General features: G+C 38.2%; 9 protein-coding genes across 16 annotated transcripts; 3 read left to right on the forward strand and 6 right to left on the reverse strand.

Moving 5' to 3' along the window:
• Nucleotides 1-30,997: 30,997 nt before the first annotated feature.
• LOC127999848 (doublesex- and mab-3-related transcription factor 2-like) lies at nucleotides 30,998-33,756 on the reverse strand. Its single transcript, XM_052592216.1, has 4 exons — nucleotides 33,595-33,756; nucleotides 32,968-33,330; nucleotides 32,627-32,729; nucleotides 30,998-32,121 (listed from the first exon to the last, which is right to left on the reverse strand). The coding sequence occupies exons 2-4, from the start codon at nucleotides 33,304-33,306 to the stop codon at nucleotides 31,040-31,042; spliced, it is 1,524 nt and encodes a 507-aa protein (XP_052448176.1). The 5' UTR covers nucleotides 33,307-33,330; nucleotides 33,595-33,756; the 3' UTR covers nucleotides 30,998-31,039.
• Nucleotides 33,757-39,278: 5,522 nt separating this feature from the next.
• Nucleotides 39,279-42,265, reverse strand: LOC127999864 (doublesex- and mab-3-related transcription factor 3a-like). Its single transcript, XM_052592217.1, has 2 exons — nucleotides 41,801-42,265; nucleotides 39,279-40,612 (listed from the first exon to the last, which is right to left on the reverse strand). Exons 1-2 carry the CDS (start codon nucleotides 42,180-42,182, stop codon nucleotides 39,654-39,656), a joined length of 1,341 nt encoding a protein of 446 aa, XP_052448177.1. The 5' UTR covers nucleotides 42,183-42,265; the 3' UTR covers nucleotides 39,279-39,653.
• A 4,282-nt stretch (nucleotides 42,266-46,547) lies between these two features.
• Nucleotides 46,548-65,902, reverse strand: LOC127999880 (doublesex- and mab-3-related transcription factor 1). Its single transcript, XM_052592218.1, has 5 exons — nucleotides 65,662-65,902; nucleotides 64,942-65,119; nucleotides 61,993-62,150; nucleotides 57,219-57,363; nucleotides 46,548-47,941 (listed from the first exon to the last, which is right to left on the reverse strand). Exons 1-5 carry the CDS (start codon nucleotides 65,851-65,853, stop codon nucleotides 47,808-47,810), a joined length of 807 nt encoding a protein of 268 aa, XP_052448178.1. The 5' UTR covers nucleotides 65,854-65,902; the 3' UTR covers nucleotides 46,548-47,807.
• Nucleotides 65,903-67,288: 1,386 nt separating this feature from the next.
• Nucleotides 67,289-124,634, reverse strand: LOC127999896 (KN motif and ankyrin repeat domain-containing protein 1). 7 transcript variants are annotated; one of them, XM_052592220.1, is made up of 13 exons: nucleotides 124,615-124,634; nucleotides 103,013-103,110; nucleotides 91,000-91,128; nucleotides 79,721-82,363; nucleotides 77,789-77,944; nucleotides 76,258-76,354; nucleotides 75,510-75,701; nucleotides 72,513-72,600; nucleotides 70,793-71,012; nucleotides 70,202-70,350; nucleotides 69,235-69,435; nucleotides 68,972-69,070; nucleotides 67,289-68,219 (listed from the first exon to the last, which is right to left on the reverse strand). In XM_052592220.1, exons 3-13 carry the CDS (start codon nucleotides 91,034-91,036, stop codon nucleotides 68,160-68,162), a joined length of 3,942 nt encoding a protein of 1,313 aa, XP_052448180.1. In that variant the 5' UTR covers nucleotides 91,037-91,128; nucleotides 103,013-103,110; nucleotides 124,615-124,634; the 3' UTR covers nucleotides 67,289-68,159. The 7 variants fall into 7 exon arrangements, with proteins under 7 accessions (XP_052448180.1, XP_052448181.1, XP_052448179.1 ...); XM_052592221.1 differs by lacking the exon at nucleotides 124,615-124,634 and adding an exon at nucleotides 121,829-122,002 and having other exon boundaries at nucleotides 70,208-70,350; XM_052592219.1 differs by lacking the exon at nucleotides 124,615-124,634 and adding an exon at nucleotides 121,829-121,985.
• A 77-nt stretch (nucleotides 124,635-124,711) lies between these two features.
• Nucleotides 124,712-130,628, forward strand: LOC127999972 (fructose-1,6-bisphosphatase 1-like). The gene is made up of 7 exons (XM_052592227.1): nucleotides 124,712-125,095; nucleotides 125,956-126,118; nucleotides 127,537-127,629; nucleotides 127,735-127,875; nucleotides 128,205-128,340; nucleotides 129,048-129,169; nucleotides 129,989-130,628. The coding sequence occupies exons 1-7, from the start codon at nucleotides 124,926-124,928 to the stop codon at nucleotides 130,175-130,177; spliced, it is 1,014 nt and encodes a 337-aa protein (XP_052448187.1). The 5' UTR covers nucleotides 124,712-124,925; the 3' UTR covers nucleotides 130,178-130,628.
• Nucleotides 130,629-131,534: 906 nt separating this feature from the next.
• On the forward strand, nucleotides 131,535-138,192 carry LOC128000004 (fructose-1,6-bisphosphatase isozyme 2). The gene is made up of 8 exons (XM_052592229.1): nucleotides 131,535-132,059; nucleotides 132,569-132,731; nucleotides 133,254-133,346; nucleotides 133,548-133,556; nucleotides 133,969-134,109; nucleotides 134,680-134,817; nucleotides 136,023-136,142; nucleotides 137,041-138,192. Exons 1-8 carry the CDS (start codon nucleotides 131,887-131,889, stop codon nucleotides 137,227-137,229), a joined length of 1,026 nt encoding a protein of 341 aa, XP_052448189.1. The 5' UTR covers nucleotides 131,535-131,886; the 3' UTR covers nucleotides 137,230-138,192.
• A 75-nt stretch (nucleotides 138,193-138,267) lies between these two features.
• LOC127999988 (procathepsin L) lies at nucleotides 138,268-141,888 on the reverse strand. The gene is made up of 8 exons (XM_052592228.1): nucleotides 141,759-141,888; nucleotides 140,544-140,679; nucleotides 140,331-140,453; nucleotides 140,092-140,244; nucleotides 139,262-139,486; nucleotides 139,011-139,179; nucleotides 138,785-138,902; nucleotides 138,268-138,696 (listed from the first exon to the last, which is right to left on the reverse strand). Exons 1-8 carry the CDS (start codon nucleotides 141,833-141,835, stop codon nucleotides 138,597-138,599), a joined length of 1,101 nt encoding a protein of 366 aa, XP_052448188.1. The 5' UTR covers nucleotides 141,836-141,888; the 3' UTR covers nucleotides 138,268-138,596.
• Nucleotides 141,889-143,515: 1,627 nt separating this feature from the next.
• Nucleotides 143,516-210,812, reverse strand: LOC128000020 (death-associated protein kinase 1). Of its 2 annotated transcripts, none has more exons than XM_052592231.1 (26): nucleotides 210,642-210,812; nucleotides 209,957-210,117; nucleotides 182,430-182,651; nucleotides 180,083-180,221; nucleotides 179,143-179,272; nucleotides 177,094-177,142; nucleotides 176,978-177,004; nucleotides 172,759-172,911; nucleotides 171,109-171,154; nucleotides 170,928-171,017; nucleotides 170,359-170,451; nucleotides 167,383-167,502; nucleotides 166,457-166,555; nucleotides 165,907-166,005; nucleotides 165,055-165,153; nucleotides 163,993-164,190; nucleotides 163,600-163,797; nucleotides 162,904-163,002; nucleotides 155,460-155,537; nucleotides 154,256-154,472; nucleotides 152,546-152,731; nucleotides 151,907-152,104; nucleotides 150,500-150,638; nucleotides 150,181-150,301; nucleotides 149,316-149,504; nucleotides 143,516-146,470 (listed from the first exon to the last, which is right to left on the reverse strand). In XM_052592231.1, exons 2-26 carry the CDS (start codon nucleotides 210,016-210,018, stop codon nucleotides 145,202-145,204), a joined length of 4,320 nt encoding a protein of 1,439 aa, XP_052448191.1. In that variant the 5' UTR covers nucleotides 210,019-210,117; nucleotides 210,642-210,812; the 3' UTR covers nucleotides 143,516-145,201. The 2 variants fall into 2 exon arrangements, with proteins under 2 accessions (XP_052448191.1, XP_052448190.1); XM_052592230.1 differs by lacking the exon at nucleotides 210,642-210,812 and adding an exon at nucleotides 210,228-210,399.
• Nucleotides 210,813-273,319: 62,507 nt separating this feature from the next.
• LOC128000046 (growth arrest-specific protein 1-like) lies at nucleotides 273,320-276,113 on the forward strand. Its single transcript, XM_052592233.1, has one exon. It carries the CDS (start codon nucleotides 273,855-273,857, stop codon nucleotides 274,653-274,655), a length of 801 nt encoding a protein of 266 aa, XP_052448193.1. The 5' UTR covers nucleotides 273,320-273,854; the 3' UTR covers nucleotides 274,656-276,113.
• The last annotated feature ends 12,245 nt before the right edge of the window (nucleotides 276,114-288,358 follow it).

Genomic DNA, 288,358 nt, shown 5'->3' on the forward strand with positions numbered 1-288,358 from the left:
ATCCCATTTATGGCTGATGATCTCTTAACATTTTTCATACCATCAGTAAGACCAGCTTTTCTCATTGTGCAACATAAATCATGCATTGTATTATATATATATATATATATATATATACATATATATATATATATATATATATATATATATATATATATATATATATATATATATATATATATATTAGCAAAAGTTTTTTTTTTTTTTTTTTTTTTTTTTTTTCAGTGTTTCGACTTGAAACCTCATTGTGTCTTATCTACCAGCTGACTGAGCACTACACCTGTATTTATCTCTATGTTGTGTTTTCTGGTTTGATCCTGAATTACATTTTGCACCCCTACCAGAACAGCGATCAGGGCAGTCGTGAAAGTAGACAGAATCGCAGGACACAAAGAACGCTATAACATCCGCAAACAAAATTACATCATGCCACCACAGGGCCTCCACCATTGACCCACTGCATGCATGGATGTAGAGATCTCCATCACCCTTACTGAACAAAAATATATGTGAATATACAACAAAATAAGTCAATATAAATATAGGGGGAGATCTGTTTGTGTTCATTGACAAGGCCAAGGTTCATGACAAGGGCATGGACTTGACAGATGGAGTTGTTCTCCTAGCTCTTCTTTGTGTCTGATTGGCCTTTTTTTTCTGGAGAAAGTCCCTGCATTTTTTCAGTGATGGGGTATCTTTCTCAGCAATGGAGCATGGCAAAATACTTTCGGATGCAGGTGTTGTTTGCTGCATTTTGGCACATCAGAGAAGTTACCTGAGAAACTGTTGATCAGATCTGAGATTCTGACCATAAGGGATAAAAAATTCACTCCTCTTTTAACAAGATGGAGGCGTTTTGATCTTAAACTTTGCTTATTTTTGTGTCCGAATTTCAGTTCCCCATGATCCATGTGATCAATGAAAGTGGCCGTCTAACCTTACATTATCTCTGTGCTGTATCATTTCTCACTATATAATCAAATCTTATCTGCACTATTATACAAAGTGGGTTAATGCCCATATTTAGACTTTCTATTGGTCAGTGGGGAAATTCAGCACAATCTTTCCCATCAGTTTGTAGCTAATAATATTCTGTAGTTGATGTGATCCCAAAAGATACAGACACAACTGCAACTGACTCACTTAAGATGTTATCTCAATACTTTGAATCATCACACCGTCATCACAATGAGCACCTGGAACGTTACGGGACACATACGCCTACACATTAACAGCTTAAACGAAGCGTGGTTTAGACCAGTCTAAACTGTTTCTCAAGCTGATAAAAACAAAACTGCTTTTGTGAAAAAATCTACAGTCCAGGTAGACACAATAAATGGCGCAGTGGGCCTTTGAAATCGTGTACGTGTGAGGTGCGGTGTGGGTAAGATGTCACACATTTTGAGAACACATGTTCCGTATGGTTGTGCGATTTGGCTTAGAGGACGTGCACGTGAGTCTCGACTGCCTGCTGTGTGACGGATGGTCTGGTATTTCATGTGAAAGATCTGCATTTTATTGATGGCTTGATGGGTCTTCTCCCCCTTCCTCAGCAATGTGTCATGAGTATGCATACTTGCACCTTTCTACTAAGCCCACCCATATTGTAAGAAATACTGAGTTTTTCGAAGTTTTCGATTTTTTTTTTTCTCAATCACTCTCTTAATAGATTATTACGGCAAATTCTGAGACATGAAAATCAGTGTTGTGTAAGCTGCTTTAAAACTGTAGTTTGATAAACTATATACAAGACACTCAATTTGAAGTAACTAACATTAATGATGATACCTAGAAAGAGATAGTTCTCCTAAAAGTGAAAATTCTGTCATTATTTACTCACCCTCATGTCGTTCCAGTGTGACAATGTCTCTCCTTTCAGAGACTCACCAGGACTGATTCAGAATGGGAAGATTTTTTTTCTTTAGAGCAGGTGCTCTGCATTTCCATTAACCAGATAAATAAAAGAAGTGTTATGTTACTCCAGGTCTGAGAAAGACCTGCTGAAATAATAGCATTGACTTTTGGGTTGGTTGCCACCCTTTTATAGAAAGGTGTATGGATCTTGTAATCTTTATGACTCTTTTGGGCCAAATCTTTTTAAAACTGTGCAGAAATAAAGGCCTGTGGAGGTATCCAGGCTGTTTGGTTTCATAGGTGTTAAGGGTTGACGAAATGAGCAGGGTGTCTTCGACATATGAGAGATGATATTTTGGTGGAGTTCGCATTTGAGGTTGAAGGACCCAAGAGGTGGCTACAATCTACAGGTTCTCTCTAAAAGAGTCAAATAACCTGTGGCCTCGATCCAACATGTCTCCAGGCAGAAACGGCGACCTCCTCAAGTTACATGGACTGTGGAGAAAAAAAAACAGCCATTTCTCCATTACTAACCATATTCAAAGTAGTGCTGGTGCGAGTTGGGACATAGACAACGCCACGGTAGGTGCCCTAAACCCTAATCTTCCTCATCTTTAGGTGGTCAACACTTCTGATGAGACCCATCTCAGACTCACCTACTTCACTAGCTTTGATAAGACAAAGTGAGAATCTAAGAGGTGCTGGTGGATTGTAGATGGAGAGTGAGGATGATCCTCAAGGGAGAGATCTGTCTTTTTGTAGAGTCCTGTGAACTTCTTTTTAGTATCAGGTGCATTGTCTTGGGGACCCCAGCTGATGTTCTCAGTGGAATGAGTTTGACATTCCCCACATTAAAAGCAATAAGACCAGGTGGCTCGCCATTATATGGCCATGCTGTGTAGACCTAAATTAGTTTGCATGTCTTTGGACTGGAATTTGAACACAAGTCATTAATATTTTTTACTTTTAAAAAAAAAAAATTTTTTTACCTAAAACCATTGCTATTTCTAATCAGAACTGTCAACAAATGCAATTATCTGTCTGAATAAATTGGCATGTTTTCTGCTCCTATCCAGAATGTTTTATCCCAGAAACTGTATTTAAAAAAGAAAGGGTGCTGTAATATACTTCACTTGGTGTAGGAACTGTAATAAGAGAGATGGTTTTGGCATTATGGGTTATTTACCTTTTAATAAATCATGCACAGTGTTATTAATTGCTCGACATTTCTGTTTCTTCACATGTGTTTTCACTCCCTAACTGATAATCTTCTAGCATGACAAACTTCATAGTTCAGTGTGCTCTCATCGGTCCATGTGTTTTGACTTGGTTACAGTAGTTAGATGCTTGTGTGGCATGAGACGGCTGCACTTGTAGAAGAGGCTTTCTCAGAAGTCCCAGAAACCAAAAAAAGCTGTAGCTGATGCTCAGGAAATAACATGATGAAGAATATACATACAGGTCATTCCCGAAATAAGACGTTGTTTGTACTGTGTAATGTGATTAGATGATTTTAAAGGAGGGGTGAAATCCTCGTTTTCACTCAATATCCTGTTAATCTTGAGTACCTATAGAGTAGTACTGCATCCTTCATAACTCCAAAAAGTCTTTAGTTTTATTATATTCATAAGAGAAAGATAGTCTGTACCGATTTTTCCCGGAAAAACACGAGCGTCTGGAGGCGTGACGTGTGGGCGGAGCTAAAGAATCACGAGCGCCAGTAGGCTTTTGCGCTGAGAGCGTTTGGAAGCTGTGACATTACCTTTAGGAAAAAAAAAACATCCAAAACAAACCATGGCTAACAGTCAGATTCAGCCGTTTATTTATGATCCAGAATCAGATCCCGAGGCTGAAACTGAACGAGAGCAGCAGCAGCAACGACTCGCTCCGAGCGGGGCTCGAACCCGGGTCTCCGGCATGGGAGGGGACGCACTAACAAGGAGACAGAGATATTAGAAGCAGTTTTACTCACCTCCTAAAGAAATAAACGATGTGCAAATCCAGCGTCAAACTGGGCCTTGTTTGTAAAACAAGCATCTTCGAAATGCAGGGAACAAACACAAACACTTGCACAACTCCGTTGATGCTCTGTAAAAATAAACTCCATCCACTGGTCCCTTAATGCTGTTTTTTTTTTTGTAATCTGTGCAGGGTTGTCTTGCCCTGGCAACCAAAAACACACTTCTTTTGTGACTTTTCGCGACGCTCTCGCTCTGATCAGTGAATCGCTCTGATCAGTGAAATTCTGTGCTCTGCTCTACGGGAGCGTGCGCTCTTCCGGCAGACGTGCCCTCAGGACCCATATAAGGAAATTCCGCTCCATCTAACGTCACACAGAGCCATCTTCGAAAAAAAACTTTCCGAAACTTATGACAAACCGGAAGGAGTACTTTTAGAACAGAAATACTCCTTCAAACGTACAACTTAATTTTTGAAACTTTGTCCATGTTTAGCATGGGAATCCAACTCTTTAACAGTGTAAAAAACTCAGTATGCATGAAATAGCATTTCACCCCCCCTTTAAGTAGTTTTGCAAGCAAATGATGCTAGAGCTTTTCTCAAAATGAACTGGGCTACTGGGCATGCGCACATCAATACAGCGTAATTTTTGTCACACTGTACAACAATAATTAGTAATTTTCATAATTGTAAGGGGTAGGTTTAGAGATGGGGTAGGTGTATACATTTATAAAACACAATCTAATAGGTATAAAATACAATTTCATTGTTAGTTTCCGGTTGGAGCTGTATCCCTCCAAGTCACAATTAACCGCTTTCAAGGTCACACGTGTCCAAGCATAGTGACAGCAGATGTAGTTCATCACAGAACGGTTCCACATGCTATGAATTATTATTTATATTTTTAAATATACAGCATGTACAGTTTTTTGTTTTTGTTTTATTGTGATTGATTGCCTGAAGTCAGAGGTAAACTGACACCTTCTTAGGCAAACTGTGCATCATTTTTGTCACATGACCATATTCAGTAAAGTATAGAAAACAGCCTATCATGTACAGCCGTCTGTGATTGAGATACATGTGACAATAGTGTAAAGCAGTGAACTTTGACATTTTGAGAAGTTTAATGTTATAAATGCTGCTAGTCGAATTTGTATGCAATACCTTTCAAAAACTATCAAATCAGTATTTTTTTTTTTATTCCAGCAAAGACACATTAAATTGATCAAATTGCTAGTAAAGACATTTATAATGTTACAAAAGTATATGTATTTTTCATATTAATTATGTTCTTTTGAACTTTCCATTCATCAAAGAATCCCGAAAAAAATATCAGTTTCATCAAAAATATTAAGCGGCAAAACCGTTTCAACATTAATAATAATAAGAAATGTTTCTTGAGCACCAAATCAGCATGTAAGTATGATTTCTAAAGGATCACATGACACTGAAGACTGGAGTATATCAAAATAGATCCAAAAAAAAGTATTTTAACTTGTAATGATGTTTCACAATATTTCCATTTATTCTGTATTTCTGTTTAAATAAATGCAGACTTGGTGAGCATAAGAAACTAAAAAAAAAAAAAAAAACATGAAAAAAAAGTCTGTTCTTCGTCTAATGTGATCTCTTCAAAGAGGTGAACAAAAAACATGTCTTTTGTGATCCATAGAAGAAATGAAGGTGAGTAAATGATGACTATTTTCATTTATCCCTTCAACACTAATGATCATTTGTGTATGTCAATTTAAGAAATAAAAGTGACTTTTACATGTTCCAGAGTCATTATGAAGCTGAATAGAGGCCAAGGCTCTCTATGTCTCCAATCCTGCAGGGAAGGCCTGGCTGACTTTACAGCTGGCATACTATCAGACAGGTAGTTGAGAGGATTTAATGTGCAACAGTTCGCTTTCTATGGCAGTGAACCTGTTGTAAACAGAGGAGAGAAAGAAATTCAAGCAGATCACAGTATGGTATGAGAAAGTCAGTGAAAAAACATGGGAGAATGGGTTTCACGGATCCATAAAAGCTTTGACTTTATCCATGTGGACATGGAAGGTACAACACGCATTTGTAATTTACTGATTTATTCTGGAAACGCTGATGACAAAAGCAGCAGCTTAGCTGTGTCAATTATGTCAAATCCTTCTTTCAAACTTGGGTTTTTTGACTGTTGTCAAAGGGGCCAAATGCTTGTCTGAAGTCTTGCTAATTTCTTTCTTTTTTGAAGATAACGTGCATTTCACGCTTGTTAGGAAAAGTAAAAGCCTGGTGTGAGACGGCATCCCTGAAAAGAAAAAAGAAAGCTGAATGAAAACAAAGCCAGTCCTGCAGGATGTGTGACAGCTCTCACCTCCGAACCCAGCAGTTGCTCGCTGGTTTCAAATCACGCTAGCGACCACATAATGACCTCACTTGAGTCACCTGCTGCTGTGACCAGGCTTGACCTGGCATCTCTTCTGGAAAAAAAGCTGTAGCCTTTTAGAAATGCCTCACAGAAACTATGTGGACTAACATCCCATCTTAGCCGCTCGTTTTTCAGTTTCGTTTTGGTACATTCTCAGGAATCTTGGCATCCCATTTGTGTTAAAGTAAAGTAGTTTGTAGTTTTGTAGTAAACTGATAAGGAACTCAAGATACAATGGAGCACATCTGAGTTGAGGAATTGTATGGAAAGGAAACTATCTTGCTGGAAACATCCTGTGCTGTGAACAAAGGCCTTTGCCAGATGAGACCCCTGGGACCTTTGCACCCCTCTTAAACACTCAGAACATTTATGCTGCTTTAAATTTCCTTTTACATCTTTCCCTTGATATCTCAGCTCAGGGATATTGTTTTCCAGAGCCGCATGTCTTTATTTCGAATGCTCTGAATCACATATGTTTGCCTCTCCTGGTCAAAGTTTCAACATAGTTTGAGTTATAAGCTCAAATAGTCACATCCGACAGATCATCTTTGTAGTACGATCACTTTCCATTTGGATCAATTATTTTAGAACAGAATCGAATTGTTGTGTCATGTGATGTTTATTTGGCACTGACAGATGTACTTCAAAGCATACTTGATCATCAACTGGTGTTGTTTCTTTTATATTATACACATAACACTGTTTAAAAAGACACGTTATTACCTCTTCAATGAACATTCAGTGACCATTCGGAATTAGGAAGCTTGGGCTATTGTGCCAATTCCCATGAAATCTCTCGATATTTCTTTCACTTGTTCTCCATTCGTAATTAGTCGTGGTCAGGCTGATCAAAGGACTGGGGCGGACGGTTGCATGTGAACCAGCGTCTCTCGTGATGACATCCACAAACCAGAATGAAATATGAAATATCAAGTTTCCACGGATGCTTAAGGGAAAAAAAGCGAAAGAATTGGGGGATTTTTCACACCGATAATGTGAAACATTTGGTGCATGTTGTTGGCCTCTGAAGAGGAAAATCCGGAGTCAAAAGCGGTCTGGCAGTAAAACAGAAGCAAGTCAAATGCTAAAACAACAGCAGTCATTGAGAATCACTGATTTAGATGTCATTATAGCATCTTCCTACACTAGATAGCTGCGCTCTCATGGAAGACTAGAATGATTTGTGCACTCAGGCACAGCATGGCGTGGCTTACCAAGAAAGAAACAAAACAGACCTGTTCTTACTTGCGTTTCACTTACATATCACAATATGTTGCCAGGAAAATAACCACTTTTTGCAACTTCAATAAATATTTTGGTTAAGTGTCAGTTTTTCAAATTGGACAATATTTGGTCGAGATACAACTTTTTGAAAATCTGGAATCTGAGGGTGCAAAAAAATCAAAATGCTGAGAAAATCACCTTAGAAGTTGTCCTTAACAAATTCAATGCATATTACTAATCAAAAATCAAGTTTTGATATATTTATGGTAGGAAAGTTACAAAATATCTTCATGGAAAATAATCTTTACTTAATATCCATATGATTTTTGGCATTAAAGAAAAATCTAAAATTTTGACCCACACAACGTTTTTTTGGCTATTGTTAAAAATAGATTTGTGGTCCAGGGTCAATAAGACTAAGAATAGAATGTATGATTGAGACTCTAAACTAAGGATCACACACTTCAAAAATTGGATTAATGGCTTTCACTGTATAAATTGGCATGTAAAATACTGTAAAATACCAGTAGTTTACTTTCGGTCATCTTATGTTAAAGTACTTACTATATGCTGCATTGTAAGACACATTTGAGGCCTGAGCCGGGCAGAGCTGAGGTTTGCACAGATTTGTTTATCTGAACCAAACAACTCCCTTCATCCTGCTGCTTCCTTTGGAGGTAAATGTGGTATAGAATTACCCTATGGCCACTTATTCCATCTTCTGTGCAAAGGCTGATACAAACAGACCGGTAAGAGAGAGAGAAAAGCTGTGGAACAGAGAGTCATCCCTCACTTCAGGCTTCCCCGCCCATCAGATGTTCCCCTGCAGCTCCGAATGAAGTAGCAGACTTTGTAACAAACAACGTTGTCTGAGACAGGTGTAGGGGGCAATCAAAGTCTAAACGACCAAATGAATGGCCTCCTACCAAGCTATAAGCAAATAAACAGAGGGTGGCTTCAAGTGGCCGGATGTGTAATTTCTGCTTGATGGTGGGCAAAGTGTAACAGAAGCTAAATGACGCTTCATCTATTTAGCAGATGCACCCTGCTTTAAAGTGTGGAAGCCATTGCCAGTGCAAAAGGCCACCGGCAGGGATACAGTGTGTTTTTAATTGCCCTCTATGCTTTCTCCATGTGTGGAGGCCAGGTCTAAAACAAACAAGTAACTGTGATGTTTTTTTTGTGAGGCAGATTAAAGGGGTTTGTGCTGTGTGTTAAAAAATCTTAGCTAGTCTGTCCAGTCACCATCTTAACAGGCTGTACACAGGGCAGTCAACTGTAGAAAAGAAGCACATAAATCTCCAAAGTGCCTTTGTCAGTTTTATGCCCAAATTAGGGATATGATGGATCGAGGTGAGGAATGTTTTCCGTTGAGATCATGTCACTGACCTTCTACAGTACATCTGAGTATTAGGGTTTGGTTATGTTACTGTGTTCCTCACAACTAACAGGGATTGTTCAAAAGTTTGTTGTTGATAAGAACGTTTTTGAAAGGAGTCTCTTATGCTCATCAATGCTGCATTTATTTGGTCAAATATGCAGTAAAACAGTAATACTGTTAAATGTTAAAAATCTGTTTTAATATGTTTCAAATGTTTTTTGATGTGAGCTGAATTGTCAACAGCTCTTCTCTAGTCTCTAGTCTTCAGTAGCACATGATCACTCAGAATAAATTTCTATCTTATTTGCTGTTCAAAAAGCAATTTATTATTGTTAAAAACAGTTGCTTCTTAAAATTTTTGTGCAAACGTTCTATGTTGTTTATTCAGGATTCTTAACAGTTAGGATTAGAAAGTTCAAAAGAACAGCATTTATTTGAAATAGAAACCTTTTGTAACATCATAAATGTCTTTTATTTGATCAATGTATTGTGTCCTAATGGTAAATAAAAGTATTACTTCCTTTCAAACTGTAGTATGTATGTATGTATTTTAGCACTGCTTTATTTCATTTTGACCATGTTAGCACATGCATGCAAATGTGATTATTTTTTTTTTTTTTAAGATTTAAATAAAATATCAAAAATATATAAAATAATATAATAAAATCCTATTATTGGCTAGATATCTTCTAATACAGAACTAACAATTGATAAATGTCATAGTGTGGCGCATGATTTTCCTGTACATCATATGTGAAATCAAGTCTTTGTGAGAAACTGCTAAAAGGAAAGAACACTTGAATGATTTAAACTCTCTAGGCTCCTCAGTCCTGTTGAAATGCTGCATACCATTTTATCATAAAACATTTTTGATATTGCCAAATGGTGACATTTTATAAGGCTTGTTCCATGAGTTAATTATGTTCTCGGTTTTGTAGTTTTGTTCAGTTTGCTTTGATATTATTCACTTCCTTTAGGAACGTGGTTATCCAATTACAAGCTAGATAACTGGCGCTAACATAGAGGCTTTAACCCTAACACATAACCATGTGCACACATGACACACATGACATGCCATTAATATTCTGTTTTATAATTGAGGCTATTCAAATCTCAGTACTTTTAGATTTAGACCTCCTCAGCTCAATGCTTTTTAACAGTGACAAATGATTTGACACGTCTTTCCTACTTTTGTAACTCAGTGTCTGCTTTCTGTGTCTGGTTTAGATCTTTAGATTTGTTTTATGGGCCGACTCATGGACCACCACCAAGGTCTAATTGCTTCTGCATAACCTTTCACTCCTTTGGTCATGATTAGTTTTCCTACTTCTTTATCATGTGGCTGACAAACAAGAGGGCCTGACATATTTATGACTGTGTGCAGTTCATCTGTGTCTGTGATGTGATGTTTGAAAACTCACTACAAATGTGTGCATAGTAATGGCACTTGATTTTTCAGCAGTGTTCTCCAACCAACCTGGGTAAACATTTTGTTTGATAATTTATTTTATATTCTGCTAGGGCAATTAGAGCCCATACATATACCCCCCAGTCCCCACCCCCCGTTTAAATCTTTTTACAAAGTTGTTTGTAAATAATGTGAAGATGATAAAATCACATTGCAAACAGTCATAATATTGCAAATTAGTTAGTCATTCCTTGCTCATAACTTCAGAAATGAGGCAGACTGTTTAAATGATGTTTCAGTGTCATGTAATTGTCTGAGTGTGTGTGCAAAGAAAATCTGTGTATGCATAATTCTTTCAACGCCTCCTTGTAAGAGCTAATATTTCATTTCATCTTTATTTTGTCTCTCCCCACAAACTCTCTTCTACTTTATTTTTTCATTCTCTTGCTTTCTTGTTTCCCCATCACCACATAGAATCCATGAAGCTGAGCCAGAACTGTTGTTTTATTCCACCTGTCAAGAATTATGTTTTAGGAGGACTGTCAGCGTCTCTTTGATGTAACTCTTGGATGGAGTGGAAGTCAACAGCAATGACTTCAACATGTCTCTAATCTGACGGTCGGCGTTTTGTGAACTGGAACTGCTTTGTAGCTTTCGATCATAGATCAGCTTTTCTGAATTAAGGACTTTGGCTGTAAAACAAAATTAAGTGTAGATACAAGCTTCCATTCTCAGTGATGGTTGATAATGAAACGAGTTAAATGTGTTCAGGAGAATTTAAGAATTGCTTGGTTTTTTGGCCCCCACTGAAAAATGTTCCGCTGCCTAAGAGTCCTAAATATGACTAACTTCACTAAGAGTGTATTACATGTTTATCTCTCAAAACAAATCAGACTTAATGGACAGGACTTGTCTTGTGCTTTGCTGTGTTATCTCAGAGAATGGTATGCATGAAGATGAAATCTCACTGACGCAGAGCTATCTGTTTATATGACAGCTGCAGGAGCGTTAAGAGGTCCACAATAGGATCCATGAGTTATCTGCCTGTCTTCTGCTCCACCCCGCTTTCTTGCTTTTTTTCCCCCTCTTTTTCTCTTTCTCATTGTCTCACAAGCTGTTGTGCAGATTTCCCTCTGTTCAGAAGTCGTTGTGTTAGATCAAGCATCTCTGAACTATTTTAATATTTATACAATTAGATGCTTTAGAGCAGGGGTCAGCTAGTGGGTCACCAGAAACACGTCACAGGTCTGTTCTGAGAGAAAATCAAAAGTGAAAAACAATATTATGTCTTACAAAAAAAAAAAATAATAAAATAAAAATGCTTCACAGCTTATGTTTAAGAATTATTAATAATAATATAAAGATTTTTTTTCCTGCACAAAATCAAAAAAATAAAAAATTCTGTCATCATTGTCCCACACTCATGTTGTTCAAAACCTGAAGTCTGAATTTCTCTCTTCTGTTGAAGACAAAAGAAGATACTTTTAAGGATTTGTTGGTAATCAAACAGTAGGCATTGACTTCTACATAAGTCAAGAGGGGGACCAGAAATGGTTCAGTTACCAACACTCTTCAAAATATCTTAAAAAGAAACAAGAAATGTGTACAGATTCGAAACAGCACAAGCTTGCATGTTTATTTATTTATTTATTATTTACTTGTTACATTTTTGGGTCAGTAAATATATATACATTTGTCCATATGAAGTCATTTTCTAGAAATGCATACAGGTTTGGAACAGCATGAGGTTGCAAAAATGATTACATAATTGTTATTTTGGAGTAAACTTTACATTTAAGGTTACATCACATAATGTTAATTACTTTTTTTTCTGATATTAGGAACATTATTATTTCATTTCATTTACTTGTTACATTTTTGGGTCATTAAATCCCCAAAACAGGGGTAAGACACTGAGTTTTTGTGATAATATATTCATTATAGTTCAGTGCAGTACACACACTTACTGTTTATCATATACACAAAGCAAACATTTTCCATCTCAGAACTCATTCAGTTCATGGAAATATGATCAACTTATTCTCTGTTAATAAAGTTCCACGCTCTTATCGGCACTTAAACACCCATTTTGTTTTCTGCAAACAAGACTCTGTTTCCTAAAACATATTTGCACCCTCATCTGCCCTCAAAAACATGTTAACATTTTCACCCGGGTGCTTGTGGCCATAAAATAACCATTGTGAGAGACAGAGAGAGAGAAAGACATGGAGCTGGAACACTGACAGCAGCGTTCATAAGGTTTCAATATCCTTTCTCTATAGTGTCATGTAATCCAAAACTGTGGGAGACTATAAAAATATTAGCATGTGAAACATTAAAACTAATTCCACTTTTCCAGGTCACATTAACACAACCATATCTGGCTGCCTCCTCTTGACATTTGGTCTATTCCTTACAATACTTTTTTCTTTTCTTTTTTTTGATAATTTTGAATTATGAGACAAATGTGGACAAGCATTATTTAACAAAATCCTTATTATGTTCTTAAAAACACTGCTTCTGTTTATACATAAGTTCTGTTAACCAGAAAATTGTATGAAATGAGCGCTAGATTATTTTAAACTATACTAAAATATAGTTACTTATACAAAAATCTAGATATTATATTAAGGGTCTGTCTTTGAATAATGGTAAGGCCTGTTCTGTCTCTCTCTCTTTCTCTCTCCCTCTCTCTCTCTCTCTCTCTGGCAAATAAAAATCTAAATATTTGCTAACTGAATGTAAATAGCTTTGATTGTAGCTTTACATTGGGGGACAATTTCATGAAGACCCTACACAGTCATGGGCTGTTATCAGTAGACTTTGGCCATGAGCCGACTGAGTGCGGACGAGTCTTTCACTTGTTCGTCATCAGTCAAAAGCTCATTTGTCCCATCAGCCAGCCGTGCAGAAGCAGACAGCGCCGGTCTCTCTGTGAAGGCTGATGTGAGATGGAACATCCTTCTCCTTTCTGAATCCACATTCATTGCTCGGCCTGCTGAAAGGAAGCTCATTTATCACCAGTGTCACTCCTTTTTATTCTTTATTTTCTTTGGCTCTGTTCGAGCACATACACCTGAGTCACTGGAAGCCTTCATTCATTCAAATGTCCAAAAATGCTATTTTAGAAAATGGTCCAATCCTAAAAGATTAACAATTTCCATAGTGGATTTACATGGTATGAGTAATTAATAATTGAGTAATGTACATGCACCTTCATTTTCTATTTAGCTTAAAGTGGTGTGCAGTTAGGACTAATAGTTTGAGTTTTATTACTTTTGATTTAATGAAATGTTTGTTATAATGAATCATATTACTATTAAAACAAATCGAAGTGAAAAGTTGACATGAACATTATTTTGTCATTATTTGGTGGGTCATTTCTGTTATGCATATATATATATATATATATATATATATATATATATATATATATATATATATATATATATATATATATATATATATATATATATATATATATATATATATATACATACATATTCTGTATAAGCATAGGGCCAGATTTACTAAACGGAGTAAATTAGCATGAGTCTGAAATCCCATAAAAGCATTCTGCTTTTTCTCTATTGACAAATGCGCAAATTAAAGAAAACCAATGGAGCTGGATCATTTATCACCAAGAGCAGCACAAACTAGCATCTATCACAGCCATGTCAAGTGGGTTAAGACTTCTTTTTTGTATTTTGTATTTTTCATGCTAAATAATGGTGCAAACACCAGTAAACTGATACTGCAAACCTTAGTAAAGCATATGCAATAAGCAAAATTATCATCACTAATATTTCACTGCATGTCTTTGGTAAATCCTAACAGTAGGTTTTTTTGCTTGTTTGTTTGTTTGTTTTTACCACTTAAAGAGGGTTTGTTCTGGCACAAGCTGTTAGTGATGGTGTTAGGTAGTAGACATATCTTGAAGAGCTACAGTAAATCTGCCCTGTATTCAGTGTCATATTAACACATGGTGATAAGATGTTAGTGTGTTTGAAGTTTTTTCGATGCCAAAATTGACATTACAGCTTTTGGATGATGGGGTGAGAGAATCATTGACACATCTGCAGGCCAGAGGAAATGCCGAAATTTTTCATGCTTCTTTGATTGTTACATTGAAGATATCATGCGCACTACCAGTGTTGTTGCTGCAAAGCATTAAACTCAGTAACTGATCTCTTGTAAAATGCGTTTGGAAATACTATAGACATGGAACGCATGAGCATGAGGAATCCACACAGTTATACTAGGAGATGACAAACAAAAGGATAAGGTGATATACTTTAAGTGATATATTGAGCACATTTGGGCTTGCACAAAAAGAGAGAGAGAAGAGAGAATAAAAGAAGGTTGGGGGTTGAAGACTGAGGCTTCACCTCTGATTTATTCTAATCCGTAAAGGTTAGTGTATCTAAGAACAGATCAGTTCTGTAGATCACATCACCCCACATCCCTTACACATTTTCTTCCCTCCCAAATCTTTTTACAAAAGGCTGAGAGGTGGGAAAAAAAGGCAGTGGACAGATGAAGGACAGAACTGTCCAGCCTGGAAAGAGTCTTCCAGAAACAAAAGGAAAACCTCTAGCAGAGATTAATGCTCTCCTCTATATATTCCGATCTAGAATCCAGATCTGCGTCTCTTTTATGGCTTTCTTCATTCCTTTGGTATTGTACGCTCACGGAAATAGCTGCATCATCCTGTTCGGCAGGCCGTTGCAGTTACTGCAGGCAGTCCGTTTGGATCCGCTCTTGTTCAAGCAAAGAAGATCTGGCGAGTCCATCTTCACACAAAGCTCAAGGCCTGTGGATCTTGAAATCTTTTGTGTTAACTTTTATGGAAAGTGTTTAAGCAGGGTCAGGGACACCACCTTACACTTCTCTTGTCCTCGGGCAGGGTTTTACAGTGAGGTTGAGTGTTTTGTGTTCAAAGAACATAAGGGCAATTTTCACAGTGGCAGAATATAGTATGAGTCCTTTTTTGTGTTTAAACCCTTTTTGTTTTACTTGTTTTGTTCTCTTTTGATTTGTTTTGTTACTGTACATTGCTTGTAAATCTCTCGTTATGCTTTATTTTCATCAAATCTTGGATTCAGCTTGTTTTCTTTCAATTAGCACTGGTTTTGTATTTTTTTTGTTTTTTTTTTTGGAATTGACGGATCATGGACCTCATTGATCTTAGATTATGCACCTCAGTTTTGCATTGAGAAAACATTAGGAGATAATTTTGGCAATGTTCACTCAAAAACTGAGGACGAAAAAATTGAAAGAAAGCATGCTGATAAAAAGATTGAATCCAAAATCAGGTAATAATATAGCCTAACAAGTGTAACAAATGGGGGTGGGGGGTCAAAATGACCAGAACACAACCTAACGGTTAAAACAAGGGTGACACTTGAACACTTTCTGTAACCAAACTCAATCCTTATGTACAATGTGAATTGTGTACAGAGCCTGTTTAGTCATCTCTAAACTTTGAAGAGCTCAAGTCAAAGAGTTATGCCTTCACTTTTGCAGTGTCCTGCTGAGTCCTCTGCAGTTAAACCACCAGCCTCCCAACAGGGGAAAGCATACCAAAAGGACAAACAAATCCAGGGGAAACATGTTACAAATGCACTTGATATCCCAAGTATAAAGATAAATAGAACGTTAGTCAACAGGAAAGTTTAGAAGTTCAAACATGTACGTTAAGACTGTTGTCCATTGCATCGATTACTTTATGCGTGTGTCTCTTGTGCTGTAGTTCGTGCACTCTTCCCAGTGCCCATATGAGACTCAGTAACTGATCCCATGATGGATGAGTGTTGCATGATATCTCACTTTCAGATGGACGCTAGAAAGAGGAAGATCATATTTATTCCTTTTGATAGGGCACCATTATGAGTAACTGTTTGACATATTTGGGGACGTGTCGGAACATTCCCTCTACATTCCTTTTTAGAACTTCAGAATTTCCATGCCACATTTACACTTTTTTGTTTTCCAGTACATTTCCTTAAAACAACATATTAATGGAGAATAAAAATTGCATAATATAAGAACTGCATAAATTGTTTTCCTAAATCTTGAATTTAATTAGTATTTCGGTCACACTTTATTTCTCGCTATTATTAATCCATGAACTGCGACCTTTGCCTCAATAAACTCCTAATTTGCTGCTTATTAATAAGGTAGCTGTTAAATTTATGTATTAGGTAGGATTAGGATTGTAGAATATGATCATGCAGAATAAGTGCTTTATAAGTACTAATAAAAAAATCCAGTATCTTAATAAAAGGCATGCTAATGAGAAACTAGTTAATAGTGAGAATTGGTCCCTATACTAAAGTGTTATCCATTTTTTCTTACCCCAGAGGTAAATATTGTTTTTATTGTTATTACTATTTGCCAATGAGGTACGTTTTGCAGTAAATTTACTTAATCATGTTGATTTTTCTTTTTCAGTTTTCTTTTTATGAAAACCTTTCTGTAACTCTGAATAAACAACATAACCAGTTCATAAAGCAGAGCTGCAGCCACATACCTGTTTGCAAACAGACCTAAAACATATTCCCACCCCTGCTTCTTATTTTCTGGCTCTTCCTAGGAAAAGCACAATGCTTCCTCTCATATGAAGCTCTGTAATCTGCTGCTTTTGGAGCTGTTGCATGGTTAACATGAGGGTTTGAGATCTGAACTCTGAAAAGCAAAACAGTGCAGTCATGGGGAGCACAAGGGAAAAGCCGGAGTGAGAGTGAAGAAGAGGACTTGTGGAGACCTGTAGGTCCTCTGTACCAAAAAAAACTGAAAAACCAACAAAAAAAAAAGAGGACCAGTCTCCCATGGATTACCTTCTAGGGCCTATGTGGATTAAATGTTCTTAAGAAGCGGTAAGACTATCCAACAAAGTGTTTGGAAGGCCTTAACATGTCAGGCTTTGAGGGCCAAATAATATCCATGCAAGTCCTTTGGATGAAAAAGAAATCGCCTTTATGGACCATAACAATGGACAAAAAGACTTTAGAACAAAATAACTGTTTATGCGATGTGAATATGTGAAAATCATCCCAACAATAGCTCATCATTCAAATCTTGCAGAAGACAAATGTAGCCGAGAGTCAGAAAGAAATATAGATAGACTGAACTGTCTGGTTGCAATTATGTCCTTCCCAAGATGATGCAATGGTAACAGTCCTGCTGCGACCTGAAGGGCATGTCCTCTAGAATGGAGGCTGGAGGTGTAGGGTGAGGTTGAGGAGCGGCGTGTCATCTCTTCTAACACCTCCGGACTGTCATACTGCTCTAGAACTTGTCACCTGCTTGTGTTCACATTCCCTGAGGACTGATGAGGCTTCTCGTAAATAACCCCTCTCCATTGGGAAGCAGCTGAGGCAGGAAGAGCGGCTGAGTTTTCATACTTATTGCAGATGCAAACATTTTTTATTATGATAAGGCAGAACTGGGTTTAATGACCTGATCACAAAGGGAAATGATCCTTGCTCTGTCAGTCTGATGTATTTATTAGCTGTGTTTGTACACACAAGGTAATGGAGTTAAGCGGCTGCGGGATCAGCTCAGCCATCTGAACCACAGGTCTCGTCTACATGAATGAATAACTCTTTTAGCTGTTACAACAGAGCCTCTGGATGAGATTTGTAACGGTCAAGCTTGGAAATAGAAGGTTATGCATGTTGGGTCCTCGGGGCCAGCAGGTTGGGGTTTCTCGCACTTATTTAACAGATGTGATGCACTGAAATTTGACAGAGATTTAGAGATTGGCGGCAATCCTACAGTCCCTGAAGCTGGACTTTTATTAGGTTCTCACTGCTGGGTTACAAGCAGCCACCTAATTGGTTAGTTTTAAAATGATCCAGTAAAGATGCTTTATTGATAAATTAATTTATTTACAAGAGATGTTTGTTGAGCATCAAATCAGCATATTGATGATTTCTGAAGGATCATCTAACACTAAAGACTGGAGTAATGGCTTTTCCATCACGGGAATAAATTACATTTTAAAACATTTATTTATGATTAGTTTTTTTAGAGCATGTTTTTTTCCCCGAAATATTCACTCTGACTTTTAACCTTCAGGTAAAATAAACGTTGTTGAAGAGCCGAAAAAGACTTTATTTACTGATAAGTAAATCCAATAGCTTTGGCAAGCCTGTTTGAGTCTTGATGAAAGCAGGGAACAAGATTGATACAAGTCGTTGTCTTGCATCACCAATAGCTCAACTGGGTCAAGTTTGTTACAAGCCAGCACAGTCAAGCATGACACACCAGAACCATACGCTTTTTTTATTTTCCTTTTTCAACATGTGGTGCTTTTTGAAGTCGCACAGACTATTATATGCACTTTGCTTTTTCCATCAGTTCGTCAATTTCAAACCAAATCAATGTATTATCATTCTCCACGGTCCAATATACATTCTGAGTTCCCTCCAAAACAATAGCCCATATTTTCTGCAGCGATATAAAAATGGTTGAATTGGACCATTAAAAAGTTAGCTTGGACTATAAGAGCAGCCTTTGAAGGTACGAGCCTGGAAGTGTATACTAAAGTAATTGTAAATATATATGAATGGCACTAAGTGGAAGAGGTTAAAAGATTTTATTCTTTCCTTTGAAAAATTGATTCCAGTTTAAAAGTGCTCTCGCAAAGGTGTCAAATACAATTTCCCTTTCTCTTTTCCTACAAAATCTTTCAGGCAAAAGCTTTTAAAACTTCAAATGCACTGAGATCCTCTTACACATGTCATAGTATAGCCCTATATAGACATTCCCTGGTCACTCAGTGTCTGAGACACCAACGTGTTCAGTAGAAATTGAGATTTTCCACTGAGGAAGAAACAGTTAAAGACTGTGCACTAGTGGTCTGGCTTTTCCATCACCTCTGCAGATGCTACCATCACATCAAGCATGGCTGACAGGGTGTCTGCTGCATGGAGGCCATTTCTTCAGTGTGACCTGCTCTGTTGTCATTCATTATGAACACAGCTGCCCTCCAGCTCTGCTGGGTCACTGCCAAGCTACTGCATTTAGTGTGAAGATAGCAGTGATGGACTTGATTCAAGAAATACTTTTGGCCTTTTATAAATGGCAGATAATTCTGGAAAAACGCTTGATCTCTGAACAATATAAAAAGAATCTACATGCAGCTAATGTTCATAAAAACATGTTCATTTTTTTAAGTATCATTGTCAGACTACCAAGGAGTAGTTTTCTTTTACAATAGTCTTGTGGTGATCCTTTGCTATATTTATTTTATTTTGTTTTGTTTTGTGGTATTGTAATTTAACAGTATTGTAAAAAGAAAAAAATAATAATACTAATTGGTATTCCACTGTCATTTTAAACCCTAAGAATCTCTTCAGAATGTCCAAACTGCCTATAAAATTTTAAATTTTATACAAAGGCACAAAACCTGTCACTGGTTTTCAAAAGTTACACCTTTGTACTTTATTTACCCCTAAAGGATGCATTTTTGTACCTTAAAAGTTCATATTTGTACCACAGTGGAAGAGAAAAGAGCATCTTGGACATTGAAAACAATAATATCTCTTATTGTGTTTCATGCAAAATCAAACTGGTTTAGTGTAATATGAGGGTGGAAAATATATATTTTTTAATCAAAACCATATTTTGATGAACTATCTTTTGAAGATAACGCTTCTTAGTTTTCCAGAAAGGGTTGGTGTTTATTTAAGAAGAACATTAGTGAACATAAGAAGCGCACAGAAACCTGTATGTTGTGAAATAATCTTTTCCACATGATGAGTGACAGAGTGAAGCTGGCACTTGGCCAATGCTGTCTTTGGTTCAGGGCCATGCTCTCATCAAACTGAGTGATCCACCCCATTTCCTTTAAGAATCAACAGCACTTAAAGCTGTGAATTAACATGCTGGATGTTTCTATTATAAGCAGCACTAGATATGACAGATTGTTTAGTGCCACTGGCAAAGACAGCTCATTTGAATCCAATTAGTTTGTTTAGATTTAAAACATGAACACACCCTTTATTTCCCTAATTACTGTCATGACTCAAGTGACAGCAAATTGCAACAGAGCAAACAGAAGTGATGGATTGTATATGGGTTGATACATACAAGTTCCTAATGTGCTGCTATCGTAAAGAACAGTAATTATAATGACAAACATATATGTGCTGTTTAGGCATATAACCTGTGGGTGTGGGATTAATAATGATGGTTTTGAACATTGCCTCATAGGGTCATATTTAATGCAGTGGATATAAATCTTTCACTCTGTTACTGTAATGTGTGCAGGAAGTCTTACATTTGGCTGCCGCTAGCAGCTGAGCTGCACATGTTAGACCCCCTGCCTTTCAAAAGGCCTCTTAATAGATTTCTGAGGAGAAAAATACTTTACAGTACACTTAAATAAGAAATAATTATTATATTACCATCTTTGAGCTTATCACTCAAGGGCACATTTGTTCTCCTGTAATGGTAATGTCCTATCAAATGATCTTGCAGTTGTTCAGTAAGTACCACTGCACACAGTTCATTTTTACAGGGGTGATCTAATTTTTTCTCTATAAGGAAACATGAGGTTTTTTCTCATAGATTTTGCCAAGTGATAGCCAAGCTCCAAGAGCAGTTTTCCTGGTGACCGTATTTTAAGACTCGTCAATTTTCAATAATGAGCACTAAGACATAAATCATTTGTCATTTGTATTCTGGAAATACAGAGCATGCACAGAGGTACGAAAATATTCTTAGTGTATTTAAAACTTTTAAACTCTTTTGTTGAAATAAGCTTAATTTTTTTTTTTTTTTTTTTTTTTTTTTTTTTTTTACAAAAGTATATTTGTAAAATGTTCTAAATAAAAAAAGTTATACAAATGATATACACACACACACACATACACACACACACACACACACATATATATATATATATATATATATATATATATATATATATATATATATATATATATATATATATATATATATATATATATATATATATATAAAGGATATATATAAAGAAGGAGTGGAGTGTGTTTTTACTGTTGTGCTCGAGAATCCAATCCTTACATTTTTGAGAAAAAATGCCAACTTGCTATTTTGGCAGTGGAATGCATAGATGTATTGTTTTAAATCATAAATGGTTTTTGGCAGTTTGATTAATTGAAAAATGTAATACAATAACACACACACACACACAGTTACAAACGTGCAATTAATAAAAGTCACCAAACTCTTGAAGTAACTATTTTATTGTATTACAATCATTTTTCGAAATGCATCATAGTACCGGCTGGCTTTGAGGCGGCACAGTTTCAGAGGAGCCCAGGAAATGCCAGCTGGATGGAGGGGGAAACATGAGATGTTCACAGTTCTTCCTCATTGTCAGATATGGTATGGATCAGTTTAGTAACAGGCTTCTCTGTGCAGTCTTCCCCCGAGTCGTAAATCTAAATATCTGTGATGTGACAGCTCATCACACCTAACTTCTCTGCTACGTGAAGACCTTCAGTGAGAGCATTAGACACAGCACACAAATCAAGATATTTACCGTTGCTATTTATTCTTAAAAGAAACAGGTGGAGCCAAAGGAATTTCATTTGAGAATTTTGAGACGATACAGGGTGTCATAACAGTATTTGCTCTTTATAACTTACAGTTATCTTGTACTAGTCTTTAGTGCAGTTACAAGAGTAGTTATAGTAAGGAAATACATTGCAATGGGATTCTAATTGTATATCTCTTGGCTTTGATAGCCACACAATTTCTTAGTTTTTCCAAGCTGATATTTGGAGATATTATTTTATATATATATATATATATATATATATATATATATATATATATATATATATATATATATATATACACCTACTGAATAATATACATAAAATTTTATATAATCACTGCCACTCAAAAGTTTATGTTTTATTTAATTTTATTTATTTATTTTTCAGAAATTAGTACTTTTCTTCAGCAAGGATGCATCCAGTTGATTTTTTTTTTTTAATTCATCTACTTTTTTCATCATTGATAATAATAAGAAATGTTTTTTGAGCACCAAATCATAGGTATAAGCTTTTTGAAAACATTAAAAAGTCTCACGACCGCCAAATGTTTTGAATGGTAGTGTAGTTCAAACTGATTATTTCCGAACGCACAGAATATTGTTTAATAAGACACAGTTAATTTAATCGTTTACAAATGACTTTAACTCTCCAGACCAGTGCAAACATTCACTGTTTCACTTTCAAATATAAAAGGAGCCCAAACCACATTAGCGATAATGAGTTATTCAAATGTATTCAAATCAGCTATTGTAGTGGTCAGCCCATGCTGATTGTGGCCAAAAACTGAAAAAGTGGTATAGTGGTCAGTCTGCGCCTTTTGTGTCTAATCAAATAGCCTGCAGATGTTTGGATCGTCATAAGATCCCCTGCTGGCTGGTATTTAGACATCATGTCCCTAATGTTCAGAGCGGCTCAAAGGTATGAACCAGTTTTATTGCACAACATTGTGCAGGAAACAATCTGTGTTTACATGGCAACACAGAGATTAGCGCACATACTGTTGGCTAAATAGACTATATAAGTGTCAGAGTAGCAACGACTCAGTCTTTACCCTCCAGCAAGGTTAAGCTTGTGCTGTGTGTCCAAACAAGTTTCTTTGTCAAGCTTTGTACAAGGAACCTACTTTAATGACTTTCAAAATGTGTTCATGACTTGGAGTAGTGCGTTGCGTTATGAGCAGCATTTCACAAAAGAAGTCATTCAGTGACTTTCTTGTTAAAAGTGCCTCTGTCAGTCCTCCACTGGATATCTGCCATCATGGCAACAGCAAGCTACCATCTTGCCAGACTAGCACGCTGGCGTTGATGTGTAAATGTGCTCACTTGGCCAGCAATGGCTATCAGGTTTAACAGGATCCTATTGTTTGAAGTGAAAGTGAGAGTGACATTTCATAAGATTGCAGAATAGAGAAACCCACCATGCTAAACTAACTAAATAAATATTATTATTTATTATTTTATTATTATTTATTATTTCCTATTTTAATTATCATTTATTACAATTTAAACATTATTATTATTTAATTGTTATTTTAGATCGTTTACTGTATGTCATAAATCAGCTTGACAAAAATGTGATTATGGTGTGGATGTGTTCAGAGGTCATACCATCTTAAAATAAGTTAAAATAAAATTATTTCATTATTAATTATATATTTTCTATTATTTTTGCACATAAACAATCCACTTGACAAAAATATAATTACAGTATAAGGTGAATGTTCAGAACTTGTATTACTTAGGTCATTGATTGCATTTTAAAATGTCATTTAATTTAAAGTTAAAATGTATAGTTAATAAAGTACTTATTATTATTTATATTATATATTATATTATATACTTATATTTATTTATATTATTTATTTTTATAAAAATTAGTTTTTATTCAAAATTCAGCCTCAATCATACAAGCACACACACACACACACACACACACACACACACACACACACACATATATATATATATATATATATATATATATATATATATATATATATATATATATATATATATATGCAAAACTAGCTTCTTCATTTTCATGTGTCACCCTCCTTTTTCACAACTCGTTGCCACTGAACAATAACCACCCCAGAAGAAACCCAAACATAATCCCCTGTGTACATTCCTCCCTCAGAGCCTCCTCATGTTCTCATCATGGGATCCTGTGTTTGCCTCTCACCCACTCTTAACCTGACGTGTAATCTCTTCCCCTTCACCTGATCTTTCAGCAAGACTTTATTTGGGCTGCTTGTGTGAGGGAAGCGAGAGCTCTCTCCCAGCAGGCAGTACCCCAAGAATACTCAGAGAGCCACAGCCAGGGCAAATGTCAAGTAGCCTCAAGGGTCAGACTCTTAACCCCCTAGCTGAGGGTTTGTGGACAGAGTTGGGAAGCCAGCAGCATGCTCTCTGGGAAAACAGAGCTGTGTTTTTTCATTGGACTCCAATAATGGGTGATAACTCCTTTAGCAAAGCTACCATATGGGAGCCCCCATGAGCTGAGCCCCTCTGTTAATGACTTCTTAATGATTCCTCACTGAATGCATTACATGTGTTTGAAAAAAAGAAATGACCCAGAAATATATTCCATTATAATTTACAGGAATACCCAATGATGTAACTAAATGATCAGGACATTTTCTAAGATCTGTAATTTATAACCCCTGTTTGGAAGGAATCCTACCGTTTTGGTCTCAGTAAGATTTTTAAATGTTTTGGAAGGAAGTCTCTTATGCTCACCACGCCTGGATTTATTTAATAAAAAAAATATTATTACACAATTAAAATCACTGTTTTAGTTTTTATATTTCATGTAATATATTATGCTTTATATAAATGTAATTTATTCCTATGATGGCAAAGCTGACATGACTCCAGTCTTCAGTGTCACATGATCCTTCAGAAATCATTGTAATATGATGATTCGCTGATCAAGCTTATTGTTATCTAAACTGTAAAAGTTGTGCTGTTTAATATTTTCTAGAAAGATTTGAAACATCAGGATCCTTTGTTGGGTAGAATGCATGATTTTTTTTCTTTTTCTTTTCTTCTTTTTTTTATATAATTGTTGTTACCATGTAAAATTCATTAGTTACTTGAATTTCAATCTAACTGACCCACAGAAAGGTCAAAGTATTTTTGATTATGTTGTCCTCTCTGGTTCTGCTCTGATTTCTTGGAAGGACACTGTAAGTGAGCGTAAGCAAAGATCTTCGAAAATGACTTTTGCAGTAAAATCTGATATCTCTCCCCGAGGATTTCCATACTATTTCCATGTTCCTTTCAGAAAAGCAAATTAAGACCATGCATTGCTTGACACAGAAGATAGTTTGCTGCTCTTGTAAATACAAAACGCTGAGGCTAAAATCACACAAAATGTCCCGCAACAATAACAGTCACATAAGTGATACAAAAAACATGCAATAGACATATGTGCCAAGGCCAGCCAGAGCAGATCAAGACCAAATGTTGTTACAGGCCGCGCTTCACAAGCATTTGGATTTACAAGCATTTGCATTGAACTTGAGGCGATTTGCTTATCTACTTGAAAGTCTTGGAAATGTTGCGAACGGAGTACAACGAAAAGCGAGAGCTTAAAAGCAGGAGCACAGCGAGGAGGTCGGTACTGTATTATTGTTTGGATCCATGTAAATAATACCTTTGAATAAATACCACAAGCGCAAACATGGCTTGGCTTCGATATGAACGTCTGAATGTGATATTCAGTTGTACTCTGTTAAAAAAAATTCACACGCTCCCCTTCTTGTCACTTTGGCTGATTACTTTATGAACCTGTCGTGAAAGAGGGGAGGTGCCATTTTCAGCATTGCTTGTTTAGGGGCGACACTCTTGATATACTCAGCTGTTGTGTATTTATTGGAGAATACAATGAGTGTTGTAAAACAAAGACTTTTGAACATGTGGTGAAACACTGACAGAGAGGGGAAAAGAAAAACATCCCACAGGTGTTAATGACATAAACCTGCCTGACAGGGTTCCACCATGGAAACCTAGAGGATGATGGTAGTATATGTGTGTGCGAGCAGATACAACTTCAACTGCCCGCATTGTCTTCATCAGCTGTCAGCTTAGAAAACATGGTAATTAAGAGCCGCAAATTTGAAAAAAAACTTCAGTGCTACACATTTCTTATTATGTTACAAGTTGCCTCGCAGGTATTCCACAGAAGAGCTGCTGGTACTGAAATGAGGGTAACAAAACTGGGGTCCTACCCTTTTCATTCATGCTTTGCTGAATGCCAATGGAAAATTTACTGCAGGCCATTTATTTCATCTGTCAAAATAACCTTGTAGCCTTGTGACTTCTCCATTTTAAAGGGTTAGTTCACCCAAAAATGAAAATTAGGCAGTGTTTTACTCACCCAAGAGGCATATATGACATTCTTCTTTCAGACAAATCAGTTGGAGTCATATGAAAATTGGTCTTTGATCTTTCAAGTCCAAAAGAAGTTAAATGAAAAGCCCATCCATAAAAAAAAGTGTCTCACAAAGCTCCGGGGGGTGAACAAAGGTCTCCTGTAGTGGATCGATGCATTTTTGTAAGAAAAATATCCATATTCCAAACGTAATAATCACTTTAATGTAGCTTGCGCCAACAGTTGTACACTGAAGCAGCTCCAGGCGGATGACGTATGAGGTCAGTGTTGCGCATGTGCTGGTGAGTCTCGTGAAAACCAACGTTTATTTTACAGGAACAAATGAAGCAAAGTTTCCTTACTCTAGCAAAGGAAAACCAGTCTCCTCTTGGCTTAAATTGAAATCCTTGATAATTTACAAATACTTGTTTTGTACTTCATATTAGTGACCGTTGTTTTGTTTTGATCTCTCCCCTGCGCTTCCACGTTCGTCACTTCTAAGCGTTGCATACGCAACACTGACCTCATACGTCATCCGCCCGTCATTAAAGTGATTTTTTACATTTTGAATATGGATATTTTTCTTACAAAAATACATTGATTCACTACAGGAGGCCTTTGTTCACCACCCGGAGCTTTGCGAGACTTTTTTTATGGATTTTCATTTAACTTCTTTTGGACTGATGCATGCAACTCCCAGTGAGTGGCATTAAACAGCTTGAAAGATCAAAGACGATTTTTAATATAACTCCGACTGAATTCATCTGAAAGAAAAAGAAGTAATATACACCTAGGATTCCACGTGGGTGAGTAAAACACAGCCTTTTTGGGTGAACAAACCCTTTAAGGTTTGCATGCACTTTGGCTTAATGTGTGTTAAAAGTGCATGGACTAGCAGCATGGCATTGGCAAGTGTGCTGTGTAACTGAGGTGACAAAGCCAACAGATTGAGAGATGGATTTGTTCTGCACCTGGGGAGGAACGAGTGCAAGGGGAAAAATGGTGTGGGTTGACTTGGCTTGCCCAATTTGATCTGTCCTCACTTACTCTGGACAGACAAATGTTTTGGGTGTAAACCGTGCAGCAATGCAAATAGACAAACGTGCATTTTCTTTGCTTTATTAACAGTGCACAAAACATTTTAATGGCATTTTTGCCTGGTTTTCCAACAAAAATATCCACACATTCTTGTAATAAAATACATTTACTTGAGAAGCAAAATGGAGTTTAGTTTGTATTTTCCCCTTTACTCCATTTACATACTTTAAGCTTAAATCTAACTATGCTTAGTGAGGTTTATGCTTAAAAGATTGCATGTGTAATTTTGCTTCTCAAGTAAAAACCATGTGAAATGCGTTATCACACTTAACTCCCAAACTCTGCCTTTTAGTATAGTTTACCTAAAGTACATCAAGATTTAGATGAGTTTGTTTCTCAGTCTGATCAGATTAGGAGAAATTTTGCATGACATCACTTGCTCACCAGTGAATCCTCTACAGTGAATGAGTGCCATTAGAATAAGCATTCAAACCACTTTCTAACAAATACATCACTATTTTTTTTTTACTAATTGATGGACTAGAGTAATGTTGATTACTTGTGGATTATTTTAATGTTTTTATAAGCAGCTATGACTCTCATTCTGACGGCACCCATTCACTCTGTTCTAAAGTAGCAGCAAACTATTTCATTTTGGGTGAACTATTCCTTTAAGGAAATGTAAATGTGGAACAGCAGGGGTAAACAATAGCACATGCAGCCAGTGTTAACAGAAGCTGACCTGGCTTCCTCATGTGCTACAGTAGCAACAGCGTTTAAACAGACAGGTTAACTTGGACTGACATAAGGGCCTACTGAATAAACATGCTGGCAATGCTAGTGACGGCACTTTACTAATGTGCTAAATCTGACACTGGGAACAGGGCTCATGACTTTTGATGACATCAGCAGATCCAGTGTCCTGCTGTTACAATCATCTATGTACCCTCACTGGCGTCACTGGATTTTATATAAACATCTTCTCCTCTGATGCATTACTACTGACCCAGTTTACACATTGCAAGGGTTTTTAAAGGAAAGTTACATTAAATAAGTGAAGAGATAGTGGGTAAAATGAGCACAGAACAACCTCCCACATAGCAAATGTCTTCTGGCCCTGATCTGGGCCAAACAATCACTTTTCCCTCTGCACAAATGCCACAAAGAATGACGGCCCTGAAGTGGCCCAGAAACTGGACTAAGACAAGGGCCACAGATGGGCCAAAACAGATTCAGTTCTCATCCTTAAGTAAACCAGAATCCCCAAATCTGAGCCGCACATGAGCCTTATATAGCCCAGATGAAATACAAAATCTTAATGTTTCATATTTTTGAATTGTGTATTACTGTAATCGCCATTATTCATTTTGTGACATGCTTTAAAGAAAAATGGGTCTGAAAATACTATTCTGATCCACTCTTTCAAGGCGTGCGTTTCTCATTCAAAACATGCATCACCGGAAACACGGCATGTCGCAATCTAAGACAAAACCGATGAGAGCCAATGAGCGTTTGATATCGCTGCCGTAAAACTTGTTGTAAAACTTCTTAACGACACATTTTTTTAATTGTTACTATAGCTACAGAGGAAAGAGATACGCTGATGGATGGTTCGAATTTGGATATGTTCCTCACACCAAGCATCACATAGATACAGAGGATTAAATGATCTCTCTCTCTTTTAATGTAAGGATTCTAAGATTATTTGTACCAAGAGTAATATTATAAAATGTAATAAAATTATAATTAAGTACTGTTTTCATGCACTTGACTGATTTGCTTAATTCTTAAATCATAATGTTTTATTCTGTTTTGACTTGCCATTTCAAAGACTACATTTTGACAATACTACACTTCATTAAAATGTATATGATAATTTAACCATTATCATGCAATATTGTATATATCTTGTTTATCATGGGTCACATGATATGCTGCCAGATATGATTTGGGCCACATATCACTGGACTGATCTGGGCCACACTCCTCCCACCAACAATCAGCCTCATGTTGTTTGCCTGATCCCCAGCGTTACTTCATTGCCACACATGGCCCAGCTCTGGCTGAAAGGGTACATGCCATTGCCGACAGGAGGCTAGCAGTGCCAGCTTGAGGCCACATTTGGGCCAAGTCTGGCTGCTATGTGGGCTACTAGTGACACAGACAATGTGATCATTTCTTGAAACAGATCATCTTAGAAAGATGTTTTGAGGGTTGAAGATCTACATTCTTCCTAAGAAAGCAGAACAGCTGTAGTCAATCTATAATTTCATGCTAGCTTCTCTGTCGTTTTATAAGATATCATGCAAAGGTCTTTCCTGAAAATATTCCCTGTTCCATTTGAAGCCAGAACTTATTCCATCTGAACCAAAGAACTGAGCAATGAGTGTTAAAACTATATAATGTCTCAGTCTTATATAGTTAAACAGTTATTATTTCAGTTTATTTCACAATCATTTGTAGATCATGTATATGTAGTTTTACTTTATCTGTCAGACAAAAAAAAAAAAACACACATAAGAGAATGAATTCAGACACAAGCATTAATGTAGCAAAAGATCATTTGTTAACTTAGTTTTTCTCCATTTAGCTGTCTGATTTTAATCTCTGAACCTATCATCTATAGAATACAAATTCTGCACAGGCCATCATTTTCTGATGTCAGCTAAAGCTAAATGTTTTTATTTTATTTATTTTTTTATGAATTGTAAAAAGTATTTTACGACTTATGGACTTCTCGTGTTACAATCAACGACATCTGTGATACATGCAGACATAACTAATGTCTTGAGCTGGCGCTCAATATTTGCACATAAAATGGAATAAAAAAAAACAGAATAATTTGGGACATCCTTTTTTTTTTTTTGAAAAACACACACAGATACTCTATAAACATATTGGCCAATGTAAATTATCACTTCTTTAACAATGTACACACAAAAAAACGGCATTCCTGTGCATAACTGAACTTTGAATTGGAATATAGTTTCACTATATACAAATATTTATATTGGCTAGAATGTAGTAACAACAATCAGTGTTGCTATTATTCTGTAAAAGCCACGAAGTCATTAAGTGTAATCAAATTTTCAAAAAAGACTGGTCATAACTTTTTAAAGTCAGTTACATTAAAAAAGTAGATTTGTCTAATCTGAACCTATAATTTAAGACTGAACACGACTTGGCTAAATGCCAGTTGGTCACACTAGTTCTTAAGACTTAACACTAGCTTAACACAGTGGCTGTGTTTATGCAACTGGACCCTTCAGGATCTAAATAATCCAAAATTTAAAGCATGAAAATCACAAGCAGCATTTGTTCGTTAAAATTGATCCAAGTCATTATAATTGTCCTATATTATTTTAGTATTGATTTTTTTCCCTGTTCTATTATAATGTTCTACAATAAAATAATATTATTGATCATTACTGCATTGATGTAAGTTGTCTACATCATGGGTGGCCTGAGAGAGAGTTTAATATAAACACATTGCTTTGTGAAAATATCACAGTTACAAAATAATATATGAACATGGGACATCTTAAAATCTTGTATTTTATTTTATTTTATTGACACTTTGCAAAATTAACATTTAAATACTTTAACACACATTATGATGTATTTTAATGTACAACATGCATGTCTGAAATGGTATGTACATTTTTATATATACAGACGTGTCAAAAAAGCGGCGCAGATTGTTTTAGATGCTGCATAAGAATCTTTTTCTGTCTTTCCGCAGGTAAATTTCCAAATATATGTATGTGTGTGTGAATAAATATACAGTCAGTAAAAAATTAGCAAGTACTTTTAGTATTTTATTTTTTTTACAGGAAGCCTTACTGGGATGTCCGGTTTAAAGAAAGCGCAGGTCTTTTTAATATCGCCTCCACTGAGAAAGACAGAGACTCTCCTGCTGAGACCTTGGTGCTCCACGGCTTCGCTACAAGGTCCTTTCCTGCTCTTTCAGAGCTTTTAAGTCCCACTGTGTCTTTGGCTGTACCCTCCCTGAACTTTTTCGCCGCTTCCTCCAGCAGTTCCTTACAATATGGCCCATTCTTCTCTGGATTCTTGTCATTGAGTGTCTGCTGTATGAGAGAATGGAAGGAGTTGAGCTTCATAGAAAGTGTGTGCTTGGCAGTGTCTTTGCTCATGTTGTTGATCACATGCTCATGGCTTCCTGCATGTGGAGGAAATGCTTGTCCATACACCCTCTTAGGAGGCGAGAAGGCTGAACGGGCACTTCCGCTCTGACCAAGTCCTGTCTGAGCCTCTTTGGGCCCCGGCTGGAGATCACACGGCTCTGGAGCCACGCGAGAGCCCTCGAGCCTGGACGCAGCATGTTCCTGCTCGGGCGGGTGGCTTTCTGTTGAGGTCATCATCTTTGGATCCCAAACAGCTCCAGGTTTCAAGTTCTGGACTGCGGTGGCGTTCAAGAGACACTGCTGGTATAACAGGGCATCGCTAATACCGCTGCTGCCCCGCGGCCACATTACGAAGCGCTGTGAGAGCGGGTACTGGCGGTAGGTGGCCGCTACGCTCACATTGGAGGAGATGAGCTCCATGTTAGCTGTCGTCCCACCTGTGGCAGCATACTGCAAGGAGAGATCCAGACAGCCGGGCAGAAATCCACAGAGATCTTTGGGAGAAGGTTCGCCCGTGGAAGAGGCCGACGAGGATGAGAAGGCCGTCTTGTAGGAGTTATACTCAGCAGCATGGACCATATTACCAGGGAGGAAAAGCGAGGCAGAGCTGGACTGGCTGGACTCGAGAAGCTCCCGTTCTTTATATTCTCGTTCCAGCATGATGGTCTCCAGCTCCTTGTCGGCAAAGGCTCGTCTCTTCCTCATGCGGTCGCTTAGAGGAGGGGGCAGAGCAGGACTGGCTCCCAGAAATGGGTCGTTCTGAACTGGACGATATCCTGTCAGTGAAGATGAAGAATTTGGTTTCATTAACATATAACAACAGACAAGATTTATGCCACTTTTTGGGTTAAGAATTTCTTAATTAATTTCAAAGTTTTTTTGTTTTTTTTCATGGGCTGGTTAAAATTGAGCATCAATAATATCATGCACAATTTGTAATATATATATATATATATATATATATATATATATATATATATATATATATATATATATATATATATATATATATATATATATATATATATATAATTATGCATAAGTTAAACGTGCTGTACTTGAGAGAAGCTTACTCCGGGAAAATATCCAGAGAGGGACCAAGTGAATTAATTTGAAATGGACAGAAGTCCAAGAAAGGCTGAGAGAAAAGGAAAAAAGAGGAGTAAAATTAGTTTTAAGAAAGAAGAAAAAAAAAGGTGAAAGTTCAGACTGAACAACCATCAGCTTTTAACAAATCAGGAAAGAGTCTTCAGTTTGTGCATTTAATATTTTTTTACCCACCTTCTAAAATACTTTTTGCCAGCATGGTTGATGGACGAATGTGCCGCTGATATATAGTTCTTCTTTCCACCGGTATGTGCTTCCCGGATATTCCCTTTTTGTCCTGAAATTTAATGATACATAGTTGTAAGACATCTTACTCTAAAAATTGGTAATCTTGTATCAGTTTGTGGTTTTTTTTGTTTGTTTGTTTTCTTGAGCAATGTCTTGATATGACTGACTACATTTTTTTCCACTTTCTCCAGCTTTTACCCTTGCATTTAGTTTCCTCAGTTTGCTACTAATAACAGTAAATGGTCCAAATGGCCTGTTCAGAACTGCATTATTCTGATTGCAATTACCTCAGTCGCTTGCTGTCTCCTCAGTGCGACTTGAGCAGCCATCACGCGCTGTCTCTCCACCACCAGCAGACAGTTCGCGCACTGGCAGTCTCTCCACCGGCAGAACCTCTTGTGCCCCTTCAGACAAGACACCACGCCGTGGTTCCTGCAGCGGGCGCATTTCGGAGTGCGGCTCAGTTTGCGCTGGTCTCCAGAGCCGAGGTTTAAGCGGCTGGTTTTGTCGTCGTCTTTGGTCCCCGAGTCGTCCTCCCCGGTGCCGGAGAACACCGCCTGATCATCGCTCTCCGTTTCCAGGCCCTCCACGTCGATCTCAAACTCCGTGCCAGAAAGATCCGTCATTTTCAGGACGCGGGTAAATAGATGCTGTCCAGAAAAAAAAAAAGTTCTAATTATTTTATTAATATAATAAATATTTTCATAGATTAACATCTAAATTAATATGCTACTGTGATTTCTACTTGTGTTTTCAAAGAGTTCATTTAAATTTGCATCAGCTAATTCAGATAAGTTGAAAATGTTTAATGAATTCAGTACGGCAGGTTGTAATTTAGATTTGACTTTAAAAGAAGTACCAGTTTAACTTTTGTTTTGATATGTTACGGTGTATTTAGATTTAGAGACACATACCTTGCCAAGGAAGACCAATAAAGGATGAGTGGATATCCAACAGTCTCTAGAAGACTAGACCCCAGAGCTGTGAAGCGACAAAAAAGCAATGCTCAGGGGAAACTAGGCTACATTCACATTTACATCAGTGAGCGACATTCACTCTACCTGATCTGTCACTGAGATGTGATGAGAGCCTTTCTCAGCCTTTCAACTCTAAGATCCGCGCAGCAAACCTGTCACAGCCAATGGGGAGGCTCCGCTCACAACGAGCCAATCAGGAGACGGCTTGTGACAGCATCTCCCGATTGGCTTGATGTGAACGGAGCTTCCCCATTGGCTGGAATTGGAATCACTCTCTGAACAAAGTTGTTAATGGGGTGAAGTTGCAAATAAAACAGTCCTAGGAAACCATCAATTAATCGCGGAGAACACTGGGGGTTCAGCTGTTTAATAGGTCTAGTTTCAAACCCTCATGTCTTGGCTCACACATGCATTCTTATTTTTTACTAATAGGCCTACTAATAAGTACTAGCTATGTTATATTGAATAATTAGGCCATTCCAGCGTAGACACGCTATTTAATAAAAGGATATTTAATTAAAATAAATAAATAAATACAATCTTGAAACTTTGGCGGAAAACAGTTCACTTGTTCATATTCCGTGATTGTTAGCCTATCGGTTTAAAATTAGATATTAACTGCCCATGCACTGGCTGTTTGGACAACAGAATTATGATGTTTAATTCTATAGCAAAACCGTTTTTGCAAGTTACGTTGTAATATTTCGTTAATGTGCTTGCAGTGGCTAAAGTAACCACTAATTGACAATATTCAAATTACAGCTGGTGAATGCAAAAACTGGCGATGGATTTTCATTTTTATTCAAATGCGCCTAACAGCGTTGCCATACAGGTGTTTTTGTTTTTTTGGTTTAAGATAGGCTATAAATATTATATAAGCAATAACTATGAACAAGACATGACCATTAATGTATTCTTTTTTTTTTTTTTTTTTTTTTTTTAGCTTGAAACACATCACATCTTAAAACACTGAATTCATTTTTTAAATAAAAGCAGTGTACTCATCTAAAAAAAAAAATGTTTTGTCTGTTTTAGGCACATTACGTTAGCTATATTTTTTTCACACAAAGATTAAAGTTCCGATAGACCAATTTATAATTTAATCATTAGGAGCGGTTGTCTGACAAATTAGTTTGACTGTTCACAAGACACTAGATCTCTTGTTACACCAATTAATATCTTTCTGAGTTGCAGGTGACAGTGCGCAACCCTTGACGGATGCATTTTCACACTGTTTTCAGCTCTAGATAGAGCGTGATATGATAGTTGACACAACAAGCAATAGGCTACTTAAAAAACATTGACTAAGCATGCGGGAAGGCTACACAAAACACAATTCTCTTTGTTCCGATCGACTTACCACGTGTGATGTTTCTCAAAACAAAGTAAAATCAACTGACACTGAAGAATGTCTGTCCCAGCTACAGCTCGTGATGGGTTTGCAGCAGTCTATGCGGGACGTGGGAGAGTAAAGCTTGTTTGGTTTAAATAAACAACAAATATGTGGCTGGAGTTTGCACACAATTTTAGGCTTTATAATCCAGAGCGGTATTTTGTCCACATTATTGTCCTGCGTAATTTGTAGGTCATGAAAAAAATGTCTGTCCCCTAATTTGTCGACATTTAAATATGAACTATAGCCGAATGATCTCGCATGTAACAATGTTTTTATTTTTATTACATATATTAAATAATTAAAATAATACTATGCCTACTATTAATACAAATAATAATAATAGCCTAATGGACTTTATTGAACGCGCTATGGTTATTTTCAGCACGAAGAAATAAACCTATATTCCGTTTAGTGGACAGATGTTTTGAGTTGTTGTTTTTTTTGTTTTGTTTTTCATATTGAGTCAGCTGAATCATCGACACCACTTCTAATACAATGCACAGAACAGCTTCGTTTTCGTTCTTTTAAAAAATAAATGGCGCCTACCGTCAATACATTCATGATTCTTTTTGTATATATTATTTATAGGCCTATATTAAAAACGATAAACCAATATAAGCCTACTCATATAACCAAATGTGAAGATTAAAACTTAATTATAAAAAAAAAATCGTAAGCTAGATCCATGGAAATGATCACGTTGGATTTGGCAACACATTTTTATTTAGGATGTAACTGGGTGTCTGTGTGTGGTTAAATGTCTGTCTGGTCTTGCGGTCTCATCTCTTTTTCTCTCACACACATGTGGTGAAGATGTTTGGCGTGCAGGTGCAGCTTATGCACTCGCCCTTTTTTCCTCTTAATTTATTAGCAAGGTTACGACCAGCAAACCCAAGTGCTACCCAGGGTGCAATTTCCCCATGTGGAATGCTTTGATCTTCTCCTTTTCCTTCTTCTAAACACACATGACAATGCCAAACGGAGAAAAATCGCAATGTCTTTATTTTTTTTTAGCGATCTCAATACGTTAAGATTTATAGAATAGCCTACAACGCAAGTGGTTGTTTTATTAAGGTTCCCAGAAATGTCTTTCTCGGTTCCTTGTCATCCCGTTATTTTCCTCAAGTATACATAGGCTACATTTGTTGGCTGATTAGCTTGTGTTGAAAAGCGAGGACTAGGCTATATATATATGTGTGTAGCCTGCTTCGTTTAGGATTTAGGTTTTTCGATAGTTCTCTTTTTTTATTACATTCGAGGATATTTATTTGACAAGAGACAGGCCCTCTGGTTCGGTCGAGGGTGTGGCACACGTTACACACTGCAGTGTAACCTGATCGGAGGGTAGACTAGAGATTTGTGAGTTCACTGAATTATGTTAATTAGCATTTGAAGACTTTTGATGGATCGGCAACACGTGCAACCTGCTGAATGCTTTACCACTCATAATTTGTCTGTCGGGCTGAAGTATACAAGAACACAGGGCCTTGTTGACTTAGAGGCACAAATTCAAATCTCAGCATTAAAAGCTGTCGCTCGGTTAAGTCAACAAATGTGTAAAATAGAACTGCAACACCTGCAAACTCGAGCGACCGCTGGTTTAGCATCACATTGTACGTTTATAAACACTATGAAACCTAAACGGGTGTCTTAAATAAGCAACAAGTCACAAGAAAACGCCATTTAGTTCGAATGAATGTTTTAGTTGTCATGTAAGACAGTAGGCCTATAGCTACATTAGAATCTGAGTAATGTTTGGCATTTGCATAATTAACATATAACCTAGGACTAGTTATGTCAGGCTACAGGCCTAGATATGATATTATAAAACTTAAAGACGCCATATCACGAGGTGACAGAGGCATTATTGTTTTAGTGTGGCATTTCTGCACACAGCACACTTTTACTGGAGGCAACAGGGCATCAGAAATATATTTCCGTAATAAATAATAATAATAAATAACGAATTATATAATTTACGAAAAGATGATGGAATCATTTTGATATTATTTAAACATGGATTAACATCATATTTACTGTAAATTATTTTAAAGTAATAATTTGATTTCATCCTGATATTTCCCATTAAAATAATTCATTTTAAACATATCGTTTAATGTTGGTGTGTGGCTTACGTTTCTAGGACTAATGCAAATTCCTCTTCCCTTCACTTCTGCCAGACACGAAATTGTCAATTGTTAAGAATGTCCACTAGATGGCGCAGTCAGCTAATTTTGAATCAATTGAATCATTTAAAATAGTTTGTTCCAAATATAAAAATATACCGTTGTGTTGCTTTTATAATCACACTTTTCACATTTACGTCATCAGACAATAAACAGCATATGTTATTTTATTATGAATGATAAACAATTAAGGAGTGGTTCATTTAGAATTGTCAGTGGTAGACTTAATAAATATATATATATATATATATATATATATATATATATATATATATATATATATATATATATAAAGATATATATATATATATATATATATATATATATATATATATATATATATATATATATATATATATATAAATAAAGATATGGCCAGTCTTACAGCTGTACTTACTGCTTTAATGTTCTTTGCAGAAGGCAGAGTACTGAATTGTTGGGGGACTAAATGCAAGGTATCCTTTTAAGTTTTAGATTTACTATTCTAAGGAGTTGCTACTGAATTTAAAAAAAAAATGTATATATATATATATATATATATATATATATATATATATATATATATTAGGGGTGTAACGGTTCACAAAATTCACGGTTCGGTTCGATACGATACACTGATGTCACGGTTCGGTTCGGTTCGGTTCGGTACGTTTTAGATACAGCAAAATGCAAAAACATCTCAACTTTTCAGAATGCCGCAAGCGCACCGCGGGTCATGTGACAAGAACTAACCAATCAGCTTCATCCTTTCCCATAACAACGTTGAAAACTCAGCCAAGATGAAGGAACAGCTGATTATAGCTGTATATGGATTGCAATTTTGAAATAAATTTAGTAGCAGAGCTACTGCAAGCGATTTTTAGAGCTGCAAATCCATTTATCCTTCGCTGAAATTTCCGCGTCTCATGGAGAGAGCACGTCATTGTTGCTTAGCAAAGACAGACGCCTCATGAGCGCTTCTGCCCGAGCGCTTTGGAAAGGAGGAGAAAGACGCGCTTAGCGTTTTCCACGCGTTTTTAGGAGCGATATGTGAACGGACCCTAAGGCGCTCGCTCACTCAGCACGCGCTGAAGGCTCATTGCAAAATGTCTAATGCATTTAACAGACCAGAAATATAAGATCCTAAAATAACCAACAGGTCTGGTGTTTGGGTGCACTTTGGATTCCCTGTAAGCTATAATACTGGTGTCTAAATGCTGCAGGCATAGTTTGTTACGTGCATGTTTCTCCTTTTTTTCGTCTTTTCCCAGATACTGACACAATAAGGTGATGTCGGCGTAAATGAGTTGACATGTTTCAAGTATTCACGCTGGTGTTTTTTTTTTTTTTTAAAGCAATGAAGCAACCGCGCGAAGCAAGCCCTCACTATATAGGATTTTAGAAAGAATGCAGAGCACTAGTGTAGTGTGCAAACTTACCACAGTGTGGATTTCAGAAAGTGTGCAAAGACTTCACGTGCACACTTACCATAACATGGATTTACAAATAATGTTCTAAGGAGGGGCTCTCATGTCACTCTGATCGAGCAGCTCATAGATGGAATCATGCATCTCAAACAATATGTTTGAGAGTCATCTTCTTTTTCTAGTCTGTTAAACGCATTGGCCATTTTGCAACGAGCCTTCAGCGCGTACTGAGTGAGCGAGCGCCTGACTGAGTCATAACATAACATAAACATAAGTTGGTGTTTTTTTCTTCTTCGGGAGTGTCAGGGGCGTTGCCTGTTACGTCGTTTGGGTTATTGGGCTACCTTGTTGAACGCATATCATTATATTTCTCTTTTTTTTTTCAAATATAATTAATTAGTCCAACGAACCGTTCGGTATGCATAATGCGTACCGCGTACCGAACCGAAAGCGTCGTACCGAACGGTTCAATACGAATACGCGTATCGTTACACCCCTAATATATATATATATATATATATATATATATATATATATATATATATATATATATATTCTAGATTTTAAGATTTAAAAAAAGTTTTTAATTCTTTCTACTTTTTCATTTTTAAGAGTTTGTTTTGTTTTGCAGATATCTAATACATGTCAAACACAGTAACAGTACACAGAAGGTTTATTTGCCATACTTTTACATGCAGGACTGCTGGAATATTTCTACATTAAACTGTTATCAACGGTACATTTCATGCAAGGTGGAAATAGAGATCACTCAAGTATATTAAGTCTACCTTGATTTCCCCCCCAAAATGAAAGCTAATGTTATTCCACACATGATTAAGTTGGCACAACAACCTCAAATTTGGTAGAAATACAATACCTCAAGTAATGCACTGTGTATCTTTTCAATGCGCTCTTAGATGAGCAGTGTCTCTTTTGTATCATTTCAAGAAGCCATTTGAAACATAGTTCAGTGCTTTTTTCCGTCCATCTATTGAAACCGCTTAGGAGTTAGGAAGAAGTGTTCAAGATCCTGGAGTCTGAGGAGTCAGATCTTTCATCATACTCCTCATCTGCAGCGTACATGCTCTGTTTGGCAATGACAGGACAGCTTTCCTCCTGGATGCTGATTCGATGTTCCTCGGTGGGCCTGCTGGTGAGGAGCGGTGAGCTGCGGATCACTCCGGCTGAGGGGCCTGAGAACGGAGGGATGTACTGTGAGCGCAGCTGATACTGCTGCTGTAATGTCATGGTATTCCACAGAGTCACATCGTTGTGCATGAAGGGCCCAGCTTGGCCACGGCTCAATGAATTTCTCAGCATGAGGGGGTATCGAGGCGGCTGGGGGAAGCCGTGCTGGAGCGGCATGCTAAGAGAGCCTGGTACAACTCCAGCAGAAGGCTCTGCGGAGAAGCGCAGGGAATCTGGAACACGGAAGGCCGAACCGACCGACCACTTTGAAGACGAGACTGGGTACGAGCTCAACTGGTGCTCAAAGAGGTGGCCGTTTGAGGGGAGAACCAGGGCATCGGAGCTCTCTGACAGGACCTTTTCTGGTTTCATCGTAGAACGGCTGGAGAGCAGGATCTCGATGGCTCCGACCAGGTCCCCACCGCAGCCTTTAAGGATGAGCTCCAGGACTGCTGGTTTGTGGGCTGGGAAGATCTTCTTCAGGACCTCCAGTGGAGGTCGGTTGGCCCTGAGGCTGAAAGGGAGAGATACAGAGCCTGAGAGGCCTTCGATGAGGATGTTGGGCTCAGGGGAGTATTTGGGGTGGTCAGCTTTGGGTTCTGGGTCGGTGCAAGATTTAGACAGGCCAATACGGGACTCCTCAACCTGGGAAGTTGAGTCTGAGGTGTCAGGGGTGCAACACAGGTTAGGTTTGGACTCCTCAGGGGAGCTGGCTGGTTCTGGTTCTCTGTCACTGGAACTGCCTCCGTTCTCTCCACCAGACAGCTCCTCATTTAGGTCTGAAAACACACAAACACACACACCTCAGTATAGACCTCATGAATACTACACTGTATAATGAAAGACTGTAATACAGTGATGCTGCAGCAAAATAATTGTTTATAATTTTGATTATAATAATTTATTATAATTATAATTGTCTAAATGATTATAAAACTCTCAATTTAAGTAAATGTTAACAAGCGTTTTAATCTTTTAGAGCCTGGCATTACTTAAAAATAGCTTCCAGCTAAAATTCCGACTCAAAGTATTGTCTGATTCTGCAGACTAGAAGTGCAACATCCAGGCTCGTGATCTGTCAGCACTCCTGTGATTTATAATGCGCGACTTTATTAGCTCGTCACATAAAAACGCTGACGCGGTGCATGGGACTGAAAAATACCTAGTCGATTCCACTTCACTACAGTTCTGCAAACTGATTTACTTTAGAAACATTTTACCTTCATTTGCATTTCAGCTTGACCTTCCCCTGAAATGACCGACAGGAGCTACACTATTACCTGTGATGTCTTTACTATAATCTTTCAGTTTCAGACTATTCGAGTTTGATCACGGATGGTGGTAGTTTCGTTCAGCTTCATGTCGGATTGTCTTAAATATTTCTGTTAAAATTTTTCGGACTAAATATTTTAGAACCTTTAGGATTGGGTTGTAGATATTTTAATCTAACGAATCTAACGCAAAGGCTGAATAAAAATGTTGTTGTAATAAACGTGTTTGTATTGGTTAAAATTTCAATAACAAAGATTAAATGGTATTTTTAATTATAACTAAATTAATAATAACAGTTTTTATTAAGATAATTTTTGCCGGTTTAAGAAAACAGGCCATAGGCTACTTCCAGCCATTTTGCATCATCACAACAAGATTGTTTCTAAAACTACTGCAAAGATATTTCCAGGCTATTATTATTATATAATTGTGAACGTAAGTTATATACTAAGAGTGTACTATGGTTTTAAACTTCAGTCTTGTTCTCGGTTAAAATAATTCTATTTAGTTTTATAATAGCCTACATTTTGTAACAACAATAAAAATAATAGGATAATTAGGCTATAATAAAAAAGAACGAATTATTATAACTTTGAAAGAATGTTTCTAAATGCAAGACGTTAAATGCGTTGTCTTCTGTGTTCCTAAAACGCTAAAAGTTTTAAAGAGTAAACGGTTTCAAAATAAGCGATTACCTTGCGGTGGTTTAGGGCTCACTGTGTCTGAGCTCCAGCCCAGGTCTATGTGGCTTGATCGTGGGGTCGCACTCTGCTCCCCGCTCCCCATGCTGATGCCCGGCAGCGCTCTCAGAGACTCGGGGATCAAACTCTCCAAACTCTCGTTCGCCTGCTGCCGCCTGAGCGCCACCTGAGCCGCCATGACCCGCTGTCGCTCGATTATCAGAATACATTTCTCGCAAGTGCAGTCCTTAAACCGGCAGTAACGCTTATGCCCTTTCAGCCAGGAGAGCACCCCGTGGTTCCTGCAGCGCGCACACTTGGGGGTCCTCTGGAGGGGCGCTCTCGGCTGGGACACCGGGCCCCCCATGTAGAGGTAGGGTGATCCGTAGCCATTCATTTCTCAAGTGGTTTCCAGGGGTGCCAGAGGCGCAAGTGCATCAGATAAGGTGTAGAGGAACAGTGCCTTTGCTGCTCGCTACACTCGCGATGAGAGGTGTTGACTCTTTAAGTCGAGGATCCACCTTTCGCCCCTCAATAAACAAGTGCATCAGGCGATCTGACACGCACTAACGAGTAACTTCTGTTCTCACATCACGGTCACGAGCAATTTACATTCCACTGACACTGGATGGAGAGAGGAATCTTACAATTAGAATTTTGAGCAATATCTTGCCACTTGACATTTAAAAAAACATCTAATTAGCCCCATGTCTAATCTGTGAAAGCTTGAAGACCTCCTAAGGAAGTCAACATAAAAGGCTCAAGGGTTTTCAAACGTTTTTATTGTCCAAATATCTGTTTTAAAACGTTTTTAATTAACCACAAAAGTTATTAGTCAGATCATTTTTGTAAGTTTATAACCGAGCGCTTACTGTGTAGTACAGGATGGTACATCAACAACAGAAGCTACTGTTGTAATTTATTTTATTCCACATTAACAAGCACACAAAACAAGTAGAATACATCAAAAACAATGTATTTTTGTATAAATGTGTGGCGTCGTAAACCCAGCAATATCGAAAATGACTTACAAATTAATCTTAAAACGTCGACCCCAATGAAAGTAATTGATTAGGCCTAATTCGCAATATTTTAAATAAATAATTTAATTCAGGATATACTGTAGGTTTTAACAGTAGCTATTTAGACTGCAGAAAAAATATCTAGAGAATATAATAAAATAAACAAAGCAATCTCTATCGGACCCACAGCAATTTTTCAACCTCATATGAGGCTCTTAGGAGTGCAGTCATTTCAAGAATTACCTGGGAATGTGGAGAAGAATTCACATAACTGCTGTGCGCTTTTCATGAAAATCCTGCAACCACTTTGGCATTTAGTTTAACCGCACGCTGTGAATTCGAATTAAACAGGCGACAATAATATGGTGGTTTGCATCTGAATGAGCTTTTGACTTATTCCCATGAAAAATGTTGAATAGTCCGCCATGCAGCAAGAGTTAATTGAGAGATATGATTTGGACGTGTCCCAAATTAATTCTGGAAGGATCAGAGGGAAAAAAAATACTGGGCAATGTCATCCTACATTAAGCAAGTCTATTTGTTTTGTGGACACAGTAAACACTCATAGACTTTAAATGCACTTTGAGGCGCGATGTAGGGTGTAAATTGCAGCACACCTTTCTTAAAATGATGCCCGTCGCTTTTAAAGTCCAGTGAAACTCAACACCGGGCACCCTCGAGTCCCGTTTCTGTTCCTAAATGGGTTTATTCAAGCACGTAATGGGATCCCGGCTGCACAACTTTGAGAACTGGGGGCCAGAGTAAACTTCACCACATGAACTCGGTTTCCAGGGCTATTAAGCTTTTAATTGGAAAATAGCAGATGAAATTTCAAGGTGACGGTAATGCCGCATGCAGTCTGTGTATGGCGAGGGGAATTCACAGCAAGGGGAGAGAGAGAGAGAGAGAGAGAGAGAGAGAGAGAGAGAGAGAGAGAGAGAGAGAGAGAGGGGACAACACAAATGCTAATACAATTATTACCGTGTCTCACCTACACTGCAGAAACTGAATACATTTAAAATAAATAAATTCTTTACACTTAATCTCCAAGTTTTTTTTATTTAAAAGTATTTTTATGTAAAATACAAGTTTTGATGTTGAATATGATTGATGTAAATAGAGAATAGAGGTGAACATGCACTAACATTAAGAGGATTGGTTTAGATGCTGTTAAAGGAGTAAACGTTTATTTGTTAACTATTATTATTTACTAATGCTTTAAGTCTCGTGTGAGATATAAACATGAATAAAATGAAATAAGCATACAAATCAAACATACCAACCTACCAGCAAATAAATAAATATCATGAATCCAAAAGATATATCTATACAAACTAAAACGGTCTTTCTTTCTGACATTTTTACTGATTAAATCCATTAAATGGAAGATCGTTTTATTAAGTACTGCTGAGAGGACAAGATGAAGTGCACTGTGAAAATACTGTAAAAAATATCTGACAGACATGGGATAGAATAGAGAGAAGGTAAGTTTGATGTTTGGACTGAGAGAAACAATACTCCTGACAGAAATAAAGCTTCAAGAAGGGCTATAATGCCAATATTCAAAATAAAAGAAGTAAATAAATAAATAAATACACAGTGAAAGATGATGATTAGTATGGACATTTTCTGTGGGTTTAGTTACCACTATAGCAGAACTAGACTGAGGTTTATCTATACGTGGAGCCCCACTTATTGTTTGTGTTAAATACTCAGCTGAAGGACAGAATAAAGCCAGTAAATGTCCCAGGTCTGAGATCCAAGAGTATAAACTGAGTATGTGGCATCAATTAAACCATTAAAACCAGTAACAATATTTGTATAGATTTTGATTTCTGCATTTAACTTAGCTATTCTTTTGTATTTAATTTGATTGCTCGTTTTGTCAGGTTTGATTGAGGTTTATAAAGGTAATTATATAGACTCAATGTTGAGTCTGTGAGCTGTCCATCGAGAGCCCAATCGGCTGCTCTTTCATCACGGCTCTCTGACAGGCAGCCAATAGTTTCAATGTTGTGAGTAATGACGGGACATCTGTCCAGTGAAATGTCTGGTTATTCTCTCTGAACACACAGAGCCTCCAAGGGCACCCAAATCACTGAGACTCTGACAGGACCCACACCTCCCCGCCACACCCTCTCCATCTCAACATGAACAAAAGCAGACAACATAGTCCCTAATGGGACTTAATTGTACAACTGCATGCAACTACAACTCTTAAGTTAGAAAAAACATTTAAGAGATTGACAGTAACAGACTGACAGCTTCATATCCAATCAATCAGACTTTTTTTACAGATTATTTGCACAGTTACTGTATTCATTTACACCTTTTGTGCCTGGGAAAAAGGGTTTCATATTCATGCCGTTACATTCACAGGTGCTTGATCACGTTGTTGACATAAGTTGGACATAAAATAAATGGGTCATATAACAGGAGCAGAATACCAAAAAAATATAATTCGCTGAAACTCACCCTCAGGCCATCCAAGATTTGCTTCTCTATTGGAACAGATTTGGAGAAATGTAACATTACATCACTTGCTCAACAATGGATCCTATGGAGTGAATGGGTGCCATCGGAATGAAAGTTCAAACAGCTGAAACAGCTAAAAACATCACAATAATCCACTCAGAAATTCACAGACATAGTTGTTTAGATCTGGGTTGGACTGTTTTTGCTTGTATCTGAACATTTACTTCTGATTCATATTAAATGACTTTTTCACTGGAGAAGGTCATGTTATGGATAGAGGACATATTTTAGACAGAAGCAATGTACCCAGGTACAGTATTTCTAGTCATCCAAATAGATGGTTATATGTCAAGTATAGTCATTTTTAATTAAATCATTGTTTTTTCATATTTTGGTTAACATTATACTGGACAATACACAATGCTGAATACTTGAACACAACAACCAACTGCATGATCTCTGTAAATTTGACTGTCGGGGTTTTATTAATTACTCTCACTGTCCAGGAATCTTCTTTAATATCTTTACAAACCCCTCAAAATAAAATGCACTCAATTCAAATAAACATATTAATACAGATTAAACTGGGCCTTGTTTCAGACCATACGGTCATCAAACACTTTTATGATGGTGTCTTGCTCTCTTAAATCCAAAAGCCCTGACTGAAGAAGATGCAGCTCCAGTATGTGCTGAGACTTTGGGATGGGGTGGCTTTATCTTTCATGCAGCCGATGTGATTGATGGCACAATAGCAAATCCACAGCCACTTTTCAGGCTGTTTCGCTGGAACACAAACCTGAAGCAGCAACAGAAGGACACGGCGGCACGGCAGAGCCCAGCGCTGACAGCCCATGATAAAGCGGCCTTCCTTAACTAAACTCATAAAGCACGGGACAATAAAACTCAATCTTCTGTAAAATCCAATTAAGTCATTATCTGACTGATTGTATCTTTAATTGAAAACAGAAGTGACAGTAAATTTCTGTGATATATCAGGATCAATCGATACTGCTGTACAATCTGCTCTCCAGAAGTGATTTATAATGCCCAAGCCATATAGGTAACTCCACATTCTTCTCACTAAAACCACTCGGGGATGAAATTAAGAGTAAGTGCGTTTAATAAAAAAACAAAACAAAAAACAAGATGGTCAGGTTATTGATTACAGCAGATGGGGCAGAATCGAATAAATGTTTTCAAGGTGCAGAGCAAAGAAAATACAAGTAATTTTCATTTCAGATTGTGCTCCCAACAGTCAAGCCTCGTGAAAGTCAGTCATCAATAATTATTTTATTTCCACTGAACATGAGAGCATATAAACACAGGATTGCAAATTAGCTTTTGTGTTGTTTTACAATCGTAACAATAAAAAACTTCAGTAAGTTATACACAAAACCAGCATCTGGAAAACAAATGAATCAAACTGTGAACTGTTGGTCTAACAAAATTGCACAAAATCACTGTTTAACATTAGAATATACAGTACACACATTCTTTACATTCATTTTTAGAAAAAGGCTATTCATTTAAGTTTCAGTTAGCTACTTATTAATACTGACTTCTAAGTGCAAAAGAAATACAGATGCAAGCATATTAAATGGCCCTCTAACTGACTCATTTTAATTGGCCATCGACTATAATATAATAATAACAATAAAATGTAAAAAATAGATCACACTACCTTGTTTTTATCAGATCTAAAAAACGAAATGTAGTTAAATTATTAGTTAAATGTACTGTCATAACAAATGTCTGCAACAAACTGAGCTTACAAGGAAAGAAAGTTTTGTGTCCCTCTTCTCCTTTACCATTTATTCGTGACTTGACTGAGGACATTATCTGTGCCAACAACACCATTAAAATCAAGGGCACAGCTTCATATTATACAAAGAAAATACGGAAGAGCACTGAACATTAGCTGGATCATGCATAGGAACAGGGTTGATGCAAATCATCAAAAGTTAAATGATGTCCTTTAGTGATGGCCATAAATAAATAAGCCGTTCACTGTGAGATTGAAGCATAATTTAATAGTATCTCTTCAAACCCAAATGTCCCACAGCCTACAACACAACACTATAGAGATGCTGGAGAAGAGCTCATATACTTTGTGTCTTGAAGGTCATGGAAAGAAGTTAGCTTATTCATTAGGCCAATGACAGCAATACTGAGCTTCAACTGATATGTGGCAGTAAATCGTTGTGCTCTGCCATTTCTTTCACTATAGTATATGGAGTGAAGTAACTCATTCTAATCTTTAACAACTGCAGTATCAAAGTAAACAAACTGAAGCTATCAAACTGTATAAAACATGGCAATCTATGTAAACTGCATTTCTGATCATCATCGAGAAACTAAGAGCAAATAATACCCAAACCTTATAGAATCCCTAAAAAAGTTGAAAAACACCACAACAGTCAACCTGATCAGTGTTAACTACACAATGTTGAACAATAAGGTGAAAAATAAGTTGAAAATACAGAAACAATTCAATTAAATGTGAGATTGGTGCAGGTGAGGGTTTTTTATTTGGCTACCCCATCAACGATGGAGTTGATGGAGAAGGTTCCAGACTCTGAGCTGCTCTCACACTCCAGCCGGTTCTCAGTGTTGATCATCGAGCTGATGGACACAGAGTCTTGAGCTCCATCAGAGAAAGCTGAAATAAGATGTGACACATCACGCACAAACCCATTTTTGTTTATTATTGAAGTCTTTTTGTGCCAGAGCATATGGCATCTGTGATACATAAAACCTATAGCATGCATGTAACATGAGCTTTTTGGTTCCTGACATTTAATGACAAAGTACAATGGTGCAAAAGAGTGTTTGAACACTTAAGAATGTTTGAATGTCTTCGGATTAGAATCAAAATATCAAGCCAAGCAGCACTTATCTGAATGATAAGGTTTAAATGACAATAAACAATAGGTCTTAACATATACCTGTGCTTACATAAACTATTCCAGTGAACGGTATGGGCTCAATTTAGATGTTAAAATGTTAGCGAAAGTAGTCTCTTACACTCAGCAAAGCATATGGTTAAAAATAATTGTAAAAAATGGCTCAGAATTTAAGTGTCCACACATTTCTGTGGTCACTGCATTAAAAAGATCAAACAATGTGAAAGTTACTACTCTGTAGTTCTGCCAATAAATAAATAAAAACAATAATATAAAATCTGTTAACAAGCTGATTCTATGAACAGAATACAGTGTTAGAGTAGAAACAGGGATGTTCCAGCATTTCTTATGTTGAGATTATCAGCTTCTCCAGTCAAACCAAACAGCATCAATTAAAAGTATGAGCGTCAGTGCTGTTAGTTCTCAACATAACAAAGTAAAGACAGTGCTGCCTTTTTTTTGAATCACACACTGCAGTAAGTTCTGGCTACTTTAGCAAACTTAGTCAAGCTTAAGATACGCATACTGAGCCAGACAGACTGCTGAGTGAGCACACGGCTGTTGTCGAGTCTGTACTGTGCTGACTCTCTCCAGTGGTCTGTGAGCAGACCGATAACTAAAAAAAACAGCAACATATTACTGTTAACATAAATTAAGATTTCAGAATCAGATGCTCTGGATGACATTAAATACATTTAGATAGTTATAAGGTTACATTTTTAACACATAGACAATCATCTGCTTAGACAAATGACTCCATATAAATGTAAAGCCCTAGCAGCACATTCGTTATATTTCCCTATAAACATGCATGAAGGTTTGTGCATTGAGCCAGGTCACCTCATCTCAATATGCATGTGATTCTAATACTGCAGTCTCTATTGAGTCTATTAAAGTAATGAGTGCCGGGAGGGGTGGCACACACAAATCCTGTTCATCTGCTTTCCTGACCTTCATAATCTGAGAAAAGGAACATGAAGGCTCTTAGTGTGCCTCTCATCCCTTCTTGCCCTCCCTCTTTTTGATCTGCCTCTCCTCCTCTGCGCTGCTCTGGCGTGGAGGTAATTAAGGGATGCTGGCGAAAAGGAGTAATTTTTCTCCTCATTAACTTCCTGATTGGTTTCAGGCTACAAAACTTTGCGCTCCACCCGCAGTTTGTCACCAATTCCAAACTGGCCAATCGTTAATACTAATGTTTGTGTAGCTAAACTGCGCCGGCGCTCTCTGTACAAGAACAGTACATGGAGTGATGGTGAAAGAGGAGGGGCTGGAATTAGCCGTGGCTGTGTTAATTCTGAGGGAGTTCATCAGGGCCAAATCTATGGTGTAATTGAAGGGAAGTTCTTGCGGGTGAGTGGACAGGTCGTTTGTAGGGAAAGTAAATCAGCTGTGGGGCTGTTTGGCAAGCAGACATGTTCTGTGTCATGGCTTCATTGCCTTTGATTATCATTGTATTAGCAGTTAATATAGACTAATGTTAGATCGGCCTTACACGCTCTGTAATACAGACAATCAGGCCTTTGAACGTGCAGATAAAACCAAATAATAATGAAACAAGTAAATGGATTACTTTGACTTGTAAAATACAGCATATATTCACTACAGCATTATGACTTCTGAAGAAATCTCTCTCAAACCATCTCACCATCCTGCTGAAAAATAAATGAATAAAATAACCAGGCTAAGCTAGTTTGCTTATATTCCAGGCTGATTTTTAGAAGGACTGTATGCACTTTACAGCTTGTCATGCTGGAAGACCAGCTGGCGGCTTAGTCCATAGTAAACTAGCTATTATGGACTATATAATATGGACACAATCTGTGTTTTTTTAAATATTTATTATAAAATCTCCTCTATGAGCAGTAGACACTTTTCACACACACTGCTTTGTGTACATAATACCACAAAAGACTCAATTATGTGTTTACATGCTCATGCACTACAAATCATCCTGCACTGTTCCCCAGCCAGCTGCTTGACTTACAATGTTTCTCTTTGCACATGTACAGTACTATGTGAAGCATTCGTATAGTCTATATATTTTTCCCTTTCAGTATATGTATAAGTATATAAACATTTATATATAGTATTTTCATATCAAAATCTGTAGGTTAGTTTGTATGTAGGTACAGTGTTTATGTGTACCTTTTTTATAGTTTGTTTTTTGTTTATGCATAGGTTAACATTTATATATAGTATTAATGTCAAAATCTGACATTAGGTAAGTTTTGTATAAGTAAAGTATTATGTGAAGCATTTGTATAGTCTGTATTTTTTTAGCTTATGAATAGGTAAACGATTAAATATATATTGTGTATTTCTGGTCTAAATCTGTCAGTAGGTTAGTTGTGTATAGGTTTATACTGTTTTACTTCATTGTTGTACAGTATGTCTGTTTTTATGTAGCACCGTGGTCCTGTGAGGCATTTCATTCCACTGTGTGTCCACACTTGTAGCGGAATGACAATAAAGCTCAACTTTAACTTGAAACTAAATCCAGCTTAAGCAGAAGTGTTTCAGCAGGGCATACACGCAAGATGTAAAACGTTTAAAAAAATCTTCACAAAGTTGCCAAACAAGACATTTCCTACACATTGGCAGTAACATGAAAAAAAAAAATATCACACATCTGTCAAGTCTGAAACAGCATTGAAACAAGAGAGGATTTACTTTTCTGAACGCTCAAAAAGAGCTTGTTCTCCCATCTGAACTTTTGCCCTATTCACCCTTGTTTGGCTGACTATCTTAGATTTCCAAACTATTAAACAGTCTTTGTGTAGTTTAACAAAAGGAAGCTTTTTTAAAGAAAAAAAGAGCACGAAAAGGGGAGGGGAAACAGTGAAAGAAGCTCAATCATTTCTGGCAGTTTGGAAAAAGTGAACAAAAGCCCAGATGTGAGAGAAGATGGTAATTCAGGGTTGATCTACTGTGGATAAGCTCTTTCCTCTGCAACTCATATACTGCCAGCGCTGGGCCATGAGGGTCCATAATGCCTGCACTTAGATAAACACGGAGTTGTACAGAGATAGCGCACACAGGAGCTCTCTCTCTTACACACACACACACACACACACAGGCATACATGCTTGAACGTGTTTACAGATGCACACATACACAGATACGCTTACAGTGATTAAAAAAAAAAAAAAGTTCATTGTAACCGTCCAAAACTCAGATGTATCAGTCTAAAATCAGTCTTAAATGGAATTTTTTTTTAAAAAATGTTGTAGGATGATGTTTGTGGTAGTTAGTTAGTTGAGATTTTAATGCCATGTCAGCAGCTGAGGCTTTTTTGTTGTTTTTAATTCTCTAGCAATTACATAAGAGTTATATTAATACATAAGATAAACAATGTGTTTACAATTATAAAACAACTTCTTGTAAGATCATATTAAACAAGTTCTTAAGAGAGCTTACTATATCAAATGTCCATCTTTAAATGCAGAGCTGTCCAACAATACGTTTAAGAGGAGCTGATATTAGAGACTTTTTAATTAAGCAGTATTATTAGTTATTGGATATTTAAATGAACATATTCATCCATACTTTTGCATTTTACACTTAACTGTTTAAAAATCCTAAAAACAGACAGTTAAATGTAAAATTTAGGCAATCTCAAAATGAATAGAATACTAATTTTCTGACTGTACATTATTAAATATTATAATAGATAAATAAGTAATAAAGCTGATTTTAGATTGTATTGTTTCATTTTTGACAATTTGTAATATCAGGCATTTATTGGTTATTAGCCATAAAGTTATAGTTTTCCGGGAGAATTGTAATATCAGTGCATTTCTACCTATATATGAACCACATTGCCATCGACACAAACCAAAGCCGTAATCTTGCCCAGTGGACTTGGGTGTGCTTCATTCCAGCATTCTTACATTTGGAAAACCATTTTCACAATAACCAAAGGAGGACCAATCTCTGGCACCAAAAGCTATGAGAGGACCCTCACAAACAAACACTCACATCTGTATGACATGACCTGGCCCAAGAAGTGCTGAGGGGAGATGGAGTTCCCTCAAGGAATGACATGCACGTCTCTCTCAATCATTAGAGTCATGGCAGGACTTAATGGCGCAGAAAACACAGGCTTACAGCAAGGAGGTGGCACTTTAAACAGCTGCTGACTCTTCAAAGAGGGAACAGCCGTGGCTGCTGCAGAGAGACGGATGTTATTTTCTGAGTGGAGCTCTCACTCACAATCACATTGGCACTGGAGTTTGAAGCTCTCAAGGGAGGTGGATGCAGAAGTGTTTAACACAAAGCAGACAAACATGAGCTTGCACAAATAAAGTAATTTTCCAAAAAAAACATTAAGCAGCACAACTGTTTTCAACATTGATAATATTTCTTCTTGAGCATCATATCAGCATATAAGAATGATTTCTGAAGGATCATGTGACACTGAAGACTGGAGTTCTGGCTGTGAAAATTCGGACCCTTCAGTCCCCATTATCGGTCTGTTAGAGATCTGCATGAGTGGCCTGTAACGTCTGGCAGGAGGCATCATGTCAGGGTCAGAGGCTAATTAAACACATAAGCACCTCCAGACCTGTATTGTTCCCCAATCTGTCCCCAGTCTCAAAGTGTCTCTGAGAGAATTGACAGGCCCTCCTCCCTGTTAAATCACTGGCACTGATACAGCGCTTTACTGTTCCTGCAAATGACCTGTCCGTCTCTCCTGGCCTGCGCTCCATTCTGTCGAAACATTATGGATATACTATAATGACTTGAGACATAGAATCGATGATTTGAGGGATTTTGTGTCATTATCTTTAAAGGAGAGAAAATAATCACAAGCAAAAGTGGTGCAGGCATCAGTTAGCATGACTGTGAGGGAGACTAAACCCCCCTGGGTGAAACACTTAATAGATTCAGTTGAATTAATTCAGTTAGGCTCTGGGTTAAGGTTGAATATGACCAGAACATTCTGTTCAATAATGAATGTCCACTTTCCATTCGTAATTCTTCATAACAAATAAAATGCTACCATAAATAACTAATTATTTGATATCTGTGTGGAAAAACAAACCAGTAACAATGAGGTAAAGACAAAATATGCCTGCTTTTTAACTATTCAGACAAGATTCAATAACTAAAGATTCCCTTAAAATAAAGCTCCCAGCAGCAACTGTGTAAAAATCTTTTCTTTAAATTGTTTTTTAAAAAAGATTTTCTTTGATGATTAAAAATATCAAATAACTTTTAGAACTCCTAGGAAATACGCCAGTTTTAAGTTATTTCTAAAACAACACTACTATTATCAATGCTGAAAACAGTTGTGCTGCTTAATAGTTTTGTGGAAACCAAGATACAATTTTTCAGGACTCTTTGCTGAATACAAAGATCAAAAGAACAGCATTTATTTGAAATATAAATCTTTTGTATCATAAATTTCTACTGTCAGTTTGGATCAGGCTAATAATGCATCTGTTTTGAATAATTTCTTCTTCTTAAAAAAAAAAAAAAAAAAAAAAGGTCCACCCTAAACAGATCACTAGTGTTTATAACCTGATATTCTATGCTTTCTTTCACACAGTCAGTTTCCAGAGGAGGACAGTGTGCTAAAGAGAGCACAACCTTTAGCAGCAGTCATTACCCATTTTATCTCCTCAGTGCCTCAGGCAAGTGTTAATAGAAATGTTGTACAACACATTACAACAGTGCTTGAGCCTGGAGCAGCCAATTACACTGGTATTTAACTGATCCATAGAAGGAAAAGACAGAGCATTTAGCATCAGCACTAGAGAAGGGAAGACACTTACTGATTGTGTGGTTAAATACTACTCCAGCCAGAGATTTTGCCTGCAGGCCACTGATTCACCCTCTGATTTCCTTGACTGAGATATGTCAGGCCTTACCAATTTCATTTCAATTTATTTGTAATGCATTATGTGGCAAATGAACCGTCCTTTTAATCTGTACTACTAACATACCTACGGTCAAGATCACAAAAGTTATCAAAGTGCTTGCTTTGTTTTGCTTGTAGGCGGTGAAAAAGGGAAAACCTTTCTCTTATTGATCTGAGATCAGAAGGAATAACAGATAAGAACTGGCAATTCTGGAGAGTACAACAGTATAAGCTAACAATATACAACAGTTAACCATCATTCCAATAAATTTAGGGTACACATAAAATAAGCTATAGCTTCTTATGAACTCTTGCCCTTCCTGTAACCCTAGCCAGGTTGGTGAAACTGTGTAACAACCAAATAAAGGGACACATGTAACGGCACTTAACCTCAAGGGCAAGGCTGTGCTGGAGTTCTATGAATGTTCCACAGACTAATAATGCAAACAGGATGGATTAAATGTTTAAAAAAGCCCCACGGCTTCTCTGTCAGATGAGACGTTACACCTCTTCCTGCTCAAGCTCTACCTCTCAATTGTGCTTGAAGCCTGGAGAGAATCATTATTGCCCTTTGTTAATCTGCACTCACAGAGAATGAATGGGCTCTTTGATTGCTCCTGTGACATTTTCTATTTTCTTTGGAACTTTTTAACAGGGGTCTGCCACCTCTGAAAACATTATCACATTCTGACTGAGAAAAATTTCATCCATTAAATTTGTGGTTTGTAAATGGCATCAGACTAATCAATAAATGTCAAAAGCATATTAAATGTGATTTATCGATGTGACCTGAATGCGTAATTAGTTACCTGTAAATAAAGCCCGTCACCAAATTTGTATTCAAATAAAAGCATAAAAAAAACTGAACTTCTTACAAAAAAGCACTGTGGCAGAAACATGGTAGAGTAATGTTTCAGATGATCATACTATAGCACCATTTAAAATGTGCAACGTTCTTGAATGAACGCCATACTATATTTACAGGGTTCTAGAAGATATTTTAAAGATTACCATGGCATTAGCTTTGTACAAGCCAAATAAAACACTGTATTACCCATAGTAACATCCCAAAAATTATGTAGTTAACTATGTTAAATATGCTTACTATAGTAATAACGCTACATTTCATATAAGTTACCATAAAATAACCCCAAAACTTAAATCTACAGTAAGTTAATTAATATTGCTCGATATTTATTTGTGTAATTACTTTTGGTGTATCTTTTTTTTTTAGGGGGGGGGGGTGCTTTTCATTGCAAAACAATTTCTTTGCAATTTATTCTGAAAGCTACATATTCTGTTCAAATATTGTTGCTGACAAACAAAAAGCTCTCTTCTACTCTCTCCAAAACTGTAAACTTGGCCCAATCCGCAAACAAAAATAACTTTGATTCCTCCAATAGTAAACAACGACAAAAAGGAAAAACAGAGCACAAGAGAGAATGGTAAAACCCATAGACTGTCTCGTATAACACTGAAATTTCTACATAACTCACAGTTGGGCACATCATCTCACGGGCCGGGCGGCTTCTGCGGGTGGGGGCGGATGCGGACAGAGGTAAGGCTTGCCCTGGCGGGTGATGGAGTGCAGTGTCACCTCTGGCCCATGCAATTTATGGAGGAGCGCTGCTTACGAGCTCCCAGCAGTAAAGATCACACAGGGGCGTATTTCACAGCGAGCTGAGCTTTATGAAGAACACTTCAACGCCCCGCCAGGACGCCGCTTGTGACGGATGGAGAAAGACGCATGACAAGCTTCATCATTGTTTGTAAATCTTAACTTGTTCCCGCTCACTAACCCCAGAGGCAATTTTCCAGAGACAGCTGTGGGGGTCTCTCGGAAAGGACAGCGTCGCACTCCTGAAGGTTATTTGGCCTCATATTTGGCCAACTGATTACCCCAGCTCTAGGGAAAATAATTATACTCCGCACAAGCACTGGAGGCACAGAAAGAGAACAGAGGACTCAAGAGACATCGTATCTGAAAACTACTGTAATGCTGCTTCAAAAATAATGAAACTGAAATACTTGTAATATACTTTATTGAGTGGTCTCTTTTTAAATATCTCCTGACAGTATGATGGTTACTAGAACACAACAATGATGGGAACAAAACCCAGAATGTGGCAGCTGATTAGGTCTGACTGCAGAAGTTGTGAATGAGACACTAGAAAATACTATGTCTAGATGTTTAGGGATCAGTCTAAACACCGAGTGCAGACTCCCATGTAAAGAACCAAACTCAGGCCACACAAGCCGGGATGGTCCCTCAGTGTCATCCAGTCTTCTTCACTAACTAAAGGATTGGATCAGGATGTTAAAAATGTTCAGGTTTATGATTTTTAAATGTTAAAAATAGAAAGCAGAGAATGAAATAATCAAAGTCAAATTATTTAAATGTGTTAAAATGATTGGAGATATACTGTTTATATTTAATTGATCAGAATTTTTAAACATCTTCACACGTTAACTTTGACTGTGCTAAAACAACTGTAAAATCACATGCAGACCACTAAACCCCTGCATTAGGATTTTGTAAATAGTAGGTACAGGAAACAAAGAATAGACCACAAACTCCTTTCTGGGCTCTGAGGATGTGTGTTTAGGAGATGTGACCACACAGTTTGTAGTGTTCTGGTGTAATGGAACATAACACCCCCTGCAGTGATAGTGGGGGTGACAGGCACCCTCATGTTGAAACCACTGGATATCAGCATGTAAAAATCATTAACAGCCAAGGCAGGTGGCAAACTTGGAGGGATGCGGGAATGGTGGATCACAGTTATGCCATAATCATACTAAAATGTCTTACTCAGTACAGAGTGGTGCACAGTAAGACATATATTGTTTCTAAAGTCTGTAAATAATTTTGAATAGTGTCAGTTAACTTTATAGCTACGCAAAGTGAAAAATGTAAAAATACAATTTATGATATCTATGTTCTAAGACTGGAATTTTTTTAGCACATGGTCCTTGTCTCTTTAATCTGAAGTTACCAGAACAAATGACTCTCATAAAAACTTTACCTTTGAATTTATTTATTTTTATAAATTTTACAGCACCCTTGACTCAGAGTATGAACCTCCCTCCGATGTACTTGCTCACACTGTTGATGATCTCTGGATAAAAGTTTATGGCCCTATGAGCATGTGTGTGTGTGTGGGACTGACCTGCTGCTTTGGGTTCAGGGCAGGTGCTGGGGGGCACACATGCAGTCGTGCCGAGCCCCTGACTCAGGTAAGAGGAATAGTAGGAGTGTGTGCGGTACTGGGGGGAAACGTTATGGCTGGACAGGCGACCATTTCCACTAGGCATCTGTTTCAGAGGGATGTGATTTTGGGGCAGGTGGAGAAAAAACAAAAGAAAATGAGTAAACACATAAAAATGTCTGATGGCATCAACAGTCAAGAATCAAAAGAAACAAGATCACATTTTAAAAGTTGCAGGTCCATACATCCACAGTGTATGATTTCTCATGAATGTTTTACACCATAATTTTCAACTTTGTAAAGCATGTCAATATGCAAAGCTTGAATACAGCTTGTTCAATTTCCCTGATCTGTATACTTTTCAATAAAACAGTAAAAAGGACCAAACATATTTACCGTAGATTAAGTAATGACAATGACTGAGGGAGCATACTAGAATGATTTCTGATTGAACACGAGACACTTACAGCTAGACTAGAGTAATGGCTGCTGAAAATGCAGCTTTGCGATCAATAAATCACATTTGAAGATATTTTTAAATACAAAACAATTATTTTTAGAATTCACAAAATAATTATTTTACTGTATTTTTATTTATTTATTATCAAATACCCTGTAAATGCAGCCTTGGTGAGCATAAGAGTCTTCTTTCATAAACTTACTGACTCCAGAATTTGAACAGTAATGTATTTTTCATGCTGGTCCGGCTAATATGCATGTACACTGTAAAGCAATAGACTAGGCAGTGGCTTTACCGATAAGTCTCAAATGAAAGACTGAACATCCTTTATTACAGACACTATACAGTGTTGCAGTTTCTTCCCCTGCTTCACACATAAATGATCCACCTCTTCATCCTCATACTGTCCCTGTTTGAACCAGAAGACATACTTAATGATTAACATTAGCTCAACAGCAATGGTCCTAAACCGTGTTTTGACTTCTAACTGCACACTGCATGATACATTCATCTCATAGAACTGAAAACATTGATAAAACAGAGCCTATACATTCTGTGACAATATTAAGTTTGAAGGGGAGGAAAAAAATGGCCAGCATGTGTTAAGGTTGACCTCCTGCCTAGACTCCTGCTTTATTTCTCTTTCTTTTTCAAAATAAACCGAAACATACTGCTCTGGCGAGTTTTCTTCCCTCTTGTGAGAACTTTAAAATAAGCTGTCTACTTAATGGAAAAGAGGCTTTAGGGTGTTTTCAATTTCACTTTTATGGAATTTGATTTCTGTCAACCAGTAAAACGGTCCACCCCATCAACTCTTGACAGGTTTATAAACTGTTATTTAAACAATGTCAGCTTCTTGTATTGCCTATGACAAATATAATACAAATTTAACTTTTTTTTTTCAACAGTAGCCCAGCAATACGTACATGGAATAAAACAAGGTGGGGGAAAAAGCATGTGCCACAACAAGCTAGAGACAAACACTGAATGTGTGCCAAAATGTCTGCAATGCTACTCAACTATTTCCTGCTTTCTCTATGCCACTCTTAACCTACCATAACACCTAAATCAAAATAAGTCTAAGTGGAATAAAATTCAAGCATCATTCAATGTCATTCCCTGTGATTCAGATTTCTATCTGAGGTATGAACATTTCAAAGCAAAAACTGCATAGTGCCTGCTTAGTACAGCATCAGCAGTTTGAAAGTGCATTATGATTTCCAATTCATGTAATACAAAAACTGCTGGCAGAAATGATGAACAGGCCTGCTAGCGTTGTGCTACCTCTGCCATGTTAGATCTAGAGCAGCCTCATTAATAAGGGCTGGCTGGAGTCCTTTACCTCCCTGAGTGGGCTCTTATCTGGCACCATCAGCTGTCTGGATCCTCTACACAACCCTCATATTTTCATTCTCCACCTGCAGTGCAGCGGAGCCCCACTTGCTGGAGGTGGGAGAGGGCGGGAGATGGACACACTGAGATAAAAGCCAGATGAGCTCCTCACCCTACAACTTCCTTATCCGATGAACCCTAATAAAGAGAAGAAGCAATGATGGAAAGTTTCACAACTGTGAAGTTTCTGGATTACAAGACTCACCTTCATGTCAAAAGGTCTAATAATCACAAGGGTGTGTAAGGGGCCCATCTGTGATTTCCTGTATTATTGTTTTCTTCCTTTCTTCAAAATGGCTTGAATTACATTGTCTTTGCTTTGATGAACAAACCATTAAACCATTTTTTAAGACTAAGACAACAATTTACTACAAAACACCTAAAGAATCCCAGTGTATTTCCAACATTCATCTTCCAAATGGTCAAAATCAGGCAATGAGATCAGAATTAAAGTTACTCCCCCTCTACAGAGCTGTATCTTCATATGAGCAATATCATTAACCTTTGCAATTCAAACCCCGGGACACACTAAAGAGATGGAGGCAGTGACCCTGGAGCAATATGTCGCCATCAGGGTTCCAACTGCACAAATATGCTAAAATATGGCCCAGTCACTGACTTACACTGTGTATATAACATTCAGGAATGACTCCCTGAAGAAATATAGATTAAATTTACTTCACACTTGAGTAGATCAGTTTTGATACAATATGGCTACCTTGCCATATAAATCAGAGTCCATATACACCGACTGATTTCTGTATGAAAATCATATTATGTCATGGCATGAAAACTCTCTCTAATGTCAGTGGGTGATGGCTGATTAATAAAGGCTTGTAAAATTGTTGTAATGCATTGATGGTATATCAAAGCTGAACGGGCCATGACTTTGAGGATGCCCTCAATTTCATGCTGTCCAGTTTGATATCTTCAAACAGTCATCTTCAAACTTGTGTAGCATGGTCTGATGCAGACAAGGTCCACACTGGAGAGCTGCGGCCAGGACAGATTCATGTGCCTGGTCTCAGAATTGCATGGTTTTCATTTGACTCTGAGGGAAACTGATAATTACTTTGCAGTACAGTACATCTGATTATAATTTTGGTGTAAATCTTTAACCATACAGTTAAAACATTTTAATGTCTCTGTCATTATAAACTGAAAATCTACTACCCCCTTATTCTTCTAACAGGTTAATATGTGACACTGACTACATAAAAAGCCAGATTTCCTTTTATTAACAGTTTTACCATTACAAAATTTTACTGTATATTTATGCCCACAAAGGCTGGATTTGTTTTATCAAAACTACAATAACTAACTATAATAATGTGAAACATTATTGCAATTTCCGTTTTATATATATATATATATATATATATATATATATATATATATATATATATATATATATATATATATATATATATATATATATATAAATGTAATTTATTTTGCCTGAGAAATTGGCTGTGACTCCAGTCTTCAGTGTAACATAAATGTTCAGAAATCATTCTATTATTCTGATCTGGTGCTTTAAGAAACATTTCTTATTATGATCAATGTTGAAAATAGTTGTGTTTAATATTTTTGTGGAATCCTTTTTGATAATAACCAGAAAGTTCAAAAGAACAGCAATCATTTTAAATAGAAATCTTCTATAATATTGTCTTTACTGTCGCTTTTGATCAACTCAATGCACCCTTGCTAAATAAAATAATTATTTGTATTTATTCTTACTGACCCCAAGCTTTTGAATGGTAGCGTATTGCACTACATAAAAATGTAGTTATAATAGAACTACTACAACCGTAAGCTACTTTTAAAAAGAATAATTTAGAAGAATGAGAGTATCACTACCTGTGCAGAAAAGCATGGAAATATGTGATTTTGCAGATTAGGATTTTTAAATATCATTAAACTAATAATATATTTAACTGATAATAATTGAAATTATTGAAATTTCTAATTGAAAAGCAGTGATTATTTAGACTTTGATATGTCAGTCTTCTTGTGATAGTTATACAACAAGGATAAGGGTTAAAAAACCTCCAATGACAGAATTAGTTGCGGTTCTGGCTGGGGGGGAGCGAGGAAATGCAAACAGCATGTAAGAGGTGTAGCGTGCATGAAAGCCCCACACCCTCCTGCTGTGTTTGGCCATTGGCTTGGAACAATGACACAGGTATTATCACTGTACACCGAGGACAGAAGCTCACTGCGGCTTGCCAACTTCAACAATCCAGACGGGTCCAATGACAGCGGCCCCTATCAACACGGCTGAAACACACTTAATCACCTTATTACCGTGGCCTGAGCTACACGGGACGCAGACTGGGTGAGTGTAGAGATGTGTGCACCATGCTGGTGTTCACACGCATGTTTGCAAGAGTGCTTGCTTATATTAGGAACTGTATGTCTGAAGGGTTGGTCTGAAGATACTATATAGTAGGGGGCTACGTTTGAGGTCAGCAGATTAATTCAAAATAAACTTGAATAATTTTTTGGAAGTATAAACATAACACATACAAATATTAGGTTGATTATTATTATTGAACCTAGTATTTTTATGTATTGAAGTGGTAGTGCACAGAAAAAAAAAACATTTAAAAATAAAAAAAGGAAATATCTATATATATCTATATATATCTATATATATATATATATATATATATATATATATATATATATATAATTTTTAGCTATCCAGTCCCACTTGTAATAATAATAATGCTAATGATAATAATGATAATAATAATAATATCTATTATTAGCATATAGTGGTAGCACATATTAGCATCAATTACATTTACAACATTAATTTAAACCCTGAAAAGAGCCGCTCAGTTGCACTTGACGTGAGGAGCGAGTAAGTCCATTCACCTGGTATTGCTGGTAGTTGTACAGGTTGCTATAGTAGGATGAGTATGGTGTGGGCTGGTAGAGGTTGTAATAGGAGGCGTCCACCATCAGGTCAGACGTGCCCTCAGTGTGCCCTCTGCTGGTCGCCGCAGGACTTAGAGCCAGCATGGAGCGATTCCCTGAAACAGCAGATCACTGATCAAAATGTGGTGTGTGGACATCTCTTCTCTTGCAAGCGCATCATTCTGTAGTCGTATGCCATGAAATGAGAAGACATATTTAACACAATGTGCAAAACTGGAAACTGTATATCTTATATTATGCCAGCTACATAAATTGATAAACACACTTTTGCTAGAAATGTATAATATAAGCAAAACATTACTCATTTAAAGAACAAATTGAAATGAACACAATACGTCAATATGGCCTCTGAATGTACATTTTTTTTGGAACACTTCATATTTTAACATTTTGCTCCATTACTTTTTAATTCATAAATCAAAAGTTTACGGTGTGACTTTTACTGGACTCTGACCACGCTGCAAAAAAGTGATGTTCTTCATCACGTCAGTTTTTTTGTTGTGTTCTCCAGTGCAATTGTCTAAGGATTCTAAAATTAAGATAGGCTACATTTACTTGAGAAGCAAAATGACAAAAATAATAAGTTTTGTTTTCTGAGAAATGTATCAAAACTAAATATTAAAACAATAACAATATCTGCCAGTGAGCTGAGAAAAATCAACTTAATTCAAAGGGAAAACCATTTTTCATATCCAATTGACAGATATCGGTTTGTGTTTTAAGCATAAACTTAAACTTTCATTTTGTTCAGTTTCTCTGAAAACAAACCTCAATGTTTGCAAGGCATAAAAAACAAATGCTAAATTTACTGATGATTCAAAAATGCTTTAGCGCTTTAGTGATGGCACAGATTCACAGTAAGACACAATGCCAGTTTATAAGAAGTTATTTTGTGTATCACAGATGGCTCAGCACGAGTGTAATGTCATATGTCACATTATCTCTGACGACAATTACCGAAAACCAACAGTAACTCCTGTTTCATCTGTCAGCAACCAAAGAGGCAGCTGAGTACAATTACAGAGCATAAGCAGCCTTGACCTGTCTGGAATCCAACTCCTTCCTTAGTGCTATCGGAGCAGTAGGAACAGGATGTCTCTCCTGCTCATCGAACACAACAGCCCTCCGTGGATATGGTCTGGCACGGCACAATCGCCATCTATGCTCAGTTTGCTGATAGCCTTCCTCCTCCTTATGAGAATGGAGATGCATTTCATCATGTCCATGGTCATGGTTCCTTTGTTTTTTTTCTCTGCCTCTCACACAGTCATGGATAGTTCAGGGGGTCAAGAAGAGGTGCTTATCTCCTCATTTTCCCATGGCCAAGCAACAAAGACCTGATTCACAGAAACCTCCCAAAAAAAATGAAGCTGATGTCTTATTTTAATAAAAGAGTGTGCAAACGGATGGACAAATAATGAGAACGAAAAAATACTGAAGTTCACTGTAGTGAAACATCTTCTGATGCTATGCAAGGACATATCATCATCACACACAGTAAAACTCAAGCTTATTTATTCCACAATAAGCTGAAGTATGCCTATTTTACTTTATCAGGCTTTATAATATAATTTGATGAAATGCATTTAAAAAAAAGTAAGCTTATGTGAGATTAGGGAAGACTGGGTCTAGCGTTCACTTTTTTTTGCTTAAGTTAGGTTTCAGGGTTTTTAAGTTATACCACATTTGGGTAACACTTCAAAATCTATTGAATATTTGCATTATTTCCAAAAGAAAAGAAAATACACCATCTATTTAACTCTGTATTATGTAAGCTGTGACCGTCTGTAAAGTCAGCAATATCGTTTTTTGTAATATTACATACTACATTCTAAAGTAGATAATAGCAATCTTAAAAAACCTATCTATAATTAAAATGTATTATAGGCTATTTAATGGCTTTTTGGCTTTTCAGTAAAGTACATAAATTGTATGGAAAAGGAAATATTAAAACAGGATATTGAATAAATGAACAATTAATTTAAGTTTAAAATAATATAATTATTAAAATAACAATTATTAAAATTACAACAAATACTATACAGTTGCTGTCAAAAGTTTATATACACCTCAAGGAATCTGCAAAAAGTTCATTTCAACAAAATAATTTTTTTTTGTACTGTCCTCAAAAAGCTATTTCACAAAATAGATGTTTACAAAGCCCACAAGACAAAATAACTGCATTCATACAAATTACCCAGTTCTAGAGTTCATATGCTGCAATTTCCTTCTTGTTTTGTTAAAATAATGCACATTTTGCAGATTCTGCAAGGTGTATGTTAACTTTCATCACAGCCTTACCATGTGACAACTTGCCCCAGCCCTACGACCAAGAAATACGCCCTTACAGTTAAAATCTGAAATGGTTTGGATTCTAGCACTTTATTTTACAGTCCTGTTCCTCGTGTACATACTATGTACTTATTATAGTAATTACAATAACTATGTAATAACTAGGTACTAACCATAAACCTACCCCTAAACCTAACCCTACCTCATGTAGTTACCTTGTATTACCAGAACTTTCTTAGATAAATACACTGTAAGTACACTATAAGTACATGTAAGTACACATACTGTAAAATAAAGTGCAACTGTTAACTCTTTCCAAAATGTATCATAGTGTGGTTTTACTGGCCTCACATTTTACCCAACAGCTATTACAAAAACTGTCTATAATTGTGTTGGACATTAAATTCACAAAATAATGCTTTATCTATTAGTTTGAAACAAACACACTGTAATCATCCAGTTCTAGGAAAAATACAAATTTGTGTAACTAGATTTTAGAGTCAACAATTTTTGAAAATCCTGCTGAGATGAGATAGGCCAAACTTGTGGCCAGCATTATTTTTGCTCCTTACCCGATGAATCCGGTTTGCTCACCTAGGTTGGTGGGAGAGGCGGTGGCACTGCTGGTGCTGGGTGATGGTGGCCCTGGGATGATAGTAAACACATTATCACCGACGCCCTCGTTTTTCACCAGAGTGTCTGAACCGGACAGGTTAACCGGACTGCAAATACCCAGCTCTTCCTCCTGGGCCTGCTGCCTCCGTAACGCCACCTAACACGACAAACAGTCACCTCCAGCCGGGACACAAGTATCACGAGGCATTTCAAATATCACTTAATTACAATTAATGAGATTAAAGTAAATACACTTTTTGTTTTTCTACTGTCCGTTTTACCTCTGAAAAAAATTTATAATAATTATAGGCTATAAGTAAAAACATTTTTTTTAAAAATTCTCGCTAAGGCGCCAAAATGCAGCTAAGTTAACGTTAGCTGAAAAAAACTGCACTGTTCAACAATGTAGCTACAAAACGTTACTATGATAGTAAACAATTTGTAATTAGTATTGTAGCAAACAGCCCAATTATTTGTAAACACGACTGGAAACAATTCAAAAACCATAACGGAGGCGAGGCATGATGTATGGAGTAAGGTTAGCTGGAACACAACTAAATAAGCACAAATAACGTTAGTGATATTTAGAGCACAAGAGAGCAGAAGATATGATGAACGTGGGAGGGGGGTTAAATATAAACTTTATAAAACTCTATAAAGAGACTCTGGGTGAACTCGCATCCGGCTGATGGTGTATACCTGGGCTGCCATGACCCTCTGTCGTTCAGCGATCAGTCTGCATTTCTGACACTGGCAGTCTCTCCAGCTACAGAAGCGTTTGTGGCCCTTCAGCGGCGACACGAAGCCGTGGTTCCTGCAGCGCGAGCACTTGGGCATGCGGGACGGCTTCCTGACCGACAGCGAGCCGTTACTCTGCTCCTCCTCACTCATGCCGACAGGTGATGATGATGATGATGATAGCCGGTTCCTCTGCTTTAGAATATGTCACGCCTGCGGATTATAAACCGTTTATAAAGGAGAGGGAGGACGAGGGTCTGAGGTTTGATACAATAGGCTCAAGTTTGGCGCGAGGAACCTGTGCATTCCAGCGCACGTGGGAGATTTTGTTCAGTTTCTTCCCACTGAGACTAAGTGACTGCCAAGTTGTCTCGTGAAATCATGGATCATAAGACACAAAACCAAATGCAAGCAAGGCTTAAAGGGGGTTTACATTTTGTAATAATATTACTTATTAAAAAACAAAACAACAACTCTATTTTACAGTCGTACCAAGCATTTTACAACATGTCGTGCTGTGTATGATTGTGTCTGTGACCAATACAGTTGATCCTGAAGATAGTGGAAGTGTGTTACAGATCTGATATGGGCTCCAGGCAGTCTGTATCAAAGTAACGCAAAGAAATCCATGATCCATAAATGTGATAACTTCCATCGACGACAACATTTAGAAAAAAGTGCAAGGGAGTTCTCAAAAGTTCAGAGAAAAAAAAAGAAGTAACAAATTATGAGAATTATTTTACATAGGAAACATTTTATGATGCTTTTCAGGCTTAGCCTATAGGCCATCTAAAAAGTAGGCTATTTTAATTTTGGAAAGAAAGTCATCGTAATAGAAACCGAATACTCTCCAGCTTTTTAAATCAATTTTATTTTACATCTCCATAATATTTGTAGTAATATTTTTACTTGAAAATGATCCTACCGCTTTAATTAAACGCTTTCAGAAACGCTCGTCAGAATTCATTTCTAATGGTCCGACGGTCAGTAAGAAATTAAATGTCATCGGAGAAATACGATTTTTTTTTTTTGCAGTAACGGCGTCGTCCAGACCAGCAGGGGTTAACGGGCCATGCTAACCAGTCAGGTCATTGATCATATTTGTAATTCTTTGCAGTCCATATCTTAAAAAAGCATAATTTTTTAAAGCATCATGTTTTCATGTCTGCAGATCTCCCCACGTGCAATGAGTCTATCTAATTTGTGAGCGCAATTTTAATTAGTTAAAATTAGATGTTTAATATTAAATTAAGATTTATACATGTATAACAAATAGATGTATTCATTTAATGTATAAAGTTTCATTTTCAACCGAATATTTAATATGTGAATAATAATCAGACGAGTTCAAGCCAGCATGTCTAATATATCAGAAATGTGCATTTGCTGTCAATTCCAGTAGAGGGAGACATTGTACTGTTGACCTGTAATAAAGTTGCCTGATGAAATAAGGGTTTCAGAAGAGAGACGGCCACAAGACAATGTCATTTTAGTACTTTATCATCAAGTTATTGGCTACTATCTTTATTATACTATGGCTACTATAGTTATCTGTCATTCTATATGTGACTTCATAAAAAGACACATATTAGACCTACGACATAAGTTTATTACATAAAGGCCAGTCAAAGATATTTCATCCACATATTGCAAACATACATTATATACAAAGTACAATTATTTCTGACAAAAACTTTTAATTGATACATATATAACTTCATGTCACGAAGTAAACTTGGAATTTCCTAAACACGGCTATTCTTAAATACATAAAATGGCAAGTATAAAAGTACAGACCAAATCCAAATCTAGGAATATGTGTTTAAAAAAACTTGTTGAAAGTCTGTGTTTCAGCCTCTGCTGGGGTTTTGATGGAGGACAAAATATTTAAACCCCAAAGGCTGGGCAGCATACACATGGTTCAAATATAAAGCTCATTGTCAGGCAACATTGGCCACATCTTGGAATTATAAATTACTGATTATAAAAAATAAAGAGAGACAAAAAAGTTGACTTAAGCTTTAAACCATTCAAAGGAGGAAGAATACAAAGATATATCCATATATTATAAAATTCAACATTTATATGAGAATAACAATATTTTGAAGGCAACTCCATAGCCACTTTCCAGTTGACGTCTAGCTCTGATATTACGCTGGTGATTTCAGGCAGAAGAATACTGTTAAATACATTCAAGGTGAGTACACACTTGAGGTCTTTAATGGACTGACTCTTAGCTAGCAAGTCCATTTTTATTATAATCTAAAAGCCAAGGAGAAAGACATAACCAAGGAGAAGTTTGCAAAAGTGCTCAGTATAATTGCCTACTATCCACTAGTTGAGGTCTGAAGGAAATTTTCAGTCTTTTAGCTGTATATTTGGTTTCTAGCTGATGAAAATTGTAGGCATGGCAGAATCTGAAAAATAGCAGCTCAGGCAGGGTGGGGTAGAAGCTCTAATCAAATATGCCCTTTCCTTGTAGGACTGGGTGAAGTCTTCCTCCCCAGACGAGGCGTACCCTGTGAACAGATGACAGACATAAAAGGTATGATTACTGTATCCATCCAGCCGCCCCACAAGGATGCGCTGTTTTCTTTCAAATCAAAGCATAAATAGAGGAAGAAACAGCACATGCTTGTGGCAGCTGACACAGAAGAGCTTAGTATAGGCAGTTTGAGTGATGCGGAGAGACACAGAAGAGACTGTTGACAAAGGAATTGTTGAATAAAGTTGTTATTTTTGTTCTAGTAGTGTACAAAAAGTATTCTAGTCAGTCAACGGGACAGTCACAAGCCTCCCGGTTTTCATCCAAAATATCTTAAATTGTGCTCTGAAGACGAACGAAGGTTTAACAGGTTTGGAACGACATGGGGGGTAAGTGATTAATGACAAATTCTTCATTTTGGGGTGGAGTATCCCTTTAAGATTAATTATGTTTATATTTTTTAAATACAGTCTTTTGATTTCATCTAATGATTTAAAATATGCCTGACTAGATTTTTGTTTGTTTGTTTGTTTTAAGAACTATTGTAAAGCTTTATTAAGCTTTTATGGTTTTGATGCGGAAAACCCCTTTTCGCCTTTGACCCATTTTATCTCAACTTGATGAATGAACTTGAAATGAAAAACATTAAAAAAAAAAAAAACTTCTTATAAAAATGAATAAAACATTTCTGAAAAATACAAAATCTGAATATTTAACACAGTGTACAAACCGATAGATAAAATGAATGTACTGTGTATCAGCTGAAAGTGAAATGTGATCACTCACTGGTGATTGAGCTTTGGAGAAGTTCATATGGGCATACAGCAGCACTGCTATGTCCTTATGACCTGCTTCCAGAGCAACAGACAGGGCATTGCTCTCATCCTAGGGACAGGAAATCAAACACCTCATTAGCCTTACATGCTTTTCGATAACATTAACAGTATCCACTATGAGAAATGAGTCAAACACATTACATAAATATACTTCATGTTCATCAAATGTATTTGGTGGATTATCTAAGTTAAACTGAGACTCTGCTCACTCACATTATCGCTGAGTGTGGGGTTGCAGCCCGGCTGAGACAGCAGCAGCTTTACTATCTCAACATGGCCGTGTTCACTAGCGCACATAAGTGCGGTCGAGCCCTCATCATCCTGGATGTTGATATCTGCACCGCAGGCGAGCAGAGCCTTCACCATGTCCATTCTGCCATGACTGACTGCCAGCATCAGCCCCGTCTGACCAGCCTGGACTCACAGGGTCAATCAGATCAGTTTAGAGACTTAAAGTATCGGACTACTGCCTGAAAAGCTATTCATCTAGTTTAATGCTAATTTATATTAGGTATACTATTGTTGATTGCCTATTGTTCTTGTTTGATACATTAACTAATGTTAATCTGGAATCTTGGAACTACTGTTTAAAAGATTTTTTTAAATAAATTAATTTATCCAGCAAGAACAAAATTTTTTTTTTTTTAATTTTAAATAATTGCTGTTCTTTTTGACTTTCTATTTATCAAAGAATCCTGAAAAAAACTCTGCACATTAGAATATTTTCTGAAGGATCATGTGACACTGAATACGAAAATTAAGCTTCTCCATTAAAAGAATAAATTACATTTTACCATATATTAAAATAGACACAAACAGTTCTTTTAAATGGGATTTTACAATGTTACTGTTTTTACTTCGTGTTTAATCAAATAAATGCAGCCTTGGGAAGCATAAGAGACTTATTTCATAAACATTTAAAAACCTTACTAACTCCAAACTTCTGAACAGTAGTGCAAGTAGAAATTAACCTATTCATCTTTATTTTATTTTATATTTTTTGAACTTTTTAATTGTTAATTGTGAGTTCATGATACCTAATTTATTTAATGGTAAAGAAATGGTCATAAGCTACTGTCAGGTATTGCCATTACTGAATCTTCAATATATGAACAAATATTTACTAATAATAAATATATACTTTTCATGTGTTAAAGCAATGCTCAAGTGCTTCACTTACACTAACCTGGCTGGCTTTTGCATTGACATCTCCTTTGCTGAACAGCTCTTCAACCACCCTCATGTCCTTCGGGGCCTCCACAGCAGCGAGCGCTGCTAGCATGATGGGAGTATAGCCCGCTTTATTCTGCTGATTGACATTGCAGGCATCTGTGATGAAACAGAGAGAACAAGGGAATCAGAGAGACCACTGAGCCCACACTTGTAGTAAATGCATTTGGAAGGTGGCCGTCTGTTGTTTGAACTTAAGAGAGGGGACATGCAGGTTATTCAGACGGAGAGTCATGGGTTGTAGAAGAAGAGAAGGACCAAAGCAGGGATTCATTGACTGGCAATGGGGCAAAGGCAAAGACAACTGAGAAAATGGGGTCCGCACCAAAAGAGTCAGATAGTAGAGGAGCAGAAAGGCATAGGGATGAAGGGCTTTTATTTTATTATAGTTTTTTTTTTTGATCTGATCACATCGGATAATGTGACATGCTTATAGGTCCCCAGCAACATCAACATGCGCATACACATTTGTCCATCACCACTGTGCTAAAGAGCTGGTTGTAAGAAATGTGGAAATGTTGAATGCAAGTCAAATATTCACCAGCATCCAGCAGCTTCTTCACAATGTGGAAGTTGGAATGGGATACACTGTAATGGAGGGCAGTGTTGCCATTGCCATCTGCCATGTTTACGATGTGCTGCAGCAGGGCAGGGGAGACACCTCTGAAAGCATTCAGGTAGTCCTCCACCATCTCCGCTACGGCAGTCTTCTGACTGGACACTCGGAACCACTCGTGCTGCACCGTGTTCACACATGACCTCTGGAATGACACAAAATGATAAATATGATCAAGATCAGTATGTATTCTAGAAGATTTACACATAAATTGTGCTATTTGTTTAGTAACACTCCCTGCCTATAACATGGAAGGAACCTTAAACTCAAAACTTAAAATTTGTAAACAGAAGCAAAACAAAGAGAAACATCCAGGATCTTGTTACATAATGATCCTAATTAGTCTAAATTACATTCAATTATCAGATGCAGCTTTTCAGAAATTCAGGACAAATGCAGCTTTGATTTAACAGTAGCCCAGTCAGCACACAGCTGGGCCTGGGTCAGCAGAAACAAGTGTTGATCCAACATTCCTTTACACACACAAAGGAGCCAATATCCTTCCCATTTCAGGTAAAGCACAGCTTATAGGAGTAGTTCACTTCCAAAATCGCTGCAAAAGTACTGACCCAGTGTTTACAAAGTGAACATGCAAAAAAGGTCAAATGCAAAAAAAAAAAAAAACAAGGGTTAAACAGAGAGGTAGGACAATTTAGGTTGATTAGAAAATGAGACGTGGGTCAACTGTCAAGAACCGGAAAAAAACAGTTCACACAGAGCTAGACAAGATGAGCGTTTGAGGTTAAAATGTATAGAATGTTAAATGTTTTTTTTTTTTTTTAGAAAATAACCGATCGTTTTGCTAGATAAGACCCTTCTTCCTCCGCTGGGATCATTTAGAGCCCTTTGAAGCTGTATTTAAACTGCATTTCGGAAGTTCAAACTCAGTGGCACCATTAAAGTCCATTATATGGACAGAAATCCTAAAATGTTTTACTCAAAAAACTAATTCTTTACGACTGAAGAAAGAAAAACATGAACATCTTAGATGACAAAGGGGTGAGTACATTAACTGTACATTTTTCTTCTGGAAGTGAACTACTCCTTTAAAGAAACATCCAAGGGCCTGATTAACTAACAGCTTGTGCCAGAGCAAATGGTCTTTTGGCGTTAAAATAGTACTGTCAGGATTTACTGTCAGATGTGTTGTAAGAGCATGAACACCGTTATTTTTGCACCTGAACTTATTGAAAATGCATTTTTAGGGGTTTCCTTTTCAGTCGCAAAATTTATGGGAAGATAGAATTAAAATGAATCATGCAACACAATTTAGTAACGTTTGTGCTCGTGAAATTACTGATTTTCGCCATTATTTAACACTCTTCTTGGTAGATTGTGTTGGACATTATGGAAATGATCTGGCTGCGTCTGTGTTCTTTAATTTGTGCATTGTCAGTAAATCACCCGCATAAATTTCCACTCGCATTAGCGCTTTATTTAGTAAATCTGGCCCTAAAACGGCAATTTGCTTTGAATCGCTTGTTTGTTTGGCATGACTGCTAACTAAGGAAGAACCATTAAAAGCTTTAGAAAAAGAGAGGATTTCACCAAATAATTTTAATAATCTGGAAGCACAGATATGTGTGTGTGTGTGTGTGTGTGTGTGTGTGTGTGGACTGAGGGTTTAGACACAGCTAAAACTTACCAAATCTTTACTAGATAAAGTCTTGGGGTCGTTGAGGTGGGATTTCAGCACGTTGCATGCAGAGAGCATCTTCTCATTCAACTCATACCTGGGAAGAACAAAAATAAATAAATAAGTTTCCTCCGAGGAGGCAAGAGAGGCAGTGTCTCCTCAAAATTGATTGAGAAAATGGTCAATACTACAGAAAGTAAATGATGCAAATATTACTAAATATGACATAAAAGTATAAAATCATTTGTTTTTATGAAGTAACACTGTCCAACAGTGACAACCGCAGGTTAAGTTACAGCGGAGGCTTGCCTCCCTTCATCCCTTTCACTTAAAACAGAGACCCCTTAGTGTGCCGTGGGTCATTATGGGGGTGATTGAGAATGAATGGGGGAAAGTCACATGAGAGAAAATCATCATTGTGATATGATTGGATATGACTAGTTATGCTCAGCTGTGATTGGTTCACTCAATAAATCCCGTCTCTTGTGTTCGTGCATGTTCTGCGTTTGCGAATCAGTCTGAATGAATAATATAATGGTGCTAATGGGAAGACAAATTAAAAAAATAAGTCAACAACTCACACACTTAGATGTTACCACATTTTTACGTGAAAATAAGACTTAAATGGGCTGAAAACTTGATCTGTGGGAGTTTTTAGTGAGTAATCAGCTTGGTTAAATTTGAAGTAAATCTCAGAGTCTGTGACCAATAATAACAGAGCTTTGATAACCGATGATCCAAAACAATCAAAAGATAGTTACATTTAATTATTAAAAGAATAGCTGAACAATGAAATGTGTGACCATGGATTGAGATTTATATATCATCCGAAAGCTGAATAAATATTTATTTGATTAATTGTTTCTTATGGATTTAATAATTAGAATACTGTATTTATTACATTACAATGTAAAAATATAAAAAAACGTTTTTTTTCTGATAGTTAAACATAGCTTACACTAAGAACATATGACTGACTATATAAATATATATATATATATATATATATATATATATATATATATATATATATATATATATATATATATATATATTAGTGCTGTCAAAATTAGCGCGTTAACGCATTCGATTAATTTGAAATATTTAACGCGTTAAAAAAAAAATAACGCAATTAACGCGGTTGTATTTTTTTTTTATTTCCAGTTGTGGCCTATGTGTGTTCAACGTGCAAAGAAATATGGATAAGACCAAGGAAGGACTTTTAGACGGAAAGTTTCAGTATAAAACTCTGCCGGATTACTCTTCAGTCTGCCACAAGAAACATTACTCTTCATTTAGTCTGCCACAAGAAACAGCAACATTAAAATCATGAACTCAAATGTCATTGTTTAAAAAAAAAAAAAAAACAATGACTGTAAAGGTGCGTAAATCAGACCTTTCTGTAACGCTAACGTTAATAAGCTTAAACGAAAATGACGAAATAATTGTGTAGCGGAGTATTTTTTGTACACAGTGCCGCGAACTGTCAATCTCCTGTACGCGTGCATCACTGTCCTCCTCGCAGCTGCAGCAACTTGCGCTCTCTCTCTTCATCAAGCTTTAAAACAAAAAGGGAACAAAAAGATCATATTGTCTTTGTGCATAGGCTATAGATTAATTAGATAAATGAATATCTAAATTTGTGCCTTGCCGTCTACGGTATTTTTTTTAGAACTTAGAAAAAAGATGCTGCAGCCAATGAGCAGCCAGCGGGGGCTGCAGGACGACTCAACCTCCGCAGACAGTTTTTAATGTTTATCAGACAATAAATACTCAAGATTTTGCTTTAGTGTAACTCACAACGAGTTTCACACACCTTCTCCGGCCACGTTGAGTTGTTGACACTTAACAGCAGGAAAAGCGACACATGCGCTATTGTATAACTTAAGGGTGAATGGGTAATGGAGTTTCTGCTCTGGGTGGGATGAATTAGGAAGCTTGCATTGTGAAGGGCGCTCTGAAAATCGGAAGTGCAGGTAAAAGATTAAAACCTCTATTAAAGCAGATGTCCAAATGAGAGTACCGGTACGCTACAAGCACGTTCTGGGCGCACGGAGAGGTGGCGGTACGCTCAAGAGCTATATTTGGAAGTGGCGGTACTGAGTACCGGTGCGTACAGGCCCACTTAAAGCACTGGCAATGACTATACTTTGGAATTTTTTTGCAGTCCACTTAGAATTCAACATGGAAATCATTTTTGTTTTTTATTGGCATTGATTGTTTTGAAATTCAAATGGTACTTACATGCCTGTGTTTTTATTTCTGTAATAAATATGGCTTTCAAGCCAACAGTTAATTTGGAGGATATTGATGGTTTATTGCAGGTATGTTGTTTACATGAGAAAATCTGTGTTACAAGTTAAACAAAAATTCCAATAAACAATCATATTTTGAATTTAAATAGTTTCTTTGTCTTGAGTTTACATTAATTATTTACATTTTGCATTTACATATCCCAAAAGTTTCAGTCTTTTAATTGCGATTAATCGCAAAAAATTGTGCGATTAATTAGTTAATTTTTTTTAATCGATTGACAGCACTAATATATATATATATATATATATATATATATATATATATATAAATAAATGCATGAGACTTTCAGAGTTCTGACCAGCATCGGACAAAGAACCCTGCATATAAACAAGTTTTTGGATCACAAGTGGAAACCAGTCTTGGGTAGGTCAGAGGATTCTGGAATCCAGATACTATCCAGATATAAAATAATATTAATTTCAGGTGAAAAGAGGACTTCTTTAAGATTATGAAGGGTAGTACTTTAGTACTCTTTCTCATAACTCATGTCAGGCTTTGCATACAGGATTCTTACCTGATATGATTATACAGATCTGAGGTTTTATTCATGCCTCCAAACAGTCTACTTTTAACTTTTAAAAATTGCAGAAATAACATCCAAATACCTTACATTCCCTTTCAGATGCAAGAGACTCTTGAACTATGAATCACTTGTTAAATCTGGATCTTAGAGTAACTGGCAATACTTGCCTCTGCCTTTTGTCTAGGCCTAAATCTTCTGTGTCTCTGTCTTCATCCACTGCTTCATTATTTCTGAATTCTTCTTTCCTCCTCTCTCTCACATTCACCATCTTTGTTTCGTCTTTGTCCTCCTCTTCATCCTCTGACCCAGAGGAGCTGCTCTCTTCTGAGCTGGAATCGTCACTCGATGTCGTCTCATAACTAGACATTGAAAGCACAGATTTTGCACATAGTTGAATAATTGCATATTTACATGCATTCTGGAATACTTGACTGAGTGTTCAACTGCTGACACTGATTTTGTAAAATGACTATTTCATAGTTCTTCAAGGCAACATACAATTGCTACTTTCATGTGTCATATAACTCAGTGCTCTCTTTAGTTAGAATACCTTACTGTTTTTAAATAAAAAAAGTAAGCTAGTTCAGTAAAAATTAACAATTAAATAGATAAGCTAAATAGTCCATAGAAAAAAGTATATTATTATAAAAAGTATATATTATATATTGTAATATAGATGCAGCTTATTATAAACTACAACTAAAATAATAAAATAATTTAAACCCAGATTTTCAAACTAATATTTCATGGTATTCGGTTAATAAGTTTGGCAATGGAAAGCATCAGGGTTTTTTTGGGTGGGGGGGTCAATAATGACCAGCTGACTATATCCCTTACGACCAACATCAGCTGAGAGAGAAGAGACTTCTTCCATAATAAAGGTCTCTTCTCCTCATATTGAGAGAGCGAACCTACCCTCCATTTACACCAACAAACTGCAAGTTCTTTTTTGTGCCATTAGGTCCCTGATGACCGTCTTTCTTCATGATGGACTTCAGGGTGTTCTGACTGCCTGATAGAAAAAAAGATGCAGGCAATCAATTAGTTTTATATCACTGAAGTGGAGCCAAAATATTTACGTTTTAAATGAAATATTATTCCAGGTATAAACAGTGGTCATGCATATTTTTAAAAAGCTTTTTAAAGTAATATTTTTTCTCCACCACAAATGCTGAGAAAAATGTTGACAACCTACCAAAAAGCTGACGAACTGATTTATTATGATATTCAGTAGTATTGCCGTTATGGGAAATAAACAAGCTGTATTTACATTAGCCAGCAACATCTAATCAAGACCATAAGCTGGAGCTGGCTACATTTCCAAATCTGACAGACATGGTACAATGTCCAACCCTGGTTGTCATTTTCAAGAGAAGAAAGAATAATCAAGCACTGATAGTTTAAAATAAAGTTTTAGGTGGGGAAAAAAACTATGTGAAGCAAAAGAAACACATCCCACAGCCTAAAGCTATGGCAAACATGTTAAGTGCAGGCTTTGCTCTGCCAAATAATGAAGAGGATCGCCGCCCCTCTCCACAAAGTCTGAAAAAAGAACAGTTCTGAGAACTGACAGAACATACCCTTCACATGGACACACTCCCTCTGTCTGTGACTTTAACATTGTATGCAGTGAAGGTACTCATTAAACAAGTTTGCTTTATTTTGACAGGTGAGAGGGAACTATGCGTCTTGAATCTGTTACATGCTCTCCTGAGACAGTCAACACAAGGGTTGTTTCATCGAAAAAGCCATCCATCAAGGGAAGTTCAACATGAAGAAGTGGCTTCTTTCAGCACGTCAAATCGACACTTTCACAACACAACAATTTCAACTACAACTGACTGTGACTGCATTAAAAAAGATATATATTTCAGCTGTATAAAAGCAAACAACTTGCAAACTGATTGTTTTAACCACTGATAGAGGCCTTGCTATAGCTAATCAACTATGGTTTTTATAGGTATGATACTGTACATAATTATTTACTCTCCAATTATACCTCCAAGACATTATAATATAGCTCCTGCCAAAACAAAGTAGCTTGAAAAAGCACAATTTAAGATTACATACATTTAGAATGGTGCATTTTCTGATTCTCTTAAAGTTTAAGATAATATATGCCATGATTTTAGTATGAATCTGAATTCTAGTCTCTAGATATTCTTCTTAATATCAGATGGTCTTTCATTGCAATGAGCCAAAGGTAGTAATGTAATAAAAACATTTCTGCAGAAGAATGTCTGATGTTGAGAATACCTGAGCACATATCCTGCTTTATCTAAGAGCTGAATCAGTTGACAGCACACATGGACAAACAGCAGGATCTTGGCAGCAAGAACTTTAAATCAACACAATGACTGTCAACTACAACTGACTGTATCTGCAAAAATATATGTACCATTTCATATTATACATCTCTCTTGTTTAGTGACAGAAATGGGCATACCATGCAACGCTGTGGACATCTGCTGGTCCATGCGGCTTTTCTGTGTTGCTGTACCATGTTCATGTGCATCATTAATACAAACATTTTCTATCTGTGTGACCTCTGCCCAGCTCAAACTATTCGAGTGGGAACGAACTGCACCGACCATCTGTGTTTCTGGATAAATAGGATGAGAAGAGACAGAAAAAGAAAAAACGCTGACATGAAGTACAATAATTGATTTCTTTAAAACAACATTTATTTATACCTCAGCACAATCAAATCTTAAAATGAAAGTAAAATGATTATTTTTTGTTTTAATGTTATTTTATTGATCCATGTGATAAGGAACAACAATATCAGGAAACTGTTTTGTTGTTTGTATCTTGAAAATCTGAAATTCATCCTTGCAGAGCTTAAAATATATTTTTTAACATGAATGGCCAAAACAACTTAACGAAAAAAAAAAAAAAAACACTTCCAGTTGTATAAAAGCAACTGATAAAGCTAAAGGCCTAAAAAAAATACACAGCAGCAGACAAAAATAATACTACATTTTTGTATAGTAGCTGCTTATATTTAGACTTGTGGGATGCCACCTATAGTGGCCTTGCAAATCAGACTTTGGACAACATGCAACCAGAATAGTGTACTTACACATTCTCTCAAAGATTAAGATAGTATGTGCAATGATTATGGTATGAATTTTTTCCATAATTTAAAAGAACACAGCAGACATGGAAACAATAAAATCTTGGCAGCACTTTTGACTGACCATTGGCCATAATCCTCTGGTTTGCATGTAAAAAAGAAAAAACTTTCTCGATTCCCTTTCTGAAACTTTCTGGATCAACTGTTATTTTCTGTATAACTTCAGAGCATTCCATAAAGACTTGTGCTTAAAGCCTGGTATTTCTAAAGAAAAGATGACACAGAAATATGAAACCACTGAACTAAGAACTTCTAGATTCTTCTGATTTTAAATCTTCCTGGAAATAATACTTAATTATACTTTAGACGCTCCCTGAGTCTGGTCCTACAGAAAGAGAATGTCTTTACACAAATCTTCTTTCCATTACATAACACTGAGGACCTATGAATCAGCATCAGCAAAGACAACAACAACTAGCCAGTTAGCACAAGCTGCTGCCTTCCAAAAGAGATGAGATCATTGTTGGATTATATCCAAAGCCCCCATGTTTTTTTCAGGGTCAGAGTAAACTTTGCCCTGTCAAATCATGTCAGGGATCATTACAGACGCAAATGCACCATGTACCCTTTTGTCTCATCCCTATTCCTCACTATAATCAGCAGGAAAATGAGGCCAGAGTTTAAACATATCAACTTGGAGCACAGAAATGCTTTATGCTAATGGTATTTCTCTTCTTCTTCATGTATGTTCTTTGGTTCATTCAGTTTTGATTCATGTGAAATATTGCACATATGGTAATTATTAGGGATGCACGATATTGGATTTTGGCCGATATTCTATTAGCCAATATTTTCAAAATAATTTTGGCCGATGCCGATACCGATATCGATATATATACAAATATATACTGATATATTTAAACTTCAATTTTACTGAAGAGAAATCCATGTATCTCTTCTGTAGTGATTCTACCAAAAATGTTTTATTTTACAAATGAAGACAGACATTCACATCTGAAAAACAGGTCAATTATTTCACTTGGAGAATATCGGTTTGGCTCATCGGCAGAAATAGTCATATCGGCCGATACCGATGATGGTCATTTTAAGCTTTTATCGGCCGATACCGATGTTGTGCCGATATTATCGTGCATCCCTAGTAATTATAACAAATATTTCACAACAATTCATTTATACTGACTAGAACTAGACCAGATTAATGAGGTCTTTGTAACAAAAAAAAAATCAGCAGTGGCCTCACAAAAACATTGAGCATGTAGGATAAATCAAACTGCAACTAACCTTTCACAGTGTGGTCTGTGTCCTCCTTCTGCCTCAGAAGATCCATATTGGAGAGTTCCTCACTACTTCCATACTTCATAACCGAATTGATGGATGATAAAGTAGTAACCAGCTCACTGTTGATGGAGCTAAACTGAGATTGTTGAGGTGGGCCGAATGCATCTGCCAGCTCACTGTAGTTCTGAGCAAGCAACATCTGCTGTTCCTGCAAAAGCTTCTGCACTCTCTCTATGTAGTGATCAAGTCCAACATCTGCCCCAGTCTGTGAGTGGATGGGTGCTGCTGATAGGATTGATCCCACAGGAAAACTCTCAACTTGGATTGGGGTCGGAGACTGAGAAGGGCCACATGCAATGTTCCTCGTCTTCTGACCGACTAAAAAGTTCTCATGTATATCTGTGAGGCCAACCCCAATCTCTTTGGTTTTGCAAAATGGCGACTTGTCATGCGTACCTTCTTCAGATGCTGTAGTACCTATTGAAACTGAGCGAGTTTTTAATGTGGCCAGCACATCTTTTACAAGACCATCACCAATGGCAATTGTTCGAGTCTCCACTGGTACGGTGCTAACTTGTTTGTCTTTTGAGTATGGCATTGTACTGGTACAGGAATCCGTAAGAACTACCTTGTCTGTATTGGTTAACTTGCCTATTGTCTCAGTTTCTGTGTTTGTGTACTGTGAGGCACACATGGGTAAGACCATGACTCCAAAGTCATTTCTCTGAACTTCATCTGTTGCTGTGCTCTGGGTTGCCATCTCCTTGATGGGTCTGACCATTACATCCACTGAACAATCTCCACATCCAATAGACCTGAACTCCTTAGCTTGCTCAGCCTGGATTTTGCAAAGTCCTAAACCTTCGGCCGTTAATTCAGTGTTGATCCCCATTTCATATAGACTTAATTCCATTCCCACACCCTGGCTGCACATCACAACCTGCCTCCCAACACACTGATCCTTAACCACAACACGTTCTTGTACAACCCACTGCTCCATTGGCAACTCCGGACCCACTGAAACATGCCATGCCTCTGGTCTGCAAATAATGCCAACTGAATTCATTTGTTGGATATGATTTGTGCTTGCATTGCTAAATTCAACATGGTTGCCCACACCTTGGCTCTGTGTGGACACTCTGGCCTCCACTGAAGTGCTGTACATCTCGGGCCTTTCCATCATACACTTGTCTGCCTTTTTTCTTGATCCAGCCTCTTGAAGCTGAAGCTTTAGCTTTCCCATTTCCATTTGGTGGGTGGTCTCCTTAAGTTGAACCTCCAGTCTGTAGATCTTTTCTTTCAGGGCTTCAATGGTCTGGTGTTGCATCTCCATTTCAGCTTCTACTTCACTACTCAAACCTAGCATGGCTTCAGTCACACCAACTCCTGTGCTCCTCAACTCCTGCTCTGTTCCCACAGCCACATCTCTGTTTTTCCCAGGTGACCTCCGATATACAACCACATTGTTCATGTTCTCATCAGCTCCGACACCAATGGACTTGCTCTCACGTCTACACCACTGGACGTTTTGGTTTGTTCTTTCCTCTGTTTGGTGTAAGCTGTGCTTCCTTTTCTCCCCATTATCCTGCAAGTTCCTCTCCAAAGCCTCCACTTCAGCTGTCAGTTGCCTGAACTCTTGTAGCCTTTGACTGTTCGACTCAGTGTTCTCCATCTCCTCAATGTGGAGTTCAGTGCCTATCCTGAGCTGGGTCAGTGGCTCACACTGGTCAGCACTGCCAACACTATAGGAGCGCTTCCTGAAGCCTTCACCTAGACTTTGCCCCGCTACCTTGGAGTTCTTCATCTGGGACACTAGTTGCCTTTTTTCTTCTTGCAAGACTGAGATCTTGACTTGAAGGATTGGGATGGTCTTCACCTGCTCCTCCAGCTCTTTTAGTCTCTTCAGAGCCACTACCATCTGTTCTCGGATGTACTGGAGGTGCAGGGGACTAACATTGGTCACTGGAGTGGCCATGCCTGAGCTGAGGGGACTGTGGTGGATCGAACTGCCCATAGAGGATGTGAAGTAGGGGTTGTACTCGCCATTGCCTTGATGTCCATTATGTTGAAAAGAATGTGAGCTGGGTGAAACCTGGCTTGGTCCATAGGAGCCACTGTAAGAGGACAGGGAACTGGAAGAACCCATTCCTCCAAAACTGGCTAGTCGCCGACGAGGTGGCTCATTGACTGTAGGATGTATCAGGAGCCGTTCCTGTTCCAGTCGCCTTCGGGTCTCCATCAGTGTTTTCTCCACCTGTGGGTTATGGCGAAGAAGGCGGGGAGAAGGTGGAAGCAGCAGCTGCTTTGTCTCAGGGACATTCACAAAGGCTTGGGGAGCTTCATGGACTTGGGCAGTATGGCCAGGGGGGGCTACCTGGTTCTGAGGCATAAAGTAGACGGGCAACTGTTTGCTCTCATCACTGTTAGAGGAGGATAAGGAGTCTGTTGAAGTCCACTCAGCCTGGCCACTGCAGCTGCTCTGAGGAGGAGGCACAGACTTGAACACTTTTAGCTTCCTTTGGATGTTTAGCTTCTTGATGGTGTTGCCCCTCTCAATGTCATCCACATACTTAAGAAAGTCCAGGTCTAGCTGATAACCATACGGGGTTTCCAAACAGTACGGGTCCTTCTCATCATTATCTTTTTCTGAAAAAAACAATAAAAAGTTAAATTAGTAGAACAAGTTATCTAATCACTCTACAATTTATTCAATTATTTCTTTAAAATATCCAAAACAATGTCAGAGAAGAAAATGTACAATCAGTCCTTAAAATATATTACATTTTTCAAAGCTTTGTAGCACCATAAACTTTTTTGAGATTCCAAAGATCCCAAAATAATTACTTTAAGTCAAAGTAATAAAATAACAACAACAAATGAATAGATTAAAACAGCCAGCTAGTCTAAAAACTTAAAAATAAATAAATTCTCTTTTTGACAGAATGGTTTTACAGTCCCTGTTACATTAAGACCTTACAGTTGGTAACACCAAATGAATGATTAAAACAGCCAGCTAGTCTAAAAACTTAAAAATAAATAAATTCTCTTTTGGACAGAATGGTTCTATAGTCCCTGTTACATTAAGACCTAAACAGTACGTACAGTAGGTCTCTTACCAAAAATGCCGCGTTTCCACCGAAATTACCCGGAACATTTGTACCAGGAACTATTTCCCCAGGAACTTTTTTCCCCCCAGACCTGTTGCTTTCTGCGTTTCCACCTCGGTGTAAAGTACCAGGAAGATTAGGCAAATAGACTGGTGATGTAGGTCTGCGAGCGTTTCTCAATACAAAGTACGCAGATTTTGGACATGCATCCTCGATAGTTCAGACTTTGTGCATTCGACTCGGGAGTGTGATGTCCGCGATGACGCAAATCCAGTGATTCTGCAAAGAGCAGGGTACTTGATAACTTCAGTCAGCTGACCATGGCTACTGCAATTTTCCTCTCTGTATATTTACAATAAAACGAAATAGAATATCAAATACCACTGCCTCCTTTTGTTTTTCATTTAAACATAATAACAGCTGCAGAAATGTACTTAGTTCAGTGATATGTGTATATATACAGCCATTACAATGAAACAAAATATTATATAAATTTGCCTTGTATTTTCATTTGAACATATAGATAAATTGAATACAGACCAAAGAAAACCTGTTAGATTTACCCAAAACTAATGATATTTTATGTTTAACCACTAAAGTGACATCAGAGCCAGTGGCACATATCAGAAGGTCTAGCCGAGGTGAGGTCTAGCCCAAGTCGAAAGTTCCAGAACTTTGAAAAAGTACCACCTCACCAGCAGGGACTTTCTGAGGGGCATTTTTTTTTTACCCGGAACTTTGTGTAGTTCCTGGTTCCTGCGGTGGAAACAGGCCAAGTACCAGGCCAAAGTCCCTGGTTCCTGGGGGAAGTTCCTGAGGTGGAAACGCGGCAATATTGTCACTCCTGTGGTTGCAAGCCCCAAGGTGTGATAACGGTGTGATCACAACTGTCATACCCAGTAATCATAACAGTGTTAGTCAGTCATTACAACACCCCTTTACATGTACACCATACATTATTTTTTACATCATAAGATTTTTCCAAGAAGAGTAAAACATTTACTAACAGAAACTGAACTTTCCATCTATCCATTTGCAACACCAGATTGTAAAAATGTTGTATTCTACACAACTTCATGTCAAAACAAACTCCATTTGTTTGCTGAGCATTTGCAAGGGGAGGGTAACTGGGGGTGGTGTTAAGAGAAAACAAGGAGAGGAAATATTTATTTCTACCCAAAGATCAAAGATTTGGTCCAATGCAACTTGCAATACCTTAAACATTTACTCACTCACTACCATGTAGACAAGAAATGCTTTCACAGAGAGGCAAAAACGTTAATGGTTTCTTTTCAGCTAGAAGCCAATGAATATCCATCAGCAGAGCTTATATCACAGTCCAAATTCCTCACCAGATAGAGAATTCCTCCTGTCATTTAGACAGATTCTCTCTCTAGATGCCAGCACACTTTTTGATGATTTAGAGTACAGACACAGTAGATTAAGAGCATTCAACAAACCATTAAACACATTTTCTTTGAACATTTTAAGGAAATATGTAAAATGCAAGAAAGCTTACTAGACCATGTAACACTGCCTTTTCCGTGTCCCTTATAACGACTTAACTGAAAGGGGTTTTGAGAAGGTTAAGGCAACCTAATCCGTCATTGTTCAAGCATCACTTACCCCAAGTCAAACAGCAGTCCTCATGCAGCGGCGCCTGTTCCTTTACAAGTCGTAATAGAGTTTTGTAACATGAACAAGCTGCAGGCTGCCTCTCCTCACTCACTGAGCACTTTCTCAACCTTCACTCCATAAGGGGAAAAAATTCCACTACTGGTGTAAACTTAGCCTAGCTCAGCACAGCCTGTGATAGGCTAAATGCCTCCACCAATCCTGCAGTACTTGCACGGTTTCATCTGTCGTGCCTCTTTCAAAGTGCTCCTTAAACACTTTGTAACCCCTTCAAACAGTGGTCCTTTCTAAGCACTCTTCCCAGGCATGTCTTTGTCATCAAGGATCTTAAACTCAGCAGACACATAGGCCTAATACAAGGTTAATTTAAGCTTTTGCTGCTCCTTAATGTGAACTATGTTCAAAATACCAATATATTGTGACATAGAAATTTCAATAAATTTAATTACAAGAAAATTTGCACAAATTACAATGTTAGCAGAAAGAACTAAATATTTTTAAATACTCCAACTAAACTAAAAAGCTTAAATCTTTAACCATGCAACAATAATTCAACATCACTGACAAAACCTCTTTTACTGTAATGACACTGCAACGATTTCTAGCTTGTTCAACACACCGGCTAGCTTTACTGACTATAGCAGGAGCACAAAAGCAATGTCATGGAGAGGGAGACAGGCTTGTCTGGTACGAAGAACAGACACTTGGGCAGCTGAGTGCTGACCTCACTGGGGAGGAGGGGGATTGTAAACTGGAACACTAAAGGGGCAAGCGAGAAGCAAGGGGGAACAAATGAAAGCAGTGTGAGAAGCGGCTCCAAGAATAATCCACCCACACTCTCTTTCAGCAGTCTAGAATTACACTACCCACCATCAGACACAAAAACAGCCCTGAGGATGTTCAGATCAAAATAGTTTATGCTACAGGCAACGTATTGAAGCAAACTTACTCTGTGTTGGAAAGCACTTTGAACGGTACGAGCTAAGCTGGTCTAAAGTTCAACAACCATCTGACAGCAAGTAAAAAAAAAAATAATAATAATAATAAAAAAGCCAAACTTAGACAGTACTTCCAGAATATATCAAAGACAAATATTCACACTCCACCTGTGTGAATTTAAAATGTGTGGTAGTGCACTCCTGTATTGAGTGCAAAATGAGCAGAAAGAGACTCCATGTAAACAGTGTTTCTAAGTGGTGTGGAATACTGCGAAATCTACAGGAAGCTTTATTGTTCAAACAATAATGACAGATGATTATGTCGATTTGAAGAAAAAAATATTAAGTATATTCAGCCCACATTAGGAGTGATTTAATGACTGTCAAATCTGTCTAGACCATTTAAAAAATTCAAAAATTTCATCTGATTTGGTAGAGGGGAAAATGGTTTGAATATGGAAATATTTCTAAAATGTGAAACAAGGGGTAGCCTTATTCTTCTTTTATCAGTGGTTGGCCGTCAGGGCCAGTGGGGCCTTCTCTGCTTGCCCTATAAAAAATAAAATTATGTAAACAATGTTTTTATTATTATCATTATCTAGGTATAATTTTCATTTGTTTAATGTCCACAAAATGGCCTATAATTAGTTTTGATGAGGTTGATCTGGAATATCCTACATTAAAAAAAAAAGTCTGTGGCCAGCACATAGACTGTATAAAAACAGGGCCAGCACTACAGATAGTGCTTCCCTTTTGTTTAAAGACGTAGAATCTGATTTGTACCGAGTATTAGTGACAGACTCATTAGCCAATTAAATTTTGACATTCCATGACAGCACGCCCAGTGGAACCAGCAATGTGCCCAGTGCAACGTTAAATATACGTTTTTGGTGGGGTTCTCCTGCTAAAATTCACATTTCAGGAGCTAAACTGAGGTTGCTTCAACCAGCAGACATGAAAAACAACCCACGGCAACATTGTTAAAGTAGCATAATTTGGCAACACTGCATCCATCATTTAGTTGGGAATTCATAAGCCGCTGAGCGATCAGCATTACACTGTCACCAGACAACATGCTGCCTTGCAAAAATTGGTCACACTTTATTGTAAGGTCCGGTTCTCAGTATTAACTAACTATTAATGATCACCTTTCCCCCAATAAACTCTTAATGACTGCTTATTAATAGTTAGTAAGGTAGTTGTTAAGTTTAGGTATTTGGTAGGATTAAGAATATAGATTATGGTCATGCCAAAAATATGCTTTAGAAGTACTAATAAACAGCCAATATGCTACTAGTTAATAGTGGGAATTGGTCCCTATACTAAAGAGTTACCCAAAAGTTTTAACAAAACTCTTATCTAAAATCTCTAGTTATTTTTTTTTTTTTTTGACCTCTTTTAGGTTCTGCCTGTTACACTAGTGGTCTTATTCCAATACAACACTCATGAGAGTATATTCATTATCAGTTACAAACCCCTGAGGACAATGTTTTCAGTCCTCGTGTAACACAAAGAAATCACAGTGGATCACTCACAGAGTTCAGGAGGATCAACTTTGGCACGGACCTGCTGAATATATTAGCAATGAAAATAAACGTCTATTTGAATGTCAAGCCTTTCAGTCCAGATTGTCAGGAATGGCCTTCACCCAAGTTATCCTTGACCGAAGGAAAACATTAACATTTGCATTTGTTTTTACCTAAACATGTAGGAAAATTTTAATTTTAATATCATTATAAGGTAGGTAAATAAAGACCATATAAAGACCATCATGAAAAGATCATTATGAACTTTTTGGCTGCATGCAAGAATAAAAAGTGTCATTGAAGCTATAAATAGTTGAAAATATACAATGAAAATATGACTAATTCCAGTTCATTATGTAAATACTATGATAAAAGAATCCTGTAACCCCGAGTTGGAACTTGTGAGCATGGATATTTTGGTCATCTTTGAAACATGCACCTGGAACATGTTGATGCCTTTCAGAAGGCATTTCAGGCAAGAGCACTGCAAAAACTAAAAGCCACACCAGTGGCTTTAAACAGTCCAGTACATTAACAATGCAAGTTACAACATTACCTACTGCACTGGTGCTATAGAATAGGACTGATATTTCCTGGTGGATACAAAAAGAAACTTGTACAAGACCCTCAGATTAAAACATTCAAAAATGATCTTTAACATAAAATAATTACTAACAGAGTATCCTGAAGAGAAAAAACAACACCACAAAACACAGTTGACATGCATTCAGTGATTCAGTAACTACAACAATTAATCTGTGTTACTTAATGCTGATTCCTTCAGTCTACCTTTAGATGCCTACAGCACTGAATATAATAAGTTTTTCTCACTTACTGGGACAGGAGTTTGACAAGTAGTACTGTAGCAGGCTAGCACTACTAGTCTGAGCATTTTGAGCATTCTGAGAGTCTTTTCTCAAACACACACATACACAAACACACACAGAAGAGAAAACAGAGGCCCTTTTTCTCCCTCCGGCCTGGTATTTCCTGACACGGCCCATGGAAACCACGTCATCCTCCCAGTTTAATTATCCCAGAAAACCAGGTCATTTTCAGGACCACACTAACAAACACACAGAGTCATTAAGCAAGGACAACAACAATGCTGGAACAGATACAGAAGCTTCTCTAAGAACAGTCCTGCCATGAAATAACATAGCGAAACCAGAGAAAAGTGAACCAATTCAGTATTGAGCACTCAATATTAACTAAACCTGGAGTACATCCCAGACTAAAGCTAATTCAGCCAATATTAATAGTATAACTGAACCAAGAATATCAGAAGGAAAGGTGGTAAATTAAATGCAGAGAACTTTTATTTTTATACAGCAATTTGCTTTGAAAAATTGTACCCTGTAGTTCTGAATAAAAACTTGACTTTACCGACAGTCACTAAACAAACTATAAAGATGTTTAAATGTTAATGAGGAACCAGATCACTTGTATGAGATGACCATTGTAACTCAACAGTAATCAAGTGGCCGTAATACTAGTGTCCAATGATTTAGCACGTCCATTAGCCTTTCATTGTTGACATGCTAATCAGCTAGCACTCTAGACTTCATAATGGCACAGCTTGGCAGCCTGGTTCAAGACCAAGTGCTCTGGCTTTAGTTTGCTGTGACAACACAAAATCTGCTTTAGGCTGTTACTGACCTGAATTTCATTGTGTAAACATCAAAAGTGAGGAATCAGTGACACAGACAACCAAAATGGCCAAAGAAAAAGAAAGAAGCTATACTGTGTTAGTCTCATTAAGATGACGCTAATCTACAACAAAAACATGCCTGCTTGACATTTAAAGTATCATCAAAATTATCTTTTGTCAACACAAGCTTACTAAATGGCCAAAAAAGGAGCAAAACCCATTAAATCAATAATTTCTACTGAATCACAAAATAAAAAGTTATTGACATAACAGTTCTTATTATGTTGTTGCTCTTTCACTTTATTGTCAGGAGGAATGCAGAGTGGAATGTGTTGATGTTGTGGTTGTGGTTGTGTGCTCCGAGCACGACAAGGCTGACAACCAATATTTCACAGCATGATGTGAGTCACACTTCTGTACGGTGTTAGACCTGCAGGACTTGTATCCTTACACAATGCCCAATAATCAGAAAAGTCTTTAAACATACAGTACATTCTAAACATGAAATTAATGTGATAACAGAATACATAGACAGAAACCATGACATAAATCATACAATAGATTCAGTCTCTCAAAACACAAAAGCATCTATTGTTCATATAGCCATGTATTTATATTAAAGTTCATATACGTTCAAATGCTCACCTAAGTCTTCACTTGATTAAAGCTGAAGTGTGTTCATTTTTTTATGGTAAAGAGGTTATATGACGTTGCTAAGAAGAACATTATTTTGTGTTATTTGGTGGGCTGCATTTATGTGGTTTAAGGTTAAAAAAAAAAAACGACAATCTCTAACAGTTAACTCCTTATCCTTCACATATGAAAGCTTACTTACTGGGAGTCAGAAGCACCACATAAGCGAAATTATTGACATTTAAAAAAACAGATTTATGGCGCTGAATATATAATCATAATGCAACAGAATAATAATGTAAGAAGGGCCAACAAACTTCTAAATGACAACAAACTTTTAATTTTAAAGAATATTTAGATCACTGAAATTATCAAAATATTTGATACCTTAAACTTGAATAAATAGTAAATAAACATTTAACAAAAAGTGCAATGTAACAAATCCAAAAAAACAAAAATGCACAAAGAACTTGTATGGACATTTTTCTGTTTGCAGATTTTTCCCAGACCTTCTTTTCTCTGTATATTAAAGGTGCACACTGTTGCTGAAAAACACAATTACTTCTTAGCATTTAGATGTCCGTATGCACAAAGGCACAGATCCATAAACAAGATCATATCTGTAGATGAAACTTTTTTTTGTGTATGTGGCGAGTGGGGCGGGGCCGAGAGGCGTGGGAACGAGGAGTGAGGCCAGGTGTAGTGATTGGAGATGAGCTACACCTGAGCCCCACCGCTAGTATCGAGTCCCACGTAGGAGATGGAAGGATATAAAACGGGAGCGACGACCGTGAAGGACGAGAGAGGACCAGGCCTGGGACATTACTTTATGTGTTTGCTTTTAGTTTATGCGCGTCAGTCGCCGTGAGGGGCTGACGCGCTGTTTTGTGTTTATTTTTGGATATTAAAATGCTTTTTGATTGTGCGCCGGTTCCCGCCTCCTTCTTCCCGATGAATATGGAGATTTGTTTATTACAGTGTAGAAGCATTTTTTTTTTTACATTTGAACTAGCATCTCATGATTACATGTTATGTACGTGAAGGTGCAAAAGACACAGGTGCAAGTAGAATGTAAAAAAACATGTTGATATTAATTTTTAAGGGAATATAATGGGCGAGATATTGCATCACCAAAAATTATTAAGGTCATGTACAGATATGGCATGATAAGTCGAAATATTGATTATTGCAACAGGCCTAACTCTAACAGGAAATTGTCCTTCTCCTCCGCAAAATTTCGTTGCACACATCATTTGGGTTGAACTTTTCCAGAACAGTGCTGTAAATACAACTTAACCACTTATTTCTAGTTATGCCTTTTGGAAGGCCAAACAAAGCAGCTTAGCTTTCATAAAGAATATCTCTTTGGATTTGAGACTTTAGTCTTTGTAACTTTACAGATCTTCTGTATGCACCAAGAGCTTGTAACACTCCATAGAGGAAGGACAAATTGAAATCGCATCATTTGACCACTTTGAAAAAACTTTCTCTATTTCCTTAGTTTTTTTTTTTTTTTTGAGCATTGCAAGCAGCCCAACAATCAACAAAGAACAACTGGCTCAAATAATGGTGTGATTTTGGAGTGGGACTGTTTAGAAGATGTGGGGACAGTGTTTGGGAAACCTGTTTGACAGCAATTACTATTTTGCAGTTCCATTTGGTGACTTTAGCGGTGCCAAAAATACACACACTTCAGTTTTAACTAAGAATAATTGTAGGCGTAAACACTCTGATGATTCGTTAGTGAACAGATCATTAGACAATCAGACCAATTAAAAGGGAGGTGTATTACCTGAGGCATTGCCGTTAACGTGCATGGTTTGGGCCATTGCTGCAGACACTCAGTTGAAATCCCACAGAGAGCCTGAATGCACTAATGCAAATGTCATGCATCAAATCAGCTTGCCATGCAACCTGCAAACTGGACAAAACAAAGCACAAAATATCAGACGCAATTGCACATGCATGATCCACAAAAACAAATACACAAACACACACTCTGAAAAACAAGGGGAAGTTTGTGAAACAAATAATAGGCTCGGATCTGATATAGGTGAGGCCTAAGCTTAATGACGCACCTTAATGCTGCAATTTTGTACTTGTGTGCATGACCTTACAGGCAGTTTAACCAAAACATGAGATTCATTGAGGTCATTTAATATTTAACAACAAACAGAACATTAACCTTCAAAGGGTGGGCATATAGAAATAACCTTGTGACAAAACCTTGTGACAAATCCTAGTTGAAATGTTTGTTAACTCAAAAAGTAGAATCGTGTCATCATTTTCTCATTAAAATTTCAGGCTCACACAAAGCTATCGTGTAATTGCAAAATACTTTGTACGTGAGCACTAGCATGTTATATGATGCTTCTGATGATGTTTTTTGTCATTTAGAGCTTAACAGCACAAGTCCTCTTTAGATTTCATTCATTTGTAAAAGAGTGGATAGGTTGTCCTTCAAAAATCCACCATTTGCATTCCACGTAAAAACAACATGAGGGCAAATAAATTATGACATATTTTGATAACTTTTAGGTGAACTACTAATTGTATAACTTTTTTTCCATTTGAGTTGCCCCAGACAAAGCTACTGTAGCTTTATGGCCAAAAGTTTGCACACTCAATCACCTTATCAGAGCTCTAAAATGAAACCGCACTCATTCTAAATTATCACTGGGACCAACTTCAAAAACAATAAGCCCAAATAAAGATCAAAAAAGAGGGGCAAAAAATCTGCATCCATCTCAAACATAATGAATCAAATTAATATTGATTCATATTGATTGTGGTGCCATACTTGATTTTGTGTGAAGGAGAAGCTGTTTGAGCATCAGTAAATGTCAAAAACGAAGTGTATAACTCTGTCTTGCTGAATTCAGCATTCAATATGAGCCTCAAATCAAAAACAATTTAGATACTAAAGACAGCAGAGCTGTGAAGGAACAGCAGATACAGTGGTGGGTCTCATAAACCCCTAGTGGAAGAACGGCAGGAAGAAGGACCAGTGGGAGGTCTGCAATGTTCTCTGAAGAACACAGACTTGGGAAGCTAGTAAAAACTATGATTGGACCAGTCCTGAGTATTGTGAAATACAGGATGTGTTATGGAATTTCCTCTAACTCACACAAAAAAACCACAAACTCACAAATTACAACTACAACAAAAACAACACATCTTTTTTTTTTTTTTTTTGGCAGACATGCAGCATGGCCATAGTTCACATCCAAACTGAGGCTACCACTTAGAAGTGTTGTGCAATGTCTTTTTCAAAAGATACCCAAGCAAAATGTGGTTGATGTCTGTGAAGTTTCGATATTTGTTTGAATAGAAGACATAGGACAAACTTTTACTTTTCACCATTAACAAGCACAGCAAAAGAGCTCAACAATAAGTCACATTAGTCTGCAAACAATATGACATGTTCAACACTCTGTATACAGTTTAGTTTTAAGAAAGACAATCACTCAGTCTCACGATGCAAAAATGTACCAATTTAATTTGATGAAAATATGCACATGTGCAAACCCAGAGTGTTTGACCACTTAAAAATCTCACTTTTGAGAAAGGTGCATGCATGCCGATGTGACATTAGACTAAAAAGTACGCCTACCTAGCTTAGTCATTCTTAAGCTTCTTCAACATTTAGTCACAGGAAATGGTCTTACTACAGCCTTGGAGTGACCTAGAAGCCAAAATGTCTATGCAACATAGAGTGTGTATTACAGCTAAGATTAGCTAACTTGCTCAGATCTCAGAGGTCCTATAAGAGGAGAGGATGTATGCATCCGTGTTGAACAGATCAGTGACCAGACCTTAAAACACGGGACCACCCTCTGTGTAAAGGTATATGTAATCTAATCAAACACCCTTACAATGTTAAGTCCATCAACAAGTCCATAAAATGGCATCAACAAGGTTGCTTGTTAATAGCAAACAGGGTCAGCCCAGCAAAGACTGACGTGTAACCGCAGATAGATTATTCTGAGAGCTTCAAGAAACAAAGGAGTGTTTTATCATTTTCATTCACTATTACTCCCCATCCTCAAATTCCTTTAGGCAAAGTCTGTACTTAAATATTACAATAAGCGTGACTCTCTTTGAAAAGAAAAATTACAGAAGAGATGCAAGTCAACTGCCACTGAATTTATAACGGTCTACTGCTTACAGCAAGGACAGATGATGTTCTCATACTTGTTCCAGATATGTCAGTGGGATCAAGCCATTAACTCGGTGAAAGATAGAGAAAACGCTGACTCAAAGACTGACAACTCCTGAAAAACATACCACTGATAAATTAAGACATCTGTAATCAAAGAGCAAGAAATGGGGCAAGAAAAGCAATGCTGATGAGAGCAGAAAGCAGTTCAATCATATTGGAAACCTTTTATAAACCTGCACAGCTACACAATTAAAATATTCAGTGTTCTGGCTACTAGGAAAGAGGATACAAAGACTAGTTGCTATCTATAACTTATGTTAGACAGTTTCATAAATAGCGACAAGAGGGAAAGAGACAAACTTTCTTACACAAGAAGCGTGACATGCTTGTGGGAGGTATTGCACACCTCCAGAGGAGAGGGCAAGGAAGCACGACGAGGGAGTCTTCTGAAACAACACTATAGCTAGAGAGCATTTAAACATGGAGTGCAGCTCCATACAAAGCTCTGCCAAACACACAAACATATTCTACTGTTGGAGACAGATCTAAAATGGGAGTGGTAAGGTGTATTTGCTTTAGAAAAATACTCCAACACACCTAATTTCCCTGTCACTTATAATTTAACTGTTCTTTCGATCACACCTTCCACAGAATTCATTGTAAATGGATAATTTAAAAATGTATTAATTGTTCGCGTTGTTTCTGTACATGTATGATTTACTTCTGTGGAACACATAAAAAGAATTAAGAACAGTAATTGTATGATTTTTTTTAATCTATAGAGGATTTTGAAAGGCTACAGTCACTGTACGATTTCTTTTTTCTCTTTTTCCCATAGAGCACAAGTGATACAGAGTGAGTTAATCGCAGATTTTTTGTTTCCTTTAACGCCATCCAATAAGCTTTTCAAACTAACCACATTCTAAACCTGAGACCACCTATGGAGCCTCATGCTGTTCTCACAAAAATTCAAATAATGGGTCAAAGTAACATGAGCTTTATGTCCTCAGGGGAGGAGGTGCATCTGAGAGGCCACAAGGCCATTTCGGATATTGCTGTTGTAGTTTGAGGTGGAGCTGCAGGTGTGTCCATTGACAATTTTTAGCAATGGGCTTCTGACATTCATAATCTTGACATAACCTGAATGCTCAAGGTGAAACGATTTAGATGGCCAAATCATTTTATGATCAAACCAACCAAGATAAGTAAAACTTCACAATGCTACTTCCTCCTGAAAGTGTAAGCCAGAAACACACTCACATGAAGGGGATTTGTCAGCAGCAACTTGACCATGAAAGCAGCCAGCTGAATTTCATCATGGCGCTGAGCTTTGAATAAGCCAGAACTAAAGAACTTCAGAAAAGAGAGGGCCAGAACACACCTGTGCATTCGTGTTAGCTTCTGGCAGGGGGGCCAAAGGTCTGACCCAGGCTCAAATGCCCCCAACCATTACTTACAACAACCATGCTGATCCCCTTTCTTCCAAATCCAGCTTCAAACCTTATAATTATCTTGACAGGCACGAGGGAGCATTTTTATTCTGCCTTTGAGTTTCAGCCTAAGCAATGTGAAACTCAAAGAAAGCATCTTTCCATGCAAAGTCAGACAAACACATAATAAAGCTGCAATATGTGATTTTTGTAATTGACCACAAGAGGGCGCATTTCCAACAATAACAAAGGCGAAGCTTGATGACGCAATGAAGCAGGTGACGATGGGAGATGTCGTTTTTAATGCGTTTTCACCATAGCAATGTATCTAAATTGGATAAACGAATCATGATCACGGATGACGTAATTTATTCGTTTTTGTATTACCTGTATATCTGATCCTATTATTTTATGTAATACCCCTCTCTCCCGGGTCCTCTCTGACGCTCCTCGCACTCGCTCCGAGTGGGGCTCGAACCCAGGTCTTTGGCATGGGAGGCGGACGCACTAACAAGGAGGCTAAATGGCTACGTATTTATGGTTAATGCCGTGTTGTTTAACGTAATGACTAAACATATTTTTTACAACACATATCCAATTGTATTTAATTGTACTGCCATAATCTCGGTCACCACATGTGATAAAAATCCTTACCTTAGTACAAAGAGCAATATAACTTTGTTTATAAGTGCTATTATTGAAACTGCCACGTTATGTTATTTTCTCACAGGTAACGTTATTGATAAAAAAATGAATGTAACAATGTACAGGCATGTGGTGTAATTCATATCTATTAATATCATATCATCTTTACTGTAACCATTACGTTACTTGTACAATAACAAAATAAATAATTGATTTGCTTACCTGTCTATCAATACACTCGCGAGAGCAGAGTCTCTGTCAAGTCCAAGATTTTCGTGCAGCTCTCTCCATCTCCTAAACGCCTGGCCGATATTTATCCTGGTTTTATTCCTCCTTTTGTCACACAGTCTGCGTGTATCCGAATATGGACGCTTACGTTTTACTGGCACTTCAATACTCGCCAAAGAGTAAAAGGTGATCCATAACAACGACAACCAAACCATACGCGCGTCTATAACATAACCACCACTTCCGCATTTGACCATGTGATATTCTGGTGTGGTGGAACATCACATGGTCTACACCGGAAACAAAGTCTAGAGCGGACATTGCGTTACTGAGAGGCGACATTTCTTTTCCGGTACGGCCAGTTATTTAAAAACGGAATTTCTCTGAAATAAAAAATCTTTGGAGACTTTTGAGATATTGTAAGTCCACAAATGGAGGAAATATATCACACTGTGCAAGTTATTTTTGGAAATTCTATTACAAAATTCCTCCATATTGGAGCTTTAAGAGTGCTGCATTGGATTAATAAATACATAATTACATTAATTCAACCACACGGTCATTACCCAGTTCATCGGAATCAAATGTATCCAGGATATTCCAAGAACACAACATCAACTTGCTGAAGAAGTCAAACTTTAAACTTTGTGTGCAAACTCCTGCAGGCGACTGATGTATTAGAAAGCCAGTACTAAAATGAAGATCGGGCTGAAAGATCCTAAACCTGATCTTGGTCAGCTAAATATAAAGACTCATTTAAGCCCTGAAGAGAAAGTGACTTAATCATAACCCCAGACCAGTTAACAGAGCCTATTTTGTCATTTGTCACCCTCTTGTCTGGTCTGTTCGCCTTAAACGGCATCCTTTGATACAACTCTAGATTCACTAGCAAATGCAGGCAAAGTGTTTGCTTATCAGTAAGAAGGACATCACCCTAATCTACTACAGTATCCTCATGTTTGCTGGAAACATAAATATAGGCAATGTATTATAGAAGCTATGAAATAAGCAATTGCATTTTGTTACTTCTTGAAACAAACAACTTTATAATTCAAAACAGGACCGCAAACAGCATTAAATGGACACCATTTGTCACAGTGTCTGGTCTGTGTTTCCCTGGGTGTCCACTAGTGGTCTCACTTCCCCATAGTCACCCCACTGCAGGCACTATATTTCCCACAAGCCTTTGTCCCATTCATCACTGTTGATTGCACACCTGTTAATTGCACTCAGCTGTCCCCACTTTCATCATTTTCACCTGCCTATATAAACCGGTCTGTTTCATGGAGTCCTTGTTTTCCGGCACCCGGCTTTCTCTTGTTCCCTAGTGTTTTTCATGTTCCTTGTTTTTTGGACTGCTTTTGTTGTTATCGACTTCTAGCCTGTTTTTGGATTTGATTTTTGGATTCCCCATTAAACACTGCAAACTGGATCTGTCGTTTTTTGTGTGCATTCACACAAACTCCATCCTCTGTTACGAATGCACACACAAAACGAGAGATCCAGTTTATAAATGAAGACAATAGTGCTGTTTAATATTTTTGTTGAAACTGTGAAACTTTTTTCAAGATTCTCTGAAAATTTTCAAAATAACAGCATGCATTTGACACAGAAATATTTTGACCCTTAATAGATATAATTTACTGAAACTTGAGGCCAATTGAATGCTGACCACAAAACTTTGAGTAATGTATACAAGACCAATCTTATTCCTACATTTGAGAAATTTGACGTAATAGTGCATTTTCATGAATAGTCCGAAAATATTACATCCCCTCTGTTCTATTGAACAGTGTGTCTGATAGTCTGGTGACACTGACTTGCACTCAGTGAGGTGTAGTAATGATAGCGGCTTTTGAAGAATAGCTGAGATCCTTCCTTTATAATCCAAAAACCAAATATTAAATTGCTATGTAGTTTAATTATAACAGAAAGGGTTGCATGAACTAATATACACAGTAGAATATGTTGTTACAAATGGCCAAATACAGTAAAATGCCTTACAAAACATTAACTGGATTGCATTTTTATACTTATTTGCTAGTAGTTAGTGTCTATTCATGACCTGAGAACAGATTTAGGAGGCGGATTTGGAATGCACCTCTGATTCCAGTTCTTCTCTATTTTTGGAATGTGTTTCATCTCTTAACGCTGCGCTCTATAACACCAGGAACAAATCCACAAAGCACAAACACACACATGTACTAAATGGGGACATTCCAGAGACTTTTATTGTTTTTATTTATAGAACTAATCGTTATAAATGTTTAACCTAACCCTAACAAAAATTTTCAGCATTTTACAATCTAAAAGAAAGAAATATATATGTTTTTACAATGGAGAACTTCCCCAAAAGGCTGTTTTGTGGAATTTCTGACAAATTTGTCCCCAAAATATGGTTAAACAGGTACACACAAACACTCTGAAGGCAAGAGCCTCAAAATAACAAAAATCTAACTCTAAATAATTACCCAATAACATTGATAGTTTATTTATTTTGCACTGTAATTTCAGCAGTCTGCAACTAAACTAATTTTTAAATCAAGCTGAGATAAGTAGATGAACTTATAAACCCATTCATACCAGCCTGTCTTCAAAAGTGTCTGTAGCAGAGGATTCTATCAACTAAACAGCTCCAGGAGGATCCAACGCCATACAGTTTCTATTCACCTCTTTTCTTAAGCGCAAATGTAGTGCAGTGAATACACTACGACTTTTGTTTGCTTGTAGACAGAGGACATAAAAGAAGCCAAGACACTGTGCATTGTAACTTCTCTATGCCAGACTAAACTGGGGTTACACTGAGCCAGCCAATAATGCAAGACTTTTGTCCAAGTGCAGTTCAATTTTCTGACAACACTGCCATCTACAGACTTCCAACTTACACAGTTTCAGTAAATGAGTGCATGAGCACAAATACAAACTCATTACTGAACCAACGACCCAAATACAAGCCCAAATACAATTAAAATACATACAACCATTAAGTTTTCTTCCCCATCAATCAAACAGTCAAAATAGAAAAAGACATGCATACAAAAAAATAAAACATCCATTAAGTCCTATTATCTCGCCGTTTCCGTCAGAGAGAGAGAGAAAAAAGTGATGTAAAGCATACATGAAAGCATCTGAGGAAAAACAGTTCACCCCATGTAGTGCTGCAGAGTAAACTCACCGCTTCATTTAACAATGATCCAGCCCTTTTACTCCACAGGGTGCATAGAGCAGACGGGCACACAGTCTCACGATGTGTGCCCCCTTTTACTCTGACAAACAGATTTATTTTCTTACTCACTTCGTTCTATTACTTTTACAACTAAAGGAAACACTGTGTTGTTCTTGTTGTTTTTCTATCTTTCATTCCCATCCTATCTCCTCACCTCTGTCCAACCGCGCATTTGACCAAGGACAGACTGGAGCCAGTTATTTGTTTAGCTCTCCAGTGGAGCCAGGCAGACTGAGAGCCCAGCGGCCGTACTTCTTGTGACAAAGAGCTTGAGGGGACTGGAGGCCAAGGGAGCCTCCCATTGAATGCTCCACTACATTGCTTTATTTATCAAAATGCATATAAAATTATACTGCATATTTTGGTTCTTTGTGTCAGACAGTTCTGTCTAAGGAGCTCCTTGAAAACATAAGCTTTAGTCAACCCTTTGAAATGGATGAAATCCTTGGTTTGAAATCCACTGAAAAACTGATGACCGACACAAGGTTTATGGTTTCCTCAGCTAGACAGTTTTCAAAGTCAACTGAGGGACCAGAGGACAATTTATGGGAATGAAATATTTCTAATTATATTTATATAATTAATATTATGTATTATCTGTAAGCTGTAAGGACGTTTGGTTCTTACAATTCTCACCTACAAGCTAATTCCAAATGAAGTTTACACGAAAGAAAGAAAAAGAAAGAAAACTCAAAGGGCGCTCCATGTTTACGGACACAGCAATGTTTTTATACAGCACTTACGAAAAAACAGGAGAAATTCCAGCACTAAACACACCTTGCCAGCCTTAATTAGAGCTGTGTTTAAAGGCTAAAGGGTTTTGTTTGGCTTAACCACTAAAGCTGGCTAGGCTATATTGGTGCTAATGAGAAAGGGCCCATTCTGACTGGGAAGGGAGGGAGTGGATTAGGCTGGGAAATGCATAGAATGGACAAACCTTTACTGAAGCCTCTAAAAAATCAATTACCAGTAGAATTTACTGGTCCAACATTCACAAACTCACAAGCACATTTCATCAGAAGTGTCATCCATCACCAGAGCTTTTCACAGCGATCTCTGATCCCTAAGGAATTAGCCACATCAGAACCGCTGGCTTTCACACAAATGTCCCACCAGATTTAGTCAGAAAACGCATTGAAAATCAATTTTCCCACTACTCCCCACGCTACAGGTCCCAATGATCCTGAAGCCACATCCACAGCTGTTGCCCTGCCTGAAATCAGCACAACAAAGACCCAGAGCATCCCCTGTGAAAGTTTGGGAAATCATTCATCCGCTATGCTTTCAATCGACTGAGCAACCGTAAAAGTAGGCAACAATACATTTCAGGGAGGTACTCAGATACGCTTTGTAAAACTCACTTTAATAGATGCCAGCGATAGACAACGGTGATAAGCAACTACTGGACCAATCTCAACTACCAAAATGATTTTCAGATCGAAAGAGGGATGTAACAACAACAAACAAACATTAATATGGCAAAGGATCGGGTTAGTGACCTAATGTATTCCCTCTGAATTAGTTTTCTAACCCTTATCCACGGTTTATGCACAGCCATCTGTTGAGCATTGACTTAGACCAGCTGTTCAACATCAACATTTGAGTCTCTAAATAAGATCAAATCTCCACTGGCTGGTCACTATCCTGGTAGCCTTTTGTCTCCAGTTGTAGATATGGTTTAGAGGGACTTTGGAGATGACATCATGGCCTAGGATGACGATGAAATGGCTTCTTTCAGCCATTCATGCCGATATTCAGCAGATGAATTCGTCTTTAGTAAAACTGAGAAATGCTCTTCAAGGTCCTCTGATACGTAGAGAGAACATATTCCCATAGCTAGCTGATAAGCTGTATTAATGTTATCTGAGAATGAACGAGCTGAGGTGAGCTTGGTGGGAACAGAAATATGATGATCAAGTAGAAACCTTGATGATTTAGACGCATCAAGCCTTAGCTATTGTTGTCTAAAACTTTTCAGTTGTTTACTGGCAGCAAGTGTGGGAGAGAGGTAGATAATGGTATTGTCACAGTGAAGTGATTTGTCTCACCACACAGACAAGGAAGAGAAACGGTGAGGATCCCATCTGGGTTAGACACTGGCAGACGAAGCCAGTTTGAGGAATCCCCCACATTTACACACGGTAACTGCCATCCAACACACACGCTTTCCAACCCGTCCCATTCTCCCCATGGGATCTGTCAGACCACTAAAGCATGATCTGTTACACCTCTCATGACTAGGAACCAATGCAGTAGACACAATCTGGCAGTAGACATTTTAACTGCTTCCTGTATCACAACTGAGGCAGTAAAATTTTATTTTTTTAAAGAAATAAAGTAAATGCTGCCCGTTTGAACTATTCAGAGAATATTGGGGGGAAAAAAGTGCCACGGTTTCCACAAAACAATTTGAAAAGCACACCTGTATTAAACACTGATAATAAATCAGCATATTAGGATCATTTCTGAAAGGATCATGTGACACTAAAGACTGCTGAAATGCAACTTTGCCATCACAGGAATAACCGATTTAAATGCTATTTTACAATATTACTGTTTTAATGAATTTTAAACAAGAAAAATGCAGCCTTGATGTGACTTGTTTTATAAAGAAAAAAAAAAAGTTTTTTTCTTTTTCTTAATCGTACCAACTCCAAATTTATGTACTATAGGGTATTTAGTAACCTATATACTCGTTGACTGAGAATGATAAAGAAGACATGAAAAGAAGCTGTTTAGACTAGAAAAATGAATGACTGAAATGGTTAGCCAAGGACAGCAAAAAAATAATTTACCAGATTAACACCTTGTGTGTAAGGTGCTGTCCCTAGTTCTTTTGAAAGAGACATTATAGTCGGTAAATGGACCCTTCTGTCTGCTTAAACTGAAAGGTATAATGAGTGCTGTGGGTGACGACGTGTCAGCAGCATCTACAAAACCACTCACAAATCCAGCATGTTCACAAAAGGCCTCTGTCTGGAGATTCACACACAAGCAACCAAAGTATATCACATACAAGCCTCTAACTGAACACCTATCAATTTTTTGTTTTTTAGTTGACATGAAAATGAGGAAAATAAATATTCAATAAGTTGAGGCCAAATTGCCTTTCTTCATAAAACAACAGCTGACAGAATAGGGCTTTAGACCCAGAACTAAATATACAGTACTAAAGTACTGGGACGATTTTGTGTGTACCATTTAAAGGGTTGCAGTCGCACCGACAGTGTGTCCTAGGATGTGATGCAAGCTGGCTGACAGCGATGTCATTTGTGCGTGGCATTCATTAACATTAACAAAGAAGAACAACGTTAACAACAGGAGGATGGAGGACGCTGTGATCGAAGGAGCTGTGTTTTTGTTGCGTCTCGAGGGGTTACAATATTGCACATGGAAAGTCGACGTATACGTAAAGCGAATGAATGAACGGAAAGGACAACTGGCAGTGCTACATTTGCTACAAGTGCCTGCACTTCAGTGTTTATGTTCACCATACTTGCAAAATAAGTTGACACAATGTTTACAGTATGTTACACAACGTTTTAAATCATGGCGGGTGAGGGTATTTTTGAAATCATCTGGCCAATCAATGTCTACTTAAGTCACAGTCAGTACCAGTTGTGCTGGTTAGACCCTGCTCCATAGTAGGAGCTAATTTGGTTCTCGAAAAAGGCAGTCCGATACTAAAAATCGCACCTAGTTCCGCACCTAGAAAATCTGTTTTTAAAATCTGTGCTTAACAGGAGAGTTCTACCAAAAAAAGAAAATTCTATCATCATTTACTAACACTTAAGTTGTTACAAACCTGACTTTTGTGTAACATAAAAGATGATGAAACATGAGAAGAATGTTAGAAACCAAACAGTTTTGGTTACCATTAACTCTCATTATATGTTTAAAATATAAGGGAAGTCAATAGAAACCTAAACTGCTTGGTTCCCAACATTCTTCACAATATCTTCTTTTGTGTTCCACAGCAGAAGTTCATACAGGTTTGGAACGAGGGTGAAGGTGAGCGACTTGAGGGCGACTAAATGATGATAGAAAATCTTTTTGGGGCTAACAGTCCCTTATAAAATAAGGTTGATGGGGAGGATAAAAAAACAAAGATCACCTGATGTTGTGCGATGAGAAGGCCCACAGTTTTCAGAGCTTATGTTCTCCAAACAAAGTGTGCAGCAGGAAAGCCGTTTAACAGATGACAAGCATTGCCTGGAGAAAGAGAAAGAGATATTGAGATCAATAGGATGATGTCGACTGATCCTTTGACATTTAAAGAACGAAAAAACACAAAAAACACATCCATAAGGAATGTTTAAAAATACACTGATGAAGCAGCAGCTGTTGCTCTGCTGTAGTCACTATCCATGACATCTGACAACCTATGAATTTAACTGTCCCCTTCAGCTAAAACTGATTTAGTATATGGACATGATGCCTGGTAGATGCCTGCTGAACAGTGCTGACAGCTGTGACTAGTTTTTTCAAATATTTCATGAGCAGCTGATCAGAAATAAATATACACACAGAAAACATAATTTAATGGAAAAAAGCTAAAACTTCAACTTGAATAACAAATCTTTAAGTATCTTGAAGCGTAGGAGCTTTCGGTAAAGCTATTAAATACAGTGATTAAAGGGGGGTGAAATGCTATTTCATGCATATTGAGTTCTTTACACTGTTAAAGAGTTGGATTCCCATGCTAAACATGGACAAAGTTTCACAAATTAAGTTGTACGTTTGAAGGAGTATTTTTGTTCCAAAAAAACCTCTTCCAGTTTGTCATAAGTTTCGGAAAGTTTTTTTCGAGTATGGCTCTGTGTGACGTTAGATGGAGCGGAATTTCCTTATATGGGTGCTAAGGCACTTCTGCCGGAAGAGCGCGCGCTCCTGTATAGCGAGGCTGAGCACAAACATTTCACTGATCAGAGCGATTCACGGATCAGAGCGAGAGCGTCGCGAAAAGTCACAAAAGAAGTGTGTTTTTGGTTGCCAGGGCAAGACAACCCTGCACAGATTACCAAAAGAGAAACAGCATTAAGGGACCAGTGGATGGAGTTTATTTTTACAGAGCATCAACGGAGTTGTGCAAGTGTTTTTGTTTGTTCCCTGCATTTCGAAGATGCTTGTTTTACAAACAAGGCCCAGTTTGACGACGGATTTGAACATCGTTTTTTTCTTAAGGATAATGCAGTCGCAACGAAAAAGGGTCACGATCGTGTGTTGGAACCGCAGGCGGTGAGTAAAAGTGCTTCTAATATCTCTGTGTTGTGAACTTAGCTATCGGCGCATGAGCACATCAAGTAAACAACATGCGATGTTGTCATCAAACTGCACTTTCCACATGTACAGCTTAAAAAAAATAAAAAAAAGATGACATAAAGTGGAACTTAGTCATTTTCCAAAACCGCTAAGCAAATATATACAGTTTCAGTACATACCACATAGAGACGCATTTGCTGATGCTGCTCTTGTTAAATTTCAGCCTCTGGATCTGTGTCACAGCCTCCACATGCTCTCAACGCAAAAGCCTACTCGCGCTCGTGATTCTTTAGCTCCGCCCACACGTCACGCCTCTAGGCACTCGTGTTTTTCCGGGAAAAATCTGTACAGACTATCTTTCTCTTATAAATATAATAAAAATAAAGACTTTTTGGAGTTATGAAGGGTGCAGTACTACTCTATAGTTACTCAAGATTAACAGGATATTGAGTGAAAACGAGCATTTCACCCCCCCTTTAAAGACTTAAAGATTGTTTTATTATAACATGGCTCAGAGATATGCAATTTAGGAAAATAGCTTCAAATTTATTAAAAGTAACACCTGAAACAATGAGACAACTTCATCTGAGATGCATGGGACCGTTAGCCCCTGGTGACTGATATTGTGTTTTTGTTTATGGCGTGAGGGGTCAAAGGATCATAAGGTTATGACAATACTAGTGCACCCTCCTGCAGATAAAGCACTGTATTGTGTGGAGATCACTGAAGCTCTGCTCTCAGCAGGAAGCTGAGAGCTGTGATAAGTGATCTTTGGAGGAGAACAGACAGTGGCATTGTGACCCTTTGGGTCACTGTAAACTCACATCAAAGCATGAATCCCACATCCAACCCGTCTCTGTAATTACAAGAGCTCTGAGAAAAGGCGGAACTTGAGAGGAAACTTATAATACAAGAAGATGTGCCCTGAAATTATAAAGATGTGTGTGAAACAGATCTAGCTGAAACTTAATATTAGATACATTTGATATCACAGTACATCTCATAAATCTAAACCATTCATTACATATTACTTGCCAATTAATTTGCTCCAGAAATGTGGTAAAACTTTGTTTCAAAATGTTGAAACCAGTAATCTGCATTAGCAAACCCCTGAACACAGTGGATAGCATGAGCGATGCTCATTTGGTCTAAAGGCCCCTCGTGTCTATTAGACATGGCACCCCAAGTGGAGTGATCTTACAGAACACAGCTCGCCTATGACCTTGACACCAGAGGAACTCCTGGGAATGAGCTCAGTAATTGCGAGCATGGCTTAACGAATCAATGAGCACTGATCAAATTAGGAGAAGCATTGTCTATCGACTGCAAAGCCGACTGCAGGGACCCTCCTCCTGCTGTGGACATGCAGCGGAGCCTGTAAATAAAGCCCACAATAGGAGCTCTGTCACGTAGCCATACAACCACGTAATGATTGGGTTTAGAACAGCAGTCAGAGGGACTAACACATAATCTGGCATTACTGAGAGAGTGAATGATAGGTTATTTAGAAATAAACAAGGATCTTGGGTTTTATCCCTTAGGCAGTATTAATGGAGCTTATGACGGATTCAAAAGAATGAGATTTGTGAATCTTACGAAGAAGAACTGAAAGACTGCAGGTAATAACACTGAATGCAAAATGAATGCATTGAAAGATAGTGAATCCTTTTAAACATGACCAGTTATCTGTTGCTTGGAAGCTTTGCCAGATCAAAACAGTAATAATCTCCCTCTCAGGGAGCAGACATGTCTGCAGGCCTGAGGTTAAAGGGGGGGTGAAATGCTCATTTTCACTCTATATCCTGTTAATCTTGAGTACCTATAGAGTAGTACTGCATCCTTCATAACTCCAAAAAGTCTTTAGTTTTATTATATTCATAAGAGAAAGATAGTCTGTACCGATTTTTCCCGGAAAAACACGAGCGCCTAGAGGCGTGACGTGTGGGCGGAGCTAAAGAATCACGAGCGCCAGTAGGCTTTTGAGTTGAGAGCGTTTGGAAGCTGTGACATTACCCAGAGCCGTTGAAAAACATATTTAACGGCTCTGACATTACCTTGAGGAAAAAAACATCATCCAAAATAAACCATGGCTAACAGTCAGATTCAGCCGTTTATTTATGATCCAGAATCAGATCCCGAGGCTGAAACTGAACGAGAGCAGCAGCAGCAACGACTCGCTCCGAGCGGGGCTCGGACCCGTGTCTCCGATGGGAGGCGGACGCACTAACAAGGAGGAAGAGATATTTGAAGCAGTTTTACTCACCACCTGCAGTTCCAACACACGATCGTGACCCTTTTTCGTTGGGATTGCATTATCCTTAAGAAATAAACGATACGCATATCCGTCGTCAAACTGGACCTTGTTTGTAAAACAAGCATCTTCGAAATGCAGGGAACAAACCAAAACACTTGCACAACTCCGTTGATGCTCTGTAAAAATAAACTCCATCCACTGGTCCCTTAATGCTGTTTTTTCTTTGGTAATCTGTGCAGGGTTGTCTTGCCCTGGCAACCAAAAACACACTTTTTTTGTGACATTTCGCGACGCTCTCGCTCTGATCAGTGAAGTCTGTTGTGCTCTCAGTGCTCTGCTCTACGGGAGCGCGCGCTCTTCCGGCAAAGGTTCCCTCAGGACCCATATAAGGAAACTCCGCTCCATTTAACGTCACACAGAGCCATACTCGAAAAAAACTTTCCGAAACTTGTGACAAACCGAAAGGAGTATTTTTGGAACAGAAATACTCCTTCAAACGTACAACTTAATTTTTGAAACTTTGTCCATGTTTAGCATGGGAATCCAACTCTTTAACAGTGTATGAAATACACTCAGTAATACACTCAGTATGCATGAAATAGCATTTCACCCCCCCTTTAAGGAATTTTTTTATCAAATCATCAGCCCCTGGAAGGGTTATCCACAGTCTAAACCCTCTAACATAATACATTTAATCCACAGCATTTGATCCCAAAAATGAGAGACTAAATAAAGCAGCTGTGCCTCAGAAGATACAAGTGGTGTTTGCCTGTCCTAACTAAATATGCAGAAAGTGTTTCAAATGTGTCTTTTATATCTTACTATTACTTACTAAATCACCAATATATGTATCGTTGATGAATTTGTGAAAAGTTCAAGTCAAATAGTAGAGAGTTAGAATGCATTACATAACGCATGTTGTAGTAGGCTCAAGTTATCCGTGAGATTATTGAGTGAAAGCAATACCCTTATTTGCATCCACTTACATTGTGCACGCACTTTCTCTGCACTGTCACGATTCATGTCATGCTTGAACTCAAACTTGGAATCAGCACTTCATTGTGCCGTCACGCACTTGGAACCAAACTACAAACTGGTCAGCTCCAGCAGGTGACAACAGCAGGTGCCCCAATAGCGTGAGTGGATAATAACAAGTACGCCAATTTAACTAATATGAAAATGACAAGTAAGTCGACAAGTAAGCCACCAATTTATCAAAAGAAACATTAGATCCGGCTGGTAACTTCTGAATGCCAACTGCCTCCACATTTAATTTAAATGTACTTCAAATACATTACCCCAAACTCTCGCACTACAAACTTCAGGCATCATCAGTGAAAACAATTTATCCATACAATTACCTTAAATCCACTAAAAGTGTTTTGCCACATTTTATTAATATGATAATATGAATATGATGTCCCACAGATAATTCAACATTGTGAGCAGTTTTAATCAATGGGCTAAAAAGGTCACGTTGACATGCAGGTGAAAGATGAATCCTGATGGAAATTTGGTTACCGAGGTGAACCTGCCCCTATTAGCAAAAACAGAAACCTGAGAAGACTATTATGAACTGGACTTCGCTTTAGCTCTGCACTGAGCTCAGAGAAGATAAGCACTGAATCCCACACTGACTCAGACAGCCAGGTTGTTTCAGATTAATAATAAGCAGAAGCATTAAGGTACTACATTCAGTTTGATTAACATTAATTATATTTGGGGCAGCCTATTAATGTGTTGTTTAATCACACTTCAGAGTATTTATACATGTGTTATCAACAGAAGCATGTATTCATGTTAGCATGTCTGAACAAAAATACTGGTTGAGATAAGATCATTGAGAAATCAAGTCGACTGCTTAATGTTTAGCAATTAACAGGATCTCCACAACAAGCATTTGCAGGACGTCAACAGCAAGGAAATGAACATTTCATGGATTTGGAACAACAAAGAAAATAATGGCAATTTATTTATGAGTGAACTGTCCCTGTAACTACTATACTGAAGTTAGCCAAAACTTTATTAGATTCTATAGGCTTATTTTGGAGGGAGGAAAGCAGCCAACAGCTGCATACAGAAAGCATGCTTAGAGGAGAAAGGACAAACTTAGCAAGCATCTACTTATATCTATAAAAAAGGGAGACGGTTAATCCAGTCAAACACTGGATAAGAAGCACTTGTGGCTAGGACAACTCTGGTACACACACTGTACATGCTGTGTATATTTCAAGGTAGTTGACCCAAACAGTAAATTCAGCAGACGTCAAGAATAAAGTTCATGTCAAGAATGAAATTCATGTTGTTGAGGTGTTTTTTTTTTTTTTTTAATGGTGCAATCAGCAGCTTTGTGTCTTCTGAATAGTAGTAAAATAGTAAAATCACACAATATGTACTGTTTTATGTATATATGCGATAACCGCAATATTTAAAATGAAGAGTTCTCTTATGATAACACCACATGTAAATATTCCAGTGCCAGTACCTGAGTAAGCTCCCAGGTGGCAGTATCGTGCCTTAACGCTGACACCTGTCACACAACAAGACGACGATGCAGCGACTCCGAGGAGAGCCGTGTTCATCAGAGTAATTTGCCATTATTTTACTAGTCATAGAATGGGAAACGTTATATTAAACCTGCAGTAGGTAACTTTTGTCCTGACAGTAAAATATTAGACAGATAATCTGTGAAAAAAAATCAAGCTCCTCTGGCTCCTCCCAGTGGTCCTATTGCATTTGCAGAAAGTCATGCGCTCCCGGTAAGAAACAACCAATCAGAGCTGCGGTCCGTAACTTTGTTTGTGTTCAAAATGTAGAAAAATGTATATAATAAGCGAGTACACCATGAATCCATTTTCCAAACCGTGTTTTTGGCTTGTCCTGAATCCCTAGGGTGCACCTATAATAAGTGTTTATATTCGGACTATTTTAGATTGCTTCGGGGGTACCGCGGCGGAGTAACCCAGTACCTTTGTGATTCTTCATAGACATAAACCGAGAGAAGTAGTTCCGGCTAAGATGTTCTTCCGCAAGACGCAAGCAGTTCTGTTTATTAACCGCTAGAGCGTCAAAAGTTACGGACTGCAGCTTTAACCTGTTCACTGGAGTTTTCTGTGTTCAAATATTTATGTAAAGGGTGATTATTTTAATAGGTACTGTGTTTTCTTTACTTGTCTTATTTTTGTATTTCCAATAAATACAGCTTGTGCGTAGTCACACTTTATTTCTTTGTTCAAATCTATTGACAGTTACATGATTAAAACTGATCTTTAAAAAATTGAGCGACCACACTGCTACAATAAACTCTGTAAAATGTTAAGTCAGTCGCAGTGCCATGCACTTAATGCCTCATCAATTATTGAGGCCTTCTTCCTACCACCTGCACAACAAATGCCATTCATAAGTTGCACAAAACTACCTGTTCTTGAATATCCTCCATATCATCCTGTCTTAAAATTAGTTTTACTGCTTTCAGACAAGCCAGTCAGCATGTAACCACTGGACAACTAAAGGTAATGTGTAGGAAGACATCATCCTAGCTGACACTGACAGGGTAACTCAAGCAGTCCAACAGGCAGCGGTAGACACCTTCATCTGAAACCTGAGGAGATCAGTGGTCAGTCAACCAAGCTCTCTGTATGCTGTCAGCTGGCCACAACACATACAGTCAAATGTGGGAGGTTAAATACACTAGAGCTTACATATACACACTGCCTAAATAATGGCTTATTTGTTACTTTTTAAGCAAGGAGGTCAATAATACATGAAAAACTCCTACCATTTCCATTTATATCAATGGCATTTGCTCAGTGAAATACAAAAATATATATATTCTGCCATGTTTGCTCAATCTCATCAAGTGTTAATTGGGCTTCCAGCTGACATGAGTGCCAGTTGCTTAGTATCAAAGGGCGGACTTCTATAAATGATGGGCACTCAATTGAATTGTGTCTGCCACATACCATTCTCAGTATTTTTCACACCAAGGACTATTTGGCATTTGCCTTACCTTAGTAAAGACCTACGTTCCTCAGACCTGCCCGTTCCTGTCCCAAACCTTCAGCTCTGTTTTCATCAAGGCTACCCTTCACTGCATTCCACTGAGCTCTGAACTTTAGAAAGCAGCGTAGGGGAGATCAGGGGAGGGTTCATTCCCTGATTATCTTTTACTCACTTCAATCAGACCTTTTGTGAGAGATAGGAATCCTATAATAAAACATCTACAGTTCTGTGTCTCTCACGCTCCAGTCTACATGAGCTCCATCATGAACAACCATCAAAACAACCAATTAAACCAGGCCTCATTAAGCACAACATTTCTAAGAGTTCCCGGGGGCAGTCTTTCTAGGATTTGATGGCGCAATTTCAAATTCACAATGTCATTGTGTTGTATGGGCAACAAAAGTAACTAAAATTGTACCAGTCTGTTTCTGAGGTTAAAATAGTGTAAGCATATTCAAAATAGTTACAAGGTATATTCCAGCTTTTAATTTGTACTACAATTGGCCTTGGCTTGCCCCTAAAGACAAAGGTAAGGCTAAAGGATTTATTTTTTTTTAATGTAAATTTTCTAACCGTTTTTCAATTCATTGTTTTAATCATTTTAAAAAGTTGAGAAAGTAGGAGTTTTTCCTCTGAACCCATACATCCCAGCTGCATCTTTGCCCCGAGTCTGTTTTCTCTCCTTTCACCTGAAGAGATCTTTACATAGCTACTTGTGAATCTATCTTAGTACAAGATGAAAAGTAAAGATACGATGTGGCAAGGAGCTGTACAAAGAAATCGTTTAGATACACCTGATAAGTTTGAACAAATGTGCGATGTTGATAGCAGTTTTACACATGGAGAGTTGTCATCATCCACTTACATGCATGAAATAAATGAAATGCATGAAATAATAAATAAAAAGAGCCAACATTGGTCTCATTCTGTGAATTTGAAAAGGAACATTCAATTACAGCATCCGGTTGAATTCTGTTTGCATTCAAAGTTAAAGTGAGTGCACCCATTCAGTCAGATCTCCGAAATCTAAGGACAGGGCAGTCAAAGCTAAATACGAGAAGGAGAATTCAGTCAGCCAGACAAAAGAAACTTCACTCAAACTCAAGACAACTGACCGTAGCAGGGTCTACAAGGTCTGACATTATTCAAAAGGGCATATATTTTGTATTGTATATACTGTAAAATATCCTTTGTGAAAAGAAAATGTTTTAAATGTGAAACAATAAACTTAAACCATGCCCAAGTTGAGAAAAAAGATTGAAAACAGACACATTTGTTGTAAAGGGCTACATTCATATTTATGTATGCAAACATGAGCCAGTGGATGGATTGTTAAAGTGTTTCTCAAGCTCCTACTCGATCCAGAACTTCAAACAGACTACAGTAAAGTCACTGTATTAGGCAGCAACATAATCTCAGGACAATGACTTTAAAGTGCCGAGAACTCTCTGGGATGAAGTAAACCTGATCCTTTGCTTCTCTGTTTTACTGGAATGCTTCTAGCTAAACAGAAGAACCGTCAAATGGCCAGGTGTTCCTGGTCAGAATAAGGGGTGTCATTCAATCTATCCATTCTGGCTAACAAAGAAAAGGAACAATTTTACAAAGCAGTTTCAAGTCTTTGACCCAGTTCCAATCATATTGTGACTGCCAAACCTAAACAAGCTATTTGTTTTGCACAGGTTTGATACAGGCACTTTCCTATATTTTATTTTATATTCAATTCTTCTAATTAAAAGTCTTCACCAATTATTTTCCTCGAAAGCAAAATGGAAAGCAATGCAGGATTTTGTTGTTGTTTGTTTGTTTTTAAAGCCTTTTCTTAGATCCTCAAGGCAAAGCTGTGGGAAGTAAAAAAAGGTACGTTTCAGTAATTAATTTAAAACTAAAGAAAATACTAAAGGAAAAGCTTTATTCCATAAAAATTGCCAATAGAATGCATTTTTCTTTTGTTCTTGTAAATATTGCAAGCACTAAACTAAGCCAGTGTGATGGTCCCCGATTGGATATGACCAGTTAACAACAACAAAAGACCAGGACCTCCTGCCTCCTGACATTAATTGCCTTGTACCCAAGTCTCTGCCTCGAATAAAACCCTACTTCAGGCTAGAGGGACAAAGACGGGTGCATTATCACGAGAACTGAAGGAACATTTAGTGCACCTTATGAAAAAATGACTGATTTGATTTCAAAATGCACATGCTGTTCCACAAAGAGAAAGAGCATGCATTAAGTTAATGAGGCAACAAATCCAAGTCATTCAAACACTACACAGAAATGAAGGCAAGTAGCATTTAAAATGCAAACATCTCACATTTTCCACCAGGAAGTCATAAAGAATCATGTGTTCTATGTTGAAGAGATAGAGAGCAGCATATTCTCTAAAGGTAGGATTACTAGAGGACTAATAGAGTTGATTAATATGAATGGATGTAACGATTCACTCAACTCACGATGCCATACGATTCATGATACAATTTATCATAGATTTAAGAGACTTAAGACAAATTATAAATTAAATGAAAAAATGCTGCATGATCTAAATTAAATTGTATAATTTCAAAATTTGAAGCAAAAACAGAATGGTCTGATTTTAACTTTGTGAAATTATGCTACATAAACATTTGAACGAGATAAAAACATCAGATGGGCTGAATGAGATGTGGATTCACCCCTGTTTCACACCGCAAGCGTGAGTGGCGCGCGAGTAGCGCATATTTTTTTCCGGCATCCATGTTAATCAATGAGTGCATTCACACCGGGACCAGGAGCAGCACGTGAGCGTCAAGCAGGAGTGTCGCGTGAACAGCAGTGAAGCAGGGGTTTTGGCGTCCGGTCTATTTTTGCTGTGCTGCTCACGCTCAATTAAAGTGAAAGCACACTTTTGATGGAAAAATAAATATGATTTTACACAAAACTTGTTCAAAATGCACAGAATAAACATGTCAAGAGTTTATAGTAATATGTATTTACCCATTTAAACTTTTTAATTAATCGTTTTGGGTGAAAGTATGGTGTATTGTTATAAAAACAAATGTTGAAAGAATTATACCCATTGTTTGAAATGGTTATATCTTCTGCCGAACACGCTTTGCAGCCGCTGCTGTGATGCTGTACTTATACGCTTCCAGTGTGAATACTCGCGAGAGTCTGCTGCTGCAGTGACGGTGTAGTTGCGCGGACGCACTACTCGCGCACCGCTCACGCTTGCGGTGTGAAACAGGGGTTACTCTCTGACAGCAGGTGGCACTTATGAAACAGCAGTGATACAGCGTTTCCTTGGTTACCGTTGTAAACAAACCACAAAAGAAGAAAATAATAACTTTTGTTTTATAAAAACATTCATTTAAAAGCAGCCTACATTCATGTTACCGTCAGCGTTGTTACCCCTTATAAGGTTCTGTATACGGCTCCAATGAGGTTTTGTTCCATCTTCCAAACGGTGCCAACTCACACCAGGAGCAAAGCAACGGGATTCTAGTGATGGGCTTTTCCGCAAATATCACATTCGAATATTTGAGCTCACGAAAAACTAATATTCGAATATTCGTTTATTTAAATTAAGTTTAATGAGACAGACGTTACTTTTCAGCAACATTTATTGTTTCCGTCATTTTGAACAAGCTTACACACAATAAGCTTGAACATTACACATCGTGTTTTGTAGCTGAAGACCTTTAACATTGCGTGCAAACAAACAAAAGTACAGATTAAAGCAAAAAAGTGCAAGAAAGAGTGAACGATAGAGGATTGAGAGAGTTGTAGGTGAGGACGTGGGTGCGATTACAAGCATCTTTGGATTTCTCCTGTCCATTCAATATGACACTTTAAAAAAAGTTAAGTGGGAAGTTGCAGTTTAAGATTAGCAGCATTTTTATTTTATATGAAAAAGATTTGAATTAATTTTGGTTTATTTTTTATTTAATTTTCAGTTTTTATTTGTTTTCATAGCATATAATAATAAGAAGAAGAAATGCAAATTGAGCACCAAATCAGCATATTAGAATGATTTCCTTACAAAGAAATTAAAAACTATTTTTGAACAAAATATATTGACCTGGAATAAGTAATAAAATATAATTACAAGATTTTCATTGTCAATAGACCTTATGTACAATTAAAATCTACCAGAATCGGTTTGAAAAACCAGCCTAAAAGGTCATGGAACCTATCCACATTATAGTGAGAGATTCTCTATCCTAGAGATGTTTGGTAGGCTTGGAGCGATGGCAAAGGGGTAGATTAGATTTACAAACAGTTCTAACCAAGCAGCAAAGTGGAAGTAATTTTCTCTGTATAAACATTGGCAGCGTGGATTTTACAGCCTGATGGAGCTTTCTCAGCAAGGTGCAAATTCAGGAGGCGTCTGCCATATGTCCACAAAGGCCTGAACAAAATGAAGAATGTCCATACAACACTGGACCACATTGAGTTTCACTGTATGGACAAAATGGTAAGGAGGTTTTTAAACTGTAGCTATTTTACTTCAAGCAGTATCCTGCTGTTGCTAACTAATGCATACTGATACAGAAAAAATAGAACAGGAAAAATATTTAATGAGGGACACAGTGGGCCTCATTTATCAATCTAACGAGAACAGATCTTTGCTAACAAATCATGATTCATGAAATATTCATATGCTACCAAATTACCAATCTCATTGTACAAATGAGGCCATCCTTAAAAATATTTTGGTTTGCAGTAGCAGTACATAAAAAAAAAGGGACGGTAGGTAGGTCTATATTTTTTTTTCAAGTTTCAATGTAAAAAACAATTTTGATGATGGTGATTACGTGGGTATGAATTTAAACAAATTAGCATATCGTGACGTCACTGACTGGGTCTTCAACCCGTGCCTTCGGGCGCATCATTGCAAACCTCATTTTGATGCAGGCTATATAGACCACAAACAAATAGAAATCTTTGTCAAAAACATGTTTATTACGTGAATTTCAGGTGAGAAGAAAAAAAAAATAGGTACTGCTTTACTTGCATCCAGCGCTAGGTGTCAATGCAACCTACAAATGAGAGACCGTTTACTTTGCTTTCTTGGGTTGTCACTTTTGTAGAAAAAGAAAATCCTGTTTGATTTGAGTGACAAGTGTTCATTGAATCAATTGTAAAATCGATTTAGCATGTCTAGATGCACTTTATACAGCAAATAACACCTAATATAGGTAAATCCACGGACAACAGCAGGACGAATGTAAAGATTCAATATATTGGTAAAGAACAATATTTCTGTTGATTTATTGGCGTGAAGTTTCGTGCACAATGACAAACAGGAGTGGGTGCATGGTGCTTATTATTATTTTTTATTATAATTATTGGTTATGCTTTAAATTTTGTCCATATGATGGCAAAATCACTTTGATAAAGAAGAGATTTTTCCGGTTTTTTTTTTTATTTTTAACAGTGGATTCTAATCTTCAAAAATGACCTTGTTGTATGATTTATGTCTTTTGAGTTCATTAATCAGATTAGACTATAGAACTGTAGTGTTACTTGTTTAGATTCAAAATGTTATTTGCTTTTAAATTCATGTCATTATATCCTTTTTGAGCAATCTTCTTGTACATATATTAGACCAAAATGTCAAGTTTGCCTAGGAAAAGCAATTATTATACCAGCAAACTCAATATTGGATTAAAAATGAACAAACTAGGCTATAAATACTTTGTATAGTTGGCTTGGATTATTATATTATTATATAGCCTTATGTTTATTTACTGATAGACAGTCAAAAAGAAAACATATAACAGGGTTTTATTTATTAAAAAAATAATAACACCACAGATCCTGAAGAAACAGTAACAAAAACACAGTGACAGAAATATCAGAAATAGCGTATTGGGCTGTCACGTGATTAAAGGGGGGGTGAAATGCTATTTCATGCATACTGAGTTTTTTTACACTGTTAAAGAGTTGGATTCCCATGCTAAACATGGACAAAGTTTCAAAAATTAAGTTGTACGTTTAAAGGAGTATTTATGTTCCAAAAATACTACTTCCGGTTTGTCACAAGTTTCGGAAAGATTTTTTCTAGTATGGCTCTGTGTAACGTTAGATGGAGCAGAATTTCCTAATATGGGTGCTAAGGGCGCGTCTGCCGGAAGAGCGCGCGCTCCCGTATAGCACAGCACTGAGAGCACAACAGACTTCACTGATCAGAGCGAGAGCGTCGCGAAATGTCACAAAAGGAGTGTGTTTTTGGTTGCCAGGGCAAGACAACCCTGCACAGATTACCAAAAGAGAAACAGCATTAAGGGACCAGTGGATGGAGTTTATTTTTACAGAGCATCAACAGAGTTGTGCAAGTGTTTTTGTTTGTTCCCTGCATTTCGAAGATGCTCGTTTTACAAACAAGGCCCAGTTTGACGACGGATTTGCACATCGTTTATTTCTTAAGGATGATGCAATCCCAACGAAAAAGGGTCACGATCGTGTGTTGGAACCGCAGGCGGTGAGTAAAACTGCTTCAAATATCTCTGCCTCCTTGTTAGTGCGTCCCCTCCCATGCCGGAGACCCAGATTCGAGCCCCGCTCGGAGCGAGTCGTTGCTGCTGCTGCTGCTCTCGTTCAGTTTCAGCCTCGGGATCTGATTCTGGATCATAAATAAACGGCTGAATCTGACTAAGCCATGGTTTGTTTTGGATGATGGTTTTTTCCTCACGGTAATGTCACAGCTTCCACATGCTGGCGCTCGTGATTCTTTAGCTCCGCCCACATGTCACGCCTCCAGCCGGTCGTGTTTTTCCAGGAAAAATCGGTACAGACTATCTTTCTCTTATGAATATAATAAAACTAAAGACTTTTTGGAGTTATGAAGGATGCAGTACTACTCTATAGGTACTCAAGATTAACAGGATATTGAGTGAAAATGAGCATTTCACCCCCCCCTTTAAGGAACGACTCGACCCGAAAAACTCATGAGATGAACTCATCCATTCTCTTTCTGGCTCAGATTGCATTGGTTGAGCAGACTGAAGACCCAGGTAAAAAATGAATTCATCTTTTCTGTATCTTATAGCATTATAGTTTTGTATTGTTTGTAGTGTGATCAACGTTTGCGTAAGTACTAGATGTGCTAGTAGCACGTAACATTTTAATAACATTTTGCTAAAATGAATGAAATGACTCAAAAAAAGATTTGTTCATTTTGCTGAACGAGACTCAAAAGTCTGAGTCGGTAAAATGATCCGAACTTCCCATCACTAGCCCCTAGAGGTTACGACACAGAGAAAGGAAACCCGGCCAAAAGGAAATAATCTCATCAAAGAGAAATTGATTTTACTGCAAAAACACCCTTTAAACTTGTTATTGCAAACAATTAGACTACATTGATTTAATTTATACGTATATTAAAATACTGGTAAATATAAAACATTTATATTTGCCTATTTAGTTCCCCTCAGTCTATTTATTGGTATTCGGAAAAGAACAAGAATGAAAAATAAGTAATTATAAAATTATATATTAAACTATAAAATAAAACACAAATTAGGCAATAGTGGCATTCATCATTCACAGCATACAAGCAAAACAGAATCCAAATGAATACATTTTTGCCATATTTGTCATTATTATTTTTTAAAGCCTAAACAAGGCTTTATAAAATAAAGACATGAATAAAAGAAATAACCAAAATGAGCGTAGCCTATACTTGTTGCACAGTTATTTTTTTCTTTTGTTAATCTGTTAATTATAAAATATCCTATTATATATTTTGTTTGGTCCTAGTTATTTAATTCTTTTTATAGACTTAATTTCGGTTTTTGTCCATTGACAGAAGCGCTGCAGGTGCGTGATGTGTCAATGTGTGATTCCTCATGGTCTGTTGTTTATTCTGCTGTTCGCGCATATAAAGCAGGATTAGTTTTGAGTTGACAAAACCAAACCTCTCCAATCTGCATTTGTTGGTACCATGATGCTGTTCATCAACTTTCTTTGTCAACTCAGGCTTTGATTTAGAATTTATGGAGCGCGTGCACATGAATGTGTGACATCACTGGCGAACAGCCAATCACGAGCCTTGCAACACAAAGCAAGTCTGATTTACATCTTGCGAGAGACCCAGCGAGTTTCAAAACTAAAAGAGATTGAAGAATATGACAAATTTAAAAGTCATATGAAACATGAAAGAGGACAAATAAAATAAATGATCTTCATGTAAGGTCAGATTTGTTTTATTTTTTTTAAATAGTGCTATCTATTGATACTACAGCTTATCTATATTACATGATACATTCATATTTATTTAAAATAAATGATTTCTAATAACTGTTAAACTAAAATTGCTTGTGTGTAATGGATAAATAATAATAATAACAACAATATGAATCATAATAATTATATAAATCATAAAATGACTCAGTAATTATCATTAAAGCCAGTCTTTTTATTTATTTTTTTATCATTAGTGACCTTCAATTTTGGAGCAAGATGAACAGGGGGAGTGACTTTGTCTCAGACATGTGTCACTTCTCTCACATCTGATTGGTCCACCATCAGTTTGAGATCTCTAACCCAGAACAGGACCTGCCCCGGAGCAGGTTAGCCGTGGAGTGTAAGTTACTATGGCAATGAATGCCTCTAAAAGCTAAGCCACTTACATGGTACCTTAAACCCAGGATTGGTGCAAACTAACCTGAATCTTACCTGGCCCGCCAGCTAATCCTGCTTCATGGTACAGGCCCCAGATGTGAGATTTGATTGTATAGCACCATTCATGCCAAATTTTCTGTTATACTGTACATTCATTTCTTAAATGAGGCGCAGTGTGCATACAGAACCATCCTATTGTTTTCAAATTGACAGTAGCATTTATTCTGTTCACATGGACAAGAAGTAAAATTCATATACAGTTGCACACTGTATGCACATTTAAACCTCTTCTCATTTGAAACAACCACACTGCCACCCATGAACAGCACTCAACTTTAAACTAATGTTACAGCCATCTCACTTTTAACAATAAGAATCCCTCTGCAAAGCAAGCATGAAGGCAGACAGGGATCTCACATTTGTAATATGGTCTTTCATCATGTCATTGGTGAAAGGAGGCTTTAGGAGACATTAATCTTGAAATAGTTTGTTCTTTATACAACTGGGACTACCTCCAAAAGATGTCTCGCCATCACAAAGACTTCTTCCATTCACAGTCTCGCAGCAGAACCGCACACAGTCAACACCCTGTGGACCTGCCAATTTTCCTCAGGATTAGCCCCATACAAAATATGCTAGCACAGGTTTATTGTGGTCTAAGAGGTCACAGACTTCTTTAGGAGTGCAACTGGAAAATCTGAGGGAGCCAACAAAGAAGATTTAAAAAATTGCCTGCTGTTGAAATGATGGGTGAATGCATCCAATAAATGATATTTGAATGCGGAAAGGCACTTGTTTCAGATACACCAAACAGAGGTTTCAATTCTGAAAGTGATATTTGTAGGTTGCTGACAATCCGCTTCACTAGAGCATAATAATGTCTTTGTGAGAGTCTCTTACAGACTGTACATGGCAATGAGGCCAACCTGAAAGGATGAGCATGCCAAGCCAACACAGCACACACACAATGCACATTTATGTTGTTCAGGGAATAATTTTGCAATTACTTCAGGATCACATGAGTGACCCTGATGGATTTTTGTCTTTGTATGACATTGTACACTGTCTATAGTCTTTGCCACATTTTATTGATGACAGGTCACTTAGGATGATCTTTGATTCATTATTTGGCCATCTTACCTGTATTATTATGGTGGTTTTCAGTATATTTTAAAGTACAACGCAGATTTTGGTACTACAACTAGGAATGCATATGCCTGGATAATGACTTACCATATATGATATAACATGATGATATATTCAGTAGTGTAAACATTATAAGAATTTCATTAGACAGCTGTTCAATGTCTCAAACCACCAGCTTTAGGATATCATTCATTTAAACCGAGGTTATCAGGGAAATCAGTAAATACTTCCTGAAATCTGCACAGGAAGGGCGACCATAATCATTACTTCCTGTCAAGTGACCTGAGGACTGTAGCTACATCTGAAGAGTTTCAAAATTTGCTCGAACTTATTTATACAGGGCAATTTATTTTTACTAGGGGAGAGTGGGGAGTGGAGATTTATTATTAGTATTATCAATGTTGGCAACAGTTATGCTGCCAAATATTTTTTTGGGAAACAGTGATACTTTTTTCCAAGATTCTTTGATAAATAAAAACTTAAAAAGAAAAGCATTTATCCAAAATAGATATATTTTCTAACAGTATAAATCTTTGCTATCACTATTTATCAATTTAACACATCCTTGGTGAATAAAAGTTTTAATTTATTTCAAAAAAAGAAAGAATACAAATTTACTGCCCCCAACCCTTTGAACGGTAGTGCATATTGTCAGAAAAGATTTATATTTTAAATAAATGCTCTTCTTTTTTAACTTTTTATTTATCAGAGAATCCTGAAAAAAAAAAATTAAGCAACATTACAGTTTCCGGCACTGATAATAAATCAGAATATCAGAATGATTTCTGAAGGATCATGTGACACTGAAGACTGGAGTAATGATGCTGAAAATCCAGCTTTGCATCACAGGAATAAATCAGATTTGAATGAATATTAAAATAGAAAAACGTTATTTTACATCATAATAGTATTTCACAACAATAACTTTTTCCTGTATTTGATAAAATAAACGAAGCCTTGATGAGCACAAGAAACTCCTTTTTGAAAACATTAAAAAAAAAAAAGTTCAAAAATTCAAATCAAAATTATTTTACAAAACTATACACACACATTCTAACAAACAGTATATATCAAAGTTTGAGATACACAAAAACACCGAGCTACAGACCTTGAAAGAAACTGTGTGAGATCACTGCTCTCTCCTACAGGTGCCATTAGTTATGAGAACTAAACCGACCATGTAGCAAACATTACACACCTGCAAACCGATAAAACAACTTAACCTAAACGGTGTTGAGGGGGAATTGAAAAACGTATGCTTCAAGACACAAATTCTTTGCAAGAAACTCGATTTAGGCTACATCAAGCATATCGAACAGGTGTGTGATAAAACAAGGGATCACAAAATATCAGCTTATCTATTATCTTGCAACAAGTAAAGAGTCGCGCGACAATGCACCACAGTCTTCCTCCGCCTTTATTCCTACGTTTCTTCTGCAGCTCAGATTGAGAGTTTCTTACATTACTGTCAGGATTAATATATGTATATATTTTTTTTTTTCATTTATTTAATCGGAGACCAAATTCACCAGCTCAACATTTCCCACAGAAAGACCAGTGTTTGCAGACCTGGATCAGTTTTCGCACACGCGCTGAAGTGAGCGATAACGTCAAGATTTTAAACATGCAGCCAGCGGTTTTTAAAACGGAACAATGAATTACCTTTCCTCCAAAAAAGTTTGTTTATACGTCCCTCTCCTGTGCCTGCGTTCCCTTTGAAAAAGTCCCGGCGAAGCGTCCTCTTCGCTCATGCGCACGAGCTGCACGAATCGCGCTGAACCCTACGCGAGGCACAATACTTGTTGCCTGACGTGAAAGCGTGACGTACAAATGACTGAGTACACAAAGGCAGTGCTCCTCTTAATGCTGAGGAGACCAGCAGGCCCACTGAAATTCACCCACCTATATGTTTCAATAAAATGATTTAATGGTTTATATTTTAAGTTGAATTGTTTATCCTATAACTGCTCTTCTGGGGCATTTGTACTTTTTCCTCAAGCCATTCTAGCAATAGGCTACGACAACTCTGCGAATTTTTTTTTTATGTTGCTTCTACTAAATGTTGAGCCTTTAATTGGATCCAAAACTTTAAGTAGAATTTTCTCACTTCTGTTCTTATTAATTAATAGCCTACTTTGTTGCACTTCTTCTGTTTTGAAACTTATTGGGATTTTGAATAATCCAATGTGTGGCTGAACAAGATACAATGCTGGAACCTGCATGTAGAGATACAGCCCTGGTCAAAATTTAACATGCAATTTGCAAAATCTGTAAAATGTTAAAAATTGCAGCCACACCTGAGGTGAGACCCCTGAGTAAGCCACCAAACCCCTAAATGCTACCTGAGCGCAGCAGCAATAAGGCTGCCCACTGCTCCGGGTGTGTGTTCACAGTTTGTGTGTGTGTTCACTACTGTTTGTGTGCACTTGGATGGGTTAAATGCAGACCTCAAATTCAGAGTATGGGTTACTTACCATACTTGGCCGCACGTCACTTCACTTTCACTTTTATTCTTACCTGGATCATCTTTTTACGTGTCAATTTATGAGGGTTGATGTGGGATGTTTGGCTTCATGTAGCAGGCCATTAATATTTACAGTATGAGAACATTTCTGAAAATACTGAAAGTCTAAAAGCATTTAGGATGCTTCATTTCAATAACACTTTACAATAAGATTTAATTTGTTAACATTAGTTAACTACATTAGTTAACATTAACTAAGAATGAGCAATGATTCTACAGCATCTATTAAATTTTAGCTAATATTAATTTCAGCATTTACTTATGCATTATTAAAATCCAAATTGTGTTTGTCAACATTAGTTAATGCACTGTGAACTAACATGAACTAACATTGAAGAACTGTATTTTAATTAACTAACGTTAACAAAGACTGATATAGCTACTGTAATAAATGAATTGTTCATTGTTTATGTTAAATACATGATCTAATGTTAACAAATGACATATGTAAAGTTTTACTGTTATTTCTTGAATAGAGGTAATTTTAAAGCTTGCAATGAGCAGATAGCATCATATGACTAAAAATTCAGTCTATTTTAATGTCTATGTTTGTAGTTATTTAAAGTTTATGAGAACTTTATGAGAACAAAGTTTATGCTGAAATAGGATCATGACAATGCTTCTCAGAATGCAGAACACTTAATCAGAACTGACCTCTAGTGGTTGCATTAGGTACTTCAGTATGGAGCCACAATACAAAAAAAAAAAAAAAAAGCATCAATTCATAAAGTACATAGAAGTCCTATCTGAAAAAGTTATCTTACCAAACACTCTGCCATTACTGAACCTTTCTCATTATAAGGCAAATGTTGAATATTCACTGCTTAAATAACTTTTGCAATAAAATATCCCTGTAGCAATGTAGCTCTAAATTTATAGCCCACCACTGTGCAGTACTGCTGCCTACTTTTCATACTGTCTGTATAGAAAATTATTGCACAAGTCATACATAACTTAACTTAATACATTCATTCATTCATTACATACATGAACGAACAGGACAGGAAGAAGAAAATCTTATGGTACCTGTCGCTTATTTGTGCACATCAAGAAAACAAAAAAACAGCTACTTTATAAATGGATCAACCCCAATCCTCACCCAAAACACCAAGTATTTTCAGTAATACCTATCTTTACACTTAATTATCATCATTATAAGCATGTTAGTCATCATTTTTCTTATAACATTCCTGTATTTTTTTCTTATACAAATTCTTAAATTTACAAACACTTTTGCAGCACTTCAATTCATAGTCCAAGGTGTTCCATAGTTTAACTCCGTAAATAGACAAACACATCTGTTTTTGTGTAGTACGTGCAAAAAGAGTTTTAAAATAATATTGCCTTCTATGGCCATCTTCCTCAGATACAAGAGTAATAAAATTTGTAAAAACATAGGCAAAACTCTCTGCTTAGCTTTCCACATAAAAATCAAAATCTTCAAGTCAACCAAATCTTTGAATTTTAGAAGTCCAAAAATCTCGCTCTTGTATAAAATTACCTATGTCTAATTCGCACAACTCATTCCCTCGCGTATTATATCTTATATGTATTATATCTTAGTAAACGTTCAGTCTATTATATACATAAGTAGTGTACTCAAGTATGTATGCGTTGGGGGAACTACTATATTTGTTTGTTGGACTTTATTTTAGAACTGAACAACAACAGAAAAAAAATAAAAATAAATAGAGGTAAAGCCACTCTAAAACCAACAAACCAGCCTGTCTAGTTTGGGAGACAAGCTAAAACCAACAAACAAGGCAGTGTGAAGACTGTACTTGAATTAAGTTGACAGTACTGTGGAAAACCATGCTCCCTTTTTAGACCACTCAAACTCAAAAATGTGGACAGATATCTTACAGATGATATTAAATGGGTTAACAGAACTGCCTCCATTCACACTAAAACTGCTTCTACTCACTGTGTAGAATAGCAGTAACCTCAGCACCTCGTGATCATGATGACACAGCACAGGCCAGGCGTGAGGGGCTTTCATCCACATCCCGCTTCCACAATGCAACATTGTTTTGAATCTTCCACGCAGTCAGTCAGTCAGTCAGTCAGTCGCACTGTGCACTTCTCATTGGTTTAGCTCTCCATACACCCTTTTCCGCAGTATTTCCGCCTTTATATTTTTGTTTCCGCGAGGGAATGAGTTGTGCGAATTAGACATAGGTAATTTTATACAAGAGCGAGATTTTTACATCAGCAGGAATCTTGAAATCTGCAGTCATGTCAGACCGGGGTTCTTTCGACACTAATGTTGTGACTTTGACGAGATTTCTGCTTGAAGAGGGCAGAAAAGCCAAAGGCACGGGCGAGCTGACAACACTCCTGAACGCGATGTGCACGGCTGTAAAAGCCATCTCGAGCGCTGTCAGGAAAGCAGGTATCGCGCACCTGTGAGTATGCACGGTCGACTATATGGGAATCCATAAAGTTTGGGATGCAAAAACATTAGTAGCAAAACGAATCTATTTGTTTTATTTTAATATATATATATATATTTACTTGTCCATAATGTCCAGGTCAAAATCTAAATAAAGTAATTTGTCAATAAGGAAATATTTATTTATTTATTTATTTATTTATTTTATGATATAAATGTGTATATAATTGGTGCATTTATTGTAATTTTATATCGTTTTTTATATAAACAAATTATGTATAACGGCAGGGTTTTGCTGTAATAAAAATAATGTATTACAGCAACGAGAATCCTCATTGAAAATAATGGCAATAATTAAAACATCAGGATGCAATATGATAATTAAGTTTATTTTATTTAATTAAAAATATCTTCTTCTTTTCATGTTTGAGTGAAATATGACCTGGACATTTGCTTGACAGGTTTAAAATTTACCTTAGGATTTCTTATATAAATTTACTTAATTTTTATGAAAATGTTGGTTTTATTGTACAGTTACTCATTTACAAATTTTGCTGGATCATACTGGTTTTGAAACTGAATCATGTTGGCATGATGGTGTTGGGAAATGCCAGTAATAAAAAATAAATAAATAAATAAATAATAATAAAGGGTACTTTTATGGCCTTTAAATTAAATTAAGCCTTTTATATCACGAGTTTGTTAATGATTCAGTATATCCAGGTTATTTGTGTAAACAGTGCTGTTGTACAGTGAGTGTGATATTGCTTTATATTAATTCTATGAACAAGCATTGAGAAACAATAAATTAAAAGAATAATATTCTGTCCCTGTGATATGATTTAACGCATGACTTTGGAAAATGTCTGGCAGGTATGGCATTGCTGGAAGTACCAATGTGACAGGTGACCAGGTTAAGAAGCTGGACATCCTTACCAATGACCTCGTCATAAACATGATCAAATCCTCATTCACCTCATGTGTACTGGTCACTGAGGAACATGAACACGCAATCATTGTGGAGCCAGATAGACGGGTAAGAACTTCATGAGTTAGGCATTATACATGCTGTCTGTGGAAGATATGTATTGTTTAAAGTGTTTGCTAAAACTCAGCCAGGGACTTCTTGTTTCTCTAACTCTAACTTCGATTCCAAGAATGAAAAAGTGTGTGTTTCCAGATAGACTTGTCTTCCCTGTGTAGAGCATGCCGAGCACGTCAAGTGTCTCCAGCTGATTTCAGCAGCTGAGATTAGATCTTCATTTGTTACAATATTCAGAACTTTGTCTGCACTGTTGGCCAGAAATCCATCCTGAATCTTATCTGACATCTAATAGGCTAGTGACAATGCCCCTGAATTTTTGAGATACCCCTACCGGAGGTAGAACTAAACCCAACAATGTTTTTCCTCATCTCTAAGGTCTCCCATATATGAAATGGATTCTTGGCTAAAAATATTTTACTGCTAAGATTGTTAAATTAACTGATATTGTTATACACCCCAAAACCAATAAAGGACTAAAATATAGCCTGTCGGTATTGGAGTTAACCCCACCTTTCCAACAAGCCATCATATGTGTTTCTATAATAATCCCAGGCAAAGCAAGCACAAAGTAAATGAAAACATTCTGCATAGATATTAAATTTGTGCATGTCCGCTTATTTTAGGTATGTGTTTACATGTCTCTATTTATTCCATACATAAATATATTTACATCCAGTCTTTTCTAGTAGTTGAATCAACTTCCTGACTACAAACATGTCAAGTTTCAAAGCTCTCAGAGCTTGTGTGATTGATCTGCATTAGTTTATATGCCTTAACTCCCATACCGACAGGCTATATTTTAGTCCTTTATTGTTTTTGGGGTGTATAACAATCTTAGCAGTAAAATATTTTTAGCCAAGAATCCATTTCATATATGGGGAGACCTTAGAGGTGAGGAAAAACATTGTTGGGTTTAGTTCTACCTCCGGTAGGGGTATCTCAAAAACTAAAGCACTTTTTGACCATTTGTCACTATAAGGAAAGGACGATGATAAACGTGGTAAAAGGGAATATGGTTCCCATTGTCAGAGAAAACCTGAAAATCCAGGAAATTTTAAAAAGGCCTTTTCCCGGATATTTCACAGTCCTGGATATTACACAGAAGTTAGTAAAAACACTTAAAAGGTAATGGAAATTTTATTTTGAATATAAATGTTTCTAGCTTTCAGCTCTAGAAACATCTTATAGTAATAAGACAAGAATAATTGAAAAAGCCATGGAAATATATTAGTCAGAAGCTTTGGGAACCAAGTCAGACATAAGCTAGGCATGAATATATATTGTTTTAAGGATGAGTGAAGATTGAATTAGAAGTTGAGTGTAGTAAAGTTTTGGAAAGGTCAAACATCATCATTAATCTTTAAATGACTTACAGTATTAATTAGCAAAGCTTCTGCCCTGCTTTCAAGGGTAAATACGTGGTCTGCTTTGACCCTCTTGATGGATCATCCAACATTGACTGTCTTGCTTCAATTGGGACCATCTTTGCCATCTACAGGAAGGTATGAATGCATATTTTTAATAGATTTGCAGGTATACAGCCATGACAATCCATGTGGTTTCCGTCCTAGTATTTTAACACACTGTAATGATTGCTGTGTTCAAAGTGCACAGACAGCGACCCGTCTGAGAAAGATGCCCTTCAACCTGGCAGAAACATAGTGGCTGCTGGATATGCACTTTATGGCAGTGCAACCATGATTGTCCTCTCCACAGGTCAGGGAGTCAACTGCTTCATGTTAGATCCAGTGAGTCAGTTTTACTCTACATTACTTACACACTGGGATCATTTAGCTGTGAATCATTCAATACAGTTTATTCAGTCTACACAAAGCAAATTAAGAATTTCATTTTGTGTAGTAAAACATTTGTAGCTTGCAATTATATGTTTCATACAGCTAGGAGGAATAGTTTGAATCAGTTTCAGTAGTTTCATTTTTTAACGACTCAACGACTTAATGCCCCAATTTAAGAAGAATTGTACTGTAAATGTGTCTTTTTCTTTTTCTTCTTCTTAATAAGTTCTAAATAAGCCATGCATTCATTCATTTGTTTGTGTTATTTACTGTAACCTCAGGCTATTGGCGAGTTCATTCTGGTTGACAGAGATGTGAAGATTAAGAAGAGAGGCAAGATCTACAGTCTGAATGAAGGTTATGCCCTTTATTTTGATCCTGCCGTCACAGAGTACCTGCAGAAGAAAAAGTTTCCAGAGGAAACATCATAAATAGGAGGATGCTGGTAGAGAGTTGTAAAACTTTGTCTGTGTTCTTCCCTCTTCAGCTCAGACTGCTCTATGAGTGCAACCCCATGGCCTTCATCATGGAACAGGCCGGAGGGATGGCCACCACAGGGACCACCAACATCCTGGACATCCAGCCCGAGAGCCTCCATCAGCGGGTACCTGTGGTGATGGGTTCCCCTGATGATGTCCAAGAGTACATCTCCATCTTTCGGAAACATCATAAATGAAGAGCAATAGTCAGAATGCATAACAAAGACTCAAAGAATCATGAAAATATATCTACTTGGCACTCCAAAATAAGATACAAAAGTGTATTCTTACCTTCAAAATACCTCTATTGAAAAACCAAACACTGTATGTCTGCATGAAGAAATATAAGAAGAATTTTTGAAGACGCTGATTTTTTTTACATCCAAACTTTAGAACATTTGAACATTTAGTTGAGGCTGTTTTTAGAGAAACACACTGCTTTCCACATTGCAATTAAATAAACCTTTTTTCACTTGAGACAAATCAAATCATTACAAAAGCTGAACAAACACACACACTTCTAATAGACCCCAATCGCATTTGCATAATCAAGAACATGGTACATCAGAAAAATAAATATTAATTATATAATATTCATAAATATTATATATCTAGCTACTAGAGTATGACTATCAAAATGTGTTCAGGATGGCAGTGCACCCTATGGAGCGCGTTATGTAGGCTCAATGGTGGCAGATGTGCATCGGACGCTTGTTTACGGAGGAATCTTCCTTTACCCTGCAAATGTGAAGAGCCCCAAAGGAAAGGTACTTCATCTAAACATGACTTTGCTTACATGCATGCCAGTTAATGGACTGTTAATAATGGACAGCATAACAACTAACAGCCTGCCCTAATAGTTTATTATTATCGCATAAAATTATTACTCATGTCTTAGTTGTAGCTTGATAAAAGCTTGATCAAAGTAGTACTTGGACACTTAAAACTGTCTCAATGCACTAGACAAATAAATGGTGGCACCTGCTGCTAACGAATGCTAGACCAAAATACACTTCACTTTTCTAAGCCATTTTACAATTCCAAGGGAATTCTTCTCAAGTAACCACAGTTATAACCACAGGTGTAGTTTGTCACATGATCCACTATGTCTGACTATACAGTATGAAGTATTTTATATGTAATGTATTGTTTAATTATCATATATTTACTCAAAAGTGTCCTTAAAGTTTTAAGGACATTGTACTATTCAAAGAAATACATGAATGAGGTGAAGACATGAAAAGTATATATAAACACATATATATATAACCTTTGCTCCAGTTCTTTTGTTTGGTGTCACATCCACAGGTGTGTCAGTGTTTACTCCCTCTTATCCATAAGAGCTAAGCTGAAAATGGATCTGTTGATACTTGTATAATAACCATTGTGCCATGCTATCATTTCACAATATCATAATACAAACTCCTCTTTTAACTTTATACTCAAAAAAATGTGGGACTTGATCGTCACATGCACAAAAAGGCCTGTAGAGGATGCTGTAGCGCCCTAACTAAATGTTCATGAGTTTATATAGGAGGATGCTGGTAGAGAGTTGTAAAACTTTGTCTGTGTTCTTCCCTCTTCAGCTCAGACTGCTCTATGAGTGCAACCCCATGGCCTTCATCATGGAACAGGCCGGAGGGATGGCCACCACAGGGACCACCAACATCCTGGACATCCAGCCCGAGAGCCTCCATCAGCGGGTACCTGTGGTGATGGGTTCCCCTGATGATGTCCAAGAGTACATCTCCATCTTTCAGAAACATCATAAATGAAGAGCAATAGTCAGAATGCATAACAAAGACTCAAAGAATCATGAAAATATATCTACTTGGCACTCCAAAATAAGATACAAAAGTGTATTCTTACCTTCAAAATACCTCTATTGAAAAACCAAACACTGTATGTCTGCATGAAGAAATATAAGAAGAATTTTTGAAGACGCTGATTTTTTTTACATCCAAACTTTAGAACATTTGAACATTTAGTTGAGGCTGTTTTTAGAGAAACACACTGCTTTCCACATTAGACAGTTTCCCTGAGTGTTAACGGCTGCTGAATTTGTCGGCTAAAAAGACAGAAGCAAGTTCATGGCATCAATGAGGATGATTTGAATCAAAGTTGATCTTGTTTCTGTCTGTACAGACCAAATAATCACTTGTGCCCTATTGCACCCTATTGAGGGAAGCTGTGAATAAAGTTCTTGAAAAAAAATCTGAGCCTTTTCGAGATGTTTGTGCTCTGTTAACAACTCATACATTATGAAGAGGTTTCGATTTATGATTTATAAAATCCAAACACTAAACATTACAACTTCTGAATTTCTTTAAAATGTTTGCACATTTCAGTAAGCCTCGGAGAACACAGCATTTGTGAATGCAAAATGTTACGCTTCCTTCATCACACTGTAATATTTTCATATATAAACAGAAATTTTAAAACAGGACATAATGTAGAACAAGTTAAAACACCAAATAAAGAGCAGATGACCTTTTCTGTAAAAAACCAGTAGGCGCATAAACCCTGCTGTCTTTTGAGACACATTTTAGGGTGTTACTGTACATGAACTTGGTCAAAACATGTGCATGAATATCTATATATAAATTATACTCTCATTTAAAGTAAAAAAAAAATCTTATGATAATTATTTGTAGCATAGTACAATAAACATACTATGTTGAGTTTGAGATCATAGAAATGCTTCCCTGTGTTCTGTGACCTCTCTGCTTTTGGAGTCCTCTGCCTTTCTTCTTTGAGTGAAATGTTGTCTGGAAGGTTCTGATCCTAATAAAGTTGATTAATTTGGGCTCTGTAGCAGAGGAGGCACTCACATTTAAGGCAAAAGAGGCAATAGATCGAGTGCCTGTTTGGTAATGCATCGGCCAACCTGTCAAATCTGTTGAATCTGGAGAGCGACGTCTATACCAGTGTTTAAATGTATTGCATAAACACTGCATGCCGAGGATTACAATTTAAATGAAGTTCACAGAAAGCATGTTAAGTGCACTTTTCGGTGCTGTGAATCAAATATAATGCATGGGCAGCATGCTGTATATTCATTTTCTTAAAACATGTCTGATGTGTTTAGTCACGCTTACAGGTTTGATTTTGAGTTATAAGGGACACATTTACGTATAAATAAATATACAATATTATTAATGGGATCCATTTAACAGACCTCCAGTATTCAGTGGGACATGATTGACATAAACATGCATGACCTTCTGGTCCTGAGAATATGTCCCGTGTCAATAGTGGTAATAAATCATTAGCTGAGAGCCAAGGAGCTTGCTGTATAAGTTGGGCCCTTGAGCTCTGGCTCTACTAGCATTCAGACTATTCTACTGTCACTTGTGTCACTTGATCTGCTTCACCAATATAACTTTGGAGTTAAATCACTCATTGTATGTGTAAAAAGACTGCCTAGTGGCTCTACAGTTAGTCTCTGCCTGTCCAACTGCTTGTACACTCGGACACCGTGAGGATGTCGGATCAGTCGGTCTTTGATGTGGACGTATGGACCCTCACACGTTTTGTCATGGAGATGGGGCGGCAGGCGAAGGGGGCCACCGGAGAATTCACACAGCTCATTAACTCCATATTAACAGCTATTAAAGCTATTTCTTCTGCTGTCAGGAAAGCCGGACTCGTTCACCTGTAAGTTTCTTTAAACTATTTTGCATCATGTGAATGAATATGTTTTATAGTAACTATGTTGTCAAAACATGCTGTGATTGTATGAAATCGAAGCGGGCGAAAGGTCTTTTAAGTTCAGTCAATGATCAAATGCGAGATCAAATAGACAGACACAGTTATGGGTTTTGAGAAAGTTACAGTTCTAGTATGGTTAGTTAAGCAATAAATGCTTTACGTTAGTAATGTAGCTGTCTTTGTAAAGAAATACTATTAATACAATATCATCATAATAATAAGACAATATAAATGATCCATTACATTTAAGGCTGCTAATTCCTTATCCACTAACCTCTGAGCATTATTTAAGAATAAGGAAATATCACACTTTAAAATATATTTAAGTTTATATATAAGTTTATGAAACCAAGACAAAGATTAGAGTATTTTTTTTACCCCAGTTCACCACTGTTTTAGCATTTGAACCTCTGATTTTTAATAATATTAGTATGTTCTGGTTCCACTGAACACAGTCAAGGCCTTGCGGGACAGGTGAACGTCACAGGCGATGAGCAGAAGAAGCTGGATGTGCTTTCCAATGATCTGATCATTAATATGCTGCGGGCTTCTTATGGCACCTGTATGATGGTTTCTGAGGAGAACAAGGATGCCATCTACACAACTGCTGAGAAAAGGGTATGATTAATCTCAGTTATAGTCTTGCTCATGAATACTTTTTGAATATTCATTGTTAAAGGAAAAGTCCATTCAAAAATTACAATTCTGTCATTATTTACTCACCCTTATGTCATTTCAAAAAGTAAAGATGTTTATGTTGCTCTTCAGTATTCATATATTATTTTTGAACATATGAGTTGTTTGCTTAAAATGCTTATTTCTGATATTGCTTATTTCTGTTAATTAGAAATCAGTCTTAAAATTCCTGGTAGTTTCCATCACACCTCAATGAAAATCACTGTGTGTTAAATAAAGGGAAACTTTAAGAGTCAGGTACTTAACATAAATTACAAGTCTGGAATAAATAAATAAAAAAAACCTAAGAAATGTCCATTTAGTTTCTAATGAATTATGGCTGCTATAATATATTACCTCTTTGCTAATGCCTTTTTATTTGAGTTAATTCAGACCACCACCACATGAGGTCGCCGTGCGTCTGATTTCAGCTGCATACTCAGTTGAATCTGTTGTTTGTCATAGGGGAAGTATATAGTCTGTTTCGATCCTCTGGATGGCTCCTCCAACATTGACTGTTTGGCCCCCGTAGGCACCATCTTTGCCATCTACAAAAGAGTGAGCATTTGCTTTGGACGGCATTAGTTGCTGCAAGATGTTTGGAGTTGCATGTGCATTTTGTGTAGTTTTCCATGCATGCAAGCAAACAAATATAACAATAATAATATGACATTACATTACAACTTTCGTGTAAGCTTTCTGTCATGTGTGTATGAAATGGATTGATGTTTGGTGTTCTTGTGCTACTTTCCCATACAGACTGACGAGGTAGCTGACTGCATTGACCAGCCTGATGACAAATATTGGCTAAGCAATAAATTCAATTTAACTTTTAATTTGATTTTATTGAGTGCACTACAGTGTAACTAATAGGCTAGCAACGGCACAGCTAATTTATTAGTTTATTGTTTAACTTATTGTTTAACTCGTGTTTTATGGTATGGTTAGAAATACAAAACTGCAGTAACAAAAATGTAATCTAGATGGTGTCGTTGGGTTTGTTGAATGTTGACGTGTGTACAACTGTACAGCTTTAACAGTTAATTTTAAACTTGCATTATATTAATAATAATAATAATAATAAAAACCATGCAATCAAGATGTGACAAAACACAGACATTTGAATAGTTTTTGATTGGCTCCAGAGGCAGACGGCTGACTGTTGTTTGTCGTGTTTCAGACCTCAGAAGGAGAACCGACTGACAAGGACGCCCTGCAGCCGGGCAATCAGATCGTGTGCGCGGGTTACGCGCTTTACGGCAGCGCCACGCTAGTGGCTCTCAGTACAGGAGCTGGAGTTAACTTCTTCATGCTGGATCCAGTGAGCACAAACAGATACATCTGCTGAAATAATTGATTAGGGATGAATAATAACCACCAGGACTTTCCAAACTGAGCGTTAGAGCATTTAGGCTGTTCTGAGATCAGGGTCTTTTGGTCACAGTATTTCAAAGTACTTAGGAATCAGATGCTTGAAGGTTCAAGTGACTCATTTACAGTTTATTCACGACTATATGAACAAAGTGCACATAGGCTAATATTGGCCAAACATAATATGGCCAAAAATAGCTATGTAGTAAACTGTGAGACACTAGGCCTACTTTATAACACGTTGTATATTTCACTTCTGTTTATGGTTTGGCTTTTTTTATATTTTTGCTACACTTCTTTTTTCAATTTCCAAAGAAATTATTGAATATTTTGTGGCTGTACTAGTGAACTAGTTTTGATTCCTCATCTTTGGCCCTTATATATACAGTTACTATATATATATATGAGGAATATAAAAGATTACATTATCATAGTACATTTGTATGTCAGTGTGTGACATGGGCTCATGAGAACATTATTATTATTATTATTATTATTATTTTGTGTTCCTCTTCTTCAGGCAATTGGAGAATTCATTCTGACTGACAGAAATGTGAAGATCAAGAAAAAGGGGAATATTTACAGTATCAACGAGGGCCACGCTAAGTACTTTGAGCCTGCAGTGAATGACTATTTAAAGCACAAGAAATACCCAGAGGTGGGTTGTGTACAGAGAACTAGCCCAATACTATTGCTTTATCTGTTTTTATTATTTTGAGAAAGTCTTTTCGTTGCTAGGCAAAATATCACAGTACCTACACAGCACAAACTTAAACCGTTGATGTCAAACTTCATGTGATCGAGCAGACATACTCACGAGTTCATGACATGTTGCGACAGATCAGGGAATGTTGCATAGCAGGCCTCAAGAACACTTAGTTTAAAACAAAGTGTGAGTCTGAATAATGCAGGTCAGGTGTTTGCTTGACTGCATGGCTGTGCTCAGCATCAGCTGACGTTTACACACGGTACTTGCTGGAAAGCGAAGAGCAACTTCCTCAGCAGGAATTCATGTTCTGTTCTCTAAACCAGAAACATAGACTCAGCATATTTAACTGATTCATGTTACTCTGCACAAGCCTTGAAAGCGACTGGGTGCAGGGTGATCATAAATTCTGCTGAGTATGATTTTTCCGTGGGTCATTTGGTTAATTATTAAAGTTACTTGTTTTTTAGTGAATTCATGTAGGCCTAAGATCTCGTCTTTTCGTGAATACATGCTCTTGTATGTTCCTTTTTTGATCATCTGATGGTGATAAGCAGAAAAAAGTAAACAAGAGTAAAGACCGAAGAGCTTGTCTTAGATAATGCATTACGAAATGGGAAACATGCTAATCACATACATTATGCTTTCAGTCATGTGTTAAGTGGGATATCATGTTTTTGTAGAAGTGTTGTCAGAAACATGCTATCTCTGACCTCATGACGTATTGATTTGTTTGTATATTGTGTCTGTCTTTTCTGAGGTTAGCTGAGGGAACACACTGGCACCCCTAAAACTCCATATTAAAAAAACAAACATTACACCTTTATGCAGTTCCTGTTTGTCCTTTCTAAAGGAAAAGGAATTAAGTGAGAGTTGTGTGTGATTTTAGCTGTCCAGCTGAGCTTCGGTTTCCCAGAACAACCAACACTACTTCCTGCTTCCTGTCCTCTTTTATTGAAGCACTTGTGACTTTTGCTTCCAACAGTTTTTTTTTTTTTTGTATTGTTTGCCAACTGTCATGCAAGTAGAAATCATTTTGGATTTAGGTATCCAAGCCTAGAAAAATCATGCATACACGAAGTATCTTATTCAGAAAGTTTGAGTTTTGTTTATTTGAATGCTGAAATTATTTTTGATGAAATGTGATTGCCTCACAGGATGGCCGTGCCCCGTATGGTGCCAGGTATGTTGGGTCGATGGTGTCTGATGTACACCGCACCATCGCATATGGCGGCATATTCATGTACCCAGCCAATGAGATGAATCCAGAAGGAAAGGTGAGTCGGCTAAGGTTTTATGGCATGATGATTTTTTGCTCATGTGTTTTAAGATATTCAGGACAAACATTCATACAAAAAGCACATTGGGTGATAGTGACATGATGAAATATAAATGAATATGATGAAAGATAACAGACTTTAATTATACTGTTACAGTAAAGTGTTTCATGCAGCATGGGTTTTCAGGTTAACATTGTTGTGTCCAGCTTGGCAGGATTATTTATATATTATGTAGTATTTATTAATATTCTGAATTATCCTTTATTTTTCTTTATTCAGTTTTAGTAATTGTAGTGACATTTATTTAACTTCAGTTAATTGCCAAGACAACATTTCTCAGTTTTTGTTTGTTTAATTTTAAATCTAACATTTAGTTCATTTTAATTGTATTTTAGTTCCAGCTTCAGTTTTAGCTTTAGTTAACAATAACAACACTGCTGCAGACTAGGTCACTATGTCATAACACATAAGAAGACTTTCAAAATCCATAAACCTCTGTTGTGTTTTATGCTGTAGATTACTTTATGTTTTAGAGCAGGAACAGGCAGATCGTATTCTGATAACAGATGTCGCTCATTTCATGGCAGAGAGCGGTGTCATTCTTGATTTTGGGCAGTGACTAAACACATGACATGAGCCTAGACTGGAACAAATACACATTATAGCATGAAAGCAGTGAACCAGATATTATATCTGCAGTCCATGCTGCTTTTCAAAAAAAAGCTAGTGTACAAACTTTCATATGTATTGACACATTCCAGTGTCTCTGTTCTACATAGATAAGAATAAAAGGAAACGGTGAACTCAAAAACATATTCCATACGTCTTAGTTAACCTAAATCCACAACTGATAAGTGCTCATGGCTAAGGTTCTCTCTTGTTTCCTTCTCTCCAGCTGAGGCTGTTGTACGAGTGTAACCCCATAGCCTTCCTGATCGAGCAGGCCGGGGGCATCGCCACCACAGGCACCCAGCGCGTCCTGGACGTTGTTCCCCAGTCACTGCACCAGAGGCTGCCTTTAGTGGGCGGATCGCCAGACGATGTGGAGGAGTACTTGTCCTTTGTCAAGAAGCAAAAAAAGTAGAGATTTCGGTTGCAGTTTGATCTATTTAAAGCCCACACAAGACATCAAGATACAAAACATCACAGTAGCTTTTATTTTTTATTTTTTGTAATAGTAGAAGCAATGCTTTTGTAAACAGAATCACATTAAATTTCCAGTATTTTAATTCATTATTTTTTACCCTAATCACAAACACAAGGTCTTTTCAGTTCAGATTTGCTCTTCAGTCCCTTTCGCAATCTTTCTTCAGCACTTAATGTGAACATAATGTTCCTTCGGCAGTGTGTTAGTTGGTAAAGTGTTTACACCCTCTCATTCAAACGGAGCCCTCCCTCCCTACTAGTAGAAGAACCAAAACCTCAATAATCTCCACTCCGCTGGTCATGATGACGGCACATGTAATGGCAGTGTGCCAAGAGATAAATAGGACAGGTTGTATTCTTGGAGCAAAAGTACAGCCCTCCATATTAATTTTCACCTCACCAGGTCACAACAGGCATAAGCAAGGCAGAATATAACTTCGTGGCACTTCCAGAAACAGTTTTTTTCCTTTAAAACCCTAAGTAATGCTAATCCCAGATATGCCACTTAGGTTGAGGTTTTAGAAAGCAGTATTGTAAATACAGAACCAGTCAACATTCTGTTTAAGTAGTAGACTTTTGATTTTCTCGGTCAACAAAACACCGTGACAAGGTGATAGGAATAGGGGTTTGGAATGGATATGGAAAGCTATAGCAAATGGTTTAAAAGTCTGGATTGTTTTGGAAAAGCTTCTTCTGCTCACCAATGCTTCAGTGTGACATGATTTGGTGCTCAAACATTTCTCATTGTAAATGTTGACAATGCAATGTAATATTTTTGTGGGAACAATGATATTTAAGCAATTCTTTGCTATAGGAAACTTGTGACATTATAAATGCTTTATCACTTTTGGTCAATTTAAATGAAGCTCTGCTGAATAATAAAAGTCTCACTGACCCCAAACATTTGAACAGTAGTGTTTATGAATGGTTTAATTTCTAGATATTAAAACAAAACTCAAGCCAAAAACCCAAACGGTTAAAATTTAAAAGTTTAATGGATCATACAGTGCAGAAATAAAAACATTTGTACATTTAGACTTCCTCTGAAGAACATTTCACATTGAGGCAGAAATCAACTGAATGAGGCGCATTAAAATGACTAAAAACAATTGCAAAAGTTCCCTAAAACGGTCACACAATACCTAGTGGTTTCTCTCACACGGTCTCAATCAGGCTGTAAGACAAACAGTCACATGTGTCAGGTGACTCCTTTTCACTACACTAGTGGGTTTCAGTGGAAAACTCAGGCTTTGAAACACTAATGTGGCCCTCTGGTACGAGGTCTTGATGCTGGAGGTATTTTCGTTAGACGAGAGGGTAGCTAGCTGCTGTAGCAATACCACAGTGGTTGTGTCGGTCCTTGGCCATGTAGATGTATCCTTTATCACCCCAGTTCTCACTCCAGCTAGAATACAGAAAAAGCACAATGGGTTAAAAAACACGGACTATAAACACCAGCCATTCACTGGATTTAAGGGTATAGGTGATCTTACCTGTTCTTGACGATCCAATACTTCTTTCCATCGACATCCTCACCCTCAAAACCATAACCAACGGCAAGGACGCCATGATCTAGTTCCTCACTGCTGCAGTCTTTCTCGAAGTAGATGCCTAACAAGAAATATACATCCATTAATGCACACCATCGGGAATCTTTCACTAAGTTCTCAAAGGAATCGTTTAGTTGGCTTATCTAAATATGGTGAAAAGTATGCACACCTGACTGGTAGAACTGGAACGACTCGTGTCCAGCATCAATAGCCACAGACACTGGCCCTACGGCAGCTATAGCTTTCATCAGAGCATGTTCCTTTCCACTGGGGATGTCGACGAATCCGGTGTCATTAGCTACACTGTATTTAGGATCGTAATGGCAGGGCTGATCATCCTGAAATTCAGAAGCATGTAGGTTATGGTGATCCTTCATATAATCAATCAGTCAGTATAAATAAAAAGGTAATGCAACTTACAGTTCCCAAATAGGGGTAGGACTCCTCGGAGTCCAGACCGTTCTGGTCCTTGATGTACTGGAAGGCCTGGTCCATGAGACCTCCATTACAGCCCTCGTTGCCTTCAGGACGGGAGCACTCTACCAGGTTCTGCTCGCTCAGAGACACCAGTTTTCCGGTCTTCCTGAACATCTGACCCTCCATGGCCCCAGTAGTGCTGAAAGCCCAGCAAGAACCACACTCACCCTGAAAACAACCACATACAGAACGGTTTAGGCCACTTGTTCTCAACCAGTTGGCTTCAAGATTAATTTGAGAGGAAAAAAAAAAAAAAAAAAAAAAAAAAAAAAAAAAAAAAAAAAAAAGGATTTAGATCATCCCCTTCAACATGTCTTTCTTTAAAGAAAGAATGTTCACAGTAAAAAAAAAAACAAAAAAAAAAAAAAACGCCCCAAACAAAAAAAAAAAAAAAACATTTTACTAGTTACATCTAAAATATTTAAAGTTTTTTTTTTTCGCTTACAGAAGAGATCCCATAGATTAAAATATGCCTTTAAATATTGTCATGCAGTGTTTTTTATTATAGTTGTTTTCCAGGAAAACTTATATAGTCGCACACAAACATCTACTTCTTTCCAAGTGGTCAGACCATTTCCCCCCCTGGAGTTTAAATACACTTATCCAAAGGGACTTCCACTGCATTCAAGGTACACATTGTCAGTCCTCGTTTTCTCTGGAAATGCGAGCCCTGACCTCGACATCATTGGAGCAGAGCTCTACTGTTTGAGTTGCAGGGAGCCACGTTCACAGGAATCATTTTTCTAGAGCTTACATATGGGCAACTATCTCACCTGATCTTTCACAGGAGTCACGTATCCCTTTTCTCTCCAGTCCAATTTGTTTGGGACTTCCAGGAAGTTGGGCTCCATGAACAGAGATCCTCTGAATCGTCTCTCCTTCTTGTGTTTGTAGCCATTCATCACCTGCCTGAACTCCTCGTGAGTCTGTAGATACAGAATAGTTTGAATGCTGGAGGAATTTCATAAGTCAATATGCAAACACCTCAAATGAAGCTCTTCTGCGGTCTTACCAGATCACCAAAGTGGTTCATTCCAAGTCTGTAAGTGTGCGCGCCCATGGAGTGCTCAAGATTGTGCAGTTCGATCTTTCTCAAGTTTTTCTCCCATACCATTCGCCTCCACCCCTCCTCCTTCTGTGTTATGAGATCACACTGGGTTACACTTCTTGCTCCATTTTAGACTAGTTAATGAACATTAAGCCAGACTGAACCTTTAACACTTACTTCATGGTATTTTTTACTGTGCCAGTTCTTCCACTGCCCCCAATGGTCATCTAACTGCTTGTCCAAAGTTGGAGCAGCAAACACAGCGCTGAGGCACAACGTGAACGCCACCAAATACACCCTCATGATGAAAACACTGGAGGAAAACAACAGGTCAGACGTGTTGCAACAAGTGACCATGAACTTTAAATGCATCATAAATGTATCGTTTTAAAACACTTATAAGGGAATGGATACACCTCAGTTTTAATGGTGACATTTTAATAAAGATTATATGGAAGCTAATTGGCACTTAAACCGTATGAGACACCAAATCATGAGTCATTGGCACCGAGGATCTCATAATATATTTTTTTTAAACATCGCGTTATGATGTAGTACGTAATCTTTTCGAAAATTGTGTCTGAATTAAAAACCCATTTTTTTTCTTATGGGGCGGAAATGGGCTCGGTGTTAAATTAATAAGTCCCTAAATACGGTATAAACGTATTTTAAATGGTTTCAGGTGAAGTTTGTCACACCGCAAGAGATTGCTAAAGGTGTCTGAAATTTTAGGTCACATATTCCTATAGAATTAATCGTATGTATATTTTAAGAAGAACTGGCGTCCATTAACATGAGATCAGATTACTGACCCGACATCTTTGTTTACAAAACCGACAGGAAGCGTAGCTTATTAGTTTTGTTACGAAGAGTAATAAAAAAACCAGCTAGCAACGTTAAACCTAAAGGGAGATGACGCATTACGCATGAAATAAGAAATATAGAGGTCTACACTGGCCTCCGGACAGACACAGAAGGGAATCAGATGTCCCATTTGCAGCAGTCACGGGATCTGGGAGGCTCCAGTCCAGTTTCCCAGGAAAAGAAAACAAAGACCGAAACCAAGCCACGGAAATCGAAAAAGAAACAGCTGGAGCTATTTTAGAGAAATGGACATAGAGGGCATGAGCTTCACGCTTTACTCCTCTCTCTTTATAAAAAAAAAAAAAAAAAAAAAAAGGTAAAACCGTGTCACTAGAGAAAATACAGACGATTCGTAAGAATGTTTTATGTAAAAGGCTCAGCAAAAGAGCGACATAGGCTGCATTTTGTGCTGTATAAACCTGAAAAATCTTAAACAAAAATAAGATGCATATCAAAATTACACTGCAAAAGGTTTAAAAAAATAAATGTAAAATAAATAAATAGTTGCTTTAAAACCTCCTGACTCACCCCGCAAACCTGGACCCAGAAGAAAATACTGTGTGTTGTAGAAGGGCCGCAAGTTTATACTGCATCTGAAGGCACATTCCTCAATTTCTCATTGGTCGAGATGCTTATCAATCCCGCCTACTTATCTATATTGATCCCGCCCCCCGATCAGCACGTCACAGCATGTGACCCTCCAGCACGTGACGGCTTCCCAGACGGTCTTACTCACATAGAAAAACAACGTTGCCATCTAAAAAAAAAAACCTTCTGTTCAACATAAAATTTTAACATGTATATAATATGTTCAGTTCATAAATGTATATAATAAGCAAAAGTAAACAGCCAATGCATAATATTGATCTGCTATTTAACGTTACTGCTACTGTTTTAAATTGCATATAAGCTACCGATTGATCGGTTTTCTTTTCAACGATATATTTTATTGAGATTAATCCATTCACAGTATTGTCATACGGAAGTCCTAAGCTTTTCAGTTATTATAGGCTACCTATTATTAACAAACCAGTAGTGATGTGCCTTTCAATTGTTCAAAAACAAGATCTTCACACTACTAGAAATATGTTAAAATTGACCCAAAAATGTTAGATTTAATCTCATTCCATTTTTGTCAAATGTCTGTTGATGCTGTGCGGGTCAACCAAACCAACAACAACTACTAAACCACAAGATTATAAAACAAAAGGGTCTCTGTTTTAATAGACAATTTCACATATTCACAAAAACACAAGTAATAAACAATATGAATGCAGTGAACTTGCATGACCCTGCTCATACATCAGCAGAACAACAAAACCAGCGTATACTGAACTGATTATCAGTGTGTCTGTGATGATGTCAGTGCAGGTTATCTAGTCCTGTAACTTGACTTTGGAACAATGATCCACATTGTTTACATTGACTGTAAAGCTTTGTGACAGGTCAGAATTAGAGTGCTGTTGAATCTACAAACCAACAAAGAAAACGGACTGATTAATGAGCTCGTCTGTGACAAGAAGCACTCAATATCTACAGATGGGAAGATTGCTCAGTTATCACTTAAGCCTATCAGTCCAGCGCTTCCAGCAATGATCAAACAGGAACCGTTAAAGAAGTACAAGTGATCAAGTGTGAGCAACATCTACATTAATCACTACTATGATCATTATGATTAGAGTGTGTGTAATTATCACTAAATAAGAATAATGCTGGGGGTTTTGTTTGTTTCAAAGGCAACCATGTCAGAAACAGAGCTGTAAAAGAACAGGAAAGCTTCTATATGTTATGATGAAATAAAGGTGCGGTAACTCCATTTGCTGAATCATGCCAGAGACGGATGCCTCCCTAAAAAAATAAAACAATACACATGACTAATTATTCATCAGCAGCAATGTGATCATTATTATTTTTTCAGTTTAGCGAGCTCAGTTGAATTGAAGGCCTCAGTGGAAGACATCTTACCAAGAATTAATTGGAGGGCACTTGGGAATACTTCAGCTGCTAGAAGGACAGGTTTATTAACAAATGACATAATAAGGAATTCTGTAGGGTAAAATCGATTGTCCCAAAAATCTTCATGTCCCCGCAATCTCTGCAACAACTCTTCTTTCAGATCCGAACTAAAAACCTTTTTTTTTTCTACAAAGTTTTCAGCTCACTTTTCTCTAGTGTTTATTAGAGTTTGTTATTATTATTTTTGTTTACTTGTACATGTATGGATGCTTGAAATTACAGCAACCCTTGAATTGGGATAAAAAACTTTACTGACACACTGAAGGGAGTCATTGAGTAAACAATTTATTTTATAAAAAAAAGTAGTACACTGTAAAGTTTAAGGTAGTATTGAGGACATGACATTCAGAGACATGCGAACATAATATAAATAGAGAAATAATGTGAAGGTCTTGTGCAAAGAGATGACTGTACAAGTCTTAAATACACTAGGATGAATTCCTCTCCGATTTACCCCATTAAAGTCTTAAGAGGGGCAATCATGAACCTTGACCACAGCTAAACACAGAAAGAGCTCCATAATACATCGACTTAATCACAATATAAGAATGTGCCTTTTGGAACGAGAGAACACGATATGCCCAGGTCCCTTATAGAAAAGTTTGTGATTTTAAGCCTGCAAGGGGAATGATGAAAAGGTTGGAGGATAGTCCTGTCCCAAAATATAATATGGAACAGTTCTCTGGATTTTTCAGACATTTAAAAAAGATGATGAAACTGCAACTGTCTCATACAAATGAGAGCAAAAGCGTTATAGCATGTGTTAGATGGAACAGAGTCGTTGCTGCCATCTACAGTTTTCAAGTTGTCACTTCATTTGTGTCCAATCTACCACATTCAGTAAATCAGACAGGTATTCCTATAATTGAGGAATGGCGTCGCTTTTAAGTTTCAGTACAGAAGTCAACACAGACTTTTGCCTCATTTAATTCCCTTAAAATGGCATTTTATGATTATTTCTCCGGTGTACAGAATACACACGGCTATGTGTTTCAAATACATGTCTTAAACACTCAACAACAGTGTAAATGTATGAAACAGAATAGACTGAATTAACAGCTGAACAACTGTAACAAAGATCATGCATATCAAGACCCTGCAGCAGACATAACTGTTATGAAGAAAAATGAAATCTAACTTGTCATGTAAGTGCCTGGAATATTTCATCATTTCCATTTGGCGGGTAGTGAGAACCGTAATATTTCACAAAAGTGACTGTGACAAGTGTAAGTGTGAATAAGACAAACGTTGAGGGATTTTAGGAACCACAGTTTCAAATAATTTCCCATGTATTTTGATTTTTAAAAGAATATTTAGCATGTTTGTTTGTGCTTCATTAGTCGAATACAATTCTGTCTGAACAATGATGCATTTTAGTTGCGATAAGGAACATTCAGGTAGTAAATACAAATGACCCAATTTTGTATGTTTGAGATAAAGTGTAAATCTATTGCTGCGTAATAGAGAAGTCCATTAAAAGCTTCATAGGACAGATAAACACTGAAACACTTGCAGAGGTGCACGTCCCATTTTGAAATCTACAACGATGGCTCTTTGTCAACAGTTTGCCATCTTCAAGGCACTCAATAGCTTGAGTCATTTATTAATAATGCTGCCGAGCACTTAGTGATCTATCATTCGGTCATCAAATTTAGCATCATTTCCCTAAAACAGCTGTCCGAATATATAAAAGTAATTGCAAACTGCAGAATTTGTATTCAATAAGGACATTTGGGAATGTTGGACAGTCAAAAGATGTGCAGAACAAAAAAAAAGTACATAGGCACCTTCTCAAAGACACCAGGAATGAACATTCAGAAATTGCGAAGGGCAACAAAATGGACATGAGCTGAGTATCTGAATCAAATACTTCTGTCTCAAGACACCAGGGAGCTTGAGATTTAACACCACTCCACCAGTAAATTGCACGTTTCTCTGTAGATACAAGGGACGTCCTAACGAGAGATCACAGAACTGATGGAGTTGTAGGATGTGCCGCCCCCGTTACACACCGGGCTGTAGGGCTCTGGCGGGGTGCCCAGAATCTCCAAGTTGACCCGGAACACTGGTGCAGCTCTAAGAAGAAAGTCCGCCGCATCCCGACGGCCAAGTTCTCGTAACTTAGCGACCAAAACGCCTATGGTTGAATTGGGTTGCTGGTTCCAATCTTGCAGGAGCAGGGCTGTGGGACTGGGAAGGGAAAGCGGGTCTGCAGGTGGAGTCCCATTGGTACCAGAACTGTATTTAGCAGCGAGCTCGCTAAGGCCCAAGTTCATGGCAAGCAGGCACCAGTCCTTCCCAAGGGCATCTGGCGGGTCCAGCAGACGGCAGAGCTTGCGTCGAGCCAGGTGACTTACTTCCGCCACAGGAACTTCTCCTCCAAGACTGCCCTGTTTGAAGACCTGGGTGCAGCCTAATGCTACGATACTGACAAAGCTCTCACGATAGCCACCCATGGTGTTCGAGAGTGCGTTCTCGCCTCGCGCTTGAGCGCGGAAAAAGTCCCTCGGTTGGTAGAGCATGACAGGGCCGTGGTGTTCCCGCAGCTGCTGAGGGCTGAGATAATGTCGGGCGGTAAGCAACCCGGGTAATGTAGCAGCTAACAGACCCTCTGCCATGCCACATAACGTGTCCAATAAAGCATAGCAACGGCCAGGATCCGAGTCAGGTCCTCGTAACTGTACCTCTATGCCCTGCCCATGGTTCACAAGCAGAACCAGTGCCTCAGCACCGCCAAGTCCCACCCGAGCTCCACCGCTCCACAACCTCACATCCTCAGCCTCCACCTCTGGCTTCTGCTGCCGGCTCCACCTGCACAAGTTCACTTGCAGCTTATGGAAGAGTCCACAAGGGAATGGTACCAAGTGCTCCGCAGGGACTACTCGCACTCCACCGTAAAGCAAAGGGTCCTCCCCTTCTACGTCTTCCTCGTCCGTCCAGGTGTGCTGGAGGCCACCTGTGCGTATGAGGGCAGGAATGTCGACCATTCCTGGGTTGGCAAAGTCCCGGGCACATACGTCCATGGCGTCAAGCACCTGGAGAAGTTCATCAATGTCCCGTTCTGAGACGAGGTTTTGGAGTTCTTCCACACGGTAGCGGCCACGGTAGTGGTGGATCGCTTTGGGGGTTTCAATCGAGAGAAGTTTGCCAAGAACGTTACTGCAAAGCCAGCGAGGATCTAACAGGACAACATCCTGGACGGTCTCACTTTGCATGATGTTAATCTAGAAGAAAGAAAGGGAATAAAAAGGATTGAGTGCAAGCAAATATGTGATTCTAAGATTTCTGTTTAAAGGTCTGTTCACACCAAGACAAATATTTGGAGAGATTACATTTTTATTCAAATGAACGACCATCACAAACATGCACAATGCTGTCATTTTTTATGTAATGGTGTTCTAAACTGATTTTAATCATACTAACAAGAAGTCTGGCCAACCAATAAGATTCATGCTTTTGGTCACATGCCCAGAAGGCTACTATCTGTTACATAAATATATGACTTGGTGGCACTAAAGAACAGACTGTCTTGCAAAGCACCAGTGAATAGCAGAGAAAAGAATCTGGAACCAGTTCTCTAGTCCCTGTTCTTCTGTATTTGGTGACCATAGTGAATACAAAATCTGAACTGCTTTTTAAAAACCAATTTTTTCCAATTTTCATTTCAGTATGTCTGCTGTTTGTTTTAAACTTTGGCCTGAATAGACCGAATGTTTGTGCTGAATATTGTGTTGGTGTGAACAGACCTTTAGGTGGCTTTCATAACATTTCAGCAGATGTGTTCATCTAAAGTTAAAATGACACTTTTCGGGTTCAACTCACATATTCTTTTTCAAATAAATTTGATAAATCATTAGATGTATTTTGCTTATGGCGGCGAACTCAAAATGCCTTTAATTTGGGTCGATTCATTAAATAGAGCTATTTTATGAATACTGATGACTTAGAATACAGCAAACACGTCATATGGAAATATTTTATAAAAACATGAGTTATACTGTAATTTGTTGTTGTTTTTTGTCGTTTTGTAGCTTGGCAGCCCAGATTCTCATGCACTTTTAGTGCATTTTCTATATTTTTCATTTTGATTCACCGAAGTCACACAGGTTGATGTGAATTGTTATTTTTATGTGAATTATTCTTTGAAGAGAAATGACATAACAGATTTTTTAAAGGGCTGAGGTTAAATACAAGGGAGCTGAAGCCCCTTAAACAGAGTATCTTATGTAAGGAAATGTTAATAAAGCTGAATCACAGCTTGGCATTTCAGCCCATCAGCATCAAAACATTCCCTAAAATGAGTTTAAGTGTTGCTGCTGAAAACACAAATGACTAGTATTGATGAGAATGACTCATTCACCTGCTCTCTCTATCGGTGAAGCTGTTGTTGTAATGCTTGTGGGTGGTCAATAGACTGAAAAGGCCCCTTTTCAGTTGCTGACACCCACCGCCTCATTCGAATTCACATAAAAAACATGTTTGTAGATGTTCTGCATTGTATTTTTTGAGTGGTTTTGATGTAATGGATGTGTGGCATTATACGCGGGGGCGTTTATAGCAGAATGTATGAAAATAATTATTTTAATTAATGATACCCTCCAACTACTTCAAACACACTTATACTATACCCATAGCAATATGCCCATAATTCATGCATATGCATACATATTTATTAGTGGTGGGCATAGATTACTTTTTTTAATCTAGATTAATCTCACTGTGATCTTGAAATTAATCTAGATTAAAATGGCTCATTCGAATTCTGGCGAAGGCATTCAGGATATGTGTGTTACCCAAATAAAATTGACAAACAGTAAGTCTTTGAGAAGGGGTTTATCAAGCTTAGTGGTGCATTAGAAAAGGGGCTCATCTCCTGTTTCCAAAATGCATCATAAAGTGCTTGATAAAGCTGTAAACTAATTCCACATTGCACAGGGTGCAAACAACCTTACGCCTGTTTCACACCAATGTTTAAGTTTTTTTCAAGTTTGTAGGTGTCAAGGTACAGAAACGAAATAATTAAATGTAAAAAAGCACTGGATAGTCTTCAATGTAAAAATGAAATATACAATCAAACCTACATTTATTCAGACACCTTCAACATTTCTCACATTATTACAGTTTTGCTATATATATAAAAAATTATATCTAGTGTCTGAATAATTTTTGGTTTGACTGTTAAAACTACAAAAGTATTTCAGTCAAGAGCAGTGAGTGATTTTCATTTTCATTTTCCTGGATTAACATTACAGCAGCCAGTAACTAAATTATGCGCGGTCACTTTAAGAGACGATGAACGCATCCAATATAATAACATCCCATTTTTTCCCCTCAACTGTTTACTTTCACTTAAGAAATAACTGACAGTTTTTTCGAGCATAATTTTCAAGGTGGATATTTTGACATATATCGTATGTATTTGTCGGCACTAGAGCAAAAATAAGCAAATTCGATGTTCAAGCGTTTTGAGACGCCTTTCTCTGCGCGAGCCCTGAACACCAGAACACCGCGAGTACTGAATTGGGCTCGTTCACATCTTTTTGTTTGTTCAAACTGCGATTTGTATTTGTTCGTTCAGGTGCAGGAGGGACTTTGAGGAGAACTTCGCAGAAGAGAGCTCGGTTCAGTGTTGCTGTCCGCGATATGTGTCTCTCTCTCTCTCTCCGCACCGAATACAGCGCGCGAGTAACCGGCTACTCTGTTCAGCTTTTCCACGTCTTGGGTTTGGATGCTTTAATGTTTAAATCGACAAGCAGTAAGGCGTAAAAACATGTGAAAAAGATAAGCTTTCGTGACGATGCGCAGCAGTGGCCCGTCAACTGTCCTGAGCATCTTTTTAGGCTGGCCTCAGCGAGTCAGTTATATAAAATATCAAGGTGAAAGTCATCATAGCTTGCTTAGTATAGACCCAGCTCCCAACCCAACTTTGAGAATATTTTTTATCGCCCGACGCAGGACGTTAACGCTGATAACGGCCCACCACTAATATTTATACATCTGCTCATCATCACACACAAACACACACACTCTCACACCTTCACTGGGCCACCCACACACACACACACACACCTCTCCCATGCTGTGAAGTTGTGAAGCCAGTTCCCGCAGATCCTCTTCGCTGGCTAGAGGGTTGATTTGTTCTTGCACATCCACAACAAACTGTTGCCATGACATCATCTGGTTTGGCCCGTTCAGTTTCCTCCAGGAAGGCAGAGTGGACAACAGCTTCTCGGCCAGCTGAGTCATCGGCCTGCAGGTCTGTGAAAACGACAGACAGAGAAAAGTGATTTTACATTTCCAAATCATTTTTGAGTGTGTACTTGTCAATAGGGTTGCTAAGTTGTTCTGAGTGGTTGCTAGGTTGCTTACTTTCTGGCCCCAGTCAAAAGAACAGATCCCCGAGTATCTATGATAGTCTAATGCTGAAATATGGTCAAATATAAGTCTAAAGAGCTTTTTTCCCCTTTAACCGAAAGTAGAAAGAGCTACAGTAGAAACCTCCGCTGATAAATGAAAGTCAGGCTCCTTGAACACCTCAAAGATATTGTGCTATAGAAATTACAAATGTAAAAACTATTGTAATTACTTCTTTGAATAGTAATTTTCCTTCATTATACACACAAAACTCCAGACACAATATAACGGCGATTGAGAAAGTAATCTGTATAGGTATGTGTATGAGTGAAAGAGATGGAGAGAGAGGGATGTAGCAGGAGAATGAGAAGAGTGTGTTAGCAAGAGATCTGAGTGTCAGTGTTTGATATTTTGCATTTCTAGAAGAAAGAGCACATGTGTGTGTATGCGCTGGATATTTGACAAGGTAAAGAGAAGAAGAGAGCTTTATTATAGAGATCAGACTCAGATCAGAATCAGAAAAGTGAGTGTTTCAGGTCATTGAACTGAAGTGCTGGGATGTGTAGTAGACTGATCGTACAGATATGATGGTGTTGCGGAGCTCCAACAGAAGGTTTCTCAGCAGCTTCATGTCTTTGGAGTTGGACGCTCCTGCATCCATGATAAAGAGCTTCTCAGTAATGTGCAGATCATTGCCAAACCTGAGAGAAAAAAATGGCATTATAATCAGAAAGACACAAACCACGATCAAAGTGGAGTAGCGGCTTAAGATCGTATTTTTTCATCAAATCACTTTAATCTGTATTATCTAATCAGTCCTACGGAATTGATCACTTTGCCAAATATTGTCCTTGTAGGTCTCATGGCTTCAAACTGACAGTTTCTATTAATTTAATCACCTGTTTCTGACTTCCCTAAGTAGGGATCTCTCCTTGTCATAGCTGAATTCTCCCCCAAATGATCGAGGCAGATTCACAATGTCAGCATGTGTGGCCACCAGGACCACACGCAGTGGATTCCTGATCTTCCCTCCAAAGGCTGTGGAAACAACACAGAGGCAATCTTATTGTCTATTCTTCACATCTTTGCTCTCAGTGCATCATCTTTCAACTCAACGATTTGAGAACCATAGACCAAGTACTAGACTCCTCTAATGAAGTCTCTTCATTGGATGTGCATGCTACAGTACTTACACAGATCCATCACTACAGTGAAAGCAAAGGCAAGCTAGGCGGAAATGACCAGAGAGAATTTGAGAAAGACAAGAATGAGAAAACTACAAACAGCATTAATGAAGCACAATGAATGGAGAACAGTTAACACATGGAACAAACCTGCATGCATGAGCTCATATCTTTTGTAGAACTGTCAGTTAAACTTGTTAATTTAGTACAAATAATTCTTCTAATTGTTTTAAAAAAATAACTTAATATTGTAAAATTGGTTCAAAAACAGATTGACAACAAGCGCAACTGGAAAGCAAGGGGTCACAAGACGCTTTCAAAAGCAGAACTGTTTTTAACTTGTCAGAGAATAAATATATGGTGCTCATGGTGTGAAAACAGCAAGACATGACGCAAACAGTATATAGTATATATATAGTATATATGTGCACACACACACACACACAAAAGCAAAAATAGCGCAGATGGAATGTGAGAATGCATTGTGTGTGATCGGGCCTCAGACAGACTGACAAACTCAACCGAAAAAAAATAATTGCCAAATATATACTTGTGTTGAATGACACGGAAATTAAACAGTATACTGCATACATAATATATTGACTTATAAAGCCATACTTTGTGATGTCTATTTAATACTTTACTTGTCTGCCACAATAATGTGATATCATGTAATAAATTAATTAAACAATTGACTGCTGCACTTTCACAGTAACAGAGCTGTGGGTAACTAACTATCAAGTTATTAGTTGTTTATTTCAATCATTATAGAAATGACAATTTCAACAGTATGGTGAAAAAATGTGCTGAGACTGATGAATGATAATTAATTTTAAAAAAATGCAGAAAAGTTAAGGTGCAATTGCATGACTTTCATGAAAAACACCAAGTCAATTATTTGGTAAAAATGAATAAATAAATGACTATTGCTATAGTAACCAAGTAAAACATATTCATTTCCACACAGAGAAATTATTTGACTACTCTCTAGACCTCTCAATCACAGATTTTTACAGCTTCAGCTGATCCCTGTAATTATTCTAATGGAAAGCTCTCTACAAAGGAGAAAAAAAATCCATACATTGCACACTGTAGTCTCAGGAAACACACACAAGCACATACCGATGTTGTCCTCTGGCAGCGTGAGAGCCTTCAGGCAGTTGAGCCAGAACGTGACCTGGTTCAGCTGAGTCTCGTAAGGCTCCTCCAGGCTGAATAAGACCAGGTGAATGGCTGTGGCGTCATTCGCAGCAAAGTAATCATATGAGCAGTAGTAGACGGGATTCCCAGAGAACTCCCATATACTGAAGTCTCCCACACCTGAAAATGATTACATAATACAATGCATAAAATAAAATAAAGATACAGGATATCATTCAAAAGCTTGGTGTAATAATAAGAATAACAAAAGAATAAGAAATGTTTCTTGAGCACCATAAAAATAGTATCAAAATGATTTCTGAAGAATCATGTGACACTGCAGAGAGTAATGGCTGGTGAAAATACAACTTTGCCATCACAGGAATAAATTACATTTTAAAATATATTAAAATAGACAACAAATGGTATTAATATTTCACCATATGACTAATTTCACTGTATTTTTTTTTTGGTGATGACTTTAAAAAAGTGTTTCTGGCCCCAACTTTTAAAAGGTATATAGATGTTAAAATAATATAAAAACTAGATTATTCAAAACTGTATATTAAAACTAGCTAACCCTATTTTTTGAGAGAGATCTATTATAAACGACTCTTTTACCATTGACATTGGCGTTCTGGATGTCGATGGCTTTGGTGGCGGTGTCGTCAGCCGTGGAGAGAGCGTTGTGAACAGGACTAAAGACCTCCAGCACTCCTTTAGTCAAACTGGGCTCAAACATCATGCTGCGGCTCCGCACACTTACATTCTCACAGCCTGGGTACAGGTTAGAGATGCTGACAGACACTACACACAAACAAGGAATCAAAAGCAAAGACTGCAAATTAGATGGGATTTTCAGCAATTGATAACAAGAAATACAATAAGGACATATTTGTAACTAAAGGATAATGAATATAAATTGTTTGGGGGTTTATAAAATGAAATGAAATAAGCTGTTCAAAATCATTTCATGAAATGTGGAAACCCACCACATGGGGGAGCTCTTTGATAAAGGCCTGAGTCCAGCTTTCCCAGTGTTGACAGAAAAATACAGATTTAGTAAAGGTTCCCCCCTTTCTGAAATAATAATACTAATTCTAATAATATTATTAATAAAAAATACACAAGGTTTTAAAAAAAAATTATTATCTGCATAGTAGGGGAACTGTTGCCTATAGTTGAAGATATGGGCTGGCAAAGATTGCATGTTAAAAAAAAACTCCACAAGAGATGAGCCACTATCACCACACAAACACACACACATATATATATAATTAAAACAGTTCAGCAGGAAAAAAAAAATATTCCCCTCCAAAAAACAAAGAAGTGCTAAGAGCCATTTTAGTTAAAAATAACACCAGAGAGTCAGATGACTCAAACTCTTTTTTATACCTTGCAAAAGTGTTAGTCACGCAGTGCTGCATATGTCTCGCACAATCAACGCTTTCCACTGAGCTTCGGTTCTTTCTAAAAACTTTTCTCACACAAAATCAGAGAAGACTTCCTCAATTTGGCTGTGGCAGTATTTCTGAGAAAAATGTTGGTGTGTAACGCATTACACATTGATGTGATTGCGCCTTCCAAGCATAGCGCTATATGACGTGTGTGTTAATCTGGGAATGAGTGAGGAAAGTGAGGAAAGTTGGCCCACAGAAAGCTCTATACTCCAAGTTTCACCCAAAAGTGAACATCTGCTGTAAATGTCCTCACCCTCGAGCCATCTAGGATGTAGAAGAGTTAGTTTGTTCATCAGAACAGATCTGGAGAAATTTAGAAATTTAAAACACATCACTTGCTCACCAATGCATCCTCTGCAGTGAATGGGTGCCGTCAGAATAAAAATCCAAACAGCCGATAAAAACATCAGGTGTAATCCACAATCCATATGGCACCAGTTCGTAATCCATCAAGACATTTTGAAATTTAAAACCACTGCTTTCTCCAATGAAAAAGTCTGTTTACAAGTGAAAACAATCCAAAACAGTCCTTAACAAATATGTTGGTTGATTTTAATGTGAGAAGAGGGGGATGGATTTTCACTGTAGGAAGCATAATGGAATATGGGCTGGTATTTTGGTCAACAATTACAAACATGCAGCTGTACACTTCACAAGACGGTAACTGTGGATAACTGATATATTTAATAGCAGTTTGGACTCTCATTCTGACGGCACCCATTCACTGCAAAGGATCTAGTGGTGAGCAAGTGATGTACTGCTTAATTTTTCCAGATCTGTTCTGTAAAGAAATAAATTCATCTATATCTTGGATGAACAATTCCTTTCATTTTCAGCTTTTCCGAAGATGAAGGATAACACATCACCCTACCTGCTGGTTTGGAGGTGACAGGTGAGGCTGGGTGCCGGACAGTGCTGTTCAACCTGGTCCTCCTCCTCCTGAAGAAACTGCGCAGGATGCCACACTTCAAGGACTCCACCAGAGTGTTCTTCCCTGCTCCCGAGTGGCCGAACAGCTTGAGTTTGATGCGAGGTTGGAGGGTCTGTGTAGGCCGCAGCTGCTGGATGTAAATACTCTTATGGTTGTCCTGTAAGACCAGTTACAAAGGGCATTTCAATTAACACAACCCAGTGGTATTACAATATGACATATAGACCAACGACATAATGGTAATGTGCCTGAGAATGTTCAGTTCATTCTAATGAGTGTAATTTATAGGCTCTTAATAGCCAGTCTTCCAGCTGAGCATATTCCTCTTTTTGATGCAAACAGCAAGACGCTGAATGCCATATATATAAATAATGTATGTTACCGTCCAATTAAAAGACTTTCAACATCTTCAGTCAAGCCTGTGGTTATTAGATAAACCATCTGAACATCTGATCAAATCCGAGTGACCGGAGCATTAAAAAGACCAAGATTCAAAATAAACTGATGCAGACTAAAGGTCAAATTAAATGTGTCTGAAATATCTTAGCATATGGAAAACCATTTATTTTTAGTCACCTTAAAAATGTTTTTGCCAAAATAAAGGACTAGATAGAGCTTCAAAATGCCATCTGTGATTATAGTAAGTTTAATTAGGAGAGACTTCAAGCTTCAGTTATGATAAATGCCACTGCAAGGATTGACTTCAATATTATTGTACCACCATATTTACATATCACTCCAAGGTAGTTTAAATAAAACCAAAGTATATGTCCAAGAAATCATAATAAAAACATGACACTATACAGTACAACAGTGCCTGTACACTTTTTTTTTAGCAGTCTTGGTTCAGAGACTATTTTTCCCATGCATTTTTTCCATATGGATTTCACAACATTTGACAAACTGTGATTTTCGACCAATGGGGGTTACCCAGTATCACCAATAGCAATAGTTTTCTGAAAGCCAAACATTTATTTTAAAACGATCAAAATCAGCATACATTCCAGAGGGATGAGAGTGACTGTTTACACTGGTGTCGTGTAAAATACAACAAGGATCTCATCAACCCTACCAAAGTATTCATGTGATGCAAATGAATGTCACTTGAGTCTCAGTGAGATGAATAATATCCAAAGCCTCACACCTTTTTCAGCTTGGCCAGCAGCACTGCTACATGCTCCTGCTGCTCTGCAATCGCGAGATCTTCCGCTGTCTTTCCATCCTGCAAGAGACAATGACAGAGATGGAGAAACTGCAGCTTATAGAACATTACAGGCAACCCAGTGACAAAGATTAATGAGTAAAGCTAGATAAATAAAAGTCTGTCAAACTTTCATCTGCTCAGTCTTACCAGACCACCGCACTAATAAAGCTCTGATAGATAGAGACATATATATAGAGAGATAGAGAGTGAGTGAGTGAGTTTGCAGGGTAGGGGTGTAAAAGAGAAAGTGATAAGCTAACATGGAAAAGTGAGAAAGAAAGAAGAGAGAATATCACCTAACAGCTCAACAGCGTGACTCACAGTACATTACAACAGCGGGTACAGTGATGATTATGGCTGAAATTAATGACAGGTTTAATGCTGCCTTCAAGACCAATCAGATGATTGTTTATACAAAATGAATGCATGTTACAGACATCACAAAAAAAATAATTATCACTCCAAAAAATAGTAAGTCAGGACAAGTGTGGCATCCTGGCACACAGTGTTTCACTTATTTGCAACATGGGATTCATGGGATTGCATGTGATTTCATGCCACCTGACTGTGGCCCTTATTGAAAAAAAGAGTTTTGATATAGTAGGTAATATTTTCCTGATAACTGTTCACCCACCCCCTCTCACTTCTGCTGCCATCTGTCTGTCCGCCCATGGAAAATGTCTCTTCAGCTGCTAGAAGCCCATTTAGCACGAAACTGTTGAGGTGAAGTCACTTACACCACAGAATAAAATAGGTCCTGGCTCCTAGGACATATCCACTGACACAAAAATTGCAAATTCACTTGGTGCCCCCCCCCAACATTACAATTTAAACAATTTAAAGTGTCTTCTATCTTAATATATTTTAAAATGTACATTTATACCTCTGATGAAAAAAGCAGAATTTCAGCAGCCAGTCTTTAGTGTTAAATCATCCTTAAGAAATTCTAATATGCTGGTGCTCAAAACCTTTCTTATTATCAATGTTTTTGGTTTGTTTGTTTTGTGGAAACCAAGACAGATTTTTTTTCCAAGATTCTTTGATGACTACAAAGTCCTTTTTTTTTTTTCATCAATACTGTGATTTCCGATCAGTTTAAAGGGAACTTTACCCAAAAATGAAAATTAGCCCATAAATTACTCACCCTCAAGGCATCCTAGGTCTATATGACTTTCTTCTTTCAGACGAATCCAGTCGGAGTTGCATAAACATTTTTCTTTGATCTTTCAAGCTGTTTAATGGCATTTAGCGGGTGATGAGGTGCATCAGTCCAAAAGCAGTGAAATAAGAAGCACCCATTCATTAAAGAATATATATATATATATATATATATATATATATATATATATATATATATATATATATATATATATATATATATATATATATATATATATTAATGTATAAATATATTAGTGTCAAAATGTGCTCGTTAACGAAGGCGTTAATTTTTTTCAGTTTAATGTATTGAAAATATTTAACGTAGGGGCGTGGATGGCCACCCACTCAGAACTGCTGCTTCTGTCACTTTTTCTCATGACAAGAAGTGAATTTATTCAGCCGCAGAATGACTGAACAGGAGACATTTCAGGCACGCGCTCCTCTTCACTTTAATATCAAGTGCAAGTAAGCGAGTTCGGAAACGGTCCTGTGCTCAAAGGCGCCATTGCGCGCTTCCTTTGTGCGTATCCTGACTTAAACTGTGCATGCATGTAATATATTTTATATATATTATATACAGGATATATTTATATATATGTATGCACATGTCTATGAAATCAGCCACTGTCTCACTCATCTAACACATCCTATTTAACTCGTCAGTTCGTGTTTATAGACCGCGGTGGCAACCGACCACCACAGCATCACAGCAACCGTCACAGCCCTAGTAGTGAATTGATGCATTTTTGTATGAAAAATATCAATATTCAAAATGTTTTAATCACTTTAATCTAGCTTGTGCTCACTAATATGAAGTACAAAATTAGGATTTGTAAAGAAGAATGTCAGAAGATTTCGATATAAGCTAAGAAGAGACTGGTTTTCCTTTGCTAAAGTAAGGAAACTTTGCTTTCTTTGTTCCTGTAAACAAACAATGGTTTTCACGAGACTCCATGAGCAACGCTGACCCCATACGTCATCCGCCCGGAGCTGCTTCAGTGTACAACTGTTGGTGCAAGCTAGAATACAATTATTATATGGATATTTTTCTAACGAAAACGCATCTGTTTACTACAGTAGGCCTTTGTGTGACCCTTGGAGTTGTGTGAAACACTTTTTATTAAGGATGGGTGCTTCTTATTTCACTTCTTTTGGACTGATGCACTGCAACACCCGCCGAGTGCCATCAAACAGCTTGAAAGATCAAAAACAAAAGTTTTGGGAGAACTAACCCTTTAATGTGGCCTTTCTGAATAATTAATATTCATTTCTTTCAATAAATAAATAAAATTCCTTACTGGCCCAAACCACTGAAAACCAGTGTATATCTCAGACCTCAGTATTAGTCATCAAATTAAAAATCCTAATTAACTGGAAGCTTTGCTTCCATTATATGGCACTAATGGGTTAAACCCCGGATGATCTAGCAACCCCCTGGAAAATACTCATTTAAGTCAGCTAATGAGAACCAACCAATCTACAGTTCCCATCATTTTACGTGGCAGCACTGGAATGATAAAATACGTAATGAACACATCAATTACACAACCAATGCTCCTCCTTTGCTTTCTTGTTTCACAATCATTAAAAAAAAGTTTTTGTCTTTGACTGGAAGTGGGAAAAAAAGAAACGAATAGAAACCTGTGTTCATTTCAGTAAAACCAAAATGACGCACATAGGAGCGTCCCAGGAGGCTGTGACGGCAGCACATGTGTGATTGTGAAATCAGCAATAAGAGACGCCAGCTGTGAAGGGGAATAACTACCAGAGAGGGCCAGCCTGAAGAAAGTATATTTCACAGAAAAATCATATGCAAAAATGCTGTAAAATATACAAACTTTAAGAAGAAGAAAAAAAAACGAATAACTTCTGTACATAAACCTCAGGCAATCTTGGTTACATGAAAAAAATCTATTTACCCAAAACCCACCACAGCCACAGCCCTCGACCGAAACCATGAATGATTTAACACCTCAGAATACACACACACACAATCTCACACATAGCAACACAAACCCACACCTAACACCTGGGGCCACAAGCACAAACATAACACACAACCCGAAACAGCTGTGTTCCTCCTCAAACCGACAGGGACAAATTAACCAGCCTCCCTCTGAAAGAGAGCCCCACGCAGACAAGAGTGAAAGTGGATGTGGTGAATGCAGCAGAGGTGTTAGCTTTGCTGCACTGTAATTACTCTTATCTAACGTGGTTTGACTGCACACAAAGCTTTCCTGCCAATTAGACTTTATGAGATATGACTGCAAAACAGCCCGTTTTCTTTTTGTGTCTGCCTGCTCATCTCCAGCTCATACCACGTGTCCCTATGAGGATGTGCTTGCATTCATTTGACTGGTTTCTGGTTGTCTCCCAAAGATTAAAGATGCCTTAAAATATAGTGTTTGTTTGACACATTGAGACTACGTCATTATTGTCATTATCATATTGGAAAGGGAAACATGAAAAAAACATGATAGCTGTCTGAAAGAGATGGCATAGTAGACATAGTAGATTTTATTATTATTATTTTATTTAAAAAAAATTTGTAAAAGAAAGAAATACTTTTATTCAGTAAGAACACATTATTTTGATTAAAGGGGACAGTAAAGACATTTATAATAGTACAAACTATTTCTATATCAAAATGCTGTTCTTTTGAATTTTCTATTAATCAATGAATCTTTAAAAAAATGTCTGACCATTTCCACAAAAATATTAAGCAGCACAACTGTTTTCAACATTGATAATAATAAATGTTTATTGAGCAAATTAGCACATTAGAATAATATTTGAAGGATCATGTGAAACTGAAGACTGGAGTAATGATGCTGAAAATCAGAAATAAATTCATCCTATATGTGGAAGCCATTTTTTTTCTTTCTCAAGCCACCGACCCATACGCCTCTGGCAATGACTTATGGATTCTCAAAATTCCCGTGTGCTGTAACATGTATTGTGCATCAGCCACTATACAATATTAACACTGAGGAGGGGAGCTTTGAGATTGTGTTGAGGCAAGGAGTGTGAGCGAGGGGCATGTGGGCCAGCCGAGGGGAGCGATGTGGGGGTTATTGATTGAAAACGTACATTGTGTGGGCATGTTGTCCTTCGCTGGTGCAGAAAGTGAAACAATGACTCTCCACTGGCACTTTTTCATTAATAAGGTTCATTCTGGAAAGAGCATTTTAATGCACCAGGCTGCTAACTTAATGGAGAAGGCACATCCTTATATTACAGACAAAAAGAGGTGAACAAATAACAGACAGATATATCCTGACGATCACATTAAGACTCAGAATGAGTCAGGTTAGAAATCGGTCATCCAAAGGAGGGACACCCACACAATCATATAACCACACACTTTCTGTGGAAGAGACACTTCATGAGACAAGACACAGCTGACTGAAAGATGAAGGATTAAGAACAGAATGCTAATCTAGGCTGTCGTGAATGATTAATGAACACTTATTTAAAGAGATAAAGAGGCTGCAATTTGATTAATGTGCTAAGAGGGCAGGACACCGGCTCATTAGAGTTACATTTCAATATCTAACATAAAATGAAGACAGCAGCCGAACTAAATCAACAAAAAGCTTTTGGGAGCATGTGGAAAATGTTACCATTCTCTCTCTCTCTCTCTCTCTCTCTCTCTCTCTCTCTCTCTCTCTCTCTACTGTATATATATTCTAATGTATGCAAATATTTATAAAGTGACCTAGCAGCATATACCATTTCAGTAAAAAGTTTGGGGTAGGTAAAATATTTTTTAACGAGTTCATTATGCTCACCAAGACTGATCAAAATGCAGCAAAAACAGTAATATTGTGAAAAACATAATTTTTCATTTAGTTTTTAGTGCCACATAATCCATGTTCAAAACCGCTGCTTAATGGTTTTGTGGAAAAAAAACAACAACTTTTTTTCAGGATTCTTTGATGAATTGAAAGTTCAAAAGAGCAGCATTTATATGAAATAGATTAAGAGGTGTAGACAGACCTCTTATATCTAGGGAACGCATATACTGGTAAAAAAGTATAGCCTGAATGCACTGTAAGTCACCTTGGATAAAAGAGTCTGCTAAAAGCATAAATGTAAATAAAAATAGAAATCTTTGTCACATTCTAAATGTCTTTATTGTCACATTTGATCAATTTAATCAGGGTATATACAGCAATCCTTAAGTGTAATTTACTACTTTTTAATACCTTTTTTACTACCTTCAGAATATTTTTTAAAACCATCACGACACTGAATTCCAAGTGTTAATCAGCGACCTTTCTATTATTTACACAGATTTTGACATATATAACATACAAAAAAGAATAGATTTAGAGTAAATAACTTCGTAAATAAAACTTAGTAAATAAAATAAAACAAACTACATAAAATTTGCAATGGAGAGAATGTATAGTTCCAGCACACTGGCTGGCATTCATTGCAAGTTGATGCATTACAAACGGGCATCTTCTATGAACTGTTGCGGATTCTATGAACTGTTGCGGATTCAAAAACTGCACCACGAATTTGCGGCAGTGGTGGTGGAGGTGCAGCCGCGCAGACAGCTGAGATTGGTAGAATTAACTGCTCTCTCCGAGCACGCATTCCATTTTTATGTTTAGTGGATTTTATATGCGACCGAAGTGCGTTAGCTCCCATCCAGTTGACATTGATGTTTTTTTTACACACCGAACAATAAGCCTTCCTGTTAGTGTTGTCACGGTACCAAAATTTCAATATTCGGTACCGATAGCCGTGAAAATCCACGGTTCTCTGTACCAATTTCGGTACCAATGCAAAACACAAAAATATGCTAATTAAAAAAAATTACTTTTTACTTTTTACACTAAAAATAAAACCAATGCCATTCTTTATACTTATTGTGTTTAAAGTTTTTCTACAAGTTATATAATTATGAAAAACAGTAAACAAGTTTCACCCAAATTTAATTTGTCTTTTAATTTATGAAATGTAAACATTTTATTTTTGGTAAATAAAGGGGATTTGCTATTAAAATTAAAACATGGAAGAAATATTGTGATTTATTTCTTCAAAAAATAAAGTTTTTACATTTTTTTCAACAGTAGTAATTTACTAAATAATAGTAATATTTCTAGCACAATGCCCATACGTAAAAATTTACTTTTAGGCCTAATGAATGCATATTTGTCATTTTAACTGAACTTAAGACTGGTGGTGATGCTTAAGATATTTTTGGTCATTGAGGGTTTCTGTAACAAAATAGTAATAGATCAAATTAATTATTATTAAAAGATAATACTACTACTAATTCTACTATCATACTAATGTATATACAATGCACCATGAATTGATGAGCTGCTGGGTTCATGAATATTAATCACGTTGTCAGCGTTCGGTCAAACTGATTTGCTGAAATCAAAACAGGGACGGTACTAAATCAGCGCCAGCCAATGAAATTGCCATTTGCGCATTAGCTCCACCCACTACCAGAGAAACCGGTATGTCTTCTGCTTGTTCGAAAATGAATGTGAATAATTCTAAATGAACTCCGTTATTTTGACAGGAGAAGACAACAAAGAATAGTTCACACATAGCGTGTCGATTCAGCGTGGTAAGACTCTCGCTCTCTCTCTCTTTGCATGTGTGAGAAACAGCGCTATCAGTAAATCTATTAAATAGATTTTTTACATTTGCCCATGAAGACGACGATGGTTGTCCAGTCTTTGAAGATATGCCTTGAAGCAAGTCTAAAATAAAACTGAAGCCAGCCACTTCTGTTGAGCGCGCAGTGTTCTGAGATGATGCCGAACGACCACTGAATATGACGTCAGCATCAAACATACGTTGAGACGGAGACGAAAGATCTTTGATTATCTGCCCAGATATGCTAAAGCCCATATTTAAACGAACTGACGCGAACGCAGATAGAATTTCAATCAGAATAGGACACCTGATAGTCTGAAAAAATAATACCTAATTTGGAAAAAAATAATACCTCTGAGACCACATTTAACACTTTTAATGGCCTTAAATTTGACTATTTTGATTTATCACTTTTTAATACTTTTTAAAACCCCGCGGACACCCTGTTTAATGTATCTCTACTGAATAAATGTTTTATTTCTTTATTTAAAAAAAGAAAAACTCTCACTGACTAAAACGTCATTATATATTTTAATAAATACATATATGATACTGTTACAAATCATATCTTATTCACCTCAAAACCCCTTTAACTTACATTAGTGATGGCTTCAGTGTTGGCTCCTGTGACACAGAGATGACGGACCACCTCCAAACCACCGTTACTAGCTGCCAGGTGAAGAGGTGTTCGCCCAAACTACAGATAAAGAAAAGGCAAACATCCTTCTGAGAATGACTCATCACAAATGGTAACTAGAAAACAAAAGGTGAAAATTGCTTTTGTCAGAAAATTGTTCAAGTGTAACAGTGCAAAATGATGACTCAATTTCATATTAATATAATTCTGTTCCTCTTGACCTGAAAAGCCCTCTGTTAGAAAGAAACACAAATCACTTTCCAGCTGTAATGGAAGTGCCATTTAAACATTTCACACAGACGTAACAACCATGCATAACTGGTACAGAAAGATTTCAGGAAAACTGCAACCAAGTAAATGGGGTCATGTGACTAAAAACATTTTTGTTAATTGGAATAAAATAAAATGATAGATGAAAAACTAAACTAAAATAACAAATGTTGCTTGTCAACTAAATGAAATAAGCTGAAGTTGATGCACTAAAATTATTGACTGGAAATAGTTCAAATTAAACCTGAAATATAAATAAACAAATATAAACCTAAAAACCTATATTTTAAAACACTAATTAAAGTGACAAAGGCATTTGACACAACTACTACAAATGTTACTAAAATAAAAATGAAAACTGGAAAATCATCCCGGTCTGAAACGCACTTTGTTAGGAATATCCAGACTGGCTTTAGCAGCGCAGAGCTGCGTGACCACAGGCAAGTTGCCGTCCTTGCAGGCGATGTGAAGGGGTGTGTTGCCGTGGCGATCCTGGTGGTCCACATAGCAGTGGTGGCTGAGCAGACACTTCACTACCTCAGTCTGACATCTCCTCACCGCCAGATGCAGAGCGATGTGAGCGTCCTGAAACACATACATGCAAACACACCATGATGAGAGCAATCGATAATTATCCTGAATGGCAAGCTGTCAAAGTTCACAACAAAAACATCTAAAAAAACAACATGCATGAAAGGAGACAGAAGAAAGAAAAATGACCTAAAACACTCAACCGCAGCAGTTGTTAAGGGTTAATGTTTTCTAAGTGTCTGTGCTCACCTTATCAGCAGAGTCCATGTCCGCCCCATGCTCCAGCAGACACTCCACGATGTCTTTGAAGCCGCGGGCGGAGGCGGTGAGTAACGGGCTCTCGCCCTCACGGTTCCGGGCGTTGACATCACAGCCAGCCTCGCACAGGGCTCTGGCCACCGCAGAGTAACCGTGCCAGGCCGCACAGTGGAGAGGTGTCTCCTGCTCCTGTGGAGGCATGAAAACAGTCTTTGGCATTCAGACCAAGAGCTCATGAATAACCTTGAACACATGGAGCTAATAAAACAACATTAGTCTGTGTCAAGGCCTTTTCACGGGAAGAATTGCTCTTAAATAGCCAACGACCCCGACACCTCCAATCAATGTAACATTTATAAATATAAAATACGTGGCTGTGTCTGCCTCCTGGGATTGTGTGTGAATATTGGTTTTCTTTTAACAGAGCAGGATATAATAATAAACGCAAGTAGGATGGTAACATAATATTGTGATAATCACAAAAGCAACGACTATAAAATGAATCTGTAATACTATTAAATAAACGTTTGGAGAGGTTGGAGATTAGTTTTTTCTTTTTGAAAGAAGTCTCTTATGCACACAAAGACTGCATTATTTGATCAACAATACAAGTAAAAATGTAATAGTGAAATATTATTCAGGTTTAAGTTTGTCTGCCTCACAAGTTTGTCTGTGATGGGAAAGCTGAATTTTCAGCAGCCGTTTCTCCAGTCTTCAGTGTCACATGATCCTTCAGAAATCATTCATGAGATGAAAAATATCAGAAGGCTAATAAAAGTGGCTTTATTTACATGGCGCACGTTGCCTCATGGGTGCAAACATCTCATGACTGATGAAAAAACTGAGATCACATGACCAACCCAACACTTCTCTTTTTAATCGGTCATCTATTGAATTAAATAACTGTTATTATTCCATTTGTACAATGGTGTCTGAACTTTTGCATTTGTGTTATGCTACATACACAACGCTAAGTGTTATACTCATCTAAAATGGCTTGGATTGTAGAGTGTGGTGTAAATTAGTGCGTGTGTGTGTGTGTGTGATACATACCCGGTCCACGAGGTCAGGGTTGGCATGGATGCTACAAAGGTACTGGACTACATCCACGTTCCCATAGCGAGCTGCCACATGCAGAGCCGTTTCTCCAGACTAGAACAGAACGTCAGTGATGAGCAGGCATGTTATTCATGTGATTACACTTTGATGAGTTAAACAAAACAGTGCAATGACCATGTGTATGTGTACATCAGGGAAACAATCAACACTGCTGAACCAGACTGTAAGAAACAGTTAAGAACTTCATTAAAGGACTTCCCTGCTGCCAAAGTAGGAAGAGTAGTTTCATGCAAGAGTAGGGTTATATCAGCCAGAAAGGCTGCGTAAACAGAACATGATTAGTTGAAGATAGGAGATATCCTTCTCGAGTGCTGAGAACTGCCAAATCCATTCCCAAATCAGCTTTGAGCGTAGCACACAGCGCTCCTCCTAGAAGCAGTTCAGGCTGAGGCGGACGTTTTAAGAACTCAATTTACACCCTTAATCAAGCTGCGGACCCTCAAAGTGTGATTCTGTATGGCTCTCCTGACAATCTCAACAACACTTTACCCTGCAAATTCGCTTGACTGAGCGCACTTCACTGACTAGTGAGGCAGTCAACAAACAGTCAACAATTATTTCATACAACGGCAGACCTCAGGCCAGCGAGTAACCATAGCAACTGCAAATTACCAATTGGAAGAAGAGAGGCGTGTGAAGGTTTTCTGGAGAAAAGGTGCCGGATGGGGAAAGCCTTTGAAAAGAGGAATCTGTCCTCTCCCTGGGTTTGTGATTGTTGAGAGTGTGTGTGGATGTGAGTGTGTGTGTGTGTGTGTGTGTGTGAGAGAGAGAGAGAGATAGAGGCACCTTATCTTGGATGTCCAGAGGGCACTTCTTTTCATGCAAGAATCTCAAGGTCCCCACATGACCGTGTCGGGCGGCATGGTAGATAGCGTTGGCTCCAGTCTGAGGGAAATAATAGCATGTCGTGTGGAGTGGTACATATTTTCAGCCATTTACCATTTAAACGGTGTTAAAACTACTGGTAAAACATGTTTGTATTCAATATCTTCGAGGCATTTATCTGATATGTCTACTAACGTTCATAAGTTTGGCTTAGTAAAATTTTCTAAAATTAAATTAGTACTTTTATTTAGAAAAGGCACATTACATTAAAACAAAAGTGAGCAGCAAATCCGCATGTTAGAATCATGCAGAAACTGCTGCTGATTTCGGTTTTGTAATATATATAATATAATATTTCACAATATTACTGTTTTTATTGTATATTGATCAAATAAATGCAATCTTGGTGATATGCCAAAAAAAAAAAATTACACCAGACTTTTGAATGGTAGTTTACATTTTTTTTTTTTTTTCTTGTAAATTAATTATCTGAGAAAATGGAGTACAACACCTTATCAAAGGCTTGGATCTCCGCTCCTTTTTTCATTAGCACATCAATGATCTGGACATTTCCACAGCCCGCGGCAATCAGGAGCGGAGGGGTTCCGTGCTGAAGTACAAACAAACAGAAACACACACAAACACTGAATATGACAAGGCACTAACAGCTCCTCGCAGCATCCAAAAGCAGCTTTAATTAAGCCTATAATTCAGAGTCAGTGTGAAAACGCCAATTCAGATTAGACCGATTCATTTTTCATTGTTCGCACTGCTGTTCTAATTGCGAAAAGCAATCATTGGGGTTGGTAAAAAAATTCTTGCAGGCACAAGACTGTAATTGTTTCTCATCTCAATGAATAAATGCATGAGAGTCAATGGAATGGTTCTCACTGTGCATACATAAACACAGATAGCACTGGACAGCTCTGAGCAATACAATTAATAGGCACGCTTGTCTCTTCACATCAGTGAGCAGAGTACAGTTACATTCCCTCCTTCTAAACAAACACTTTTCCTGTGTCACACACACGTGCCATATACACAACATCTCCCAACACACACACACACACACTAAACAGACTTAACCAGTATGTTTGTTAGCTTAGGCAACTTTAGCATAAACCTCAATAACATTTCTTCAGATTTACACTTCAAATATAATAATAATTGCAAGTAACCCCAAAGTCTTTTCCATTTTATTCAAAATTCCCATTGTGTCATTGACTACGCAAAGCACAGCCTCACACAAATGGTTTGAGATATGGTTTCTCAAGTCACTCGCTGCACATCTGAGTGTTAGTGCTGAAAACGGCAATGTTGTTACAGTGAAACTGATACACTCATCAGCTCAATCGAGCTCAGGTTGGCTTCTGATCACTTGGACAGAGACCAAGTCAAGCAGACACCATGAGCATGACTGTCAAATATCTCTCTCACCTTGTTAGGTTGATTAATATCATAGCTGGTCAGGGATCCAAGCAGATGTTTCAGACCTGGAACATTGTCATCGTTGATTGCGTGGATAATAGCCTTCATGACAAATGAGTCCTCCTCATCCTGTCAAAAATAATACCTTTATGAGAACAGACCATAACACATTGTACAAGTATGCATTACACATATCAATATGATACACCATTCAAAAGTTTAGGGTCAGTACGATTATATATATTTAATTCATTTATTCAGCCAGAATGCATTAACTACATCTAAAGTGACAACAAAAATATTTTTATATCCTTACAAAACATTTCCATTTCAAATAAATGCTGTTTTATTCAACTTTCTATTCAAAGAATTCTGTCAACAGCTGTATCAACGGAAAAAATTATTAAGGAAAAATATTAAGCGTTTAACCTGTTTTCAACATTGACAAGTTTATGAAAATAATAAGAACATGATTATCTGAGGCTGCTGACAATTTAGATTTGCCATTAATAATTCTGATTTTAATACGCATTAAATAGAAAACAGTTATTTTAAAATTGTAATTATATTAAAAAAATATATATATAAAAAGACATCTCTATTTTTAGTCAAATCAATGCTGCCTTGGTAAGCTTAAGAAGCTTCTTTCAAAAACACCTTACCAACACTTAAATGTTGATCAGTTTCTCAGATTTTAGTTTTCAAGTCAAATGAATCAAAAAATGTATTAACGGATACATTTTTGTATAGATGTGGGCTTCTTAGTGGACAGGTATAGTGAAGATTTTTGACATGAATATACTTCCATTGATCAGGACATGTCACAAATAAGAATTAAACCTATATTACCCTTGTGTGCTACACAGTTCCAAGATGTCTACTGCACAGCTCAGATCTTTTATTGAATAAAGTTCAGCTGTGACAAAAATCAGATAAAAATCTGCCTACATGACAGTATTTAGGCTATTATACAATACGCTTTAGAAGTAAACAACAGCAAGCCTCTGTTGGCAGTCACACTTTGAGCAAATCCTTTTACGCTCAGTAGTACTACGGTTGGTCTTATCAGCAAATACACAGCGTGAAGTCCTAATCCTATTGAATAATGCAGACGAGAGGCGGTGCTTTCTCTTCACCGCTCGACCGCTGCTTTGATCGCTATGTGACCTAACCACCTCCAAACAGCATCTGACAGTTCAGACATGTGGGACAAAACACTCAAATAAACGGCTAGAGTGAAGCAGGACTGGCCGTGAGGAACAGAAAGAGAAAAATCGAGTGTGTGTGCTTGTGTTTAATGAAGGAGTGTACTGGAATAATACCCACATACACGTCTCATACTAGACGAGTGTATCCAATTACACAGAATGCACACTTGAACACTCTCCAAACAGCCACAGGCTTCTAAAGAGAGTGATGCTAGAGTCACTCATGGATTGTAAAACAAGACTTCTATGTGATTTGGTGTCATTTTCTATGACCTTTAGGTGATTTGGGTGTATATTTCTTATGTCCCTGAAAAAATAAATAAATATGGTGACAGGACCATGGTGCAGTGTGATGGTACCAGATTATAATACCATGTACTTTACAGTATATGATATGGTACTGAGAGCCATATTAATTTAAATTGGAATTTAAAATTAATTCCAAAGTATTTTCTTAATTTTAAAAACTGAAACCAAACACTTGATAAAATCATCCACTAACATGCAAACATTTGGGGTCAGTTTTGTTTTCTTTATGTTTTTGAAAAACTAACACAAAGCAGCAATATTGTGTAATATTATTTTATCTGAATAAAGTGTAATTTATCCCTTTGATGGCAAAGTTGAATTTTCAACAGCCATTACTCCAGTCTTTAGTGTGACATGATCAAGAAACATTATTATCATCAATGTTAAAATGATTATTTAATGAATAGAGTTCTAACAGAACAGAATTTATTTGAAAAATAATTTTTTTGTAACATTATAAAAGTCTTCACCGTCACTTTTGATCAGTTTAATACATTGTTGCTGAAAAAAAGTATTAACTTCTTCCAAAAAAAAAAAAGAAAAAAAAAAATAACAGTAGAGTTTAGAAGGATTATTAGGATGATAAAGGATGTCATCTTGATTATTTTTACTGACACCCTTCCTGTATGCAACACACCCATTTCCTGTTCTCAAAGAAACCCCACGTTTCTCACATATTTAAGTGCACTAGGTGAAATATTTCCGCAATAATTCTTACGGTTACAATATTACCATAATGCATGTAATATCTGTTACACATATTAAGGTTATAAGATCAGTTGAAAAGGGAGTGCATGAGGTAAAATTTTTTATTTCATGGCAATGTGTGATGTGTACTAAGCTGGGGAACAGAGAGCTGTAAAGTTTAGATAACAATTTATGTAGCACAACGGCAATAACACTTCACCCTTCAGGCTTATCACCCATCACTAAGCAAATATCTGGATGGTATAAAGATCATGCAAAACCCCACGTGGCTGCATGAGTGTCAGTGAATGTACTTCTATTAGTCATCTGACTTCACAGCAAGCTTCGATAGAAACTTTCACTGCAATTAGCAATCATGCTACAAAACCTGTAGAAACCAATTACGGGCTTCAGATAGGACATAAACTGCAAGTTTTTCATTCTGTCCAAGTATATTTTGTGTGGAGTTGATTTGCATGTGCGTGTCTGCCTCTATTCTCAGGTGTGTGGGAAGCGGACGGAGCTCATTAGAGCTGCTCATCCCATAAATACAGCCCACAGCAGAGCTCAGGGATACGGCGGTTCCTCTGCTGTTGCCAGGCTCATCACATGTCTTCTAGCTGTTTTGTTGTTCTTTTTGCCAGTTCCTGCTGCCTTTTTATGTGTTTGTGTGTGTGTGTGTTTTGGAATAAAATCTGATGCTACCTCTGGTCTCTGCAAAACCTTAATACAAGCTTTTTAATAAGTGTAATCTAAAGTTTCTTGAACTGTGAACTCTTACCAGTGTGTCATCACTGCGTGCAACACTCATGTTGCTCCTCGACAGGAAGGAGCGGGAGAGCCGGTTACACAGAGAGATGAGACGCACCGATTGCTGAGGAAGACACAACAAAATAACAATGTTAAAGGAGAGAGGATATTCGTAACACCTTATACAGAATTTGTAACGGGCTTTTTTTATCTACAGCATTAAATAGTGATTTAAACTCTTTTTGAATAGATTATATTATATTAAAACTCTTCAAATGACATGTTGACAATCATTTGTTTTTATGACGTGAGCTTTTCTCTGTGCTTGAGGGCATTGTCATTTTGTGCGTGCTTCTTTGTTTCATAGCTGCAAGGGTTTGTTTTGTGTGCTTTTAACAGTGTGTGTGGAAATAGCGTGACTTGTTGGTGTGCCAAATAATGCTGATTCCTCAGAAAGCACTACTACTGATGGTGCAGTACTGCTCACGCTTTATGTCAAATAGTTCTGTTTTTCACAGCAGAACATAACGTTTGCTTTCTGAGAACTGAACTAGCATTTAAACTGAAAGCATAGTCAGAAGTCAAATAAAAAAAAAGCACCTTCCACTTTCTTCTGGCAGCAAACTTCTTAAACTTCTCCATATTCACGGCTGATTCCTTACGACTCAGTGCCTGCTGCGTGTCCTTTGGCTTTAATGAAGACATACACACATTTAAGCAAATGTTAAGATAATAAAATGTGTTTGCTAACCAATTCAGAAGTATTGGCTGTTGGACAAACCTTGATCCAGGGATGCTGAAGACTGTCCAGGATTGTCATTCTTTTTCTGTAAACATGAAAACATCATTTTCACTTGTGATATTTATTTTTTAGCATACAGTATGTAGTGAACGAAGGCAGGCATCTCAATCCTTTCCATCATTTAACTTAAATAATAAGCTCCCACAAATAAGCCTGTCAAAACAAACTTTGAAATAAGCAAGACTGCAATCAATATACAAGTAAAAAACTGCAGAACACACAGACAGAATAGTGAGACTGGGCTCTGGAATGTTAAATTTCAGCTTTCTTGACAATGTTTAGACCTAAACAACATTTATTCTGTGAATGATGCATTTTAATGAAGTACTGAGGATTTCTGCAGGACTAGTTTTGGTTCTCTTTTAAATATCATCAGAATTAAATGAAAGGTCAGTGTAAAAAGACTAAATGAGAGAATTCCACCAGCAGAGAAGCAGTTTGGTGGACCAAAACAGGAATCATTCATGTCTCCACCTTCATGTGCAAACCCCCTGCTCCTGTTTGTTGACACAAGCCACTTCCTCAGTTAGTTCACTAGCAGCATGATTTGTGACGAATGTTCTTTGCAGGATTCACTGATTTAGTATAACCACAGAACATTAGCTGTGCTCCTACGCCTAGTGAGAATATAGTTCCCAGTATTTATACGATTAAAAATGGCCTCTGTCTCATATAACCTTGTTATTTTTACACGCTGTGACTATACAGATCACAACATGTAAATAGGAAAATGTTTGCATTATTTTGTCACTTATTGGGATTACTATGCTAACAGTATCCATTTACATCCAGTCTTTGTGCTAAGCTAGGCTAGCGGTGGGTGCGTCAAATAACACTTACAGGACGCACAGAAATGAAAAAGGTATGTAAGGACTTATCTAACTCTGGGGGATAATGTGAATAAGCTAAAGTCCCCAAAAGTCGGAGTGTTCCTTTAACTTAAGAGTTTTCCCTAAATAAACTCTGCTTTGAAAATTAGCTGCTTATTAATAGTTAGTAAAGTAGTTGTTTAGTTTAGGTATTGGGTCGGGTTGGGTTAAGGGATCTAGAATATGGTCATGCAGAATAAGCCATTAATATGTGCTTAATAAGTACTAATAAACAATATGATGCAAGCTAACAAGCTACTAGTTAATAGTGAAAATTAGTGCTTAAAATTAATAAATTAATAAATTAAAAAGCAAAATAAATAAATAAAAATAATAATATAAATAGTAAGAAGTAAAAATATAATAATACAATAAAAAAAAATGTTTGGTAACACTTTAGTATAGGGTCCAATTCACACTAATAACTAATTGCTTATTAGCATGTCTATTATTAACATATTAGCTGTTTATTAGTGCTTATAAAGTACATATAATGCATGACATCCATAATCATACCCAATACCCTAAACTTAACAACTACCTTATAAACTATTAATAAGCAGCAAGTAAGGAATTAATTAAGGCAAAAGCCATAGTTAATGGTTAGTTAATAGTGAGAATTGGACCCTAAAATAAAGTGTGACCAAATGTTTTATGCCAGCTGGTTTCTAAAAAGGAACCACTCAATAAAAGATAAACCTAGACTTAAAACCCTACCAAACCACCATAAACCATAACAAGCTTCTTCAGTGGTTCTTACTTTGGGTCTTTGAGCAGTAACCGTGCAATGAAGTCTTTGGCCAAAGCACTGGTGTTGCTGAAGTACTCCTCATCAAACTCGTAGTCCACAGCTGACACATTGGCAAGTGTCTCCTGCTTATTTTCACCCAGAAAAGGTGAGGCACCACTAAGCCTGAAGATATAGAAAAAAAAGACAATTTTATCTATCATTTATTGGATGTGAAGGTCTTTCATATAGCAGCATTCAACAAAGTCAAGTTTGATGTGAACAATGACTATTAAAGTGTGAGAAAACAGGCAAAGGCCATTTAGCGTTCAACGTAAGCTTTTTATTTTACATGTCCAATTAAATGTTTTCCTTTGTGATAAAATCTCTGTTCTAGACCACTGTGCCAGAGTAATATTGGGTCAAGCTCTTTCCACTATTTATAACTGAAATGTATTGCTATTGCTAATTAATCATCTAAATTGTGGGATGAGACCATGACATTCAGAAACACTGTCGGGAGATAAACTTGAATTATTATTGTTCATTTACAGCTGTTCTAAAGTAATACTGCCATTTAATGGCATTTTCTATGGGTGAGAAACATAGTCTCCAAAAGTGTGAGAAAAAGTAAAGAATGGTGGAACAGGAATGCGTTCAGACTAGACATGACAATGGTGTGCGATATCTACCTGATGTGAAGTTCTATTTTTATTTGCTTATGATAAAAGAAGAGTGGAAGGAACAGCCCAGTGATAAACATTGAACTTTCCAGTTCTCGTTAGACTGCTAATATTAGCACATGTTGATGGGCGGATAGTGATGGACAGACAGGTCAGAGAAGACAAAGAAGAGACATTTTTGGATCAAGCACGGTCTAAAAGCAATCCGACAATCAGACTTAAAGTCTATGTAAAGCCATATTACATTTATAATAAAATAAATGTGTTATTAACTACCCAGCTAAATTTAAATGATAAAAAAAAACTGCAAGTCAATAAAATAAGTTATCGAAATCATGAAAAACAAAGTCTGCTCTCAGCTGCCGACATGTCCACTGTCGGCAGCTGAAACCACGCCCACTCACAGGAAAGTTGTCATCTCTTATTAAAAACTATCAAATACCACTACAACCTGAATGGATGCTCCCTCTAGAAGCTAAGTTTAAATAAGGAGCCCAAGCTGCTTTGTAAATGATCGCATTTACGTGACGAAGCAAAGCTAACTAGCCACTTGTAGGCTGTAGTGACTAACGGTAATGACAGTAACTCGTGATTGAGCGGGTGAACCCCAGATGCTAATGTGCTCTGTTTTTTTGACAAAAATTGTGAAAATTATTTACCGGTCTAACTCCACAATTCAGTACTACATAGGTCATGGTCTTTGTAACTTTTCACACCATTATATTTCTAACATTTATAATGTTTTTAGAAACAAATCTCTGAATTGCCTTTTACACAGACATTACTTTTTTTAATGTGATGAAATTTCTTTCTTTTTTTTCCCGTTTTGAGCATAGGGTGGAATGTGATTTGGATATTTCCATATTTCCGGGAGAGATTCACCCATTTACTGTTTACGATAGAGACATGAGGATTGGGTTCCCATCAAAAAGGAGGGCCCCCTCAGGTCTTATCACAAGCAACAGGAAAGTTCCATTGTTTATATTGCTCTGTGATATGCTTAGCTCCCTCTCACATTAAAGCACAAACACAGAAAGAGAGAGAGAGAGAGAGAGAGAGAGAGAGAGCGAGAGAGAGCGATCGCAATGTCAATGTTTCCACAGGAAGACCAACATTACAATTAGACACTGCACCAAGAGGTTGCACAAATAATCATTATCCATCACACTGATGGACTAGGTTATAAATTCTATGTCTTGCTCTATTTTTATATGTCACTAAAACACTATATTGCTTGGTATTTTTAGTGTGATACTGGCATCACTAGAACTTCTATAGAAAGAACTTTCAGTCTTATCAAGTGCAGAAAGAACTTTCAGTCTTATCAAGTGCTTTTTCTCTGTTTCTTGCTTTTTATTTATTATATTTTTCTTTTTTTTTTTACCAAACCAGAATGAAATTACGAAAATGCATGCTATTTACAGCCTAAGTGAAAATCCATAAATGCATTGAGATTTCATTTGTAATTGTAACTATATAAAAACATCACAACTAGGGATGTCAACGATTAATCGATGATCGATTAATTGTCGATAAGAGATGCAATCGATTAAGGCTATCGATGGTCGGTTAACCGATTCAATGTTGGGCTGCGTGCGGCTCATGCGCACTCAACACGTGCGAGCGGCTGTGAGTGACGGTGACGATATATAAAAGCATCATCATTCATTCACAATGTACAAATTAAGCTTTTAATGTGATTTAAACTTTAAAGTACAATAAAATAGAAACAACATAAAAGTTCTTCAACATTAAAAGCAATAGAAATGTAGTTACTAATCATTTCATCAGATAACTGTTTTATATCGTGCGCTTTGCAGGGCTGCGGGACACAGTGACAGGACAGGTAGTCTATTCATTCCTACAACTTGTTAATTCATTCCTACGAATTATTAATGTGGCAATTGTCCATGTTTCATTAATTTTGTTCCCTAAATAACCCATGATTTAAGTGAAATAAGGGAACAAATTAATAAATCGAACGAATTCTTAATTCATGAAATCTTTAATTTCCCTTCCCATGTTTACCACAGTAAGAGATGCGAAAACAGTTATTAAAAGCGAAAGATAATAAAATAAACCTGGGAAATTAGAGGGTTAGACTATGAAGATTTAGGAAAAGAAACAATGCTTAAATATACTGAATTTGTGGAAATTCGTGACCAACCGGCAAACCAGAACAAAGCCGAGTAAATGAAGACTATGGGGTTCAAAAGCATGGTCGCGATCAGGTTCTAAGCCCTGGGACAAAATGGGATGCTTTAAGGAAAATTTATAGCCTACTAAGTAATAGGCCCAACATAAAAATAACAATTTGTTTTCATGTTTTTTTTTTTTTTTTAAATAGGCTATGCGAAATATATCCGACTTAAATAGGCTAATTAAGATTAACGGATTTAAAACAGAAGTGTGGGCGCTCCATAAGTTCACAAAAAAAAAAAAAAAAAGGATGACAACGCATTCTGTTTGTTTGCTTTATTTTACAAGAGCACAAATCTTCTGTTTTTATTGTTAGTGTGCACAAATGAAAGTAAACACTTTTGCGGAAAATATATATATTTTTTAATGTCTCAGCTGTTTCGTTCGCCGGAGCCTGCTGCACACGTATATTCTAGCGATTCAAACTTACATCGCAGTCTGTTCATTATCAAAATAAAATGTCAACTAAATATTAAAAGGTTACACTGGTCAGTTTAAATAGACCGTAGTATACCGGTCCACTCTGCTGTTATGCCAAGGACGTTTTTGCTCATATGAAGAGGATCATCTTTTCCGTCTATATGCGAATGCGTGTTAAGTACAAGCCTAGTTTACATTATAAATAATAGTTTAACATTCAAATACATTGCGAATATGGAAACATTTCGATTTGTGCCGAATGAGACATGAGCAATAACCTCCAAATAAATCTATCCAAAGCCGCGCTCGCTCATCCTCGTGTGCACGCATGCACTGTCACGATCTAATGCGCTGTATGCCGGATTTTTAAAAATCTGACATTTTCTAGGACAGAATCCAGCAGGATCAAATTAATGTGAGCAACTGTGTTTTGGTGCAGCAGCGCCGATGTAGTTCACTTAATGTGCAGCGCAGTCACACGCGCTCCACATTTCGGATAATTTTATACAATAATGTCAGTTGAAAACATTGCAATTGTGCTTTAAAATACAACAACGAGCACCACAAAACCATTTAAGGATGCGCGTTCAGCGTTCTCCGTGCGGGATTGGAAACTGTCAACAAAGTAAAATGACCTCAAAAGTATGGCGCGCTCTCTTCATTTTATCAAATGATCATAATCGCATCTATTCATTTTATAATCCTGCTACTAGCATTTTATTCAGACTAAAACCTCTTTAATTCAAGTGAGAAAGCGTTTTGTGTGTGTGTGTGGCTTTTGCACATCCTGTCATACCGCTGACTGCGTGCCTGCAATAGACGCATTTTGCAGTATTATGGTTAACGATTAATCGATTAATTGATCGTTAATTTAAACGACGATCGATCATGGAAATAATCGAAATTTGACATCCCTAATCACAACAACACTGATGAATATGAATACTCACAGAATATAAGTGATCACCCCAATGCTCCTAGAGTTAAAGAAATAAACACACATGTTTAGCAGTATAGGGAGTGAGGTAACAAAGAAGTCAGATAATGATATAACGCTCACTCTCACCACATGTCTGCCTCCAGACCAAGCGGCTCATAATTCACCACTTCTGGAGCTGCAAACCACAAAACAAATTCACTTACAATACAGTCTTACAATACAGAGTAGAGTTTTGGGGCAAACTGTGTCAAATTTTTTCATTATCATCTTTGATGAATACCCAATAGGAATGCTATTTAGCGTAGCTTGTCAGTGATCTACGGCTCTGTCTATTAAATGCCACTCCATTTGAAAGCAGGTGATGGCGATTTAGCGTTAATCACGGAACCAGATTTACTGACTAGATGTGCATGATCATATTGTTAGATATATCGCCCAGCTCTACTACAACATTCACATATTCATGTACCAACCAAGAAAACATTTGATAATTGAATTAAATAATTCCATTAATATTTTATTGTGGTATTTCATGCTTTCGGAGATAAGCCTTACCATAATTTTTAGTTCAAATCTGCATTAAATTACATTACCAGTCTTGTGGTAAAAGTAATCTGTGCAGCATCCACTCTTGGGAAAATGCTTCAATTTCAATTTTTGAACGACTAATCTTTAACCAAGTAATTTATATGGTTTTATATATCAGCAATTCACAGATATGTATATGTTGTTTGAACTGAATATGTTTTTATCTCCCATAACAGAATATATATTTAGACATGCAAAATAGTTTTTAGCATTTAAACAAAGCTCTTTACTTGTGTGCATCTCTCAAACAGTCATATATGGCAGCTATGTATTATAAACTCTTTCTAAATATATGGTCATGTGACAAAAATAATGCACAGTCACAACCTACCCCACTCTCCCTAACATAAAAAAATGCCTGCAAAAACGTCTAGAACTGCCAAGTCGATGGTAAGATATTTTTGTGGTTTCTCAGGGTATGTGCTGTGAAATGAGTCACTGCTTTCAGAGGATCTCAATCTCTGAATGTTAATGAGGAAACAAGGAAAGAAGTGTGAGGTGGGTGAGATGCTGCTGCTCTCTACGTCTGAGAATTGACTTAGATTTACTACTTGTATTATTATGCACCATTGAGATTCGGTCATTGACCAGCGTTGGGAGGAAGCAAGCTGTTCCTTAACCCTTAAGTTTAAAAAATAAATAAAAGAAGTCATGCTCCTGTAATGGGCTAATACTATTCTGGGATTGGATTGGATTAGTGTCTTCAGGACCGGGTGTCTAGCTTGACCGGATTCTCCTCCATAAAGACTGAACATAATTTTGAGCACTGAAATAGACTGCACTGTGGGTTAGCTGGTACTTGATTGTGGCCTTTAGCATTGTGTTTCTTTTAAGACTGCTGTATCATCACTGCCTGCAGCCACACTGGCTACCATTCAGGTAGGACTGGATGCGAAGCCAATGTCATAGAGGGATGGGGGTGTCTGTGTGCTTTCTGGGATGGCTGGGGGCTTGTTCACGTAAAATGTGACTGAAAACAGCAGAGCAAACTCATATTGTTAAGTAAAAACAGTAAGATTTAAGGAAGGTTGTTTTGTACGTGTACACAAAATACCAACCAAAACACATCAATACAGAACACACTTGACTGAAATAATGTTAAAGTTGATTTAAAAGCATATGCTGTCTATGCCATGCATATATTGTACTGTGTACATGTGCATTTTACAATTTTATTAATATAAAAATATACAAATATTTTATAAGAATAATAATAATAATACATCTAAAACAATATAATGTACCATATATTTATTCAATAATTATTTTATACTATATTTTACTAATCAATAATTATGTAATTATAAATAATTACTATATTATGCTTATATTAAAATTAAAAATATATAATAACACATTACAATTAATTTATGTACGTTTATACTTAAAAGTACATAATCATGTGACTATTTGCAGGATTCAGAGGGTAACAAAGCAGTGATCTATGGGGTTTCTTTACAGTTATGTCAGGCTTGTGGTTCACATTACACATGAAAGGAGAAAAGAGAGGATTGGACAGAGGACCATAACAATAAGAGCGGGTGTAATTACAACACATCTATAGACTGACCAGCGGATGACACTGACCTACAAACTCCGGGGTACCAAAGATGTTTTTGAAATCATTGCCAAAATCGATCTTGTGGGCCAGGCCAAAGTCAATGAGCTTAATGCGTGGGTGAGGCACACTCCGGCTCAGCAGCATGATGTTCTCCGGCTGAGAGAGATGAGAACAGAGAGAGAATTGGATGGAGATTGCAAAAGACAGAATCAGAAAAACCAATGATAGGTATGGAACAAAAACACAGCAGAAGTGAGAGAGAGAGAGAGAGAGAGAGAGAGAGAGACAGACAGAGATAGAAAGCAGGAAATCTGCCATAACACATGGAAATCACATGCAAAGCTACAGAAATGTTCACTAGAAAGCGCAGGCATACTCAAGCCAGTCAGTAACAGATCCCTGCCTGGACATTCCATAAAAACAATACTTCCTTCAGTGGGCTTTATTCATGCATGGACTAATCTCTTAAAAGCTCCAATGACTTCAAAATATTTAACACAAATGTTACGGAAAGCTGTGTGGATGACTGCACTGAAAGCAGTGGATCTAATTACATAAACGCCATTGCACGACTATTTTATTTTTGATTCTTTAGGTCACAGGTAAGTTGGTTGATGTGAATGTTGGCTGCTTTGAAATTTATTTTTCAGTTAAACTGGTTATTCAGGTTAAGTGATTTTGGCAGGAGGTAAAAACTCAATCTATACCTCAAACTTTCAAAACATTGACTACTAGAATATTAATCCAATTTCGCATTAAAACCTTTCAAAAATTACATTGGGGTAGAAAGGACTGAATTTATGACCATTCCAGCTCTGCCCAGCAATTAAGTGTGGAAGGGTGGAAATAAGTGGATAACCAATAGGGAGGATAAAGGCAGCTAAATTGATTTGTTGTGGCTGGTTCACAGTGATGGTAATTGCCACAGTCTGGCACTGGGGGGAAAACTCAAACATGACTCAGTACCTTCAGGTCAAAGTGGGCAATCTGTTTGGAGTGTAGGTAACTGACTCCATCCAAGATCTGCTTAAGGAACTCGGTGGCCTCCTCTTCACTCAGTGACTCTTTCTCAGCTAGAAAGTCAAAGAGTTCCCCTCCTGCCACACTGTAGAGAGAGAGAGGACAGATGTTGACACTTGCAGTAGAGCTGCTTAATTGATAATCTTCATTTAACAAGGATAAAATTAATTGAGAATTGAGCAGAAGAGCAGCTAAGAACACAATAAGTTTCATGCAATTGCCAAATCAGGTAAAAACAACTGAAATTTACAAGAATTTTGGAAAGAAACATCAGCATTCACTGAATTAAATAAGATTAATCGGAGTATCAAATAAGAATTTAACATCATAAATAAGAGATGACTATAGTGGAAGAAAATACAGATAAATAAAACAAAAATCAGATAAATTGAGTCTAGATTATTAAACGGAAGAACCAGCCTCTCTAATGTTTCTGAGTGATTCACTCTGGCTGTTGGCAGTGCTATAATCATGGCTTTTGGGAGAGGACCAACAGGATCTGGGCATATATTTATTCAGCAGAAGGAAGCTGCACACCAGCTGCACGCTGATGACATGATAACGCTTGCTGCTAATGGTGAGGTTGAGCAAGTGCAGCAACGAGCCGCCCAGCTGCAAAAACACCGGTGGCAGATATATCTCGATGTCTTCACAGAAACAGAAAAAAAAAACACCAGCCCCCACCCTGATCAGCTCAAGTCTCATTGTCAGAGGACTTGTCTAGACCTCGCTACAGCTTGTTCTGGCAAAGAACCAGCCACTTAATCAAGCCGAGACCATCTGATCAACATATAAAGAAGGCAAACAAACCAAAAACCGATTAAACTATACTAAATTAATTATTCCTCAAACGCGTTCATTGTATCAACCTGTTACCTTATAAACACGGTTTTGTTTCCAGGCACACTGATAAAAAGCACGGTTTTCAATTTCGAAAATTGTGTAGTGTGCCAGCCAATCAGATTTCAGCTAGCATTTGCCATTTTTGTATGCCTCAGACAGTCAGTGAATTACCTATGGGTGGTCTATAAGCGTGCCATCTGAGACTAAAAAAACACTATAGCTTGTAACTTCTCACTTCACAATAGTATGCACAAAGGTTTTGAGAAAATGCGAAATGACCTGAAAATGAGACTCGACTTTCAATTCCAAGGTCAGTTTTGTATGGTTATGTCCTTTAGCAAAGTACTTAACTCCAGATGCTTCAGTTCGTAGACAAAATAGCTTCACTGAGGAGTAATTTGTAACAAATATGAGCTCCGAACATAGCTACATGGACACCCTTTGTCACATGGTATGGAGAAGCAAAGAAAACCAGTTGGATGAGGAGACACTTGAAGAGGTTCTGAGGAAAGACGCTTCCTTCACATAATTATGTCTAACAAAACAATTTTGCTAATAAGGTTGAGGTTTAACTTTCCAGACACTGATTCGGTTATCAGTTTTGCAATTCAGTTTTTCTTCCGTGCTTTCTGTACTGACTAAATAGCAAAATATCAGATTAAAAAGCTCCATTTAAATAACTGCATATTTCAAAGCCTCTTAAACATTCTGCTCAGATAAAGAGGAGTTACACACAATGTAATGACGGGTGACTCAGTGGTGGCTTGATTATTCTAATCCTTTGGGTCACATTTAAAATTGCTTGCAATGTTAGACTTCATGTTGCTTTTCAAGTTAGACTGCATGGTTACTCTAGGAAGTATTTCTTGAAGCAAATAGGATGATACTATATCCTAACATCGTATAGCGCCAGCAGACTGCAATCCCTATTCAGCAAAGCCTTGGTTCCTGAAAGTAGGTTTCCCATTAATTTATATATGCAACCCTCATAAAGAGGTTATGTAAATGGCTGTTATATCTGCATTTTCTAGGCATCCTTTAATATACATTTCATGCTTCATGCTTTATCAGTCAAAGGTCTTTGTTTTTGTGTTTCACTATAGTTAAGACAGTAAAAACATCAATACATATCTTTTCTCTTTGAACACATTGGCAGTAGAGTATGAATGTGCACAGTACAACAGGCAAAACTGGTTCATGTACTCAATGGACTGGTTCTCCTCAACCCCCCACTGTTGACCTTGTCAAGTGTTTGCTTTTTAAGTAAAGCCTGGTGCTACTGGATTCAGTGAGGAGCCCTTGTAATCTTCTTGTATAGATTCATTTATACTATTATGTTCCAGAGCTCTACAAGAGGCAGTTGTTCATGTGCTACTAGTGTCTGTTACCAGTCTGAGTTCTTAGTTTTTACAATTGGAGGCTGTAAATGCAAGGAAAAACAATGACTTACAGCTCCAGGATGAGAATGACATCGCTCTTGTTTTCAAACACATCGTGCAGGGTGATGACATTGGGGTGCTGGATTTCCTTCAAGATGCTGACCTCCCTCTCAATGTCGTCTTTGAAGACCCCTCGCCGACTGGATTTGCTGCGCCTTTTCTTGATAAATTTGGCTGCATACTCCACTCCAGTGCTCTTGTGACGGCATTTCTTTACCAAGGCAAACTGACCACTGAAACAAATAAATAAATAAAACAACGATTGTCGTCATACTTAAGCACTAACAACCAAATATTCAAGAGCCTGGTACTTATTTAAAATTATTTTACGTGATTAATAAAAATGGACCAAAACAGGACTAAATACATGTATTATTAGAAAAGTCTTAACATTAAGCAGAGGTTTGTTGTACAGTATTTCAGAGAATGTTTTGCTCCTCTATAACATATTGCCAACAGGCAGGACTCCACATTACCCTTTGAAATGTTCCCATCTTAGTCTCCTTAAGACACAACATGCGTTCTGAACCACTGCCAGAAACCCAACAGTCACCCAACCAAGATCAAGTCAGGCTGACCATCACTAACACATATAATCACTAATATCAAGCCATGTAAGAATTCTTTTGAATGACATAAGGCCTATTACAACTAGGGGTGCTCCGATCACGATCGGCGATCGTTAATGCGCATCTCGTCAGTAAAGCCGGTTCTCTAATCAGCGGTTAATTCCATCAGGTGCGTGATTTCACATAGAGCAGCTGTTACTACACAGAGCCGTTGTTAACTGAGAAGATGCGCCAAAAAATGCTGAAAATGAAGTGGATTTGCGCATCTTCTCTATTAACAACGGCTCTGTGTAGTAACAGCTGCTCTATGTGAAATCACGCACCTGATGGAATTAACCGCTGATTAGAAAACCGGCTTTACTGACGAGATGCGCAAAACGATCGGCCGATCGTGATCGGAGCACCCCTAATTACAACAGCAGATTAAACAAAACAGCATGATAGCCATGTTTTCCCACATACTGTAGATATTCAGTGCTGTTCTATGGATAATATTATTAGGGTGGATAACAATGACTCCTACGATATGCCATTCAAAAGCATCACAACAAACACACCAGTATAATACACCGACAAGAACATTTGGCCCCTGAAGCTTGAAACTCTGTCAAACAAGCAGCATATATTGTGAGGAAATTCCCAGCAGAATTCTCTCAGAAATGTCACAGCTCTGCAACATTTCTGGCTCTTTTTAATGTGGCTGTTAGACAGCTGTTGGGAGGTTTCCTTCCACAGAAATAACAATTGCTTTTGGGCAAAGAAACAAAAGCTGAACAACACGGGGAAGGAAAAGGGAACCTTGGGATGGGGCTTTCCGACGCTAATACTATTCTCTATTCTTGCCTGCTCCACCTTTCGTCACCCAGACAGCAATCAGGCCCCACAGAAATGAGAGACAGTACATTTGCATTTTGTCTGGGGCCTGAAAGGTGCGGAGAAAGCAGACATCTTCCCTGAGTAATCTTAAAGGAATAGTTCACCCAAAAATGAAAAGTGGCATCATTTACTTGCTTTCATGTTGTTAAATCCATATCGCAACCTCTATATAACAAAAAATGTGAATTTCTGAAAAATGTCCTGGCCTTAAATACACATTAAATGTGAATGATGACAGGGGCTGACAAGCTCCAAAATCACACAAAAAAAGTAAAATAAAATACACAATTGCATGCACATTTCATATTTCAGGAAGTGAATTAAAAGGTCCTGAAAATCATCAAGTCATGCCTCGTGGTTCTGACAGCACGGCTTTTGGCATTCAGCCATTGCCTAAATGTTTTAGTCAGTGACACTCCTCAGTGAGAGGAGGGCATGGGTCTTCAGCTGTGCCAGTTTCCATAGCAGTGCTGGGGCAGGATCGCAGGAGAGGAGGGGGTTGTGTCACAACGCTCCATGCCAAACATCGTCACACATAGCCAAGCAACCGGCCTACAATAGACATGGCATGTTTTTCTCTTCTACGAGTCGTGCAGTTCCCAAAGTCCTTTTCACAGCTGTTTCTGTCTTCTCTGAATGGGAGATGGGGCAAATTTGTGTATCAAGATATCAGTACGGCAGGGCTCTTGCGCTCCCGAAATCTGGAGCACAACGGTGATGAAGAGCTGAGGCAATCACAGCGGACATTTAAAAGCTTGCCCAGAAGAGTGGGCACAAGAAACACATACAAGATGGGCACAAGATGCAAGATTTGCGCAAGACACAAGCCCCAATTATCAAGGCTGAAGCTGACATGGCATCCATCTAGTGTTAGGAATTAGGAATCACTCAGGTTCTGCTTAGAAGTAATCATTTTCTTTTAACGACTGTCATTGGTTCTGCAATTCACTTCACAGTAGGAAAGGAATTGATTTCTCTGAATACAGAAATCCGCATCAGGCATCAGCACATGTTTGCACACATAAAAAACAAGAACAGTGCAACTTAATTCCAGTCATTGGACTTTGCCTTTTAGCTGTTTAGACTTTGCCTCCTTTTAAATTGTGCACCAGACTGCACAAATTCATAGAAGGTTGATAAAGAAAAAATAAAGAAAGCATTGTCAAATTAAAACCTCTGATCAAGTTCTCCAGATTCATAATCAGGATTACAACCTGGGACTTGCATCACATGAAACAGAATCAAGCATAAAAATTTTGCCCAATAACACTATCAATGACGGATTACAAAGATAATCCTCAATAATTAACATTTCCTCATAGTTTCTTAAAGTATCTTGAGGGAGTTTGAGGTAAATCAGATCTAAATCATTAACACCATCTCTTTGCAATTCTATCACAATGCTCAGATTTGTCTAATTTTTCCATCACCAGACAGATATTATACAGATGTCAAGGGCACAGCAAAGACATAATGAAGGTCTAATGTGAATAGATCAGACCCCGCTGCCAATATGTTTTTAACAATAAAAAAGCAAAAATATAAAAGGACAACTCTGTAACTCAACTGGCTGCCAACAACCCATTCAGCAGAAAACCCCGCTCTGTAATTATTCCCATAGGATCCTAAGGAGAAACCCCACATGCTTTAAGTGCAAGTTACACTCCCACTCAACCTCAGTGAGGCAAAATAGCATATCATTAATGATTTAATTTGCATGTTTATACATAAAGGACACATCAAAAATGATGTAAACAAAGCAGGCCAGCAAACTCAGTTTTTACTCCCAGACACACTATTGCGAGGGATCATGTTGTTCTTTGTTACTTCTTTGGAAAAAGGCTCCAACCTCCAACTTTTGCAGTGAAACTTGAGCCAGGTTGTGGAGGAGGGTCGGAGGGAGGGATGTGAACAGCCTCTGTTTCCCTTTTGCGTCCTGTTTTCTGTGCACCTATCACAGTCCAGGGCCAGGCGTGACCGAACAGATCTTTAGGCCAGGAGAGTGGAGACCGAGAGATCTGCATTACTCAACACACTTGGGTTGTTATACTGATCTGATTTGCAGAGTGTGTGTTTGATTCAGTGCCACATTTATGATTTTAGGGCACCCGTATTTTGTGCAAGCCTTTATTATGAGGATCACGGATAATTTTTTATTTGCTCCATCACCCATTAAAATCCAATCCGATTCAAGCTGAGAAGGACGGGTTCTCATAATGGCATTACAAATCCAGTGCTTATATTATAATTTCTCATTTTTTTTCCTCACACCACAATCCATAAATAAATAAGAACTAAAATAAATGCATGTGTACCTAAACATATTATATATTAAATTACTATAACGCATAATTGTATATACATTTAATCCCTGCCTGGTTATTTAATTTCAGGATGATCACTTTGGCAGTATGATTTGTCATATTCCCAGAGGGGAGCACTTTGATTGCAATTGCTTTGTTTTTGTTTTTCTGTACAAAAGCGTGCATCAAAAGCAATTCTGGGTTATGATGAAATCACAAACTGATGTTTGTCCAAAAAAATGGATCTTTATAAGGTATACAAATAAGACCAGAGGTGTTCCCATCAGATGAGGAGGCTTTACTGTGTCATGATGGGTCACGAATGTGCATGAAAGAGCAAATAGAAAAGGATGGCAGGTAGAAAAACTGTTAAAAATGAGAGATCCATCACTAAGTGGTTGGTTCCTAATGAAAACGATGGGTTACTTAACGTAATCCCAGGTTCTTTGATAACAGAGTGAGGTGTTTCACTATGGGAATCGCTTTGGGCGTGACCAACTACGGAAGCTCCTATGCCACCACGTCTGTCTTTGACAGACAGGTCGACCTGAGATCAGGCTCCGCCCCCACCTATATTACTCAGGTCGACCCCTACGAAGTCATTAAGAGAGATTTCTTCCCGTTCCTATGCAAGGAGGGAAGTGTTGGTGAAACACCTCACTCTGTTATCAAAGAACCTGGGATTACGTTAAGTAACCCATCGTTCTTTTTCTAACTTCGCTCGGTGTTTCACTATGGGAGATATAGACCACTCCCGGATTGCAACATACGCTATACCAATCATATGGGACTTGACGTGCTGACTCCTAACACTGCATGAGCTAAGGATGGCTCAGACACGTTCAGTCTATAAAATCGCACAAAAGTGTGCGGTGTGGCCCAGCTTGCTGCAGCACAGATCTCCTGGACCGAAACACCTCTGAGTAAGGCCCATGATGTCGCCATGCCCCTAGTTGAGTGGGCCCTTAAGCCCTCGGGAGGTTGGGAACCTCTGCATGCATATGCTAAGGAAATAGCTTCTACAATCCAGTGGGACAGTCGCTGACGTGACAATGGCTTCCCCTTGTGAGGAGTAGCCCATGACACGAACAGTTGGTCATTTTTCCTGAAACCTGCTGTCCTTTCTACGTACACACGAAGTGCTCGTACAGGACACAAGGCATTCAACCTCCCCTCCTCTGGAGAAGAGAACGGAGGAGGGTGAAAAGCTGCAAGATCTGTAGTTTGACATCTATATGACGAATCCACTACTTTAGGTACGAAAGCCGGGTTAGGGCGAAAGGAAACCCTTGTAAACCCTGCAGAAAACTGCAGACAAGATGGGCTGACCGACAGTGCCTGTAAGTCACTCACCCTCTTAGCTGACACCAGCGCTAACAGTAGTGCTGTCTTGAGCGAGAGAAACTTTAACCCTATAGCTTCCAATGGCTCAAAAGGGTGTTGAGAAAGGGCCTCTAAGACTGTAGACAAATCCCACAATGGGACCATTCGCCTGGCCCCTGGCCTCTTACGTCGTGCCCCCTTCATAAATCGACTTATTAAAGGGTGCTGACCTGCTGTCTTGTCACCAAAACCCACATGACAAGCAGATATAGCCGCTAAGTATACCTTTATTGTAGAAAAAGCTTTCCCTTTATCTAGCAGATCCTGCAGGAAACATAAAATGTCCCTCACTGAACATTGAAAAGGGACAATATGAATCCGTCCACACCATTCATCAAAGACTCGCCACTTATTACTATACAGTGAACGAGTGGAAGAGGCTCTTGCACTCTGTATAGTGTGTATGACCGATGGGGGCAGACCTGCTGCACTTAAATTCCACCTTTCACGGGCCAGGCCCAGAGAGCTATCCTGTCTGGGTGAGGATGGTAGATTTCCCCCCCCGCTTGTGACAGGAGGTCCCTCCGGGGAGGGAGGGGCCACGGCTGACCCGACAGTAGTTGAACAATCTCGGCCACCCAAGGTCTGGAAGGCCAACGTGGGGCTATCAGTATCAGCGACAATCCCATTTCCCTCACCCTGGCTAGAGTGGGTGAAATCAGGCTCAGAGGGGGAAATGCATACAGCAGGACATTTGGCCATTGGTGGGCTAAAGCATCCACACCCAATGGTGCATTTCCGTCTGCCAGAGAGAAGTACAGAGGACATTGGGCGTTTTCCTGCGAGGCGAAGAGATCTACGACCGCCTGGCCGTATCTCTGCCATATCTGCTTCACCACCTGGGGATGAAGCTTCCACTCTCCGTACAGGGGATTTCCTCTGGACAACAAGTCTGCCCCCCTGTTCAATATCCCTGGAACATGGGTTGCCCTGATGGATAAAAGACTTATGTCGCACCACACAATCAGCTCTTTTGCCAGCTGGTGCAGCTGAAGAGAGCGTGTGCCTCCCTGTCGGTTGATATAAGCAACCACTGTGGAATTGTCTGTTTTCACTAAAACATGCTGACCCCTGATGAAGCTCAGAAAATGTTTCAGCGCTAGAAACACTGCCAACAATTCCAAGTAATTTATGTGTTTGTGAATTAGCTGAGGGGGCCAAACGCCGTTCACAGTTCTGCCCATTAGAGTCGCTCCCCAGCCCTTTAATGATGCGTCCGTCGTCATAGTGACTCTCGACGACACTGCCCCCAGGGGAATCCCCGATCTGAGGGTCGCGGGGCTTTTCCAACGTCTGAGCGCTCTGACGCACGCATACGTCACTCTCACCTGTCGGTTGAGATGACGCCGAGAACACAGACGCAGATGCGCGACCCAGCGCTGAAAGTCTCTCATTATTAGTAGTCCCAGTCGTACTACAGATATCACTGAAGCCATTAAGCCCAGCATTCGCAGGCACAGTCTGAACGGGACAACTTTCCCCGTCTGAAAACGGGAGAGACATTGAGTGAATGACGCGATCCTCCTCTCTGTCAGAGTGACTCGATAAGAGAGGGAGTTTATACTGAGCCCCAGATATTCTGCGTGCTGAGCTGGCTCTAAGCGGCTCTTTTCCATGTTTATTCTGAATCCCAAGCTGTTGAGATGCAATAACACCATATCTGCGTCTTTGATTGCTTGCTCTTTCGACGAGGCGCAAATCAGATAATCGTCTATGTACGACAGTATTCTTATCCCCCTGTTTCTCAATGGGAAAAGTGCTGCTTCCACACATTTGCTGAATACTCTTGGTGCTAGACACAGACCAAAGGGCATTGTCTGAAATTCGTAAGCAGTGCCTCGAAAAGCAAACCTGAGATACTTCCTGTGAGACGGGTAAATATCTATGTGAAAATACGCGTCTGACAGATCGATCGTCACAAACCAGTCGTTCTGGCGGATGGATCGACAAAGTGTCTTGTGTGTCAACATTTTGAATGAATATTTCCGTAGGTGCTTGTTTAACACACGGAGATCTAGAATTGGACGCAGAGATATGCTCCCCTTCTTTGGGATCACAAAGTAACGGGAATAAAAGCCCTGACAGCTCACTTCCTTTGGCACTACTCTGATGGCTCGTTTTTCTAAAAGACAGTCTATCTCGGCCGTCAGGACGCGAGCTGACTCTCCCTCGGCCGCTGAGGCTATTATACCATTGAATCTGGGTGGTTTCATGGCAAATTGAAGCCTGTATCCCCGTGAAATCGTGTTTACAACCCACGGATGAGCTGCGCATGCGCGCCAACTGAGTATGCGAGCCGAGAGAGGTCCCCTGTATACTTCCCCAACGCCGGCGCGTTTTGATGACGTCATTACCGTCTCCGCGCTGACCCCTTCTGGAGGTGCGCGCGCTCCCTCCAGCGGAGAGGCTAGGGATACACATCTCAATGTTTGGATTTTTTTGCAATCTATCGCCCTCGGCTGACTGCCTGGCTGCGATAGTGAAACATTTATTGTGTTTAATGAGTTGGGGGAGCACGTCGCCCTCAGCCTGTGGCCTGGATGCGATAATGCATTTTTTATTAAACATTCCCCTGAACTGATGGGCGTTTGAAAACCCAGTGTAAGTGCTTGGTGACACTTGAGAACGTTTTGAACTTGATTGCTTATAGCTGGAGCCCTTACTGAACTGAGAACAACAGGGCTGGACCCCCTCTTTCTCTTTGCGGGCGGAGAGAGAAGTGACGGGGAACATTCGCGTGTCAGGTCGCACGCTTCTTCTTCCGATCCTCGGGGTGGGGTGGGCGGTTTCTCGCCGCCGCGGCCGCAAATGAATGTTTCCCCCCGGGTCCGGAGCCATCAGATCTCGGACGATAGCCCACTTGCTGTCCGCTGGGAGGCGGTCTCACACTCCTAGCTCCCGTCTGCCTTCCTCTCACCGCAGCGGCTGCTGCAAAACCTTGCCGTGCTGGCTGAGAGGGTGGTCGCGGTGTTTGCTTGCGCGGTAAACAGAGGTTAAAAGCCTCGTCCTCCTGTTTCCTGAGGGTGCTGGTTTCTCTCATTTTCTCGAGAGCTGGTCCGAAAAGGCCCTTAGTTGGGTCGAACGCAGCGTCCATCACCTCAGCTTTTTGAGCGTCGCCTAAACCAGACAGGTTCAGCCATAACGCTCTCTCACCTGAAACGGCCAAGCCCATAACACGGCCACAGCCCTGAACCGCGCCACGAGAAGAGCGGAGAATTAGGTCGTTTACCACACATATCTCGTCCCAGAGAGCTGGGTTAGGCACTCCTGTATCTAATTGTCGCCCCATCTCCTCCAAAATCTCCGCCTGGTACGCTGACAGTAAAGTCACCGCGTTCAGCGAGCACACTGACTGCGCCGCATACTTGTACATCCTCTGATAGATGGACGCGGTCAGGCGCTCCATCTTGTTCGGCAGCGAAATTTGGGAAGAGGCAGAAATAGATCGACGATATGGATGGAGGTGATAGGCCACTGAAGACTCTATCGCTGGGGGTCCGGCCAGCCCCAGCTCTCCCATTCCTTGGATCTCAAGTTTAGAGCATCCCTTGGTCGGGAGCTTGCTCTTAAAGGGGCTACCCCAATGGCGGGACATCTCCTTCATGCACGCCGGCACGGCGGGTAGGAGTTGTCTCGTTGTGGTTAGAGCAGGCGGTAGCCTTTTCCCGTCATAAAGGTCCCTCTCTGCTCTCTCTGAATCCTGGGCCGCGGGCCACGCTAGGCCCAGTTTTGCCGCGGCTCGCTTGCATACCTCGTGCAGGTTACTGTCTGCCTGCGAGCCAGTGTCAGTCGCGCTAGGAGGTCTAGACTGCTGGACAGGGAAGAGAGAGTTGTCTTCCTCCTCCTCTTCGTCCATGTCCAAGTCGAGGAGGTCAGAGTTAGCATTGCCCTCTGCGTCCTCGTCTCCCGGCTCCTCATCCTCGTGTGCGAGAAGGCCATCGAACAGAGGAGGCATATCCGGGGATTCGGCTTCCATCATCTCAGCCCAGCTCGTCGTAGTAGCTCGCTGATGATCGTTAGCCTTAGTTTTCGCGATGGTTCCAGCCAGACATGGGTCCTGCTGACTAGCCACCGCCACTCTCAGCCTTCTCTCCAAAATTTTAACCGGCAATGACGCACAGTGAACGCACGTTTGTGGGTCCGCAAGCGACGTTTGAGCGTGCTTGGCGCCCATGCACACAATGCACATGGGATGGGGATCCCTGCCCGAGACGGTTGCTCCACATGATGATGGACACGGGCGGGGTGCGGGTTCCTTCTTCGACTCATTCCCTTTGGCGGGGGTAATGACTGTCGACATGACGGCTGGAGAGAGAAAGAGAGATCCGAAGACTCGTCGTAACACGTAAGTCCGATTAATGGTTCGCAGGGTAGTTAGCCCTTTTCGCGGCTCGCCCTGACGCGTAAAGCCTATGGTGGCTTGACACCACTGAAAATCCTATCGTCGTGATAACACGCGATAATCTGAACAGAATAGCTCGCCTTGACGCGGACACTATTCGGTGTGACACTCAACACAGTACCAATCCAATCCACTGATGTCGCGTTCGGTAGCGTACTCCAATGACGGCCCGCCAGTTGAACAGTTAAGCGAAATCAGCGAAAAGTTCGGACTTGCTGAGAGAGCTTGTAGTCCCTCACGGGAAGAAAGCGAGAATGACTTCGTAGGGGTCGACCTGAGTAATATAGGTGGGGGCGGAGCCTGATCTCAGGTCGACCTGTCTGTCAAAGACAGACGTGGTGGCATAGGAGCTTCCGTAGTTGGTCACGCCCAAAGCGATTCCCATAGTGAAACACCGAGCGAAGTTAGAAAAAGAACACAAATGCCAGGTGCACTCAGTGCCATCAGTGTAACACACACGGACAGTCCTAACCAGCCAGCACTGCTCTGGATGAATATTTAAGTGGGTTAGTGCGATCTGAATACAGATTCCTTGTGCCTGAGCAAGCTTTTCCCAGACAGGATTTGAATGTCATTGTCAAAATCCCCAGCATTAGCCTGACCTGGTGTCAAGGCAAGATCACTGATATGACAGCCAAGAGGTAATGAACATAGGCAATGATGAACAGGGGGCTTAATCAAATGCCACTATCTTCAGGGCTTGGTCCTTTTATCTTGGTTTCACTATTGTACATTTGGTCTTTTCTTCTTTTAAATACATTTTCTTCCAAATGACCCTCCCTTCTGTGTGCAGCTGAACACCAGTCCAGGTTGCCATTAGGATTCAGAGCACCTTTGCAGTGCTGCACAGCTATTATGCAGCACTTCATCCACGGAGACACACACAGATGTCTCATCTCTTGTTGACCAAGGGAATATTTCTACAATACGTAAAGAAGATGCAGCATACATTATTGCTCTATTGCATATTTACACTGAAGTCACAAATAGACCATAAAAGACTGTTAATGTTTGATATTTTTTGTCTTTAATTTATAGACAGAAGCAGTTAGAGAATACCTTCACACTGCAGAAGTCAAATGTTTCTTCTAGTCATGTATGAAGCATTTAAAGAGACAATTCATCAATTCTGTCATTTATTCTGTCGTCATTTATTCCCCCTCTTACAATTTCCAAACTTGTATTACTTTTTGTTTCACAACATGATATGTTGTCCAATCTACTCTTTTTCCAAACAATTAAAGTGAACGGTGACCAATACCAAGCAAGATTTTTAGGTGAATAACAACTCTGGCCCGAGAATACTTGAAACACAGTGTGAGGATTAATTTTACAAAGCTTTTATAATGTTTTTATCCCTTTGAAGCTTGACAGCTCTTGGTCCCCATCCATTTTCATTGTATGGAAGAGACAGCATGTAAACATTCTTCTATATATCTTTTTTCAAATCTTTATATTTGATAACTTTTGTGTGTAGCGATTCTACTGTTAAAAAAAGATACTAAGTTCTAAGACTGTCACTGATTGTAGATCTCTACTATGAGACTCAGAAGAGCAGCTCTCCTGCTGTTCTTAGACCAGGCTCAGCGAAGCAATGAGGAAAACACAGGTGGAGGACAGAAGATAGCTCATCAAAACACTTGAATACCTGAGAAAATGTCAGCGTGCCGCGAACAGTGACCCCTGAACCTGTTACTCAACCTCATCGCTGACTGCTGACTCCTCTGCATGTGCCAAAGAGGAAACACTAGACCAAGCCACTTTATGCTGGGACCCACAATTAATTGTCCATCTTATTTGAATCCATGAGAAATGCAAGTGCACAACAGTAAATCCTCAACACTGCATAAAATGTGTTCAATATTGAATGACTGCAGATTATAGCTGAGAAAAGTACGCAATGAGACAGCTGTCAACACTTTTTAAAATGCAGAGTGTACACATTGTCGATTATGAAGGACACCTACCAATTCTGCGCGCTAGCTTGCTCATTTAAGCGGGAAATTGGAAAAAGCCTAAGGAGAACAAAGAAGCAGAAAGAAAGACACAAATTCAAGAAACAGTTCCTTCTTTCATTTTCAGAGTACAAACCACACATCGATATATCACAGTTGCCTACGAACCAGACAAGTACTGTATTCTATAAAACCGGCAGACCACCGACCTTGGAACAAAACAAAGCTTGTTCAACTCACAAGAGAGACCTGTGATGCTTACCGGAAAGAAAAAGATAGTGGACCTTGATGGTAAAGAATTTTTCACTAGAAAATTCAAGACTCAGATCTTTCCAGCTCTATTTTCATTCCCGATGGCATCACCTCAGGAAGTCATTATCAGGTGGCTCAGGGAATGTGTTTACTCCCATTCTGCTCTCATCAGTATGTTTACACTGTGGAAATGAGATGCATTTTCACCTGGTGCCAAATCAACGTCACGCAAACTTAGAATAGCAGCAGTGAGTGAACGCGAGTGAACGCGGTCTCAAAGGCCTCCGTCCACATGTGTGAGGGGAAAAATCCAACCAAGGGTTTAAACTGAGACCCAACAGCCAAAGTTGAATTAGAATTAAACCATCTAAAAATAAGAACTGCAGTACAGAACTTATATAATATTTCTGAAAAATAAATAGATTAAAAAAAAAAAAACTGGTCATTGGCCCATAAACAAAAGACTCAAAACATGAACACTACAGTGAGTGTAGATTTCAGAGTGGACTGTGTCTTCATCTGATAATAGCTACCCTGTATAATCATATCGGCTGGCTTTCAACCCCTGCGAGCATTATGACAAAGCAGCTTTTGTGCTGTCCCACCATTGGCTCGTCAAGCTGGTCAGTGGGGTGCACAACACCAGCCCAGGGATCGCTTTCAGCAACCCCCATATTATTACACCCAAAGAGTCCCACGATAAGAGTGGCTCATAATTTAAGCCGTTCTGATCTATAAACAATTTTAAATTCGGAAAGCACTACAGTACCAGGATTACCATACAGTTTATCCCACCGTTTATTGAAAGCCTTGCACTTTTGAACTTATGAGCCAGGGAGAAACACTTGGGAATATGGTGCTTTTTCAATTTACCCTCATGTCCTCTCACTTCCTCGTGTCTCCAGTACAAGCTGGAATTTAGCGAGACAAAGTTGCCTCCTGGCAGCAGATCCTAAAGCATCAAGCGTTCCTGCCAAACATCTACTTTTGAACCATCGTAAAGGGATGGAGTGTAGCTTGGTGTGCTTCAGATGGGGGGGCACAACATTAGCTGTGTTGGCTGGCCGGGGCTTAATTAATTAAAAGAACAGACTGAGGATTGTGTTGACTACTGAGGTTAAACACCATGATGTGGAAGGCACTGAGCCATTAATTCATTTGCCAATATCATAGAAGGCCAATGAGCTCAAACCTACCACTCTTGTACACCACACAAATCTAGAGACATGAATCAGTTTCAACAGAGTTTGCTGTTAGCATGATGCTAAGCTGTTTCAGCAGCCATTACTCCAGTCTTCAGTGTCACATGATCCTATAGAAATCATTGTAATGATATGATTTGGAACTTTTCTTGTAACTATCTAGGTAGAGACAGTTGTGCTGGTTAATATATTTGTGGAAACTGTGATCCATTTTTTTTTTTTTTTTTGACAAGGTTTAAAAGAACAGCATTTATTTAAAATACATATACTTCTATTGCCCCCCAATTCCATGTGTTAAACTGAGTTAGCATTCTCAAACCTGGACATCAACAAGTCCATCCTTACAAATAATTATCTGTCCAAATATCAGTCAGCTGTCCTAATCCAATAGTCCACAATTTTCAAATTACTTTTGGAAACAATTTCTCCCATTTAGTTTTTAAAGAGAAAGAGGAAGATATAAGCTTCCCTGATTTCTTTACATTGCTATTTACTACCAACTAGATCAGATCTCTAGTTATAAAACAGCTTATGTGTGACTGTGCTGTCCACAATCAAATTATCTTTCATCGTGTAACAAATGCATTCCTACAGCAATAATCGACTAGTAGTAAAATACCAGTCTGGGTTATCCGGCTTAAAAAAAAATGCATCAGTGACAATACAACAATACAGCCTTCTAAATACCTTCAGTTTTCAATATTAATCAGAATTGTCATCCAACTGAAAACAAAAGTAGAAATTGCAAAATGAATGGTTTTAGAAATGCTGACTATGCGCATACAAATTGGTTGGGTAGACCAATGTGAACACTGTCAGATCAATAGAGTGTAAAAGAGCAGGACGATCACAGTAGGCCAGGCAATCTGCCACTTTTCCAGGACCCGAAAGAACACTTTTATCAATAAGTTGCATTTAGCAAATCCCTTTATCATTGTAGACTCAGATGTTTCAGATGATCTCAGCTTTAGAGTTGAGACCCAAACTTGGTTTAACAATGACTAAGTACAAAATCTGACGTTTTCGGATTTAAGCATTGCCAGTTGCTAGCATAATGATTTTTAACTTGGATGATTTTAAAACCCTCTTAAGGTCACCACCACTTGCTTTAAATTTCCATACATTTACAAATTTTCAACCAAAAAGCAAGTGATGGCTTTATAATGCAATGCCAAATATGCTCAAGTTAAGTCAGTATTGTATGTAGCTTGAAACTCAAAATACAGCGATCCCCTTTTCCACTGGTGAACTGGTTTTGTTTGGGTCATTGTTTTGGGTCAATAGTGTTCTGGAAGGAATCTGGCAGAGTCTGAACTTTTCAAGCCTGCTGATCCAGTCCAAGTGTAATTAAAGAAGCCTTGTTTGTGTCATCCCACGCAATTAAATGTGAAGATTTGGAGAGTTTTTAAACTGCAACACAGACACATTACACAAAAATCAACCTACTTTCTCAATATTTCTCAGCACTTCAACAGAATGAAGAAGTATCAAGTATCAAAGCAATGTGCAAGGTTACTCATATATGCTAAACGGCAGTGGTGGGAATAGATCTATATATCTTAAGACAGGAAACAAGCCCGTTTAGATGTGCATCATTTGAAATGATAATGTGTGTATGTGAGTCATATACTGGTTCATTAGTGAAAAAATGAATGTGGGTGGAGAGTTCAGAGGGAACAGAGCCCACTACTCTTTAGTGCCCAAACTGCACACGTTATGCAACACAGCTCTTGGTGCTGTAGTGCCACACATGAGTAACCAAGGAAACAGACCTGTGGTTAGAGTAAAGCTGGCACTCTCTGAGGTTTGAGCTGAGGATATTAAGACTTTGGAGGAAGATCGGCTGGGTTTGGCGTGCGTACAATCAGCAGGGGCTCATATAAGCAATCCTTCTCAGAGACAGGAAACACTTGACTACTGTTTGACTACTTGTCAGTTCACACTGTGTGAAACATATTCTGCTAAACATTCACTCGAAGACAAACACACAAGCCTATAATTTATTTGAAGTTTTTCAATGAAAAAAAAAAAAAAGTGTATATACTGGAAACGTTGCGACTGCACATCAACTGACAAACCAAATAAACTCAGGAACAACAGGAAAACTTTATTACTAGTAGATTATTTTCAACTGAAATCCCAATTGACCTTATTTTTATATTTAATATACATTTATATAAATTATATTTAATATAATATTTAAATAATTTAACTATAGTAGTACCGCTTCAAGTGTGTACACAAAAGTAACGAAGAAGTTTTTTAAAAAACATTATATTTTTTGTTTCCAATGGATGAGGGAAATGAAGTGGCTAAAGCAGCTCTGCAGCATGTCACAAATAAACGTCTGTCAAATTAAGGAGTGTTACAACCTGTGTAGACAGTGTAAGCTTCGCCGCTGTGTTGTTTAATCAAACAAAACTCGTCAGAGAAAGTGAAACAAACTTATTCCCTCAGAAGGAGAAACAAAAGGTCAACTCTCTGCACCATCTCTTTTTTTTTTTCTTGAGGTATATAACTAATGTCTTTTTTATTATTGTTTATTACAACATCAGGAAAAGTATTTACCCCTCTTCTGAAGGCATTTGACCAGATCCGGACTCACTCTCAAAGAGGTGTATTGCACTCCTTTATGGGTTACTCTGGGGTTCTGAGCTGTGCCAAACTTGTGCTGTGTGAAACAATGTTATGGCTACATACTAAGCAACAGACACACAATTACGTTCCCCATATTCACGTGCTTCAGACAGCCAAATAATCAGCAGACAAATAAACATTTGATTCAGCATTTGAGGGCAAAACAGGAACATGTGAATTGGAGTGAAAAAGAGAAAAATAAAACATTTGAAAGAAATTCATAATTCAACAAAGACACTATACGCTAAAATGTTTACAGTAAAAAAAAACATTTATTCTTTTAAAAATTTTATTTAATTTTTATCCTAAAAAAAATGTGTCACTGTTTCTACAGAAGTATTAATGCTTCCGCATTGATGATAATAAAAAAATGTTTCTTGAGCTTTAAATCTGCATATTAGAATGCTTTCTGAAGGATCACGTGACACCGAAGGCTGCTGAAAATTCAGCTTTGTCATCACAGAAATTAATTACATTTTAAAATATATTAAGTATTATTTTAAATAGAAAAAAAATATTTCTGTTTTTATTTTTTTTATTTTTTAAATCAAATAAATGCAGCCTTGGTAATCTGTAAAATGAGCAACGGTGGGACACTTTTCAAGAAATAGCCTAGTCTTTAAGCGATAATTCAAATAGATAATAGATTTCTTATCAGGTAAGCGACATATTATGTTTGGCATTCCAAAAAAAACAACATCATTTCTATTTGATTTGACCAGAAAGGCATCTGACGTGTCAGTGGAATGTAATTTTGTCCTTTCCGGAAGAGTTAAAGACACAAAGCACACATTGTGTGAGGAGGCAGATGAGTACGACCAGGTCTGAAGTAGCCATTACTACTCGAGCTAAAACACAAGCTCACATTTAGAATTCAATCAAAACGGTGTAACCAATCAGAAAAGCAGCATTGTCTGATTAATTGGCCATCTCCCGTGAGCATGAAGGACTTCTTCTCTTTGTGTCAAACGTTTAGTCAGTCAGAGCTTGTTTGGGGAAGCGTTGCTAATGGAGGAAGGCCCTACAGATGACCGAGTCTAACTGATAGCTACGCCTGGAAAGAACCGGATGAATGGGCGGTTCCCATAGCAACCCAGGGGCGGAGACCTGGAGTCTGCTGTAGGCCTTATCTTCCAAATGCCCTAATGTAGACAGAAACTGACATTCACCTGGTTTCGACAAGTACTGCTGCTTACTGTCAAGACATGAGTGTTGAAAGCACATTCTGCAGCCTCACTATTGACATCTTAACAGTAACTAAGCATACAGTAGCTCAACCCCCTCCATAAAAGAATAATTATGATTAATTATAGCTTTTAGGGATGTGATTAGTCAGCATTAACTACGCTGGACTGGCTTCCAGCAGCAATATGAAAGAACTGTGACAAGGCATCTCTTGGCATTTCAAATAGGGTCAAATACTTTATCGAAAGTAAAAACAAAGAATTAAAAAGATGCTAAAGGACGAGTTAAATGATTGATGATGAGACGATGCCAATGGCTTACAAGACATGAAGAAAAGCACTCGATATCCAGCACAAGGATTCTGAACTGCTTCCACGACATCACTTCGCCAGTAGCTTAGCAACAGCATTAACAGTGCTGGTGCCGTGAGATCTGGGAGAAGAATTCAGAACATCTTCACACAAATTTATTGCAGAATATTAACAAATGTTTCTGAGGAAAAGTTGTTTCACAGCTCTTGGTCAAGCCACCTTTGCCTAACCAAGATGCAGTAGTTTGCTATTAAGAATGATGATTCAGGAGGAGAATTCCCATTATTCATATTCATATGCTAACACTTGATCACAAATAGCCCCATCATGGCTGATGCTCAAGATCATTACCATGACTGCATCATAAAACCGGGCCCTGAGAAGAAGTGTTGGCTGTGCAAATGAAGTCGATTAATCGACTATGATCCACTGTAGCAACACTTCCTGGACTCTGTAAGGGGTCTCTTGTGTGCATGACAACACTATGGGACATTAACTCTTGTGAGCGGCTGCGATAAAACAGCAGTTAATGGTAAAACCTAATAATACCCACAGTGGCAATGACTCTAGCAGGTGGTTTGATTATTAAAAAAGGCATGATGAATGGTTTCAAAATGTAAATAAGTCTATGTCATGCTCATTATGAAATAAGAACTAGTAAGAAATTAGGACATATAAACAATGTGTAATAAAAAAAATAATAATAAAAAAAAACATGAAATAAAATTCAAATGTTATTAAAGGTCCCCTTCTTTGTGATTCCATGTTTTAAACTTTAGTTAGTGTGTAATGTTGTTGTTAGAGTATAAATAATATCTGTAAAATGCTAAAGCTCAAAGTTCAATGCCAAGCGAGATATTTGATTTAACAGAATTCGCCTACAAAAAACGACCCGTTTGGACTATATCCCTCTAGTTCCTGCAGTAACGACGTCACTAAAACAGTTTTTTGACTAACCTCCACCCACATGGATTCACAAACAGGGGGCGTGGCCTTGTTGAGCTCCGACGGAGAAGAAGGAAGAGCTGCGTTTGTGTTTGTCGCCATGTCGTTTGAAACGACGATATCTTCATCCAGTCCAATCATCTTTGTTTGGGCTTCCCAGGGATGCTGTACTTGGAGATTAATGGTTACAATTTATGTTTAACTCGGTTCCGGAAAATTATAATCCACATGTAAAACTATGTGCAGCAAATTTTGCTGAGGACAGCTTGCTGAGGACAACTTTCTCAATCAGTTTAATGCCGGATTCGCACAAAGATTATTCTTGAAAGATGGAGCAGTTTCCTCTTTGTCTGGAGAAGGTGTTGTTTATGGACCACAACCGATAAGTGTATTTTATTATTTAAGTTGGTGCGTTTAACAGTTTCTGTAACTTATTACACAAAAGGGCAATGCGGTTTAGCTTTCTTATCTAGATGGTAGGGCTGTGCAAAAAAACTAATGCGATTTTCATGCGCATCTAGTCAGTAAAAACGCTCCTGTGATTATAAATACATCTCCAGCACACTCCTGCCCACTTGCTTCTCAAAACTAGTCCAATCACGTTTGCAGGAGGGCAGCGTGCTGTAAGCTGGTGTCGAATCACAACACAAGAACCGCTGGCCCAATCAGAACTTGTTATGTATAGCCGCGTTTCCACCGCAGGAACTTTACCCAGGAACTAGGGACTTTGGCCTGGTACTTGGTGTGTTTCCACCGCAGAAACCAGGAACTAAATAAAGTTCCGGGTAAAAAAATGCCTCCAGAAAGTCCCTGCTGGTGAGGTGGTACTTTTCCAAAGTTCCGGAACTTTCGGGGGCGGGACTTTGGCCGCTAAACATTCTGACTGGTTGAGTTCACGCAGCATTGGTTGAGTTCAACCACCATTTATTTGGATCAACATTTTCAAAATATTACTGTTATTGTGTCATGAAATTTAATTTTAAAAGTATTTCAGGCGAGAATGTAGTTGTTTAAAACTCAAATCTGTTGTTTATTTATAAAGACAGCACCTATTTAAAAATGTGTTTCGCCGATCTCTGAGACGGTGAGCTCCACTCGATCAGCGGGAGCTCAGTGATCATCTATCCGCCGAGAAGCAGCCTCACCTGGGATAGACCTTCTGATATGTGCCGCTGGCTCTAATGTCTCTTTAGTGGTTAAACATAAAATATAATTCAGCTGCGGGGTAAATCTAACAGGTTTTCTTTGGTCTGTATTCAATTTATCCATATGTTAAAATGAAAATAAAAAAGGCAAATTTATATAATATTTTGTTTCATTGTAATGGCTGTATATATACACATATCCCTGAACTAAGTACATTTCTGCAGCTGTTATTATGCTTAAATGAAAACCAAAGGAGGCAGTGGTATTTGATATCCTATTTCATTTTATTGTAAATACATAGTAAGGAAAATTGCAGTAGTCAAGACGAGCTGACTGAAGTTATCAAGTACGCTGCTGTTTATAGATTTACCGGACTTGCGTCGTTGCAGACATCACACTCCCCAGTCGAATGCACAAAGTCTGAACTAACTACCGATAATGCACGTCCAAAATCAGCGTACTTTTTTTTAATTTTTTTTAATCAGCATACTTTGTATTGAGAAATGCGCGCGGACCTACGTCACCAGTCATTTGCCTAATCTTCCCGGTACTTTACACCGCGGTGGAAACACATAAAGCAACAGGTCTGGGGGGAAAAAAGTTCCTGGGAAAAAAAGTTCCTGGTAAAAATGTTCCGGGTAATTTCGGTGGAAACGCGGCATATTTCTGAAGGAGGGACTTCATAGAACAAGGAAGTCATCAGCCCGTTTTTATGACAGTGAAAACAGCGGTATACAGATAGGTGAATTGTGTGAATAATACTGTGTTTTTTTACACGCGAAACATGAACACATTATAATGCACACTGTAAACAATCGAAGCTTCAAAAAAACGCGTAAAACGGGACCTTTAAGATGAATATTATAATCTTACAGTCTATGCAAGACAGCTGAAAAAGGAGTGTCACAAAAAGCAGCCAGGTGACATTGTACACATATTGAATTGTGTAAACACTTGCCAACACAGGCCACCAGCTGCATGACACATTAACGCTCGCCTGTATCCAAGCTCATAGCATTCTCCTGTTGACCGGCTTTCTCTTAAAATCACAGGAAACAAGAACCAGACACAAGCAAGGAGGCCTATATAACCATGAGAAATCGATCCGTTAGCATTATCATTCATCTGTGGTTGTAGCTCAGCTGGGACACGAAGCTAATTTGTAAATTCTGTAAATGCCATGGGACTTTTCACTTTTGAAGCCACAAACGAGGAAACTGACGGCTGATGATGCTGATTGGTTAATGGTACTGGAAAAATACAGTTCTTTACTAGTGACAACACTGAGCTGTGATATGAATGTATTTTAAGGAAAATTAAATTTTAGGAAAATTAAGCAAAATGTTCTCTCACATGTTAAATGTCTATTGCAGAATAATGTATGGATGCAATGATATTACTATTCTGGCTGAAAACAATAATACAACAACTATTAAAATCTTCAACAACTATTAAATCTAACCAATGAATAACTGAATAAATACTTCATTTTTTTTATTTTGTCTAAATTACAAATAGGCCTAATGACTAAAAATCTACAGTTTTAAAAACCACAAGGGAATATTTATTTTGAAAAACACTCAAATGTGTTAGATGAAGGCAAAGGCAATCTAAATGTAAATATAGGATGAGCAAGCATGCTTAAAAAGCATACTTAAAATCCATTATCAAAAAAAAAAAAAAAATGTAAAGGCAAAATAAATAATAATATTGGCCTTTAACCGTCATGGTATCAATATATTGTGCATCCCTAATGATTATGTTGGTAGGTTTATGCAATTTCCGCCAATTTCCAAGCGTAGAAGCCACCGCTTTAGCAATTATTTTTTAAATCTGTGTAAAGCAATATTAAACATGTGTCCTGAGTTTGTCACACCACAGACAAATTTGTTATTATCCACCCAGCCAAATATTACTGATAAAAAAAGCCAAGTAAATAAAATAAGGTAACAAATTCTTGAAAGAATAAGCGGTTTTTCTGCTCTCAAACACTAGGGACTTATCCACCGTCTCTCACAAAATGTCAAATACCACTACAACCTGAATGGATGCTCCCTCCTAGCAGTTTAGTTTAAATAAGGAGACCAAGCTGCTTTGGAAATTGCATTTATGTGACAAACGCAAAGTTGCTAGCCAACTGAAGGCTGTAGTGACTAACGGTAGCGAGCAGGTGAACCACAGATGCTAATGCGCTCTAGTTATTAGGTGTGTTGGAACTAAAGCAGCGCTGTGCAGCCCGATCATTGTATGACATCTAAGTACAGAGAGGATTCAAAAGCAAGGAGCGTCTGCTCTCTAGAGCTCTCGCTGTGTTTTGATGTCATACACCGATTGGTCTGCGCAGCGCTGCTTCAAATCGTAACCTCTAATCAACTTAGTGGAGGGGCCGTGATCATCGAGACATGGTTTTAGGGACACTTCTGAAATGTGACATGGCACAGCTGGTATAAACACAAGCAGACTAGAGTGGCTATAATGTGCCACAGACGTGTGCAGGGTAAATAAGGGGTTATCTAAGCATTAATGGCAAGGAAAGCCCTTTATATTTGAGAACGTATGGGGTGTTTAATGGAGATTATAGTAAATTAAAGAATAATCATTTGACTTATGTATGCCAGGCGACCTGTAAATGCAAAAAATATTTTTTTTTTGAATTGCCTGAAAAACCATGAGATGTATAGGAGTTTTTGTGAAATTCATTTGATTCCTCCGAGCGTATTTTCAACTTGCAACGTCAATTTGTGCAGTTTGTTAAGGGTAATGGAAATACAGTTCTTTATCCCTTTGACATGCCTAGTTCTTCTGTCTTTTGGTTTAAAGGGGGGGTGAAATTCAAAAATTAAGTTGTACGTTTGAAGGAGTATTTCTGTTCCAAAAATACTCCTTCCGGTTTGTCACAAGTTTCTGAAAGTTTTTTTTTTCGAGTATGGCTCTGTGAGACGTTAGATGGAGCGGAATTTCCTTATAAGTGTCCCTAAGGGCACTTCTGCCGGAAGAGCGCGCGCTCCCGTATAGCAGAGCACTGAGAGGCTGAGCACAGACATTCACTGATCAGAGCGAGAGCATCGCGAGATGTCACAGAAGTGTGTTTTTGGTTGCCAGGGCAAGACAACCCTGCACAGATTACCAAAGAAAAAACAGCATTAAGGGACCAGTGGATGGAGTTTATTTTTACACAGCATCAACGGAGTTGTGCAAGTGTTTGTGTTTGTTCCCCTGCTTTTCGAAGATGCTTGTTTTACAAACAAGGCTCAGTTTGACGCCGGATTTGCACATCGTTTATTTCTAAAGGATAATGCAGTCCCAACGAAAAAGTCACGATCGTGTGTTGGAACCGCAGGCGGTGAGTAAAACTGCTTCAAATATCTCTGTGTTGTTAACTTAGCTATCAGCGCGTAAGCACATCAAGTAAACAACATGCGATGTTATCATAAAACTGCACTTTCCACATGTACAGCTTAAAAAAATAAAATAAAATAAAAAACACACAAAGTGGAACTTAGTCATTTTCCAAAACCACTAAGCAAATATATACAGGTTCAGTACATACCAGATAGAGACGTCGTTGCTGATGGTGCTCTTGTTAAATTTCAGCCTCTGGATCTGATTCTGGATCATAAATATACGCTGAATCTGACTGTTAGCCATGGTTTGTTTTGGATGGTTTTTTCCCTCACGGTAATGTCACAGCTTCCACATGCTCTCAACGCAAAAGCCTACTGGCGCTCGTGATTCTTTAGTTCCGCCTCCATACGCCTCCATCTTTCTCTTATGAATATAATAAAACTAAAGACATTTTTGGAGTTATGAAGGGTGCAGTACTACTCTATAGGTACTCAAGATTAACAGGATATTGAGTGAAAACGAGCATTTCACCCCCCCTTAAACGGTTATTTCACCCCAACAGCAGAAAGGAAAAATAAAATGTGCCATGTTTTTGTCAAGGACTAACAATGGCTCCTTACTGGCACTGATTAACATGCTGTGGTCAGATGTGGCCGGTTTAACCTTTGTACTATCCAGGAAGCCCAGTTAAGATGGTTAGTTTTAGATGCTGGGGGGAGAATATATTTTGCACCTCAAAAGCTGCATTCACCATGCCAAATAGAAAATGACAGACTGAGAAAAAAAAAAAAAAAAAACTTTCACTCTTGTCTTACACATGCTTCACTGGTCAAGGATAATACTTCACAGCAGGATTGCTTTACAGTGTACCATGACCCTCCCGGCACGTTCACTCACAAATGATCTTCATCTCACATTCACAATACACATTCTCACCCCCAAATATCTCAGTAGGCTTCACAAGAGACACCCAAACTTCACCCACTGAACACACAGATGGATGAGAAGCTACTTTTATGCACTAGAGCACTCTGAATGATGCTATGTGTGCATTGCTACTCATTCTAGCAGATGTCTTCAGCATGATAAAAAAGATCCACACTAACATCCAATTTGGGAAAGATTTTACAAATACCAGACCTATAAGATATCTCAGATTGCTCTGTTATTATTATTATTGCTAATTATTATTATTATATAAAATAAATAAATTAGCATAATATAATACATTATAAAAATAATCGGTTGCTTTGTAGCAATTGACGAATGATGCGCAATAAATTATATATATATATATATATATATATATATATATATATATATATATATATATATATATATATATATATATATACTTTTTTATGTATTATATATAGGAAATGCTCATTTATTTATTTTATATAATAATGATGATGATAATAATAATAAACAATAATACAAATAAAATAGACCAATCTATAGGATATCTTATAGGACCAGTATTTGTTAATTTTTCTCAAATAGGATGTTATATATAAAACGATTTTTAAAAAATGGTAGGAAACATCTGGCATAATAGCTACTAACCACCACGGCTGTTGAGCAAAAAAAGGTTGATATCCCACACTGGTCAAACCTCAGCACCAGCACCATCTGACACTTTTCACTGGTGCACAAATATAGGTCAACAACAAGCAACTTGCATACTCTGCATATCATTACAGGGGGGTGGGGAAATTGTTAAAGTGGTCCCAAAAACTGCCTGAGATTTCAGCTTTTTTTTTTTTTGGAGGAGTCTAATTAGCATAAGGGTCTGGGTAATAAGTTTTCTGGAGCACACTCTTCAAAACTACACAGTCAGAAGCACTGCCTCTTGAAGAGATAGTGAGATCCGGCACAAAGCTGCTCCTCCCCTTTCACACACACAGCCAGAGCAAACAGACACAAAAGAGAACCAATTAGTGGCAGGACAGACCGAGAGCAGCCAAGCTTATGGTCAGTCTAAGAGACATAATGTAATAGAAGAACACAGATATGATTAGAAAGTATCCATATCGCATGAAACAGACAGTCAATCAGACTCCTGTTCAAAAGTTGTTAAGTGATATTTAATGTACTTCAAAGCACCTGGCATCTCGTTTTCTTCAACCAATGAAAAATGTGGGCTAGTGTTATTTTAGTATTATTTCTTTACTATTGGAGTAAAAACAACACACTTCCCCTTTGAGTTACAGCGGCTCATAGTGTTAATCCATGAAAAGCAGTGCCTGCCAAGTCCCCAGCTTCAAATTTAGCCAACAGTCCACAGCTCCTCCTACTCTGATGAGGACCACCCGGAGCCGTTCCCATCAGAATAAAGAAACATCCTAACTTAAGAGCGTCATACGCCTCATGAAGAGAGCCTGTGTGTTTAACCTTAAAGCCAGAGTAGCACACAAGCACCGTCTGATGCAGGGTTATTTAACGCGTCAGTGCTGAGGGGTACGTTAAACAATTTTGATGAGGAATCAAAGCCTAGCACTGAATATTGGTGAGGAGGGTAAAGGAATGAATGGCTGAATTGAGAACAGTGAATGTTGTTCTTGGTTCTGATTCTGAGTTTTTGTTCAGTGGGGGAGGGAAAGGGGTATTTTTGTTATGCAGAACAGGAAACTTAAAACGTGCCGGTGGGCTTCACTGATTGGTGGTCCCTATGTTTTATTTCAGACTCTTTTTTTTACACGCAGGGTCATAGATTCCTTCAACAAGCATCAATCCATTCATTGTTTTATGTCAATAGTGGGATTGGCAGCTCATGATAGACATATAGTTGTCATGGTGAGGCCATAATATTCAAATGTTTGGTCTTCAATACTATTCAAATCATTTTGAATATGTAAAGTGCCATTTCACATGTGAATAAAAATTCAATGACAGCATAAAAAAAGTCATCACAATTATTTAAAGTAAGTGTCTTCAATTAAACGTTCAAATTACAAAGATTACCAATAAATAAAGAACAGATCATGCATAGTTAAATAGTTAAAACAGGTAACTGTCAATTAAAACCTGTCCAGACTCAAATATGAAATCAATATTCATGAATATGCAAATGAACAGGATTTTACAAATGCAATTATTTTGAGAAACCCTAAGTGAAAAAAATAACACTGCTTCCTATCTTCCTTATTAAACAAAAGCAGTTTAATTCAGCAAAAACTGGAGTAAGCTAGTCAGCTTTGAAGTCACTGAGTAAATTATGTAATCAGAAAAACTGAAAGATGCCATCATCCCTCAGGAGCCAATGACAAGAACATCTTCAACATTCAATTCGAAGTCCCCTCAGTACGTTTACGCATTATGCAATAAATTTTACTGATCGTGGGCATCCTATAGACTGTTACATGAGCACTAACACAAAAAATATTTTTCTTAAATACAAAAGAGGACGATTTCCCACAACCCACACTAAAAGCAGACTCATTCCTATCTGTGTGGTGATTTATCGCCCACACACACAGCAGTCAATGGGAATCCAGGAAGCTGCATTCTCATGAAACCCAGTTCAAAAAGAACGTCTATCTCTTGACCTCTAGTGATGAAACGTTACACAGCTGATATTTCAGGAGTAAAAGGACCACCACAAACTTTAATGCAAAGCCTTAAGTGGCAGTCACACTAGACTTTGAACATGTGAAATTTCTGCAGACAGCTGGACACCGCAGCGGCTGTGATATGATGTCACACACATTAAATAAAAAAAAATTACTCAACATATAACAAAAAATAATGAGCCCAACTTTCACTGCAACTTTAAATTTTGTTTTCTTTTAATTCAGCTCAGAGGTCAGGCAGGGATATATATATATATAATAGATATAGATATATCCTATGCGTCACATCTAAACGTCATAAAAATTTACAGGTTTAGAGCTCATCAAATTTGAATTTGGAATGTAGCAAAATGCGAAACTTCTTCACATAAACTTGCAATTATAGTCTCCAGCATTCGCATGCGGGTAAACAGAAGTAAATAATACAAACAGTATAGTGTGACCGCACGTTGATCAGTTGTGATGCGCTGTAAAATGAAATCAATTGCTGACTCGATGTCTTTAACAGCCAAATTCTAGTGTAAAAATGTAATTGTTGCGGCTTCTCAGCATAGCAGGCTAATCCAATTTATCATGATCAACCTGTTAAGTAGGACTCCCAGAAGAGAAATCTACACAGTGGACATTCACAACCATCTGAGCCCCATTAATCAATAAATGCCATTAAAGATCATTACAACTAGGAATGCAAGAACATCTGCCAAGAGTGACAACCAGTGATATTTCAGGCTCCAGGAGGGTTTGGGACACCCAATAATGATTTGAGACCACACAAGCAACAACTCTGTGGACAAGTACAAGGCAAGACACAATACAACAAGTACTGTGGAGATGCCAAGGTACAATAACTGTGACATTTAAGATATATACCACAAATGGTACCTGAATGGCAGCTTAAGCTACTTCAAAGAATACCATGGTATTACCATGCTGTGATAACATGGGGTAATACCACGTTTTTGTTTTTTTTTTAGGTTCTTTTTTACTAGTACAGCTCACCCTGAGTGACATATGCACCACCTTATATCTTAAAGCTGACTTATGCATGGTGATTGAACAACATTAGATGGTGTACTGTATTCAATCCTTCACTCTTCAAAAATGGAATATAACATAAAGAATTCTTTATTGTGGAAAAAAGGCAGTTTATTAAAATGTTCTTTTAAGAACTGTTCACCAAAATGTTCTTTGTGTATGCTAAAATGGTTCATCTATGACTGAAAAAAAAACTTTCTGAACAATTAATTTTTATAAGTTAATCACAATAAAATAGCTGTTTAATAAATGTATAGAGAGAATTCAGGTAAATTGGGAGACTTCTGCTATTCATAAAAACAATGCCCTAATTAACCTGAAATTGCCCCTGTGTATATAATTCATTCAAAATAATTAACTAAAATAAATGACATAAAATTCACCTCACGTCCAAAATCTGGTGTGAAACCCATCACCTACCTCCCGAGCTCGTCTCCTATCTCGTAATAATCCTCCACATTCTCCTGGTTGAACACGGTCATGGTGCTCCTGGGCGCTTCCAGCTCTCCGGGATTCCCAAATCAGCAGCCCACCTCTGTCAACCTAATGACAGTTTGCGGCGAACCCCTTTCATATTCGCTCTGCGGAGAAAGAGAGACGCGTGAGGAAAAACGCGCGTGTCGTGTGTAAAAACGCTCTGTGTCTTCACGACTCGAGTGAAAACCTCTTCTGAGACCATGACCACACTCACCGCATGTCATCTGGTGTTTGTGTGCGCTCAGAGTGATTTAACCGGTGGCTAGAAACTAGTCAAGCCCACACGAGAGAAAGGTAGCAGCGGTTTGTTAAGGCGTCTACGGCGCTCGGCGTTGCCAAGTGAACAGCGCTGTTCTGTGTGTGTGTGTGTGTGTGTGTCTGCTCTTAATACGTACCCCTGTGTTCACTCACCACGGAAAGATTACCGAATCACACTGGGAAGTTGGCGGTTGACACCTCACGTAAACTGCCAGTTTCATTAAACCTACGCCCTCCCTTGTATCTTTCATATCGTTAGAGAGACCTGGCGTAGCTATTCCTTCATTACTCAAACGGTCTAACAGAATATAGCATGCTCTCACCGGTAACATGTTTATTACTTTGATAAAAGCCTATAAAAGTAGCTTACCTTCATGTTTCCATCGTTGCAAATGTTTAGGCAGCAGGTACGATCCAGTGTGAAGCAATAAAACAGCATACCCTTCACGCGAGACATGGAAGTGTGTTGCAGGAAATGGGAGGATTGTAACAATGTAGATGAAGCGGGGCTCACGGTAATGAGACCGCTAGCAGTCCACCTGAGGGGGGCGCTGTGGAGAAATATAGTCTAGACATTCTGATCAATATTACACAGATGTGTTCAAATGTTACAAAGACCATAATCTATCTATCTATCTATCTATCTATCTATCTATCTATCTATCTATCTATCTATCTATCTATCTATCTATCTATCTATCTATCTATCTATCTATCTATCTATCTATCTATCTATCTATCTACCATTAATCTGTCTGTAAATCTATAGTGCTATATATGCTATAGTGTTTCATGAAAGGTTTATAAAAATAAAATGTATAAATTGATTAGAAGTAAATATATTATATTAAATTTTCCAATATTTTATTTTAAAGCACTTTTTGTATAACGTCTGACTATTTACGACTATTTACGACTATGATACATCTGATTCTGTATACTGTAGGCCTACAATGAGAGTGCTGGCAAAGGCTGTAAAAAAAAAAAAAACACTTGAGTAAAACTGGATGGTACACTATGTGACACTTTTTTTTCTTACATTTACAATGCACAGTTTTTGGTAAAATAGTTTCTAGACCGTGACACATAAATGTGGTATTTGAAGGAAGACCCTGTGACCACATACATTCAGCTATAAACACGCTCTAATAATATTTGGGATTTTATTGCATACACTGTTCTTAGACTTTTTTCCAGTTTATCAAACACTTTTCTGCTTGGTTTACTACAATGGCTTGTTTTCTTCACAGAAAAACCTCACACTGTGCTGAAATAAACAGCTCATTGTTGACAGCAGATTGTTAGTGTCAGTCTTTTATGTTTTGACTCATGTCTGCCTTCATGAAGTGTTGACTTATAAAGTGGTAATTATCATCCACGCATTAATGACATACGTTGTAGCCTACAGACGGCCTTATTATAAAAAATGTCAGACTTGCACTCTCATGGTAATTTGCTGTTTATATTTTGCTGTTTATAGTCTCATCTAACTTACAGATCAATTAATAAAAGCTATAACAACTTTGTAAGCTTCTGCAAAATTATATGTGGCAACCTTATTATTTTAATCTAATATCTCACATATTTGTTTTCTATAGACAATAATACATAGGCAGTCCTGTCAGAGTTGAAATAGCTCGTCTGTGCTTTTAGTGCGCCATCTGGTGTCTAAAATGGTAGACGCAGGGCATTAGGCCTTTTTTCTCATGCGTTAAACATTTAAATGAAACAATAATTTTTTTTTTTTTTTTTTTTTTTTTTTTTTTACATTTGTGCACCATCCTTTGATATAAACATGAACTACATCAGAGAAAACTGTCAGACTTTGGTGACTGGCTTTGGCTTATGATAAGACAAAACAGTCAGTCCCCCACCACAGTCCCTCCTTTCCATTCTAGGACTATTAGTACTGAGGGACTTTCTTTTTCCACTGTTGTTTTCAGTCTCTCCTCAAACAGTCATGCTGGGATTCCCTCATGTCCTCAGGGTGAGTTTTGTTTGTGTGTGTGCATATGTGTGTGTGTTTCTACTTTAATTAACCCGAAGTGACAGTTTCTCTCTCACACCTGCTCATTTCTCTTATTTATCATAGGCCTGACCTTTCAATCTGGCAGTTCTTTATTGCCCAAACATTTTTTTTTTTATGTTAACCCAGTTAACATGATGGCAAATATTAATCAAATTATTGTCAATTTATTAAATTAGAGTTAAGTGTAGCCAAGTACAGTGACCCACACTGGGAATTTGTGCTCTTCTTTTAACCCATCCAAGTACTCACACACACACAGCAGTGGGCATACATTTTTTGCATTTTGGGGTTTGATGCCTTCCTCAAGGGTCTCACATCTTGGTATTGAGGGTGGAAGAGAGCGCTGGTCATTCATTCCCCTACGATCCCTGCTGGTACTGAGACTTGAACCCACAACCTTTGGGTTACAAGTCTGACTCTTTAACCATTAGGCCACAACAGGAATGGCCATATTGAGATTATCATTGAGAACTGATTCACAAGTGGTTTTGAATGACTTTTTGTTGTGTAATTTACATGTTCAGATGCAGATTATGTGCAATTATATTATAAATTATTTAAAAATTATTTAGTTTGTTAGTCTTGACCCTTATAGCAGTGCATGTCATTACACTACATGAGGTATGTTATAACAATGGAAATTTTTTTACTTTTTTAATTTCAGCAAAATTTTTACATTAATACAATTATTAGTATTAGTAGTATTAGTATTATTAGTAAGTAAAAAAAAAACCTTCTGACACAAATTTGTATAGTTACTAAATATAGCCCTTATGACAACTTTATATTTATGCTGTTGAGTCAGTGTCAGAACAACATGGTCAAATGTGATTAGAGGGTGACTACATAATACTCAAAAACTAAAATGCTTCACTGTCTTCTGTATAGCCATCGGTGCCCTCGAATCACTGGTGTTTTCACAGCTGTTCACACACACTGAGGCGTTCATGCAGGCAAACACAGGGAGACATGCATGACCACGAGTGTCTGTACCTGAGTTACACAAACAGTCATCTTGACAGCCAAATGATTGGTGTAAACACGTCGGATTTAATTTACACACCCATTCAGCTGTCTTACTTGTAAAATCGCAGTTTAATTACAGTATATGTCAGAGTCTTTGTTTTCTTGCCACCGGGTTGAAGCCACAAGCGGTTCTGAGGCTTTTTTGACTTTTCACTCACAATTTCAACATCTTCACCTCACACAGAGACAGGAACTCTCTTTAAAGGAGTTCTCCAGACCCCACAATAAAACAAAATGTTAATAATAATAATACAAATCAATTTTCTATTTCAACCCATATACTTAGAGAAACAAGTGTAGATGTATGAGTGTGAAAGGCTAGTGTCATCTGTTTACTCCTTTTTGGTTTGTTTTTGAATGCATTAGCGATGACTCAGTAAGGGGAAAAGTAAAAACAACTGTTAAAATCACATGACCTCATGCGGAAAACATTATAACATGACAAAAGCAAGATTCTAATGTTTAAGCTATGGGAATGTGTATTACAGAAAAGTAAAAAATTATAATATACAAAAATGTGAAAAGTTGTATTTTTTTTTATGGAAGTGCCACTGGTTGTGATACCTTAGCTTTCCTTCACAGTGTTTCAGATTAGGGTTTGTGGATGTGGAGGAACGCCAGTGCTGAACTCATCCAAACTCTATGCCTGGGAACACATTTTCAATATGTTCAACAATTTCATCTCATTTTTTTGCAGCCTTGATTCATCTCTCTCTTTTGCAAGAGGCCTAAAGCACCTCCAGATTCCCTTTTTATTGTCTGCCACTTTTCATTTCACAAGCATTTATTTAAAGAAGAAGAAGAAAAAAGTTTGGGATGCCTTGTTTACACATAAATTACAGTCAAGTCAGCTTTACATATTTGACCTTCATACAAATTCCCAAATGAGGTCACATTAACAGGTGCTAAAATGACTAGCTTTCTTGAACTAAAATGAAATGGAGGAAATTAAGTTTTTTTTATTAGCAAAAAGAAGCCAAATCTTCAAAGCCTCTTTTCCAGCAGACTGACTCAGATAAATGCAGGAGATGTAGGTGCCCAGCAGGGATGTGGAAGAATCGGAACACCTCCCCACTTTCTTCACCCCTACTTTTATCCCCCATGGTGTTCCTGTCATAGGATAATGTGCTCCTCCCATCTCTCTCATAATGCCCACTTCACATGTACACACACAATTGAGACAAGGCTGACTTCTGACCATGCACATACAAGATGTTTATGTATCCTAAATAAGATAAAGTGTTAATGTTATGTTCTAAAGTTTGTGCTGTAAGACTTGAAGAACCTCAGACATTTTGATCTTCTGAGATACAGACAATTCAAACACAGTGTATAGCGTACAGACATCTGTTTCTTTAGAGTACTACTTTCTTTAGAGTTCTACTTTAGAGTTTAGAGATATGTTGCTTAATGTAGAGGGAGCACCATTTCCCATTCCCATTCATGCAGATTACCACCAGTCCCCAAAAGGTGTAAACTTTCCACGTTTAGGACTTGATCAATGCAAAAACGAATTGTTAGTTCCTGTCTTTATTTGAAGGATGAATGGTAGTCAGGTATATGCGTCCTTTACTCTTATCTTTATCTTTGAGAAATCGATGTCTTGTATTGATTATCTCTGAATTGACTATGTAATTGGCTTAATACATTTTACCTGACCAATAATAAATGATCACATTTGATATTATCATCACTTACTCTGAAATGATTTTCTTTTGTGAGATTAATAATTATTTGACTCTCACTTTCGATCATTTTGAGTCCAAAAAACATTGGTAACGCTTTGCAATAACATTCCATAATCAGCTAACATGAACTAACAATTACAATTCTACTAAAGCATTTATTAATCTTAGTTCATTTCAAAATGTCCTAATATAAAAAAAGTGATATGACATTCAGCCAAGTATGGTGACCCATATTCAGAATTTGTGCTCTGCATTTAACCCATCCGAAGTGCACACACACAGAGCAGTGAACACACACACACACTGTGAACACACACCCGGAGCAGTGGGCAGCCATTTATGCTGCGGCGCCCGGGGAGCAGTTGGGGGTTCGGTGCCTTGCTCAAGTCGTGGTATTGAAGGTGGAGAGAGAACTGTACATGCACTCCCCCCACCCACAATTCCTGCCTGCCCGGGACTCGAACCCACAACCTTTCAACTGGGAGTCCGACTCTCTAACCATTAGGCCACGACTTCCCAAATGGCAAGTAATATATTACTATTGTTATAAAGTTTTATCTGTTCAGATTATTTAATGGACCTGAGCTGATATGAACTAACAATGAACAGTTGTATTTTTTTAGATCTATTCAAACCATCTTTCAATGTATTTTTCTTTTCGATTCCTCAGAGACTTTCTCCAAGCACCATAGCCATTCCAGAACCACAAGCTCTTGTTTTCCTCCCAAACCTGGATTAGTGAAGTTTTAACCCACAGCCACAGTTCAGCGAGCACACTGCTGGAGCAGTTCTGTACCTAATTAACTTCATTTTGCCTCTGTCAGTGATTCCAGTGTGCAGGCGCAGCGTCAGACCAAATAGGAGCTGATATTGCTTTCATAAATTCTATAATCTACTTCCGTCCACACAATGCTACTTACAGAATCAGGCTGTGCATAACTCTGTTCCTGCCATTTGGGTTGAGGCAGAGTCAATGTCAACAACTGCAACTCAGGCCTTTTTAATATATAACCCATGATGGATTTAGAATGATGTATGATGTAAAATCAGTTTGTTTGGTTAGTGAAGCCTTCTTACTGTGAATATATGAATGCTCATAGCAGAAACTAATTTTGTGGTTGCACTAGTTCTGCTGTAGATTTATCTGAGGTATATGTGGCAATAACAGTACCACAAACTCTTCTGAAGTGAGTGCTGTGTAAATCTACATGTACATGACGACACATACTACAAAGAAAGTTTGCACGTCTCTAGGCAATGTCATAATTTCCCTGAGGAAATCTTTGGGCTCATATAAAAAGATGAAAAAGATTGAAACCATTAAATAGGGCTTCAAACAAAAACCTAAACGAGTCAGTATAACGTTTCTCTGGGAAAGACATTTTGGTTTCTGAACACTTCCCTTATGATTATGAATGTTTCATTATTACCATTATACTATAATATTTTAGGAAAATATATATATATTCCACTCGATTTGCTTGGTGTGCTTTGGCAGTGTGTCTCAATCAAGGGCCCTATTATTTCATGGGATTTATCTCACCACAACGAGCATATCAAAGGAAATGAAAGAGGGAGTAAATTAACAGAAAGGTATTTAGCATCTAGCAGCGAACTAAATTTCAGATCTAACCATTTTATGAACCCACAATACATAATTACGTTTTTATTGCTGCATAAACTATAATGTAGCCTTGTAATTTGATGGTTAAACACATAACAATTTGGAGACCTAAGCTATGCTTTGGCTTTGTTTGTTTGCGTATTTGTGTAAAAAGTTTTGCTCCTCTGAAAATGCCAGTGTGTAATTTTTGCTGTGTGTGTGTGTTTTATTACTCTAAAACGGAACAGCCGCATGGCACATGTGGGTTTAACCCACTTCCAAGTGTACAGTACACTGCACCGTAGGCTTTAAACAAAGGTTTTACAGGTTTGGAATGACATGAGGGTGATTAATTAACGACAGAATTTGGATTTTTGGGTGAACTATCCCTTTAAGACTGTTAGGGTTTGCTGTACTAACTTCACACATCAATCGTTTTTGAAATTCATTGCACCTCGCACATTGGATTTATAAGGTTAGAACATTTAAGGTTTTGACTTCTGCAATAAAGCCATATTTTGCAATAAGTTTTCCTCTCTTTCAAACATTCCCCCCTCTAACTAGGAAAATGTGTCAATTTATTCTGATCTAATTTTCAGTGGGGGCATTACAGGGATAATTCCTAAAAAAATTAAATAAATAAATGAAACGTCTGTCATTTACTTATCCGCAAGTTGTTCCAAACTTGTATGTTTTTTTTTCTCTGCTGAACACAAAAAAATATATATGTTCTGAATACAGTGATTACTGATTCCCATTGACTTTCATAGTAACCCCCCCCCCCCCCCCCCATACTATGGTAGTCAGTGGAGACCAGCAAATGTTTGGTTACCAACATTCTTGAAAATATCGTCTTTTATGTTTTTACGTCTTTTAGGTGAGTTAATGTTGACAAGGTGAACATTATTATTATTTTGGGTGAACTATTGCTTTAAAGGAACACTCCACTTTTTTTGAAAATAGGCTCCTTTTCCAACTTTCCTAGAGTTAAACAGTTGAGTTTTCGGAATGAGAATATAGTTCCTAGACATATCAGCCTAGAAAATCGCAACTTTTTATTTTCCCTCGGTCTTAGTACACAATGTACTGTAACTACAAAAGAGTCAAGTTTTAAATAGGAAAAATATAGAAACTCATTGGTCGTTTTTGAGGGAGATGCTAATGGTCTAATCAGTTTCAGATCTATGCTAAGATAAGCTAAAAGAGTGCTAGATCGGCTGAATGGATTAAAAAAAATGGTAAAACTCAATTGTTTTACTCTAGGGGAGTTGGAAAAGGAGCCTATTTAAAAAAAAAAAAAAGGAAAAGAAAACGGAGTGTTCCTTTAAAGGTGCTGTAGAGAACTTCTGTAAAAATATATTTTTTACATACTTATTAAACCTGTCATTATGTCCTGACACATAGAATATGAGACAGATAATCTGTGAAAAAAATCAAGCTCCTCTGGCTCCTCCCAGTGGTAATATTGCCATTTGCAGAAACTCCATCGCTCCCGGTAAAAAACAACCAATCAGAGCTGCGGTCCGTAACTTTGTTTGTGTTCAAAATGTAGAAAAATGAACATAATAAGCGAGTACACCATGAATCCATTTTCCAAACCCTGTTTTTAGCTTGTCCTGAATCACTAGGGTACACCTAGTGTTTATATTCGGACTATTTTAGATTGCTTCGGGGGCACCGCGGCGGAGTAACCCAGTACCTTTGTGATTCTTCATAGACATAAACAGAGAGAAGTAGTTCCGGCTAAGATGTTCTTCCGCAAGACGCAAGCAGTTCTGTTTATTAACCGCTAGAGCGTCAAAAGTTCCCTACTGCAGCTTTAATATTGAAGCTATGGGCCCCTCAGGTGATTCATGTTTGTCAGGCATTTTGCATTGGCATTTATTTTTCAATCCATCATCCGAACCCTTCTGGCACTGGGCAGCTGATGTTTTCTCCCAGTGGGGCTGCTAATACTCATCAACCTGTGCGCAGCAATACTCTTGAAGCACAGCCTAATTATTGCTTTACTGCTTTTTATCTTGTTGGGTATTTTGAGATAAATGTGCATTTTACAGTCAGTGCTTCATAGACATGTATTGTATAAGCAAAATACATGATAATAAAGCAAATGTAGTTTATATTTAAGTAACTCAACGTAATTCAGTGTTTCCCAACCCTTTTCATGGAGGCACAGCAACAGTAGGCTACAGATATATAAGATGTCTTCCTTAGCTGACCCATTCATTTCAGGTCTTTGGAGCCTCTACCAAATGGGCTGATGAGTTGAATCCTGTGTGTTTGATTAAGAAGCGTTCAAAAATGTGACGTGTTGATGTGCCTCCAGGAGCAGGGTTGGATACACACGGGAAGTTTTTCCCAGTTTGAAAACATGCTTTAATTTTCCGCCACAAGAGGGCGCGCGAGCTTAGATAAACCATTGAGTTTAGCAATGAATGGGAGAAGTGCTGAGACTGTAAAACCTGTCAAATTTACTTCATTAATCAGGACACATAGATCTCTCATCACATACTCTACATACACTTTACACACAGACAGACACACACACACACACACACACATAAAAACACATGTTGGAAATCTTTAAAACATCTCTTAATCTTCATCGTCTCTTAACATCTCAGTAATAATGCCTCATTTTGTCGTTCCTCACAGCGAGATTGGCCCTGCAACTGACACATTAATGAGGCTCTGGAAATACCTCCTCTTCCTCCTCACTCACATTTTCCGTGTCAAAGCCTAATCAGACCAGCTCGCGCGTGAGCCGCTAATGACGCAACAAGTTCCGAAGGTAATAGCTCATTTGCTGTTTTTTGTTGTTGTTGTTTATTCGCTCGCCATCATCATCATTCCTGACATTATTCAGCTATCCATGCATCAGGCTTCATGTATGGGAATGATTTGTTTTAACTACACAGCAGAGGTATTCTAGCATGCTAGTGCTAAATCCAAAGCCAGCCCTTAACCATTTACTTAAAAGGCATGTTTGAAGATGCTGAGTTGCCTTGATACCGGAGTCTAGACTGTATGATAATGATCTGTGTATGATCTCACTACAAGCCTCTGAGTGGTGAGATGACAAAGATGTACTTGAACTTTCCAGATGTTTAAAATCTGAAATGCAGCATGGGATTCAAGGAGAAGGAGTTAGACCATGATTTGGGATTGATCCCATGAGAATCAGCCACTTCACCTCAGCAAACATTCCAGCCACTTGAGTTTCCTGTTTAGGAAAACCAGCTATAAGGGGGCAAGGTAAAGAGAGAGATGAGCTTGTAGGGACAGGCCTATGCAGCAGCTAACACCGATATCACAGACTCTCTGACCTCTGTGCTTTACTGTCCCACAGATGGGAATCATCAGACTCTCATGGGCCATTTGTGCCTTTATGTACACTGGAAGGCAAATGTTTGTAATGATTAAGATTTTTTTGATGTTTTTAAAAGGTTGCATTCAGCTGATTACAATTTTTTTTAATTGTTTCTTATTTGAATATATTTTAAAATTTAGTAGTTTATTCCTGTGTTGGCAAAGCTGAATTTTCACCAGTCACATCTCCAGTCTTCAGTGTCACATGACCCTTAAGAAATTATTTTAATATGGTGAATTGGTGCTCAGGAAACATTTATTATTATTATCAATGCTGAAAAATGAATTTTTACCACTTAATGTTTCTGTGGATATTTATTTAATTATTTATTTGAGTTCAAAACATTGCTATGTGTTTGTGATGCTCACTTAAGAATTTCTTGGTCTAAACTCTGTCTGATTAACATTTCCTTTACTGCACCTTAAGGCTCCACACACTAAATAACTTTGTAAGACTAACAAATTTGGGGTTTACAGAATAAAGTGTGGGGAAACTTTTCTGTTAACATGTGAATGCCACAGAACCACATTCAAGTCAAGAGATGGGAGGAGGAAGAAATGGAGAGAGTTGAGACTCAAGTACTAATGTGTTTTACAACACTCCAAAAACATTTGTAATAATTAATGAAGTTAAATGATGTCCCTTATTTCCGCAAAACTGTTATTTTCAAATGCAAGATTCTTCATCTTTGAGAACTGTAAGCTGTCACGTTGTCACCAAAACATGAGTTAATTTGCCTGACTACAGAACTCATTTTAAGGCATTTGACAGACATGTCTAGGAAAGTGAAACACTATAGCATTCAAGTTAATTCCATTCCAATCTTTGGGAAGAGTGCTGATCCTTTAATTTATAGTTCAGCAGAACTTATTACAAAGAACAACTGTTGCGTTCACAATAGCAACTCTGTAAGAGTTCATTAAACATCCGTTTATCATCACATTGTGCTAAAATGAGACAAAGGGAAGTCAGAAGACCCTTTAGATTATGGATATATAGAGGTATTTATTCAATGTTGGTGAATGGGGATTTTTAAGAATAGGTTTCGGTTGATACTAGAGTCCAGTGCAGAAGTATTTGTAGACTTACGATAAAGATAAGCCAGTGTAATTAGGTAAAGTCAACCACATCTCAACAATATCAGCCCCCCCCCAAAAAAAAGAATCTTCCATGGAAAATGCTGGGGGAAAAAATTTGCTTGGTTCACAGAGAGTGTGAATGCTGATAATAAAACACTTGTGTTGACCTTAAACTGAAGATCGAAAAAGCGAACAATTCCATAGGCCAAATTTCAATCAAAATGATATATACATGAAACCAATATAGGGTGAGAGAGTCACTGAACAAAGGCGGATTGTGGGTCTCTGTTAGGTCCTTTCCACCAGCTTTTTCCCTTAATAGCAGTAATCCCTCACTATGAGGCCTCCAGGCCTGTCTGGCAGCTCTGACTCCATGGTCAAGTACATGCCTGACAAGATAAAAATAGCTACTCATGACCTACGTTGATCACTGAGCTAAAGACAATTGGAAAGCCAGGCCTATTAGATTTACTCGTATATGCTGGATGGTAAATATAATTAGAATGAATTGATAAGTTTATAAATTAGATTATCTTTTAAGTAAGAGGTTTTTATTTAATGCATGTTTTGCATATTATTTATAATTTTATTAAACACATATTTAATCCATATTTAAACTTTTTTTTAGTACTACTGTACAGCAATTTGGGGTCACTAAGATGTTTTTAAAGATACATTTATTTTCACTGTCACACACAAACTCTCTCTCTCTCTCTCAAACACACACACACACACACACACAAATTTACTTCAGATAAATGTTTTTTTTTTTTACCTATTCGTTAGAGAATCCTGAAAAAATTATCATGGCTTCCACAAAAATCTTGAGCAGCACAACTGTCATGTTTCATTTATCATGTTTCAATTTGTTTTTTTTAAGCAGTCTTGTGGTTACTCTAAAGTCTTTAGGGGCTTCAAAATCATTTTCCTCCTCACAAATATGAAAAAACCCGTTATTACTGCAGATTGAATAACTGCAGGGCACCGAAACAAACATGAGTATAGCAGTTATGTGGGTATGCCACATGACCTCCAAGTTTATTAAGCTGAAGTTTAAAGGGACACTGCAAGATAATCTATTATTTAACCACACTCTGTACTCCGTGAACCAAGCATGTCTATAACATCTGAAATCAGTGCCAAGGAATGAATAACTACCAGGAGAATTTGTGATGAGTATCTTAAAAATACTTAAAAATGTATTTTGCCTGGTCTCTTTTGAAGAACATCTAAAAAAGGGTTCAGATCATACCTGTGTGTCTTTAGTCTGGTCCTTTGGTTGTTGATTTTTCTTTTCAGTGACTACATAAGTAGAACATTCGAAGGGCCCAAAAGGCCCAGTCATATTTGGCTATGAACCCAGAGCTTGATTAGCCTCAATCCCCTTCCAATTAGCTCCAGAAAAATCTGTTCACAAAGTCACAATTGTGCTTGGCATCAGAGGCATGCTATCTCATGTGTAGTCCTGCCAAAAACATGCTAGTGTCGATGCAAGACAAATGGGCCATTAAAAAAAAGAGCCTGTTTAAGAAATCTCACTGTATGGCCGACAGTTTACTCAGGCACCAATTAGAGGAGTTCAGAGCAAAGAGGCAATATGTTGTTTGTAATGAAAATGCATCTTTAATTTGTCCCCCTTTATTCAGTGCAGAGCTAGGGTTGTGTTTGTGTGTGTGTGTGTTGGGTGTCAAACAGTTTGACTGCTTTTAGTTACACTAAACCAGTTCCAGATTTCTTAGATGACAGAATGTTAATGGTTTGCTTGTGTCACATGATCAGCCTTCCTCTCTGCTAAGTCCATTTGGGGCTCCTGATACATTGCATTAAAAACCCTGCACACTTTTGACTCAGCACTTCAAAAGCCATTACGCCACGCTCTTACACATTCAGAGCACACATCTATTGGCCTTAACACAGAGTGAATTCTTACCAGCACTTGGAGACACTGTAATTCAAAACAAAACGATCTGGATAAAAGATTCTGTTACTTTCATCGTTTAATGTTTTGGCATGTGATAAAAGGTCTTGGACGTCAGTTCTACGGGTGTAGTACAATTCATATGAGACATAAAGGAAAATGAATTAAGAGCAGATGGAAAAGTGCACAGGCACAAATCACAATTCATAAACATCTGGATTAAGAACTAAGCTTGGGAAATGTTCTCTGGTGGTGCAGCAGGGTAAATCAAAATCATGATCAGTGGCAGCATTTAGAAGTTGGCTCTCGATGCGTAAAGAGGAGCTATACAGTTTAAGCATTATGCATTTTGAACAAGAGGTATCAATGACTACCATGTTTTTGCTGTTTTATATTCTCCATCCTTCTTAAAATATATTTAAAGAGAGAGGGGTTCCAGTCTCACAGATGAGACAGCACACTCAAGATCTATTGTTTATAAACATAATCGTGCATGGTTCTTGGCTCATTCTGAGTTGGACAACAACAATTCAGTGAGTTGTTGACTGGCGATTCGCTCTGACTAAATCATTAAATCATTTGACTCAACTTAATCTCATGATAAAATGTAACTATTTAAAGCTGCAGTAGGTAACTTAGTAGGTAACATATTTGTTAAACCTGTCATTATGTCCTGACAGTAGAATATGAGACAGATAATCTGTGAAAAAATCAAGCTCCTCTGGCTCCTCCCAGTGGTCCTAATGCCATTTGCAGAAAGCCATCCGCTCCCGGTAAGAATCAACCAATCAGAGCTGCGGTCCACCATGAATCCATTTTCCAAACCGTGTTTTTGGCTTGTCCTGAATCACTAGGGTGCACCTATAATAAGTGTTTATATTCTGACTATTTTAGATTGCTTCTGGGGTACCGCGGCGGAGTAACCCAGTACCTTTGTGATTCTTCATAGACATAAACAGAGAGAAGTAGATCCGGCTACAATGTTCTTCCGCAAAACGCAAGCAGTTCTGTTTATTAACCGCTAGAGCGTCAAAACTTACCAACTGCAGCTTTAATGAGGTTGTGAATTCATGAATTGCACAATGTGATTAGTACAAAAACTTAAAAGTTACAAATTGCCATGAGAGAGTATTGGTTGAACCATTGTGAACCAATTCAGCCAGTTCTTCTAGAAGAATTGGCTAAAAAAAAAAAAAAAAGTAATTCATGTCGCCATCAGGTCTTGGAGCTGTACTCAGTTTCTTCACTTCAGAGAAATAAATAAATAAATAAGTAACAAGGAATGTGTTACTATTAAAAAGTCAGTTATTATGATTTGGAGTGCAATAATGTAGAAGGAAGAGTTTCCCATAATGAAACTACTCTGCTAAAGTAAAAAAATATCCACCATTGAATTTGACCCTTTTTTGTTCTTTCCTTGTCAAATGCTGTTGAGCTCTATGATACGTTGATGTGCCTGCAACACATTTCCTGTTTTCTAGTCCACTGATGGCATATGTTTACAGCAACCTGACCTCAGCCATGCACATGTATGTGCTAATGAATAATTCACAGTCATGAGGATTTTAGACATCAAAGTCTGCTAACAATAGGAAAACTGTTTCCCTTTTTTTTTCTCTCTCTGCCAGACAGGCAATTGTGAATTTCAATGAAATCACACCTGATGTCACAGAATATTGCTCCAAAAACCTGTCCCTCGATAAAGAACAAAGAACATGGATGATGTAAAAAAGAAAAAAAAAAAAAAACACTAAAACCTTTGTTCTGGTTATGTATAATTAGCCAAAATGTATGATTAAAAAAAATGACTAAAGCATATGCAGCACATAGCAACTTGTGTGTGACTCCACATGCACAGCGTAGTTTTACAGCCAGCAGTTTCCAGCTGTGAGAAGGAACACGTCATGAATTTTTTGATGGCAATGACATCGAAGTTCAATCTGTTGTATGCTAAAGTGAACAAACGAAAGCAGAAAAAACCTTGACGTACAGTGTTGCATATATATTTATACTTGCAATGAATGGGATCATTAAACTCCCATTCCTGTGCACAGATTACCAGATTAACTTTACAGACAGCTTCAGGCGGTCTCCATCTCCCAGCATCCCGCACTCTCCCTCTGTTGTGGGCTAGAGGCGAAGTGCACATGTTGGTGTTTATTTCCATTCTGTCATGTATGAATCTGATTACAGGTCACAAAGTCAATATTTAGCTTTTGCGGATGGATTGCAGGCGGTCAGTATATTTTGCTTCTCACCACTTCTCCCAACATCTGCTGCCAGAAGCCTGCGTGTAAAAATCAAAAGTGCACCACTGTGACAAATATAAAGACAAACAAACAGGATCAGAGAGGCTGTGTAAAACAGGGTGGCATTGTGTCTGTCGGCTTCATTACAATGTGATGCATAAATATTAGCTCTTAGGTATAGCTTTTATAACCGTGATGACCGTACCTAATTAGACATCTTTTGAAATAGCACTGCTCTTTAGGTTAGGGAACATAATTATTTATTTTTTATTTATTTATTTTTTTTAAATTACATTTGATTTTACTTTTATCTTCTTTTTTCACTAAGTCTGCCCTCTTAAAACTGCTTGATTTTTATTACTACCAATGCTGGCAACACTGTGGCTTAAGTGCTTTTAGATTGGAACTCTGCTTTTGAGTTTCATGGGAATCTCTTACCTTGGCTGGAATGTTGTACTGGAATCAGAGGCACTGTACTTAAATGGTTCCAGTCTTACCTTTTGAATAGGAGATGATAGTGCATCAGACTTGAGGACTACTGACTTCGGCAACTTCCCTCATTTGTGGAGTTCCCCAGGGCTTAATTTTGGCACCATTACTATTTTCATGATATATGCTACCTATTGGATCAATATTTGGTAGATTTAGTGTGTCATACCACCGCTATGCTGATGACACGCAAATATAAATAAAATGAAATTAAATGATAACTCTGCTATTAAGAGACTAGTAGTCTACAAGTACTGAACATATGGTATTCATTTGCTTGTCTTAAGATAATTAATGCTATTGTTAGCGCTAGCTTTTATCACTTTTGTTGATTATCCAAAAGATAAACCCTTTTTAAGTAGACACAGTTTTTTTTTTATTATTCAGGCTAGAACAGCTTCATTATTGCAATAATACATGTGTGTGTGTGTGTGTGTGTGTGTGTGTGTGTGTGTGTGTGAAATATTATATATATATTATTTTACATCACCATCAGTAACCTTTTACATGTTTGTACAGTGTGCGACTTCAAATGCAAAGTAATTCACTAAAAATACGAAACGACAACACAAAAAGCCTAACATATGTTGATTATTATGTTATACAAGACTCCTAAATCGGTGCAACACCATTTTGTCTGCAATTCAAAGAAATGCTTAAAAGAGCCTGAGGTGCACACATATTGGATGCACACAATAAGGGTTGTTTCTGTATAAAACATCTTGGTTAAACTCTGCGCCGGTTTACATTCTGGCCCTCAGGCTGAGAGGATTTAAGATTTATTAAAAATAGGGAGAGTATTTTTCTTTCAGTCATGACTCTATTTCAGGGATTGCAGTGTGCAAGCAGACCACACACGCTCTGACCCATACACGTGAATACAGACATATGTGAACACTGCGGCAATAACACACGCATGCTCACAAATCAGAATGAAAAGGATTTGCTTTCTTTTCTTATAGTTTTTTTTGTTCCAAGTCTCTTTTCCCAGAGTTTTCATTTGATTCTGCTTAGCTTCAGTAATGGCAGGTTACAAAGTAAACTAGTAAAACACTGGGAAACTCTTGAGCCTCTGGCAAACCTTATAACTTAAAAAAGCCAACTTTATTACATATACATTTATGCATTTAGCAACTTTATTATTATTTTTTTGCTGAATTAACACAAAGAACACAATGTTGCGGTAATAAGACAAACAGCACAAACGCTTTAAAATATTCTTTTCACAAATTTTAACATCAATGTAAATGTATTTTTTTTGTATGTATACCAGTTATCCCTTCGCCCCCCAAAAAACCTAAATGTTCCTCAAACTCTCAATGCCTGCCATTGCCTGCAGTGTAATAGGTGAACTACACAAGCAGGAAATAGGTTCAGCCCCCACCACCAACTCAATTTCACTTAAACTCACACACACATCTGGAATTCATTGTGAAGCCGGAAAAAAATGGGAAAAATGAGAGTGAGGAGAGACTGTAGATTGTAGTTCAAGTTTGGTCCCCTGCCTTACATTTCCTCTGATGCTGAGATACTTTGTGTGCCGAAAATCTCCTGGTGGTTTGTTTGCCTTTTGACATTTTTGGAATAATGGAAGCATTTTGGGAGGAAAACAAATAAAACATTCACACACAACTCTGCTTAAAAATCTGAGTTACTTCCCAGACTATTTTTCATAACCGGGGCACTGATTGTTTTAAATCGAAATGCGGTAACAGAGGCTTGTGCAGACAGAAGCAAACGGTTTCATGTGTGTATGTTGATGTAGCCTCTCTCATCTACTGTATGTTGTAGACCACCAAAAATGAGACATGGATTACTGTGAGATAGTATAATGTACTTCCTCTGGGTCTCCTGTCAAACTGTTGTAATTTCGGTACAATGTGTGTGGTAGATTTGATTGTGTATCTCAGTAAAAATAAAGAAGAAAAAAAAACAGTAATAGTTCAGGAAGACTGGTATTAAGCTAAACAGACCAAAGGGAAAAGCATAATTGTTTGGATCTCCATTCATAATCAACAGGCCATCATGATAGAGGCTGCAAGTCTCTCTGTGATTAAGTGTGCTTGGGATCAAAGCTGCTTGGTATTCTGATAAGGCTGAATGAGAGCAATTTGATTGGTGCCTGATTTCGGAAGCAAACTGATTTTCTCAGTGGATAATTGGACATGATATCACATTCCTGTCATTTTGGTCACTCCCTTCTTGACCTCTTACAAGCTGTTTTATAAAAAAAAAAAAAAAAAAAAAAAAAAAAACCTTAAGGAACTGACAAAAACATGCTGTTTTCTCAGATAATTTAGGTCCTCCTTTTTCTTACCAGTGAAATTGGAAACAGAAGAAAAAACTTTGTTTTCTGAAGTTTAATTTCCAAACATTGCTCTAAGTGTTTTCAGCTGCTTTCCCTTTTTTTACATAACAATTTTTTTTCAAAAGGGTTCTGTCTTATCAAGGCTGCTGCACAGTCCCTGGGTCCCAGCATTTATTTTTCACACCACTTCAAATCAGTATGCAAGAACTGGTGACTAAGCTCAGATTTAATGGCCATAGGGTGAATCTGATCCTCATTGTTGACTGAAATATCGGAATATACTGTATGTCTGCATAAATTTCAGCTTAGATTTTACTGAAATTAAAACCTGACTATAGCACAACAACTGAGAGATTCGCAATTAATAAATATTTTTTTCTTCTTAAAACCAAAAGCGTTTAGAAAATAATGGCTGCAAACTCATGCCACAAGTTGAGCCAGTGTTGCTGTTGTCAGGTGTAACATAATGATTAAACCAATGGAAAAATGTGCTTTATAATACCTCAAAGTAATTTGTTTAGTTCTATATGCTGATAGATAGATAAATAGATAGATAGATAGATCTGTTCAAGAATGTCAACTAAGTGGATAATAATAATAACAATAATAATAATAATAATAATAATAATAATAATAATAATAATAAAAATCTTACAACATCTATCATACTGTTATTGCTTCTCCTTTAAGCACAGCTGATAGGTTCAGTTAGTGTGTAGGTTTACAGCAGTGAAGCTCTAAAGATCATCAACTTTGCCTTCCACAGCAGCTGATAAGCATCACCACAAACACTGTTTGCACTTGTTCTGTGAATGTGCAACAGTTTCTTGGCTGAGATTTTTCTAAATAAACCAATGAATTCTGCAGCTGCTTTGCAAGAGTCTCTACTATTTATATGTAAACTTCTGTTTTTATAAAAAATAGTAAACAAATGCATTTAATGTGTGACACTGGCCATCGGCCAATGTAAATGCTTTTTTTTAATGATAATAGGCTAATTTCCTGTAGTTCACATTTTTGTTTAACTTCAGGCCTATTCTCAGCCACTGCCTGACAAGGTCCTGGAGTGTTAGTTTTGTCAGACTCTTAACCTAAGGAATATACCAGATGTGGTTACTTTAAGCAAATTATTAGCTATTCTAGTACATGTAGCTAAGTATTTCCATCCTATTTTTGGCAAAGGGAAGAAGACGACATTCCACTGTGGTAAGATATTTTTTTCCCCTGACACAATGACAACTTGTGGTGCTTAATCATTTATCTTCATGGAATTCTTGTCCTGAGGCAATTAATATCGCTTCACTCTATCTCGGCCTTTTCGGTTGCCTTTGCTGCTTTCAAACATCCCAAATTGCAATGGAAATATTCTGTACGGCACATTGCTGTATGCCTGGAATATTTAAGAAGCTGTATAGATTCCAAATAAAGAATAAAGGCAGACTTGTTTTAGGACACTTATGTTCAACTATAAATATATTTTACAGCCGTAACCTCATAAAGCAAAGATCATCTTTGGAACACAGCTTAAGATATTTTAGATTAAGTCCGAGAGCTTTCTGTCCCTCCATTGAAAATGTATGTACGGTATACTGTCCATGTCCAGAAAGGTAATAAAAACATCATCAAAGTAGTCCATGTGACATCAGAGGGTCAGTTAGAATTTGCTGAAGCATTGAAAATACATTTTGGTCTAAAAATAACAAACATTACAACTTTATTCAGCATTGTCTTCTCTTCCGGGGTCTGATGTGAGTGCGTTCACAACACTGCAGTGTAGTAATGTCCGGTTCGCGAACAAATCATTCGATTTAACAGGTTCTTCTTGAACCAGTTCACCAAATCGAATTGAATCGTTTGAAATGGTTCGCGTCTCAACCATTTCAAACGATTCAGTTCGATTTGGTGAACTGGTTCAACCGGTTCACTAAGAAGATCTGGTTACATCGAATGGTTATATCCGTGAACCGGATATCACTACACTGCAGTGAATGCACTCCCAACAGACCTGGAAGAGAAGACAATGCTGAATAAAGTCGTCGTTTTTGTTATTTTTAGACCAAAATGTATTTTCGATGCTTCAAAATATTCTAACTGACCTTCTGATGTCATGTGGACTACTTTACATTTATTCATATAGGTGACACTTTTATCCAAAGTGACTTACAATTGCTATATATGTCAGAGGTCGCACGCCTCTGGAGCAACTGGGGGTTAAGTGTCTTGCTCTGGGACACATTGGTATCACACAGTGGATTCGAACCCGGGTCTCTCACGCCAAAGGCATGTGTCTTAAGGGGGTCGCACACCGGACGAGAAGTGCAGCGCCGCGTCGCGCCACGTCTTTAAAATTCGAACACATTATTCTCTATGGGTGTACACACACCGGCGGCGCCATTCGGCGTCTGTCCGCGGCACCCAGCTACGACTCAGAACGCTGTTCAAATTTCTGCCGCGCCACAGAGCGCCATCTGCATAGTTTTATATTAAAAAACCCAGATTTTATAAACTGAAACTGAAATTAAAGTACAGCACACTTGTTTCATTCAAATAAAACATTACAAAGTGTTTGGTTACGTTTTCAGCAGCACAGTTGCCTAGACAACAGATACAACAAAACAATAACAGACTTATTATAATAACACAGATTCTTTTCATTAATTAACGTTAAAAACTCAGCTTTTATCAATTAAAATCATATATTTAAAATTAAAATAATAGATGAAGTTAAAACTCTCCCATCTTGCTGCGAAATTGAGCTCACGCATATAGAATGTGCGCATCCAGTGTGCGATACATCAAGTTGTCCTACATGTGGCGCGACGCGACGCGGCGCGGCGCGTCTTGTCCGGTGTGCGACCGCCTTTATCCACTGCGCCAACACCACCCCACAACACCACTTTGATGATGTTTTATTAAATTTCTGGACATGGACAGTATACCGTACATACATTTTCACTGGAGGGACAGAAAGCTCTCAGACTAAATCTAAAATATCTTAAAGTGTGTTCCAAAGATGAACGGAGGTCTTACGGGTTTGGAACGACATGAGGGTGAGTCATTAAGGACATAATTTTCATTTTTAGGTGAACTAACCCTTTAAGTTTCTAATGCACATTCTTAGTCTTAATGTGAACGATTCATTGTTGCATGTTATTCTGAATAATTTTGTAATTATATAATATATTTATTCAAAATAATATATTTAATATTAAGTATAGTAATAACTTGCTCTTCCTCTGAAATGACCTCTGGTGATGTCAGTAGGCAGAGTGTGCTGCTAAATAATGCTAAATTAAGAAAGAAAAGTGAGTCCAGTTGTGACAAAATATAATAATGATGAGGAAACGAACATCCAAAATGATTATTATTTTATAATATTGGCATGTTCTGTTATACAACCGAATAGACACCGCCAAATTTAGCGCCTTACCATTGTAGATCTTCAGTTTTTCCTTTTTTACGAATCTCCACCCGTAAACGAAACATTGTCGAAACAAGAGGCTTGCTATTTGTCGTTACTGCAAATTTGTGTCGGTCACGTTCGGCGTTACAGGAACGAGGCGAGAGAACCAAATGCAGGTGAGAAGTTATTTAATAAGGGTAATCCAATCGGGTAAACAATCAAAGCATCTCGGGCACCGCCTCGGCATCGGGCACCGCCTCGACCTTCAGAACTGCATCGGGCACCGCCTCAGCCTCTGGAACCGCATCGGGCAACGCCTCGACCTCCGGAACAGCATCGAGCAGCGCCTCGGCATCGGGCACCACCTCGGTCTCCGGAACAGCATCGGGCACCGCCTCGGCATTGGGCACCACCTCGGCCTCCGGAACAGCCTCGGGCACCGCCTCGACCTCCGGAACAGCCTCGGGGACCACCTCGGGCACCGCTCCGCTCGAGAACGTCCTCCTGGACGGCAGCGGCCTGCTCGCCACTCGGGAACGTCCTCCTGGACGGCAGCGGCCCGCTCGCTGCTCGGGAACGTCCTTCTGGACGGCAGCGGCCCGCTCGGGAACGTCCCCCTGGACGGCAGCGGCCCGCTCGAGAACGTTCTCCAGGTCTTGAGGAATGGTAGACGCCCGTCTCCTCGTCCTCCGTCCTCTATGACGGCGAGTCGGTGGCACCTTGACTCGCGACTCAGGCGTTAAGTTGGCCATCTTGTGCTGTGGCACTGGGTTGGCGGCCATCTTGTGCTGTGGCTCTAAGCTGGCGGCCATCTTGAGCTGTGGCGCTGGGCTGGCAGCCATCTTTTGCTGTGGCGCTGGGCTGACGGACATCTTGTGCTGTGGCGCTGGGCCGGTGGCCATCTTGTGCTTAGGCGCTGGCTCAGCAGCCATCTTGTGCTGTGGCGTTGGGCTGGCGGCCATCTTGTCTGGAAACTCAGATGGGGTTGTTGCATCCCACTGAGCACGATGGTGCAGGTAATCCGTAAACCCCCAAAAGTCCAGGATCTCCAACCCCTCCATCTCCCATTGAGGCAACGGATCATCCAGACAATTATTGAACAAGTCCTTTAGTGCTTCATCATTGTAGTCTAACCCGACTGCCAAAGTCCAAAACAATTGCGCCAGGCCACCCACCTCACTACCCTTTTGACGAAGGGTGGTTAAATTCTGGAATCTCCCCCTCCGTTCCTCCATGGTGGCTGGGGAAAAGATTCAAAATCTCGCAAGGCAAGGCAAGGCAAGGCAAGACGGACATGTAACGCTATGACATCAAACAAGAACTCCGTAACAAAGACAGAAACAAACCAGGTATTTATAGACAGGTGCAAACGATGTAAGTGGGAACAGCTGAATACAGTGCAGTGATGATAAGGGAAGTGAGACCTCAAGTGGACACCCAGGGATACACAGACCAGACACTGTGACAGTGTCAAAGTTCATCAAACTTGATCCCTGTGATGAAATTTGCTTTGGAAAGATTTAGCACACAAAATCTTCGGTAGCAACAAAACCGTAAAAGTCCCTTCTATATTTTCTATTTTTACTTGGAAATAAATCACGGTTGAGAAGTAAAATGGGTTGAGATTGAGAATAAAGATTTAAATTGACACAAATCCCTTCTTTCCTTGGTTTCACTTGGAAATACATTACAGTTCAACAGTGAAATGGGTTGTGCATGAAGAGTTACTTTGGCTTTAAAGACTAGTATACGGATATGGCTATTCTGGGTTGGGTATATATTTGTTTACACTCAATGTCTGAGTTTTCACCCCATAAGGTCTTCCATAATATCTTCTTTATTACTCCATTTCCTCTTGTTTGTCAACCCTCAGGACTCTGAGGGCTTCTAGAATGACACAGGGCTGAGGGTGCCAGCATACTGGAGCTGATTATTTCACATAATCCTGCACTTTTGCCAAAGAGATCGTATTACAGACTATTAGAGACTGATGCATGAAGATGTAATGTGATAAATATGGCATAAGACAAAAGCTTTAGAGTCTTAAAGGTGAAGTGTGTCATTTTTGCACCACTAATGGTGAGAAATGGAACTGCAATCTGTAAGACATTTATGATGATATGGACCCCATAAAGCCCTGTTCACACTACAAGCGACACGCAACAGCAAAGCGACACTATCCCATTCATTTAAATGGAGAGCTGGTGATTTCCAGTGGACGCTGGCGACCGGATTTGGTGTGGCCAGCAATGCAACAAAGTTCAGAATCCTTCTACTTTCTGTAAAAAAAATGGTAACACTTTAGAATAAGGTTCCATTAGTTAATGTTAGTTAACTACTTTCGTTAACATGAACTAAGCAAGAACAATCCTTCTACATCATTTATAAGTCTTAGTTCATGATAATTTCAACATTTACTAATGCATTATTTAAATCAAAAGTTGTGCTTGTTAACATTAGTTAATGCACTGTGAATTACCATGAACTAACAATGAATAACTGTATTTTCATTAACTAACATTAACGAAGATGAATAAATACAGTAATAAATGTATTATTCATTGTTTGTTCATGTTAATTAATACATTAACTAACATTAACTAATGGAACCTTATTCTAAAGTGTTACCAAAAAAATAAATAAATAGCGACTTTTGGGAGCGACAGCCAAAAGGAAAGAAGACAGTAGAGTTCATGTAATTGTTCTCCTCTCAGCACCATAGATGAACATACGCAATGGAAGAAAATATGCTCTGTTTCTCATTAATTTTTGTTTTATTTAACCTGATTCGCTGTCAGGCAACCAGTATAGAGAACGGCCACTAACAACCTCATCGCCAGCCCCTGTGTGTCACTGCTAGTGTGAATGGGGCTTAAGTTTGAGGTAGGAGTTCTTTGTCCAGCTAATGTAAAGATGTGGAGTGTTTGAAAATTGTTTTAAAACGTTTTAAACGTTTAAAACGTATGACATTTGCATACATTCATTTAGTGACTCACAAATGAGGGAAGACTTTACGCTCTTAACTTTTAGAAAATGTGCTAAGACAAGAAAACTGTGCTCATTTTCTTTTGCCGTTAACTTTTAAAACCTAAATTGTATCACACCTCACATAGTTTATATTATTTATAGTGTAAGAGATGCTCTATATACAAATACACATTAATAACCTTTACACAGAGGCTGCATTTATTTGATCAGAAACACAGTAAGACAGCAATATTTGTGAATATTATTACAATTTAAGTTTTCTATTTTTATATATATTTTTTAAATGTAATTTATTCCTGTATTGGCAAAGACAAATTTTCAGCAGCTGTTACTCATGTTTAGAGTTTCATGATTCTTTGATGTATAAAATATAAAAGTACAATACAAAATAAAGTAATACCAAACTGTCTTTGCTGTAAATTTAGATCAATTTAATATGTCCTTGCTGAATTGAAGCATTAATTAAAAAAATAAATAAATAAAAAATTCCTGTGCCCAAACATTTGCCTGGTATAAATTACATTAACCATAATTATAATGCTTCGTTAATATTGTGAATGTAATGATTCTTGATCATTGTGTCTATACTCAACGTGTCATAGGCCATTGGGGACAGGCACTGTATGTCTGCCTATAAACCCAGTATTGTTTTGGGGACTGCTTGAAAAAGAGGCGCAAGACACATGTACAGATAAGGAAATATTTACAGTAAGAATACTTGCACATTATGCTCGTTGAACCTTATTGAACTCTCCCAGACTACAGTGAATGCCCTTAAGAGGTGGTGGGTGTGATATATCTCTTTAAACAAGCAGGGCCAGCTGAGGCTAGGTAGGTCTTAAAAATGGCACTTGTGTTAACATTTAGAAGTAGAAACAAGTGTCTGAGGGTAGTTAACCTCTCTTGGGTCTTTACTAACACCATGCTTTGAAACGGAGTGCTTACATCTGATGTTGAGGTGCTTATCTGTATATTACATAGTTTACTAAAAAATATATTTACATTAGATAGCTTAAAGATAAGGATTCAGGTGGGCTGGGGGGCTTCAGAAACAAACGAAGAAGAAATTAAATGAGGTAAACTGCTCTGAAAAAAAAAATCGAAAGCAAAACCAGCACAGATTTTCATGAAACCCCAACCCCCACACCCAAACACCCACCCACCTTTGTTTCCAAGTGCATTTTGCCAAAATGTTGTCCATACTAACATAACAAAAACAGATTAGGGAGACATCCTCAGACATACACACACTTAACAAGCTCATAATTGGGCACTGCATGATGACTTCCTCTCAGAGCCCCATGAGGGATTCTTGTTCTTGACTCCGCTGATGACCCAAAACCAGAAACCTCGGCTTTCATTCTTCTGCCCTTGAAATATGCCCTGTGGCTTTGAGAAACTCTCCAGTGCATCATAAACTGGCCAGATTTTATGTTGCAGTCGTCTGCCTTTATCCGGGATCCCTTTTAGCACATTCTTAGCTGAAATGCCTTTGCTTTATTTACAGTATCTTGTATGCAGTGAGATAAATGCAATCTTATGCTCATAGACAAAAAATAAATAAATAAATAAATAAATAAATAAAACACACTCAACTGCTTAAATCCTCAAAAGTAGAAAATATGTCAAGTTACCTCAGTCAAAGCCTTCCACTAAGCTTTTTTCACAGTTACGCTGTAATAAATGCACAAAGAAAATTAAGTTTTATAAAGTCTTTAACCCAATTTACTTAAATACACAGACCGAACAAGTATAATTAACTACAAACACCTGAACAGAGTGACACTGTTAACTCAGTCTCAGCCTCAAACATCATGCCCACGGACCGCTGGCTAAACGTCTGATGCATATGGACACAAAAGTGGAAACACTTCAGGAGTGTCGTCATTGGATTGGCTGAAATTCTACAGGATTTTTGGAGGAGACGCATGTCGTGTTCTTTAATGTTCTGTTACAAAGATGCCATGACCCCAGACCCCCTCACGAAAGAAGAAAGCAGTCATGTTTACAACTGTGACGACCAGCGTTTATCGGGATCAACTAAATGTCGGGTTTTCAAGAAATATTTTTCATGGGAAATATTTAAGTTCATGGCATAGAATCTTTAAAATACGTCAGAAAGTTTTACACATCTGTCTGTTATTGTGGTGACATTTCCATGCCCCAAATGTGGTTCTGAACTAAATGAACTGTGATTGGTTGTTAGAGAGGTCAGTCAAACAGTCTCATGGGTGGGCCTTGGCCAATGAAAACTGCCATAAATTTCAGACTTCAGTCTAAAGGTCTGGCTATGCGAGACTACAGTTTAACTCAATAAAGAGGAACGGTTCAAGAGGAAAACAAAGTCCAACTGAATGATATGTGACAGCTTTCCTTCCTTTGTTCCTTTAACAACACACAAATATTCTGAAGGTTAAAGACAGATTTTACTGTCTAAAGATGTTTACAACAACATTTTTGAAATTGGGATCTGCCTAAGAGGTTGAAATCTTTTAAACCATGTGTGGGTGCAGCCAGTGTGGAGAAGTGGGATAAATCAGAAGGCCTTCGTGGAATGTGTTAAGACCAAATCGTGTTTATCACTGGCAGCCGGTAATGGAGGTGATCCCTCATCTGTTCAGCACTGAATCTACCGTCTGCACAACTAAATGTCAACAGCCGTCAGCCAGCATGAACAACCTTAGGGAGACGTTCACTCCTCCATGGGTTAGATAAAGTTGCATAGTGAAAGCAAAAGAGAAACCAAAAACCGAGTATCTGCCAGTATAATCTTTCCTGGAATTCCTATGTTTCAAAATAACAAATATTCGTCAGATTAAATGAATATCTTTCTCTCTTTATCAATTTTTTTTCCTCAAAAGACCCAAATACAAAGTTGAATTGCCTGAACTGAACTTGTAATTAGTTCCACCAATTGTTTCCCAAGTGAGTTCTCACAGACAAGAGGCAAGCCAGTGTAATCCAGGATGGCTCAGACCAAAGATGTTTCCCACTGATGAAAGAGATGAGACAGTGTCATTATTGTTCTCTCTCTCCCTCTCTCTTCTTTTCTCCCTCTCTCAGCTTCTCAAACTCAATTTTTTTCCCGGGTGAACAATAGGTCATTCATGCTCCCCTGTCATTCCTCAATGACGTGAAACTGCAGAGATGCCCCTGGGATCTTAAATGCAAAGTCTAAAATACAGAGGTACTACAGCAGATCCTCAACATATTAATGCGTTTCTTCAACATTGGACACTTTTATGGACCAGGGGTTGATTTTTATTAAAACTAAGAGTCTACTTTTTTTATTTTTGTCCCTGACTTTCTATTAAATTTAATCAAAGAGCTAAGTAAACTTAAAAACTTTAATATTTATTGTGTGACAATTATTTCAATCAGTTACGGAATTTTCACCTCACTAGTATCCCCCCCCCCCCCAATAAAGTTTCTAGTGTTAGTGTAATTGTTACTGAGGAGGCAATAGTGTTAGTGAAGAGCTTGAGAATATGAGACATGTGATGTATGATGTAACAAATCAAGTCAAATATCAATTATGAATGTATTATGTTATTTCCAATCAATCTGTAATTTGGTCAAATAATCCAAAAGGTTTGAAAATATTACATAATTGTGTGAATAAATGTTTATTTCCAACACCATCATTCACAGCATGGTGAACTTAACTTCTATTAAAACACGGTCTCCATGCTATGTCCACATGCTGTGCAGACTTATCTATCTCTACAATTACCATTTTGGGTGTATTATTTGTTTCCCTTTCAAAAATTGCTCCTGATAAATTTTGTGTTAATTGTCTTTGATGATTTTACGCCCCTTGCCATCATCATAAAAAGCCAAGCCAAGCCTTGACTTTCAAATGAGAAAATCAGGTGATCTTTCATCACAGGAGCACCAACATATTTGGTTTCTTATTTTAGCATCAAAGGTCGCTGTGTTCAAAGAAAATCCCAAAGATAATGCCTGAATGGATCAGATCAACAAGAAGGTATAAGAAAAAAGAAACAGGCTACAGTACAAGAAGACATTCCTCATAAATGATAAGATTTAAACTAGGCAACAACTTTGCTGGCTTAAATTTGAAATAATGATTTGCAGGCTCCTGTCGCGGCCGTAATATAAAGCATGATCAGTCTGGAGGGTATTTCCAATGCCCTGAAACCATCCTGTGCTACAGAACAGATCTGATCTCTGCATTTGGATAAGGAAATGTGATTTATGAATTACTGAAGTGAAATAGTTTGCCTTGTTCATTCTCTTTTGTCTTGTGTTGACTACGGTGTAACAGTTAGTGGTTTTCATAAATGTAATATTCTAACATTTACAGCTTATTCTCTCTCTCCTCACCTCTTTGTGTTCCTAAAACGGCCTGTGTTGTCTTATCCCATAAATGGTTAATGACCCCCTTACACGTAGCAGAGAAGCTCATAGTCTGGATTGTTTTGGAGAGAGGAATAGTTAAATTTACTGCTTCAGCCAAGCAACTTTGGACCACCCGGCTTGGAATAGCACATAATACAATCCAGAGCTCTCTCTCTCTCTCTCTTTCTTCATCTCCCTCGTGCTCTCCACTGGTGTCCCCCCTCCTTCGATCTACCTATATTTGGGATCCCTTGACTTGCAGGAATGTTCCGGCCCTTGATGTTACAACAAACATCATCTCCTGCAGATCGCCCTGAGCTGTAATTTATGACACAGCAGACTGAATCCTAACCTGTGAACTGGATCCTGGAGTGTTTGAATTGATGTATGTTCCTTCTTCTATCATATCTTTGGCGTCAACCAAGAAATTAACTTTTTTTAGTACTTGACTTCACTTTTAGCACTTTGAGGTCCTCCAGATGTCTTCATTTAGACATGGTTTTCTTATTGTGATGGCATTAAATATTACCATGTTGTCAATGGATTTGGGTGGATCCTTCATGTGAACTTCTAACTTCTTAAAGAGGTTGTTCATCTCTTTTTCTGTAGAACACAACAGGAGAAAGTTTACAGGAGGCTGTACTGGTTGGTCTTTTGCATACAAATGCAATGAATGGGAGGCTTGATTCCTTAAAAAATGTAATTGCGATTTTATTTTATTTTTTCTGATACAAATTGTGATTTATAATGCAATTAGTAAAAAATCTCCATGCTTGCTGTTTTTTTTGCCCCAAAATAAATATTGTCAAATAATTGTCATGTGCAGTCTATTTTGCTTTAGTTGTCTCTGTCATTTGACCTAGTTTTCCCTCTAGTTTTTCCCACCGCATGTATTTATGTAATTAAATCACAGCCTTTTCGATTAATATTCATAGTAAGCCAAAATGTGATTTCAGTTTTATTTTGATAAAATGTGCAGCCCTATGTATCAACTTCAAAAGGGACACAAAATCACCAAAAAAGTCCACATGACCTATGATCTATATTCCAAGCCTTATGAAGCAATATGATTACTTAGTCAGACATATAAGCCATCATTCTTGCTCTTAATAGCATTTCCCCTCCAACTAATTGCCCTGTTGTAGGTTTCCAATCATAAACTGAGCCTCATGCATCTGTATTCAGTTATTCACCAGTATCTATCATCTAACTCACACCCAAACCCAGCACACATGACCTACTGAAACTGGGCTGCATTCACAAAAATGTTCTTTCTCCTTTCTGCCCCTTTGTGGCATGCTCCAGAACCAGCTACACAGATCATAAGTTTGGCCAAAGTCCCGAGGGGCTTCCAGAAAAACTGAAGACCTCATTGAAGAACTCACTGAGAGACGTAGAAGGCCTGCTGGCGCCACAGCCTCCAGAAACCTCCTGGCATGATGGATGGAGGTCATTGCCAAAGTACTGCTGACAAGAAAATGCCTGATCCATGAGTTTCAACAATGGAGGAACTAGATTGACTTCCAGCACAAAATTTATAATAACTACGATTATTTATGATTATGATGGTTGGAAGAATCATTAAATCTCCTTAAAAGAAAGCTCCAATACCCAGGAGTTTAACTGTGATTCCACTTTTGTATACATTAGCAATTATCAAATCAATATTGCATTTATTGGTTATGTCCCAGCAATCCATTGGAATCCCTAAGTCATATGAACAAAGAATTTGTTTGTCGAAATGTGAAACTTCATTTTGAAACACGCGAGCTGAAGAGGAAATTCAAGCTGCAAGCTCATTTGGACAGTCTGAACTTTTAAGTCTGACCACAAGCTTTGACACTGAGACTATAAAGTTGGAATTATAAACAGTTTATTTGATGTGGCACCATCTTGACAGGGCGACTACAACAGTGATTCACTTACAATAACAGTGGTATTTATGCCAACTCTGACCAGCATAAACAAACATGGGATTGTGTTCTGACCATTTCAAACACAAGGGATGTTACATGTCACCCACGATTAGTCAAGTAAACTAAGCTGACAAATGAAATCGAATGATTTCCAAAAAAGGTACTCTAACATACACATCTTCAATGTTGTCTAAGGATGTACTGAAAAACAGCATGAAAGCTCGAAAGCTGATGAATAAAAAATGTATGTGACCCTACACCAGGACTGCTATATATATATATATATATATATTTGAGGATATGAGACATGTGATGTATGTATATTTGAATACACGCAAGTTACAGACACTGTGCTACTTACAGTTTAATATATATTTTATCCCAAACCCTTTCATTTTCCAAAATAAAATGATAAATAATGACTTCAGAGTAACAGGTGCCCTTGCCTCATGCCTACTGTGCCACACTATACCCTGTCTAGACAAACATCATTTCCTTTCTGGAGGGAGGGTCAGCATGTTTGTATCTTTATGGAACTGCAGGGGAAAAGCGATGTTAACTCACTTTGGACTGAGAAACAATGCTGCTCTTTACCAGTTCCTGAGCTTGGCAGGTTTTGACCATTAAAAGGTGCAAACTGTCAAGGTAGGCTATAAATTATTTGGTTCTAAAATTTTGCAACTGTATAATATTTGGCGTATGATCCATTTTTCATTTCACAACAATAGACAAAATGGAAAGTGTGATGGTGTAACGTTTTCCTAAAGTATGGTTCGCTCTCATTAATTGTGGGTATGTATATCAAATACATCTAAATAATTGTCACCTCTGAATCAAAATTAAGTAATCATTTATTAATCATTGTGTTGTTCTAATGCAGTATGCCCATTTTTTATTTTTCAGACAACAAAAGAAGAAATTTAAAGAAATGTCCCGCTCTCACTCATCCATATAATGACAGTGAATAGAAACCAGCATCAAAAATGCTAAAGTATCACAGAATGGTCCAATGTGACACTGTGTTTAGAAAAAACAAACTGTAATTTAACTTAAACAAAAATCCTGACATTGGCCGTTGATTTCTGTGCACAGCTGAGTGTTCATGAGACTCTCTTAGCACAGCAGTTCACTCAGACTTGCTCAAGAAAAGCACTAGAAGAAATTAAAATGAATAAAAAAGTGGCACAAAATACATTCTACATACTTTTTTCTTTGAGGTGAATATATCTGTTGTGTTCATCTCAACTAGTGGTCACATCCATGTGAAGGGTATATAGCATTAGAACAACACAAGCATGGTGACTTATTTTTTGGGGTGAACTATCCCTTTAAGTTTTGATATAAAGCATCAGCAGTCCCAAACTTAATCATTTCAACAACTGTGAATGAAACAGCTAAAGTGAGTCACTGAGACGTTATTTGCCCACTCCCTTCTGGATTGGCTCATATAAGCCAATCCCAGTTTCTCGCACCATCCACAGGAAGTCACACTGCCTCAGAGCGATCTGAAATGGAAGCTCTTGCAGTCTGGGAACATTCCTTTGACCTAATATCCCTAAAAGAATTTAACTTTTTGTAAGTGCAATGAAAAAAAAAAAAGTCTTCCTGAGTATAAAGTACAGTTATTATTTTTGGGTGAAAGAGCCTTTTAATATATATACAATTTGGGGTGTGCCTCCTAAAATTGACGGTAATGCCAATTCATGCACCTGCAAGTAATTGTGTCTCATTTGAAGAGTAACCCTGAGATCTCAGTTGTTGACTATACTCCATTGTGGCCGCCTCATTTCAGTGAAGTAACCATTGCATTTCATTCCATTCCACAGTAATAAAATAAATAATTTACACCTTACAAGGAATAACAGTCAATTTTATAATGGTTACTCTTCTGAAATTAGATATCCGAGACAAAAAGGACACAAGAGTGGGTTCATGAGAATGAGACGAGACAAGATTTTTAGACTTTTTAAAAAATAAATCTTCAATGATAAAATATATAGATACAAACAGTATTTTATTCAACTGAAAAAGACAAAAAACACAAAATGCAAAAAATAATATAGGTGCATTTTGTAATCAACTTGTACTTTAACACCAAAAATATGCTCATGAAGCACACATGCAGCACATTAGCATACTTTATTTGAGATCTTAATAAATCAGGGCATCAGACTTTGAGACGACAGCAAGATGGAGTCGGTTTGGAAAGAATTGTTTATGTAAGGACACATACACTTGCAGAAATCTACAAATCTCTGACCACAATTTACACCCATGCTGACAAATTTACATACAGCACAAAGGAAAAACAGAGCTACATAAGACAAGAATGCAGACAAAAACATGGTCTTGTCTTCCAGTATAAATAGTTAAATATTCCTGAATTCAATAAACTTTTACTTGAACAGCAATATTACAAGATATTAAGTCTTTTTTTCTGAATTTTTTTTTTCATTATTATTATTATTGATCTAAAAGTAAAGCAGAAAACAAGACTCACATAATATCTTAAAGCAATTTTGCTTCTCAGGTAAATGTATTTTAAGAATAAGATTTAGGCTGGAAAACAATAAGAGCGCTGTATGTATATATATATATATATATATATATATATATATGTATATATTTATATATATACTGTCACGGGCTGAAGAATCACACGACAGGGTTTGGTGAAAAGTGAAGCCCCGGAGGGTGTATTTATTAAATGGTGCTCGGTGTAGTGCTGAATCCTGTAGTGCCCGGTGCTCGTCCTCGGTGCCACGTGATCCTGTTTGCCGGCCGACTGAGTGCAAGGGAACTTGGTGTCCGGTGCTCGGGTGGCGGGCTGGTCGATCCGCAGCTGTCTAGAGGGACAAGAGACACAACGTTAGTTTCAGTCATCTGAAGATCCTCTCTTCCCTGTGTCACCTTCAGCCACAGCGTTTATAGTCCTCTTTTCATCCGCTTCAGCTGGGACCGATCAGCCCGCTGTGATTGCGTGCAGGTGAATCTCCCTCGTTGCCAGGGCGACGCTGATAGGTGCCCAGGACACGGCTCACACTCCCCCCCCCTAAGTGTCGCTCTGGTTCCTCGGGCGAGGGGGGAGGCGGGGGCTGGTGGAGGAAGAGTACCTGACAGACCTGCGAAAGCTGTCCACAGGCGGGAGAGTCCATCCGCATTGGCGTTGGCGGTTCCAGCTCGATGTCGCACGTCAAAGTGGAAGTCCTGGAGCGCTAGGAACCACCGCGTTACCCGGGCATTGGTGTCCTTAGCCCGGGCCATCCACTGCAACGGGGCATGATCGGTGAAGAGGGTGAATTTCCGTCCCAGTAGGTAATATTTCAGCTCCAGGACTGCCCACTTGACGGCCAGCGCCTCCTTCTCCACTGCCGCGTATCGTTGCTCGGTGGTGGACAGCTTTCGGCTGATGTAGACCACCGGGTGCTCCTCACCGTCTTGCACCTGTGACAGGACGGCTCCCAACCCGGTGTCGGATGCGTCCGTCTGCAATAAGAAGGGACAGTTAAAGTCGGGAGCGCGCAACAGTGGCTCAGACGTGAGCGCCGCCTTTATCCTTCTGAATGCCTCCTCTTCCGGGGTTCCCCACTTTATCTTCTCCGCCTGTCCCTTCTTAGTGAGGTCTGTCAGGGCTGTCGCTAGGGAGGAGAAGTTGGGTATAAAACATCGATAATACCCAGCCAACCCCAAGAAGGCCCGTACCTGTTTCTTGGTGGAGGGCCTCGGGGCCGAGAGAATGGCTGTCACTTTTCCCTGTTGCTGACGGATTAGGCCCCGGCCCACCTGGAAACCGAGGTACTGTGCTTCAGGTAGGGCGAGGTGACATTTCTTGGGGTTGGCGGTGAGCCCTGCCCGCCGTAGCTCAAGAAGCACCCTCCGGAGCTGCTCCAGATGGTCCTCCCAGGTCTCCGAGTGGATGACCACATCGTCTATGTAGGCCGCGGCGTAGGCTTGATGGGGTCTCAGCACAATGTCCATCATCCTCTGGAAGGTAGCTGGAGCCCCGTGTAGCCCGAAGGGGAGAACCCGGTACTGCCAGTGGCCAGTAGGGGTGGAGAAGGCGGTCTTTGGTTTGGCGGTCTCTGTTAACGGTACCTGCCAATAGCCCTTGGTGAGATCGAGCGTGGATATGAACCGGGCTCTCCCCAGCCGCTCCAGCAGCTCATCCACATGGGGCATCGGGTATCCGTCGAACTCGGAGACCTCGTTTAGGCGGCGGAAGTCGTTACAGAACCGGAGGGTGCCGTCCGGTTTTGGGACCATGACTATGGGACTGGACCAGGGACTGCGGGAGGGCTCGATGACCCCTAGCTTCAGCATCTCTTGCACCCCTTCTTCAACCGCGTGTCGCCGGGCCTCCGGAATTCGATAGGGCCGCTGCCGCACAACGGTCCCTTGTGGTGTACGGACATCATGCTGCAGTAGGTTGGTCCGCCCGGGCCGTGGGGAGAACACATCGGAGAACTGACCGACCAAATGTTGAAGCTCTGTCTTCTGGGCGGCCGACAGGTGGGGGCTGACGTCAACAACCACGGGTGAGGAGGCGGCTAGGGCCGCAAGCTGAGTCCCCGTCCCCTCCCAGCGTTTCAAGAGATTGATGTGGTACAGTTGGCTTTCCTTCCGACGCCCCGGCTGGCGTACTCTGTAAGTCACGGGCCCCACCTTCTCCGCGACGATGTATGGGCCTTGCCACTTGGCGAGGAATTTACATGCCGCTGTGGGGACGAGGACTAGAACGTAGTCCCCTGGCTGGAATTCCCGTGGTTGGGCCGCCCGGTCGTATCGTCGACGTTGAGCTTCTTGGGCGGCCGCCAGGTGCTCCCGGACGCGGGGCATGACGCGGTCTATCCTCTCCCTCATCTCCTTCACGTGCTCGATCGTGGTTCGATGGGCGGTCGGCTGCTGCTCCCAGGCCTCTCGGGCGACATCGAGCAGGCCACGGGGCTGCCGCCCAAACAGGAGCTCGAATGGTGTGAATCCAGTGGAGGCCTGGGGGACTTCCCGGATGCCGAAGAGGACGTACGGCAGCATTTGATCCCAATCCCATCGGTCGTCCGCAGCCACGCGGCGGAGCATCTGCTTCAAGGTTTTATTGAACCTCTCGACCAGCCCATCGGTCTGCGGGTGGTACACGGTGGTCCGAAGCTGCTTGACCTTTAGGAGGTGGCAGAGGTCAGCCATCGTCCGGGACATGAAGGGGGTGCCCTGGTCGGTCAGTATCTCCCGGGGTATGCCGACCCGGCTGCACAGCAGGAAGAGCTCCTGGGCGATGGCCTTGGACGTGGCTTTGCGCAGTGGAATGGCTTCGGGGTACCGGGTCGCATAATCCACGATGACGAGGATGTGTTCGTGTCCCCGGGCGGACTTCGGCAGCGGCCCTACGAGGTCCATTCCTATTCGCTCAAAGGGCACCTCAATGATGGGCAGCGGGATAAGCGGAGCTGGGGGAGGAGCTTGGGGGGACGTCCGTTGACAGTCCGGACATGCCTGACAAAACCGCTTGATCTCCGCCTCCATGCCGGGCCAATGGAACCGGTCCCGGACTCGGTGAGTGGTGTTTTGCGCCCCCAGGTGGCCCGCCATAGGATGGGAATGGGCTAGCTCGATGATCGTCTGTGTCTTCGTGCGTGGGACTACCAATAGCTTGACCTCCTCCCCTCTCCGCTGTGCGACACAGTACAGCAGGCCGTTCTGAACCACGAAGTGTGGGGTTGGGTGTGGTGATGGTTGGACCTCTTTTCCCTCAACCACTCTCACCTGCTTCCAGCAGTGCTTCAGCCGGTCGTCCCCGAGCTGCTCCTTCATAAAACTTCCCCCACCCCGTACCTGCTGGAACACATCATAGAAAAGGTTAGCGCTTTGGGGGGGGACTCACCATCTCGGGCGCTGTCCGAAGCGAGGAGGACAGGGCGCTGTCGGGGACCCCGGCTGTGGTTCTTCCTCTTCTGGCGGTTCCCGGCAGGGCTGGCAGGCCGGGTGACTTGGGTGAGCAGTTGGTCGAAGCCTGGCCAGTCTCTCCCCAACAGCACGGGCACGGGCAGGTCCCTGACTACGCCCACTTCTAATGGCCAGGTGCCAGCTCTCGTGGAGAGTGTGACTCGTCGGGTGGGCACGTTCTGGGTGTCCCCATGGACGCAGTTAATGGAGAGACGTGCTTTGGTTCCCGTCCGTGGAGGAAACAGGGAGGACTGGACCAGGCTCACCGCACTTCCAGAGTCCAACAGCGCTGTATATGGTCGGCCGTTAATGGTAACCTCGGTCTGGGGTGCTCCTCGCGGCGGCTCCAGATGGACTGCACAGCCTGCCAGCCAGGCGCGATTGGGAGAGGGTGGTGGCTCCGTGGGCATCGGCTCATCCTGCATGCCGGGAACCGCCGACCTGCTGACTGTGCGCCCTCTGGCGTGCGTCGCTCCTGGTACACCCTCCGGGGAAATGGCGGTGCTCGCTCCCCAGCTTCTCGTCGTATCGTCATCTCCGCCAGCTCCACAGCCTCGACGAGCTCTCCCACGGTGCGTGGATTCCTCATCCCGGCCGCCTGTCGAAGGGGCCGTGGCAGGGCGCACAAATACCGGTCCACGACGACACGTTCGGCCACTTGGGCAGCGCTGGGGCTCCCGGCGAGCTACCAGTGATGGGCGAGGCGGTTGAGTTTGGCAGCTTGGGCGCGGGCTGGCAACCGACTATTATACTACCAGGCTCGGAACAATTGGGCCGCGGCGATGGGGGACAAACCCACACGCGCCAGAATTTCCTTCCGTAGTTCATCATAGGATTCCTTTTGGTGGGCTGGCATAGAAAAGTAGGCCTGTTGGGGTTCCCCGGTCAGCAATGGTGCCAGTATCCGCGCCCATTCCTCACGGGGCCAGTCCTCTCGTGCGGCAATGGATTCGAACATGCCCAGGTAATGCTCTATGTCGTCGTGGACGGTCATCTTCGGCAGGAGCTGGGTGGCTTGAGTGCGCGGGTCCGGCAGCGGGGCCCGCTGAGCAGCCGTGAAGCGGAGAGCGGCGACTTCACGCTCCGTTTCTCCTTGGCGAGCGGCCATGTGCTCGACGGTCTGCTGCTGGCGAAGGCTTACTTCCGTCAGGTGTTTGAGAAGCTCTTCCATAGCTGGGGAGGGAGTCACCGCCTGACGAAGAAGCAGAGGGGGGAAAAAAAACAAATTGGTGAGTCGGTGATTCTTCAGTAAGTTGCCCGCATTCTCCACCAGTGTCACGGGCTGAAGAATCACACGACAGGGTTTGGTGAAAAGTGAAGCCCCGGAGGGTGTATTTATTAAATGGTGCTCGGTGTAGTGCTGAATCCTGTAGTGCCCGGTGCTCGTCCTCGGTGCCACGTGATCCTGTTTGCCGGCCGACTGAGTGCAAGGGAACTTGGTGTCCGGTGCTCGGGTGGCGGGCTGGTCGATCCGCAGCTGTCTAGAGGGACAAGAGACACAACGTTAGTTTCAGTCATCTGAAGATCCTCTCTTCCCTGTGTCACCTTCAGCCACAGCGTTTATAGTCCTCTTTTCATCCGCTTCAGCTGGGAACGATCAGCCCGCTGTGATTGCGTGCAGGTGAATCTCCCTCGTTGCCAGGGCGACGCTGATAGGTGCCCAGGACACGGCTCACAATACATACTTTTTTTTCAGTGTAGTTTAATAAATTAAGAAATCATTCGAAAATGAGTTATTCAATGTAGGTTTTAGTTGCAGGAAATCAATTTTCCAATCATAAAATATATTCAAAATTTAATATTTAAATCTAAGTCAAACACAGCCCTGATAGCACACGTACATCTCAGAGACGTCTATTTGAAGTGTGCATTTACATCTGCAAGACGTATTTTTTAGTGTTTGCTCACCTGGAAAACGGCTATAGGATGTTTCCTTTTAGATGTCATATAGATGTCTATTAGATGTCTATAAGATGTTTATGATGTTTTTTGTTAACTTGCCTTCCAAAGACATTTTAACTTACTTCATCTTACACAGCTGCTGTGTGCATAAAACTTCAGGAGTATGTCTACAGTGAACTCACATGTGTTGATCTTGTATCCTAAACATTCAGTAACTCACACCAGCACTATATGAACTAGTGGGCATATGTGAACTCTAGGAAAGGATCCAGGCCTCTTGGTCGAGGCTGAATATTTCCTCCCGAAACCGTTAATTTTACTGTGTATTTTCAAATAAAGGCAACCACAAGAGTGGCAGCAGTTCTCCGTTTCACTCTTGCAGAACCTGCTGAAGTTTACAGACCTGGTCATTTAAAGGGTTTAATAAAATAACCCTACTGGGCTGTAGGTATTTTGCAAACTGTAAAGTTACACTAGTACTCTTTGCCTCCTCCCACACCTTGTCAGGGTTAAAGACAGCACTTAAAAAGCGTCACATTTTTTAATTAGGGTGATAAAACAGAAGCAGCTGCCATGCCATCTGGAGTATCTCAAGTCCGGCTTACTAGTGCACTTTAGCTGTGCTGCTGCACTTTCCAAAGAACTTATTTGTAGCTTCTGTCTGGTTTACTTAATGCAAGTACACTGACATATAATCAAGAAAGATATATTCAAGCAGCTGACAGAAATCATATTTGTCATTTCACATGATTCACTCGCGCAGCCTTGCTGAACATGACTACTTTTCAAAAAGATAAACTTCCTGACCCCAAATTTTGGAACGGTAAATGTAGCTTTCTGTTAATTTATATTAGTAAGGATGTCGGTGAGGAAATGATTAATATAAAAGGATAAAGAACACGAAAAAGATGATCACACTATCAAAAAGTTAAGATAGCTCAGATATTTCCTAAAGACGGAGCCAGAAAGATCATATGTTTCATAAAGCAATATAATTATTGTAAGTGATCCTGAGTACACTACAGTGTTGCTTGATTTTTAGAAGTTCAAGTGAAATACAGACAGCAGCAGATGTGAGTCCATGTTCACTTATATCAGTGTCTTCGTGGTTCCCCCCACAGAGGTCAAACATGGAACCATTAGACAAATGACAAGTCTGGGATAACATGGGGTGCTGGGGCTCCACTCTCTTTTAGATCTTCCCTTGAGAAAAAGATTGTAGATTGAATAATGAACTGATCTGTGAAACGGTCTATTTCAGCCCAATCAGATGAGCTCTCTAGCAACCTGTCGCTCACACAAAATGACAGCAATTACTGTAGCAAATTACAATGTTCCAATCAATTCTAAGTCGACAAAATCAACTCCCACTCTAGAGTTATTTTTATTTCGAGTATAGGTTACACATGGGAAAAAGACAATTCCTGTATTGTGTCCGTTTTAACCAGATTTGGCCAGACTAGACCTGACTAACACAAATCAACAATAATTGCAAATAACATGTTGACTGCATTTTAGATACGATCCAGGCTTCAGGGAATGAAACAGAATTTCACAAATCAGCGCAGGTCTGTCAGAAGATATCTCCTGTGTTCTTGGCTCTTAGGCCTATCAATAATAAAAAAAAAAAAGTTAAAACTCTCCAGACCAGTCTTTGTAATGTCTATCTCTGCATGCGTACAGTATGAACCTGTACTTTATTTCTTTATTGGAACACAAAATTAGATATTTGGAAGAATGCCTCAGTAATTTTCTGGCCGTACAATGAACATTTTGGACCCCAGTGATTCTTTGTATAGACAATAACAGCTGAAACATTCTTTATTTAATCTTTTTTTTTTTTCACAGAAGTAAGTTTAAGTAAGCCAAAATGGCATGAGGGTGAGTAAATGATGACAGAACAGTCATTCTGGGGTGAATGTCCCTTTTAAGAGCTTATCCTACACAAATGGGCCCTTAAAAAGTGCTGTTGGAATAATGTAGTCATATTGCTTCAGTCAGACTAAATAATATTTTGACTTGAATCAAACTAGCTAATTTAGATTTTAAAACATGAAGCATTCCAATAATAACACCACAGGTCTGACAGCAGTTATTCTGAAATGTAGTAGGTTTCAGGGGTCAACGCTATAGAGTTACGGAGTCATTATTTTTGACAAAACATAATGCTGTGACATCAGCACCTCTGTGTGATCATATATCTCTTTGTACACCTGAACTGTTTGTGAGGGGCATGTGTGTGTGTGTGTGTCTATGAGACTGAAGGAGCTTGATAGATACCTGCATCTGGTTTTTCACCCCTATCATCATCTGCTAGAGCTGCAGCTGCAGCCGCCCCCATTCCTGTTCTTACGTACACGATTACACACACACACACACACACACACCAGCAGCTGTCACTGCTCAAAACTCTAGGATCACATTTCTCACAGAGGGCTAGCTCTCCACATTACCACCATGAGACGCCAACACAAACAAACACCACAAGAGTTTGATACATTCACCAAATTGCTTTAACAAATTACATTTAGACTCTGGTTAAAATGGGAAAGGGAGGAGTGAGACATCAGTTTTAACACATACCATATTACTTCTCCTCTCTACCTATCATCAGATGGCCTCATGATAAAGTGCTTCACAGTGTGGTAATTTGTGATGAAAATGAATGGTTACATTGCTCCCCTCTCCATCAATGGCCCCATCAAACCTTCAATTATGTCTAATGGTGCTTTTCATTACGTTTCTCCACACAGTTAATTGAGACATCAGCAAAGCCATTCATCAGCCTTAAAGATACAAACTTCAGACCAAGAGAGTTGGTGAAGTGCGTGTCAACAAACAGATGAGACAGGTGTATCTGAAACTGAAACATTTTTGAGATTACTGGCGGATGGTTATTATTTTCTATAGAAAACCTAAACTATTGTTTTTTTGAAAAATCTTCTCTTGATTAATATTTGACTTTTAATCTGTATAAATTTATAAATATTTTTTTCAACACACTTCTTATGTTTCTTAACGTTTCAAATTTCAGATTTGTAAAATTATACAACTGTCCATTTGCTAGAAACCTTGTAAAAAATAATAATAAATAAATAAATTATATATATATATATATATATATATATATATATATATATATATATATATATATATATATATGAACATTTTGTCTGCTAAATCAAAGTCAGTCCAACATGCAAATTCATATGTAAGAAATATGCAGGAAATAAAATAAAACATTAAATATATTTTTTGAAATAATGATTAAAATGTGTACACTATAACTCAAGGAAAATTTAATAATAACAATAATAATAATAATAATAATAATAAGAATGATAAAGTTTTATAATATGATATAAAATAACATCAAAAATAACATGAGAGAAACAAAACCAACAGTATCAAAAATAAGCAAGTAAGTAAGTTTTAAGTATGAAAAAGTGAGTTTTAAAAGAGGATTTACAAACATTAAAATATTTTGCATGTTTATTATCATAGGGAAGAGAGTTCCAGAGTCTTGGAGTAACAAAAAAAGCCTGGTCACCCACAGAGCATTGATGAGTTGTGGGAACGGTCAAGAGACGAGACCCAGATGAATGGAGATCACGCCTAGGAGAGTAAAAGTTAAAAGTTCCGATAAGCAGTGAGGTGCAAAGCCATGCTAGGCTTTATACATAAGCATCAGAATTTTAGAGTCTTTACGAAACCTAACAGGGAGTCAGTGTAAGCATTTCCAAAATTGTAGTGATGTGCTCTCTAGTTCTGGTCCCTGTCAGGATTCTGAGCTTTGGACATACTGCAATTTATGTAGGGTAGTTTTCGAGACCCCTGCAATCAAAGCATTGCAACAATAAATGCGGTAGAAAACAAATGTACTTTATTTATTAGTATCAGCATGGGACGCAGTCCTGCGAGGTTTCTGAGGTGAAAGAATGACGTTTGAAAAACGTATTTGAAAAAAACACTTTATATTATTATCTCCAGTCTAATCTTTTGAGGCATGCACATAAATAGGCAAAATATTTCCTTTCTGGGTGTGCTTGAGCTGTAAATAGCCACATTTGTGGATATCACTTCCACTGATCTCAGTTGCTAATGGCAAAGGTGAGTGATCTCAGGCTCGGCTGACTCGTGTCTATCTCTGGGGTGGAGCTACTGTTTAGGGTTGTCACACTGCCCTCATCAACTCTGGCTACATGAACAATAGAAATGTTGTTACTCTCTCTCTCTCTCTTTCTCTCTGGGCAGGTATTTCCTGAGGGAACATGGGCCATTATCACAGCTGAGGGGAGTCAGGTTTCTCCAGTAGACTTACTGACCCTTATATCAATACCTGCCTCTGAATGGGGCAAGCAGTCCCAAGCTGCCCACTTTTTCATGCTCAACATGGTTGTCTCACTCCGAAGCCAGGCCAGCATGCAGGCTTGGGGGCCCCAGAAAAGACTCAGAGGCCCCAGAAGAGGCTGAACAAGAAACACACAAAACATTGGAAACAAGGGAGGAAGGAAGAGATGAGGAGGCCTGGATACAGGTTTGTAACTGCTGGTAGGCTGAAGTTACAGACTGAGAAGGTCACCGATTATGGCAGTAAATAATTCAGTACCATTAAAAACAGAAAGTTAAATAACATATCTAATACAAAATTGCATCATGCCAGCTACATAACTTGTGCTTAGGTAGAAAGAGTCAAAATACGTACCCCCTAAATTTTCCTTGCCTTCCTTAAGCTTGATGTGACCCAAACCCAAAATATCTGCAAAACTGATAATGGCGATGGAGAGGGAGGTTGCTGTTGTGGGAGTATGAATTGTAAAAATGGCTCACATTGCTATCAAAAAAGGAAAAGCAACAGAGTCTTTCCAGATGTGCGTTTTAGTCTTTGTCTGTGATGAAGATGCATATATCTGGACATTGTAATCCCAAATTGGCTCAAGGCCCAGAACTTTCCCCCTATGATTAATGAGACATCTGTGGAGAGATAGAGTCATGGTTAGGGGGTACTTTGCTGCCTTTAGCTGATGCAATAGGGACATGTGCTGATTTAGTACGCTCAGTTGCTGACTATCTACACAGAGCTTTAAAAAAATACAAATAATAATAATCCATTACAGGGACACATCCTGTTGAACATGTTGAAGCTTTAGTGTAAAGACTTTTCTCTGGAATAGATTCTTTGGGGCTCTTTTGAGGGCAATCAAACAATCACTGCATATGTAAGCAGTGAAAGGCTGTGTACTCACATCACAAGGAAAATATGACTGGGATCAATGTTTCAAATCTACTGTGCCATGCGGGGATAAGGGATCTCAGCTTGTAGACAGTAAATGAGCTTGTTACGTTTTTTCAGAGAACATGCATTTCGCGGCAGAGAGAACAGTTTCAATCTCAATTCTGTCTATTGCTGATCAAAACAAGAGGAAAACATATTGAATATGCTATTGGTATTACACATCTTATATATGGCCCAATTAACTCACTTATTTATGCCCTGGCATAAAATGGAGGGCTTATTTAAATGATTTTAACAAGTAATATTAACTATGGCTTTTGAGATTTTAAAGAGACAGAATAGAATGAATAACAAACACTGAGAAATGCTCATTGGAAATGGATGCCTGCCAAAGAGTTGGCTCTTTTATTATGCTTTTTACATAAAGATTTGGAACTAAGTGCTCATTTGAAATGATCTTGGGTTTGAGTTTTGGAGAAAAACTATTTTCCTTCCTCATAGAATCTTGTTTAATTTCTGAAATGGACTGGAATACTTCCCTCAGAAGCATTTACACACACCCTCAACACACAAGATTCTGATGAGAATATGACTACTGGTTTGATTTATTTTTTTATTATTTTGTTTAATTTATATTTTGTTTAAGCTTGTTTATTGTGAAGACTTTAAGACAGTCTCTATACCCGACAGTTTTAACAGCATAAACTAATGCTGAATTTTAAAAAAGCAACAAAAACCTGCATATGGTATATTTTAATAAAGCAGTTTTAAAACTTGGTAACCAATTATGCTGGATCAACAACAAATCATAAAGTATTCAACAATAAAATTAACATTCCCATTTCCAACAGATTTCTTTCAGCCAGTCAGATATGAAACTAATTCTGCAAACATTAAAATAAATTTACACGGCAACAGAGGCCCATAATAGAAATGAAAAATGTTTTTGCTGCTCCAAAAGCCCAGTACTAAAAAAAAAAAAAAAAATAAATAAAAAAAAACACCTATCCAAACGCAGCATTCCCATGGTCACTATCCAAGGTGAAAAAGGTTGGTGTCTCCTGAAAAGAGGGAACACTTCATTTTCCTTCCTCTCCCAAACCCCAGAGGTCCTCTCAAAAATCTCAGCTGAACATCTGGAATTAATATGGAGTTTGAACAATTGTATATTGGGGTGGGGGGTGTAGGCAGGTCATATGATGATTTAACTATCACAGTTCCAGATCCAGACTCTGTCAATCTCACTGTTGTCATGTTCTACAAATTACCTGTTGCATATTCCTCTTGAAATTTAAGGACACAACCCACAGCCACTGTGCATTAGCATCTCTTGCTTCTCTGGAATGGTCATTTGTGTTGCATATTTCCTTTTTTTCTTTATTTCTCAATCTTGTATATGGAGAGCATATGACCAGCAGGGAAATGTGAAAGTGACATTCAGCCAAGTATGGTGACCCATACTCAGAATTTGTGCTCTGCATTTAACCCATCCGAAATACGCACACACAGAGCAGTGAACACACACACACACACACACACACACACTGTGAGCACAAAGGTGGAGAGAGAGCTGTTCGTGCACTACCCCCACCGAGACTAGAACTCACAACCCTTCGATTGGGAGTCCAACCTTCTAACCAGTAGGTCACGACTTCCCCATACACACTCATTCACACACCGACTGCGGTGTCAGCCATTCAAGGCGCCATCCAGCTCGTCGGGGAGCAGCTGGGGTTAGGTGTCTTGCTCAAGGACACCTCGACACTTGGTCAGGTGGAGCCGGGGATCGAACCACCAACCTTCTGGTTTGTAGACAACCTACATGAACCACTGAGCCACTGCTGCCCCAAAATGTAAGTCAGGTCCGCTCCATGGACAGTGAAATAATTAAAGAATACAGACACGAGGAAATTATATATAAATAGGGTATGGAAAAAGTAAGATAAAAAAAAGAATAAAATAAAATCTGCAGGACAATATACTGTAGACTTAATAAGTATTATGAGCAGGAATGTACAAGAGAAAAATGTGCAAACAGGTTGTACAGGGTATTTACATAGCAGCAATAGAGGTAGTAAAAAAAAGTAAATAAAAACAAATTGTAGAAAATGCTGTGTGCTAGTGACAGTGTCAGTATATTAAGTATCTTACAGATAATTAAGTGAAGTCATGTAGAAGTTAAGAGGCCTGGAGGAAGAAGCTCCTCCTAAGTCTCTCAGTTTTTGCCATCAGGCTACGGAAGTGCTTACCAGTAAAATGAAAAGACATTTACCAGGGTGGTTAGAGTCCTTAATGATTTTAACAGCTCTGCTTTTGCAGCGTTTGAGGTAGATGTCCTGCAGAATGTAATATAATCAAATACGTGGTTCCCATATTGCCTGCTAAGTGATATTATAGAGTTGTTTTCTTTTAAGCATAAGCGCAATTCATTGAAAGTGACCCCATTATGCAATTTTTAAGGTTCCTAATATTGATTTGTGAGTCTCCTACAAAAGGTTTACATGCATGCAAGGTCAAAAAACGCTTTTGTATTATCAAAATATGCATTAATTATGACCTAATTTTCGAAAGATTCTCAAATAATTTTCTCAAAGCAGTTCTAAGATTCAGTCTCTCTAAATCCCTCCTTTCCATGAGACTAATAATAATTAATAATAACAGAGACTCTTTTCTGATTAGTCAGACGGCCCAGTCTGTTGTGATTGGTCTACCACGTACATGTTGGAAATGATACGCCCATTGCGATAGCTCTGTATTGTACAACAAATAGGAAAATAGTGTTTCAATATGCAAAAAGGCAGTTCATCATTGAATTCAGTGATGTCATCATGCAGCTCAGATCAGTTTAAATAGTATCTGTGCAATCAAGTCAACGATATCGTTGGAAATGAAGTGTCCCCAACTAAGCAAGCCAGAGGCAACAGCAGCAAGGAATCAAAACTCCATCGGTGACAGAATGGAGAAAAAAACCTTGGGAGAAACCAGGCTCAGTTGAGGGGCTAGTTCTTCTCTGGCCAGACGAAAGCCGCAGTTCAATTCCAGGCTGCAGCAAAGTCAGATCATCATCTGGTTCCTGTGGTCTTGTCTCAGTGGCCGTCTAGGAGACAAGGTCTTGACCGTGGATCTGCCTCTGGTCTCCGATGACATTCAGGGCTGTAGAGGTCCTTTCTAGGTGCTGACCTGTCATCTGGGCCGGATACGTACTGGATCCGGGTGAGATCAATGACCATCTGATCTGGATGCAGACTGTAACTGGTGGCTACGGTGACCTCGGAATAAGAGAGAAACAGACTAATATTAGCGTAAAAGCCATTCTTCTAATGATATAGCAAGTACATTGTGTGTTATGGGACGTGTTCCTGGTTCTGGTTTTCCTAATTAATGCAGCCTAAAAATCCTTTAACAGATTTTAATATTATAAATGTGTTAGTGTGTCATGTGTAAGCCAGGTTAAAGAGATGGGTCTTTAGTCTAGATTTAAACTGCAAGAGTGTGTCTCCCTCCTGAACAATGTTAGGTAGATTATTCCAAAGTTTGGGTGCTAAATAGGAAAAGGATCTGCCGCCCGCAGTTGATTTTGATATTATCAAATTGCCATGAGAACGCAGCAGACGTGGAGGATTATAATGTAACAGGAGCTCATTCAAATACTGAGGTGCTAAACCATTCAGGGCTTTATAAGTAATAAGCAATATTTTAAAATCTATATGATGTTTGATAGGGAGCCAGTACAGTGTTGACAGGACCGGGCTAATATGGTCATACTTCCTGGTTCTAGTGAGAACTCTTGCTGCTGCATTTTGGACTAGCTGTAGTTTGTTTACTAAGCATGCAGAACAACCACACAATAAAACATTACAATAATCTAACCTTGAGGTCATGAACGCATGAATTAACATCTCTACATTTGACATTGAGAGCATATGTCGTGATTTAGATATATTTTTTAGATGGAAAATTGCAGTTTTACAAATGCTAGAAATTTGGCTTTCAAAGGAAAGATTGCTTTCGAATAGCACACCAATGGTAATGTGAAAAATAGTTTAGGGGGCAGATGTGGCCTAATGGTTAGAGAGTTGGACTTATTACCTGGAAGGTGCCGGTTCAGGAGTTGAAGGTATGGGGGAGTGAATGAACAGCACTCTCTTCCACCCTCAATACCCATGGCTGAAGTTTCCTTGAGCAAGGCACTGAACCCCCAGTTGCTCCGTGGGTGCTGGATATATAGCTGCTCACTGCTCTGGGTGTGTGTTCACTTCTCACTGCTGTGTGTGTGCACTTGGATGGGTTAAATGCAGAGCACCAATTCTGAGTATGCGTTACCATACTTGGCAAATGTCACGACTTTCACTTTTTTTTTAAAGCGTGAAAAATAACAGCCCTAGTACTGAGCCTTGACGTACTCCATAGTGCACTTGTGATCGATATTATACCTCTTCATTCACTGCAATGAATTGATGGCGGTCAGATAAGTAAAATGACAGCAACACAAAAAAGATTGGGGTTGTACTGCTGTGAATTTTAACCACTGATTCCTCTGATCCTCATCTTTTGGAAGTAAAAATAAAACAAATTTACTTTTACAGTGTATGATAAAGCATGATAAAGAATTACTGGCAACTGTTCAGAGTCAGTTCTTTCTTTTTGGAAACCAATAACTTACAGTAAAATTACACAATTAATGTAAAGCAATATTAGAAAATGGCATAATGGACAATTTAAATATCCTGAAATCAAATCTAAAAAATTAAAATCAGGCAAATCAAAAAAGCGTTTGTTCAGTTATTTTCTGATTGTCCACTGTTTGTCAGATTGTATTTCACCTTTGTGCAGATGCCTGGGGCCTTAACTTTAATTTGTAGGCATTTGCTTTAGGCCAACTGGCATTCTGGTGAACTAGGTTAGACTTGGAGATGGGCGGGTACATACATGTCTGTTGGCCCTCAGTAAAATTAGCCCATCATATTGAGTGTTGACAGAAATGCTGAGTGCAGAGGAGCTCTGGAGGGATCCTGAAGGTGACATGGCCCCATCTGTCAGAGTGTAGGGCCAGCTGCTGCTGTCAGGTCGGGCCTTCTGCAGTAATTCACCACTGCGCTCTGGTGGGAGTGGCCTGCTCTTTTCTCCCTCACTATGTTCTGATGGGGAAAGCAGACCTCAGCCTCACTAGGGAGCCAAAAGGAATTCTGTTAACTGTCTCAGGACTCAAGGGGGTCGACTTTCAGTCCCAGCTGCATCTGCAGAAAAACTGGCCTGTGTCGCAGAGCACACAACCTGAAACAAATCATTTAAACAATAGAAGCACAAAAACACTAGGGCTGGGTATTGTGGGTAACAAATGTCCCAAATCAATAGATTTTAATTCACAAGCACTCGATTTGTTTCAGATTTCAGTTATGTTTTATACATTTTGCTTACACGAAAGAGATTTTCTCCATGCTAATGCTAAACAAACAGTTTTGTTAACATTCCCTGGCACTTATTCATTTAATTATTTAATATTAAATGTCTGAGCCATTTAATAACTGGAGCCTAAGCAAAGCATGCCCTTAAATCAAATTTCCCATGATCTGAGCTTCTGAGCTAAACTTCCTCTCCAGGCCAATAAGACAATTTATTAAAAAATTTAAAACCATCATAATGTCAATTTTGCTTAAATTAAAGAAATGATCTCCCAGCAAATGTTGTAAATTATATAGGGAAAACTTCTAACTTTGAACATTGAGAATGTTTACTTTTAAAACTGTAAATTATATTTTTTACAACAATATTCTATTATTAAAAGTAGTGCCCTGATAGATTTAGTGACGTCATTCAATTAACTATACATTAGACTGATTAAATTGGTAATTTCTAAATTCTTTTGGAGGATTCATTAAAATGACCAGCTCATAGGATACACTTGTTTGTGAATGTGACTAGGTTGTGGCGTATCTTTCTGATTCACTAAAAATAAATAGATTAAAAGAGTCATTTAAATGTGGATCAAACTGCACTGTACTGTATGTTTAAATAAAGATTGTGAGTATACAATCTTTATATTTTTTTTATCAGCTACAGAAACAATATATTGTATCAAGTTCTTGCTGACTGATTATATATTTTTGATCACAATGGCTCCAAAAACATCAATCAACATTCCAGCTATTGGACATCTGAGAATACTGGTCTCCATCCAGACACAAAGAGTAAGAGACACATGGTGACCATGTGGAGGCCACCTTATCTCAAGTTCAAAGAGATGGAGGAGGCCAAAAAAGCTTACTCAACCTCTGAACACACTTTCATGATAAAGGTCTTTTGGACAGAGTGTTGGCTACATTGCTTAAAAGCAGAAGTCCTTGAAGAGACATGCTAGGACCTCCTTACTGTGTGATGAAAGCTATGGCCTTGGCTCTTTTGGGATAGCACGCAGGGACCACGGTACACTTACTCCCCTGACCCATCCAAAGTCTTGCATGCTGACAGCTTCAAATCAACTTTTTCCAATGCCATTACAAATTGTTACCATGACACTGAAAATATGCTGTCCCAAACGCTAAAACAACTGAAACTGCAATAAAATGTGTTGTGAACATATCTTGGCACCTATTCATATTTAATACCATGTCTGATCCATTTAAAAACTGGAGCCAAAAAAAAAAAAAAAAACACCCTGAGAAATCAATATTTTTTTTAACAAAAGCATTAAATGTACTGTGAAAACATACTGCAACTTGCAGAACTCAAAACTTCCTCTCCAGTCCTAAAAGCACCATATAGGGTCTAAAAGGCACTTTCCACAAATAAGAACCATGTTTTATTTTTTCTTTATTTATATATAGTAGAATGTAAGGTTTTTTTATGAATCTTTGCAAATCACCTTTCCTAATAATGTACTAAATATAATTAGCAAGTAATATTTTAATATTTTACTTTAATATTTAAAGGGGAAGTCATGGCCTAGTGGTTAGAGAGTTTGATTCCTAACCCTAAGGTTGTCGGTTTGAGCCTTGGGCTGGCAATACCATGATTGGGGTGTTCTTGAGCAACGCACTAGAACCCCAACTGCGCTGCAGCATAAATGAGTGCCCACTGCACGGGTGTGTGTTCACAACACACCGTGATGGTGATAATCGACAGTCCTCACACCCTTATCTAAACTAACATGTGCTACACCATCAATTCTCTTACCAGGAACAGAAATACTTTTTTTTTGTGTGTGTGTGTGTGTGGCAGCAGTAACGGTCCTCTGAGCTTATGCAAGACTTTAAATCCTGAGCTGAAGAACTAAATAGGATGGGGGTGGGGGCTGTTGGACAACAGGCAGAGAGGCCTTCAGTCTGATGTTATCCAGTCTTCTGCCCCGTTCACATGCCTCCATGTTGACAGAAAAACTGTGCCTCTGCTAGCTTCATCCATTTTCAATGAGCCCTAAAGAGTGATGGTAAGTAAGCCCGACATGACAGAAGAAGGTCTGGATTGTTCCAGTGTTATCTCAGACAGGCTAGTGTAATCTCTTCTTGTCTAGTGGCAGCTCTGTTTTCCTGGATCTCTGAGGAAACTGTGTTTAGATGTGTGTGTGTGTGTGTGTGTAAAGGACAAAGTATACTTTGTTTTTTTATTAGAGGTGCAATGATTCACTCATTATTTTCATCATTTTCTTTTCTTTCTTTTTTTCAAAATTAGATTGGAGACAAATTACAAATTAAAAAGTTACATTTTATTGCTTGGACAAAATGCTGCACATTTCTTCATTAAATATTCAAATATGTCAGATAACAAAACTAAATTTCAATTTCTTTGTTTATTTCTTCATATAAACAAATGCTTTGCCTGTGCTTTCCAATTAAAATTAGTAGCAACCACTGCATTTCAATCATGATCAGCATGATCAGTGTTTAATGTAAATTTAATCTAAAAGACTGTATATTTTTTTTAATCTGAAGCAAAAACAGAATGGTCTGACTTTACATATCTGAACAAAACAAAAATCAGCAGATGGGAAAAGGGCCACAAATTTACTCTCTGACAGCAGGTGGCGCTTATGGAACAATAGCAATACAGCGTTTCCTTGGTTACAGCTGTAAATTAAGCAGTATAAACACTATGCATTATATAGAGGCAAAATGACAAGAAAATACCATCCAAACAGTTCCCCACAGAAATACATTCATATAACCCCCCGCCCCTACTTGTATTCATTTAACATCTCAACCGACTTGAATCGTCACATTTTGTATTTTGTATATTTGCATTGTTACATCCCTAGTTTTTATGTGTATGAGAGGGTTCAGTTCTTCTTTTTTTTTAATTAAAGCACTATCAAATACTCTCAAATACAGTCTGCTTCTCCTTGGAAACCACACTAGTTTGACTTCCTTCTCTTGTATTATGTATTCACAAACTGCATTACATTACAGCCAAATGGAATAATAAAGTTGTGAACAAAATAACAATCTGCATGGACAATGCTCAAGCAACTGGCTGTTGTACATGTTTTATCAAAAGATTGTTGTTTAAAGACAAGGTAGTGAATCAAATTTCTCTCCAGGGGTTGTTAAATATCCCCCAGCATGCCACTGCTGTGCCACACAACATTCCACCAATTTAAAATCCAGCTAGGGGCCAAGGGCGTAAACCTCACTCTTTTCACATACACCCGAAGTTCCAGAGTCTAAAGATATAAACCTTTGCTTTACATGGAGAAGAACACCTGCTTGCAAGGGGCACATATGATGATCATTTCAAGGAAGTCATTTTGTCATTTGATCATGTGATCATGAGTGGTGCGCATCTGCACAATTAGTCTGATTTTGAACCCTGAGGTAATTTATTTAACAAATCTTCTGGGAATTGGGCCAATTTAAACCCACATGTGAAACCCGTTACATTATTATTATCCCCCCACCCCCTTTTTTTTTTTTTACAAATTGCTAATAAAAAGATGCAAAGATGCTTAATAACGCAAAACTTACAAAGCTTTCAACAAAGCAGCTGAAGATTCTTAAAAGTACGAGTTTTATTGTTCCGCTGTTAAGATAACATTCTGATTCAAGTGATGCTCCCTTTCGAATGGAATTCATCCTCAATGTGAATGTGTGTGAAACTTGTTCATGCAAAATGATCATTGCCTCAATCTTTATTCTTCACTGGATTTGTGAGTGTCTGACTTTTATCATTTTGGCCAAAAATGTAAACCTTTCACATGCAAATGTGCAGGAGACACTTATCCTTTCTTATTCTTGGCACATTGATTCCATTTTCTAGCTGTAGAGGGGGTGCAGGGTCAATGCTTGTTATAGGCAATGATGTCATGCCTGGTGTAAAAACTCAAATTAGATCTGCTTCTTAGTCCAAAGATGGAGGAATCTGCCATGACAGGCTGTGGACAGCTGTGTGAACTGCAACTAACATCTTCATTTAAATCAACTTACTTACAAGTAACATGTAAATACAAAATAGACAAACTTTCACTTTTTGTGCTTGGTCGGCAAAATTTAAGATGGTATTTATTTTTCAACTGAGATAAAAGCTATTACAAGATACAAAACAATGAAAAAGAAGAAAAAAAAAACATTTAACTGCATATTTGTCCCCATGGATAATTACAAGTAAAGCATCATATAGGAAATCTACAAATGTATAGGGACCTTAACAGCAAAGATAACATAAGGTAAATGTTTAGGCAAGAAAACATTATAAATGTTTTTCCATATGAATATCACAATTTTGAGTGCCCTGCAGTTTTAAAACCATGTACTATGAGACCATTTTCCAGTCTGGTAAGGTTTTTACAGTGTTATGTATTGATATTGACATGATTGATGTTTTTCATCTTGCAACAGCGGTGGCCTCACACAGTCTGACTCGGTTAAATGGAGCTTTGCCAATAGGATGCCTTGTCCTGGGGTAGGATCATAACATGAGGCCAATTAATAGTCTCCACAGGAGGCCACAATGCAAACATTCCACAAGTGGCAGGGCATTATGTCTTCTGTGAACCCATATCATACTGCCATATTTTCATTGCGTCTCAGCTAAAGTGGTTATAGTATTCTGAGGCAGGCAGGGTGAGAAAGACAAAAAAAAAAGAGGATGGTAGGCCTAATGCTAAACAGTCATCCTAACCTCTCAGCAGAGCACTTGCATGGCTACTTGCATGAGTGCAAGTGTTTAGGTCAGTACTCAAAAGTGCTAGTTTCATGCTCCACGAACAGCACATTTACTTGTTCATGAGAGATAATTTTCTTTTTTACGAATTTGGACACTGACAGTCTGAATATGTAGGAAACGGACCCATACTAGTACCCTGAATACTTTTGTTTCAGAACACTGTAATTTTCATTAAAAAAATGAAGGTGATAATTAAAAATAATGTGTGGATTTCATTAAACAAATTGTGATTCAGTGTTGTATAGAAAATAATGAGGACTTTTTACTAATAAAACCAAGAGATGCATTTTCCTCATTTTGTTTTAGGAGACTTAAACAGTTTTGGTGCTTGAATTGGGGAACTGATTAAACTAAATTAATTAAGGAAAGAAGGCTGCCTATTTAATTTAAGTGAATTAGCTCAAATTTGCAAATTATTTTAGAGGCGATTGCTAGTTCCCAGCATGCTTTGCATATGGCTGGATATGGAGAGTAAATTTTGAAATTAAATGCTACTTTATGTTTTTGAGTGAAGGGAAGCATCTATTAATTTTTAATGTTCAGTTACATTTGACATTTGTAAGAGTTTCTGTAACATTGAAGTTTCCATCGCACAGTGCAATCGTTACCACTGTGCAGAAGAGTAGAGCTTGTGGTTATGGATACTACACTTCTATGGCATTACACCTTATTTTATGAGCAGTAGCTTTGCTAGTGCTAGTGCAGTACTTTCCTTCTTGAGCTGATTGGCTGTATACAGTCTTGTAAATCTATAAAATAACAAAATATAAACAGATCTCATTTAAAATCACATAGTTTTGAGAATAAACTTAAAATAAATGAGCACATTTCCCTAATTATATTAAATTTATTGTGTTGTAGATTCATTAATTTAGGAGATTTCCTAAAACTACTCAAAAATATTATGTGTAATATTGTTACCAAATTTTTTTTTAAGTAAGTAGCTCATAAGATTTTTAACAGTGAAACCTTCCAGTGACTTATGCTTGCTTCACAGTACAATTCCCAATGCGTACAGGAGAAGAGAGCAGCTGAACTTTCCATTGTTTATGAGCAGCACTGGTGTGTATATCAGAAGCTGAAGGTGGTCTGATTCCTTAAGGAGTGAATAGAGGTGGGTGCGACAGTGCCCAGGAGGTTGTGATTAACGTATTCTCTGAGAGAAAAGACCAACAGGAGGCTTTGCACCAGTCATTGGTCTTTATTTAACCAATTTGATAAATATTCAATTACGTCAGACGATGCATAGACACCTGCATGTGATTATACATTTTTGTATTTTCTGTAAACAAGAGTATGTTGTTTATCTTGAACATAATAAGGCTGTCACTAGCCCCTTTCACACTGCACGTCGGACCCGGCATATTTCCGGAACATTGCCGGGTCGCCCTCTGTGTGAAAGCAACCATGTCCCGGGATTGATTCCGGCATTGAACCCGGGTCGGGGACCTAGTAAGATTGCCGGGTTCGATCCGGGATGAGTGCTGTGTGAACAAAAGCCAGATCTAATGCCGTGTCGAAGTGATGACGCGCGTTATTGAGCGACTCTTTTACCGGCTGTTTTGAAGAAAGATCAACGTTCGCGAGTGTATTTGCCGGAATGGCAGTGTGAAAGGGGCTACTGACTATGCCAAACTGTTGATCTTGACCTGCTTATCTTAACTGTAACATTGTCTTCTGTGCTTTTCCAAACCCAACATCCTTTAATATTGATTATTTTCTTGATAAAACATTCATTTGCAATCCACTGTTACCTAAGCATGCTCCTCTGCAAAACCATAATGCACATGCCATTTTAAAGTTGAAGTAAACACATAAAGATGTGGAGATAATTCTTGACAAAAAGAGGCTGTGATATGTTTAGTTTTGTTGTTTGAACATGTTACAACAACACTGGCATGTTTATAACATTTATGAGTTGTAATGCTCAGAAAGTAGCATTTATGTAAGGACAAACCACAACATTTCATCTGTGCTTTTGACTGTATTATAACTGTCTCTAATAATGATCTTCTGTTATAGGCCTATTGTTTGTTTTGAGCAGCAAGCAACCATGATGCTGCAGGCACTGAAAACCATGGTCATTGGAAAGCATTGGCAGGTTCCTGCTGCATTTCGTTTGACTGTTTCTTATGTTTGGAAGAGAACCAACACAGTGTAGGGTAAATTAACACATTTATTCCTCAAATAATATTCACTTGCTATTGATGTTTCTGAGAGCAGTCCAAAGGTACACCATAAAAATTTACTTATTTTAGTTAGTGACCAAATAGTGTGTATGTGTCACAATATGTTGCCAGAAGGAACGAAGGAGCCGTGGATAAACGAAACATAGGGGAAATGCACACTTGGAAGGGAAGGAAGACAAAGGAGGAATGCACAGACTAGGACTAAATAACTGGGATGAAAATAGGTAAACAGAATGACTAATTAAAGATACAACAAGGACAGGAACAGGAGTGACCAAATAAGGGCACATGAGGGAGAAGGGAAGCTGCCGGAAGGAACACGAAGCCGAGGATAATCAAAATATTCTTTATTAATCCAACACCGAAGTAAATCCAACAGGGCGAACAGGAGAAAGACACACGTATGGAACTGGTAAACCCGACAAAACTTAAAGGACTAGGGTATTTAAAGGCAGTATAATGAGGAACATACAGGTGTGGGGAATCAATGAATAATCAAACTAAACAAGGGCAGAAAACAGACCAAATAAGGCAAAACAGGAACTTTTTTTTTTTTTTCAGGAACTTACACACATGAAAATAGGTCCAATCCTGACAGTCACATAACCCTCAGTTAAAGTACATTTTTTAAACACACCAATAATTAAAAATAAATAAATAAATTACAAAAGAAAAAAAGAATATATGTTTTGTATATACATTATATACATGTTGTGATGTCTAAATTCACTTTTAGTGATTAAATGATTGACAAAATAATATAGAAATTGTATTTATTATTTTTACAGAACCCTGCACGGCTGTGCACGTAATATGCAGGGAGGGGGCCGGGGTGAATACAATGAGATACAGTGGCCATGAATTTAGAATATGTTCTCTCAACTTATTAACTAATCCCCTCACTTTAGTTAAATCTGGGCCATAGTATACTAATTCATTCCCTCGTTAATTTTAATCATGACAATTAATATTAGCCAAAAAAAATTAATAAAACAAGGAAAGTAATTAGTACAACTTGGCCAGGATTTAACTAAAATGGAGAAACCAAATTAATAAAACATGGTTAATAATTTATTAACTTACTGATATCATCAATAATTTCTTTTTTAATATCTAAAATTTTATATGTACCCCTAATAAAGATATCACTCCAGATGGGTCTGTAGTATGAAAAGAATTGCACCAAGAAAAAAAAAAAAAAAAAAAAAAAACTTGGTTAAAAAAATTATTTTCAGTTATTTGTTGTTCACTGGTTAAAACCGACACTTACACAAAGTAAGTTCTCAGTGTAATAACGATAACATGTCTTCCACAAGGCCTTAAAACTTGACAAGCTGGTTTTAAAAACCACATACTACTATGGGCAACCATGACAGGGCAATCACACAACATTACAGCCCATGGTAGAACAGTGCAACCTCCCTGCAAATAAATCTAGTGTGATGTTTGTAACCTCAGCCTGAACCATACTGTGGGAGGAATAGAAGCAAGTTCCTGATGGATTACTGAGCAGTGACCTTTAGGCACAAATGATGAATATATCTGAAGACATCTGTAGGACTCCAGATTCATAAGCAATGGCATTATAGCAGAAACCAGACACTAATGAATGCATTATTATTTTAAAATACCAGCATCTAGATATATTGTCATTAACCGAGCTAAGCTGTGAGTGAAGTGATGAGTGTTGTGTGGGGAATTTTTAGGTGTGAATTGCAAATGAGAATCTGTTTCTTGGAAAGTTTCTTTTTTCATATAGATTAGCGACAGCTTGCATTCTTGTTCATTTATAATAGTGACAAACGGGATTCATAAAACGCTGTGCAACGTGAATGCTGAGCATGCATTTTCTCTAAGTGAGATTTATGCAGTAGTGAATTTATCACATGGCTAATAAGGTCACATCTGGTCACAGTTAAAAACAGCTTAATTTATGCATGCTGTAAAATTTTACAATGACACGACACTTTCGTGCATATTTCCTTTCATCCCTGTTAATAGCAGACACATATAGGTAACACTGCTTGTCTGCAACATCTGATGAAAACTGCATAAATTCTGCCCACTTTGGATGGTCAAAATAACACTTTGCTTGAAGCTGTTGTGTAATGCATGATAAAGGATTAATAATTGTATTTAAAATGCATTAAAAAGCATTTTTCAACCATAATTGTAACCAAAGTTAAAAAGCGTTATAAAAATGCACATTCCTTGTTGCAGCTATTATTGTTTTCTGTTTTGTTTTTGTCCTGTGTTTAAAATACATTATACTTTCTTAAAAAAATGAATAGATAAGTATTATAATGTATTATGATTAAACGTATTCATGCATTAAAAATATATTTGTAATGCATTATATATATACAGACTTCAAAAGTGCTTAAAGATGATCTGTTTTAAATTTTCAACTTTGGATTTAAATTGTACGTGGAAATGTATTTATCTAGATCAAGAAAACATTATAGAGTGACATGGTGAGTTACAGATAGTGGCAGTTAGAAAGTGTCCATAACTGCCCAGCTACCTGTTATTAGCCTGAGAATCTTGTTTACAGCTAGAATCATTCTATGTCAAAATAATGAAATGTTTTGCAGGCAGAGCTTTGCTTTATATACACATGATTATGCTTAAAGCTGGAGACCAGATTTAGATTAGTTGGGCTGAGGGTTGTACAGATAACAGAGAAACCAGTCAGGATATTATAATCATGCATATACACAACAACACAATCAAACACACCCTATTATTCTAGGCTATCCTGTAATAACCCTACACAATAATTTGCCATGTGTAAATCTATGAATAACTAGATATTACATGTCTAATTGCTATTTAAAAGTGCCACTTTTTTTAAATTCATATAGCTCAATGCATAATATGACTTCTTATTGACTGTAGAGGCAAGATTCTCAAAAAAAAATCCTAATCCAAAGCGACTTAGATGATTCATAGGCCTGTCATGGGAGTTGCGAAAATTGTATTTTGACAGATGATTGTGGATTGCAGAGTAAAAAAAAAATAAAAATAAAAAAATAATTTAAAAAAATTTAATAATAAATAATAAAAAAATACCTGGAAAGATAGAAACCCAGCTGGAGTAAAACTTTAATTTTAATAGACATATAATAATGTGTAATATAAAGTGTTTTGTCTCGTTTTATATACAATACAAAAAAGTTTTGGGTCTACAGGAATATGTTTTTAAAAGCAGCTTCTTATGCTCATTAAGCCTGCATTTATCTTATCAAAAATACAGTAAAAACTGTTATATTGTAAATTAAATTGCAATTTATAACTTATAAGTAACTCTGAATATATATTAAACTTTAATTGATTTCTATTTAATTAAAACTAGTCCTTAACATTGATGTGGAAACCATGATGTATTTGTAACATTATGAATGTCTTTCCTGTCATTTTTTATCAAATTAATGCATCACTACTGAATAATACTATTAATTTCTTTTTTCCACAATAAATAAATAAATAAAATAAAAATAACCCCAGACGTATGAATTATTATGTATCTCTATTCCCCTTTCTCTCTATTATAGTCATTACCCTCTTCTGAATGCTCTTAGCAACAGGTAAATTACATTTAATGGAAGCTTCTTAGGTATAGAATATGACTGCTGTTGTAATCTTAAAAAGAAAATGTATTGCTCAAGGCCTTGCCATATGCAGTTTATTTAGCATGTGCCTGTGAGAAAGAAAAAGGGAGAGAGAGAAAGCTAGTGAGATGCAATTATGTGGGCCTGAAGTGATAGCTGATATCATCTAATCCAAGCGGTAAAATAAGAAGGGCCGGGCTCAGCTCCACAGCTGCCCAGAAGGAACACGTGGCATTTCTCAAATGAGGAAGAGAGCGAGAAATTGCTCATACAGCTCGCACATGGGAATGAAGGGAAATAAATTCTGACAGAGAGTAAAAGGGGGCTATGAGTTTAACCATTCTTCCCACATCTGTTTATTTAGATAATAATCAGTTATTCAGTCATTCAGTTATTCTAAGTATTGCAGTGGCCAGCGTTTAGGCCCACAGTGATCGTTTAAAATAAAGTGGCCCCATAACATATCAGGGGCCATGGACATAATGTACCAAAAGGGGAAATCATGCTAAAGTTTTTTTGCATTACCTGACTACAGTACATCGTTCTTTACGTCTCCATAACCAGAGAGGTCAGGGCAGGCTTTTTGCAAAAACTGGGGGCAGAGGGTCAAAGGATAGGGTTATTGCGGAGGCCTGCATGCCAATTTTGACACTTACCCTTTACCATCACAAAGTAACTAAAGGTTCGGCGAGCGTTTGTTATACAAGCTATGGCTCTTTGAAATACCAATATAGGGCCAGTATTAGAAGGAGTTTGAAACAGGCTTCAGAAATCCAGAGAACATTTTCCCACCATAGCCACAGCTTGACAGGTGTGGTTATATTTTATTTGGCTGTGAATATTTTAAACTCTCTCAACTAATATGCTTTTAAAGTATTTGTGTAATGAATGCATCTTGCCAAAAATAACAACACATAGGCGAATTAACTTTTATATAAGAATAGCAGAGCAGTGCATAATTGCATGTGGGTGTGGGAAACAACATGGGCCAATAATTTAGTGCAAGTTTTAAGAAATTACTCATCGGATTTATTTGTACACCTGACCTCATATCCAAAGTTTTAATTCTGAAAGAACAAGTCTTACATCTGCGTTTTTGCATGACTTCAGCATTGCTCTTTGATTTCTAAAAATAATTAATGCCCATAAAGAATGTTTGTGTCTGCCACTCGTTTCTACTGTCAGGTTTTGTTGTGTCTCATGCAGTAAAATTCTTCCATGCTGCACTCCATGTTTGTTGGATTAAGGTCATGTCTGTGAGGGGTTATGTCTTTATTGGCTGGGCCCATATGCACACATGGAATTCTTCCCCTCTTTGCAATGGTATGACGGGCCCTTAGGCCTGAATAAATAGTCACTTATAGTATGGAAAGGCAAGGAGGCCATGTGTTGGAACAGCTGGTCTGTCTGTGTGTGTGTGTGTGTGCGCTGATCAGTGGAGATGACATGGCCATGGGTTCAAACAGAACTTGGCAAGATACCCGTCCTCCTATCTGGTGTCAGTCAGAAGATGGGATGGCAGCTGATGGCAGTGCTGGAATGGAATGAGAGTGAATGAGGTTTTTAGTCAACATCAACATCATCCCTGACTGTGATATTGATGTCTGGATTCCAGAGGAGGCTACACATAGATACAGATTATACTCCCTGAAAAGCTCAATGCCTTAGTGTTGGGTTCTGGCTTTGTATTATTCATGACAAAGAAAGGTTTTGAGAAAGGTACTGGTTTTGTTACATTTTGAAGCTTATTTCCCAATCGACTTCAGCAGCAGCTCATTTCTAAACAGTTCTGGACAACAGTATAGGCCAGCTGTCTGTATCTCTATCATGGCACTAACAACAGTTGTTGGTGTTTTTAGAGCCCCAATAAAACCAAAAGCAGCTGTGCTGTCACAACTTCCTGTAGGAATGTTATTTTCATTTCGATTATAATTTGGAACCAATCCTATAAGAAACTGCTAAAAATCAATTAGGATCCAACTGTATAAACTGAAATGTCACTTTTCCCCCCATATAGGATAGTTCCAAAATATGTCAGAAATTCGATTAATAATACTTTAGTATTTACTTACAGTTTCTGAATGGAGCTAAAACTTGTGCAAGAAAAAAAAAATGTGATATTGCCATTTAACACTGTACAGCATCTTGTTGTCTTCGGAGCCATCTTTATTGTTTGGTTTCTGCGTTGTCTCTCTTGTTTGCACTACTTGTGTGAATCAGTGGGCAGGGCTAAACAGGAAGTGATGTAGAAGCATGCATTGATTTTCTTTTGAGGAAGCACTGAAGCAGGGTTTAGCCATACTATTATGTCATAAAGTAGCACATTCCACAACCTATCGTTTTGGCAGATTGACTCAAATATTAGCTGTTTTTGAAAAAATAATGTGAGTGCATTCTAACTGCAGCACGGGCGAGTTTTTGTTTGGGGTCATCCATCAGGGTCAGGAATTTGGCAACAGTGCCCCATGGATTATTGTAAGGAATCTGTTTCTAATTAACGCCTCCAAAAGTATAAGAAAGGTATTCTTAGATAAGAGCAAAAAATAAAAGCCATGCACATTCTTTTAGCCATATAAGGTGTTATTGAGTTTAAACCGTATTAAAATTCTAAACATAATCTGTGATTTTTACCTTTGTCTTAATGATTGCATGATAGCTGGTAACATTTGAATACAGGAAAAAATATTAAGCAACAAACATTAACATATATACGGTACTAATATATTAGAGTGTGGAATAAGAAATCATTTATGTTAATTTCAATTAACCTTTTAACTAATAATAATTAGTTCTTACAGGAACATACATATCTGTATAAGGGATTCAGTGTGCTTTGCTTTTGCTGTATCAACACGCATCAGCACTCTGTTTAATTATTTTATAATGCCAGTGCAAAATATAGTTTGAAAGTGACAGTAAATACATTAACAATGTCACAAAAGATTATTTATATTTTTAATAAACGCTGTTTCGAAGGCTCTTACAATTTTTTACTTGATAAAATCCTGGAAAAAAACAATGGCTTTCACAAAAATAGTATGGAGCACAACAGTTTTAAACTTTGATAATAATGATAAATGTTTTCTTGAGCAGCAAATCATATTAGAATGATTTGTGAAGGATGATGTGACATTGAAGACTGGAGTACTGGCTGCTTAATGCAGTTTAGCCATAACAAAAATAAATGTAATTTTATTAAAAAAGATATTTTTAATCTTCTAAATATTACATCCATAGTGAGCCTGAGAATACATTAAGAAATCTTACTGACTCAACAGATTATCTTGAAAAGCATTGATAAGCATTGAAAAGCAAGAAAGTTGCTGGTTGTTTGTTCCGATTCTTGCTAAACACCGAGTCTCTGTGATCAATATTCGTGCACAGTCACCAAATCAACTGTGGTGATGCTCAAGAAGACGCGTCAGTCATATTCGACCAAATCTGAGAAACGACAGAATAGTTGGTCTTTCTAACTCGTATTCTGCTCTGAGGTAATCCAAACCTTTTGGAGAGAGACCATTCCTGACCCATCATGCCCCACCCCCATTCTCCCTCCCCTAACTTGACGTCGAGATTTGCAACAACAAACGGTCTGACCAATAGGAATCTCCGAAACTTCCGCAGGAATAGAATGGATAAAGCTAAACTAGCGGGTCAGAAGGGGGCCAGTGTGTGAATTCGAATGCCGTGTTATTATCTGTTCTCGTCCCGATTCGTGCTTAATGACGGACGACAAGAGCCGAATTGATCGGCTCAGCCGGGGAAGCGTGACGTTAGTAGCTCGCGAGCGCATTCGGATGTGAGCGAGAGACACCAGAGGACGAGTTCGTGATCCTCTCTTCTGCCCACAAGAAAGACAAGAATCACCGCACTGTCACACGGACACAACCGGGAAGATGGAGTGAGCAACCCGTTTGCTGGAAATTGCACTTTTGTAATTCAGGCATCTTTTAAAAAAACATGGATTACAGGAAAATGACTTTATAGATTCAACGCAATTGTGGAACAAACTTTTTCTTTTGGATGGACCTTGCAAATATGATCTGAGCTGAGGGATTTGTTCCTTACTTGATGCAATGGAAATATGAAATATGCATGCTTTAAAACGGACCTGACGCCAGCCAAATGATCACAGACTTCGACATGGCAACTCGTGCAGGTTTGGTTCGTGGCGCGCGATCATTCACTTGGCCTTTCGCTTGTGTGTTGGTGTGTTTTAGTTGTTTTTCCATCGCCTCCTCCAACCGCCACGGCCGTCGGTTGATTTGCTGGCAAGCGATACTGAACTGCCAGTCGGAGCAGGAGTGTCATTACGCTTATGACCAGTATTTGCACGCATGTGACTCGATCCTGAGCGGCCAGAGGAAGAAGTGTCCCAGTCACTGCATCTCGTCGCTGGTGCAACTCAACCTGACCAAGAGCGGCCCGGCGCTGGAGGACTGCAGCTGCGCCTCGGACCCCCGCTGCCGGGAGATTAAACGAGCCATCGAGCCGTGCTTACCCAAAACCAGCAGCATGGGCTGCACCGAAGCCCGGCGCCAGTGCGAGAGGGACACCCAGTGCCGAAGCGCCATGGGCGATTATTTACGCCACTGCGGGAAACTCTTCAGCGGCTCCAGCTGCTCGAACCCGTGCCGCAATGTCATCGGGTACATGCGCAAACTTCCCAAAGCTCAACTTCTGGATTCTTGCGTCTGTGATGGTTTAGAGCGGACTGTCTGTGAGTTTATCAAAACTAGTATGAAAACGCTTTGCTTTGGCTCTCCCCCCGTGGATGAAGAAGGCTCCAGTGGGTTGGACGATGATGAACCCGATGATGAGGATTACCCAGAGCCAGAGTCCACGAGGAACACAGGTTCTGCTTTTGTGGCATGTTCTGTTTTGACTGTGGTGGCATCCATTTTGGCTCGAGTGCCGCTTCCTTGATCATTTTGAAGTCGAGTTAATGATCTGCTCCAACGGCTTTTCGGGAATAGTGCATTTTGTCATTTTCTCCTGCTTTCCAGTTCGTTTTATGTCGTGCTGTTGTTTAAACATTTATTCCTTAAAACGGTCTAGTCTTTATTTTTATGTATCGCAAGCAATCCAATAGTGACTCTCATAATCAACTTTTATCAGGTGTTCAATAAGTGCTAAGGTGCTTGTTTTTTTTTTTTTCTCTTCTACTAGTTAAAGTAGTTTTCCCAGTGTCTATCCCATTTTTTTTCTAGTAAACTTTATCTCACTAGTTACTTGTTAGTTACCTTTCACTGGTCATATAATGACAAGTCAGATCAGTATGCTGAAAATCTAAATAGAGTCTAGCATGTGCCAAATACTTTCTGAACCACAACTCTGCATGGAAGTTAATGGCAAAAATCAATTTCATACCAGTAACAATTGATTCGTTACTTGACATGACTCGGGATAGTGACTTGTAGCAAAATAATTAGGAATTACACTGAATTAATAAATACTATTTACTAAAGAATCCAGTGTTTTGAAGAAAATGTCATTGTTGAATTACTTGATAGAAAAAAGCACTAGTAACATAAAAATATGAATTAGTGAGCTTTAAGGCGTACGTGTAAACACAGCTCGACATGATTTTGTTCCAAAGAGTACAAGTTAATCTTTGTGTGACACTGAGGTGCAGCTCTTATCCAGAAATTGTCACATTGTAAATGTGTTTTGATTCACTGTGCTGATGATTTACAGTTACAGATTCAGCGCAGGTGAACAATGCTTTGTCTAATGAAAGTTTTTAACTATCAAGCTCAATTTCTGATTCTGAAGTTAAAAGCAGGGATACAAAGTACTTTAGGTCAGTCAACTGCCTTAAACACCAGCTTGCCTATTTCAAGTGCTGTTTTGTAACAGACAAATGTATTTCCTTAAAGATATAGAAAAAGTTTATTTTGTTACCTAGACATTTTAACCGTGAAAGTTGTAATTATAAAATTGTGCACTGCCAATATAAAACAAATTTTTTAAAAAAATATGTAAAGTATTTTTATAAAGTTGCAAATGATTTTGGATTAGTTCCTTCTGTAAAAATGTTTGGAATGCTGGAATGAATAAGGAGTAGATCTCCATTTTAGCTGGTAACATTTGATACATCTTATGAAAGTCATAGAGCTTCAAGACAGCAAACTTTATTTTTTTTCTTAAAGTAACCTTCAAAATAAAGGGTGATGATTCCAGCTTTAAAGGGAAGTATATTTTTTTGTTGTGTTGTAATTATTTCTCTTTTAAGATATTGTACAGTGTACAGATTGTCAGAGAATTTTTTAATTGTTATCTAAGATGAACTATTGACAAAAAATGTCTAAATGTCTAAATTCACTGTATGACTGCCTCAGTGATGTTCTTTTTATAGAAGGCATAAAAACAAAAGTACAACGACTTGAACCGAGTATGTGTAATTCTTTTTATGTTTGTCATATTTCATAGTGTCATTACAAAGTTTCACTGTATCGACCCCATGCATGGATTACGATGCTAAACCTAGATTATGTGAGCTAGCACAGGACATCTTTTCAGGAACAGATTAGGTATCACACACATAAGGAGCTTGAAGCGCTGACACACGACTTAGCAAACACAAGTGTTTGCTGAAGGCATAAACTCTGATATTTGGATATCTTTAGAATGTGAACACAAAAGCCCGAGTTGCTTTTCCCTGGGGTGTCCGTGTTGCATCTGGGCCAAGACAGACAGCGGTTTATTTATTTTTCAATCACTGTGTTTGTTTAAAGGCTCTTGTCTGCACGCCACTACTGTATAAAGCAGGACTTCTTCTAAATTAACAGAGAAACAGTAGCAGAACAACACAATCTGGGGCTTGATGGGTGCATATATGCGTATATTTTTGCATCCATGTAACTTTTTTAATCATGTTCATCTAGGCCTCTCTCTGTCTCTCAGCTGTCTCTCAGCTCCACGCTGTTAAAATCCTCCCACTCTTGTCACCAGGGTCTTCAAATGGCGGTGATGGTTGCAAAATGTTTAATTAGAGTGGGGAAAAGGGCCCTTCAGCCCACTGAATGGAGTAGAAGTCGAGTGGCACTTTTGTCATGGTAATGTTAAGCACATAATAGTTCACCAGCACAATGCCCAGGCACTTCATTCCTCTAGAGCTCGCTGACACCTCTTCAGAGCCGAACCACAGGGTGGCATGTGGGAAAGATCCACTGCTCCCCGGTCCACATACTCTGTGCAGTCCCCACTGCTGCTTATGTACTTCATCGTCTTTGGGGGGTAATCGAAGACCACGTTGTTTCCCCTCTTGCACTCGGTTTCAGTCCATGCAATAGAGCCCAGCATGTGTCATATGAAATAATAAAAGAGCACTCAGAATGGCCAATAGGATGGAACAATTGAAATCGAGCATCTAAACTAGTCGCAGACTACAGCCATGGAAGTGTATTTCAGAATAATGCGTTTTCAGCTGATGCCTGCAGATACGAAGTCTGATTTTAGACAATACAAGAAAGGAAGTGTTTCAGAATGTTGAATTAGGATAAAATATATATATATATATATATTATTGTTATTATTATTATATTTCTACATTTATTTATTTTTTTTCAGTGTTCACATTCAATGAAGGTTCTATTTTAACAAAAAGAAAATGTTTACATTAAAAGTTATTATTAAGATATTATATATCATTATTAATTTAGATGCACAAATTGTCTTGAGGCCGTTCACTACACTTGTGTTTTCAATTACCTCTTGGAAAAAAAAAAATTGTTCCACGTCCAAGAGGTACGGAAAAAACGACAGGAAATCTCACAGCAGGGCGTTTGAGTTATATTTCAGCAACATTTTGCAACTATTCCTTAGCCCATAACATTTCAATAGTTTTGTTGTAGTGCTCAAGCATAGGTTAGAATGAAGAACTGTTGATGTCAAACTCTTGAGAAATGATGTAATAAGCGATGAGACGTGTAGACAGTTGGTATGGCTGAGCCTGGGCTAAGCAATGAAATGGAAAGCACATTGGGTCGGATTTAGACTAATCCTTTAAAGTAAGCACAAGGTATTTAATAGTGAAGTTGCTGGCTGAGGCCCTGTAGTCTTATTCCTAAGTAACAGTTGTTTTCTAAATGATATGCTGGAAGCTGTGAGCTGGTCTCTGGTGTTTAAACACTCTGTTTATTAGTTGCTCTATATAGATTTTTGACTATTCTTTGCTTTTTACATCTACACTGTCCATATGCTTCCTTTTTAGATTTGAAGGAACAATTTTTTGCTTTGTTCTTTAAACACAAATCAGGGTTTTTTTCTTCACCAAGCTGCCACTTTGATTTCATCACGGAACACTTTTGTTGAGTTCCCGGCTCTTTGAAATGAGTAAAAAGACCTATGTCCTGTCTCTCTCGGGGTCTGCTGATTTTGCTGTGTGTGGAAGCTCAGGATTAAATGGGTCACAAAGAGATTGCTTACCTGAGAATTTGCTAAGGGCATCTCCTAAATCTGCACCCTATGTTTAATGCAATAGAGCAAGCTTAATGTCCTGTACTTATAATGTTGGAACTCTGGAAACAACTCCTACCATTTCTGTTAACATTGTTGTGAACACTGACATTGAGCTTTGGTTAAAGTTAGGCATGTTTATTCTTTCTAGATTGCAATAACCAATGGCATTTTAAAATGGCATTGCTATAGTTCAGGGTTTCCCAAATTTTTGTATATAATTTGTATATAATTTTGTAATAATAAATAAAAAACATTTTATGAATTATGTTATGCAGGTAATAATTATATATATTTTTAAGTAGAACCTTGAACATGCAAATGTTTTGTTAAATTATTAAAATATAAACTTGAAATCTCAAGGGGTTCAGAAAATACTACGGGTGTCTAAGGCTGACAAAAAAATTTGCATCTCCACGACTTAAGGTTAAAGAACGACTTAAGGTTAAATAAATTTTTACTACATTTTTCGGGAGAACTATTACTTTAAAGCTAATGGATTTTAGCTAATTATTAAATTAACTGTACATAGGCACTGCAATAAAAGCATGCAAGTCATTTCTGTGGATTCACATAACATTTGTATTAGCTGTTAAAGTGACCAAAGTTCAGTGTCCATATGTTAAGGCCGAGCAAAATAGCTTTTATATTTCACTGCTCCTTAGTTCTTACCATGAAATTTATTGAACAACTATACAGCTAATTAGAATAATAAAGTGATTCATATGTGCTCTAACAGTTGGGGCTAATGGAAAAGCAGAACTTCGATCGCTCTTAAGGGAATAATGACAGATGAAGGAGACGTTTGGCCGCTTGTTTTCACTCAGGAGGATAATGAGGTGATGGAAGGAAAGGTGTTTTTTACTAGAGCAGCCCAAAGCCCATTTTTTGTATCAACAGCCATAAAATCCCTCTGACAGGCAGCACAGGGGAGGGAAGCATGCAGACGCAGGAGGAGAAGCCCCTAAACTGGGCAGAGAGAAAGGAATGCTGGGTAATGGTTCCAGGGAATGAGAAAAAGCACTTAATCTGTAAAGAATTATAATCTTCATGAATGAGAAACAACATTTTAAAAACAGAAAACTGGCACATGAGCCGCGTTCTCTTGCAGATTCCTCATGGCATTCAGATAAATAAAGCTAAATAATATCAAATATTATACAAATATGACTGCTGATCTTTCAGCATGTTCTAACGGTTCATTCCAAAGCATGTGTGTCTGACCCAGTATTCAAATGCTGAGGCATAACATGGGCTGCTCTGAATTGTTGGCAGCAAGCAGCTGTTTCAGACACGCTTGCACCCACAGAAGCAGGAGTCATCATCCAGCTTCTTCATCCAACCACAGAACAAATAAACTATCCCACAGACAAGCCAAACACAAGTGCATGTCGAAGGAGGAAGGACACAGAGGCTGTGCAAATGAAGAGGGTGGAGGAAACCGAAGAAAAGAGAAGTTTTCTATTTGAGCCCTGCAGACCTGTTGGTAAAGAAGCAGCATGTGTGTGTGTATGTGTGTGTGTGTTTCAACAAGAGGCCATTGACTTAACATTGACCAAGAGAGCTGGGCCTTCTCACTTACATTCACACAATACCTCATTCTGTCTTATCGTTGTCCATTATGTCTATTATCAACACTGAATACTCCAGCTAAGACTCTACTTCAGAGTCTCTCATAAATACGAACAGGAGAAACTTTAAAAAATGAGCACTGAGAGGATCAATTGAGGTAGAAAGGGTGTCCGAAAGAAGAAGAAATCTTGCTGACACGGGGCATAACTTAATTTCCACGGTCACAGGGCAGCTGCGAGGAGCAGCCTGCTGTTGAGGGCCAGTTTAATTTCAATGGCTCCACTGACCCTGAAGAGGAACTCATCCCAGCTTCACTCCTATTGAAGGAAGTGACCAGAAGGATTTATAGGCCTGATTTAAAGAAACAAGTCATCAGTGGCTGTTTCCTATTGATCATCCCTCTTCCTTAAGAGAACAGATGACTGTTTGTGTTGGTATTTGTTTTTAGAGATTTAACCCCTAAGGAGATGAAAGTAAACAAGAAGCAGGGCTGTTTAAGGAAGGAAAGGCTCGACTTCACACGGAATGAGACGGAAGTTCTGTATTTGACATTTTTTAATTTTAATTAATTTGGATGTGTGTATAAAGAGTGAACAATACAGATTTTCCTTTATTTATTATTTGTATTATCACCTCACCCTAAATTTCCAGTTTACACTTTTTGGGGTCTGTTTAGGATTGGCGTTTCAAAATCTATGACCTAAATTACATTTGTTGTGAACTGAATGTGTTCCTATATTGAAAAAAAAAAAAAAAAAATGTAGAAACAATGTTCACTCAAAAATTGCTAGTAATTTCACAAACATTTATAAAGAAACAGCAATAATTACACTGAATTAAACATGATACCTTGAAATAATATATAGTCCAATAATTATTGTTTTATTTACAACTTTGAAAAAATACACAAACAAACAAACAATCAATAATCATTCTTTACAGTGTACGCTGGAAGTCTAACCCAGAGCTGTGGCTGTGTATATGACAGCAGTCTGTTTCAACTGAGTATTTGTGTTGCTCCCTACTTGTTGCGTTAACTTCCCAGGAAACCTACAAACTTTGTTTTAAAGCAACCGATTATGCTTTATTGCCAGACGTCTCAAACAGTCTACATAAAGTCAAGAAAGCACTCAGCAACGGACACTATGAATTACAAAACAGAACAACGTCAAATGATTAATTAAGTGCAATATCAATCAAAGACAATAAAATGGAGAACACAAACAGAGAGAGGGAAGGAGTGAAGAAAAGCTTGAACAGAATAAATAATGAAGCCCTAGCAAGGGAGTTGTTAAGAGTTAATAGTCTCTCAGAAACTGAATGGGGGCTGGGGGCTTCACTCAATTAAATCGACCCCCAGGGCCATGGGCCAAATTGCACCCATTGGTTTCCTGAAAGAATTCTTCCTTCACACATTCATTTTACCCATTATGTTGTCACTATTATGGCAAAGACCAAGCCAGAGTACCCATGGTTTGGGTTACTGACTTGGTACAATCTGAGAGAGAGAGAGAGAGAGAGTGCACAGAGGAGTTATAAATATGTTATAATAGTGTGTAGATTTTTCCTAACCCTAAGTGGTTTTGAATAGTTTGGATTGAGTAATTTAACACAAAACACAGTAATAGATTTTAAACTTAAAGGAGATTTTAATAGAAGTTCATGATTTAAACTCCACAAAAAAACAACAACAATTAAAAACAACAACAAACAAATAAATAAATAAAAAATAAAAAATATGCTTATTTATTTTGTATGTCTGTATTTCTTGTGTTTGTTGACCCGGTCGCGATTATTGATTATTGACACACACACACACACACACACACACACACACACACACACACACACACACACACACACACACACACACACACACACGCACACACACACACACACACACACACACATATATATATATATATATAATTATCATCTGTCTATCTGTCTGTCTGTCTGATATTTTATCTATTCACCTGCTTTTAATTAATTTTTACTAATTAATTAGTTATTTATTTAATCAAACAATTGGCTATTTATAATCAGTAGAGTTAAGGTTTTCTGAACAACAGTTAAATGTCAGATTGACCATTCTCTGGATCAAGCTGCATGAGGGGTCTTCTGTACAGTAAGACTATATTCAGGGTCATAGTGGACAGAAAGAGAGCCAGGAAGTTAAAAATCAAGGAGCTAAAAAAACCCAAAAAGGAATACGTAAGAGCTTTGGCTGCCATGGCCAATGAAAATCACTAGAAACTCAAAGTAGATATGAGAAGAGTGATACCTAGCTCTGGGTCCAGCTGCCTTGAATCAGACCTCCTCCCAATGGGCAAGAACTGCAGCAAAGAGGGTCAAATATTCCCTCAATCCTTCCTCACGGACACATATATGGACATCTTGACTGTTTTTTCACCCTCCCTCTCTCTCCCTCTTCCTCCTGTCAAGGCAGGAGGTAAAATAACAGCCTATTTGTGCTCTTTCTCTCTCTCTCTCTCTCTACATCCCCTCAGGACAGGACTGATAGGGAAAGAAATTGTTTGGACTCTAGTCCCCATTTTTCTTTCATAATCACGTTCCTTGATAAAACTCCAGTTGGCTCTTTCCCAGATAATGTACTAAATGCAATATTTTTGTTTGTCCCAAAAAGTTTGGTATGATGGCGGTGACTTCACCCTGCATTTTCAAAACAAGCCTGAAGTAATGATAACAAACTAAAACCTGTTTATCAGAATTACACCATGCTCAGTGCAACACTCAATTCCTGTTGATGTGTGAACTGAGCCTAGATCTGTTTAAAAAAATAAATAAAAAATAAAATAAATATGTGTGTGTGTGTGTATATATATATATATATATATATATATATATATATATATATATATATATATATATATATACACACACACACACACACACACACACATTATTATTATTGTTGTTTTCCTCACATTTACAATCCAAGTAATTTGTTAACACATTTCTTTGGTTGGAGGTGAGTAAGTGAGTTATTGGAATGTCCTGATATAGACCAACGCTACTTTGGCGTCATCGAAGGGTAACGCCCCTTTTTGGGGGAAAACAAACGGATTCCTGATACGGAACTCGCTCCAGGGACCTTTTGTTTTTCATTGTTTCTGATGTGTACAGGCCTGTCAGACACTATTACAAACATATATTGTATAATAGTTATATTGTTTAGTCCTAGCCTGCGAATATTTGAAACTCAAAATCAGTTAACAGCCAAGGCAGCATGCCTGATGAGAGCTAACGTTAATCACGTAGCTACTAGCAGCTTCGTATTTCTAACTACAACAAAACTGTCAATAGCTTAAATCAAGTGAAATATGATCAAAGTAAACCACCGACTCCTCTTGACATGGCCTCATCGTCTAGTTTATCATACTGTAAGTATGTTAATGACAAAAGTAGGCTACTTGGTGATTCCACAAGATAATGGTAACGTTAGATGTCCATATTTGGCCACTGCGTAGGGTTATTAATCCAGTTTTCGACCATTTCAAAGGGAAACCTCTGTAAACACCGTATCCAGTAGCTTCATTAAATACCTCTCACGGTCCTCGGCCTGCAAAGAGAGTGTGTATGTTTCTGCCATTTTTGCTATCAAGAAATTAGAGCGAGTTCTGTATCAGGGGAATCCGTTTGTTTTCCCCCAAAAAGGGGCGTTAACCTTCGATGACGCAAAAGTAGCGTTGGTCTATACTTGAAGTAATGTTTTAATTCATAACATATGAAACTTAATTGCTTATTGCCTCCTGTTTTCCAGCAGAAGTTACTATTAGGGGAGCGTTTTTCCAAAACCATAGTTGCTAGCTAAGTTAGCAACTTTGTTGGTTGCAATACAATTTCCCATTGCCAACCAACTAAGTTGCTAACAGGTTAGCAACTATGCTTTTGGGAAACGTACCCCTGGTTGACACTTTAACATAGTAGGAGGTGGTATTTGGGTCTTAATTCTGTTTGCCAGTTGTTATAAAACAGAAAAGATGACACAGTGTGTAGTGACTACTTGCACAGAATCATGTTGGCAGAGATAAAAGAGATAAAAGAGACATTTTATCTGCATCCAAGAAAAGTTAGCTCATCAGTGTGGGAGTTTTTTTTTTATTATTATGTAAAAAAGCATGAGATATTAGACACTCCAGTCTGCAGTATGTGTTAATCAATAGTGTGTATTTATGTAAAATTATGATTACAAATTTGCCTCCTCTCTGCCTGATATTGCAGTAATGTTTTTTGTGAATTATTTTGGCCGCCATGATAATCAAGTGAAAATCTGGTATCTTGACAGCCCTGATTTGTATAAATAAGTGAAGCATAAGTGTGCTCTTTCAACTTGATGTTTTTTTTCCTGTTATCTCACAGCCCTATCGAGTTGTAAAAGAGGATACTCTTGCACTTTGGAGCCTAACAAAAAACAACAGCTGTTGCTTTCACAGAAACCTTTTTCACTGCCCTGGTCTGGTAAAGAGCGTTGAAAGTTAAAAGGGCTTGGTCACCGAGGAAACAACCCTCACCCCTCCTCCCATCCACCATACACCCGAACTGTCTCTTTTTTTCGAAGGGTATTGGTTTACAACCCATCTTAGGCTATGAGAGAGCAGATCTTTGGCCTGGATCCTTCAGCCTTCATTATAGCACCTTGATGAAGGACGAAGAAGGAATCTATCACAGTTATTCCTACTCTGACCTGCTCTCTCAACACACGTTGGTGGATTTTAATCAGATATTCTTGACATCCTGCTCAGGGCCATGGTTTTGAGGCAGGAGTGTGTCTTGTGTCCCTGGAAATCTTCCAATGCTAAAATGCTAATATGGAACTAGTTCATAGTGAATTTGAAACTAAAGTGTTTATTTTTTTGTGGTCGGAATGGTGCATATGGCACAAGAAACTTGTCATAGAGTTCACTGATGGAACATTTTGTTGTAATAAACTTGGATGTGTATCAAAGTTAGATTTTTTTATTCATAAATCAGATTTATTATTCATTTTCCTTTAATCTTTGAAAAGAATTAAATACCATGAGACCCTACAAATCTTTCTCAACAAGTAGTTCCTGCCAAAGGCATAAAAAGTCATATTACATTGGGGAGCCAATTGCAGTGCTGTCAAGTATTCAATTGGCAATTAGTAGTCTGCAAATCATTTTTAATTTACATGTATTTCTGGAATCACCGTGCGCTATGAATTAATGACTGTCAACTCTTTGGGACATCTGAAGATGCTACCTCTCAAGGTGCTCTGCTTTTGTTATGTCATGGACCAAAGAGCGAGTAAGGACCTACTAAAACTGTGAAAAGCCCACACAATTCTTCAGGGGATTATTTCCCATTTATTGCAAATGTAGTATGACCTCTGTGTTTTAAAAAGAGATAAACCTCAAGAGATTGTCAGGTCAATATCCCATTGTGAACCTCTCAGAAGTTGCCCTTTTCCATTGATCTGAAACCAGCTTAGTGTTTCACTCATAACAGTAAAGCTCAAAAGATCAGAAAAGTGAAAGTTGTTTCTGGATCAGTGCAAACAGGGGAAACAGGGAGGCCATGTGTTTTTACACTTATGTTTATTCTGTGTGTCATGCTTCAGAAAACATGTTCAGCTGCTTGGTGGAACAGTGCAAGACCCCTGTAACACTAGATTTAACTCTATCTTTTGAGTCAGTAAAAAAGGCCATGCGAACATGCTCTCATTTAATGTATTAAATGAGGTATAATGTTGAAATTATATGTTGATAAAATCTGAAATTCTTATCCACTTTTCTTTCAAACAAGCATCCACAGCAGAGAACAATGCTTTTAGAACAGAAAGCAAAGGCTATTTTCTTTTTAAAGGCTAAGAGTAGCTTTTCAGTCAGATGCTGAGCCCTCTCCACTCTAATGTGCTCATCCAAAAAATGTGGCAATGAACAGGTTAAAGGGTCAAATTTGTTCACATTTGCCTTTTCGTCCATTCATTTCAGAGCTCTTTCTGGAGCACCTCTTTGAGCCCTCCTTTTGTGTTCCTAATTTTTATTTATTTTGGGATGTATCCATTTGCTCCAGGCATTTCACAACTCGAGCTTCAAGATGGCCAGTGAGATCTGTGGGATGCTTAACCCTTCTGCCCTGAGCCATTAGATTGGAAACAGTTGTGCAGAGCACCAAAACAGCTCATCCCTTAACCCTTGTGCACTGTTTGATTTCTGTGTACACCCTTTATGGAGCGGGTCAAATTGACCCTAATTGGATTCAATACAATTCCTCAAAAATCACATTATGAAAAAAAAATAAAGATTCAGGTACAAACTGTAAACTTTTATTATCAACATTTGTCAAATATTCCCCCCAAGATATATCTGAAGATATGATTTAATAAAGATGTTTTTTAACCATTTTTTAAAACTGTTTTGTTTTGACAAAATTTGAAAATAAACAGTATGCTGACTTAATTTGCATATACATTTTTTTGTACTTTTTTTCTTAGAACATCAAAACTGAACAATTAAATGTAGCTGTTTAATGAAAATATTTACTTTTCATAAGTTGGCTGTTTTGTAAACTTATTTCATAAAGTCTAGAAGTTACTTTTGACATGATGAGCACACAGCAAGTGTGTGCTTTTGGCATTTGAATTTCTTGCACTTCACACACATGGTGCTGGTTTTGCTGTTGCGCTTGGATGGGCACACCTCACATCTCTTCCGTTTTTTCCTATCATCTGTTTTCACTCCTTTATTTTCTGTCGGTCTGACTCCATATGCATGTTTCTGCCCTCCATGTTCAGAATCTCTCTGGGTAACTCAGGTTTGTCATTTGTAATTTGCCATTAATTTTGAAGTGTGTTTGATTAGGGTTAGAGCACTTTCAGATAGACGTACACTTTAGAACTGGATTTGATGCCCTGACATACATGAAATAAATGTTTTTATTTTGTCTCTGTACAGTTTCTTTTGAATAGCTGCCTATGAGAGTCAAATTGACCCGCGAACATCACAAACGTAATAGTAATTTTGCTTGTATATGTCAAAAAACACCAGCATGTTGAAACTTTGCATTCATGTCCATGATGATAAATGAGAAAAAGTCATAAAATATCAAGAAAAGAAAAAAGGTTTAATATTATTCCAGGTAGCTTGAAAAAATAAATGATAGGTCATTTTTATCATCTGTGGCTGACAAAATATTTTTCTGTATTGAAATAAGTGTGGAAATCCAAATTTTTTAGCTTCATAAAATAGTAAAAAAATAAAATAACAAAATATAACCAAGATATGTTATTATTATGGGTCAGTACAGTTTCCTTAGATCGTTAAAATATGCGGGTCAAATTGAACATCACGAACTTAATAGTAATTTTGTTTGTATATGTCAAAAAACATCAGCATGTTGAAACTTTGCATGCATGTCCATGTTGATAAATGAGGAAAGAAACTAGAAAATCTAAACGGGTCAAATTGACCCGCAACATAACACAAGGGTTAAACACACTGTTTAGAAAGGAATGGTATTCTATGCAAAGGATAGTTCACCCAAGCATGAAAGTACTTTCATCATTTACCAAATTACTTTTTCTTATGTAAAACCCAAAAGAACATAATATTTTGAAAAAAGTTTCAACCAGTTATGTTTTGGACTGCACTTTCACTGTAGGGACAATTTTCTAAATATTATTTTTTTTGTGTTCCTCAGAAGAAAGTAATTTTGAATGATATTAGGGAATGACATTCATTTAAGCTTTTACTTTAAAATACAGTCAAGTGTCTCAGTCAGTGGTCTACTTTAGGCTGATAGTGTGAGGTTAATGTATTTTGTCTTTTGCAATGCTTTTCAACAATATTGGACAACGTTGATCCCCGAGGGTTAATATTTTCATTGATTCAGTGAAGTCAAATAGAGTCCGGTGAAGGAACAACCCCAAGCTAAGTATCACAACCTGGCTGATTTTGCAGCTTCTTCCAGTTCCAGTTGTCTCTTCGACCCTCAATCAAAAACACCACGCTGAGAATTTCCCTTTTGGTCCTCTCTTTCACACCTTCACAGTAGGTCATCCCTCAATCTCCCTTTTCATCTCTCTGTCCATATGGAGAGTGCAATCCAAACTCCCCCTCAACCTCAACACGGAGTCTGTGTTAGCACATCCAGCTGAGAGAAAAGTCAACAGTCCTTTAATAGTTTTCATAAGGTCTAGAGTTGTGTGGGAATGTTAAGGGGGTTTCGCAACTTTGCCTATTTTTTTTTTAATTTTAAGTAAAAGTTATAATTGTGTATGTTATGTGTCAGGTACAGTGTGTGCATGCTTTTAGCCCTCATCTTCGCAGGATACTCTGCTAGCTTGGAAAATTCAAAGACAATCATGTCAATACAAGCACAAGGAGTAAGTCAAGAGATTAACAAAGCCAAACATTTTGATAGCTATGAAAACCCCATACATCTTAAACCCTTGTGTGCCTGAATCAGTATTGGGTAAGTAACTTAAAGCAATTAATTGGTAATTAAATTATCAATGTTGTATTTACATTTCTTTTCTAATTACTCTGTCTGAAAATGAGTTTAATTATTCAATAATTATCATTACTAATTACTCAACATTACATTAAAAA

This window comes from Carassius gibelio, chromosome A5, assembly GCF_023724105.1.
Source record: "Carassius gibelio isolate Cgi1373 ecotype wild population from Czech Republic chromosome A5, carGib1.2-hapl.c, whole genome shotgun sequence".
Classification (NCBI taxonomy): Eukaryota; Metazoa; Chordata; class Actinopteri; order Cypriniformes; family Cyprinidae; genus Carassius; species Carassius gibelio.

Excerpts from the sequence above, each read along its gene's own strand:
- LOC127999848 (XM_052592216.1), bottom strand. The coding sequence starts at position 33,306 with ATGACGGATCTTTCTGGCACGGAGTTTGAGATCGACGTGGAGGGCCTG. Across the intron at positions 32,730-32,967 it reads GGAGACAGCAAGCGACTGAG|GACAAAAAGGGAATATCCGG; the intron begins GTAATTGCAATC and ends ATTAAATTTCAG. Across the intron at positions 32,122-32,626 it reads GGCAAAAAGTATTTTAGAAG|GATATCGTCCAGTTCAGAAC; the intron begins GTGGGTAAAAAA and ends CTTCACTGACAG.
- LOC127999864 (XM_052592217.1), bottom strand. The coding sequence starts at position 42,182 with ATGAATGGCTACGGATCACCCTACCTCTACATGGGGGGCCCGGTGTCC. Across the intron at positions 40,613-41,800 it reads GAGCCCTAAACCACCGCAAG|ACCTAAATGAGGAGCTGTCT; the intron begins GTAATCGCTTAT and ends GTGTGTTTTCAG.
- LOC127999880 (XM_052592218.1), bottom strand. The coding sequence starts at position 65,853 with ATGAGTGAGGAGGAGCAGAGTAACGGCTCGCTGTCGGTCAGGAAGCCG. Across the intron at positions 65,120-65,661 it reads AGAGGGTCATGGCAGCCCAG|GTGGCGTTACGGAGGCAGCA; the intron begins GTATACACCATC and ends TTGTCGTGTTAG. Across the intron at positions 57,364-61,992 it reads ACAACTACCAGCAATACCAG|ATGCCTAGTGGAAATGGTCG; the intron begins GTGAATGGACTT and ends CCTCTGAAACAG.
- LOC127999896 (XM_052592220.1), bottom strand. The coding sequence starts at position 91,036 with ATGGCCCAAACCATGCACGTTAACGGCAATGCCTCAG. Across the intron at positions 82,364-90,999 it reads CGTTAACGGCAATGCCTCAG|AAAAAGATAATGATGAGAAG; the intron begins GTAATACACCTC and ends TGTTTTTTTCAG. Across the intron at positions 75,702-76,257 it reads TTTGTTGGTGTAAATGGAGG|TTATGAGACGACATCGAGTG; the intron begins GTAGGTTCGCTC and ends TTCAATGTCTAG.
- LOC127999972 (XM_052592227.1), top strand. The coding sequence starts at position 124,926 with ATGTCAGACCGGGGTTCTTTCGACACTAATGTTGTGACTTTGACGAGA. Across the intron at positions 125,096-125,955 it reads AAAGCAGGTATCGCGCACCT|GTATGGCATTGCTGGAAGTA; the intron begins GTGAGTATGCAC and ends AATGTCTGGCAG. Across the intron at positions 128,341-129,047 it reads GCAGAAGAAAAAGTTTCCAG|AGGATGGCAGTGCACCCTAT; the intron begins AGGAAACATCAT and ends CAAAATGTGTTC.
- LOC128000004 (XM_052592229.1), top strand. The coding sequence starts at position 131,887 with ATGTCGGATCAGTCGGTCTTTGATGTGGACGTATGGACCCTCACACGT. Across the intron at positions 132,732-133,253 it reads ACACAACTGCTGAGAAAAGG|GGGAAGTATATAGTCTGTTT; the intron begins GTATGATTAATC and ends TGTTTGTCATAG. Across the intron at positions 136,143-137,040 it reads AGATGAATCCAGAAGGAAAG|CTGAGGCTGTTGTACGAGTG; the intron begins GTGAGTCGGCTA and ends CCTTCTCTCCAG.
- LOC127999988 (XM_052592228.1), bottom strand. The coding sequence starts at position 141,835 with ATGTGCCTTCAGATGCAGTATAAACTTGCGGCCCTTCTACAACACACA. Across the intron at positions 139,487-140,091 it reads TGACTCCTGTGAAAGATCAG|GGTGAGTGTGGTTCTTGCTG; the intron begins GTGAGATAGTTG and ends GGTTGTTTTCAG. Across the intron at positions 138,903-139,010 it reads GTTCCAGTTCTACCAGTCAG|GCATCTACTTCGAGAAAGAC; the intron begins GTGTGCATACTT and ends ATTTCTTGTTAG.
- LOC128000020 (XM_052592231.1), bottom strand. The coding sequence starts at position 210,018 with ATGACCGTGTTCAACCAGGAGAATGTGGAGGATTATTACGAGATAGGA. Across the intron at positions 150,302-150,499 it reads CTTAGGGAAGTCAGAAACAG|GTTTGGCAATGATCTGCACA; the intron begins GTGATTAAATTA and ends TTTTTCTCTCAG. Across the intron at positions 146,471-149,315 it reads AACTTCACAGCATGGGAGAG|ATTAACATCATGCAAAGTGA; the intron begins GTGTGTGTGTGT and ends TCTTTCTTCTAG.
- LOC128000046 (XM_052592233.1), top strand. The coding sequence starts at position 273,855 with ATGATCACAGACTTCGACATGGCAACTCGTGCAGGTTTGGTTCGTGGC.